The sequence below is a fragment of the Anguilla rostrata genome, chromosome 4 (assembly GCF_018555375.3).
Source record: "Anguilla rostrata isolate EN2019 chromosome 4, ASM1855537v3, whole genome shotgun sequence".
Taxonomy (NCBI): Eukaryota; Metazoa; Chordata; class Actinopteri; order Anguilliformes; family Anguillidae; genus Anguilla; species Anguilla rostrata.
The window spans coordinates 57,913,041-58,138,819 of NC_057936.1; the positions used below are offsets into that span (position 1 = coordinate 57,913,041).

Sequence of the window (225,779 nt, forward strand, 5' to 3'; positions counted from 1 at the left end):
AGAAATATGTAATATCATGCCGAAGGACACCCTTCAATAAACTATTAATTGAATGTTTGCTTGATGTTGCTATTTGGTATTTTGGTAATTATAGCCTTTTGTTATTAGAAAGCGTGAAAGACTTGTGAAAAGTATCGTACATACCGTTCTTTCCATCCTGGTAGAGGAATGAAAATTACTTATGAACTAACCTCGCTAAAAAATAATCAAATGGATAATAATAGGCCGAAATTATTAGAAATAGAAGTGAGTTACTCATCAGTGAGCACAGATCATAATCAATGTTGAACCCAGGGAAGGGTGTTTCTTTTCAACCGATTGTCTGAAGTGTAAATTATGCTATGACAAAATGCTTCAGTGTTTTGAAGTACAGTCAAAATGTATATCTGATGTGACGGTCTCCTGTTCATTTTTATCTTCGTGTTATTAGTTTAACGTACTATGTAGTACTATTATATATAATCTTTTTCTACAGTGTAACTCATTTGTGCATGGTAATTACATTTTCTAAGGTTGTAGTTTGCCGCCTAGGATTTCAAATGTGCCAGGAATTCAAACCATAAACACGTTTAACTGTTCTGTCATATTCTTGTATGGATATTTCAAATGTGTACATTTGCCTATAGTGTCTAATAACTTGCTAGACCATGTTTCCTGAAGGAAATGATCTAGGATGAGCTACAGTAGCACATTGTGTAAGAGTAAGAAAGCATTTTGATCTACTTGAGAAATTATGTTTTATAAAATATGAAACACACTTTCAGTTGATCTGTGCAACACCACTGAGATAAAATGAGCATAACTACTTTTAGACAACACCTTTTTCTTTAATGAGATGAACTTGACAATAAAAGCTGAGAGAAGCCAGAAGCACAGGAAATGACAGAGTGCACGGTTATAAGTACTGGTGTCTGCAGCCAGAGTTGATCTCTCCTCCTCTCTGAATTGCTTCCAGTTGGTAATGCTTGCAGTGGAGGGATGGGGCACACCTACCCAGGTTAATTAATGTTTTCCTATTTTCTGATGTTTTTTACTGCATGTCCTTTATATATGTAACTTGTTTACTAATATTATCAAAAAAATGCACATAATGTGAGTGATATAATAAAAAAGTGAAATGTGTGACTGATTTTATATGGAATATACGTTTATGTAAAATGCATACAGACAAAAGTGGGATGTTCAAGGTTTGCAGACCAGTGTTCCAGGGACATACAATACCCTGATAATAGCTGAATTCTGTAATGTCTTAAGAAGACATTTTAATTTTTTATTCAACTATTAAAATTCAGAGAATATTAAGAACGTTGCTTAGCCTGTTTACCTACTTTCATGAGCACAAAAATTAAAAGATCCAAAAATATTTAAGCAAACAAGATTAAGGAAGAAAGAACATAAACCTTTCTGTTCCAAACTTAATCTGTACTGTCCATACTCAAGTGAGAACTACTCAGAAACAGCAAAGAACTCAAAGAACCATCAGTGAGATGATAAGGAGCTGCAGCATCATCACCATTGAACAGTGTTCTCATAATGCCACTCGTATGATTTGGTGAATAAAACTGCAGTCATTTGACTAAATCATCTGCAATTTCTGAAGTGAAATTTTTATAAAATATTTTTTCTGATATATCAAGATGAAACAGTATCATGTTGACATAAACCTAAAAGTAGTGTTCCCTCAACACCGAAATAATAATCAACCTCTGGAGTGTCAGCTGATCAGTATCATCTTCAAACAACAGGAAGGATTGTGTCTTAGTCACAAAATAGAAGGCAGTAGGTTTTGAATTTTCACTTTAATCTCTTTCACTTTAACCTAAAGAGAGCCTTTACAAAGCAATTGTGCCTTTCTGCAACTCTAAATCAGTCGCATTTTTGTTTCCTCTGTGTCTGCTCCGGAGAAGTTAGATTATTATGTGTAATTAAAATGAATAGAAATTAGGTTTGATAATTCTCTGTTACATATTCAGAGCTCAGTTACAAATCCACAACTCAGATCACTATTTGTTTTGGCACAAAAAGAAAACATTTCAGCTCACGTTGTCTACCATTTTGTATCTATGTACCAGCACAAAACTTGTTTTTCATGCAAGAAATTGGAGCTACACGGTGTTCTATAAAAATTTTAAAAAATCAGTTACAATGGCTGAACTGATTAAGTGGAAATATTGTACCAACCACCCCCATAAAAAAGCAGAGAAACAGAAAAAGATAAGTATCAGTTTTTGCTTTGGAGCCACGCAGACCTGACGCCTGTGCGTGCGTGCATGGCTGCCAGATTAGGCCCTGTCTGGGCACCCATTTGCAGGTCAAAGCCTGCAGGCCAAGAGAAGAAAGAGGAGGGGGGGAAAACTCATGCATGCTATGTGGTCTACAGCTGTGGCCTCCACATTCTCACCCAACCAGTTCTTCTGTAGTTTTCTCTCCCCGTGTTGCCACAGCACATGTGGAAGGCAAGCCCTGTACCTGAGAGGTAGGTCATGGAAATCCTGCTTCCTCACTATCTTATGAGTACTATGGCCAGTTACATTCCACGGCCAATGGAATCATGTTGAAAACATCTAAAAATGATTAAAAGATTAAAAACATATTTTTTTGTTAGCTGCTATTCAGTTGATGAGCGAATTAATAGTCAAGACATTTCCCGGCTGCTAAATTATTGTTAATATAGCTGTACAAACACGTTCTCAGCACTTACATTTAAAATATATTGAAGCAGAATTGGAAAAGTGAATCAATTATATAAATAGACTGTAGGATATTACTTTAAATTAATGTTTTTTTAAGTTAATCAAATTTTATAAATATACAATTTCAGTACTGTCTTTGATGGCACGTTTTGAGAGCACCCACATTTTGGTTCATTTTTCTAAGGTTTTCTAAAGCCGCAATGCAAAAAGGAGGAGATCTTTTTTTACTCCACTTTCTTTCCTCTTTGTGATGGCAAGAGCAGAACATCTATTTTCCTGGCTCCTATTCAAACAGCCCTTGCAGTTCAGTGTGTGCAGAGAGCCTTGCAGCTGTTTGCATTTGCCTCCTGATCAGTCCTATTGTTTACTGAATCTCCCCAGTTAATGGGCCTTCCCTTTTCAATGCACCCAGCAACAAAATTTACGTCGGTGACATGCTCCCTCTCTCAGGACATAAATCCAGCTGGATTTCCATCTGAGAATAGTTCAATATGTGTTTCTCTTTCTTAATATATATTCAACACAGCACCAGATTTCAGTTCTCATGCATTCCAGAATTGAACACATGCTTTCTGAAAAAACTAAAATAAAATTTTCTCTCTGAAGCATATTAACATAATGTGTATTGCTATGGCAAATAAGATCCCTGGAGCTTTGGCTTTTTATATTATAAAGCTTCACAAAGATTAATTACAATGCAATATTTACAATAGAAATGCATTTTAAATCAAGAAATACACCTCCAAGTTATGAACTGTACTTTGTATTGATTATCTATCAGCTAGTTATTATATCTTTGTGATTCATGGCTATTTGGAATGTAATTTAGATTCTTTGTCTTGTGTTCAATTTCCCTGCAGCAAAAAGGGGGGGGGGGGGGCTCTGTTAGTGGGAAGAGGTAGACTGCTGGGAAAGAGAGTAATGGATCCATTACATCAACGTAGACAAAAAGCATTCTGCAGGGTCAGACATTATCTGGAGGCTTCAGCACACTCCTCGACCTGCTCCGGCCACTTTAGCTTGTTGAAACGGTGCCAGATAGATATCTCCCTCATTATGGCCCAAGCTACCAGCCCCTCATCTGTGGTCTGGATTACCTACAGACACGGTTGACATGTTTATCATTGACAAGGTCAGACTAGCTGTCTCCTTGCTTCTGTTCAGCATAACTCTGTAAAGACATTGTGGATCTACCTGGTTGTTTTAGCTTTAGGCTGCTAAACCTGTCACAAACAAATCTTGGAGCCCATTCCCTGTAGTAGCCAAAAGTAAACTGAAGAATCGACAGGATTTTAAATGTCTACCATTCCAGGAACAAGATGTTCTGGCAACATCTGTTTCACACTGTGCTGGTGGTGTAAAAACCAACTGTTTGCTTCTAGGGAACATCTGCCTCTAACTGAGATGGCAGCTTGAGTGTGAACAGTTGACAAACCTCTCAACACTGCACAAAAGCATTCTCTACAATCCACAGAGACAGCCCTCCTTCTCAACACTTAACAGCACATTCAGTTCATAAACATAAAGAAGGCTTGGTAGCAGCAATCACATTGTTAATTAAACAGTCTAAAAATACAGTGGCATCTTTATAGCTTACTCCACAAAGAAAAAGCAGTGAGTATATAGTGAGAAAAAAAAATCATAACATTGGCAATATTCAAATGAGAAAGACTCCAGGATCAAAAGTACCCAACAGATTAAAAAAGTTTTTTTTTTCATAGTACCTGAAAGTAGCTGTGATACAACTGGGTAATGTACACACATTTGTTTAAAAAAAAGGCCTTTAATATGAAGAGCTGCCTTTTAGTGAAATGAGTAAAACAATTTGTGTAAGGATAAACAAACTCCAGTCTGACTTTCACAGACTGTAACCCAGATGGTGAAACAAAAGGAAATTGAGCCTGCAAATGGTTATTTGTGCATAAAAATCTGATAACATCCCAACTTTTGTGTTGGATCAGGCAGACACTGTAGACATGGCCAGACACATATTGCAGGCTGGAATTTAATCGCACACATATTCACTGGTGTAACTTTTTTTGAGAGATGACGACAGATTGAGCAAGAATTCCTCTTATCATGAAACTATTACTGGTAACTTTAAATACGTCTTTGTAATACCAGCACAATTGCTCCATTTAATATTTTTCTTCTTTTTTGCAGATAACACGTTTAATTTTCCACAATGATTATTTCGAACAAGAGCATCAGCCAAATTAATAAATACAAATGTTAAATTTATTCAGTGTAATTACAGGAAAAAATATAATGCAATTGCTTACCATTTTTCAGGAGCAGAGTAAATCACCTTTCATAATAAGAAAAATCTCACCTTGTTCATTATAAAAAGAATAAATCTACATTTATCCTGGTTACAGAATGTAAAATATCACACTAAGGATTCATTAAATATGCAACACACTGAAAGTGAGCATCTGTACAAGAGGATAATAAATGAGAACTGGAGGCAACAGAAGTAAACATTTGCACAACTGAACCCATCCTGGATGTACAATTTATTTGGAGGTCACATGACCATTTACATAAACAGGAAAAAATAATAAAAAAACACCCTATATGTGTACATATCAAGCCAAGTGTACGTCTTGATCTGAAAATGCAGTTCTTCAAAATGCCGTCATAAGAAATGCAATCAATGTCACCACCTAGTGGACGTCCTTTCATAATTTCAATGTGCTTTTCTTAATCATATTATGCAATTTAAAAAAATTAATTTTAAAATACATTTCTGAACTGAAACTTTTAATCGCATAAATACAAGATTTCAAAAAATTTAACAATTTTATCATAATCATGGCAAGAATTCCTCATTTAAATCTCTAAACTGAGTTATTTATGATTAATTTTAGAACCCCAGAGGTTTGAAAGTCAATATAGTTGGGTTAAGGAATTCTGAAACAAATGCGTGAAAGTTTTCAGAAAAACAAAGAATGTTTTTTCTCTTTTTTGGGAGATACGACACATACACAATATACAAATATTTATTAAAAACAAAACCAAACAACACTTTTCCCCATTTTTATCTGAAAAACGTATAGAGTCCAGGGCAGCTATAGGCGGTACATTCACAAACACAAGCGTGCGGACGCTGATGACAGAACGAATGGGGGAAGCTCTGTGGGACAGTCTCTGGCTCATCTCAGCTTTTTACTCCAGGCTCTGTCGCAGAATCCTCTTCTCCTCTTCCACAAAACTCTTGTCGGACGTGGCCTGCCCCATGTCCCTCTTCCTCTTCTCCTTCTGCTGGAAGCTCTCCACTTTCTTCTTCTTCGCTGACAAAGATTTGTCTTGCTCTTCATCTGAGGAACAGGTAGGAAAAAAAGAAAGAATGAGCCTTGCATACTGAAAGTAACCCGCTGTGAATTCCCAAAACTTATGGATTCAGACAAGTGTACTTAATGATGTAACTGTGCATCTACATTTTCTGATACATGCTGCTGCTTTTCTTCTGGATGCAGCGTAAAGAAAAGCAGGACAAAGGTTTATATTCCTTGCTTTAAAGTCAAAGGGTCATTTTATGAATTATCTGTAATCTTGCTGGTTGCTGCGCAACGCAAGAGCATGTTTGGCATTTGCCAGTCTTTTAAGGCATACATGACTTAGCTAATGTGCTACTTTATGCAAGTATTACTGTACATAGATACAATGTATGCAATGTATCCCTGGGTTCCGAAACCTTTTAAAACAGCATCGCACTTGACTGGCAGTGACATAAAACAGGTGCCAATTATTTCTTGTGTACAGAGTGACTCATTCTCTCCTGCACTGTATTTTGTATTTACAAAGTGATGCTGGAGGTGGGAAGGAAGTCCCCCACATCTGAAATTGTTGCCCTGTAATCAAAAGGGAAAACTCCACATCTCAACATCTCTGCTCATTTTTCTGCCTGTGTGAATCCTATTTAGTGTTGTCACGGTACACTGCACTCTCCTCAACAAGTAAAGCAAAAGCAGGAGAATAATAGTGCATGTATTCCTGCATGTATTCCTTATATATACCTCAATCATTTAAAAAGCAAATGCAGATGTATTTCACCCAGCTGTCCCTATGTGGTCAACTTCAGCAGTGAGCTTGTGCAGCAAGAGCTGTTTGCAGCATGAAACATTTAGAAAGGAAGAATCGGAGCGCTACAGTAAATTAGAAATTACTCAGTGACTGAATAAAAACTTAATAAAAATGTAGTAGCTACAGTCATCACCATGTAATGAATGAGGCAGTGCTACCAAATAGTTTCTGAACCACTAATCTCTGACTTGGGAAGGAAGAGAATGGCTGAGGACTAGGGAGCATACCCGCCCCACTTCTTCAATTCAGTGGATATCTCCTCCGGTGCTTGGGTGAGCTGGGGACAAAAGCTATAGAAGTGTGCAGAAGTGTATGATCCCTGCCTTCTATATTATAAAATAAATAGCATGAAAGCAAGTTATGCTGCAACCTGACTGCACGGGCGTCTCCTCATCTGGCAAGAAACGTGCGTTCCCTGAAGCGGGCTGCGGAGCATCCTCGCCATTGTCTTCGTAGATATTGGACCATTTTATAGCCATATCCATGCCTGGGGGAGCACTCTTCTTCTCTGTAACGTAAGTCTGTGGCGGGGGCACGGCGTTGGTTTTCCAGACTTTGAATTCCTTGGCTGGCTGTAGGGAGCACATTGCAATTTAACATTGCACTCAAGAAAAGGTCATTCTGCTATAACTAGAAAAGTGTGGAGATGAAGCTTTGCGCTTTGAAAATGCATATCAAGAAAAACGTATTAAAAATTGCACTTTTCAATCAATTTGTATTGAACAGTGCAATGTAATCTGTAATATGATGTTGCATACACATTCCTCAAAATGTGTAAGCAACAAATCAGTTTGTAGAATACCATTTTAATATTTTCCCCTTTAAACATTCACACTATTTAGATTTATTTTTTCATTACATAAATGAAATACAGCCAATATTGCACAAAATAGTTTCTAAACCTATTACTTTTTTTTTTTTTTTTTTTGCAACGTTACCACCAAAACTGTTGTGAAAATTGTTACAGTAAGCCTGCTGTCAGCATCACTGAACGTTAACATTAGCTAACAAACACCGATAAGAACGAGCTACGACAGCTGATGTTAGCTGATCTAACACGGCTGTAGTTGTGCTAACTCACTACCAAGGAGGTTAAAAAACAACTACTCACTCACTACACAAGCTCATTACAAAATACACCTAACGTTACTTTTCCAGCTTGGTCGTGCTGCCGTAGCGTTAGAAGTTGGCGAACTATGTAGCTTCCTAGCTAGCAAGGTAATGTTATATTACTGTATGTTTACCTCCTCCGGAGCTTTCACCGTGCGGCTTTCCCAATCAATGTGTTTATTTAACGGGTTGTATAAGAACGACGGCTTTGAAACGGATTTAAAGAGGTCATCTGGTTTAGGTAAAGGGCATCCACTCGCGGCTCGTTTGGTCCCTTGGTGAGATCCATCTTTACTGTGTTCAGTCGGATCCTTTCCCCCTTTCTTTTTGGATGAAGCCGGGCCTTCCTCTTCAGAATCACTGCTGCTGCTGCTACTGCTGCCGCTCAAATCATCGTAACTCATAAAGTAATGGAGAGAGTCACGTTTCTTCTTTTCAGCCATACTGAAACGATGCGAAGCGTTAATAGTCTACCAACCTAGCGACCAACTTCAGCTTCGGTGAAATGCACGCACTGTACCAGCTACGCTGCACCAAAATTTTGTATCACTCCATTTTTACAGAGCTAGTCGTAAGACGAGGCTTTGTAACTACGTCACTGAGTAGTATACCCTACTTTTTGATCCCATAGGACGCCATCTTTTGAGGTTAAAAAGGGTTTGGTCCGTTGAAATTGGTTTAGTTTTCCCGCTTTTGGAAGCTAAAAGCTGGGTTGTAATTTATCACTATAATTTTTCAAAGCTTTGCATACTTTACAAAATTTAAAAGCGGGTAGATAAAAACAAAAAAGAACATCAAAACAACCAGTTCCTCTGAACCTCACCTCTGCACATGCGCACAGAGCCAATTGTGAAGTAAATCCTGCTTCAACAACACAGCTGGGTTAAAGTCAACGGTATGGCTGGAAAAACACACAAGTTTTTCCCACTCCGGCCATGGCAGAAGGCGAAGCGTTTTTAGATTTATTGAAATATAGAATGAAAAAGATAGTCATTGATGTACATAATAAGTCCAGTAATTAAAAAATAAAAAATGCATAAGACACACAACACAGCACACAGCAATAAAAATAATTTGTGATAAATGAGTTCACTGTAAGCCAGAAGACGACAGAAATATGTGTTTGCTGGACTATGGAGGTATCACACATTTATCTGGAAAATCTTCTTGACATACTTAATCCAGAGAGCCATATTCAGCTTACATTTTAAATGGTTTCCAACTGCACAGCTGGGTATTTGGTGAAACAATTCAGTTTTGTCTCATGCTCAAGGGCACTGGGGCAGTGCCTAAAAAATAGCACCCTAAAGCTCACCAATTTCTTTATCACCCCAGATTCAGCACATTTATAAAATCATGATCCATTCACAAAATATCTGTGGTTTTATGTCCTTTTACACTACAATGCACCACACGATTGAAGTTTTCTGCAGTTTGCTGTATCCAAATGTTTTGGATGTGAAACTAAAAACTGTAAAGTATCGCTGTGTATTTTACGTGTGTTGTAAGTTTGGTCATCTTTCCTACATTTCAAACATGACTTTATAATTATCATTGTAACTCTGTAACTTGGATACAGGACACAAACGCATGTGCTTATCCAAACTCTTCCTAGTGGTGATTCTGATTCAATAAGCTGATGAGCTCAGTCAGTGGGTGAGTGTATGCCAGGGCACCAGCTAAGACCTCTCAGCTCTGACTTCTGAGCCCAGCGGGTGAGTGCATCTGGGGCCACCAGTTAAGGCTTTCTCAGCGGGTGGATGTGTCCTGGGACTTCAGCTAAGACCCCTTGTTTACGGGAAAGTGTATGGGTTGCAGTCTCTCCCTAAAATACACAAAAAAAAATAGACAAAGTAATATATGTGTCAATAGAGACCTAAAAGTACAGATCATCATTTATCATTTATCATGTATCATTTATCTCTGTTTTATGAATTTACAGTGTTTTTTCCCCCATAACTTTAATGTTATCCATTCTACGGTTCTGTTGAAGCTATTTTAATGGATCAGGGGATGAGTGCAAGTCTTACTGGTTAAACTTGTCTCTCTCTGGGTTGTGGAGGTATCTCTGCGTACGTGACTTGAAAGCAGAATGATGGCTGTGTAATGTTGTTCGTTGATCTTTCTTGGCAATGTTGTATGTTCCTGGACCCAGAATGCGCTGCAAACACAATCCACACACAAAATAAGAGACATATTCTTCCGGGTGAGAGAACACCATCATAAAGATGAGTGTAAGAGGCCATGCTTACGTTGTTGTGGTTGCCGCTCTGCAGTCTCTCTGCCCTCTCACTGTTACGAGGGGCGGAAGACTGGAAAGGAGGTGGATCCCGATTTACTGCTCCAGACAAGGGGCGTACGGTGTACCAGCCAGGCCCAGGAAACGACTATCAGTGCACATGATTTGAGAAGAGGGGGAAAATGCATTGTTTCACCAGAGAATCCAGAAGAGGGTGCCACAGTGCTGATATGTACCTTTTGTGTTTAGTGCCTCACGGCGTCGGCCATATTGGTGCTTCCCAGTCAATAGTAAGCTTTTCAATCGGGTGGATCCAGGGCACAACTGTTTAAGATCTGTAGCAAGTCTACTCTCTCTAATATCAGTTACAATTTAATGCTGATTAAATTTATAAGACTTACAATTTAAGTCTTATAAACCCCAAGCAGTCTGATTAAATATATACTAGGTAGGCTGGAACAAATGGAAGACTACATTTTCTGATAATTAATATTATCTGGACCAATCTGGAATAACTAACATAATCTAATAAAGCTTCCACATAATGTGAACAATTCTAGCCTCTATTGGACAATTTCAGCTGTCACTGTTATGAAAGACACCCTCTATATAAGTTACAACTGAATAAATGTTGCACAAAGCTGAATGTTTAGTGTGTATTGAAAACCAAAAGGCAGTTTGTCTGTGCAGAGAGGTTGTAAACATCTACAATGTGTTAGTGAATAGTGTGCAGTTATCCCATGAGTATACAATATTATTTTTCACTGTAGCATTCAGTGCCAAGCACTTACGTGAAAAGCCAGAGTCCAGACTCCACTATTAGGCAAGCTTTTAGAGCTCTTGGAGCAAGTACAAGTAAATCATTCCACACAGTGAATGGACATCAGGATTATATTGCTATCATTAATTCATTATGCCCCTGATACCATGTCAATGTCAGCCTAGTCAGTAACAGCACACAATTCCTTTGTCCCTTTGATTCTGCTTGGATGTATGCTCACAAGTGAAAGTATCACATCACAGTAAGCAACTACACATATGAAATCTTTAATATGTAAATAATAAATAATGTGAATCAGCTTCAAAGCTTACACATGCCACATAGCTGAGGGCACAAGTAGTACAGGTCTGACTGCAGTGAGAAGCTATAGCTACCTGAGCCAAGAGCACTAGCAGGGGTAATTATTACAGTTGTTAACAGGAGGAATTATATCAGTGTTAATTAAAGGAATACTGACCACTAGGAGAGGGGAGTGTTCATGAGAGGCACTGACCAGTAGGGGAGCGGTGTGTTTGAGAGACAGGCACAGACCACTAGGGGATGGGGTTTTAGTGATAGAATTACTGACCACTAGGGGAGGTGGGTGCCAGTAAGAAATGTACTGACCACTAGGGGAGTGGGGTGTTAGTGAGAGGAGTAGAGCCTGCTCTGGGATGGGGTTGTTATTGGGAGCAGTCCAGACCAGTAGGGCGGGCGTTGTTAGTGAGAGCAGTACTAACCGCTGGGCGAGGGCATTGGGCCAGGGTACTGTGATAAATCCTCTCCGTAGGACACTCAGGGTTCCGACACATCCTGCTGAACAGCCCATGTTTCCTCTTTTCTGGTCTGTTCAGCTCTTCCACAAACGAACTTACACCTCTGATTTCCTCACCTGAGTCTACATTTGATGCTTTCTGTGACAGCAGAAAACAAAAGACAGACAACAGAATAAGATGATACGAAAGTAATGGTGTGATAAAATTTCTGACAGATCGCAAGCTGTCAGTCAGAGTTCAGTCAGTCAGATGGAAATACATATCTATAATATTCCCACAATCCAAAATTGTGCTTCGTGGTTATCTGATTAGTGATTACCGGGTCAGGTAAGTGTCCACTTGGGATGGATTTGTGGTCACAGCGCCGATTCAGGAGTACGTCAATAGAGGTCTTCAAGTTATAGGTACCAGGACCTACACCACAGTCCTGCGCACATACCCACAAACACACGCACACACACACACACACACACAGACACATGTGACTGTAGAATAGGAAGACAAGCTTCTAGGTGAGAGCTAACAGAAAAGAAAGAGTAGACAGCAGTGCCATGACACAGTAGCCTGCTGTGAACTAGCCATCTATGAGCCAGCTTTCAGAACAGTCATTTCAGAATCGCTGTATTCACAGCTGTGAAACTACAGGTAGTGAACAAATAATCAAAACATGCTAGTGTCCTAACAGTGAAGGGCTCTGGTGGTTCTGTATTGGTGTGGGGGCACATTTTCAAGGCATGGTCTGGGTGCACTGATGGCCTCAGAAGGCAGACTCAATGTGAATTTTTCATGAATACTGAGTATTGAGCCATTGATACTCCATGTTACATTTCTTTCCTTTCGTGTGGGATGTCTAAAGTTGACAATTCCTCTGTCCACAGAGCACAAACTTTCACACATTAAGGGGTATGAAAGTATGCATAAAGAGGCCTAAGTCACCAGACCTGAACCCAATAAAAGCATTTAGAAGATATTCTGACAAGACCCCAGAGATAGCATTTTCTACTGCCATCAACTAAACATGTGTTAACAAAAGTTGATTGCCATGGAACATAAAGGCTTTACAAGCTCCAAGTGATGGCCCAACACTATTACAGTAAGTTTACATTGGTGTTTCCATATTTCGTCACTACCTGTCTACATACTGTATAACATGATGTATGGTATATATAAATTAAAGATTTGTTTGTATGTGGCACACTGTAATAATTTCAGTTTCCTCACCCTTTTGGGCTCTAGTAATCGCTCCACTGTGGGGCCAAAGTCCATCGTGGGACAAGTCCCTGTCAACTGCATCCTCTTCTCATCCAGCACAGCCGAGGGGATGCCACCCTTCCCATAACTCCCTGGGCCTGGAGTCTCATTCTGCAACATGCCTATGCTTACACTGGCCTTCTTACATCATGGCAAAAGGGCCACAGTTTATTCACATGCAACTATTAGTATTATTATTATTATGTTTTTTTTAATCAACTGCTTTTTTTGCTAAATTAATTGGTGCACAGTCAATTTCTCTGGCAGTAATACAATTTAACCACATAAAATACTCAATACTTAAGACTTGAGACCTTGCGTTCATTGCACCCTGAAGCAGGACTGGAGGTGACAGTATGAAACAATGTTGTTTCAGCTGAGGTATGACTTTGGTTTGGGATAAGGTTGTGATGGATGAGGAATGACCTTTAGATGTTTGGCGCAATGCTTACCTGTGCATAGAGGCTTTTGAATCTCTCCTCCCTGCTCTCACACACGCCTCTGACACTTCGTGGCCTCTTCTGCAGCAGCTCCATGAAATCAGCAATCCTGTAGCTTCCAGGCCCTACTTTTGATTTCTAAAGCAGAGATGGGATTCAGGTAACACTACTCATGCGCTCTGGTTCAGGTAATGAACATTTTTGCAGTACTTAGAATCATAATACAAATAATAAATGTATATAGCTAGCATATGAAGCCATAAAGTAAACAATTACAACCCTAAAGTAATTACATAAAAAAGGTATTGGGGTGAGAATTGAAGGGAGGTAAAAAAATGTAGACTAGAGTTGGGTCTTCAGTCTGCATCACAAAATAACCAGCGATTTCAGTGTCCTGACCTCTGTGAGAAGTTCATTCCACTACTGGCAAGTACAGACAAGCACCATGACAAGCAACCATGCAGGGAGGAGACAGCCAGTCTCCCCACGGATGCAGAAAAGAGAGGTCTGGCTGGTATGTAAGGTTTGAAGATACAAGAGGTTGAAGGTATAGATTAGCTCTTACATTCACTGTCCTGCAAAGGCTAGTTACACAGTTTGATACGAGCTGTAACAAGCAGCTAGTAAAGGTAAATGAGGAGGGGTGTGATGTCAGCTCACTTGGGAAGGCTGAGACATGCGGCTGCATTTTGGATAGGCCGCAGCAGCATGGTGCCACACACAGGGAGACCAGCAAGGCGGGAAATGCAATTGTCCAGACGTGAGAGCATCAGAGCCTGGACTAGGAGCTGTGTAGAGCATGAAGGGATGGATTGTTCGGATATTGTAAAACAGGCATCTGCAGGTCTGGCTCACTACCACTACATGGATGGAAAATGAGAGTTGGTCATTTAATTTGAACCCCGAGACTTTTTGCAGTAGAAGTGGTCAGAGCGAGCCCTCCTGTAGCATCCAGATTAAACAAGAGGACTCAATCAGGGGGGCTTGGAAAGAATGTACGGCACCTTAGCCTAAACTAGGTTCAGCTACAGGCCACAGTCTGCTATGCAGCCTGACATGTCCTTCAGGCAAGCTGAAAGAAGCCAGCTGTTGCGTCTGCACCACAGTGTTGCTGTTGTGTCTCTCTTACCAGGAAGCGCTTGTGCTCCCAGGCCTCCTCATACAGCACGTGGGGCACGTTTGCCAGCCAGGCCACCTCCTGCGCTCTCCTCCAGCCCGGACCCTTTGCCCGCTTCTGCAGGACTCGGGCACTGAAGTCACCCGTGTCCACGTTGTACCTGCCTGGGCCCAGATTCCTCTCCTGTCACACACACCATTACATTACATGACATCACATTACATTACATTACATTTATTAAGCAGACGCTTTTATCCAAAGCGATGTACAAAAGTGCATGCCAAAGGACATTGGGACAACTAAAAAACACAGGTTCGATAAGGTACAATACTCATTTTGTACACTTATTCATAGCCAAGAACACATAAAATCCAGTTTACACAGTGAACATTATTCTGACCTAACCTATACTAAGTCAAACTAGGGGGCAAACTATTGAGATGACCAGACTGAGATCCAATAAAGAACTGAAAATATAACAATAAATCGTGTTAATATCACAAGAATTATTTTTAATTTCCTGTACATTTCCCATGATTGACCCGAGGAGTGTATGTATGTATATGTATGTACACATGTATGTATGATTCTATGTATAATGCATGGAGGATCAAAAAAGGACTGGGCTTTGTTTGCTAGACATTCTATTGGTTGCATTATGTATTTATTTCATTGTGAACTGTTCCATCACTACCCATTTCTGTTAGCACACAAATCACGTACAGCAAGTGGCCATAATAATGTGGAAATAATAGTAATGATATAAAACAAGTCGTACAAGCATAAATATTAATCTTCCTTGCAGCATCATATACAAAACTGAAATGAGTGATGTCAGTTGAAAAGTTAATTATAAATCACAAAATGTAATTTTCATGATCTATACCAGCTCAGTTGTCCTCGTCTTGCAGTAAGGAAACTCTGTGTACGTCCCTGTTTTCTTTAAGGCAGGGTAGATGCCAGATACATCAAACCTGTTCAACAGAAAACGTCACAGATGCCCCACTACACCAGTGAAGGCTGCCTATATAGTAAGAATTGATGAAAGTCGACGGAAAACGCAAAATGAATTTTCAATGAAAGTTTGTAACATAAAGCTATATCATTTTTATATATGAGCAAACTGACTCTGACATCGTTCTGATAACTACTATACTACGTCTATTCCTACTTCCGTTGCAACAGGCCGAAATAGTAATGACATTAACAATTTACGATAGTTACCTCATCAGCTGTGTCCCAAACGGGGCTCCTCTGAATTTTTTTTCAGCCATCTTTGTTGTGGTATTTCTCTCTCATTTGAGTGTGGACTTGCTTTTCCTTCACACGATAGTAGAAGTGGCTACTGACATTTATCTACTTCATTAATGTTTCAATGACATGTCTCCTGGCAACATCTGAGCAGTGGAAATCCAGCCCTCTCAATTCATTACCTCTCACAGTTAGGTCCCATATGTAGGGAGTTTGTGTATTTGTCTTTGTCACATACTCATCCAGCTGGTGTTCTTTGTTTTAATCCAAACTGTGTAGGAACATGGAGGACACAAACTAACATACATCAAGACTATGATAAAACGCAAAGGGATTAAAAAAATGTTCATTTCTGCACTGGTATTACAGTTTGAATTAAATTCAGATTCCTGGATTTTATTGTTCTCATAAGAGTGAGGAGTTTCCTTTCGATTTCCCCTAACTTCTGATTGCTTTCCCTCTTGTATCATGTGAACCGCTTGTGAAAAGGGACACAGAAAGACAATTTATTATTGATGTATTTTGTGCTTTTAACATGCTTTTATCTTCTAGCCCACCTCCCCTTCCCTTAAGTGGCTTTTGTTGCTTGCCAGGCCGCCATTGTAAATAATAATTTGTTCTTAATGACTTGCCTGGTGAAATAAGGGTGACATAAATAAAAATAAACTTGCGTGTTGGTTTTTCAACTTTTTTGTGAAGCATTTTTTTGAGACATTTTGGACGTCTCAGCTAGTTTCTTAAATAATACGATCCCCCACTAGGGGGAGTCATACCACAAGTGACGTACTCAGTGCTCTCTGGTATGCATTCATTTTCATGAGCCACGCTGCATATCCATTTATAAAATGAAGGGTAAACGGAATGAGGAAGGGAAAATGGAAAGGGAAACGGTACAGTTTTAATGTTATCTTTTAGCACTGATCTCTGTATATTCATAATGTACACACGAGAACTGTATGTAATGCATCGTTAAAATCTATGTGGGGCGACATAGCTCAGGAGGTAAGAGCGGTTGTCTGGCAGTCGGAGGGTTGCTGGTTCGATCCCCTGCCCTGGTGTGTCGAAGTATCCCTGAGCAAGACACCTAACCCCTAATTGCTCCCAACGAGCTGAGTGGTACCTTGCATGGCAGCTTTTCACCGTTGGTGTGTGAGTGTGTGTGTGAATGGGTGAATGAGCGGTATCAATTGTAAAGTGCTTTGGATAAAAGCGCTATATAAATGCAGTCCATTTTGTCGTTTAAATCATAGTTGAATCACATAAGCAGCTGTGACATTAGATTAACTTTATTTGACAAAATGAAAGCAATACTCCAATAAGTTAATAAAGCACACAGACATGTTTAATTGACTGCTAAAATGTACACATAACAAAGACAAACAAAAAAGCAACCTGAGGAATACAGCACTTAAACACAATTTAAAATATCAAAGAAGTAAGTAATACATGGAGCAGTGCTACATACATAATTTAATGTACACATTTTTAAAAGAATCATTTGATAATCAATCATTTTAACAAACTGACCCTTCCAATAAAAATAGAACCGTATCAAAGTGGTAAAATATTTTAAAATTTTAGGGTATCTAGTACCAAACTGTTCATTAACAGGACGGTAGGGCTACCCCAAGCTCATCATGTGGCAAGCCCGACTAATGGCCGACTGCACCGGACTCAGCTGAATGAGCTCAACACCAGACACACAGCAACCGTGGTGTCATCACACTCACTGCCAAATGCCTCCTATAAAATCTACCGCTTGTGTCACACATTAAACTTTTTCAGCGCTGGTCATCTTGTTCCTGCGCCAGACTATATGATATCACTGTCATAAATTACACCAGAAATGTGTGTAATAGGAAAGAAGGAAGATAGTGTTTATGGGATAACACGCTGGTTCTCCAAAAGAATTCTTTCCATGTTTCGTCACAATTTTAGCCTCACTGAAAGATCTATTCAATAGATGTTACAGTGGATAGAAAAGTTCATGTTTTTTCTATCATTGCGGTCGCATTGTTTAATAAAATGCATTTTCAGTACAAGTAGTTGTGTTCTTATTGCACACTTTCTATTCAATGGCTTTACATATTTGGACACAACTAACTTTCATCTAGTCCTCACCATGTCCCAACAGTAGATGAAACGTACCTCATCACAAGGGACACAAAAAAGATTTGACTTTTTCATTAATTATTCCGCCAAACATAAAGAGTGAGTGCACCCCATGATTTTAATGTTGCTGTACACCTCCGTCAATCAGCTCAATCAGAAGCTGATCCCAGTGCGAGGCTGTGGTTATTCCGTCACGCAGAGGCACAGCTTGGTTATGGCATATGAACAGAAAACATTCACATCAGGCTCACAGGCAATGGGGGAAGATGACGAGGAGTCACGGAAGAACGAAAAGAAATCAACAATCGGCCGCATGAAATTACTAGCACCAAAATCACGGCTTGGCATCGATCGACAGCCAAAATAAGAAGGGATGCACGATGACTGTTGATTGTTCAAGAAAACTGGAATTTTTCAAGGGCATCCCATCATCCTTACACTCAGAAATTCATACACGTATGCACAAATGTGCACTAAACCACACTATCAATAACAATGATTATAATTGTTGTTTTTTTTAATTTTTTTTTTTACGAATCTCATCAAAGAATATTTCAAATTCTTAAGTCCAGAGTATTACAAATGGTCTACAAAACGTGTCATTTATCTTTACTAGTAAATGAAAGGCTTGCATTCTAATCTGTTTTAAGTTTCAGGATATCAGTGGTCTAAGCATACTAAAACATCTATCACATGGGGACTCAAAAGTAATGAACTGTCTTTAACCAACCATTCTACTCCGTGCATTGTAATGGGGGTACTTCATGGACTGTAAACATCAATCAGTATCACAGGCACTGACACACAGGGTTCAATGTTCAATAAGTGATTCGATAGAGGCAGTTAAATAATTAAATTTAAGTTAATTCAATTATGATAAGTGCTTCAGGGACAAGTTTATTAACTTCTATTTTGCCACCCAGCCCTCGAGACCATTTCCAAATCCTCAGATTTCTGCTTTCTTGTTAATGAGCACACTGCAGCAGGTCAGTGCCCCATCCACTTTTACTTTCTCTGAGTTGGACACTGGGATCAGCATGTGGTCCTTTAGTTTCTCAAAGACCTGGAAAAACAGGGAGAAGAATCCGCAAGTTAATACCCCCTTCAGAACATGACGACAGTGTTTATGCAACAATTCGCAACTTTCTGCTCGCTGGGTGGGGCTGTTTCAGTTTTATTTAATTGGCAAGCATAAGAGATGCAAAGACAAGAGAGGCTCTTCCGAATCAAAAACAGTTTAAGACACATTTGACCTGCGGTGGGGTTTTTAAAATATCTTACGGAAAGTAAAAGAACTGTTACAACATCGCTGAAAAGCCCCACATGAAACAAACGTGTCATCGGACGGAGGATTTCCAGAGAAAAACGAGTGTTTTCCTAAGACACTTCCAAGAAGGAATGCTTCTCAGTAGCGCTGTGCCTCCAAAGCAATTGGGCCACAAGCTTCACAGGATTGGATTCCATAGCCATGATGTCAGGAGCCGTGGTCTCACTATAGCAGCGCTCGCAATAAAGCACTGCGACCACGCAGGAAAATCTGGAAGCAGCCATTTTTGCCAAATGCCACCAAAACATTACTAAATCAATCACCTTATACAGCTTTCTCAAAAGGGGTTTTATGGCAGTCTGTGCTTCCAGCTGCGATCCTATTACGGCAGTTGGAATTTATAAGTTCTGTAGGGCTGCGGTGATTCTGGGCGCCTTTGTCCGCGGATCTAATTTATCTCCTGCTGAATCTGCAACCCGCCACCCCCAGCAAACAGAATATAATTTGCGGTGAACTTTTACCTTTGTTCTCTAGAAGTAGGGCTGTTGTATAACGGCCTTGCTAAAAATAACTCACGGATTTTAGGGGAGAATGTTACCCATTAAAAGGAGCAGCCAGACCTGCAAAGACCCTCAAATTGGCATGATAAATCCTCTTGCCGCTGTTAAACGATGGTGGTGCCGAGGGGCTTTTCAAAGCAAACTTCACACTTACACCTGCCTACTTCATCGGAATGAGCCTTATTTTAAATCAGACTGCTTTTCAATTAGCAGAAGCGTTTGTAATCACACATTAATCCCTTTGATGTGAGAATGGTCTCTCTTTAAATATAGGCCATCTAAAAGCAGTGTGATTTACACATTGCCACATACCTTTACATACACTGACATACATAATAGAAAATACATAATCCTTTGTAATACTTCAGACCCATTTGGGCCAAGATTAAGTCTAACACCAAGCTCAGTGTTATTAGCACTGAACAATGAACTGGTGTTATGCTGCTTTTAAAAAATACTTTGACTCTAGTTTAGTTGCCATGCTACATATTTCATGACGATGCATTTTTGTTGTGGTTATACTGAAACTGGGGTAGTACTTTCAGTCACATGTAGCTGATCTTAATTGTTTTTGGCATTCAATTGAAGGAGTTTCATTAGGCTTTAAATGTTTTTCCTCTTAGAAAGCATCTTTAACAGTCACAGGCAAAATATGTTTTGGTACTGACTGCAGAACTTAATCGCCCTTTTTTGCCTAGTGAGCATGTGACATTTCAAATGTCAAGATCAAACAAGAACAGAAACAATTCTCATGACCTGTTCAGATGTGCATATCTCATGGAATGGCAGTTTCTTTTCCCACTTTCAATTATGTGAAGTGCAGACATTAATGGGCAGTCAGATGCCGCTGGAAATGGTGAAGGCAAATTCAGTTTGAAAGGCGGTTTCCCATTTGGATTCAGGGTTCTGCATAACAGGCAGGAAGTAAGCTCCAGAGATCAATAGCCCAGTAAATAACCTTCATGGGCTCATTCACAGACATTTGGTTAGTGCAGGCAATGCATGGATCCACTGGTTATCCACATGTTCTGTGGGCACATTCATCAGATCATGGGTACATCTATCAAATCATCTGGGCCCATTTGGATGGGCTATAGAAATGGTTGCACTTCACCGACTGTAGCCGGAGGAAGAAGCTTGCGGTAATCCACTAATGCAACACCCGAGTCTGAGAAAAAAATATGATCCATATGCAAGACTTCCCAACCTAAGAAAGACACCAACACAACACCTGCTGAGGTCCCCGCAGCCCCTGAAGCATTGGTAGAAATGCAAATTAAAGCGACACACTCACAGAAAGTCATATTCTCCAATATTTTCCCTCTGTTTTACCTCTAGGCTACCTACTACCTTACCTACTAGGCTAACGAATGCAGGAGTCTCATTATCTTCCAGTGGTTTTTCTGACATGGAAATCTATTCAATGTGTTTGTCATTCACTGGAACAATTCATGAAATATTTGAAAATGAATCTCCGGGAAAACGTAACAATGGACTTCTCAAGCATGCATGAAGCAGAAGATGCTTGCCAGGCTGATTCGTAAATGCTCTGTACGTCCAACCGTACTCTTTCCCAGAGTTTCTTTGTTTCAGAGAAGAACCCCAGTGCTCTTTAACCGCAATTAAATCTAGTGGAATGTTCCAATGGAGGATGTTGACCGTGACCTGTGTCCGTGCCAAACACAAATAATTATCCTCATTAATTTTTTCCAGAGTATGCGGTTTTCCAGAACAATGCGCTTGATTCTCCTGTTGTCTTACAAAATATACTCAAAATATAGCCTGATTACACAACCACAGAACACTGCAGTCTTACAATAATCAACCCATACAGTAAATACCTCAATCCAAGGGCACTTATTAATAAAAGCATTCCTTTTTACGTTTAACACAGTCTTATTCAACTTTTGCTCAGTGTTGTCTGAAATGAACTGCCAGGAAACAGTGTTGTAGTATGTAAAACGTAACATTTTTGTTTTTTATGAAAATGTAGATAGTATAGTTGCTGTTTGGATACTGCTGCAGTATCCAAACAGCAACTATACTATCTACATAGTACTATCTAGTACTATCTACAAGTGTCGTCAGTGTGGAAGCCTCACCTTAACGCTCTCTGGGTATTCCTCTGGCGTGCAGTGCAGCAGGACGTGGCCCTTGCTGGGAAGGTTCATGTACACACAATTGGCGGCCAGGTCATCGGGCACCGTCAGCTTATCGTAGCGATGGTCGCTCATTTGCTGCATGATCTACAGAGACACACATAGATATCAACGACACATTTCTTCAGGGCTGGAGAGGAATGCAGAGATTAATCAGAACCACCACACCTATCTGAGCCCAGGCAACGCACAGGAGACATTCTTTTGCGGCAGATGTTATTTCACTAAGCATAATTTTAAGTTATATGAAGGAGTCAGTGCCAAGTGGAAGCTGTATGCATGGCTGGGATATTCAAGCAGGTGTCTTAATTGTGTACGGTCTGAACATCTGTACATTCCTCAGAGAAAGTGGGGCAGGCATCCATACAAACTATTTAAAGAATTAGAAAGAGGTCCATAAAATCTTTTTTTTTTGTGTGTGTGTGTGAATGAGGCAAAGAAAAACGCCATAAATTAAGAAGTGATTGCTATGTTAGGGCAGAAGGTAGCTAGCTTGGAGTGGAAAAGAGCCATGTAGCGAGTCGGGACATAAATCACAGCCGGAGTCGAGTTCCACAGAGCTTCACGTCCCCGCCCTCTTGTTTATCGCGCACGACGGACTCGGCTGCTCGGTTGGTTTCACACATTCCGTAACAGATTCCCCACATCTGCCTGTTGGAACGGCAGGGGAAGCGCTCGCTACGAACGCCCCGAGGAGCGAATAAAAGGTCACGTCTGCTACACGGTCGCATCTGCGCACGACTGGCACGCCGCCCTCGGACTGATAAGCAGAGGAAGACTCAAATGCGTTAGATGCAGAGAGAAATAAGAGACCAGGGATGTTTAGACATTTAGGCAAGGCCTTCATTGACAAACCAAATTTTCAATTTCTAGCTAACGACAAGTATCTTTAACTTTGTGCTGTCTTCAGAGGCCAATGCTTAGCCCAAATACATGAAACCATGTAAAGGGGTTTCATAAATCAGGCTTGCATCAAAACAGACCAATGACAGCAACCTGGTCTTTCATAACCATCTTGCTGCTTTTTTCCACAGCAATGGTACTGGATAATCATCTTCAGTAAACCTTCATCTAGGATTCCATCGGTGTCTGACCAATGAAGGAAGAACAGCCTCCTGTGGAGAAGATATTTTTATGTTGGTGTAAGCTATTCCTTCTTTGCCTGGATTATAATCAAGCGCTGCTATGAGTGATGTTTCTCATATGCTGTTGCTATGCTGTTCATTACTGGGGCTGAGACAGGTGCCAATGCATCCGCGTAAATCATAACTCCGGGCAAATGCGCTACATTCATCTAACCCAGCCAACATCAGTGCCTCCCCTCCAGCAAATTTCCACATACATAGATACACAGACAGCGACTGGTCTTGGTATCCTCAAACATATGCGTTTATTTCGGTGAGACAGCTAGAGGGTTAAGCATTCAGCCAGGGAAGGGCAGTGCAGGGTAGGCCAGGGAAGGGCAGGGTAGGGCAGGGGGTGGGACAGGGCATGCCAAATTTAAAACGTGAGGTCATCAACCACAAGGATGACTGATGACCACAATCAACCAAACTCCTTTTCACCTGTTGGTCCCTGCATCTATACCTCCATTACTGCTCAAGCTTAAAATCATTCAATGACATGTTTCATCTTGGTAAAAATGTCAAAGCTAAATCAGACTGTGCACATATCTAAACCTCTTTGGTTATAAATGGGTTAATAAATGCACACAATTTGAACATAAGGAAGCACTGCCCAAGGGTAGATGTGCTGTAGATGAGTGAGTTCTGGATTTACACACTGCTGATGTAATAGCCGAGTCTCGAGAAGACTCTTATCTGTGGTTCACAGATGAGACAGGATTCGTACCAGACATGTGCCACAGACTTCTGTCTCTGCAGACTGGAAAGGACACAGACGTCTGTCTCTTAAGATGGGAGAGGAGATATAGGGAGCGGCCGTGCCGCACTTGTCCCGTGCATTTCCCAACACCTGAGGCTAGAGCCAGGGAAATAGAGTCCGGAGGCTGGGGGCAGAATTGTGGGAACCAGAGAATGGGGCTGGGGCTGGGGGGGGGAGTGAGTTAGCAGGCTGCTACTCGATGTGTGCTGACGTCTCCAAGAGTCAAGAGTGATCAAAAAGCGTTTTGTCCGGAAACCACAATGGCTTTCACTCGTCCTCCAGTGAGTTACTCATGAGCTAGTGTGAGTAAGAGACTGAGAAAGAGCACATATATTTACACTGTAATAAGACTTTTCAATAGTCATATAATAAACTTTACATAACCTCCCCTTTCATTATTATTGTCGTTATTATGCCAACATCTGGTTAAGGTTGGACATCGATAATGCATGAATCCTATACTTGTTCAGGCTGTTTACATATTTTCAGCACATACACTACCATCCTTTCTGCGCAGCTCTCAAATCCTAAACAATGGCCCTCTTTGTACATAAAGACAACACAAACAAAACAGTTGCTAGACAACACGCTTCCAAATACTAATACTTGAGGGGTTTGGGGAGCCATTATGGCGTAATGGCTTCCTGTTGTTGACATAAGCTTGTGAATTCTGTTTGACACACAGCCCCAAGAACATATTACTGCTGGCAGTGCAGCCTGCCATTTCTGCCTTACAGGCATGCAATCAAAAACATTTACGAGGGGTCCGCTGTGCCTTATCTAATGAAGAGCCAGGCTCCTGTCCTCTGAGGCAAGCAGGCTATAATTATCATTGGCCCACAGGGGGCATGCCAGTGGCCAGGGAATCCAGAGGCCTGAGTCAGGCTTGACCGTGGAGAGCAATAGAAGAGGATGACCTCATAGTTGGAGCTATGCAGCACCCATCAATTATTATTAACATGGCCCTTGGAGTTCATATAGCTCCGCTTCCCCTTCGTTAGCCAAATAAAGCCTTTGTAGTGACTACATAATATGTAAATATAAAGCTGCATCCTTATCCTGGTGCCTGTCACATACTATGAAAAGTGAGCCAATGAGGTCCCGCAGTAACTATTTTGATGACGCTGAAGCCTTTTTTCTTTGTCTGAACTTTCTAAACTTAAACTGTGATTTGATCTAGTGTTCAGATTGACTGGAGGAGATAAAGAGAGCAGAATAAATAATGTTTTAAGACAATGGCTTAACAGAGGTTTATAAATTAACTCAAATTGAATACATGCAATAACTTTTAGTGCAGGATTTACCCTATTTGTACTTTCTATTCCATAAAACCCGTTTAAGAGCAGGCTCATCTACAGTAGAGGGCGGTGTTTCACTGATATTTCTGAAGGAGGACCACAGCAAAGGGTAATTCTGACAAGTTACAGGATGCTCTCTCAGGTTTTCACATGTTGTATGCTATTGTAGGAAAGAATCTTTGGGATTTAGGAATGTTTCAGAATAGTTGAAGGAGGTGCTCAGAATATTCAGTCACCTCGCAAGCAAACAGCCGACCAGCAATGAACAGAATCTTTCCTGGATAACTCCTTTGATATTAAAATTTACGCATGTTAGGTTTATTGTGATTTATCAGTGTTATTCAAGTTTTGTTAAACTGTTTTCGACTGTATTTTTGGAGGTCTATGAATGAATGTTTGGAGGTGACCAGTGTCTGGTATATACAGGGAGGATGAGGTTTGAGTATACTTACAATTGCATTTGTATATGGCATATTAAAATAGAATAAATCTGACTATTGAACACAGCAATCCAGAAATAAACAGTGTAAGCAATATGGTATTTATCATGAATGAAATACAAATATTGAACAACAAAACCATGATTTTGTAAGAACCACCTCAGGCCTCTATCGCATGTGTCTGCAAAGAGCTCTGTATTTAGGTAATAGGGATACAAGTGACACTTTTGTCCTGTACACATTGGTCAGCGTCCTCTCATATAAGAAAGTCATGCTGTACAAAACTAGAAAGCAACATTCACTTGTACATTTGTATTAAATTCAATACGATCTATTCTGTCCAGATAGGCTATTTATACTGTTACAGTCACTTGTTCCAAACACATAGTATAAAAGGCAGAATTGCATAGCTACTTGGGCTGTTACGGAGCCAAAAGAGCCTGCGTCAATGTTACAGAAACTCTGAACTTTGGCAGAGCGCAGATGAGTTGCCATGACTACGATTCTAATCAGAATGCTAGTCCAAATACCTACAAAAGCAACAACATTCCACATCAGACAACCTTCATATTATGCTGCTGGGAATTCTCTAAGTCTTTTGATAAACAGTCTTTAAAGAATGAACACTTCCAAACTTTGCTGGCCTGTTGCATCTTGTCCTGTTGTCCTGAAAATACTTTGCCAGGTGTTAGTGTGGTTAAGCGTGTTTTGTGTATCTTTAGAAAAAGAGGCAGAAATAGGCAACAGTAACACCTCTAACTTTAGTTTTTCTCCTTGTTGTGGTTTGGCATTTTTGAGTCATTCATTTCTTCCTGGCACCGAGCTGAATGAGGTGGTGTCAGATGGGAAAAAGTGGGTAGATGACCATAAGCACAATCTCTAATCCAGTGGTCTCCAACCCTGGTCCTGGAGAGCTACAGGGTCTGCTGGTTTTTGCTTTCACCTTAAAATCAGCACCGAATTGAGACCCAAGACACCAGGTGAGTTGAGTTAACTGTGTAATCAACTGCTCTAATTGATTCATGAAGTCAGAGTCACTATGAAAACCAGACCCTGTAGCTCTCCAGGACCAGGGTTGAAGACCACTGCTCTAATCTGTCTCTGCAGGTAGGCACAAAGGACAACTTGGATTTCAATGGCAATAAAGCACCCGTGAAGCAAGCTGTCAGATTAAGCTGCAGGTCTCCAGTCCTGCCCATGAGGGGCAATTAGTGCCGCCCCACTCATTAAATGCCACTGTGTATAACAGACTGGCACCACATCACAAACAACGTCCCCCAACTGCTGTCCAATTGGGGAGAAGACTGACTTCATTACGTCAAACCTTCGCACATAAAGCAGCAGTCTGTGTGCTCAATGCAAACAACTTCTGGATTGGAAACCCTAGTAAACACATCACAGCCAAACCCTTTCGTCATTCATTTGGGTTTAATTTCTTTTAATCAGTTGATCTTTATCTTTCACTGTGCTAGAGAAAGGAACAATGTACAAAGGTACACCGGTTGATCTATTGGTCGAGATATGCAGAAGACATTGACAACTGTGAAGACAGAGAACTGAGGAATACAGGGGAGAAGACCTGTTTACTTAGCTGCACGGTGCGATGCAGCAACCGACTTGAATGCATTCCCAGACCTTGGTTAATGCACGTCTTAGGCGGAGCCCAATCCATCATTGACATGCCATAGTTTTACTGAAATCCAGATTCATAACGACATGAGGCAGAAAAGATTTATAACTGGATGACGGTAGAATATGACGACAGGGCTGAAGCTGATCCACAAAATTCCCCAGAGGCCTGGACGTGACACACTAACACAGAGCATTCTGCTAATACCAAAAGACAGGAGATCAATTCTGACTGGACGCCTTCGTTCTCTGTAAGAAAGGCCCACAGATTCCAGGAGGACAGGTTTCTAAACTCTGTATCCAAATGAAGGCTGACCCAGCCATTTCCTCTTCTGGTGATTATGGCAGCCTCGCATTGGTGCAAGTGAGGTCATACATGGCAGCTGTCCTTACAGACATCTCTGAGATGTGCTAAGATGTCCTCCGAGATTAAGGTGGTGTCAGCACACAGCACAATAAACGGCACTGATTTGAGCTTTTTCTTCAGTTAAGTAAAACAGTGTGTGAGGTAAAGATTACAGATGTGTCTGGCCCCGTCCTTGTTCACTGACTTGCAAATTAAATCAGTTTTGAACCATTTCGCATGAATTTAATTTAACAGGCTACATTTGCCTTTATTATATATGGGCAATTACACCTAAGCTATGCACTGAAAAAAAAACACTGTGAAGAAGAGTTAATTAATTAAGTAGCATAGAGGATACGAAAGCAATATGCATAAGCATAATGTGCATAATTACACTATCATTACTTATGATTCGTTTCACTTTGATGGGATTTATTTAGGCATGCAGTTTTGTCAGCCTTGTAACAGAGTTTACAGTAAAATAATCTGAAAATTTAAACAAGAAAGTCAGTCATATTCTATTTACTTTTGCATTCAGAGTGAGGTCACGGCAGATATGCAACCAGCAAAAAAACAAGAAACAAGTTAAGGAGTCTGCCGTTGATTAGCAACTGGAGGCCTGCCAGTTCACCCCAAAGGTGACCTGGAATGTAGATTTATAAGAGGTGCAGCACGGTCAATGCAGCTAGACTGTTCACAATGGAGACGTGGGAAAATGCTCGGAAATGCATCTATTACTCAGCCCGATTCCCCGATGCCCTCTGCCCCAGTCACCAAGCCTCAATGCAAACCTGGCTCCGGCTGCAGTTGCAGCATTAATAACTACACGTGCTACACAAACCCTGAGATTGACTGTGCCCAAAGGTAAAAATTATTCACAGCTAAGTGGGTTTAAAATGGGATGCGCGGTGAAGAGTGAAATCTCGCTCTGACTTTCTGACACCCTTTTCGCGAGGAGGCACGCTCACGTGCGGGAATGCCAATTCCAGAGCGCTTGGGTAATCCCACCTGGCTGGAATGCCTCACCTTCAGGGCCCTCTGAGCAGATTCGCTGGAGCCAATCGCAATGAGGCCCGGGCCTGCCATGCTGCAGAAGCTCTTCAGGTGCAGGCCTTCCTGCACTGGGACGGTGGAAACGGCATAGTCCTGGAAAAAGTGTTAGAACCAATGTGCTCGTAAGCAGTGATGTCAATGGACCCCTGGCCACAGCAATACCATCATACATACTTTACTGATATCTCAGTGACTGAGTCCAATGAGTGCAGAAGTTGTTTCCTTGGTGAGGATGTTCAAACAATGTTGCTAAAGGTTTATATTAAGTCATGTATAAAACCGCCTTTATTGTGAATGTCATGTCCTTGAATTAGCCTTTATGGTTCTCTGGAATCAAAACAAGGAATTCAAACAAACTTTCAGTTCTTATCAGTGGATAAATTGACCAGTAAGACTTAAATTATACTTGAGCTGATACTGCACAGATCTTTTCCCCCACATAGAATCGGTTGCAATAAAGCTCTTGCACCTCTGTGAGGCAATCAATGGTAGAGATGTCTCTACAGAACCTTAATTACCTTTCTTCACCTCTGATCTTGTTCAAATCATAAAATGTAATTTTATATATGATTTATATTATTACACAGATTGGCAGGTGTAACCCAGGGCTGAAAACCACTTGCTGTAAGATTTATCAGAAATTTGATAAAGGAGATCAGTTCTTGGACTCCTAGAACAAAGCTTCGTTTTTCAGCACTGCAGAATCAAGACCTGGGTTGTTGAGGACACCAAGTGAGCCCATTATCTATTTTACTTTTATTATGACAAGCGTCTATAAAACATAGAAATTGCAGGGTCAAACACAATTTGCATTCATAAAGCTTCCACAATGGGGTTCTGTCATTCATGGACCACAAAACCCTGCGGTGTGAATGCTTGAAAGGACAATGTGACATAGGCAAGTAGGATACATTCATGGATCAACATCATTATTGTTGTTCCCTGAACAACATTCTTATTAACCAATCACTGCCCTCTGATGTCATCAGTGTGTGCTGAACAACCTACCCCAGAGCCATTTCACAATTCTCCAAAAGATCCCAGCTTTCCGGAGAGATAAGCTATTGTGTAGCTGCCCATTCATAACACTTAACAAAATCCTTGATTTAAAATGAAAAAACAAAAACAAAAGCAAACTGGGTGCTCTTGTAAAAACGTAGTAGAGATGTAAAATTGGTGCTCTTGAAACTGGAGGAACAAAACAATAGTAAAGCAAAACAGAAATGGTGTTCAAGGCACTCCAAAAATAAAAACAGAAGGAAAATAATAGATTAAAGAGCCTTTATTGTAATGGCCAGAATATAAAAAATGCCTGAAAAGCCAACATGTTTTGACCACAGCTGGTCTTCATCAGGGCTTAGAAGAAGGAAGTTCAGGTGTGGTCTCACCTATATATACAAGGTGCCCAACAGGAGAAATGTGTCACATGAATATAACAAGAATATTAATTTATATACAAAAAAGGTCTTCGATTTATTGAAAATAGTTCAGCTGTTTCAGTCATTCGTCTAAATGAGCATTCTTTGTAGCTTATATTAGCAGCTAGCCACCTAGTTAGCTTGCTAGTTAGGCTAAGAATACGGCTGATAATAGTTAGGCTAGTGTTAGCTTAACATTAATACTGACAGGTTGACCTTTGTGAACCACACAAAGATCACATTTTCTCTCACATCTCTTATGTCATTCTGTGTCATTTCATACGCCATTATCCTGGATAGATTTGTTAAAGGTGATCCAGGGACAATCATTGCCATAATGATCCTGGATATATTTACTGATGCTCATCCAGCACCATGATCACCATGTTGATCCTGGACAGATTTGCTAATGTCGAGCCAGGATAATCACTGTCAATTTGGTCCTTAACAGATTTGTTGATCCAGGATCATCATCGCCATGTTGATCCTGGATAGATTTGTTGGTCCTGGACCATCATCACATTGTTGATCCTAGATAGATTTGCTAATGTTGATCCAGGACCATCATCTCCATGTTGATCCTGGATAGATTTGCTAATGGTGATCCATGATTATCATGTTGTTGATTTTTCTTATCTTTCCTATTCTCACAATCGTCTGCCTGTTGTGACTAAGGTTACTTAATTTTGTTGCCATTTCGCATAAAACTTGCATCCACTTCTTTGATAGATATGCCGATGATCCAGTGTAGCAAATTAATGAGTTAATTAAGCATTAATTTTATGAATTGTAAAGCAATACTAGCAAAGTCTTACTACTAACTAGATGGTTATCTTAGCTCATTTAGGCACCGCACTACCTCAACTACAAATACAAGCCACTAAAATAGTGCCCACGCATGTATATGTATGTTCCAGGAACAACAAGGGACGTTCAGCCAGGAACATCCTACTTGTAAATCACGTTATCCACGGTTGAAAAGGTAGGTTTTATGCATACACTTTATTTAAGGCATTCAAATGCCACTTTTCAGTTGCAGCAGGTCTGCCATTTCAAAGAGAAAGTGTTAAAGGCCCTGCCAGTTCTCAAGGAGGAAGGTCTTCAAGGCCCAGGCAGTAAAACCATATTTTACCTTGAGCACTAATGACATTGGTGGTGCTTAATCACATTAAGGGAGGCTGGGAAGAAATGTAATTTTCTAAATGTGAGCCATAACCCTCTTAGGTACAGTATGGATGACTTGGCCAGAATAATAGCATCATCTAAATAGCAGTAAAGTAAGTAAAGTAAAGGTTTGTCGAGCCATAGAGTTGGCTAAATACGATTGCACAATCACAGAATTTACTAACCTTGAATGTATCGGCAAGAATTTCTGCACCTCGCTGGTTGGTCCTCTTGGACAATCCCACAAAGAACTCTCTACCTGAACAGCAGTAAGAGAAAATACCAGATGACCTTTCAATGATACCATAGCAGGGATGTTTGTGTCACAGTAGGCATAGCTGGACAGCTGCAGCTAATGAGAAATCTGCTTGTTTGGAGCCAAGAGGAAATGTTTCCACTTGTATATTGCTTTGCCATGTGAAATCCATTTCGGCAGAGAATATGTCTAGATACAAAATGAAATGTACTAGTGAGTTTTCCAAACTTTTGCAGTGAATGACACATTTAATTCATAACAAATGTTACCAAATGTGCCAAAAATGTGATATACAGATTTCCCCCTCCATCCCCCAACCTCCCCCCCAGTAATCACGTTTTCAACCACATGTCAGTGGAACAAGCGGCTAATGAAAACGCACCTTTCAAAGTCCAGAATTTAACTGAGCAGAAAGCAGCACACTTGGACCTTTCTGTACTTTGTACAGATATCAGTCTCAGTTGCACAGTATTAATTGGCTATACCTGTGAACAGCACATCTCCTCCATCTAAGGTGGCCATCTCATCATCCATCTCCACAAGTTTCAAGTTCAGCTCTGATAGGGCTTTCTTCATGGCTTCAGTCTGAAACACAAGGACATCACAGGATTCAGTTGTCTTCATTTCTACTTGGACAACTAAGGTGCCAGTGTCAAGAAATATGGATTATAAAGGGGGACAATTCAAGTGCCAACAGGGCTCACTAAGGGTCACCTTTTCAGTGCTCTGTAATGGATTTTAATGAGTTTACCAAAAGATATAGACATTTTAACATTTCCATTGAGAAACATCTTTGCAAAAAAAAAGAAAAATTACAGGAAGTGACCTATAGGAGCTAACAATAGATTCTCTTCAGTATCACTCTCGTTAGTAGTAGCCATGAGTTCACCCTCTTAAAAAAACACAGCTGTTCAAAGCCAAGTTGGTAGTCTCGGATCAAAACATACTCAAGGCATTCTTTTATTGTTCAAATCTTCTGCCCCAGGAGACTCAGAGCAGCCTGATGTCAGCGTCAGATCAGTATTTCCAGAGTCATATCTCACAGTGAGGTCAGGCCATTTGCTAATCGAAGACCTCTGCTTCTTCTCAGAGAACTGAGCCAAGCCATGAGATCATCCAGGTGGATCGCCACCAAACTGAAAGCCACAAGTTCTGCTCAGATAACGCAAGCATCGAACACCCCCCCCCCCCCACCAGCTTTAAACACTGTGGAGATTTCTGCATTCCCACAATAGTGAGGTAGCTTCTTTTTTTGGAAAACCCTTAAGTGAGCTGGACAAACATTTGACTTTCTGGCACAGACACAACAGCACCTGTGTAAACAATACTCTCACATTCTGTGGTGCACAAACAGCACATATGGAAAAAGGTCAATCAAAGTTTGGCATCCATCTTTCAGGCCACTGTTCCCTTAAATGTATAAAAGTCATAATGTCTTCATTAGTTTGCTAAAGCGGGTGGCTTTATTTCCACATAAATATTATGAATGTTTTTTTTTCTTTAAAATGTGTGTGTTAATCATTATTCGCTTTCTTCTCTGTATAATGACAGAAATGCAGCATTCCCTGGGATTCAACTTAAATCACACTTGTTTAAACTGTATCGGTCAGAGCTTTAGCTATATTGAATCATTGTCCATTACAGCATTTTTCCAAGTCTGTAAATGTATTTTTTTTAAATACATTAACTGCAAAAAATTAAGAGGCATGCTTTACCAATTTGCAAAGTGTAATCCAACATCTTAACCCAAACAAAGGGCCTATTACCTACACTGCTTATCCAAAAATGCACGGAGTGTTCTTTTCTTAACCTGATCACTGATAGGCTGTCCTTTATTATCTAGGATAGGTGTGTCATCTTTCTTCACTCTCCATCATCTCCTTTATCTGATTTTCACTGCTAAACTTCACGTGCTGACGCTGGAATCTGTAACAATTAGACGATGCTCACAATCACAAGCTGGGGTTTAAATGCAGAATAGCACTGCAGCATTGGGATCCCACTCCACCTGAACAAAGTGGAAAGGAGGGACTTTGGGATCGGAATGTTTTCAGCTCCACTATCAGCGCTCTCTCTCACATCGGCCCCTCTGCAAAATAAACAGCCCAGTCGCCCCATGTGGCACACGGGAGCTAGTGCTATCACAGCTGCAGGCTCCACAGGAATATTCCCAATTCAGTGGAGTAACGGTTGCATCACCCAAAAGGCATTTCCTATGGCATCACGGGAAGTAGCTCGTCCGTGCCACCAGGGTCCAGGAGTCAAGCGCACCGACCCTTGAAAACAGGCGCTGATGAGCTGGGAATAGACACGGGGGCCGGGCTTTCCACCGGGGCCCAATCGTCTGCATCAAACATTTATGTTTGTATGACGAAATCGTCCCAGATGAAAACTGCAATGCGTTTGCACAAGGCCTCACTCTCTCAACTGACCTGGTGCCATTCAAGGCCTCTGCATACGTAAAGGAAAATGCAGTACAGTTATCACTTGCCATGACGGAGTCTGAAATGTACCAGACAAGGTAATAAAGCTTGTAGATGTTCTCTAGGAACAGAGATCTAGGGAAAGCCAAGGAATAAAAACCTACAGTGAAGCCTTACAGTAAACAGAGGTCCATTTTAAAACAATTTAAAATACAGTTTGGATATAATTAGCCACATTGTTTACTGTGGAATATCCCATCCAATTTGAACTGTTTCCATATGTAATAATATAATTCTGAAAATTTTGGACAGTGTGAATTACTGCATTGCTATATGCTATTATTAAAGGCAGAAAGTATAGAAAATATAATTTAATTTAATTTAATTATTTTACCAGTTCCCATACTGCAACAGGGTCTACCTTTAGCCTTGAACTACCTGGGTGACTGCAGAGTGTTTAGTAGATCAGCAGTTTGGGAGATGAGAAACCTCCCCAGGGTCCCCAAACGTTAGTCACTCTGTCTCCAGCTTTGGTCTCCCTCCTGTGGATCTGCAACCCAACCCTCTGGCACAGTCGGGAGGTAAATATCCCCCTGAAATGCTCCTGTACAATGGCAAAGTCCTGTGGGTAATCTAAGCTCAACCCTGCAAAATGTATCCTAGCTTGTGTAACGAGGGGTTGCTCTGAATGACTATTTTAAAACAACAGGTAAACTGAAAAATACCATGAACTTAAAGCTCATTAAACACATTTCGCTCAACTGCAGCGGTTGCTGCACTCAAGTGTCCTCAATACACTCTGAAGTGGATACGAGAAATGGTTGACTGCGGTACCACATTTTCTCCTTCGTACAATTATATTTGAGTTGTTAATGCAGGCCTTGTGTATGCTAACTATACTAGGATATGATGAAGTCTAGAAAGAAAATTAATACTTTAAGCTACACCTTTAACCGCCATTAGAAATATAAGGATTGATCATCCTTCCTAAGTAACTGAAGCAATTTTGGGGACCTTGCATGCAGCACAATCTTTAGAAAATGTCTTTCCACTCACCTACAAGCGTAAACAACAAAATGCAGAAGCAAGAATACAGACATATAAGACAAATGCTGTTAACATAAATTAGTTTGCTTATCTCACCCCTACATCCATGTGCGGTCTCCTGGCATAGCGCCAAATTGTTATTCTAATTTCACAACCTATAAATCCACAAAGACAAAGCCCTGTGCAAAACAAGATAAAGCTCTGGTCCCTCAGATTCCACAAATGCTTGCCTATTGCCTAGCGCTAACAAACAGCCCGCTGGTCCTAAAACAGCTTTAATAAGACTGCAGCCAATCAGCGCAACAATTACCGTCGAGTCATTCATTCGTCTAAACGAACAGACTTTCTGGCAAACACGTGTGCGGGAAGAAATCCGGCGAACTGTGTCTTTCATCGCAGTGCTGGCAGACCTGTTGGAGCAGTAATTGAAATTGACGTGGCTTTCCTATCGGCCTGCAACGTGAATTTAATTAGAATGCCTGGCCTTCCTTGGGGCTTTCACAGACACTGCCTTAATTATAACAAACAGACCTCCATGCTTGGCGCCTTCACTGCATGATAAAGGCTCTTCACCATCCCGTGCCTTAACAAGCACTCTGACTAAGCAGCAAACTGTCCACCCCGGGCTGCACACAGTGCCAGTAACGGCCCCTCTGATTCGCTCGCTGCCTCCCAGTCGAGCTTGCAGTGACACAGGCCGGCCTGGGGGGCGAGTGTCTATCACAGTGCTACAGTAATGATGCGCAGAGGGAGAACGTGGCACACAGTTGCTGTGCCTTTCAGACAGTACCTACTCCACCAGTCAAGGGTGCACCCAGTCACTGATTTATAAATACCTCTGACTCGAGCCGAATCAAATGCATCATCACAGAGCAGAATACCAGTGTACACAGACCTTAATCCTTAATCTGGCATTAGGTCATTTTCATAGTGATGTCTCAATACCTCCTACTCGAGTTGAATCAAATGCATCATCATAGACCTTAGTCCTCTTCATTCTGGCCTTGGGCAATTTCACAGTGATGTCACAGCCCCAAAAGAAAAAAACCCCTCTTGCTTGATTACACAACGCAGAAAGCTTCAGTGAACAGAATTTCTGAAAATCAAGAATCTGACTGCATCTTCAGGTGTCAGGAGCGGTGGTTTGAGGTCACCATCCGCACACACTGACTGAATGCAACCATTATCAGACATCCAGTAACTGTGATGCAGAGTTGCTCGAAAAGTACAAAACCTATCCATTTTAAAGAAATGCAAAATAAAAGGTTTAAAAACATACTTAAAGGAAATGGGAACAGCAACACAAGGTACAGTACAGCAGCCTCCTTATAAATAAAATACCAGTCCAGATTTATACAGATACATTACAGTCGCATGAAATGCAAGTCCTCCTGCGGCTTTCGGAGAGAGCATGCCCTTCTCATGTATGGTAAAATAAGGAATTGTTGTTTGCTGGACAGAGAAACACACTCGGTTTTGTCCGGACAAGCACCGCAGGCCAAGAATGCACCTGGATAAGCAGATCAGCCATTATCTCTGGGACACCCAATATCCCATAATGCCCGCGCTTGGTGCCAGCTCCCAGTCCGCCACTGACCACACGCTGTGTGTCCCGTTTAGAATTTGAAAAGCGTTTAAAATTCATGAGGGCCGCTGAAGCCAGCCCGTCACATTCCACTCATTCCCGAACAGATGGGAAAGCAAGACGAGAGCACAGGCACACTGTGGCTTTTTATGTAACCAGAGTGAATGATATTGCTAAAGAACCGCCTCGGAGATAAAGCATAAGAAACAAAGCGCACAATAGCATTCCAAAGCCACAACACTTACTGGCAACGGGGGCAGCTACTTTCTATTGTTTTAAAGAGTAACCAAAGCAGGCCCTTTAGAACAGATAAGCTTTAAATGAAATCACCTGTTCACAGTGGACTCGATTCATTTACCCGATGTCATTTATCGCTTGCTTACTGTCTTTTTGAAGAATCCAAGTCCCAATGCGTTCATTGTTAGACAGTGATTCATGCATTCCAATGCATTACTACGGAAGTACAAAGTATGACCCCCAGTATCAGGTCACAGAATCATGCATTATGACTCCTTCCAAATCCAAAGAACATACAGCTCTTAAAATTACCAATGCCATCCTGCGCTCTTAACCGTGTGGAAAAAACTGCCATCCGGAACAAAAGAAATCAGAGTAACACAAATCCATTTTCCCACCTTCCTCAAATAGACTAGACGTTGACTAAAACTCCCTGGGCAATGTTAAGGCCAATTACAGTATGCCTCATCCTGCAGTAGCCTTCAATCCACAGCATCCTGTTCGGTATTAAATACTGGACATTGGGATGCACAACTTCACTGAGATCACAGCAGCATACGCCATACAAAAGCCCTGGTAATTACATGGCATTTTATGAAAGTGCGTATTTCTTTCTAAGGACAAAAAGGTACAAAAAAAAACTGCACTTTCACTGCTGCATAGTTGTGAGGTTGCAAGAACATGCGTCATCAGCAATATACTGGAGAATGGAACACTGCGGATGTGGAGATAAAATATACCCTGTAATTTATGGTAATCTCAAAGGAAGCAGCAGGGTGAACTCAGAGAACGAGCCCACAATGAGAGAGATGGGGACAAGACATGTAACACCAAGTACATTCCGTCTGTAGGAATTAAGATTATCTTAAAACGCAACCTTAATGCGGAACATCCTGTGGAGTGCCAGCATTCTGAGTTCTTTTCATGAAGAATTATTTGTTCAAAGCCACAAAAGATCCACAGAGCGCAGTCTGCTTGCGTCACTTAGAAATCTTCCTGAGAACCTCGGACAGTCATCACGCAACTCAATCATTTGTTTAAACAGACCTCTTTGCTCATGGCTTACTCAGGGCTAGTAATCTACAAAGTAGCAATGCACCATCTCAATACACAAGGATTCAGATCGATGAAAGTAACAGCTAGCTGGATTATAACAACCCGGTAGGATGTAGGGTGAAATGACAATGTCCCAGGAAGAAATAACGGATTATGTACGTACGCATCAGTACTCCCCTTAAAAATTGATCAGCTCTTGGGCCTGCTCACAGCGGCAACAACCCCTTCGGATTTAACATCAGGTCTCAGAATAATTTGACAGCAGTGCAGTGTCTTAAATCACATACTTGCTAACAACTGTCATCTAGCTAATATCAATGTCCACTGTGTTATAAATATGAAACCTAATTTAGGTATCCTAAGGTATGATTTTCTTTGAGGTATATCATAAGTACAGCTCCGTTTAAAGAAAACAGAAATTATGTAGGTTTTCATTGCTTTTTAAAATAAATGTTTAAACTAGGTCAATGTTCATGCAGGCCATCCCTACATTACACCGTGGTCTTGCTGGCTTCAGAAAAAAAAAAAAGTCAAGAGTCGCTGCCAACTTGTTTTAATTAAACTCCCAGGAAATTGGTGGCTGAGACAGAAAAATTCCGAACCGTGGCTAAATCTGACAACATTTATTGTCTGATCCAAAAGAGACTGGAATGAGCGCAAGCCAGGGGCATTATCAGCTGAATGCTCACTGTTCTACGCAGGGGCAGCCAGCCGAGCCTCAGAGAAGACGGGAGGCTGAAAGCTCCCACAGTTAAGAGGCAGGAAATAAAAAAAGGGGAGAAAGTAACAGAAAGAATTTGGCAGCACAGGGATCTTTTCAGTGTCACCTTCTGTTCCAGAGCGCTGGCCCCTTCAGCAGACCCCAGGCCCACTCCGCTTCGGGTTGCATTCAGAGGGGACCTAGCAGCAATGCGGATCTCGCTCCCTTGAGCCCCGGGCCAGACTATTACCCCTCCGAGTTTGTCAAATGGTGGTGCACCGTTGAAAAAAGGTACCCACAGGTTGGCTCAACGTGGAGAACAAGCATTTCTGCGGACATCGGACACCACTGCTTTGTGGCCTGGCTTTGTGACACGATGACAATGAAAAAAAGTTCAGATTTCATTCGTTTTACGCGAGAGATAGTGGTCTGGAGGCTGGAGTCAGGCTGCTTTCACTCTAACCAGGCTTTTGTTCTGTTGGCAGCGGTCAATTGCCATTCTTACAAACACAAACATTCTTTTTACACAGTGGCACAAGCACAGAGGCTGAAGCAAATGGTCAAACTGTATTTTTGGTGGCCACTTAGGCCAAATGCCTACAGTACCAAAGCTTAAAATGGTTACCACCTCCAGGAGATTAAGATTATCGACCAAATAATACATACATAAAGAAATCAATAAATAAAAAAATAAAACTAGAGTTTCTTTCCTGAAAACAATATTATTCATCCTGAATGATCCTTCTTTATTCATCCAGAATTCTGCAACTCAGAAGTGAGTTGCCAAGAGGCGCTCAGATTTTTATCTTTTCTGGAACTTGCACTGTTTTCACCCCTGTCAGCTTATTTCTGTGCATGTTTTTGAATAAACCATGCACTATACATGTGTACACACATACACAAGTGTAAGAGAAAGGATAAAAACAAAGGATACTGGGGAAAAAAAATCAAGAAAAATAAATAAATAAAAGTAATGGAAATGTGATGAGAGGCAAAACACCATTGCATGTGAAATGAAATTCCTCACAAACAGCTCTCAAAGCCTCGCAGGCTTCGGCACCCCACAGGCGGCCACGGGCTCACTACCACGCAGCGCACCGACGTAAAAACAAACATGCCTATCAGTCTCGTCCCGTTCGGCCGCGAGGAAAAGAGAAACTGCCTCAATTTACTTTCGCTACGTCGGCAGAGCCAAGAAGAATGCGTCTCCGCCGGTACCGCACACTGCGCCGGCTCCATAAATATGCCAACGGGAACGAGGCCACGGTTTACCTCTTCATACGGCCGTACGGGAGAAACGGGAGGGGGGGGAGGAATTACACTTTTGCCACCAGGAATGGCTGCTCCGAGGACGGAAAGCAATAAATAAACAGAGGGAACCGAACAGAACCCCCAGCCGCCCCGCCTCTGCAACTCGGGACTCAAATTCTTACTCAGGAAGACACGCTATGGGTCCCCTTTACGTGCAGGGGCCCTTAAAGAAGCAAGCTGTGGTGACTGTTGTACACAGGCATGTTATTTTGTGATTGTTAAATCACAGTGCACATTTCGCATTAGATTTAAAAATTTGCAGTTGAACCACATTAATAACATTCAAAATCTTACTTAAAAGAATAGTTTGGATTGGGTTTTTTGACATTATTTCTGTTTCTTTTGTGCAATGAAGGATGTTTTAGATTTTTAGAGGTTTTTCATAACCTGCCTGCTTTGCAATGACAGATACAGGGCATTCAGGAGTTTGTGTTCCAAAGCAAAAAAACACTATCAAAGTATCTCAAAAGCAGATCATGCAGCGATGCGAAGTTTCCAGATGCTGTGCATATGAGCAATTGCGTAATATATGTACAACCTCTGGAAGCATGACATGCTTGTACACAACTGTACAAGCTTCTTTGAAGGTAGCTAAATTGTGTTACTCAGCACTCTATGTTAGTTACTTAGCGAACTAGTAACTAGATACAAGCAAAAACTCATGTTGAAAATGAAAAATGTACCAGATTAGGGGAGGCCACTATCCTGCTCAAGCAATAGTGAAGAAACCCAGCTTTCACCTATGGCCTACCTGTGCAGTACACAGGACCACCCACGACTGTAACAGACAGGCAGGGCACCTCCCATTGGCCTAAAAAGCACAGTAACCAAACACCAGTGAAAGAGGGCCAACTGTGTGTCCACTGCCCTGTTTCCTGTTCAATTAGTCAGGGCCGACATGAGGGCACTTATGAATAACATAAGACACCTCTTGGGTTGATAGCGTGACAGTTTGTTTATAGCACAATCCAAGTTAGTCTAGTTTACAAATAAAGAGGTAAGAAACAAGATACCAGCGTGCAGCAACCGTAAAAATAGTGCCCTGTCCTAAAAATTGTTAGATTTTAACGAGCCCAAATTAAATGCTCTGTTCTTAGGTGTTATTGCAACTGGAGAATGGTACAATAAAATTAATTGGTAATGTAATTTGCAAAACTAAAACCAATGACTATAGCAAAGTAGCGACTATTTCCAATACAATTTTCTATATGCACAATAAGTGCAAAATGGTTTGATTCAAATGGTTTGATTGACCAGTTAACCCTTTTCAGACAAAACTGTAAGACAGTTATCAAACAAACAAACAAACAAAAAAAGTCAGTTTAAGTTAGGCTACATGGAGGACTCAAGAGATGTCAGCATTATTCTCTTCACAGGGTTCCCCACAAATTAGTGGCACTCCATACTGCCATCAGGAGGGGAGGAAGCTTCCTGAAGCTCTGTGATCTTATGACAAGCTGGGAGAGAAGTACAGCTTTCTCTCTCGTCTCTCCATCGCACGCACACACTCATACCGTTAGGGCTAGGAAAACGGAACAATAGCGGATGAAAGAACAAGCCTGCACATAAAAACTACCAGGCATTCCAGGGAAGGTGATGGATTCCCGCAGGAAAAGTGAGTCGTGTTTAGCACTAGGGCTGAAGTCTTGGCAAATGATCACTTAGAATCCACTCTGGAGAATTTCTCAGCGCTGCCATACAGAAGAAACATAGCTCAGAAGCACAAGGTTCAGATGGAAAAAGCGAGAGCTTTTAATCTTAAAAAATGAGCTTGGCACAGATATTCTTACAGAATATTTTTTGACAGGCTTTCTCAGAAAGAGACGAGTCCTCCTGTCTTAAGACAGCTGTAAAAGACCTTGGTTACTTGTAACCTCTTTATTTATTCCCCAATTTAGAACACACAAATGCTAATGTAAGCCCATCCCATTTGAGCATGCACATTAGCACATTCGCTGCTGCTGCTTCTTTTCACTTTGCAATCTACGAGCTGAGCCATGCAGAATTAGGTGGACCGGTGGACTGCAGCTGGCACAGGCAGATTAAAAGTGTCAGATGGACCACAGGTGTTGCAAAAACAGCATGTGATTTTAGGCCAAGAAAATCACCAAAACATTTATTAATGTCTGAGTGCATGTTTTACCTTGTTTTTTCCTTAAAGCAGCCATGCCTAATGAAACTACATGGTAGGCTAAGGAAGACCTGTACAGTTGATGACCAAAGAATTCGCACCACAGTTTTAAAAAAAAAACCCCGAACACATGTCTGACGGATCAGAAACACTGTTCAGGAAGCAGGCATTGATGTGGTGTCAGAGACTACTGCCTGCAGAAGACTTCAGGAACAGAACTACAAAGGCTACATTGCAAGATGCAAACCAACAGTGGTTTGTGGTCTTTTGGGTTTAGGGAAGATGCGAACAACACAGCAGTCCTGGAAGCTGCTAAGAGTCTGTTTCCATTTTTTTTTCTTTGCAATCTGAATTTAGGTAGCTAGCAGTACTCTTTTGTACACATCATTATATTGCACATAATATTAAATTTCACTTTCAAATAAACTATCCTGTTACTCCCGAAGAATTATTTGATGACTTGGACAAAAATGAGTTCATTATAAGGTCCAGGTTATATCTACATAAGTAGCACACTATTTTCACAATAGTCCTCTTTACAAAATGGGAGCCCTTCATAAAAAAAGCCTTTTGATGTACAGGAAAGCCAAGGCTGATCCTTCTATTTATGGAAAATGATTTCAAGGCTGCAAAGGCAGCCTGTTCTCATAGCGACTATTAAATAAGGCATTCTGTGTGGCCTTTCACCTCTTGGTATTGTTGTTGATTAAGCGCCTCATATACACTGCTTTCAAGGCCTTCCTCATTAAAATTCAAATAGCTTCGACCATAAAAGCAAGATCCTTTGGCTTGGAATTCATTTATGTCTCGCATTAAACCTTGCTGAAATGAAAAATATAATAAGGCATTTCATTTTCACCCAGAGCAAACTGTCCCTTTCATGTTTGTGACAAAATAGCAACTGTTTCCAAAAGCACAGATTTTCAGTTAGTGCTGAAAACCCCCCTGTGTATAAATATTGGCTAAGAAGCAAATACATTCCTGGCATGTAACTTTAACATACATTACCCTGCACAAACACAGCCCTAAGATGACGCCAACCGAGGAGAACCAAGGTGGAGGTCATTTTCTGTCCTACACACTGGCCTCTCAAGAATTATGCCCCAGGAATGCAAAACAAAACATCCAGGCAGTAAACACAAGTCAGCTACAGCCCAAAAATCCTTGGCCTAGTCGTGATTTATCTTCCCCAGAATCCGCTCACCAGTGCAAAGGTCTGCATGAAATGCTTTTGAAGCATGCACATTTCTTCCATCTGTTTCCTAGAGGCTTGCTGCTCAAGTGCTTACCTGCCTCTACGCTGAGGTACAATACCACAGGAGCTGGGCCCTCGGCAGAAAAAGAAGAGCCAGGTATGAAACTAGACAGACTGTAATGGAAACGTACATTTTCCAGACACTTCTGGGAATAGCTAGCATCCCTGCCTCAGCCGCTCTCCAAAAACCCACACAACAGTTCTCTTCTTTCAGGAAATAACTCCAGATTTTATAGAGATTAGCATGCATTACAAATATTACCACACAGCCAGAGCACCTACAGGAAGGCAAAGTGAATGAGTGCTTATTTTGCGTGCCTTTTTGGAAAGGAAAAAAAGGGGGGGGGGGGGAAGCAATACTAATTTCCAGTGATGTAAGGGTTGAGTGCAATTCCATCTTTGCTCTGTAATACAGTTCTGCAGACATTCCTTTGTCTGACCTAGAAAAAGTGTATAATTCATCTTTTCTTTTAAGAATATGATGCACTGCTAACTACAATTCCTGAAGGAATCTCAGCTACCATAGCCACAGCCCCCTTCCTCTCAGTTCAAGTGAGTTCTGACAGAAACCTTCACCAAGAGGAGCCTTTTTGGGGCCAAGGAATGTGATATTAAATAACTGCCACAAAATAATAAAGAAAAGTACCTTCATCATTCTGAAAATATGTGCAGGTACATTATCATCGAAAAGTTCCGGCTTTATGTTAAAATTACGTATATTAAAAACGTTTTTTTTTCTTAAATGTCTCTAATTAATTGTGTAACAGTCACAGGCATCAGAGGGCAAATCATAGCGCCCCTTTCACTGGGTCCTGCAAGAAGGGATCAATTTAATTTTCATTCCCTTCCATCTTGTCACACATAGCTGACAAGAATCCATGTAAAAGTATTCATTCTTAACATTCTGCGAAGTTCAGAATGTGTGACTTCACTGGGTGAACAATTTCGATGAGAAAAATGATCTGGAGGTCGGAGATGCAACGCTGGCCATTTTCGCTCACTCGTGAACGCAGAATGCGGCCATTCTGGTTTTGACCTTCTCCAGCTGTCAGGATGCTGTGGCTGTGAGCCGCTGTAGCCCCCCTAGCCGCGAATGTCAGCCTCTCAGGTCAGCGCACAAACACAAGAGCACTAACCCACAGCGCCCCCGACATCATCCGTCAGTTGAGAGCGCCTCCACACATACCACACCAGCCATTTCCAATTCAGAGCAGCCAGTTAATGTCAAACTGAGAATACGGTAACACAAGCTGGGTATTGTTGAGGCTCCTTGGGAGAGTTCCACCTTATGTAATCTATCGGTCTAAGAATTTGCATCGTCCATTTCCCCCATTGAAACACCCCAGAAGAGACTTCATTCGTCTGTGCAGTCTGGAGCTGGGGAGTACACTCAATTACTGAGCTTGGCCTAAATATGCAAATAACCGTGTGATGAACATAACGGAGATAAGACAATGCATGTTTAGCCTTTACAAAGGCTAAACATTCACTGGGGCTATAAAGGCTGATGTAACGACAAATCTGAGAGAAGAAAGTATTATAGTTTCATATTAAAAGTGAGTTTCAGCTTTTACACTAGCAGAGCTGAAAGGGCCTCATATCCATTCCTCTGGAGATATAGTACACAACAGCTTAAGCCCTTTAATGCAGACTCAATAATGAATGGGTTTAAAAACTGAATAGGTAAAAACTGAAATGTTTTTTAAAAATTATTTCAAATTTATTGTTGTTATTGTGTTCTTACTTTCAAAGGGCATTTGGTATTTGTCCTTTTCAGGTCCAAATGTATAGTCTCTCCTTCTTCAGGGCAGAACCTACTAATCATAAATGTACCGGGACAAATGATATGTCTTTTCCTGTCTGGAATGTTAGACCAAAAAAAAAAACAAATAACACAAAAATGGACAAAAGGATTCTACTCTAATTTGCCAGAGTAATTATCTTAATGTGATAAATGTGTAGTCCCAATTCTGAATCAAATATGAGAGTTGGAGGTGGGTGGTGAAAAGGAAATAATTACCATCCATCTTTATTGTGGAACCTTCCCAGAAAACAGAACAATAAAAATCATTTAAATTGTAATTTACTCCACAGGGCATTCACTCACCAGGGCAGTGGGTTTACATTTTTACTGGAGCACAAAATTACTGACTGGTGAAATAATGGAGAATTACAGTGGTGGTAATTCTGGGTCAGATCAGACACTTCACTGTAGGATAATTGCGTGTTCCCTACATACATGACTAACAATACAGGCACTCACATACAAACCATATTAGTCTTTCTTCGAGAGATGCCTGTGTTTCTATTGAAATTACAATGACATGGCAATCAGAACATATTTCATGTTATAATTTGAGATAAAACTTTAAATTCATTTAATATGACAAATTAAAACAATTCTGCATGGTGTTGGAACTTTGTACAACTGCAAACGTCTATAATGTATTTGATGCTAATGTCTGTAGAATATGACTATCAATAGTACAGTATGTTCATCAGTCCCAAAGAGCACCAATCTAAGGCTGCACATAACCCATGTGTTAAACACTTTACTTCAAAGCAATATGCACACTTTTGACAATAAAGGTTACAACAGCTAATATCCAATTCACCTCTTCTTGAAAAGGCATTGTTCTGAAACAAAAGCTCTTAAAGAAAAAAGAAAAAAAGGACACTAAAACTCAGCTAAAGTGAATGAGTCTTCCTCACTTCCACACGTTTTGCCATGCCAGACTACGATGCCAAGACAGGAATCGAGACTGACCTGATGGGTCGGGCCCCAGTACCACTGCTCTAGCACACACAGACCAGCCTCGGCTGGGCTCAACTCAACAACCATCTCTGAAGCAGGTTTAAGCAAATGAAGCTGACATGAGTCTCCTTGCACCTAGTCTCGCATAGCCAGACCTATCTCCACACTTCGTTTCAGCGCTGTGCCAGCACTGGAGAAAGGTCTGGCTCAACCCATTATCATTCCGGTATAGGGGAAAAAAACACTCTGGCAAGTTTGTATGTATTTAAACCAATCACAAACGTCTTGGGCGGCGCTAAGCCCAGGATGTAGCGACGGTGCCCTTGCAAAAACGGTAACACGCCGATAGCGGAAGGGGAGGAGAATTTCGACTGAAATAGTCGGCCAACGGCAGGCATATACCCGCAGTCTATATCCTGTGAGTCAGACTACCTTGCACCCGTTCCTCTGCCAGTCATCTCCCTACCCAGCTCCATAGCTGCTGTACTCTCCAGGCCCTACTCTCGCCTCTGTGCAGGTAGCACAGCTCAGCGCTGGGGGAAGAGATGCTTAGGGGGTATCTGCGCTCATGCTGAATGAATAAATACACATCTGCTGGGGGGCACCTGGATTTCCCACTCTGAAGAAATGCCAGTTTCGCAAGTGTTTGAACTTAATACAATCCCTCTTTTCCCTGAAAGAGACCACTTACTTTTTAAGCAGATTCATGTTTCATGATTGAAAAGACAAGGACTGGCATGAGGTTATCTTGGATTTTCCCAAACAACTGCAAAAAAAAGTATCCTTATACTTAGGATAAGGCCTTGGAGATCAAAGGAACTGGCATCTGGGTGCTTGCAAAGATTATTTCCATTTGGCAGGACTGCCGCAATCAATGTCAATGCCATACCATCTTTCAATTTGGCCGAAATGCTCCTTTGTGGAAAAGACATGAAAAAGCCTGAACATATTTCCTTGATGCTAGATAATGGCAGCAGAGAAACTTTGCTCAGACATTGACGCAGACAGTAGAGTGAAACTTTGCCAAGGAAATTACAGTTCATTTTCTATATCAGATTTGATGAATCAGATAAAAACACTAAATGTGTTGTCCTTAAATTGATATTATCTGGCTACACAACTCTGCAACAAGACTTTATATTGCAGAATCAATTCAATAAAAAATGGGCTTGGTGAAAATAAAAAATACGCTGCAATATCTAACGTAATGACTGCTTCAACCTGCTTTTCATCTAAAATGTGCTAATTTACTTTGTAAGGTGTGCATATACTTTGATTCCTTGCCACCACCATTCATAGGAATAGCAGATTAATTTTGAGAGCGCTACATTTTGCAAATGGGAGAGATTGAACTTTAAGTGTGTTTGCTTATTTAACTGCTTTTAAAACGCCCGTTGCTGAACCTTTCTGTTGTATGTCAGGTACAAAAACTCAAAAGTACAGCTATGCACGTAACTGCAGTCCTCTGAATCCCAAGTGATGCTAAGTAAAAACAAATAAACAAGAGGATGCCTTCAAAAAACATTTGATGTATTTCCCTGCCACAAATTCCAAATTCCCTTTTAATGCTGGAAAAGAGATCCACTCATTCTTTCTATTTTTCCTTATAAGGTCTCAGATGATAGTAGGGAGAACCTGGGCTTAGGACCATATTTCTTGCAGCTGGTGAATGTGTTTTATCTGCCAAAATCAGGTTTTCAAAGCTTTGAATCTATTCCAGTGGTCAAAATATCTTGAGCTGGAAAAATGTGAGACATTGATAAACCCACAGATCCAATACCTCACAGGAAAAAAAAAACTCTAATAAATTTGAACCAACATACACAAAGAATTACAAGAAATCCTGCACATCAGAGAGAGGGAAACACAGCAGTAGAATATCTGGAAATACATGACACTTCTCTGTATTATCTTTATCCAACTCAACACCCCCAAAAATGATGGCTGGTACTGACAGAACCCATGGGAACTATTCATGCCCTTGTCATCAGGTTGTACATCTGAACTACATGTAAAGTACCATTTTATACAACAAATGCCAAATATCCAAATGCAACTGACAAGAGACAAAGAAGAACTCCCTGGAGACATCCCTGCAGTATCGCAAATACAGCATCCCACCCTACTTCATAACACAAGTAAGCTGAACCATACAAAGCACAGGTCTGAACCACATTTCCACATTTAATGTAATAATTTACTGATTAAGCCGTAGTAAAAATGTCTCGTGAAAAATCTTATTTGAAAACCTCCTCCCTCCACGAGGCTATAGAAACGCAGTGACATCATCTATGCGCTGACCATATAAGGTGAGAAAGCCTGTGCAGAAGCATGGAGAGAGGGATACTCCACATGACTCAGCTGGTTGTCGCTTATGTATGGCAGGGCTGGAATTTCCTGTGATCACTCTTCCCATGTAAGGAAGCCCGCGCAGGACCAGGGCAGCTGTAGTGGTCAGCGGTTAGAACTCAGTGGTCAGCCCCAGACCGCAGAGAGGATTTTTTTTATTTTTTTTATTTTTCGGATTGTGCCATGCAGTCTGCCTCCTGTTGCTACAGTGGAGATTCTGGCCAACGCTGGTGGGCTGCCCTGCCAGCCAGCTCAGTGTATTGCCCAGAATGCCCTCTGCGGGAGTCTGACCCGCTGCCTGACATGTGTCCACCCCTACCTACCGGAAAACAGTGCTGAGAAATAGGCTTCTCTGCAATGTAAATTATATACACAAACAGCAGTAGGTATCAGTTAATGAGAATGGGATAGTGGACAAAATGATGCTGTATATTGTTTCTAAGCAACTGATAAACAGCCCTACCAAGCCTCTTTATACTGTGATTCAAAGGCAAATTTAAAAAATTGACTCAAGTCAAGCTGAAGATTGTAATTAAATTCAATGATTTTTGTGAAGGCACTAAAGAAAACAGTTTCATTATTGATGAGCAATGAGAGACGCAGAATAAATTAAAATTTAGGATGAGCCTTTCCTCACTCACAGGGAAAGCATAACTTTCTATTAGCTGCAATGCTGATGAGCATTTTAACACTGATATTCTGGCCCCTTTTGGACAGCATTCTTTGGACGTTACTTACGTGTTTAGTCAAATTCCAAGCTTCGACATAATACATTTATTCTTAAATTCCACCGCAACGTTAAAGGTAGTCTTGCCCAGAAATACCTGTAACCTGACATCACCGTGAGATCAAGGAAAAACATTAGAGTAACATCCTCTTTAGCCGCCAACAAAAGAGTGTCGGTTTAAGGAATGTGCTCTGGCATGGGAAGAATGGCCAGAAATCAATGGGTCAAGGGCCACCGGAAGTCCTACTTTTACACTGCGTATTCAAAACCCTATTCAAGCGGCTTGTTATTTTCAATGATGACATCACTATGGCAGCAAACAATCTGATAGAACACAATGAGCGTCTGGACTGCCCTGCCAAAAAAATAAGCGGATTTCATGGTATGGAGGGAGAGGAAAGCTAAAACGAAAAATCACATACATTTTTTTTTTTTTTTCTGGGAGAACAATCCATCATTCAGAGGACTGAATAGTTTATGTTCCAATTTCTACTGTCCTTGAGGGAAAATTGAAATTGAGAATTTGGTGGGTGGAGTGTGGGGGGGGGGGGGGGGGGTTATTGCTAACAGCCGTTTCATTATCAAGCAGAGAAAGTGAGTATTTCCCATCCCAAATAAAAAAGCAGTCGTCCTCAATGAGAAGCGGCGTTACATGAGGACAACGAAGAAAAACTTGAGAATATGGCCCACACAGTATAAAGAGAGCATGGGGGACATGCAATACTTAAACAACAAAGATAACAGATCACTCGAGTTTGTCAATGGCCACTATAGTTAAGTATGCCTTGTTTTCCCCATGGTTGACCTATGGAGATCCTTCCGTGGGCCCTTTACAGTGTAGCTGTACATTGGCCATGTGCTGGGCTGTGCTGCTTAATCTGGGTTGAGACACAGGATTCCAGTGACATTAGTCTGCTTCATCAGGTTCCCGGGCAGAGCGGGTGTAGGTATGAGACTGACACTCAGCCCCCTACTGCTCTGTAATAGACAGCACTGGCCATGTTTATTTCCACTGTACATTCAGAAGACTGCATACTCTCAGGTGCCATACAGAAAAAAAAGTCATTTTATACTATATTACACACAAAAACATTTATAAAACAAGGCATTTTAGATTTAATATTTGTATATTGATATTTTGTTCTTAACTGACACACTGCATGAATGTTTTATCGTCCCATAAAATGGTCACACAGAGTGCCAGTTACTTCAGCATCAGTACTTAAACCTGTCATTTTGTATGCATGCACAGTGAGGATGAATAAAACTGTCCTGTTTTTGCACTATTGGTCTGATCAGCCACTCTTCTCTCCATCAGCAAGTTAAGAACAGCAGCACAGACTTACATTTCTGCAGATATTATGTCAGCACAAATCCAGCAATGTTTGTTTAAAGCTAAGAAACAGTGGCTTTTTCTGCCTCCTCCAATAGGGCCCTCACTTATATTTACTTTTCTGGAAACATGCATTTTTCTGTTTTTTTTTTTTTTTTGCTTCCCCAATTTGTGATGGCCAATAGAATATGTTACCTTTTCTCACTAGCACAACATACTCTGTGAATTTGGGAGGGTACAGACTAAACACTCACTGTCCACTAGCTGAGGCGAGTAGGCGAAACAAGTATTTTAAGTGAATACACTGCTTGAGAGCTTGAAAGCAGGTCTTTCACTCGATTTTCACTCTTCCTGATGAAAAAATCATATTACGGTTAAAATTCTTGGTAGTATCGTAATTATGCATTTATTCATGTATTGCTCCTGACGTTATTGTGCCATTTTTGTGGTGTTTCTTCCTAGGTCTGAAGAGACTGTGGATGAAGAGACAGTAAAAAAAAGCACTGTCCCAAGTATAACTGTGTTTTAAATGGCATTCTCCTACCCCTACTTTAAATATGAGATGAAAATGTAAATAGACTACTTTGAAAAAGCTTGTGAACATGTAGTTGTTTTCTTAAGGTTATGCAAGTTAACACCGCTGTTGTTTCCAAGCCATTGGCAGAGCCAAAACCCTTCCCCAATTAACAAAGCTTATTTCTTAAGGAAACACTGTCGCATATAAAAGCAGACATGGTATCACAGGAAAGGCATGCAAGAGGCACACCGTATGGGAACATTTGGCAAGATCCCACCATGTGCGACCACAAGCCTGGCACCAGACAGGTGTATTTGCATGATCATCCTACAAAACCGAGTAGTCCCACACTGTTAGGGAGGTTAAATGTGGTAAAAAGATAAAACAGGCCCATAAATTGCAAAGCTCCTTTAAAAAACAAAAGGAGAAAAAAAAAAGAAAGCGGTTTGGAGGATAAATATATTTTCCAGGCATGTTTCTGCCATTATCATTCCTGAAGTGGCTCATGTTTGAAATCAGTGCGCTGCCGAACAGCGGCCCCATAAAGGCCGAGAGCAGCGTCAGGCTGATCCAGAAAGCAGACTCTTTGACGAGGCTGCAGCGCTTTCACGGGGGACTGAAAGCCACCCTCACAGGCTGTGACCTTTCGTCTACCGGACAAGGGGTCCGCACACGGCCGTTTATTTGTACGCGATTGGCAGACGCGAGCCCGGGGTAGCTCAGCTCAGAGACAGCCGCTGGAGGCTCCCCAGCCAGCGGTATGGTGATCTCATCTTCACACACAGCACCGCCCCCCCGACCTCCCCCTCCCCCCCCCCCCTCCCCGCACGGCTTTGCTTCCTGTCCCGGCGCAGCTCCAGGAGGACGCTGGGGGGAGTGTAGAAGGAAACGCTGACGTTACCACGGTGATCCGTGGACACGCCGTGGCCGCTGCCGACTACCAAAAAACTTCCACACGCGCACCAAAGTGGGATTGAGGGAATGTGGCACGGGGGACTGACTGAGAGCATTGTGTCATGAAGGTGACCTAATGCAAGTCTTATCTCAGCTGTAAGTAGAGAAGGTCAGCAGGGCTCAATGTTCAATAATAAGGGTAGCCCAATCTACTATCTGGGCCACACAAGTCACAGGCCTTCCTATCTGCCAGGCTTGGGTTCAACAGTGTCTGATTTAAAAACACAACGACGTTCATGATCAGTGGGATTGTTGGCGATCGCAGAATGATACACTGTCAGCAACAAGTAAGAGTTTCACCAAGACAATGCTCTTTCATTACCGCTAGGAACAGAAGTTCTCTTGACCCCTGTACCCCGAGCCCATAAGAATAAACAAAGATTATGTTTTTCAATCATTGCTTCAGACTAATGGAATAAACATTTGAATGACAAAAATATAAGCCATCCCACACAAAATAAATGATAACCACAGAAACAAAAAGGCATTTTACATGAGTGTACTTGAGCCTACAGCAAGGACTTGATATTATCTTATCTGTTCATGCCACATTCTATTTAGAAATTGTAAAGGAATGTAGTCTAAAATATTATGAAGCAAATGCATCCAATAAATGCAGGTTAAAATTAAACCGGTGGCAAACAGGATTACCAATACAAAGTGGCAAAGCAAGCGACGCACTGTACCAGCTCTACTGATGCATTTGGGAAAAAATGCAGCATGCTCAATGATTACTTCAACTATAATGAACAATAAGTGCAGATAATTACATGCACTAAAAAGCAAAGAAACAAAAGGAAACTCCTGCATTAAAACTCAGTGTACCAATTATTCTCCAGACCCTGAGTTGTGTATAAACAAGACTACTAAAGACAAGCAATATTAAGAAATAATATCACACATATTATCTATAATAAGAAATATTACACACTCAAAAACAAAAATTATTAACATGAATGCAGCTGACGAGGGATTTGGGATGGCAATAAAAATCATACAAAGCAACAAAGCTCCTAAGCCTTCCATTCTTCAGACAGAACATTTAAAGCAACTTAATTAGACCAGTTCTATTAAATCAAATTTTTAAGAACACAAAAACAGACGGCTCCTGATTTGACAATAAAACGGCCAGCAATGAGTGTGCACTGACCAGATGTGCAAACAGATTCACCAACGGGTGTTTACCAACCCCAGTACCAGATTCCTTCTATAATTAACTCAAGCAAACTGGGTGCAACCATATATTTAAACAAGTTACCAATTTGAGAACAAAAATAAATAATCAAGGCACTAGATTGTGCAAGGTTGATTTGATTAATCACTAGAGAGATGAGAGGGATGATCTGTGGAGGAAGGCGGAAACAGATCTGGCATTATGGTATGTACGGAAGGAGGAAATCTTGGAAGCTCAACTCAGTCATCCGCAAAGACTTCCTCCAAGATGATTAAATATGGCTCACTGTGCATCCCTTGCCAGTGCTTATAGTTAAGATGTGCAATTATGTGGATTAATAAGATGCTTCTAAGGTAGTGCTAAGTGCTCCCGACAGCCCCAGTGACAGAAAGAATCACGATGGCTCTCTCAGCCATGTTATGACTGGCTATAACAGGCAGCAGATTATTGCCAACAGGAAGCAGACATTAATCGGCACTCATTACAGTGTGTACCAGCTGAGTTCTGGCCAAAGCTGGTCTGGGAGACACCTGAGATGTTCTGAGACGACACAGCTGCACCGTGGAAGGAGGGTTCAACACGTGAGTACGCAAAGCTGCATGCATACTGTACACATGCGTGCACGCACACTCGCATGCATAGTGAACAGGTAGCACTACTTGTTAATTCACATTTTAAAAAGCCTAACTACCTCTTTAAAATGAAGGAAAGTTACGTATAAAGGGAATATTGCTCTTCAGCCGCCGCTATATGCTTCATCTAGCATACAAGGCCTTTTGGGAATATGAAATCGTTTTCACCGTTGATCTCCTAAATGTGACTTTTTAATGGGGCTACCTGCAGACAGTATGTGCTTCCCCATCACCAAATATTATTTTAAAAAACCAACAAGTATCCCTGCACTCAAGACCAAATTACTGTGATCCTCTCAAAAGTCTCTCCACAAAAGCTTTGTTATTTAAAGCTTCCTTACCATCAAGAGTCTTCTCCCAAAAGACACCATCACATGGCTGTCATGCCTGAGAATCAATGACCCAACACCCCTCCAGAATTAAGCTCTTCCGACATGAAGGGCAAAGGAGAGATTAGGCATGAGCAATCATCGAAACTCTTATTTTCACCTGCCAAGTGTCCTTTAAATAGGATTTGGAAATTAGGCAAGCAGTTTTCCTGGGGAGATGATTGCCTGATGATCTAATGACGAAAGAGAGACATCATCTTTGGCTGCGTAATCTCGCACCAGCTGCAAATGTTTTCAAAGCCCGTGCAGTGACGAGACAACTTTCCGGAAGTCAGCAGTTTCCCATAGTCTGAATCCAGTGGATAAATTTATTGTGGGTGCAAGTTGCATAATAATTACGCAAGTTTACACCGAGGGGTGAGTACAGAAAAGTTTGTTATTGTCCACTTTCATTTCCCATGGTTTGCGAAAAAAAAAGCTAATTACTTTGTTAAAAAGGGCTTGTGACTTTGAGGTTTAAGCAGGTCCAGATGAGTAGGTTCTACCTCATGTGTTCCTGCATTCAATTCATACACCTGAAGTGTACTTAAGCCCCAGCAAAGGAAAAGTACTCTTCCACAACTGCACATGCCACAGCTTACACTAGTAATAATAATCTAAAGATACACTACTAAAATGTTCCAGGCCCTTTATTTCATATCTGTTTTTAAAAAATATAATTCACACCCTCTAAATAGAAATGGCAGATGCCTTAGCGGTGTAGTCATAGCTATAGATGGGCCACTTTTTTTTTCCTCGTCTGGCAAGGCACCTTCAATAAACACTGAGCTAGCCTTCACATGAACAGACGTCAGATGCATTAAGGTTTCTACAAGGGGAGGATAACAAAAAATGAAAAAGTAAATAGAGTGAAACGGCCGTCCCACGTCTGGAAGAAGCTATGCCCCCCCCCCCCCCCCCCCCCGCCACCCCCAGTATTCCGCGGACAAGGTTGATGTCTTTTTTCCAAGCGCCGTGCCAACAAAACACTTCATCAAGAGTCCCTCCGAGACCTCCGTATCCCCCTTACATTTTTTCCCCACAATTCACCTCTTTAGAAAGGTATTTGGTGGAAAATTCTACAAATACTGTTACACAATGGAAAGCAGCTTACATAACGCAGCCAACCTATTCCCAATCTAGTACAATTCTATCCTTCCCACCTTGGCCTGGTTTAAGGCATGGGCTTACTCGGGTTTAAACTCAGGGCCAACATCCCTGAGTTGCCCAAATACATAATCAAAATAGAATGCATTATGCACTATAACTACTCCCGTAACATGTCAGTCCAAAAACCAATCCGAGCACTCTTATTCAATGAGCCACCACATGCAGCGTGCAGCTCTGCAGTTACTGTAACTGGGGGTAATCACCATTGCTACCAAGATGTCAGAGTCTCAGCCACCACATAAACTTGAGAGTGGGGCCCATAAAGAAAGGCCCATAAGCCTAAGGAGCCCTGTGAACAAGAACTGCTAAAAATGACTCGTAAACTCAAATGGGTATTTCAACAAACCCGTTCCTACTCATGACCAGCTGCTGCAGTAAAACATTTTGAGCGCCAGCACTGAAGGATCATCAGCCACGCCACCACCGGCCTTAGCTACTGAGCTAACTACATAGCCAGCAGCAGTACCTCTGCCAGACCCAGCACCCACAAGATAAACATCATTACCACTGCTACCCATATAGAAGTTAGGTTTAGTAAAGAGCTGGATCTATGTCAGAATAAAATTTGGATTTCTCAGATTCTGTGAGATAATATACAGTAAACATCAAGAGATACTTTTCCAGTAACCTTATTAGCCAAAAACTGTTACTGGTGAATCTGGACCCTGCAAGTGATTCTTTTACTCCCCATATCTAATAATAGCTACTAATATGCTGGCCCAGTACCAGATTTGTGTAGGTCAACAACCATCTGTCTGTTCTGATTTATTTATTTATTTATTTATTTATTTATTTATTTATTTATTTATTTATTTAATGTTTATTTGATAGGGACAGATACATTTAAACATAGCGTATTGATAAACAATAACCAATGCAATGTATCACAGCATTTATAGCATATGCTAATTTCCGATGCTTGTCCCTAGCTGGGCTTTTCCGTATAGTGATGGATGACAAAGGGATTTCACATGCATTTTACCTCATTTTTACACCATAATGAAACAGGAAGTGATGAAGGGCCACAATGCAGACCCTTAAGACTGAGATTGCAGATTTAACATTCAATGAGTATTCTCTCCCCTCTTATGCACCATACTCAGTTAATGTGTCAGTATACCACACTGCTATAGCTGACACACCAGAAGACAAATTAGGAAGGATGACTGCCCTTCTGCCTGACCTAGTAAAAACAAACCATGAAGCTGTCTACAGGAACTCTGACGGGCTTTGCACACTAATGCAGCTGTCAATAAATGGACTGGTTTAATGAACCTGGACTCTGCAGCACTGTCACAGCCAAATCCAGTGCTGCACAACAGGAGCAACTGTACTAGAAATGTTTATGAAGGAAGCACCTCTTTTCAGATCTGAAACTAAAAGCCTCCAAGAACACACTGGTTTTCTTGCAACAAATATTCCACTCTATAACAGAAAATTCTTAATGACAGAGCAATAAATCTTGAAAAATAACCAAGAAATAATTATATTTTATACTGACTATCGCAAAATTATTATATCAGCCATACATACATACACACACACACACAGTATGGAGGAATTTCAGAAATCTGTGAAACTCAACTCAATCAATAGGTAGACAAGTATTAATTAACTATGCACCCCCCCCCCCCCCCCCCCAAAAAAAAAAGAAATATTTTCATACGATAGCGCATATAAAACATACCTTTTCACAATCAACACAAGGAAATTAAGTTATGGTATATTCACATTTCAACAGTGGACGGATGACCATGTCGTATCCTCTTCAACGGCAGAACAACAACACAACTCAGGCAAGGAGAATCCATGAACTGCAGTTCTGCACAGTAACTCTCCGTGACACATTACTCACCACTGCCACTTGGAAATCATCTTCTGTCACGAACATGCATGTTTGGTCACAGAAAACATTTCCTCGTTATTACCAACAAAGTGAAACGTATTATACGGTAAAAAACCACACACAGGCTGATAAATGAAAGCAGTTCATTCTGGCTTATGCCGCGCTTTCGTTTTTGCGGGAATGTGCCTACCCATTTCAGAAAGTTTTAATGCTAAATGCAGTAAGGGCCCTTGACCATGGCTTTTGAGGGCGAGAGAGGACAGCCTGCTGTATCACCCTGTGTGAGACAGCACATTCTTTACACTGTGTCGGGAGAGGCCCGGTGGGGAAGCGCACCCCGGCCTTGGCGTGAGAACACAGGGAGAAGCACAGAGCTCACGCCACACCGTGACATCCAGGCAGGAGATAGCCCCCGTGCGCCGTGGCCTGCTTGGCACGCCCCTGTCCCCTCATGGAATCCCACGCAGATTCTGGCACCCCTCCTACACATTTCAGCTCATCCTCCAATCCTTCTGGAATTTGACATCTGCAACCCCCTCCCCCGCTTCCTCTGGTTGGCCTTGTCCCCCAATGCCAAATTTTTTTCCCTTATTCAGACTAGTTTTCAGAGCATTTCTCAGTTATCATCATGGAATGATTTCAAGTGAGATTCATTTGGCCTAACAGTACCTATGACTAATGCTTGCACTTTACTACAACCAAATGGAAAAGAAGGCTTTGATGGCATTTCAACAGCTGACTGTTTGCACAGTGCATGCTGGAAAGCAATTGGTAAATCAGCAGCATTTCACAGAACTTAATGAACGGGTTATCGGAAGTGATGTAATCACCCCACGGACAGCTACCTGATCTAGTTCTAAATGCTTGGCTGGTTCAGGGGAAGACTTGAGAGGCCAAAAAAAGGACCTGCAACATGTGGTGTGATTATTACATCACTGCAGTGACATTCACCTTAGGAACATTTTTGAACATTATTTCCTGATGTATTTTTTTTCCATAAAGTCTAAAATGGTACAGCAATATTCACCATAAAAAGCCACAAATTCATTATAGCGCCATTCCATCCAAGAACAATAAATCGCTCTTGTGTGATATACTGAAGACACTTAATTCCCTTCATGTTCAAATAATCTAACTAAAGATTAAAATAATAGGCCTATTGGCTGTGCACTTCCTAAGCATAAGGAAAACAAACAACATTTGATCGACTAGCACAGTACACATCATTTAAAACAAACTGCCAGCGTGAGAACAGCAAGCAGAACATCAGCATTCTCCCCATGCCCGATCCCATGACAACTGCATTCCTTCGTTAGCAAATCGCATTGGTCTGCACTTGACATTTTTCCCCACCAGGCAGAGGAGAATTAATCAGACACAGTTTCAAACTGTTATTTTAAAAATCCTCTCTGGTTTTGCATGGTCTTAGTCTGGTTGTCTTGCTTTGAAGAATATTTTCTAAAATAAAATAAAAAATGCAGAGGGTAAATTAACCAAGCATGCTGTATCGCAGTAAAACAACAACAACATCCACTGAACTATATCATCGCCAAACATGGTTGAAAGGGTAACAGAAATGACCTTGCAAATGCACACTTGCGAATCGATGGTCTAAGCTAAAATGGCAAGCACAGGCATAAGTACAACGTTCCATGAGGAAGTACTGTGCTTTCAGACACAGAAAATGACAAAATAATATATATATTCAGACAAAATAAAATGTCTTCAGAAATAAAGAACATAAAAAAACCTGAATTTTACTGTAGCATATGTGGTATATCCACAAAGGCTGGTATTCAGAAGCAATGTAATGTGGGACTTAAAAAGAGCAGGCAGCTGTCGGATGTGCCATTGCCATAGCAGCAACACTCATCCTCAGCTCTCGGACGACCCAATTCCAGTCATTCACAGTGAGACAAAGCCTTTCCACTATCATTGTAATGACTATCTAAGCACAGGGCTCCAGGGATTGATGCCATTCTGTAGCCAGAAAACTATGAGTATTGATTGGACTGTTGTTTGGAATCTTTTTTTTTTTTTTTGATAGCTGCATCCAAGAGGGATGTTAACTCTACTAGCAGCAGAATCCACCGCAGACAAATCACACATGGAACATAACATTTCATCGACAATCAATTTACTGAAATAAAAGAAGACACAGAGCTCTCCCACACAAACTACTACATTTGTTGGCAGGACCATATTACTACTGTGATTAGGAAAAGATCAGTGAAGACCAGTACTATTCCTCACTACAATTGCTATTTGCCTAAATAAAATACACAATAGAAAAGAATGAGAAAGAACAGAAAGCACACACAGAAAGACCTTACTGCAGTGGTTAATAACATTGATTTTGACAATGGCAGTCACAGGCATCTAAAAATAGCAAATATTGCTTTTATCAGTCACCGATTCAAGGTGCACTGCTGAAACACCTACACCGTCGAAAGCTTCGCACTTTGATGCAAAAAATCCTTCACGGTCAGTAAAACCACTAGAGACAACGAAAGAAAAAATAAAGAAGTCCCTTTCCCGAAAGGGGGGCTGAAATTGACACCCCAGGTTGATGAGTACAGTATTTTATAATCCAATAATTCAAAAACCAGAAAGTAATAATTCACCACATGTCAAACAACCGAAAATACTACAGTGATGGTATTGATATTGCTAAAAAAAAAAACCACACTGAGATTTAGGCAATTAATCTGCTCTTTGTACACAGGTTAGCTAAAGTCCTTATTCATTCTGCATTTACATGAAGCTGAAAGCATAATGAGCTTAATGCAAATGCAGGAGCATTTAAATGCAGAAGCTGAAGAACTGGACATTCCAGTGCAAGTAAATTACCTAAAAGCAAGCTACTACCAGAAAAAAAATCAACCCTCTCTATGATCTGCCCATCATGACATGAGAAGAATGCAATCCATTTAAGTTTCTCTGAATGAGGGGATCTGAAAAATGCCCCAAAACATAATGTAAAGAAGTACATGAACATTTTGGTGCACTCCAAATATTCTCAGCAGCATTTGTCTAGATAGAGCCATCCCTTCAACCCAAAGACACATTCAGGCAAAACAATTCCCTCCAGGTGACAGACAGGAAACCATTTTGCATGCAGGAGGTAGTGCTCTGGAACCTTGCAGCTCCTTATGGTGACAGGAGCTTTGAACTAGCATGCTCTTCCCTGCGGCTCCATGCCTCAGATGCCGAAGACGCACGCTGACTTGGCTCTATCCCAGTGACTGTTTACCATGACCCAGTCGGCAGGCTGAGATGAATTCCGGTTTGTAACTGTTCCACAGCTGCCTCCTGCCATACCCACAGGTCAGAGACCAAGGCTGGAGGGCGGCACACTCGCACTGCTGTTTTTACAGAGCCAAACATGGTGCCAGCGCAGCACACGTGTTGAGCCATCGCACAAAGCGCAGTGTGTTGTCTCTCCATTATAAAAAAAACCCTTCTTTACCCTCCAGTAGTTCAGGCTGTAGCACAGGAATTTCACATAGGCGGTGTGAAACGATGCTGACCTTGCAGTACTGACACACGCACAGGGAACTGAACACGTTTTCGCTTTCGCACTAGTATATCAAACTGCTAGAGACACCTGACCTATTTCCTATATAGGAAGTCTAAAAAAAGAGCATACCATCTGCTACTTGTCTTTTCAAAATAAAGTTCAGCACCATGATGTTACAAACGCGGTAGTCAAGAGGTGTCTAGTGTATTTATCCAGCTGAGGAACTTGTTCTTGATAAAAAAGTGTGCCCCACAGTCCTGATAAAAATCCTAACAAACTAAGATGATGCTAGTGCTGTCGACTGTGGTCAGAAGTGCTGTGAGGTACTACTTTGGCACCCTTTACACCTAGCATTAACATATCCAGATTATGCCTGGTGTTATTACGGTCTACAGAGATCTGATCACAAACTGACCTCACTTCCAGCTTGAACCTCCACATGCGCAGCGTCCACCTCTCCCTACTGCATGAGTCCTGAGAAATTGTAACTGACTTGCAGTTATGAACTAAATGCACATTCACAGTCAAACATACATCAATGTCACACAAATAACATGCAACCAAAATACGGACTAAATGTGCTGTGCGAACTGCAAAAACTGAGTTTGTAATAAATGGGTAATCTTATTGCCCCCACCACTTCCAGTTTAAGTCACTGTGTTTATGATGTTTAAATAATCTATAGGCTCCAAATCAGCCAGTGGGCAGCAATGTTAACATTAATATGACACTGCTTCTGTTGCCACCTTCTGCTGTTTGTTTGGTACAATTTATTAAAGGTATGATGTGGATACCTCTGTACACTATTGATCGGCCGAGTTATGAAATCATTTTTATTCTTGCCCCCAGCCCCGCCCCCACCCCGAAAACTGCTATCTAAGAATAATAGTAAGTAATGTAATTTAAGCACGTAATCCCATACTTGAATAGAGCATTCTACCTCCCTGAATACAGTTACAGAACAACTGCAGACCCTGAGCTAGAAACAACTTGAATATAGATTAGTCTGGGTCTGTTAACTATTTGCCTGACTTCAGATATTTTTTTTTTTACATTTAAACTCTCGTGACAGCTAATACTCCTGAATGTATAAAATTAAATAGGTCAAAGTCCTTAGGCTACCAGAAATGCCAACAAGCCAAAAATTTTTCTTAAAGCTCCCATATCTTTGAAATCAAGAGTTCACCTAGATTTGGAATTGATTGCGTGTGCGGAATGATACTTATGTGCTGGAAAAATAAGAACTCTGCTTCACATTATTTAGCTGTGAAGAAAAAAATCACCAGGTTAAACGATCCATTCAGAATCTACTTCACTACTGGGCTCCCATGAAAACAGCCACTCGTTTTTATTTATGTCATTCGCAATGCTCAAAATCTTCAAAGCCAAAATTAGTTATTTGTCTGCAGTTATTTTAAATAAAATGAAAGACCGAAATATGCAGCTTGGATAAGTAATCAAACCCCACATATTAGAGTATGTGGTGGAGACACATTTTTCTGCAATAACAGCTATTGGTCTTTTTAAAATGTTATTTACCAGCACTGCACATTGTAAGGAGAGTTTTGGGAGTGAGTTTCTTCTTGGCAGATTTGCTCCAGGTTGTCCGTGTAGGTTTGATGATGCTTGTAGACCACAACTTTCAAATAATGCCACAGATTCCCAATAAGATTGAGATCTGGACTTACACTGGGCAATTGTAGATGTCACCTTCTTGCGGTGGCAGTGTAGTATGATGGGTAAGGAACTGGTCTTGTAACATGAAGGTTGCACGTTCTATTCCCAGGTGCCCTGCTATTGCACTACAGTTGAGCAAGGTACTTAACCTGCATTGCTGCAGTATATTTACACAGCTGTATAAATGGATCTAATGTAAATGCTATGTAGAATGTTGTGTAAGTCACTCTGGATAAGAGCGTCTGCTAAATGCCTGTAATGCAATGTCATGCTTCGGCCTAATGCTGGGAATCATTGTCCTGCTGAATGGTTAACTTTCCCCCAAACTTCATTTTTTAAAGCAGACTGAAGCAGATTCAACTGTAGCATTTCCCTGTATTTTGCTCCATTCATTCTTGCTTCAATTTTGACAAAGTGACCAGTCCCTGCTTATGGAAAGCATCCACACGGCATGCTGCAGCCACCACCATACTTTACTCTAGGGCTGGTGTTTCTTGAGACATATATAGTGTTAGAGCTGTGCCATGCATTGTGCTCAGAATTCTGGCCAAAAAAAGCGAAGTCAATAATGCCCAAACGAAAATCTAAAGACGGTGGAGCACCGGACTCCGAACGTAAGAAAAACTTCAGTAGTTCTGAAGTGGAGGTATTGCTGCAGGAAGTGAACAGCACGACCTGTCATATTTAGCAGTATAAAAATAGCACAAAAAAGATGCATGGGATGCTATTACTCGTTCAATTAACGCTGTATCCGGAGAAGGGCGCACAACTGATTAAGTAAAAAAATGGTTTGATGTCAAATATGAGGCAAAAAAAATGCTGGTGGGAGTGGGCGCAAGGAATTGCGTGTTATGCATTCAAACGACAAAGCGCTTCTCGTCACATTAATACCGCTAATTAAATCAACCGGCAGTAAACTGTATCGGAGTAAACCCGCGCTGCACAAAAAAATTATTGCGCAGTCATTTTGGTGCCCTTTAAACATTTGCTTTTGCAGTACAGACCAAAGGTCACTACAATGGTTTGATTTTTATCATTTATTTACAGATGTAATCCCGCTGAGGCAACCACCCTCTGAGGTGGAACCTGGCACCTTAATGCTTTGTAAAATAATGAAAATAATAATGAAAAAATATAATACATTATTTAAATATTATTGCAATTTTAATCCTATAATATTATACAACTGTAGAATTGAAGAAAACGCAATAACCAATTATTTCGCACAAACTTACAGCACTCAAATGTGCGTAAGTGTGCTCTTCAGTGTGCGTAGATTCTGTTCTTACCTAAGAACAAATCCCAAATAAGAAAACATTGGTGAGAATGTCAGAATCATCATGAAAACTGCGTAAGTGGGGTTTAAGAAGAAAATTATTTTTAAGAACGGTTGGTGAATGAGGCCCATTGTCTGGCCACATCTTAGATGGGTCATGCCTGGGCGACATAGCTCAGGAGGTAAGACCGATTGTCTGGCAGTCGGAGGGTTGCCGGTTCAAACCCCACCCTGGGCGTGTCGAAGTGTCCTTGAGCAAGACACCTAACCCCTAACTGCTCTGGTGAATGAGAGGCATCAATTGTAAAGCGCTTTGGATAAAAGCGCTATATAAATGCAGTCAATTTACCATTTACCATTTCTGACCAACTTCAGATGTGCCTTAAGACAGTTCTTTTTGAGTAATAACTTCTTTCTTGCCACACTCCCAGACAGGCTGGTTTTATGCAGAGCTCTTCATAATGTTGAGTGGGGCACCTTTATTCCACTTTCAGCCACTGGTCTCTTCATGACTTCCCCACAAGTCTCTTTCTTGCTGAGGACAGCCTTCTCTTGGCAGTGCCACTTTCCTCTTTCCATTACAGGTTAATAATAATATAATCTGCCAATAAGTGTTTGATCCAGAAGTCTATTTTTTAACATACTTTTTGCAGTTTCCACTTAGTAGGTGCAAAGACCAACAGAATTAAGCTAACAAACATGTTTTCAAAACATCACTCTGCTGCAGAAACGTATCTCACACAAGAAAAAGACCCTTTAAAGCTCCAGTAATTCTGCAGGTCTTTTGTGATGACATTGTGCGAGAGCCTCATGATCTCAACATTAAAGAAGCCTAATTCAATTACATTACAGTGAATAAAATGTATATCTTGTAAACTCCAACTTGTAGACTATACACAGACATGAACCATATGCATGTAGTTAGGCCTACTGTTATCACAACGCACAGATAATACATTTGCTAATCGCTCACTGTTCTTTGCTTTGAAGATCACGTGCACATGCTCCCTGTAGCCCTGCTGGTGTCGGGGGTTTACATAACTAGAACAGTAAACAATTTCTAGCAGTGAAATTGGTGACGGTCGTTAGTGGAGACGGTGACAATTGCTCTTACAACCTCATTAAAACTTATCAGACTTCGGTGTTTAAAACAAGCATGTATTTTCATTATAATTCGAGCACGAAAACAGATCACACCAGCTCTGACTGTTGGTTACAATATCATATTGATGTACAAATCTCCTCGACCCTTTTCACCGGACCATGGCGACTTGACCCTAGAGATACTGTAAATTGCTCTTTCAAAGGGCGTTGCCAGTTAATCACAGATCCCTTCATGTGCTTTTGCTTTATATATTCCAAATACTACTACCAACTGTGGTGAGTGAATATTATTAAAATATTATGAACACCTTTCTAGACGGTATGCACAAATAACAGTTAATGTAAATGTATTTATCAAATCGAACTTTGTGTACAGAATTTTACGGTACCTCTTTTCTTCTGCTAGCTGCCCCAGGTCTTGTAATCAGCGCGGTATCACCACACACCACGGCAGCGTCCTCCACGAATACGCAGTCTGGAAGACTTTCGTCGGCGGGCAGTTCAAGCACTTGCAGCCCAAGTTTGTGCTTCAGAACACTGACATAATGCTCGTGTTCTCGCTGAGCTTTGACATGGTCCACCTCCGAACAGTTTGTCCTCAGCGCTGCTTCGGCAAAGGACGTTGGAATAGCGCGTACAATCGCATGGGTGAAGTTGCCAAAACCTGCCATTAAAGCAGCCATATTAGCTACCCTCTAATTTAACTTTCAAAATTTTAAATCATAAACAAAATACACAATATAACATATAAGAGCTGCTGCTTTAAATTGCGCCGCTTGTTGTCTCTCTTTTCGATTTGTAAACTGATAGCAACAATTAAGCGCAAACAGGCAAGCGAGCGATATGGGTTGGAATGACGCGCACCAACAAACCATCATCACGTGTATGAATAGCTTACATCAATCCTTCCTCAACCAAACAACCTGTCAACTGGCATATTTATGCAATTGAATCAAAAAAATCAAAATATCCCGAACTGTCGAAGACGTAGCCAACCAAGAAATACTGTAAATGTTCGCAAATTATATTGGCAGATAGGCTACATTAATTCCTATAATAGGCAGTTGAGCAAAACGGTGTTTACGTTGGATGATGCCGTTCAAGAGAACATGTCTTCATATATTAGACAAGAGGGAAAAAACCTCAAGCTGTACGTAATAACATTTTCAACCGATTTCATATCGCCTTGTAGTCGTATCCCGCATTGACATGCACATGGTTTAGTCCATTCGAACGGCCGGAGTTGGAATTAAAGGGGGCTACATCTAAGTGACAAACAGCAATATTGTAAACACACGTGACAAAAGAGTGAAAAACCCCCAATACAGTTTTGCCCCTGGGTAACCAAATTGTTTGCAGGTCTAGCGTGATGCAATACTCCAAATGTGAAGGTTAACACACCAAAGTCGATTTCTATAGGTTGGTTTACACATTAACTTTGTTGTGTGATTGCGCCCATATATGCAACACGAATTCCCCCATGATAGGTGTATTCTGGTTGAATTAACCCCTCCTCCACCATTCCGAGCAAATAACGTAACTTTCTGACAAAACAGGTGTTGCTCACCTGCTTAGTCTAAAATATGTTAACGAAATATAATTTCTAATGAAGTAATATACCTTGATTTGTTTCTTGTGTGTTAATTAAAGCGGTAATATCATGCTAAGAATTAGTATGTGCAAATTTAGATTAATCTGGATAACCCACAGCCGCGAGGCAAGTAGCTTTTACAACAGTGGTAGTATTTCATTGTTGTTGACATCTAATCTTAGCATGCCAGTGTAGAATGCTATAACAATGGGAATAAACATAATTTTAAGAGTTCAGAGTGCAGACAGATAGAAGTATAGACAATATTCATATACAGCCTATATGAGCACTCAAGTGAACAAAAACGATAGGAAATGCTATAAAAATGGTATGCGTGCAATGGCATCTACAATGACGTTACATAAACAGCAATATCCAAAAATACTGTTAACCCTTCTTATATAACTGAAAGAAAAAGCATCTTTAAACAATTTCCCCCTTAAACAGCTACTGTAGCTGGTATTGACAGAAGACCACATACATGTGAGGTCTACATTATATTCAGCGTTTATAGTTCGGTTATATTTCATTTTTTTAGTTCAGCCTAGCCATGACCCTGAGTATAGGTTGAAAGAACTGAAACTATAGGAATAGCGGGAATGCATTTTAAGATGTTCTGCATTGAGTGAAGGCATTCCCATTTTGCCACAATGGGAATACTTTCCTAAATGTCTGAATGGAATGTTCCTTCGGACATCACTGAGCACATTCTTCCACACCCCAGGTCTGCTGTTTGTCTTTTCTTGTTCCAGATCCACTCAATTATTCTGACTGGGCTAAACATTCCAAGCATCCCACATTCCAGCTAAGATTTTTTCCATCAATAAACTTTTTTAAAAAACAGGTTGTGGGTGCCTGCTTACAAAATCCCCATCTGGTGAGAAGATAACCACTCAGGCCCTATTGGATTATTTCCAGACATTTAAAAATGAATATGTGATAAGAGGGCAGGGCACAATGAGGGTAGACCGAACTTCAACATTGTGTATCGAGTGTCAGTTATTGTAACTGCAAATACCTGTAGCTAACTGCAATATGGAAACCTGGGTAAAGTAATATAAACATATATTCTTTCTACCATGACAGTAAGGGTACAGAATACCCAGTTATACATCATTGCATTACATTGCAGGTATTTAGCAGACGCTCTTATCCAGAGCGACTTACACAACTTTTACAGAGCATTTACATTGCATCCATTTATACAGCTGGATATATACTGAAGCAATTCAGGTTAGGTACGTTGCTCAGGGGTACAACGGCAGTGTCCAACCTGCGAATTGAACCTGTGACCTTTAGGTTACAAAACCAGCTCCTTACCCATTACACTACTGCCCAGTACAGTAGCAGGAGTAGCAGCAAAGTGGCAAACACTGCTGTCACATTTTCCCAACCCCTATTTGTTGAGTGTATTTTTAGACTGTCGTTTCAGTTACAGTATCACAATGTAAAAACTAAATATTTCGCTCACAATTACTCAGAGAAAACGCTTCAAGCTTATGGACAGAATAACTTTTAGTTGGACTATTAATGATTCCAGGAAGCTCCTTCATGGTCACGTTCATGGTGACAGACTAAATCCCATTCTGTTAGCTTTTGGGCCAGTTCATTAATGTATACCCAGGTCTTTATTTAAACTTCACCAGAATCATCTCACTGATGTATTTCTTCCCCCCTCCCCCCAATGAGGAATGTGTGGATGATTCACCCATTTTCAGTTGTAGGAGAGGCTGTCACTGTAATGGGGGCCTTGAACCACTTTTATGGCAAGAGCAAAGGAACATTTATTTTCCTGATCAGGGCCACCAACAAATTACGTAACATTCTTCACTTTTCATAAAGTGATCTTCAATTTGCTTCAGCTAAATGTGAATATTATTCTAATCCCAATATATATCTACTTAGGTGATTATTCAAATCACATTATATTGTATATCTACTTAGTTACTTTGTAACTTTCTATTTAATGAATACTGTGATATTGAAGAGTGACATGTAAAAATTAGAAGAAAAAAAACAAACAAATTGCTCAGGAGACAAGAGTAATAAAAGGAGCATGGATTTATATGAGGGACAGTGAGTTATAAAAGCTCACTGCCTTGTGAACTGTTGTAATAAGAGTGCAAATTTCACAGGCAGCAAACATTTGAGTCCTCCTGCTTGGACTCAAGTTGAAATGCGATGGAATGTGAGTTGCTAAAACAGCTGTGTATACATTTTTCCTGTCTGACTAATTAAAAGCAAGGAGAGAATGGATCTCTTTATAAAAAAGACAAAATTTTGTTATCTGTATAAGTCCTGAATATATGTTATATATTCTCAAGATGACGTTTGTTTGTTTGTTTAGAACATAAGGCGATGCAATATGTGTCAGAGAGAGAGAGAGAGAGAGCGAGAGATGGGGGCCCAGAGGGGCAAAGGAGTGTGTGTGTGTGTGTGTGTGTGTGTGGCAGGGGGGTTGGGGGAGAGGGGGTGGGTGTGGAATACACACCACAAAAATATTATTATTGTCATTACAGCATGGAGCCTTCGGTCCAAATCCCAGTAATGTTTGAATGCCTGGTTTACAATGACAATACTGTGTGTGAAACATACAGTTCATCTGGAAAATAATGGATCAGAGAGGCATGCTTAGAAACAGACGTCAGCCTACACAGCGATCAAGTCAACAAGCATTAGGCACAGACGTCACTACTGAATTTTCAGAGGAAAGAGTAGAGCCGCACAGTTCTTAAAGTGATAGTTCACTTTCTGGATTTTAAATAATTTATTATTTCTTTTTTGTATTTTTCTTTTTTTTTTTTCCAGAATGGCCCAATGAGCTTTTGTGCAGTGTTATGTTAAGTAGCTATTTTGAGACGTTTCTGACTACCTGTCAGCTTTACAATTGTATGTGTTCATGGTGTAGAGCAAGGAAATACTGTTAAAAGTTAACCGAATTGCTTATGTAACTCAATTCCTGGCTTCTCTGGCTTTCTTTGGATATTCATACTCAGTATAACCACTCACATGAAATGCGCATGGAAATGGGTAAAATAGCCTATATAAGTGGCATCAACAACCGAAAATGTAATGCTATTCAGCATTCAAGTATAGAGTATACGGAGCGGTTAAAATATGAAAATATGCTTTATTTTAACCACTGGGTAGCAGCATACATGTGTGATCTGAAAGATGTATAGCAACAAACAAGTTGCACGTCTGCAAAGAGCTCAACTCGTCTGCAACGAGGCTAGATGGACAAAGCTACACATGATAGATAACGCCCTGGAAACGTAGATGCAGGATACACATGGTAATCCGAACGATTCACAAAACTGTAAAGCAGAGACATGATCAACATATTTTGTCAAATAAATGTATTTTACAGATAGCCTATAGCTGTATGTCACCAAGTTAGGTTAAAGACAGACGAGGTCCGGTTGGCCAAATTTTTAGAGAGGCAATTGTAGCTTACTGTTGCTACATAATGATACATAATATCGATTGCTCTGTTTATAAAAAAAAAATATTAAGAAATTTAGCCACTGCACATCACCATCTAGTGTCTTAGTTTGGAAGTATGAAAAAGCTTGCATTCATAAAACATAACAAAAAACTGAGCGCACTTAAACTGTAACTTTGTTACGGCTGGCAAAGCCACAACTTTAGAATACTGCCGTTCTTTAGCTTTAGTGTTCTTCAATAGAGAAATTTGTTCCAAAGATTCAGATACTGTTGAGTTCTGTTGCACAGTTCTTACTTTTCTAAAGGCGGCCAAAACGGAAAATGTGCAAATAGGAATAGACAGATTCATAAAGAGATGGATGAGCGAATATAAACAAAGGTCTTTTAAAGAGACCAACTCACCTGAGGGATATAGCTCTTGTTGTCAAACATCCCCTTTCGTCGTTGTTTGGACGTAGCTACAACCTTTAGTGTCCCGTATTGCAAATATAGCTTAGGGTTTAAATAATGTTCAGATGATTTTCTCCTCCATCAGTTTTGTAAAAACTGATCGTAACCTATATATGGTAAATACATTTATGGAAAACCTATAATCGTGCCCTGTAACATGCGTTTTGTATATCATATTACTCCGTATCTCACTTCTCTGTCAGCTCCGTTTGTTAGCACAAAGTTATTCTTGTGCGTTTGCTCTCTTGGCCAGGTCCTTTTTGCAAAGAACTTTAAAATCTCAGAATTTGTAATTTCGATGGAATGTCACTTATTTGAACCCCGCTGAAAACTACTTTGCTATTTTTCTCACCAAACCAACATTTTATATGGAAAATTGGATCACTGCTGTATACAAAAAAATCTTGATGGACAGATTGCGTGAAAAGTAAATTAACCCAAGGAACGCAAAGGAATTTCCTGTATGGAGAACATATTTAACAACCCTTTAAGCTGTCAGGAATGCTTTGTGGTTGGCTAACTGAAGTAGAAATATGTTAATAATGTAGGCTACTGCCATACCAAATATGGCAATATTGTTACGTCTGGAGTCTGCATCCCATCTGGAATTGCTTAGTACAAGCCAATGGAGAGGATACGGGGCCAAAAATAGAAACTTTACTTTATTTCCAGTCTCTTCGGTCGTTTTAACAGCATGGCGATAGGTGAAAATGTATTCCACTAAACTTCAGTCTATACCTTTGCATTAAAATGAACACAATAATAGCTGACATAAAGACCACATTTACGTTCTCCCTTTTAATATACTTGTAGGCTATGTAGGTTGTTAAAAACTGTGGTCTCGTACGTTTTAGTTTGTAAATTATATGTCAATACTAGAAATCGAGTAATCTGGTGTAGTCAGACAAAACACTACTAGTGCCTTCTACCATTGTTACAATTTAGGAACACCACAGGTGGTAAAATAAACCTCTGCAATATCATATCTGTTCTATACGATTTTGTTACTTCCGTGGTCTTGCTGTTTCAGCATTTGAAAATGGGACAGGTTTACTAAACAACAGCAGCAACAACAACAACAACAACAACAATAATAATATTAATAATAATAACAACAATAATAGTGTTCCAACCTTAAGTTTGCACCATAAAAATGAACAATTAATGAAGGAATAAACATCGTATGAATTAAACTTTTGACAACACACCGTTATGATGTTGTTCTAGCTAAGAACGCCTATAGAAGGAATACACACATTACTTTTACACGTGTACACGTTTTTCTATAAAGGAAAACAATCCCAAAAAACATAAAAATGCTGTTTTTATTCTATATCTAACAATTATGGTTAACTTCTATTTTAGCATATTTACTAAACTAGCTTTCAGAATGAAGAATAATACTGAAAGAAAGTAGAGTGCCCTCAGTGCAAGGGGAAAATTCATTTAAGAAAAAAAGTTAGACAGGGTGGTGCTTAGCTTGGATGGAAAACGCGCCAAGAAACATTCCTTGCATAGTTTTGGAACAGTTCAACAGTCAGCTAACAACTACGTCAGCTTTCACTGCAGTATAAAAGAGGAGCGGGACTGAGTTTCAGTAGACTGCAACTGCAACCAGATCTTAAGTCAGAAGTGGCAAATAACTGCTACATACAAGACAAGAAAACATACCACTGCTACGCCGCATCTTTAAACGACTAACTCATTTACAAAAAGAAGACTATACCAACAGAAACCAAAAGGACTAGTGACGTGTCTTTTCTTTTAAAACACTTTCGTCGTGTATTGAACCAAGATAATACCCTAAAATGTTGGTGCTATCGATTGCCGTTATCTTCCTTGGAAGCTTCAATGTGGTAAGTCACATCCTGACGTATTTTCAGTGCATAGTTGCTGCGTGTTTCGATTTAAGTAGATCATTGTTTTTTGTTTCTTATTTAAAATACCGAAACTTACAGGGTTACATAGCTAATGCAGAGTTGGGTGCGACAGTTTAGTTTAAGAGCTTGGCCGTCCAATTGCTGACAGTTATTCAAATAAAATGTGATCTCTAAAAGGGCGTAGATAGGCCAAACAATAATCGTTTTGTTCTTTACTATGCTTCATTAACTTGACTTCGTTATACCCGCAGGTATTGTCTTCCTGTCCTTCGGAATGTACCTGTCCTCGGGAGGTGCCCAGGTGCGCTCCAGGAGTGAGTCTTGTTATGGACGGATGTGGGTGCTGCAAAGTCTGCGCAAGACAACTCAACGAAGACTGCGGAAAAACGGAGCCCTGTGACCATACCAAGGGACTCGAATGCAACTTCGGAGCTAGTTTCGGCGCCACTAGAGGCATCTGCCGAGGTAAGATGCTTTTTATGTAATGAATAAGTGTGGTAGGGATACAGATGATGTGTGAATGTAACCCGGTAAACTTACCGACCGTTTCTTTCCATATTTCCTTAAAAATGCGATTGCCTGTCACACTGTTGGACTTTGCTCATGATATCTAGTGAACTCCAGGCACACCTGTAGAACTCAAGGAAAATTAGGTGCAAAGGAATTCATTATCGAGCTGTCTGTCTCATTTAGGGAATTTTGTGATATTGCAGTTTAGATGTACTATGGAATTGGTAGCAAGGGGAGAAGGAGGGGCCAGTGCACAGAATAACAGTTCTTATTCTTTTCTCATTTCTTTCCCAACAGCCAAATCTGAGGGAAGACCCTGTGAATACAACAGCAAGATTTACCAGAATGGCGAAAGCTTCCAGCCAAATTGCAAACATCAATGCACATGCATCGATGGAGCGGTTGGGTGCATTCCCCTGTGCCCACAGGAGCTCTCCTTGCCTAACCTGGGCTGTGCCAATCCCAGACTCGTGAAGGTGGCAGGCCAGTGCTGTGAGGAATGGGTCTGTGATGACGGCAAGGAGATGGAGTCAACTGACAAACTCTTCAGCAAGGAAAGTGGAACAGATGAGTCAGAGAATGACCTCACCAACAGAAATGAGCTCATCGCCCTGGTCAAAGGAGGACTCAAATCTCTACCGGGTAAGTTTCCCATCTTTAAACAAAAGTGAAAAAATGACATTAAATCTTTCTCTTTGTGATCAGCTAAACACCAGCAAGAACAGTTCCTCATATTTTTGTTTCTCTTTTTCAGCTTTTAGAGTCCAACCTGAGGTTCACATGTTTGACAGCCAGAAATGCATTGTCCAGACGACAGCCTGGTCCCAGTGCTCCAAAACCTGTGGGACGGGTATCTCCACTAGAGTCACTAACGACAACAGAGACTGCAAACTGGTCAAGGAGACCCGCATATGTGAGGTCCGACCATGCAGCCAGTCACCCTACACCAGTTTAAAGGTACGTTCAAGTTTGTGCTATTTCATACAAAACGGACATACGATATGTGAAAGGAGTCACTTGATGGTCTGCTGAAACCCTTGACTAAGAACCTGTTGTGTTTTTCTTCAACAGAAGGGAAAGAAGTGCAGCCGGACCAAGAAATCCAGTCAGCTGGTCAAGTTCACCTATGCGGGTTGCTCCAGTCTGAAGAAGTTCCGGCCCAAGTATTGTGGTTCCTGCGTGGATGGGCGGTGCTGCAGTCCTCAGCAGACCAGAACAGTCCGGGTCAAGTTCCGCTGTGAAGATGGCGAGACCTTCAACAAGAATGTGATGATGATTGAATCCTGCAAGTGCAACTTCAACTGTCCTCATGCCAATGAATCCTCCTACCCATTCTACAGACTCTTCAATGACATCCACAAGTTTAGAGACTGAGTCAAGCAGGATCCCAGAGAAGCAATACTGACAGCAAAGTCCATTGTACTAGAGATGTCTATTCCAACAAATTGTAGACAAACATCTCCTGTTGTAACTAAATTCCCAAGGAATTATGGACTTACATCATGAGGACTATATGAAGTGCACTGTATAGCTGGAAACCACGTCAGCATTTTAAAAAAGACTTCTAAAGAATCGCTTCATAATACTGGAGCATCATGGTAGCTTCGTTATGGAGCAATATGTAATTAAGTTTGTAAAATGTAGTTAATAATATTGTTTTTGCGTGTATATTTCGATGTACAAATATAAGACATGACTCAAACTGTAGACGTGCGTGTTTATGTGTATATATACACAAACAGACATATATTTATATACACATATATAGGCATATATATGTGTGTGTTTGTGTGTATGCATATATACACATACAAGTGTAACTTAATTGTGTGTTCTATGACCTGTAATCTAAGAGAGGATACCGCATTGTGCTTGTTCAATGAGTTTGTGGTCACATTCCTTCCAGATGTGAACAAAAATGTTCACGTTTTGTGGCAGCTATCAGATTACTCTTCCATTAGAGCATTGAAAGAGAACGCAAGACATGTCAAAGAATCAAATAATGTGTTTTATTATTGTTATTGTTATTATTATTATTGTTGTTATTATTATTATTATTATTATTATTTATCTAAATGTAGCTACTTTTATTTGGATATTAAATGTCATACTGGAATAAATTGTAAAAAGGATTTAATTTTATATGTTATAAATAAAAAAGATTTATTTATGAAACTTGCAGTGTCCTGTCTATCAGTGGTGGTATTAGTCAGAATGACATGCAAAAATATTAAACTGGAAGAAACAAAAAAAAAGCCAAGATTCTCAGGGTGTATGGACCAAATTATGTATTGGTTCTGACAGTTTTAACATGAAGAACTACCATAACAGATTTTCTACACATTTGTGGCTCCAGTCTGAAGCTAGCTTCTTTCATTTCTTAACTGCCTGGCTATTAATCAGAAGCAAAAAAAAAAAAAAAGAATTCACAAGCTTTGATGATTGTGCTAACAACTTGTTGTCTGAGAGAGAAAAAAACAATTGGAGGACAGAGCTGGTCTTACGTGTGTGCAAACAAAAAATAATGAATGAAAACAGTGGTCTGGTCTATTCTTATATAAGACGGCCATTTCCCTACCATCTGCCTTCTGCATTGAAAAGGGCTTGTGAAAGGAATTCCATTGTGGAGTCTTAAGAGGTAGCTTGCTTTCACTAGATCAGCCTAAGCCATGCTTTTCACTAATTCTAATAATACAACGATTAAAATTGAACATGGCAATAAGTGCAAAGGTATGCCAAGAATTTCAAGCACTCTTCCAAAAGGAACTGAAGGCCAGAGCATGTGAAGGAGACTTTTATTACTGAATGCCTTCTTTACATTGTAGAGAGGGTGCACTCTTGTGATTTAAAGGAAGACTGTTCATATGGAGGATGGGTGGGGGGGAGGTTCATCTTTATTTATAAATTTTCAACATTCATTTTAGAGCTGGATTAAGAAGGTGTTGAGGATGTGCAGAAAGGTCTGTTGTTTCCGTTTAGTTTTAACTGTGATATGCTTGGACCTGCCGCTCCTCTCTGCAGCTAACCACCAGTTCTGGACCTTAGATATATACAGAGGGTTTTGATCCAGGTACAAGAATGGCTCTGGAATGCTGCAGTGGCTCAGAGAGCAGACACCCTGATGGGCAACAGATGTGGGAAACTATTTCAGAGAAACAGGTTCACTTGGATGGTCTCCTTCTATAAATACACAAATGCCCAAGTGCTCTTATTCAGGGGATAGTGGGATAATAATAAGGCTGTGAACCACAGACCCAGGGCTTCTCCGTGCAAATGGGCAGAGTTATGGAACTGTGCATCTGTTAACCGGAATATAGCGGTATAATACATGCTATTGGTTTATTTAAAGGACCTGAAAGTGCACAGATGTCTTTGGATATAATGTAAATGATTATCGAACAGCTATGGAAAATGATCTCCACTGAAGGCATGGTCAGGGAGACCTTAAAATTATTTTATGGTACAACAAGACAGTAAGGTGCAGCCATTTCAAAAGGTCACCACCATTAAACCCGGTTTGTTAAGAAAGTGAGTGAACTGATATGTATGACTTAAAAATGCAGCTTTATGGAGCATCCGTATGATGTGACAACTCCCATTATCCCACTTTTCAGCATTCAAAATAATTCAGAACAGTTATATTCTCAGCACACCAGTGAAGATCCTTTAAAAGCCAGTACAGTCATATTACATTTATAAGGGTGTGAAGGGGAATCCTGCCCTCCAGACACAGCTCTGGTTCTTGTAGTAGATGAGAAGCTCAGTGTTGCAGCAGAGTAAACGAACAAGAAAAGAATGAGGAGTCATTTAGTGTAGAGAAACCTAAAATTGAATAATTCACTGGCTACATTAATGCCTGGGACGAAGAGTGTTTATATGATGAAGTCATTAACATTTATGCTTCATTAAATGTTTGAATGTTTACAATGCTGTGTGCTTGGAAGCTAACAGAGTAGAAATGACCATTCCAGCATGCTGGAAATAGCTGTAGAGTGACGTCAACACTTTTATTAGGCTCTTGTCTATAACTCCGAAGTTGATATTCAGTGTTACAGGGAGCAGTTTTCAACAGCCTGCAGACCAATAGACGCTCTTAGCTTCATATGCAGAGCCACCTGGTGGCCCTGAAAGGAACACCATGCTATTTAATACTTCATTGCACCAGTAAGTTGTATGACTGCATAAACCAAACTTCAGCAATTAAGTGTTAAACAAGAGCTTAATAAGTCTCCAAATTTACAACCAACATAACTACAAATAATGTACAACTCTCATCTCTAGTCATTCTAGAGTGAATGACTGTAATTAAATTGCAAACAATAAAATAAAAAAAACATTTTCAGCCGTTTTATCAGTTTAGCCAACAGATATATTAAGGTTTGACTGTTTTGTTATGTGTTTAAGAAGGCCTGGTGTCATTTGAGTGATGTGACAACTTTAACGGCTTTTACAAGATGGTTATTCAGATGGTCAAACATTCACAGGTAAACTACACATGAGCTCTGCAATTTAAAAATAAAATCATTTTATTCTTCCATCATTTATGCAGGAGAAAGCTCCATTGAGATTGTCATCTCTTTTTTCAAGGGATGATATGGCCAGAACGAACAGTAATGGATATAATGAATAGCAAATTAATCGCAGATGCTGTAAATCTGAGAATCCAATCTTTAAAATGAGCACAAGTATAAACACCACAGCATTAAGCAGGCAGTAAATGCGTTTGGGAAAATAGTTGCTGCAATGATCCAAATAAAGTGCATTTGCTTTTTATAATACCTTAACTGCACGTGAAAAAATATCACCTTGTTAAATTCATTTGCAGGCCTTATAAATCTGCGCTGGGCTTTGGTCATTGTTTCCATATTTCCTGCTAACTCCCCACAAAAAAAGAAAAAACATGGAACAGGGTTAGTGATGTAAAAGGCGCCTCCTGCCAAACTGCTGGGGGAGGCGTGGGATCTTGCAGTCATAGCTTGGGTAAAAGAAGTTAATTATGAGGGGCGAATGCTTACACATAACATCATCCACTGTGGCCAGAGGATGTGAGCAGTGACGCAATTCCCCTGGAAAAGCTCTTAGATCTGCTCGCTTACATAAGAGTAATTAACGAGACAGGCTTATGGAAAATTATGCTTGATTGACTCACAAGTTGTTGGACCTCACTCAATGGAATGACGAACAGCGGATTTTGTTTATTCATTCAAATAAGCAGCATATTGACGGAAGAAAGAGATTTAGTGTCTACGGACAGGGCCGAGGGTATCAATGCCATCGTTCACTGAACACACAGCCTTGGAATTTCAAGTTAAGTAGTGAATAAATAGAATTAAGGGAAAATGACACTTAACATTATACAGAAACTCTGATTGAGGATATTTTAATTACATCCTGTCGATCCAGGGTGTTGCGTAATTGTCTTTACTGTATGTACATCATCAAATTTTGTAGTGGCATACACAGCTATCAAGGTGAGTTAAAAACATAATTCTATATATCACAACTAATTTCTGACCATACCGAGCCGAGATCAGAACAGGTTTGTTCTTGTTTTTTTTGGTATACAGTATGAGTATGAGTATGAGTGTTCAGTAGGCAAATTTCTCATTGTTGGTCTAAGAGAGAAGAGCTCAGGGCTTCCTCAGGGGATCCAATCAAATCACTGAGAAAAGCACGTGCTGAACTCGGCCCAAATAAGAGCTTCCTTCCCCCACTGCAAAAAGGCATGAATTATGAATTGGGCCCTCGCCCTGCGACGGTGCTGGCCGTCTCTGTTACAGTAACGCATCGGTCTCCGTACGCTCGTTTCCTCACGTCCAAAAGGAGGGCCTGCACTCAGTCAAGGCGCGCTGGCTCCCGTTCTTCAACAATAACAACGGGCTTCACCACGGCAGCGGCTCCTGGAGGACTCCGCTTTTACCATTAAAGGGACACAGCTGCCCCTTCGCCGATAATCACCTCCTGTCACACTGAGAGGAAGTGAGTCTGCACAGAAATGGAAGCCTGTCTCGGCACTGCTATGTCACAGATACACTGCTATTAGAGTTCATTCATGCACGCTCTCTTCTTTTTTCTTTTTTTAAAGTTACATTTTAATAAATGGTAAATTCTAGCATAAGGCTAATCCAGTTATGATAACAATACTGCAACTTCCTCTTTACTTGTGATAATGTGAAGACTAATTATTTGTATATATTAATTCTTTACATCAAAACTATCTTTTGGTTCACTTTAAAAGAATTAAGTTTGATACATTTTCAAAGAAATATCAGGGAAAACACCCTATTAGACCAATATAAATAGTATTTTGAAATCCAGCTTGCAATCTAGCTAATATGAATAGAAATAACCTTTAAACAGTTAACAGTTTTGTATTCATATTGAATAGGAGTCCACATTTCCTATGTATACGAGAAATATTTACAGCAAAGTGTTAGCCAAACACATGTACTGTGTGTATTTGTAAGTTTAGTGTGTTTTTTTTTTTCCAAAATAAATGCCTTTCCACCAACCCCTCTCTCCAGCAACAGAATACATACTCTGGTGGTATTTATACCACTTTATTTTTATGGCTCAGTTTTATATTTGCCATTTGTGCTAAACATAGCTTTTGGTGCTTAATAGCCACAAGTACGGCTGGCGCAACAATTTCCCATACCAAGTCTATTTCAGCATGTTGTGCTATTTATGAAACTCTCATAGATTTCTAAAGATAGAAATCTGTTTTAACAAGATGGTAAACGTCACATAAAGAAACCACATGAATCCAAAAGAAAGCCTCATAAAACCAAATATTTCACAAAAAGCAAACAGCATAGGGCTGGGAAGGGGGCCATGGACACCAGCGCACTCCATGATTGAACTTGGCAACCCTGCTACTGGCAGTGACTGGATGAGCTCAGTCAGGAACCTGCTGGTTGTGAGCACAGCTGAAAAGATACTTAGCAGAGGTCCTTCTTATTGGAATGAGCAGAGATCGAGATGTACTTAATAAATTGTGAACGAACTCTACCATCATCGTCACTAATGGTATCACCTCTTAAAGCCCTTGGGCAACCAGACAAGAGAAAACTGTAATAGGCTGACTTTATTCACTTTTAAAAGATCACCACAAGGCCTACATTTTGAACAACCTCTCCCCACAGTACACTGTTGCCACAAACACATATTGACACACCCAGTGATCACATAATGCGTAGCAAGGCAGACGTTAGCCTTCAAGAATCTATTTTCCCAGGAGGAGCTGAACTTGACACTTGGCTCATTTTGGTGACTTGTTCCTTGAAATATACTCTGTGAACCCATTTACGGTTTCATAACTAATATCTTATGGGTCTCAAGGGCAGACGTTGTGTGATTATTTACCATCAGCACATAGACAAACCGTTGTCACAGCAGAGAGGGGGCAATATTCTTTCCAGTTACTCCTTCTTGTTGTTGAAACTTGACCTGATAATGAAGAAGGCTAATGTCTGCTTAATGCGTTATCAGGTCTGCAGGACACTTTCAGAGAAAACTTAAATGGTTCATTTAGCAGAATCCATTATCAGAACCACTCCGTTGACAGGGAGGTATCCATTCTGCAGTGCAAAGGGAGGATTTGGAGAATTCGGATTTGACATTGCTGCACGTGGAGCTTTCAGAAATAAACATTTGGTCTAGGAATAGTTTTGAAAACCCTGGAGATTTGATTCCTTCTGTGGGACTGTATTATACTTTTTAGTTTTTAAAATAAGAATTCTGTGGTCTATGCATGTGGTAATGAAGAGCCATGTGGCACATGCATTATTATATTTAATATGAGAGACCTCGATCTGCTGCAGGTGTTCATTCCTCTGTCCCAGATCACAACTCCAAACTACACAAAGGACATTTGCCAAGGAAATATCAGGGAACAAAAATACCCAATAAACACATAGTATTTTATTTTAGAAAAGAAAAGGAACAAACCAATGTGTAACTAACTAAAATATGCCCCTAAAAATAAGGAAGTACATACAAGCAGACACTTATTTTCCATAACCACCATCATAACCAGCAGCAGGAAAAAGCACAAAAAATAAATGCGGTGTTTAAGAAAAAAAATTACAAAAGCAACATTCACTTCTCAGTCATGCTCAGATCAAATATTTTTGGGCTTGTACCCTTTTTACATGTTCATGTTCTTATCTTTCCATCATCACCCAACAAATCTGTGCCAAATTACTGACTTTGAGCCTTTGCTGAATTCCCCAGTGTGGGGAGAAAAATGGTTTTAATTTCAGATGGAAAAGTTTCAGCTATTTGGTGCAAAGGGTATTATCATGCCAAGAACAAGCAATGGGGATTATAGCACTGGAAATGGGGAAACAAGCCAAAAGTAATTTGTGCCAACGTGATAATTAGGATTCTATTATTAAACCATGACAGGTGTCAACATCAAAGAGGCCAGAAATCATGATTGGCATCCAAAAACACGTGCAAAGAAAATGTGATTGCAAGTATAACAATTATGCTAATGTTTCATGCACCTTCAGTTTAATTAAAAATAACAGCTGTCTTAAGCAAGAAGGCAAGTTCTAAAAAAAAAAGGTATCGTTATTATCATCAAAACAAATTGGAGGGAAGAGATGTGGAAACTGATAAAAACACAATTCTGCATTCGGTTTTACCTACAAATTACATATTTTTGAAGACCCATGTTCAAAATTTCATATCAGTAGTGAAAGGTCATTATTGCTTCTGTAGCTACAGTATTTACACTAGACTTCTCATCATGGTGAATCTTTTACTTGCTCAATTATCATTACTATTAACACCTCCTCAGGTCTGTTCTTCTTCATCCATTTTACCATAATCATCTGGGATAATCTTCTCTGTTACAGGGCTCAATGCTTGCTAAAATCTCCTATATCGTTTCAAGCTTACTGCTGCGGGCTGATTGTGAGCTCTTTTGGCCTCTATCAAAACAAGAGGGAAAGTGTTAATGGGTGGAAAATGAATGGAAAACCACAGCCACTTAAGTCATCAGACAAGAATTGTGACTCCATTGCTGGCCCACAGGTCTGTTTATTGGGGTGTTTACAAAATGTCAAGTTACGCAACAAGCAGGGCACATGTGGCGCTTCCTTAATCCGCAAACATAAAGTGCCTGAGGTATGCTCAAATGCTAAAATTAAATTACAGTCCTCATTACAGAGGCCTATTACATTATTACCTCAAGTGTTCATGCTTAAGTAAGAGCATTCATGTACTGGATGCCTGTACATTAAGGTATAGATGATATGATTAAGAAAATATAGCTGCAAAGCATTGATTCCAGGGTTCAAGGCGGCAGTGCAACTTGATTCTGCACAAGGCCAAAGACCAAGCCTGGAATTAAACAGATCAACAGCATCGCATGCTAATTTTTATATACTAAAATATGGTTGGTTGTCATTTTGCCACATAGAAACCTTTCCTTCAGAATTTATTTAGGCATTTGAACAAACTGTTCATGTTTCAGACTTATTATTCATGAGTCTTCTTATGATTTATGAGCTTATGAGCTTACTTACTGTATGATTCATGAGCTTCGCTGCTTGAACCTCTAAAAAGGGGCTTCACTTGAAGACATTGGGGGGCCTGTATCACAAATCAGGATTACTGAATTAGTGGGTGACTGCACTGAGTAAAATCTGGAACCATCCCCAATGTGGAACATGGTAAACCTTGAACTTGAACCTGCAGTTATCCAGGTAACTCAGTAACTCCTGCTTTGTGATACAAGCCCCAGATTTTAAATCTGGGCCAGGACAAAATCTGCACGCCGCTGCCAAAACATCTCATCAAGCCATGCTAAACAATCCCTCCCTTAATTTGAGTTATGTGGTGTCTCTGAGATGAATGCCATTAAGACATTAGATGGAATTTGTTATCTTTTTATCCCTCTGCGAGTCCAGCCAGGCTTGCGCCAAGCGATTGCCTATCGAATGTTTTCATTTTGGCAAAGCAGTGAAACTGCAGAAAGGTAGAATGACATTGCACAGACCAGACAAGGCCGTGTCCTTTGAAGTGCCTGTTGTCTTCATTAAATGAGATGACAAATAACCCCCTAGACTCATTTACAGTTACTGAGACATGATTTCATGTTTTAAATAGACGGAAACTGAATGCTGAGGAAAAAACAACTATGACCTAATAGGACGTTCATGATATTTCTTTTGGTGAGTGGCTCTATTTAATGTTCCATGACCAAAAAAGAAATGAAAGAGTTTTATTTTACCTTTCCTAAGTGATTCATCAGCATAACCTGTAGAGCAAGGCATTTAACCCTGGTTTTTTCCTTCAAGCCTCATGAAAGCCAGTTCCTGGGCCCAATAGAAAGTCAGAGAAAGCTTCACATTACTACCAAAAAGGAAAGCAAATGGACCATTGCTATTGATATCCTTTCACATCTTGACTTCTCTGGTCTGAAGCAATCAAGTGTCTTCAATGCTGTAGATTTATTAGGTGTTGAATGATGGAGATGAGAGCCATGCTTTGGCACAATCAATCATTTTAATGGCTTGCTAACAACCCCTCTCTGAGGGTGGAAACCAAACTGATCTGAACCAATGACATCGCACGTGAATGCTAGAGCGTTTCTGCCTTCTTCCCGGGATTACGTCAGTTAGCGCTTCAGTGATCCTGTCTCATGTAAGGGGTGGCCATAACTCCTCATTTTATACGTTGTCAGCCCTGAGTAGCGCTATTGTTTGCTCCGTTTTGCTCAACAGTCAAAACTATCCAGCAGAAGTCACTGTCTGAAACAATGGATGTATGATATTCATATCAAGATATTTAAGATTCCCCGACTGTCAAGAAATTTGGGTAACACAGTGTGCTCCCACATAGATCCATGTGAACAAGATCCCTTGCTGCAGGACTGCATTATCCATCAAGGCACCAGGGGCCACATACTGAATTCTCAAATTTAACCAAGAACCCCTTAAATAGGTTAGAATGTTCTCTGGCGTTGGAGACCCCATGCTTTCACTCGCAAGTTAATCGTAATTTCCCTGGCATTTCCTGCACAGGGGATAAGCAGCAGAACAGCTTCTTCTCTCTGCATCTTGGCGGCATGCGTATACTTTCCCTGGCTGCGAGTGCGTCCCTGTCACACAAACGGGAGACAAACAACCGCTTTGGCAAACGCCAGTCTGCGGCTGCTGTTTGAACAGCGGCGGCCTTTACCAAGAAGAAACTGTCCAGTCACTCAAACAGTCAGGCCTTGAGCCTGGAGATGGAACACCATGCATCTTGGGTTTTTACAAAATATCTTGAGCCCTTGCCATGACATTCACTGTGCTGGCAATGCTGTATTCCTTGACATCTGTTATATATATAATGTTCTAGTAAACTGCGGACACAACTGATGTTGACTCCGGGGGTTTGCTGTTGTTTTTCTTGACACTCAAAACTGTTTTGAGCACCTCAGAACTCGATGGAGGTGATGCGACGTCACCGTGGTTACCGAATGTGGCTCCTTTTAAATCCGTGCAGCCGTGGCAATGCACACAGCACACGGGGAATGCAAGGGGGGAAAGAACACCGCAGGTATGCAAGAGTGTTTTCTGGAAAGCTGCGGAATGCTTGCGGTATGTGTGTTCAGGCCCATGCCAGTGGAAAACAGTAATTCGGGATGCCAATTCAAGCGATTTTATCCACAAGTCGTCAAAGCCACTCAGATGTTCTGCAGCCTTTCAGCAGCTCTAAGAGAAGCTTCCTTACAGCCTCTGGAGATAAAAAAACACCGCTGAATAGAGAACACGGTTTATTTGTTGACACAACTCTCTTTAGAACTGAGGCCATATTATTTATGCATAAAATCTCCCCAGACGTTTGGTAAGAAAGTCAACACTGGCTGATCAGCATTGCACAGGCCAGTCCTGACTGTCCATCTGTGTTCTGCTTTAACTGGAAACTGTGTAACCCTGAGAAATCTGCAGCCTGCAGGACTCCATAATGTAGGGGAAAATGACTTATGCGGCCTCCTACTGCCTCATCAAATCTGTTTCAGTTCAGGAGACTGCCTGCTGCTCTCTTTCCAGGGTTATTTGCTCCTCCGTCATGACGCAGCTTTAACAAGTTATGTAACTGTACCTAACCGATGTGAGGTAATTCCTCCTCGGCCTGTGTCCATGCTTCAAACCCTCCATCTATAATAAACACTTTGGTAAAAAGGGCCAAGCTGGCTCCCAAGGTCATCATCAAAGATAATGAGGGTGAGGAGACAGATCAATTAGCCACAAAATCACACAACGGCACAGTTCCCTAACACGAACGCTGCCCAGCAGAGGTCGTGGAATTTCAGTCACCTTTGATAAGATGAATTTAAGACCTCACAACATTAAAAAACTGTTGGCTGTGCAGATTTTAAACCTTCTCCCAATCCTAGTGGCGTGCTGTGCAAGTGTCTCACTGAGAGAAAAAATGCTCAGGCATCTTGTCTTCTCCTGTTTTTAACATTCAGTAGTAACATAGGAGGTGTTGACAGATAAATATGCTGCCAGATAGAGCCAGGGGTATATTTTACCATTCTGTTCTTAACTAGCTGTTAATCACAACAGTCTGTCCAGCTAAATGATTTAAAAAAATCTGCATTAACAAGTTTGTCGGTTAAATTCATGTCCTTGTTAACAACGGGAGAGCTCAGGAACAAGTCAGAATTCAGAAACAATCTGAGTACTGACTGTTGCATCTTTTTTCCCCTGTGAATGTCCACTACTATAGAGTCATGATAAGGCATGTAGTTTTATGGGAACATACCTGATAGACTGCCAGAACAGTTTTCAGAGTCACTGGATTATACGTGCCTTGTCTGATCCCACTGAAAAGCAACAATCCAATATCAAGGTTAAATGTATTTACACAAAACCATGACCTAGATCTGTGCAGATATGTTTTTTGATTGAACTTTTCAACATTTTACAAAATGTAGCTGAACGCTAGTTTCAATTTTTGCCTTAAGTTTACTTATTCAGATTTTTGGGAATCCATTGCCATTTTCTAAGTCAATCATAAAGAGTAAACGATACAGAGATATACTGTTGTCAACCTCAGTTATAACTTATACAAATGAGAGGGATTTCTACTGCTTTTGTAAAGATATAAATTTTATTCCTCACTTATGAATAAAAAATCAGCTATTTGTGATGTATTCTAACCATTAACCAAAATGATTGCTTTTCAAAAAGTGTGTCAACAGAATGAAAAATTAAATTCTGATAGATTGATTAGAAATATGGGGTCCAATAAATATCGACTAACAAGAAAGGGTAAACCGAGATCTTTTTTTATTTGTTTTTCACAAAAGAATAGCTAAGAAATTGCCGTGGAAAGAGTTGGCCGGCACTTTGCTCATATCTCTGCACGAATGAACAACTTTATCGGAATAAAAGCACGGTTTGCATTCTTGGCCGTTTCTCAGTACTTTCCATCCTGGGGAACAATATTTGCGTGCAGACACAAAAATCCAACCTGGTCATAATGGAGGCCCGAAATTCAACAAAAACATCAGAGGGCTCTTTGCAAGCGGCATTGACTGCTCGAGCGAGTTCTTTAAAGCTGGCTGTCGCTCCACAGCCCTGCCTGCAACAGCTGCACCTATTGTATCTGTGAACGACCCACGCATCAGAGGGCACAGGAATCCACGCAGAGGGGGCAGCCATTGAACAGCCGAAAACGCCGACCAAATCCTGGGTTTAGCGCCCTTTATCTCCTCCATTTTCAGACGCTGCTTACATAACCCGCTACAGCGCTGGCCCCGCTCGTTGCAGAAGGGGAGCCAGTAAAGCCATGCACTGTGGGCAAATTGCCTGTAAATTCAGCTCGCCTCAAAAGGAGACCTCTGACTAACTCTTGCTGGAGGGGGTAGGGGGCGGTGGGGTGGGTACGGCAGACCTGAAAGGAATAAGTTGCAAAGGAATTTATCCATGTAAACTGGGAAGGGTGGTGGGCACTGAAGCAAACTGCATGCAGAATCAAAGGATTATCATTCGTTCCGTGACTAATTGGGATAGATGGAGTGCAGCCAGAGTCTGGGTTAGGCAGAGGTGAGCTATCACCACCCATGGCAAGCCTGCCAAAACAGCTGGGGGATCTTCATGATCAATTACATTCCACAATACAAAGTCACCTTCGCCAGGGGAAACTTGGTGGCTCCCTGTTCTGATTCATCATTGCATAACTTTGAAACAATTTACAGGGCGATTAAGTCTGATTAACAAACCAATTTACAAACCTTCAGTGATGATTCAAGCCACAGTGAAACCATCAATCTACTAAAATGTCAGTGCTCTTAGATTTTTACAACGATTATACTACAAACATTTTGGCACAGTGCTACAACCAACTACAACACAGTTCACTGCGTCATTTGTGATTCCACTTGATTTAGAATCTTTAGTGAATGCTTGAGAATTTCCATGGCAATACATCCGTTTACTTGATGCTGGGAAAATGCATCTAACTCCATCCGTATATCTACTGATTTGCAAAGGTCAGTGCCAGGCAATCTGCTTGTTTTTTTCCTTCCAAGCAAGCTACCTGGCGGTGCTCTTTGCAATTGTTTGCTACATCAGTACATCCTAAAAGGTTTACCATTGCACTTCAATAAGCTCTTCAAAGTGGTGCAAAAATGAGTAATGTAAAAGTCAGATTTCAGTAGATAAGTATATTTTTTATTTTTGAGATTTTAAGACAAATTGAATCATTTACTGAAAATGAGTTTAGGAAATTTTCAGCTGAGACTTACTATACTTACTGCACTTTCTAGTTTCTATTGCTTGGGTTTCTCGTCAGCACCAGTATTTATTTATTGACAAGTGGGGAGAGGAGGCTTCAGTTTCCCCCAGATTCTCCAATGACTCCTTATCAAATGAGTTCTCTGAATAGAAAGAACATGATGTATTCTTTTATCATAACACACAGTGCTTTGTTAATGGATTGAAAATGAAAAATAATGTTAAAAGTATCACATTAATGTTCTTAATTATATAAATAAAACTCGGAATGCTGATTTGATAAAGCCTCCTAACCAATATAGCCGTTTGTGGCTGTACTTCCATGAAGCCTCTGAAAAATAATGACAGTGATGACAGCATATCAGGCTCCTGCATTTTGATATCAAATTAGTGAATGGTTACTCAAGAAAGACACCGTTAAACTTTGTGCTAAACAATTCTGTAATAGTAGTGCTACCTTGGTGCCATTTGCATGCAAAAAAGGGAACAGAATAAAACCCTGACCAATAAAATCCACTAGACTAAGCAAAGCTGGTCACACATGACTGGAATAGTGACTCAAAAGACTACAGGAGGGGGTAGAGAAAATCTGCAGGGACTATTAATGAGAATGTTCAGCTGTCACAGGGCGGGAACATTAATGGAGTCAACCAAAAGCACAGCCATTAAGCCTGCATTTGACACTTGAGGATGCACTTTATAGGGTCATGAAACTGTTCCTTCCTCAGATGTATAGTCTGGCAGCGTTTCTCATTACATAGGAGTGGGTTTGAAACACTGTTGTACCAAGTCAGGCTGACAAAGTCAAACACACTATTATATAATAAGAAACTAAACTGAAAGGCAAATTTATATAAAACAGACAGATGATTTACTTCCAACTTTTTTCTCCATAAATACTGCATGAATTGTGAGAATTGCAATTTTACTAGGATCCCATACTTGTTTTTAGGAAAATATTGTCACATTGGAAAGGTCCGAGTTGTAATGATATCCATATTCTGGCATGCTTGGCTCCTGATGACTACAAACAAGGTTGTGCGTCATTTCCTCTTTGGCAACCAGGATATACTGGGAGGCAATAAATGTTTCAAATGTGGCTTGAGAGAATAGCCAGTAATTCAAAGAATAAGCTTACAGCTGGGCCTTGTAAGTGGCGCACCAAATTAAGGCATGCTTCTGTAGCGCATTGGTACGTCCCAAGGCATGGATTGAGTGTGACTGACTGTGGCTGGTAATCCCAACATCGATTACATGGCTCCCTGGTGCAGTATCTGGCAGCTCTTCAGGCAGACTGCGAAGTTTGAAAGGAAGTGAAAAGTGATTGCGATGTCTGTAGCGAAGGAAGAATAAAGGAAAGAAAAGTGTCTCATTGAATGGATCTTGATATCAGGCCATATTCTTATTGGTGTTAATTAATTTACCAATAATGTATACAAACAAACTGGGAAGTTAAAAGGTATCAGTCCTGTACCACTGCCATAAAATGTTGAAAGTTTAAAGGTAGTTGTGCAACAGTCACACCATACACACAGAAGTATTTTCCTTGTCCGGACCCACCTGCAATCATGCAAATGATAAAATGCAATAGTTTGAGTTTTTTGAATAGGACAATATTTGTATTTGGAATGGCTGATTGTGCCAGTAAGCCCAACCCACCTCTTAACTGCCTGTAATGTCAGGGAATGTCTGATTCCCAGGACTTTGAAGTACTGTGCACACCAAAGAAAGTGCACAATGAGAACATTCATGGAATTTTTATATCAGCATTCACACTGAAAGCCAAGCTCAATTTGTTCAAGTTCAAGGTTCAGCGCCAACATCAACCCAGATGAACTGCGTGTATAGCAAAAGTCATTATGTAATTAAAATAAGTACATAAATGCTTTGACTTACTGTGCCCTCCCATAACTGTTTCTAATGGAGATCAATGAGTTGATGATTTGCACTGATAAACATGACCTCATGTAATTGAGATCTAATCTTTGTATTTGATAGCTTTTTTCATTAAATAAGTGAAATAAAAATGTTAAAAATGTGTTCTGTGTTTATTCAGCTTCCCTTTGCCTAATATTAAATTTTGTCAAAAGATCTGAAACCATTCAGTGTGACAAATATGCAATAATAGAGGAAATCAGGAAGGGGGAAAATACTTTTTGGCAGGTCTGTATGTAGGGTTGCCTACTGTTAATTTATTTTCTGACAACAAAAATTAGAGTGAACAGCAGTTACTCAACAATTTTCATTCCAAATGCATGGAGAGTAAGGTTTCAATATTCTAAGGACAAAATATATCTTTAGTAAGAATATTGTCTGTGAAAAAATGTATTTGCTGGGAGGAATTCTTCAAAAGAAGGGCTGCATTCTCATACATCATTCCAATGGCAACTTTATTTTAACATGAAACAAACAAAAACAATTTACTTGCCAATCAACTTGCCTATCAGGTTTATTTGGCCGATCTTGACCTATCAGTCATGTTTGCTGTGGTGAGAATATCCACAACAAAGTTCGCTACAGTATTTATGTTGTTCATATTGGGTTGCATAATAATGGAATATCCATTCCATTTGAGTATGGATGATAAGCTCCCAAGTTTCTGTCAGTATCAATATGAAGAACCGTTATGGTGACCACAAATATCAGTGTGCTAAAATGTAATAAAGCACACAAGATGGCTGACTGTATTTCAGTGCATAACATTCATCTTGACTCCACCTTGCCACCCTTTGTGCACTAGCAGGTGTCAGCAAGCAGGAATTAGAACTGGTCCCATCATGCGGTGGAATGGCTCAACCTCACAGCTCTCACGTTTTCAAATATAAATTAATTTGAATTGAAGCTGATGGAAATAACTGTCTGAGGCCTTCACAGACCTGTCAGCTTGAGGCCTTGATCGTTGGCTGCAGAACTGCGCTGTGGCAGTTGGTTATTTTATCCCTCAACGAATCACGGGGGGAACCAACTGGCACTGTCCCGTAGCTTGACATGTGCAGGTTTAAATCTGCACTCTTTCTCGGCAGACCTGTGCTGATGATGCAAAGCCGTTTGATGGGCGCTGTTGGGGCTGGCTCCTGGTCCCCAGCTGATGGCGGGACCGTGCGTGTTCCCATTTCGGGAACGACAGTATGAAACACGAGCTGGCTGAAAGCCTCTCAAATTTTCTTTCACGAGATGTGAAGGCAGAATGGATTGAAAAATAAATGGAGATGGCAGGTTTTCTTGCAAGGAAAGATGATTACAGAAGTGAAAACACTCGCCTCAAGTTTGGCTACATTTTCACAGTGGAGACTCCTGCGTCTGTTATTAAACAGACTCTGATTGGTTGAAGGTGGAGACATGGAGAAAAGATTATCGAAAGCATTGCACTTCCTGGTATGTTGCAGTGAGGAAGAAAAGGATCAGAATTTCGGATTGTGAGCTCTCAGCACCTTGAAGCAAACAGATTTAAGACTCTGTTAGGCCATGCTCTTGATGAATGAAAGCGGACGCTAACTGGAGCCAGCTGCATGTGGTTTTCACCAAACTTCATTTGGCCAAGAATGAAACGTACCGATATGAAACGATCTGCCTCTCTATTCCAAAGTGGCAGAATAAACAACAATAGGGTTTCGTCTGGAGATGTGTCCCAGTGACCTCCCGACCTCCGTCGTAGCGCTTAGTATTCCACTCACCTTCTTTCAATCTTCTGGGGAAATAGAAGCTTCAGGCACCAGAATTTGTCACAGTTTCTGGACACCAGAGAAACCAGGAGCGTGCCCGGCCCCTTTTCCCCCCTGCTTAACTGCCCTTCATTGTTATTGTGTCTTTACCTTTTGTGTCTAGTTGTTTTTCTTGTTCCCTTGTTAGTTTTTTCTATTGTTTTATTGGTTGATTGGGTTTCCTCACCTGTGTGTCGTTAGTTATTAGTTTCACCTGATTGTTCTCTGCATTTAAGTTGGCCGTGTTTGTTCGGTCTTTGCTCGGTTTTCGTTGCCTTCCTATGTATCCTCAGACTGAAATCTAGCACCTGTCTTTTTTGTGTTTCCTGGTTAAATAATCTCTTGTGTTTGTTAGCGGTTCGCTAGTGGTTTCCTGTGTTATTTATTTTCCTTCAGTGTTAGCATTTAGTTTTTGGTTCTTCGTGTTCCTTCCTGTTTGTTATTTTTGGTTCTACTGATTGAAAATCTTTGGTTAGTTTATCCTCTGTCTCATGTGTTTCTCTGCACTTGTGTCCACCTCCCTCCACGGACTGACGGAATTACAGCATGTGCCGTTTCCTATGAGATGAAAGAGAGGACCGGGGGTGTAAATTCAATCAATTTCAACAGCTATGTGTAAAACTCTGTTCCATCGCAGTGCAACAATGGTTAAAAAACAAATCAATGCCACCAAAAAGAAATTTATGGCTTGGTTCAGGCCTCCCTGCTGAGTGTTCTGGAAACAGAGACTTTACAGCTCTTCTGACCTTCAGAACCTGTGTCTATGAAGCAGCCTCTTCAAAACAGATTTGTTTCTCCTTATCTTTTTTTAAGCATTGATTCGTGTTGAAAGGACACCCACACCCTTTTCTCAACCACAAATGTTGCAGATACTATCACTCAGTCTTAAAAGTTATTGCAAATGAGAGAAATAAGGAACCACCATTTTCCACATGATAATTAAATTTCTTCATGAAACTTGAGAATGTGTGAACGAGGAGTAATTATCTTTTCAGAAAAGCTCTGGAGATAGATTCCAAAAGGTCAGTGAAGTCATTTAAAAAATGTAGTAAGACTTTTGTGAGTGTGTGCATGTGTGCATGCATGCATATGTGTGTGTGCATGTATGCTTATGCTTGTACCTAAGCCAACATTCCAGAAAAGGTCCTGTCAGTGCTGGAACTCTCAATTAACTATACACAACAATATTTTCACTCCCGACAGTTTCAAAAGCCCCATTCATTCTATCTAATCTGGACATTTAGGTCCAGCAAAGACAACAAGCCAGAGGTCATCAGAGCTGGGTATGTACTTTTTGTAAACGTCTCTGTAAAAGGCTCTGAGCGCTAGTGCTAATACTGGATAATTTATTTGGTTCCTAGGTGTTCTTCAGCATTGATCCAACTAAGAGTGTCTTGAAACCAAGATACCCAACTCAAAAGAGCAAACAAACACGTCTCTGTGCCCCCTCTCTCTCTCTGAAAATATTTTTAAAAGAAAAAGTGTCACTCTCTCAATTAGATTAACTATAAATACTAGATTAAAATAAAAAATAAGGATTTCCAGAAAGTGATTCAAATCATTACTTGCTGTTCTCGATTGGAGAATTAGGCTTGTACACAAAAACCTACATGGTCAAATACCAGGGAAACACAGTTGTTATATACTTGAGAAAAGCACTTAAGCTGAATCATTTCACACTGCTGTGTTTATTTAGTAGGTATAATTTGTGTTGAGTTCCTTATTATGAAAGGAATCGCATTTCATAAATAAGGAACTGAACACAAACAACATTTTTTGTCTGTTTCTTTCAAAAAAGGATACCTATTGGCAGATGCTCGCACAAAGAGGCAAGTGAACCCCACTGAGAAAGAGGGACAGCAGAATGCGTACCGTTATAACTTAACTTAGAATTTACAATTCAGGTTTTGCTTTTTCCTTTTAGGCAGCGTCCAAAGATATCCTACTGCTGACTGACTCGCATACACGATGAGAGCAACTGAACTTCCTTTGCCTTTCATGTGCCTTTGGAAATACGCCGACTTACTGCTTTACCATAAAACAGGTGGAGTCGAGCTTCTCTGTAGCACTAGCGTGTCAGGATAAATGAATAGTAAATAGGTCACTGTCAGTCCTGTACTTGCTCTAAACACAGCCTGGGCACTATTAACAGTTTACAAATGTTGTGGGCCTAACTCATATGTGAACACGCATCTTGGGGTTCAGCTGGGTCCCATTTTGTGCCGACCATGTGGCTCAGCGATCCCCTCCCAGCTGGAGCCACAGTGGGAGAGGAAGGGTGTGCGTAGCACAAACGTTTCCCCTGCGTTCCTTCTCAGACAGATCTGGAGGTGGTGCCTACGACCAGATGGCAAACTTGCGTAATGGGATGGATTTAAGGGAAAGCTGAGGGAGAGAAAGTGCAGCGCTGGCAGAACACCCAGTCAAAGGCAGTTATGAGTTTCCACCTGGAAGTGGGCAGGCTGGCCATCTGAGGGGAATCCCTGTGCAGGTGTGGAGGCTATTTGGCCTCTCTCTAGGCTAAGGAATTTATGAGTGTTTGCTCAGGCCTGGCTGAGGCTCCATGTAGAGGGAGGAGGTGAGGAGGGGGTGAGGAGGGGGGTGGGTAGATCTGTCGAAGCAGGGGTTAAATGCCAGGTGTGAAAGGTATTATTTTTATGCTGTGGCTGACAATTATATAAACAGAAACTGCATTCAATGAAAAAAAAAAAAAGCATTTGCTCACGACACAACAACAATTAGCAGTCACGCAATTATTCCCTGTTTGACAGTCCAAACTAAGTATGCTGATATTAAAAAGAGAATATGTTCTTGACGAAAATGAAGCAATTCAATTTTGGAAATTTATGTTCATCTTTAAACACATTGTACTGTTTTCTTTGAGACTCTGGTAGTTATTTGAAGTGAAGCTCACCAAAAGATATCAGTCGTCGGTGTCTCTGGTTCAAAGAGTGAAAAAAAAATCATGCTAAAGCTTGTCATGGAGTGAAAGGAATTCATTTTAATCACATGATTTCATTGATGTTTAAATCTTCACCTGGCTATCCGCTATATATTTTTTTTTACATCACTAGGGCAGCAGAGGAAACAACAAACAGTTGCTATGGTCAAATCCCAACGTGTATAAACTGCTCAGGGCACCATTGCAAAAGGATAAAGCATGTTTGTAGGGAACATCAAGCCAAAAGCATTCCACACTTCAGAGTCTGAGCCAGTGAGGCCGTATGAAAGCTTGGGGGTGATAGTTTCGGGAAATGAATCAGCGCTCTTCAGATTAGGTAAATTTTTTTGTCATGTTGTTTATCTATAAACAAGCCAATGTTCCAAAAAAATAACATTTGCTCTTTTCCATCAAAGACCTCAGAGGACAGTTTTTTGTTATTTTACACTCCAGCAGAGCATCTGCTGATTTTGGCACAAGAGATATGAGGTCATCACTAATCATTTATTATTTGCATTTCATGCCTCAAAACGCTACCTGCCGAGAACAAGCCCACGGTCAATAACCCTAAACCGTGTGGTTCTACTTTCAACTGAACTGCGATAGTATATTAGGAACCAATAATGAACTTTAATCTGTGATGTAAATCGGCTCTGGGAGATCAAAATATAGTAATATTCTAAACAGTGGCTGCCACATAGAGAAAAGGGGTCATAGCAGTAATGGTGAAACACAGCCTTCACCCCACTGAACAGCATAGTGCATAGTGCGAAAAGGCTACTGTTTATCTGATGCAGCACCAGGGCTGAGACATAAAGCTATGGCGGCTGCTGTTCAAGACCCAAACCTGTGATTATTTTCAGCTTTGGTGGTAAAGCTGGTCATAAAAGTCTATCTAATGATACTGCCTCGCACAGCTGTAGTTTAAAGCTGCTCACATAAATGACAATCCCATTCCTTCACAAGTAATGGCCTTGGGGAGCAATGCTTTTTTTAATTTAGTCTAGAACAAAATGTATTAATGCTATATGCACAAAATTACCTCTGTTATTTCTTGGAAAAGGATTAAATAAATGTCGGGAAACTAAGTACAGCATGTACTGCATCACTGAGAGGTTTCAAAGCACTATTGATAAATGATTGACAGTGTCTGGTCTCTGTCAGATGGCACTCAACAGTGTGGGTTTGCTGTAGCAATCAAATGGGTAAGCAATAACAGCTTCATGAGTAAACGCCTAATATTCAAGCAAGAGTGGGCAAGCTTCTTACGAGCATGAACCAGATGAACTTCACAATGCACAGGACAAAGTACACTGCTCTCGGAGCGTGAGCTACTCATGGACAGGATACCAGACTGAAGCCACATGACTGCCTGTTTTGGGTCAAAATGACAGGAAAGTTCTAAATGGAAAACTCTTTGGGCTATCCACTGCGATGTGCGCAGCTCAAAATAGACAGCTGCAGATGAAGGGGAAGAATATCGCAGGCAGATGTTCACTAAGCCATTGCTGTGTGCTGGCACTCGGCTCATGTCTGACTTCATTTCTAAATTGCAGCCATGGGCTCGGTCTGTATATCCGACAAAAACACAGGAGTAGAGCCCAACGCCATGAAGGGGTAAGTAGGCTATCTGAGGAAATGTGCTGTGGAAGATGACCAAATGTGGGCCATTTCCGGCCACATGGTCAAACTCCCGAGGATGCCACCCCAGGCACTCAGAACTGAGAGCTAATAAAGAGGCTGTTTGGAATATAAGACCAACATAGGAAACGAAAGGACACGATACAAACCAAAAGATGTATTTCACTGAAAAGCATGAATTTCATACATTGCACAAACATTCATATTCCAAACATGGGGAAGTCTAAATGCTTGTGCTTCACAATCCATGCTAAAGAAAATATTAAAAACAGAAAAGATATTGTTAATTTACCCAACACATTCGTCTCTTCTGCAGTCCAACATCGAAAACTGCTAATTTGTGATTGAGCGCTAAAATGGTTCAGTATAGAAAAAATCCAAATTCCTCTGCTTTGCTGTGTGACATTAACATTCAATTGACAAATTTAATTTAGTATTGTGGTTTTTGGTTACTTACCCTGCAGCTGACAGGAGCAGGGACTGGTTAAAATGTTCACCACACATGAATGTCTTGATTTGCACTTGAAATGCATAAATGGTCTACGTTCATTAGACAGAATCAAGAATTCTATCTAAAAGCTGAAAATCAGTGAACAGAGTCATGTTGTGACCTGTCCCCCTGGAGGTTATATACAAATGCTACTTTATTTTATAAACTAAAGGATTGTCATAATCCCTATGGTTCTTTACAGTGGGTACTATAATTCTGGAAAGCCACTTGTGAAGAATACCAGACTATTAGCATCACTGTTATAGCATATCACATCGCAATATATATGCATTACATATTACATGTTTTGACCCTACAGTTAACGTAAATAGTAATAAATGCATCAAATTCTGGTCAAACTATTTACTGTTTGCCCTGTTCTTGACTCAGTAACCAAGGGGAGGAAAAAATTCTTCAAGTCACACACCCATGCTCGACCCCACAGCCAAGCAGGAAAACTTTTAAACCCAGCCGCCAACAATTATCTCTGTTTCTCTGGCAGCGCAAGTGTGTATCATGAACGTGTCGCTAACCATCTGCAGTCACTTGAGTAGAAACATCTGCTTTTTATATAATGTACTTTGGTACATTCTGAAACCTTTTTCCCCCTGCAATTTATCGCATGCTTTGGGTGCAAACTATTGTCAAAAAATTTCACTAATCCCTGTGATTATTTATTGGCTATTACAATAAGAGGCATACAACCAGCAAGTGACATGTGCTCCTTGATGAACCATGATAAGGGAACAGCGTTCTCATTAAAAATGAAGAATTTTCATCCTTGAAAAATGAATCCTTTTATGTGGAGATTCCATCCAGAGAAATGGCATGATATAAATCAAAACATAGCACAAGAAACATTAAAAAAATAAAACCAATTGTGCTTCAATATATGGCAAAAAAAATCATGTTATGACTTCATTCTAATGGGTCCCTGTTTCTCAGCCTTCTATAACAAATATGCCTAAAAGCCTAACAAATGTTCTCTGAAGGATTACAATGGATAGAGCTCTTGAAGTCATTTTATCAGGGAAACTGATTCCAGCCCTTGCATAAATAATGAAGTCTTACCCCTGAGAGACACGCGGCTTTGAATAGTTTCAGTCACATACAGCATAAACTCATTTGTAAGTGGCAATATAAGCTGAACAACTAATTCATTCAGCCACTTGTTGATCTCACATTCCTTCTAGACATCACCACCGTTTCCATCATAGTAAGTAATTTCCCCCCTTTCTGGAGCCTATTTTCCCCTGTGGAAACACTAGTAGGTAACGCAGAGGGGTTTCCCCCAAAGAGAGAGAAATTCCTTTGAAATGGAAAAGAGCGGACCACCAGCACGACACCAGGAAATGTTAGAAAATGTAGGTGTTAGAGGATGTCTGATACATCAACATTGAACAGTAATTTGGTAACAAAGCCAGGAGAACTCTGCATTGGTGAAACATGTCAGTGGAGTTCACAGCTTTTCATATAAAGCTTTATTTTGCATTATTACGGCCCTCGTACTTTAAAACTCTGTGTATTCTAAAGATCAGCTGGGTTACCACTGAGGAACAGCAATATTTGTACTGAAGTGAAACAAAAATCATGTGCTTTTCATGTTCCCATTGAAATGGCTTCCATGGTTAAATAAAACCTCCCAATGAAGTAACCTTTTTTTATAAAAGACAGATTCATTCAACTGCTGGATCTACCAAAATCTGAATACTTAGGTTTCTGCTGGAGAATATGAGGCATTGATAAATCAGTAAAATGATTTGTATTTCAATAGCTCTCTGAGTCCTGACCAGTTGAAGACAGCAACCCTACATTACATGCAGCAAATGCAATGAGCTATCTCCAGCCCAGTCTTTATGCTCACCCATCCTAAGGGCTTTTTACAGCCGTCCTCTTCAGAGACACTATTTTTAAAAGGTAGAATGAGAGGGCAATGTTGTAGCTTCTATTTAGCAAGAGTGACACCATGTGGCAGGTGTATGTCTCACTGCTCATCTTCATCATCTGCACATGAGCGACCACGCAGAAGGCAAGGCTCGTACACGCAGTTTATCAAGGATCTATAAACAGTGAATGACAAGTGCCTGCTTAGTTAATGCCCAGTTATAATTCACTCTGTTCTATGACTTTATGTGGATCCAAATGCCTGAAATAAAACTTTACGCAGGTGCACATAAACAAATTAAATGATTCAAATGTACTTGAATTCCACGAGCGGTGGCATTTGTGATTATCAGTTATTCAGTCAAGCTTTTGGTCACCTGCAATTCACCAAAACTTTGACAAAGGTCTTGTGACCAAAAATTTGACCAAATAAATAAGGATTTATAAATGTCACTGTATGGAGAAGGTGTATTCTTTATCTGAGTTTACAATTAAATTAAGTCAATGAAAAACATTCTCCATCTCCTTTTTGTGCAAAGCTTCCATCTTCTCCCGCAGACTGAGATTTCTGAGTGTGTGGTCCACTGAGAAGTGTGGTTGTGATCACAGTGTCAGACATTTATTAACTGAATATATATGGAAATATTGTGGGAAAGACTTTCACACACAAAAAAAGAATCTTACCTTAGTTTATAAATCCAGATCAAGAGTTTGTATTACAGCCAAATGTAATACAGGTAGAGCAGCCTGGATGAAACTATCCTCAAAAGATGTAATTGAAGTTATATGGAAGAATGTGGGAACCACAAACTCCCCTATTATTTTTTGAAAGCCAAAGGGTGGTTAGGAAAAGTTTCAAAGGACATTAAATAAATGGATTCTGATCTTCATCAAATCTTTTCATTCAGTATGGTTACTGACAAATAACCCTTTGTTATTTTAGTCAAAGATGCCTTGAACAAAAAAAAAACAAAACAGGTAAACTTGACTGTGGTGTGGGGATGGCTGGCTTAAGCAGCCACACCTGCCCTGGGTCAGGCTAATTAGACCTGGCTAATTAGATAATTGGTTAGATAATTGGCCAGGTCTAATTAGCTTGACCCAGGGCAGGTGTGGCGGCTTAAACCAGCCATCCCCACACCACATAGACTTTATAAGCTTTCAAAGCCAGCAATGTCATATTAAATATGACTGCACTGCTGTGCCACCATTTGTCACCATATTCCAAACGCATGCGTTCAAACCTAATCATGATGTATGATGTACCTCCAATCCAAGAATTAACATTTAATATGTGTGACTGATGAAAGGAAGCCTCAGTATCATGCAAAAACAGTAGTAGCCAACCTAGGTAGTAGGTGATTCCCACCAGTGCTTCCAGGATAACAGAGGAAAACAAAATTCTTTACTGTCTTTGGAGTAGAGGGTCAACCAGCTTCAGGTCTGGAGCACTCTTCACCTAACTTAATATTTACAAGGCTATGCGCATGCTTTCAAACATCTTTCCAGAGATTGCATGGGTGAAAGCCGCCCCAGAAACACTGATTTACTTACGCTGACAGTAACTGTGACTTTCCTCAAACTTGAAGTAGAGTGTGAGTGTCAGGCTGTTTCTATTGCATCTGGGTACCAACTAAGGTTCCTCAGAGTAAGCTGCAAGAGGAACAATCGTTCAATTTATCAAACCACACAGTTACATACTTGTACACGTGTAGAAGAAATATAAAACAAACTTAAAGGAAAACATGTTTTCCATGTCACCTTACATTAAATAAATAGCTTTTCTAAAAAATAAAAAAAAATCAAGCCTTAGATACTTCTGTTTGTCATATGGCCACAGAGTTGATCCTGTTGTGATGTATAAAAGCAAATTCATGAAATTCTTCTCTCCTGAACTTTCGTAAACTGGATTATGCAAGGATCTGGAAACAATTGCTCAGAAAACTTTTTTTTCTCAGCTGATCTGAATCGCAAGTACACAGTCAGTGAGTTATATGTGGAAACATAAATCATTATGAAAATGTCATGCTGTATGAAGAAAAACAGCCTCATCGCTATAGAAACAAATACACATGACAGAAATGCTCTGCACTTACCTTCCATGTCTGATGAGAAACACTAGGCTACTTTGCTGAATGTTATTTACCATTTCTCTCAATGCCACTAAATATACTTGGACTGTGTTTAAAGATCTATGTTTGTAAACATATCCTTATTTAAATATTTAACGGCTCATCATGGAAGTACATTAAGACAACAGAGTGAAGAGCATAACTAGTAAAATGTGACATTACCTCTGAGGATTTATTAGGATATCTTTCCTTAAATGTGTATTTTCATGCTGCCATGACCAACATATAGCTTGCCAACAAGAAATCACATCTTTTCTGATTTTGTTGTGCTGCAATTCTGTGCAGTAGTTCAAAATAATGGGAAGAGATTTAGATAAAAACCATTATGATTTTCAAAGAAAAGACTTGCAAACAGTCATTAATAATGAAAGAACATTCCATGCACAGGCCCACACTTTGTCAGTAATCTTTAAAAGTGGGCAAACCATCATCTTAACTTGATCCAGATTCTGGAGAAATGTATCCCGGCTATAATTTATTATCTATTTCAAACTTCCACTGAGCTAGAAATATTTGGCAGACACTCAATGAGCATATCTCAGGAAAGTATTTCTGTGGAATGTTACCTCAAGCCCAAAAACAATAAGAAACCATGTGGAAAAGGTAGAGATTACTTTCATACATTTTTCCTGAAATTACTGGTACAGTGGGGGAAAAAAAAGTATTCAACCTCTTTGCTATGGCAAACCTGAATTAATTAGTTGGCTTCTCTTTGTGTGCTACAACAGTAGATCACAATGGTTCGATGAAAAAAAAACATTAAGGACACCTGCCTCTGCAACATCTTAGAGTCAGGCAGTGGATTTTAAAAAATTTAATTAAATTAAATCTTAAATTTCAAGGAAATTAGGGATAACCCAACGGTGCATAGTATTTATTTTCTCATGTATGTCATGCATTTTTACATATAGATTTAGTTTTAACTTACAGTAGTCCAGTCTTGAACCCTTCAAAGTATTGTGATCTCAGATTGTGCTCTTCTGCTTCAGGTAATGTCTTTCCGTTTTAATATGGTACAGAGAAGTCACTGGCAACTTAGTACCTCATTGTCCAAAAAGGAGTTGGGGAAATGTCTCTCTTAATTCAGCATTTAAAGATAAACCTATGACATGCAGCCCTGAACACCACTACCTGGGTGGCATTAGAGGCATACCTACATGGTTGATTTATATATTATACTATGCACATACATTTTCAAAGGGCCAAACAAAGTTGTCAGATCAAATTTTCCAGCTCTCACTTCCCTGATGGCTCTTAAGAATATATGAAATTAAAGACAGAATTTGACCTTAAGAAAGTCAATGAGTTTATTCTCACATTCATGCAGTGAGATGAGAGGGAAATGGTAGACCCATCTGATGTGGCAAAGCTACACAACGCATTGCAAGGTTGCAATTTTAAAATAAATTATTAAAATCTATATATGCATGTATATCAGAATCACAAGGGCTGAGAAAAATGTCTGAAAAATACATGTATAAATATGTAGCTGGGTAGGTCAGTTTTCAGATCAGTTTTAAGGGTATAAATTACTTCCAATGTTATCTCCCCAAGAGTGGTGAGATTTCGCTTCTTTCTTGGCTTAACTTCAAGATTTGTCCCTTCATTTTCATTGAAATCAAAAACAAAAACTGATATTTTGTCATTTTTGCAAAGAATGCTCTATTCTGGAACAGTGGTACACTGACTTCTTTTATTACACTGTTGTATAACATCATACTTTCCCCTTTGCTTACTCACCATTGCCTCCCTTTGGTTTTCATTCTGTGAATTCATCCGGTAACAATTCCCATGAGAGAAGTAGCCCTTGTGTCTCCTGATTAAGAGGGCTACTATGCTCATTTGCATTGGCACAATGTGAGATGTCTTGCTCAATGAGGCAAATTACGAACTCCATATAAATTCATTAGGAACAACAATGGGTTATTTGGGGTTGTTGTGCCTTTTGCCAGCAGTTTTACCACTTCTTCCTGCCAAAAACCTGAAGCTAAGCAGGGCTGGGCTATAAAACCAGGGCTGAGTTCAAAAAGCAAAATAGATTGAAATATTCAGCTAGTCAGTAGTTTTACATCAACTGATGTGTGATGAGCGTTCTGGCCCAAAATGGCTGCCGTGCATCACCCAGATGGATGCTACACATTGGTGGTGAAGGTGAGTTTCCTCCTCATCACTATATAGCACTTTGAGCATCTAGAAAAGTACTATATGGATGCAATGTTTCATTCATTCATTCATTCATCTATGTTGTGCAGATCACTTTTGTAATAGCGGAGTACCAATCATGGCCCTCCATGTTGGTAAACTAATTTTATTCAAAGTGCTTTACCCTAATCCCTAGTGACACATTGCTTGCACTTTCCCAAAAATTTTAATCTTTATAATGCAATTTGAGCTATGATATAGACATGTCTGTTTTCATGGAGTGTGAGAGTATTACAGTACCTTATGAAACACAATGTGAAAAATAATCTCTCCAATGTAATAGTGTGTGATTTTTAAATAAAAAGGAATTAAATAAGTAAATAGATAAATAAATAAATTAGTTAATGAATTAATAATAAAATAAACATTTTATTTTAACAATCCTGCAAAAGCAGGGTTGTTAAAATTTTATTTTAACAATCCCTGTGAAGCCCCATGCCCTTTTTAACACTCACCTGTTAGGACTCAAATCAGCATAAAAACTAGCTGAACATGATGATTTTTCTTCCTAACATTATACCCTGTTCATGCCATGAGCTGGGAAATAATATGAGTATACAATTTAAGCCATTTCATTCAAGGAATGCAAAACATTTTCAGCCTACTTGCAATTAATGTTGTGATGCTGAAAAGGCCTGTAAGTAATAATGGCTTATTTTTTAGGTGTTGAATGCAGAATAACAGCAGCATTATATGCTAGTTCAATTCATTTCCAAACACTGTCCTTTTTATTATCCTGCTTTTATATTAGATGCACACATTAAATATTGAGACATTATCCATAAATTACACAAACATCCAATTCCACAACTGGTATTTAAAATATACATTAACCTTGAATAATTATCGGTTAAACTGAAAAGTTACAAACGCATTTCATATATAAATGGTCTATATAAATAACAAAAAAGTAGCAGATTAACAGCAATAGTTAATTCCACCAAATCTGTCTTGTGTTACTATGCAGTTAAATCTTGCAAAATTAAAACAGGCTACGTATTGGAGGTTTGGATGTCAGAAACGTAGACCTCATCCTCAAGATAGTGATGGGTGCGTGTCGCCCCCTGCTGAACAAAGTGTGCATCAACAGCTCACACACTTCAGTCTTTAGCAGATGTGCTGACAGAAGAGACTCAGTCACCATGGATACAATCCAATAAATACATTTTCTCTACTGCCTGCCCTGCTACTGGTCACATGTGCAGCCTTCCACGAAGCTACATTATTACTGGAAACTATAACAGTAAACCTGATGACAGTACTTCAGCAGAACAAACATGAATTTGGGCTGGGCATCTAAGAAACTGGGATTGCAAAAATTTTGACAAGGCAGAACTCTTGTACTATCACTATGGGAATTAGGCCCGTTACAGACTGGTGTATTTACATCAAATAGTTGAGGAGAAATTCAGTGTTTCAGTTAAGTCATTAATCAACAATTTACAGTAGGTCATATGTCTTAAAGAGTAACTATATGTTATATGGTTTTCATTCATTTTTACAAATTATGACTATTATGGTTGCAATGAAAAAGGGCTAAAGAAAAAAAAATCAGAACAAATTTGGAACAACTAGCAGTTTCATGAAATGCTAAGCACACACTGATCACACCCAGATTCTACTTATCATGTCCAGAATGCATAACAATTACATTTCCATGTAAAACTATGACAGGGGTTTATAATACATGTTTTCAAATGATTATTAAAATATTGGGATTTGTTGAAATGGAAATAAATGATTACCATTTTTACATTTGATTGTGAGAGCAGTATTTCTTATGTGGCATGTCTGGCCAACAATGTTAAATCCAACATGCCTTGACCAAATCTGTGGCAGACTTTTAAAAGCAAGAACAAATATTAAATCAAATATCAAAAACTGTATATAATTCATAAGGGATTAAGACATTTTTTTTATTTCAACATATTTTATATTTACATTTGTTTATTCTCAAGCATCTATATTATTACACTTTAATCCATGTAACATAACTTAAAACATAATAATTATTGTGTGTGGTATTTTCATGTTCTGGCCTGTTAGCTGCCAGTTTGTTTTTTACTAACAAACATTGGAAATAGTGAGCAAATGTGTATATAAGCAATGTACATGCAGTCACATATCTGTGTGTACATACAAATACACATTAATACATAAATAAAAAACTATTTATAAAATGGTAGTTGAGCAGATAAATCTCTGAGAAATAGTATAATTTATTTGGGGTACAGTAATTTGAGCAAAAATGATATAAATAATTAACCATATAATGTCAAAATATACACAGGAAAAATGGCAAACTCACTGATGAACTCTTCTAATCTATTGCAGCACCACTGTAGAGTTGCCATTGGTAAGCACCTCCCACATCAAATGAAACATAAATCCAAAAGATGAGACATGTAAATTTTATCAACATAAGTCATATAAATAGTCTGTAATGAAATAATTGACCAAATTCAAATAAGTACTCTTACAACAGAACATATCTTGATGTAACCAGTACATACAACTTGAAAATAAATTCTTAAACACAAGTACCTTTAATATACTTGAAGGCAAAACATATAGGAGGTAGAGCACCATCTGATAAGATGTACATGTCCAGAGTGGACAACTGGTTGAAATTTATCTTAAAAAATACATATATCGAAGACCATTCGATTGAAAATGCAATAATTCTATCACACAGAATCCACAAGCTATTGCACTTTTAGGAACATTTATATAGACAGTGCTATTGTGTGGGAGCCTGTGGTGCTCAATGGACTGTGGCATATCAGCTCCTTGTGGAGTTCGTGGAGCACTCTTTCCAGAACACAAGGACCCCAAAGCACCATTTTGATTACAGAATGATACGCTTTTTATACATATTGGAAACTGTTGTCCTGTACTTCATTGAGCTGGCTTTATCCCCTACAGACTGTGTTCTCCCGAAGAAGTCCTTTGCTTGTCTTAGCAGGGTACTGCTCATGGACATGCTCAGTAACTTATCCCCTTTGCTGTAAGGGATAAAAATGACAAAAATGCTTTATAAAAAGGTGTTCTCTCTTTCAGGAGCATTTCATTTCGATGCCTGTTGTTGGCTTTTAAGGCTTGTGGGGAGAGCAGGGAGGCTTCACACAAAGCAGACAGGCCCCACTTCGAGGCGGAGCTGCTGGCCCTGCCTGAGGTTAAACGGCTCCTGTAAGTCCACGATGGGGAGCTGGTGACTGTCCTGAGTTTGAAAGAAGAAGCGTGACTGATGCCAGCTGCCATCTTGAATCTGATAGGGAGAAAGCACAAGGTGGAATGAATCATGAATGGCAGACAAAAGGGACTCTACAGTTTCAGTGGTGTTCAATAAAATTCTGAAGCTCACTCCTGGACAAAGATTTTATTATTACCTTGCACTCATCTAGTAGTACATGCGGTTCAAGTAATGTGTCCATCTCAAACATCTGTCCATTCCATCCCTTGAAGCGAATCGATTTCTTCTGGTGTCTTGCATCCGTGGCATTTAAAACTGGGGCATTTAGACAGTGGACCGTAATGGTATGTATGGCCTCTGTGCTCAGCAAGTGGAGAAATTTCATCTGGACTTTTCCAATGCCAAACTCCATCTGTGGTTTTAGCAGAGAGATGACAATTGTGGTTTAGTTAGTAGAGGTGCCATTTTGACTCTGTTTCATTGCACATTTTGACTCTGCTTCATTGGGAACAAAATACTTTCTGTAACCAGAACAAAGTCAGGTGAATTCCCCATGACATTTAAGGGGCAAAACTCCCCAAGAAATTTTTATTTATTGATGACTGGAAGGCAGTCGAATGTGGGTCATCAAACTGTGTACACAGAACTGGTGAGTAGATGTACAGTACCTTTGTCTGGCTATAAAATGGAAGGTCAAAACATGATGCAATGGTAATTAGAAGCACAGAGAGGTATTTTTCAAAATGAAACTTGGTGAAAGGCCTTCCTTAAACCCAAATCTACTGGCAGTCACTATTTACTTTAAGCTCCGTCTCATGTCACATTACATTGACACAGTCCATTGAGCTGATGGCAGGAGCGTCCTTTGTAGTCAAACTGTGAATTAAAACATCTTTGGTTCTGTAGATAATCTGCAATATGTGACTGTGCAGAATCATGAACAAAAACCTTCTGTCAAATGTACAAAAAGGCAGGGCTGGCAGAGAAGGTAAAGTAAACTAAGAATATATTAGTATTAGTAATGGAAATATATTTGAATACAGTGAATGGATAGTGAAAATACAACTTCTTACCTAAACATGTATGTCTGTTAATGTCCTCTTGAATTGTGCATATCAAAGCATTACTGTTATTAATATGTCAGTCAAAAATAAATGCAAGTCTAAAAGAGGTTACAGCTTTACCTGAAATGTGGGAACTTAGAATTACTTACGCTGTTGTTTTCATCAATAAAGCTAGTTCATGAAGGCTCTCAGGACTATACCTTGTTGGTTGCAACTGGGTGGATGCATGTTTGGCCCCCCGCCGTGAAGTTGCAGAAGACCTCAATGGCATCAGATGCACATCCAAGATTGGGATCTATCCAAAACTGTCCTAAAGAACCCCCGAAAGCAACAATCGCAAAGTTTAGCATGTAAACACACAACATCTAGTTCTCCAAGGCAAATGCTATACATCTAAAATGGAGGAGTAACTAGTAATGGTAGGTCAGAGGAGAGCCACATTGCTCTTACCGTCTGCTAGCTTCCATCGGCAATCCAGCAGGTCTTTGCAGAAACGGGCGGGGTTATCTCGGGTGCCCATGGGCTTTTTGATGCTCTCGATCACACTGCTCAGGTAGCGCAGAGTTTGCAATATCTCAGCATTCTGGTCTGACAGGACCATCTCTGTGTCCTGGTAGCTCTGTTTTAGTCCATTAGTATATACAAGGCAAGCAACCAACAAAGCCAAGCAGCATAAAATAAGCAGGGGTTGCCATGACACAGCACACCACATAGGCACATGCAGCCATTAAAGCCCCATGTGACATTTGAATGTTAGTTTTTCATTTATTGCAAGCCATGAGCGACACAGGAAATCAGGAAAGACAGTATACATTGAGCAGTTTGGTGGTTTATTAGTTAATATTTATTTACATAGTGCATTGAAAAGCACAAGTAGGAAGGAGTTAGAATCAATATTGTACATGGTTATTGTTTGTAGAATCAATATTGCACATGGTTATTGTTTATCCACATTATTTGTGAACCAAGTGGTAATACATGCAAATGAGAAAGAGAAGACAAACATTTTTATTAATATATTTCCAGAAAATGTTTTTATATTATTTTTCTATTTGTTGTAAAATTATCTGCAGATTCAATTTCACATCATGATGTCAAATCCATTTTTATCACATTGAATATTACTTTAGTTCCTAGTCTAAAGAGTGTAAATCACAGCTGATCAAGCCTCAATGCATGCTTGCACCTTGCACCTGTCTTAATCATTCATTATTTTCCCCAGATGTCTGGATATTGAAAAGAGCACAGTAGACTCACCTCTACCTGCAGTGCAGCATTGGACTCAATCAAGGCCTGAACAGCTGAATTAATGCTCACAAGTTTCTGTGGGGACAAGTTTAATCAGGAATAGTATTTCATAAAGGGACATACCTGTACTGGAAAATAAACAAGAGGCTTATATCAACAAATTTCACTATTATAGCTGAGGTAACAGGGAAATTTATTTCTTAAAAAGATTCACTAGAAATAATGTATAGACATACACCTAAAGAGTGTTTTTCAGCATTTGTTGCATTTCTCCGGCTAGCTAAATTGTGGAAAAATGTAGGACCTGTCAAATCAACTACAGCCTTAAAGTAAGACACCCTGCTTTCCTCATTCCTCTGAAAGCCAAATGAGTACTTGGCAAATCCTCAAGCAGTGGGAATGGAGAAATGCCCCAGGCCATCAGTAGGTATCAGAGTAAATCATGAGGTAAGCCCTCAGCAAGCATGCTCCTGCCCTCCTGAAGGCTCTTTTCCACAAATCAGCCACTCCCGTTTTCCACAACCACACCTTTTTTTTTGTAAATCTTCTTTCCTGCTCTTTTGACAATGAGGTCAACCCAGCCCCTGCTCCCTACCGCACACCTAGTGCTTCTGGGAAGAGCTCAGCCAAGCTCACACAGAAGTGCAATACTTTCGTCAGAGGGTGGGGGGGTGTGCACGGACAAGAGTCATCTTTAATCGATTGTCAAGACATAACTAAGAACAGACGTCATGAACTGTTCCTACCGTGGGACCTGGAGTGCCTGGACGACCCTGTGGAAAAAAATGAAAAGTGGGCTGAGATATGAGGGGTAAAAGAGCCGCTTCTGTTTACCACGAGTGAACACGGGCACAGTGTTGGGACAGAGGAATAAGGAACTGAAATCAACACTCACTGGAGGACCTGGACTTCCTTGGGGGCCTTGGGGTCCCTGCGAGACACAAAAAGAGGTGCAGCGTTATCACTGACCACTGAAGCCACAGCTTAATGGACAGGAATTGTCTGTAATTCTGGGGGGGGGGGACTATAGGATTGTGGCCACTCATAACTCTCCGCTGTAATTCAACTTGCACATTTTGAGTATGCGCAGGTTGTGTCATGCACTGTGATGTCGTGCTACAGCTGAGTGGGAAAGAGCGGGGTCTTTCCCCGCAGGCCTGTGTAGGAAGTCTCCCACAGGCCTTCCTGCAGTCATCTGGGCAGCTGGTTCTCATTAGACGACAAGGGAAGCACGTCGTGTGCATGAGCCACCAAGGGGCTTAGAAGTCTCCTGGAATCTTGAAGTGTTTACACAGCAGAATGGAAACTACAATCCAGGACGCAGCACCCTCACACATTGCGCAAAGCAAACACTCACAAGGGCACTTCCTTGTCACAGTTAATGAAGGTGTTGTCCCTTGAAGCTGTGCAGCAAGTTATTAGTTTGAGGAACTTCACCAAACTGAAGGAAGTTATTTCCAATCTGAAATCTAATCTTAGATCTTTTTTATTAATCCGCTGGTGCTAAATAAGCCTCTTATCAGAAATGTTACTTGGTCGTATTATTGTGGGATTTTTTAGTTAATTGTGGCAGGTCATTTTCATCTAATACTTTTGGTCTTGCTCAGTTGATGCCATAATTTTGGATGATTAGTTCAGTTATAGCTCCATATTCAATACCTTAAAACTGACCAACTTATTATTAGCTTCATAGCTGGCATGCAAGAAGTATGGTTTACCATACTCATTTTAAACAGGCTCTCTGACCAGATCGTACTCCAATCCTCTTCATAAACTATCATATGCAACTCATGCTCTGTGCTTGCATTGACTCGTATTCAAATTTTATTAATAACAAAAAAGATAAATAGTCTTACCATTTCCCCTCTGCTTCCATTTGGGCCTCTGGGCCCCTGCGAACAAATACAGGCTTTGTCTTGACAAGTTCCTCCACCATTTTATGCATTCCCAGCTTTTATTCCACTAACATGTATTATCATATCAAAACTGAGCATATATGGTAAATGAAGCCAACTTCAAGGCAGAACTGAAGAATGTTCCATTTATACATTCCCATGGAATAGATTACAACCACTTGTTCAGTCAGATTTACAGCCAATGTGTGATGAGCTACAGCTAGCACACAATGAAACATATAGAAAAACACAATGGTCAAACAAAACTAATTTTTATGTAATAGGATATGTTCATTGATAGCAGAGTGGGTGTAAAAAAACATTCCAGACAGGACTTTGAATTGTCCTGACCTTCCAATGACTTTCCAGGGCTTTGAATGTGTTGACGCTGACATATTTAAGTAATTAATCGTAATTTTGGGTGATGCAAAGATAGAAAGAAAGCCAGGGTGGATTGTCATGTTTTGCCTAAACAAAAGCTTATTCACAAAACAGGGAGAATGCTCATTCTTATAGCAAATCTTTCAACTTAAAATTCAGACACATAAACATAACCTACAGGTTTTCCCGTTGGACCAATCATCCCAACCGGACCAACAGGACCAGTGAATCCCTAGAACAGAGAGAGAAGGTATGGTCAGAGAACGTTTCTATTTAACCTGTCCATATAAAGGGGGATTTGTGCCATTATGCTTACCATACTCCCAATAGGACCTTTAGGACCAGGTATGCCAGGAAAGCCTATGTTCCCATATGGTCCCTGTGTCAGACAAAGCGAACACTTTGTGAATTGATGACTAGAACATATTGAAAATGCTTCTTGCTCGGCATAATGGCTGGTCTATTAGGCTTAACTGCAGCTCTCACGATTTCAGAATCCTCTGTATTTACGACCTGTCTTACGAATGCTTCACCTGATAACAGTCTTACCTTTGGGCCTGGAAATCCTTGAAAGCCAAGCATTCCTTGGCTCCCTGTTTCACCCTGAAGAAAAATATAAATAAAATCAAAAAGTCAGTTTGACGTCCCCTTCAGGTAGGAAAAAAAACACATAAACTGGATGATTAAAAAAAAATTGTCTATGTGGTTTGAAAGTTCTGAATTCCTTTTATTGCACCCTACAGTTTATTCACCTTCCTTCTGCAAGCTAACCTTAGTTAGAAGCCACAAAGGACCGCAGTGAGGCTCCAGTGTCTGGCCTGGTCTGTCTGCAGCTGCAGAAGACACTCTTTGTGTTCACATTATTACAGTCCTCCCTTATAGACTGTTTTGCTAAGGGGGTTCATAAAAAACAAACAGCTCAATGAATAGAGTAAAATAATATTGCCCATGTCTAGAATTTTGTAGGACATCTTAGCTGCAGCGGTTCACGATTCTGAAAGTTATGTAAGAAAATGGAGCACCTCATTCTGCTACCCAAAGCACTCTTTGTTACATAATAGGCCCTGGCCAAATGGAATATTTCCATTCCTCCACCAACCAGATAATTTGTAACTTGACTCTGGCAAAGGGAAAAATGGACAGAAACCACACATCTCTCATCACACCACAGCCTGACTACTTCACAAGTTCTCTGTCTATATTTAGAGTTTTCATAATATAAAAAACGTACTGTGGGATCTAATTTGGCAGAGCTTAATACTAAGGCACACAGAGGGTTGGGGAAGGTGTTTCATAATGGTCCCGATAAAATCTGTGTGTTTTCAACTGACTTCTCCTGTTAAGACACAATGTCCGGTGCCGCCTGGACCGAGAACGTTGTACAGTACTGTTAATTGCAAGGCATGACACTGGACCCCCCACTATCTCAGCATATCCACAGGACACAGGCATTCTGTGTTGAATATGACTGATTGTCTATTGAATTGTATGAACAGATACTCCTGCTTTTCCAACATCACAGGCATTCTTATAGTGTTTTTAACAAAAAAAACAAAACAAAAAAGGTGAGTTTGAACAAGGGAGCTCACCAGTCCTCCCTTGCTGCCTGTTTCTCCTTTTCTGCCCTGGTCTCCCTGCACCCCCTCCAGTCCTTTGCCTCCTGCTGGCCCCTTCTCCCCTGGTAGGCCGAGGTCGCCCTGTGAGAAGACACAGAACACCACTATGGTTTGCTGGTACTGCACAGCTCCACTTCACTCCACGGAAACTCAGATGACATGTGTGACGAAATACAGGAGAGCAGCGCCATATTTTACCTTTTGTCCCGGTGGTCCGATTTCTCCAATCATTCCAGGATATCCCAGGTTACCCCGGGCACCAGGAAGCCCAGCCCGCCCTTCTAGTCCTGCAGTGCCTCGTTGACCCTGAATGAGTAAAGAGCATACTGAGAAGCAAAACCAGCACTTCTTTGACCAATGTCTACAGGGTCTGGTCTGTACTTTTTTGCTTACTGTATGTAGAAAAACAAACAATTGGTTCGCAGACTCAGATTCAGTAGGAGTATATCACATATCTGTTTCAGGAGTCAGAACCCATGCCCCAGTCACTGTGATGACTGAAGAGATCCAAGGATCTCAGTAGTACTAGTAGTTAAGTAGTTGAGACTGATAATTCCAAACCTGGGTGTATGCTTTGTAGATAACAGTCTTATTTAATCCAGTGTCTGAAAATGTTTACTGGATCCCGGTCATGACATCTGTCAAACGGTTGATATTTGGTGATTAACAAGCCAAAACTTTGCACTAGCACCTGGGTTTGTATTGTAAGTCCCTCTGCACAAGCTTCAGCTTAATACCAGGAAAGCAATGTGAAGTAAACCTGATTATGGCCCTATTGCTCCAATACCAATCTGCATCAGTAAAAATGTATATCCAATACTGTGTGGCAAAATACTCCTAAAATAAAAAAGTGGAGGAGATACTTCAATATTAACATTGCCCACAACATTGCTAAAGTAAAATAAATGGTAAAATAACAGAAACAGTGACACCATGCTCCTATTTCCTCTGTTCCTGGCACAATGTTCAGAATTCAAAGCATCGTTAAAAACTAGGAAGTGGTCTGAAATTACAGTATGTTGAGTTTGACTACTATCCCCTTCTAACTGCGTCCAACTGGCATGAATGAGTGAAAGAAAAGATTTTGGGCCCGTGAAGTCACTCAGCATGTGGAAAACTTTGGCTGCAGTCACAGTCACAGGCACTCAAAGTAGCACGCACAATCAAGTATAGATTAGACAGCAGATCATGGCTAGCCTTCACAGTGACTAGTCTCCACCTTCACAAGCACTTGCAAGACCATTCTGAGGGCCTAATTTGCTTCTGGAATGATTTAACAGAGCATTTAACCTCCAAAATTCCATCACATGTTTAGTGTGTTCATCCCAGTGATTCACACAATGGCCTATTCCATACTAGAAAATCTGTGACTGTTTTGTCAAGCATGTTTCAGTCAATTCAGTAAATTTGGCCCCTGGTGTGAACTGCTAATATTCTAGAACTTCATATTTACTGATAGCAGTATTCATAGTCACATTTTGGATAAGGCTTTTTCAGGGCTTCCAAGAGGAACCGCTTTCAGGATATTCTTGCAGAGACACTGAGGGAGAGAGGCCAGACTGCTGGGCCAGAGGAATGCTATTTTGTCTGAGGGAGTGGGCGCTGGCCCCTATCAATCTCCTCCTCCCCGAGCCTGTTTATTTGCACAAATGACTTGCGCCTCAAAGGACGCCCGAAGTCCTGTGAGCCCATGGGAAGCAGGTGCCAACACAAACACCTGCCGGTGCACGGTTTCGTCTAGCTCGAGAGGATATTTCCGCTTCTCTATCCGCCGACGAACATGAAGAAGCCAAAGAATAACATTCTTGTAGGTCTGCCTCCCAGTATTTTTAAAACCAGCGAAAGAATATTCCCTGTGAAAAATGCGCGTAGACTCTGTATGTTTCCTGTATGGACAGCCATGACTACGGGCCACCGTGAGTAAAAATGTCACATTAGGGAAATACACAAATCACAGATACTATGCTGCCTACAGAGACAGGAAGCCTTCCTCTTTCTAACCTGGCTTCAGAATGTCTGATCGCGCCAAGATCAACTACAACTCCCATCAATCTCATTTTCTGCAGCATAATATCAGGCCAGTTTAATAGATGACCACCAAGATAATGCAGGCAGTCTGAAAGTAAAAAATGCGCACCCCCCATTTCATATACTAAGCATTAATACAGAATTGCAAAGGGTGCATTTGGCAAACGTAATCCGGATTACTGTAAAAATGACTGCTTCATTCTGCCTCAATTCCACTCATTTCAACCGGAGTGAACCAGTTTCTCTTCCTTTATGTTTGTGTTCTAGTGTAAGTGTAAATCTTCTTTTACAATATTTGTATCCAGCTAGTTGTCAGGGGTTCAATGAAAAACTAAGCAATGAATAACTTTCCTGTTTAACTATTTTTTATTCCCCCCAGAAAATGACTAATTTACTGTATGACAACCTGGTTGTGAATGGTGTTAAATAAAATAAAGTTTGATCGACTGATTATAATGACTTTATATTTATTAAGTATTTTAGTTGCTGTCAGAGACACACTCGTATGGATTGGGTTCTTGGGGCCATATTCTCTCTTGTCTGAATGCAAAAAAAAAAAAGTGTACCTACCACACGTCCAGACTTTCCAGGTAATCCTTGTAATCCAGGAAGACCTGGAGGACCATCCAGGCCCGGGTACCCCTCAATACCTCTTGGTCCACGTAAACCTGGGGTCCCCTAAAATTAAAAAATCAAAAACAATGCAGAGATTCCAATCGGCCACACTGCTATTGCAATTATCCTCCTGTAATTCTACCCTGCACAACATCTGGAGAACCAAGAAATTCCAGAATGTCAGTGAAATACTAATCTTTATCCAGCAACGAAAATAAAGGTTATATAACAGCAACAGAAAAAAAAACATTTACAGTATAGACCTCTTGCATGCTGCAGTGCCACAAGCACGTCAAGTAAAACCTACTGTGCACATTATGCTGGCGATAAATCAGGACTTCTCTCTCGTCCACATGTGCCCTTTTTGATTTACTGAATTCCCACTTTCCCGCACTTCACACAGGGGAATACATCCATCAATACGCACATACGCACTTTCATCCTGAGCCCAGGAGACATGACCAGAGACAGAGGCCTTTGTGGAAATACTCACTTCATCGCCAGCCTTTCCGGGCGGTCCCTTAGTGCCTTTCTTTCCTGTTAGTCCCTGCATGACAAAAAAAACAAAAACATTCAGAATTTGCACCTGCAAAAAATGAAGAGCAAAGCCATAGCAAATATTTATCTCTTGCAGTGCAGCATGGGGAATTCAGAGACTGGAACACGGGGTTCAGTTCAGCTCTCCTCACTGCAGATTAAAGGTACAGTATGTAAGCCTTTTTTTTTTTTTTTTTTTTGAAAAGGCTTACATACTTTTGTTCATATTTGGTCAAATTAGAAAAAATCTAGAAATACCGCCTCGCGGTTGTATGCCTCTGCCAACCAGTAGCCAGTGCTCTGTTTGACCGTTTGGATATAAAATGTCATCACTTCATCATTTTATCCTATTAGACCTTTGTGTGAAACTTCGTCATAATTAGCATATGAATTCTTGAGTTATGGCCAAAAATGTGTTTTGTGAGGTCACAGTGACCTTGACCTTTGGCCACCGAAATCTAATCAGTTCATCCTTGAGTCCAAGTGGATGTTTGTGCCAAATTTTAAGAAGTTCCTTCAAGGCGTTCCTGAGATATCGCATTCACGAGAGAATGGGACAGACGTGAGGTCACAGTGACCTTGACCTCTGACCACCAAAATCTAATCAGTTCATCCTTGAGTCCAAGTGGACATGTGTGCCAAATTTTAAGAAGTTCCCTCAAGGCGTTCCTGAGATATCGCATTCAGGAGAGAATGGGACAGACGTGAGGTCACAGTGACCTTGACCTCTGACCACCAAAATCTAATCAGTTCATCCTTGAGTCCAAGTGGATGTTTGTGCCAAATTTTAAGAAGTTTCTTCAAGGCGTTCCTGAGATATCGCATTCACGAGAATCGGGATGGACGGACAGACGGATGGACAGGCAACCCCATGGCTGTGCCGTCGCGGAGGCATAAAAATTACTGAAGAACATAGCAGATTATTGTGCAATTTGCTTCAAAAGAATTGGAAATGCAGAAGTTCTTTTCTCTATACTAGATTCTGCCTAAATAATTTGCCATATAAATGAAATGCAGCTGAACATTCTTATGGGCTTAATTTGATAAGTAAAAACTCTGAATGGGTCACTTTTCATATAATGGTTGGAAATAGTTTGCAGATAAAAAAGAAGAGATACTGCCAAATGAATTGTTCATAGAAACCTTTGAAGTCAGGAATCTTGGCCATTAACCTCTATGTGGGTGGCCAAACAAAATAATCTCTTCTCAAAATATCAAAGCCATGGATAAGGGAGCTCTTCTGCCTCAATTTGTTTCAGAATGTGAATAACTTCAACACATATTTGCTCTTTTATTTCCCGTATTTTGAAATATCTTGGAGCCAAGCAAAGCCAGCAAAACATCACAACTAAAACTGATAAATGTTGTTTTTGTGTCCATAACTGCAAGAGAGAAGGCATTGTGTGACAGACTATGGCTCAGGGGGTTGCGGGGGGGGGGGGGGGGGCAGGAGGAAGCAGTCAGAAAAAAGGAAATATGTTGTTTTTATCATGGGTTCATTGAATTACATCCATCCATCCATCCATTATCTACAGTATACCCACTTATTCCTGGTCAGGGTCATGGGGTCAGGATCAACTTCTTGCTGCGATGCAACAGTGCACCATAGCGCCATGCACCACTGTGCCACCACCGTAAAATAACAGCAGTTATGAAGACGACTGGATATATTTGTCAGGGAACATTTTGGCAAAGTTGTTGAAAATCACAGAAAATCACAGATTGAGCATTTTGAAAACATTAATTTATTAAATGAACCAATATCTCATGTGCAGCAGTGGCAAATGATTTAAATAACATGTGCACCTGCATTAACAATAGCCTAACAAGTGCTTGAGGTTTCAAAAAAATTAGTAGTCAGTTGCTGTGAGTAACATAACATGAGTACAAGATATTGATAAAATGGTGCAATTTGGTCCATCACGGAAAGAAAGAGAATGTTATATATAAATTCCTCCTTTATTCCAAGTACTTGAATTTTGAGCAATTCCCTCAGCCAAAATCTGCAGTGAAGCGGACTTACAGTGGCAAGCGAGTAGGTAGAGGGCACAAAAAAGACTGCCGCAAGAGCACTTGGGAATAAGCTGATTTGACAATGGGACTGCCCTAAACCCTCATGGACTAGACAGGAATGCACCTTTGAGTCCGGGAAATGGAATGCCATTCCCATGGTTATCCTCATAGTCAAATTATAACTGGCTCAATTATAACTGGCAGATTGGCTTTACTGATTTGGCAGTAAGGGGTCACTCAGATTTGACAGATAGGCTCCTAAATCCGAAAGAGCAAAACTGAGGATAATCTGAAGGAACAGATTAATCTGGCCATCTGCGCACAACGTTTTGCCAAACTCAAATTGCATGGAAGGAATGAGTGTTGTACAACGACTCCACTTCAGGGAATTACCCCACAGTTGGCACCTCTGGTAAGACTTAACCCTCTCACCTGAGTTCCCTTTTCGCCCCTGGGTCCCTGTTCTCCAGGGTCCCCTGGTGTTCCCTGCACAATAAGCAACAAATGCCACACATTTCAATCAGCATTTACCGAAGCACTCCAAACAGCATCTGCAGATGATTTTGTTTTACTGGTTACTATAGCTACAGCTTGTATGTGCAACATGATTAAATAACTCTGCCTTATGATGAACATAGCAGTTCTTATACTCTGATGAAGTGCATTTGTGCGGAAACACATCATTGCTAGCCACTTTGAAGGCCACTTTGAACATTTTCATAAAAAGAATGCCTTGATTTTCTTGCCTATTTCTGCTCATTCTTTCTGATAATAAAATGGTGAAATTAGGTATTTGGGCTGTGCTAGACTTACAGGTAGTCCCTGCTGTCCAACAGCCCCTCGAGGTCCAGTTATGCCAATGTGACCCTAAAACAAATACAACAATGTCTGTGATATCATGCATATAACGAGAACATGTTTACCCCCTGCGAGGCATTTTGGCAATTTTATTTTAACAAAGAGTAACTTTTTTCTGAGGTACATAATTTCACACTTGAATATGCTTTTCAAGTAGACGTTTCTTGTTTTCTGTAGATACACAAGCAACGACAGTAAGAAATTGTGAAACAGTTCAATAACAGCTTGAAACCGCATGACTGAAACATTTCGTAATGCATGACAACGCTTTGCAAAACAACACTGTGCTGCAGCAAGGCCAGTGCTTTCCCACCATGTAGCTGGTTCCCTGGAAAAAGCGTTCAGCAGTATTGTCTTAGAAATAACAACAGCGAAACTATCCAGTCAATTTAACACAGTCTTCAAGTCACATGTAGAGATCTTTAGAGTGGACAATTGAGAAAATTAAATGGAAACCTGGATCATTTTAAAGTACTGCTGTAGAAACAAATGATTCATTGACTTTGACTTGGAAAATTCACATAAATCCCTTCAAAAAATGTTAAACAAAACAGTAAACCCAGAGTTTCTGCTGTCAAATAGTTTCCTCAAATGCTGTAAACATCTCACAAGTCTGTATCATAATCATGCTGTTTATAGATGTGTATGCCTTCTTTTACAGGCAGTCATGCAATACTGTTAACAGATTTCCTTCAGGTGTTTCACCAGTGTCTTTGTAATCCTTGAAGCCCTTTTTTTTTGCTGGAAAGGGACCCAAAAAGATGCCGCGTGGTCTCTATTTATCTCAGCTGCATGATATATCACAAGTGTAAGCTTTGGAAAAGATCTCAGGATCAGCTTTACCTGATACCCCTCGTCCCCTGGCTCTCCTCTCTCGCCTCGCTCCCCGACAGGACCCTACCCAAACACAGACAACATCATTGTATGGATGAGTACTTTAGCCAATATGCCAGTGCACACACTGGAGAGATCATCCTTGGAAAGGCTTCCTTTTCAGGCTTACTCAATTTGCCATGCATTTGAAAAGAAGGTAAAGGCCTACACAAAAACAGAATATTTAATTGTACTTCACACAGTATAGGCAAAAATACTGTGCTAGCACAATAAACAACAACATTCTCTTATTTATGTGGGGTGCCATCTGCATCAAGCTCCCAATAAAACACATTTCAATATCTCCCTGCCAGCCCGAACCACCACAGAATCATCACAACGAATAGCCAGACTTAGTTTCTCAGGAAAATGAAATCATGTTGGTGTGCACCCTTCTATGCTATGATGGTCAATTAACACACACAGACACACACACACACACACACACACACACATACACACACAAAATGGGCAAAATAGTTACGTGACAGAAAGGTGCTTTTTCTGGGAGGAATTACATAAGTTTACCGCAGGTCAAGGTCTTGCAAGCTTTATTTTTCAAAGTCCTTAGATCTCTGATTCACTGAGCCTTTGAAATTACACATGACATCTGACAGAGAAATTTGTTTCTGACAGATAGCAGGGGAAAAATCAGACTTTTTTGTTCCATGCACAGACTAACTGGAAAAGTAACCCCCCTTCTGATAGTCCCCAGGGCACAAAGACAGGGTTCTTGGATTAGTAAAAGTATTACTTTTATGTAACCAGTGCCTTTGGAAGAGCAAGAATTACACAAGAATTACAGCAAGCCTCTCACATCGCCCTTGATGAAACAGCTCAGCGGGAATGGGAAGTTTAAGGAAAGCAAGACCTACTGGTTCACCTAAGGGCCCGGGCGGTCCTGGAGTTTTGTTATCCTCTCCTGTGTAACCCTGAAACATAAAACTTTATCAACACAGGTCTTCATATTACCATATATTACTTCATTTGACAGCAATTGAAAGTGAATTTGGAATACTTTCTGCTCTTGGTATGGAGCAATGCAATTACCTCACGTTAACGCCTCAAATGGAAATATATTGATTTTCCATCATTGATACTGAGCTAAAATAGTGTACTTATAGCACGATACAGACTATATAGCATATAATATCATTTAAAACTTCACATATCTGACACAATATTGTGTACAGGAATCCTGAAATTCAAATGTAAACAGATAAATTATGAGAAAGCAAGCATTCTACCTTTTCCCCTTTTGGACCGGGTGGTCCCAGGGGTCCTGTCTTGCCTGCATGACCCTGACAAGACAAGAGCCCTGAATTACAGCAACAACAGCAGGTACGTTCTCACTAACAGGAATGATAAACTGATGGTAAAATGGAAAAATCATGCATAATGAAATCACTGTCTTCTAAATTTACCAGAAAATTATGTGTGATTTCAAAAAATGAAGTTGGCATATCCAAGAGCACAAATACCAACATGATGCATACATATGCTTTGCACCGCAGAGCGAAATCCACTGAAACTTCCAATGCAGTTTTAGAAAATTTGTTTTGTTCTGCTGATGTTCACTGCTCATTGGAGACAATCAATATGACTGGATAGCTATTGCCTGCAGCAAGGACGTAGATGTACTGATCTGTTTTTGATGCAAAGCAAAGTCTTACTGTGTATCCTGTCATTCCGGCTTCCCCTTCTGGACCCATGAGCCCCAGTGAACCCTGAGGATGATACATAAAACAGACACCATTACATGCAGTATATACCAAAGCACACGCACAACACATAACATGGCTGCTGAAGGCAGGAACATCAGCTGTGCTCTTGACTTGCCAGGGAAGAAACGCACCCTTACTTTTGCAGGCACCTTCTCTCTTTCAAAGGTGGACTACTGGATTCTTTTCAAAATTGCCACCAGAAGATCAAATTACTTTCCCTATATGACATGTCATGCTCCAACACATACGCTGCCATTCTGCATTGCTTCCTGTGGGCCCCTACTTCAATGCAGAGGTTATTTGAGGCATTGCCTCTGCTTGGGAAATCAGATTAGTAATCAACATGATGTATGGCTAGTCCCATACCACAGGCTTAACAGCCCTTTAGTTGCAATCCACAAGGAAGAGAGATTGGACTTTTTATTCTATAATAGGATTTCATTGAATTAAGGCAAACATTACAAAAAAAAATCCTCTCAGTTGAAGCTTTTGATCTGGCTCAGACCAGCAAGGTTTTATGAGCTTAGACCCTTTCCTTCCTGTTTTGTTTCATCTCAGGCGAAAGATGTAAAGTTCATGATGCTTGTTTATGGAATATCACATGGAAGTTGATGAAGTGAAGGGTAACATGAAATAAGGTTTCAATAATGAGCCAGTCTGTTGAAGAAACATTGGTATGTAGCCTCACTTCAAGCCCATAGCCTCCCTACCATGAGCCTGGGAACCTAAACTACCAAAACAAAAAACACTGCATACCATGAACTGTGACGCAGCTTGCTTCTTAATTTAAATAAATAATAACTATTTGCATACAAGGTTACAGTGCATTCTGGTGAGAATCAATGCAGAAGCCACGTAGACAGGACTTGCAGTTCCATTGGCGTAGCAGCCACAGAAAATTCATGAGAAGTGAGCACTAACTGGAGGGCCTCTGGTTCCTCTTGCACCTTTTGCTCCGATCTGTCCAGGCTGTCCGATCTCACCACGTGGTCCGGGCTCACCGGCGTTTCCTGGGGGTCCCTTCTCACCCTGCAGGCACCACACGAGTACGGACAAAAGAATTAGAATCCAGGCATCAAAGGGTTGGTAATGACTACAGAGGATCCGAGGGCTGGCAATTTTTGGCAAATATTTTTCAAATCTCGAAACTGTGCATTTGTGTCTACTTTGGATTTGTGAAATAAATAAATGGCTTATCTAACTAAGCTTCTTCTGTCCACTGAATAACTTCAATGCAATTTAAGAAATAGAATTGCAGGACGCAGGACAGAGTGTAGCACAGTGGGTAAGGAACTGGGCCTTGCTCCGATTGTCCAGGTTCGATTCCCGGGTCAGGCACCGGCGTTTCCGGTCCCTTTCACGCAGGCACCACACGCATGACAAAAGAATAATCCAGCTGTTGGTAATGGATACAATGTGCAATGGCTATTTCAAATTATTTGTGTAAAATGCGCTTATTAACGAGCTTCTCTGTCATGATAATTCAATGCAATTTAAGAAATAGAATTGTGCATTGAAAAAGAAACCTTGGCCGATACATGGTCAATGATCTGGCACCAACAGTAATGGTAATGGTATCTGACATGCTGATAACCGATATTACCTTCTTTCCATGTCGACCCCGGGTTCCAGGAAGTCCTTGCTTTCCTTCAGGACCCTTATTTAGGACACACAAATAAGTTAATTACATATCAGATAACGAATGTGCAAGGGTTCTTACATACATATCTTATCTCATCAAAGTGCTTCAACTTCAAGGAATTCAACGAATCGCTGTTATCAAAAACAAACATAAGCCGTTATAATTATATTGCTTTAAATTATTTAGTCAAGAAGTTATGCACTATGACACCAGACAACCTACCAGCTCCTTGTTTGCTTATATTAGAAGCAGTTGTCACTTCTTAGCAAGAACCGAAGTAAGCAGTGACAGCATCATTGCAGATGGCTCAAAGTGCCACCACAAACCTGGTTCATCTGCATGCTGGCCCACACCCTCATGAGGTTCCCCAGTGATCTTTTTGCATTCTTTCTCTTTTAATAACATCTACACATGGTGGCACATGCAATTACACTAGCCAATCAGTTGACTGTAGAGGCAACATTTAAAGTTTGAATGCATATGATGCAAGTGATTTTCTTTTTGTTGTTTTTTGTACAGATGTTTGCGTAGATTAATAATTGTTATTTGCCTGCCATTCTGTAAAACCGCCAAATAAATAGCCAAACACTTAAAAAGTAGCCCAAAAAACCACAACTAGTGACTTCTAATTTCTACCCGCGACTGCACTTTGAAAGCAGCCAATGGCAACCACGGACCGTAGACATGGCAACACTGCCCCCCGAGTTACTCACAGGAAAACCCCGCTTTCCAGGTTCACCAGCAGGACCAGACAACCCAGGTTCTCCCGCTTCACCTTTGTCCCCAGCCTCTCCCAAAGGTCCACGGTCCCCTGGTTCCCCCTAGAGGGCAAGACCAGACCATGAGTGAGGTTTGGGAGGTTGGACATTCATTGGATATAGTCAAGGCAGGACAACAGGGTATCATGTGATTAAGTGTGGTATGGAAACCCCCATTCCTTACATAAAATTTACTGAGCCATGCAATGGATGCACACTCTATAAGCAGCACAAAGGTCAGTCATTTCATTCAGTTCTACCTTGTGCCCATATTTTCCTTGAACACCCTCTTCACCAACAGGACCTGGGGGACCCTACGGAAAAAAACTTATTAGAGTTAACACACATTTCTGTATGTAAGTTTGTATGACTGCAGCATGTACATCTAGATTTGTCCATCAGTGGACAAAAAAACTTTCACCTTAATATATGTTCATAACTGTGAGGGTATTCTTTTATTCTGTTATTCTTTATCGTTAGCGTTAATGTACTATTACCATTTAATTTCTCTGGATAAAACCAGAATTAGGTACTGCATATATTCAAATGAAGCACTTTTAATATTCACTCATTTAGAAATATAAATATCAGAGGTTGGAGAGAAAAAATAATCATGAATCTGAGATATTAGTGTCAATAAAAATGTGAAATAAAATCTAATTGTTTAAAGAATTTTACAAACAGTAGAGTTCACTGAGCAGGCTCAGAAACAATAGGGTCCCTAAGGAATTTTATGGAAACACAAGAGCAACAAAGACCTCTCAGACACCAGCAGGGGTTATTTATACAGTTCAGCACACAAAAACAATTCAATCATTGCTCTTTCATAACCAAAATATTACTCACATTCATCGAAGGAAAATAGGAATAATATACAAATGTATCATGTCCGTCAGAACACAAGCAGTGAGATTATCCTGAATAAAGGACTCACTCTCATTCCTTGTTGTCCCTGCTCCCCTTCGTTTCCAGGTGGCCCAGCTTCTCCCTGAAGGAAACAGCACAGGGCTATTGAAGAGTTCACCATGTAAACTATTAAAACTTTCCAAAACCCTTGGTTTAGACTCGACTTGCAGACTTCAACAAGCTTTAACACGCACATCTAATAATCTCCAAGCGACAGGGAATGAATACTGAATACTTTGCTTCATGCTATTCTGCAATGTATTATGTAGCACCTGAGCACTGAGCACCTAATACATACCTTTTAAGAATAAACGTGGGGAGCCCAGAAACATAATTTAGCATTTAATTCATTACATTACAGGCATTTAGCAGACGCTCTTATCCAGAGAGTCCATTAAACAGATCTGGTCCAACTGGTCCTTAGAGACAGCACATACCACAAAATTCACTACATGGTGAGTCATCTCCTTATTTGCGACTGTCTGCACCAGTTTGTGTGAGGTCTAAACGAAAGCACTTCATGTAAGCTTGTCATTACCAAATTTAAGAAAACTGGCTAGCTATCTTTAATCTTTTATGTAGACATGACATCCTAGGCAATAGTATGTTTTCCTCTTTGAAATGTTTTTTTTTTTAATTCGCTGGTAGCACTATTTGTGGTGCCACATCACACAGTGTGTGTGTGCGTGTGCGTGTGTGTGTGTGTGTGTGTGCAAGCAAAATAATCACAATCTACAATTGGCGTTGGTCAACATGAGGACCAGAGTTGTGCCAATGAAAGTCAAGGAAGCCATTATGAGGCTGAAAAATAAGAAATAGCAATCGGACAGGCCAAAGGCCAAGCTTTAGGCTCAACAAAATCAACTATTTGGAACATCATTAAGAATAAAGAGAGCATGGGTGAGCTCAGTAACTGCAAAGCACCTGGTAGGCTAAGAAAGACCTCTACAGTTAATGACCAAAGAAATCTCAGAATAATGAAGAAAAAACCCCTGAACACCTGTCCCGACATGTCATAAAAACCCTTAGAGAAACAAACGTGAATGTGTCAGTGACAACTATCTGCACAAGACTTCAAAAACAGAACTACAGAGGCTACACTGCATGATACAAACCACTAGTTAGCCACAAAAATAGGATGCCAAGGTTACAGTTTGCTAAGACATACCTACATGAGCTTGCGGAGTTCTAAAGGTTTTGTGGACAGATGAGACCAACATTCATTTATACGATGACAAGAACAGTGTGGAGGCCAAAAGGAACTGCCCAATACCCAAAGCTGCAGGTACTGTCTCACTTCATTAACGATGTAACTGCTTATAGCTACAGCAGAATGTATTCTGAAGTACACAGAAGCATCTTATCTGCTCAAGGTCAAGCAAATGCATTGGACGGCACTTCATCCTACAACAAGATAATGATCCCAAACATACCGCTAAAGCAACAAAGGAGTTTTTGAAAGCCTAAAACTGGGAAACTCTTGACTGGCCAAGTCAATCATCTCACCTAAATATTCTGAAGATAAAACGTAAGGCACCTCACATAAATCACAAGTAAATGGTTTGATTATAAATCTAAAATATGGCTGTACAGCTCACTGTATGCCTCATGGTCAAGTATTTTTTTAAGATTCTGACCTGGAGCCCAGATTCTCCCACAGCACCAGGCTCTCCCTCAGGGCCAGATAATCCCTGCATGAAAAAGAAGTGAATTAGCGTGAAGTTGACTGGAAAGAGGCCTTCAGAGAAGCATGAGGTACGACAGAGCTGTTACCTCTGGGCCCAGCTCGCCGTCAGGTCCTGGCTCTCCCTGCGGTCCCCTGGGGCCCTTCAAAAAACAAAAAAACCCACTTTTCAAAGTGTGGCCTCTGCTCTAATTATGTATCTAGAACCAGGAGTAAATGAAGCAATATACCAACAGCTGAACCACAATACTATAAAGTCATACTGAAGCTGATAAAATGTTGGTCTAAATGGAAAAATAACACCAAAATGTTTTCAAATAACACCAATTAAAACATACACGAAAATCACAAAGAGCTGGTTTTATTGTTTTCAATTAAAGCTGGTATGTGCTTTGAGAGCATACAAAATTCTGTTTAAACATTGCTGAATTGAAAATGCAAATGAAATAACAGCAAAGTCCATTTAGAGTTCCAGACAAGTGGATACTTTAGAATTCGTTCCATATTTAAGATTAACTCTGGCAGGGAAAATATACCGATACAGTAGAAAACGCACATATTACATATCACATAGTAACCTTTGTATTTGTTGTATAATATGGGTATCATATGGAATAACACAAGCCTTGAAAAAACATGTATTCACGAACCAGACTCGCTTACCATAATACCATAATATTTAAGGGAAATTATGAAAAGAACAGTACTTACTGGTTCCCCATGGGCTCCTGTCTCCCCGGTACTGCCGGGATTACCTGGTTTGCCCTAGAAAACCAAAAACAAAGAATCTAGTACATATATAACAATATAATTTGATTTTAGTCTCACAATGTAGTAAGAATGGAATCTCAAATGTAATTCCAAATTAATAAGATCAATGTCAGGCATCTTGACCAGGAAACGGACATTCTAATTTAATTTTGCCACTTCTAATAGACTGCATGAAAAAATATTTTATTGTGTCTTTTATACCCCTTGAAGTGGTATAGTGTGTGTATATACACCTGCATGTGACTATCCAATAAAACTTGTTCTAATAAACCACATAACAAAAATGTTTTCTTAATATTATTTTTTTTCAGGAATTAAAAATTATTATTTTTGAAATTTTCCACAATTAAAAAAAAGATTAATTAATTAATTAATAACAGAACTTCAAAGGAAACATCCAATTGCACTTTCCCTTGCACTTGCTATATGACAAAAGGGTAATTGTAGACACATGCATTATTTAGAATTGGACTAGATGGTTTGAGAAAGAGTGTCCTTGGGAAGAAATAAAGAAGTACCATATGGACTTCATGCAGCAATTAGGGAGCAACAAGTTGCATGCAAATATTTGTAATATAGTGGCAACATTGTCCTATAGTGGAACCAGAGCTAAAATCAATTGCATAATATACTGACAAAAACAAGTCCAACAAATGAGCCCCACAAAGAAGAACTGCAAGGACCAGCACCCCAACAACTGGCAAATACAAAGCAGCTAATGTTGCTTACAAGCTAACTAAACCCATTTTTGTAGATTTTGTTATATTTTACTACAAAATACAGTATTATTATTATTTATTTATTTATTTATTATTTTGGTGTAATGAGCGTAGGAACCGGGTCCCTCTCTACCATTCATACATGACTTCTTTTAAAAGGCAAATGACACCATAACCTTGAGACTTCTGGTCTCAGAGCAGGGAGGTCCTCTCTCTCATGTAATGCTTTATACGATGCGAAGCAGATCCTTGTGTTTTCTCAGTTCCTTCTTTCTAATTCACTTCAAATTTTGCTCTTCTCTCTAACCAGCCAAACCTGTGTGGAATCAGCCAGATGTTGATCAAAATCATGTGTTTTTCTTAACAGAATAATGAGAAAATTACTGAGAAGTGCTGGACATTATCTCCGAGTACAAATTTTCATGTCATGTCTCACTTCAGTTCATACAATTAATACTGCATGGCCCTCTTATCTCGTGACATTTTTGTAAGTGTTCTTTCTGACTCCGTTCAGTTCACTTAAATGTGACATATTCCAGACAATATCAATGCAGTTCGTCAAGGACAAATATTTCCGGTGTAACTGATCGTGTCTGCTGTTTAGAACGGAGTAAACATAGAACCCCTTGCAAAAGCACTCAATAAAAGGCTGTGATTTATTAGTGCAGTACAGCATGTGCTCTATAGGACTTGCAACCCTTTTAATTATTTCTCAATGTTCCATTGTAAAACTGACCAACACCATTTGCTTGTTCTCCTCAAATTCTGATATGATGATGCACTCCAGTTTACAGCTGGTAACTAAGGCCTTCAAACAGAATATAGTGCACTCCACAGATGGCATCACAGACCAAGTTATGTGATCACACAGCCTTCAGTAGAAAAGGAGTAAGCACTACCAGGTTTATCTCTCGCCTCACACACGAACAATGCGCTGCTCGGTCCACTGAACATACATGCACTCTTGGTGGTGCTTGCCACAATAACAACTGCACAGGAAGCACAGCAGAGGGCTAGCTTTATCCATGGTACCTTTATTTGCCACCGCCTGCACTGTATGTACTTTTAGGATGCTGGCTAAAAAGTGCATGGCCAGGAACACCCACAGTAGTAGCAGTCCCAGGCAAGATTATCTTAAAATTCCTCTATTGTAAGTGTCAGAGTCAGCATGACACACAGTACCTTACGGACAGATAAAAATGTGGAATAGAACCACAATCCCAATCGATTTCTGCCAAACCGCCAAGCCTTCTTGCTGCCAAGCCCAAGGACACACCCCGTGGCTGGGATTCAAGAGAATGATATAATTCTGAACACAGCAGCACAACAATTAAGGCAACATGCCCTTTAATTTGAATTTGTCAATAAAACATAATCTTAGAAAATGACTTGAATTAAGGTTGCAAATGACTAGGAACCCTAAAAAGGGAATAAATAAAAAAGGTTGAAAACATTAGACAAATTACTGCTCTATTATGTTTTATTGAAACTGTAAATGAGCAGTCTTCTGCTCATTAACTGTTAATGAAACTTACAACTGCAAGCACATCAAAAACTCATGTGTTCTTGTCCAGATACTTAAATCCTATGATTACTCTATGCTTCCTTTAGATAATTTAAAAAAGGACAGAGCACCCCAACAAATGCCTTAAAGAAACTAAAACCAGACAGCACCGCCACTGTTTCCCATACTTATTATTCCCACACGTCCGGTTGTATTCACAGGAGCATACACTAGATGGCAGTCTGGTTCTGGAGAGGTCTGGGAGAAGGTAGGCTTCAGTAGACGGACTATCTTTGGTAGGGAGCTCCTGGAGACAGAACTGTTTACCTTAATTGTTTCATTACGGCAGTAAACAGAATCAGCCACTTCCCCTGCGCTGGCATCAATGAAAGTGTAGTTATAGTGAAGCCAGCATTCTGAATACGACAGCTAGCCCCCCAACTTATTTAATCATCAAAGGAAACTGAGGGGGGTTGGAGGGGATAGGCTGCTGACTGTGCTGGATGAGAAACACCACTGCCAGATGTTCCCAGTCCCCTTTTATATGTCAAACAGACTCCGACACATAACCTAAATCAAACCTGTCCTGGATTCACACATACGAGAAACTAGCGCTCGATGAGTAAAGTGCAAAGGAAGCACAGAGAACTGCAAACAGGAGCATAGGGTTACTGAAGAGGAATGGACATTGTTAGTGCCATGTGCCTTGACAGGAGAACAGCGAAATAGATTTACGTACGTCAAACGTTGTGCCATCACCCATCTGAAAAAGTAAACTGTTCCAGCTAGCTGCACGTCTATAGAAAGAAATTCATTTGCTAGATATATGCCTTTACCGTTTACATTTTTTACATATTACACTTTACAAATGGGCAAGAGTAACCAAGAGTATCCAAGTAAATTCACATTTACTAAATCAATTATGACTAAGTGCCTTATTCAGGGGTGAAATTGCAGTGGCCAACATGGGATTATACCAACAACGTCTTGTTATAATCCCTTACCACTACACCACTTGCCAAACAAACAAAAGATTGCCGGATGAAACAATGGTTTTCCTATTGTGACAGCTGGCACTGAAGCTAGGAGCTCATTCTGGTGGACAGCATTGCACTTTGGTTGGTATACACAAACACCAATGAAAGCGCCAAATAGTTCACAACCTCTTAATCTAATGCTCATCAGCAATGGAGACCAACTGTCTGCATTTGAACCATTCATAACAGGTGACACAGTCAGATTGTTTCAGAATATTTGCAATATTTACTCATATGTCCTGTGCATATAGCTCTACAAAATAGCATGCTGGAGCAGCCAGTAAATAACATTTCCAGTGCAGTGGGAAGGTGAGAGACAGACCCAAACAACATCTGGGATGCTGCATTTGAATTTGGAGCGATGACTGACCACAGGGGGATGGCAGTTTGATACAAACAGTCCCGATCCACTGGCACTCGCACAGACCCGGAGTTACAAGGTCACGACTCCACAACGAGATTCTGCACTTTCTCAAGATCATTTTGTTGCAACAAACGGTCTGTTTTTATGTTCTTGCCGCTTCTTTTATTTCCGCACGACTGAGTGCTTCATTGTGTGCAGGACCTGAATGCTCCAACATATGGTCCCATTTGCGGATTGGGACCTCAGAGACGAGAGGTTACAGGAAGACTCAAACTTCCGAAATAGAAGGGGAAAAAATAAGGTTTTTTCACTCACTGGTGGCCCTGGCAGGCCTCTCTCTCCCCGACGTCCGTCTTTCCCCTGAAAATAAGAAAGGCGACAATCAACAAACCAGTTCGCTTTTATCCTACACAGCCATTAATGTGCAGAGGATCTACATGGGGAGCACTGGGACTGCTGCTTGACAGCTGCTTGACCAGATCTCTACAAATCCCTGTCAACATTCCATTATGCAGTTAGTTCCATGAATGACTGCAGTGCTATATTGACACGCGCATACACATACTCATGCATATAAACATATGTACATATGCATGTACACATAGAATAAGGTAACAGTGTACAAGCTAATATACAAATATACTCAATTTACTATGTCATTATGAATTTCAAAATGTTATTTTCAATAGCAATGCTAAATAGAATGTGATTTGGGATGCACTGTAGCTCTACTTGGAATTATACTGGAGAGAGCTATTGCAGCACGTGAGCTGTGCTGTGTAATGCTCAATACTCATGTCAGGACAAGAATTCCACTGTAAGGTCCCCATTCAAGATTTATCTAAATTGCCCCCGTTTTACCCCTTCTCAGACTTCACCTTCATCTCATTACAACCATAGAAAACAGCATGAGTCTGAGTTCTGTTCCCTTCCTTTTGAGAGAGTCACTCAGTCTCTCTAGCACAGTGTTGGCAGCCTTATCTCAAAGACAGAGCACAGAGAAGCTCTGTGGAACGGGCACTCGGAAAGCCACAAGCCGACAGCTCCGCCCTGTTTTATAATCTCTAGGCTTTCCTGATTAACTTTTATGTGGGCTTTTTTGACTCTGCCAAAAGAGGGGGCAATCAAAAGAACATCAAAGCCACCAGCGAGGCCTACGCCCTCATCACTGCTTAATGAATTCCTCCCTAACTTCACCGAAAAATGATAAGCGCCTAGCGTGGGCACAGTAATTACCCTCCCTCGGCTCCTTTCATCATCGCTGCGGGCTGTGTCTGGAGCTGCACTGATGCTGCCCTGAGAACCTACCAGAAAATGGGCTAATAAAAGGTGACACTACAAAAACACAGAGGGGATACCTCACTGGGTATGAGTAATCATTTAAATAAAATGATAACCTGGCCCCTGACTGACATAGCCCACTTACCACTAGAAGCACCCAATTGATGGTTAACTGAGGTTCTGTGTTACTAGGTAAGGATTTCTGAAGAACCACTCGCACTGCAAACAAAGCAGAATCTTCCAGTGAAGATTCCTGAAGGCAATGGCAGTGCTTTCTTGAGAAGAAGCTTTCTACCGAGAAGAAGCTTTCATTTCATATGCAAATGCAGAACATGTGTCGAAAGCTTTGCGCAAAGCTTTCATCACACGCACACGGGCATAAACAACAGCCATTAAACTGTCTGTATGCCGATTCATCTTTTGCACAATGGGCTCACTGGAACTGAAGCTGAGCTCATGTTGCGCAGTCATCTTTTGCAGCCTCAAGCCATTTCAGTCCCACTCCAGTCAACACAAGAACACAATACCGCAGTCTGCCACAAACCCACGTTAAAGACAAAACAGACAAAACATCACTGGGGTCTGTGTTTGGTCTCGGAAAGAATTAGTTAAAAAAAAAAACCTGAAGGAACTGTGCGTTCAATGGATCATACACCCATTCATCAATAGTACCAACTAAATAAATGTACTCACTGTTAATCCGGGTTTTCCTTTTCTTCCAATCCCACCCCGTTCTCCCTAGGAGAACAAAGAAAACTTTAGTGTCTCAGCAAACAGTCCAACAAAATCTAATATCCTCCAAAGACTAGACTGATTCGAAACAGTGGAAATCTGTGCATGGATTACAAGTATAGTCAAGTTCATCCGAGTAATGAAGTTTGCAGCTAATGAATCTGCAAGGGAAAGTAGACTTTCGTAGAAAAGGGCATCCTTACCTTAATACCTTGTGGACCAGGCTCTCCCGGAAGACCGTCTGGACCCGGGGGTCCCTGAAATAAAATTAAGAGATTTAATCAACTCCGATTATATACATGGCAACTAACAACCCAATTACCACTCTCCCTCTCCCATCCATAAACACATTGGGGAACGCTGGAGTGAGAACCCTGAACCATTACCTATAGGAAGAGTGGGATACTTTAATAACAGAAATATCAAGACAAAAGCACAAGAAAATACTGCGCAGAGACTAAATCTGCACATAGGACATATCCACTGTGGGAAAAAAACGCACACGTAAGTGAGTTTGTCCACCACACCACAGGATTCATGTAACCGAGCACCTTCCATTAATGATCAGTCCCTGCAGGCTGATTTAAAGGTTCAAACAAGCAACACCTCTCCTTTGATTCTGCTGTTCTTCCTGGTTTTGCCTGCTTTGTCTGGCTTCTGTGTTGTTTAGTTTTCCTCCAGCGGTGCATTCCTTTCCTGTTACTCCATGAGCTTTCCTATACCAGCTGCTCCTTATCTACATTACAGCCACCGGACTCCCTTCATCCTTACAGTTCTTAACTCACTCAATGGGGGGATGTCATTGCAACCACCTGCCCTTTGGCCTGTGCAAGTCACCAGACTAGAATGGGACATAGTCTGAAATTGATTACTGTCAATTATAAGTAAATATCCTTTATACATTTAAGAACCAACTGGTTAAATGAGCAAATAACAAAAATACAAAACAAAATGACCACTCAGGTTCCATGCATCTATGCATTATCTATCCATGTTGATACTGGGCCTGTGAAAATTATTTCTAAATGTTTAGTTCATTTAAAAATGAGTAAATCAGGTAAATGAGAAAGAGATGAGAGAAAGACAGCGACAGAGAATGAGAGACGGTTTGCTTTAAAACTTCTAAAAAATCCCATACTTCTCAAAATATTACCCATTCAATGCATGACTTATTTTAAAAGAATATACATCTATGTCACATTCTGCAGAAAAAAATTATTTCTAACACAGATATGTCTCACAAGTTTCCTCTTGTGTTTTGTCTCAGTCGCACATCCACAGAAGCTTATGAAAATGTGACAGGCCACAGCCGGTACTTATTGGTGTCTTCACAATATAGACAAGAGATGACAGCAACACAGACAACACAACCATGCTGCTGCCTCTCAGACCGCAGTCATTTACACAAAAGAAGAATTGTGGCTTTTGGCTGCGTTACAATAACTTGTTTCCATATCTGTGAGAAATAAAGCAAAAACATGTATAACTTGAAAGATGCTCATTGTGTTATAAGAATGAGCACGGGATTAATGTGTAGCTCCCAAAACATTTGAAGGCAGCAGGAATCACTGTGTCATACGCCGAAGTATCTTTCTGCTGAAGCAGCCAGCAGGCCTCGCAGTTTGTTGAGGGAGATCAGAAGTGGGGTGTGAGCTCGCGGTCTTTGTTGATCTATGTGTGAATTGTCCCCGCGATTCGCGTTTGTCATTAGCATTCCTCACACACTTTTCTCCTGCCAGTGCGATAAACACACATCTGATCCAGGCTCCCCGCTCGTGCTTCTTTCTAGTGGGCTGCCACACTAATACCAGCCAGCTGGACTCATACTGTGCCCTCAGCGCGACGCAAGCAGGAGCGAATTCCAACTGTAAGATTTCAAAAAGGGTTTCAGAGTAACAGTAATACTTTGGATATGCAGAGGCATGTGACTGCCGACAGGAAGTACTTCCAAAAAAACCCGTCAAATATGTTTCATGTTATGATTACTGAAAATGATTTAAACGTGCTGTGCGCAGTTAAAATTATAGTCAAAGCACCATACCCCAGGCTACCACTAGATGTCCTGCCTGCTTCAGATTCATGCCACTTGATTTGACTTAATCTCTCCACTGTGCATATACACAATATAGTACAAAAAGTCTACTGAATCCTGGGGGGGGGGGGGGGGGGGGGCATGAAGATTGTGATTATGGGGGTGGGAATTAGCATGCAGACTGGGGCAGGAGATTGCAATCACAGACCGTGGGGGGAAGGGGCGGTGGTGGAGACTGTCATTTTAGGTGGGGGGGGGGGGTAAATTAGCACACAGACCGGGGGAGGAGACTGTGATCATGGACCGGGAGGGGGCAGGGGGGCTATTGAAAACCAAAGTACTAGGAGATAACTAACTCTATTACATAATGAAGAGTACACCTGTCATCTTGGATTGGTTTACTACTGATCTGCAAAGATATACAGATCCATTTCTGTAACGACACATAAACCTGGTACTTCCGCTGCTTTTCATCAGGTTGCACCTTATTTACAAGCCCTGACGTAGCTGAAATGGAGATCTTACCCTTCTGCCCTCAGGTCCGGGGATCCCTGCTGCTCCTCTCTGCCCCTGTGGTCCCTGTAACCGTGGAAAAAAAGAGAAAAGCTCATATAACGTTAACCTACAGAAATGCTATTTATAATAACTGAGTTGGAGGCCTTGGGAGTAATTAGATATGGAATATGTACAGTGCAAATGTTTCTTCAAACTTCAAACTGTGCAGGAGCCCTACTTGTACACTGCAAAGGTCAAGTGTCCGCATTCCTGTGCTGTTTAGACACGGCTTTCGGGACCCATGCACGCACTGTGTTTTTCCAGTTTTGATCTCTGTTCATATGTATCTTTTAGTCTATGCTTCTGAGTGTGTACTCCATCCTCCATTACAGACACATCTGTGAGACAACACGGGGTAACTCCACATAGATGGAATCCGACAGGGGAGGCAGGGCAACATGTTGCTATGGTTATACATATACTTCTGACAAAATAAGAACTTACAGGTAAACCTTGTGGGCCAATATCACCGGGACTTCCTGGTACACCTGGATATCCCTGAAATAAAAAAAAAAAAGAAACTTAAAAAAGCGAATTACAGGCCATCAAAGTAAAGCTAGCTATCCTAGCAAATGCTTTGGTGGGAAAAGAGTTACTGTACTCCTTGGCCTTGACAAACGTTTGTTGCCAGAATAATATAATTCCTTATTGAATTACTTTAGCAAGGAACTAATCGAGATAACAAACCAGTCTCATATGAAAGTATATCATGAAAGAAATATTTCACGCATCACAGTACGGTGGAAACTTAAAGGCCAAGAAAGAAATTTAAAGGATAACTCCTTTCTGAACATGAACACGAAATACTGGTTGCCAGAAGTTAGCTGTATAAAGAACGGTAACAATATGTTAAGCATACAGTAGCAGGTTGCATATTTAAGAAATGTTCAATGTATTATGGTGTTTCACTGTAAATAATACAATTATTTGCGTTTCAGCTGTTTATAATTTCATACCTTTCAATTGTACTGATGTTTACTGTAAAATTCACAGACAGGCATATCAGTGACAGGTACGGAACGACATAAACTATTTTTTAACTGTGGTGCAATATATATATTTTTTTACATTGACTGCATCTAGCAATGATTTCCCTTCACATGGCAAATCCATTTGGGTAATTTGTAGCTTGGCATATGACTATGGTTCGTTCCCAGTCAAAAACCATCACTCACTTTTAAGACTTTCAGTGCATATTCTGTCTGAAAATGTTAAACACAAGAACAGAACTATGCCTGTTGCCAGACAAGCTATGTATTACTTGAGCACAGCTTCACCAAAACATACTACATATTAGCAGACAAGAAAAAAAAACACTTTAATGTCAGTGTCCACTCAAAGTGGGATGTGACCTGTCGAACAATGAAATGTCCAAGCGTGCAAAGGTGGTTCTCTACTCCATTCTCTACTGGTTCTCTAATTTTACAACAGCTCCAGTGGTGATGCTCTGCCAGGCCTTTGCTGCAGCCATCTTCAGCTCCTGCTTGTTTTGTGGGCTAGCTGCTTTAGGTTTTCACTTTAACATATGAAACTCAAGTTCAGTTGGATTCAGCACAAGTGAATGACTTGGCCAGTGTGAGAATTTTCTTCTCAAGTTTAAGCTAGTCCCTCCAAACTCATTGGATGGCGCTTCATTCTACAGGTTGAAGTTGAGCAGATAAGAATGAATTCTGCTGTTATAATCAGCATTTGCATCATCACTGACGACAAATGAGCCAGTACCCGTGGCAGCCATATTTGCCAAAACCATAACACCTCCACCGTCATGTTTCACAGATGGGGGGGGGGGGGCATCTTTGTATCTTAGGCAGTTCTTTTTGGCATCCACACTTTGCTCTTGCCATCACTATGATTCAAGTGAATCTTGGTCTCATCTGTCCACAAGACACAAGTTTTCTGCAGGCATTTTAGGCATGTATTAGCAAATTTTAACCAGGCCATCCTGTTTTTGCAGTGTAGCCTCTGTAGTTCTGTTTGTCAACTTTCTTCTGCGGACAGTAGGCACTGAAAGATCCATGCATGCTTCCTGAAGAGTGTTTCTTTTCCCATAGGGGGTTTTTCTTTATTTATATTTATGATGAGAATTCTTTGGTCATCAACTGTACAGGTCTTCCTTGGCTGACCAGGCCTTACTTTTTCAAATGGGTGATATGGGTGTATAATAACTTTTTTCATTAAATAAATAAAATAATATAAAAATGTTTTGTGTTCACCAGTTCCCTGTTGTATAATATAAAGTTTTGTCTTATAACCTAAGCTTAATAATAACTTAAACACTGGTGAATAGTAAATGACATTGACTCATTCATGGTGAAGCTCACTACCATTTCATAGCTCAACATTTAGACTGATCGGTGCCAATTCTACAACATCTTTCCCTCACAGCTGTGTTACAGGGACAGTAGCCAAGGGTGCCATAAGTCATTCCACTGACAGTCTACAACAGCAGCCAAGCAGCTAGAAGAGCAAAGCCACAAACACTCAGGCTATTCAGAGTCCAGGCTGTGGACAGAAGCCAGCCTCTCATCAGTTACTGTAGATTAGGCAACGCTGAAATGTACCTGGTGTGGCCTGTCTCATTCAGCCTAAAATTTCCATATCTGTGTCCATTAATGAGGGTGTCGGGAGATTGGGAGATGGGAAAAAAGGCTCTCAACAGATTTTTTATAGTGACTGTGTTAAATTGTGATAAACTTGTTCTGTACGTCTCCATTGGACATACAAGTACATGTGCATATGCAGACTATTGAAAGAAATATGGGGGAATAATATAAATAATATACAAATAATAGAATTATTGTTATTAATATTAGTATTATTATTTTTATTTATTTTTTTATAAAATGGGAGGCATCTTTGAATGGCTGATGCTCAAGAAGAAATCTCAGCCAGTTGGAAGGCTTGATTCTGGGAGCAATAACAACACAGTAGCGCATAATGAGAGTCAGAAAATTCCTGGGGACACTGTTCAATGCTCCATTTTGTTTGTCCATCTCTGTACTTACCCTGGATCCCTTCTCTCCAGGAGGACCCAAAGGACCCGCCGGACCTCGGTCTCCCTGTGGAAAACAGAACACTATAATTAACCACAGCAAACTCACAGAAGGTAAATCATTCAAACCCTTAAGAAGAATTAAAAGCATGTCATGAAATATGGCATAGTCAGCTAAACAATGGAATATGCTGACGGTGAAAAGAAGGGGTTGGTCTTTGTGTTCCCAAAAATCTAATCCCGTTAACTCTCAGCAATACAATCCCGTTTATTTCAACTAGGCATATTAATTATTTCTATAATCCTTTTCAAATGTTTTCAATATTTTAGGTTAAGGTTAACTCCACTGACAGTTGCAAGGTGCAAAATGTAGATACATTTATCGAATAGTTTCACAGCTCTTTAATGGCAACACAAGTTTAAATCATGGCGCATAACTGGATTACATTTATATAGCATATAATCTGGAAGGAATTTACTGTCTGACAAGGTATGAGGAGCGATGACAGATGACCTAGGTGGGGCGGCTTTGGTTGTCATACATCTGTGTTGCATTTTAAATCCAAACAAGTTTGATCTGTTGCAGAGCACGAACACACAAATGGGGGGAGGGCATACTGTGACAGTGGCCTGTCAGTCAGCAATCCTCACGTAAAGGACTTCAAAATGATTACTTCCTTATAGTAAAAAGCAAACAAGCAACTTTGATTCCCTTTTCCCCTTAGAAGCTGTTAAATGGCTTCGAATGGAATTATCTGTATCTACATTACTTTCAGAAATTCTTCCTCTAGCACTTTGCCCAAGTCACACAGACCTCACACATGTTTGAACACATGCTAATGTACTCTTTGTAAACAGAAATTTAAATCAGTGTATAATTGGTTCCTGTCCTTAAGGAAAGTGCTTTGCTTACTGGGAATAACGCACACTGATACTTCATAACCACATTGTTTTGGTCAGAAGGTTAAACAAGTAGTCATAGGATCAGTTCATTTTGTTATAAGTTGTATTCATAGGATATTCATAAGATTTTACTCATTTATCCATTTCGCAGGATCAATTCTTCTATAGTTATTTGTTGACTGATATTCAATTTGCCTGGTTCTAACTTCACAGTAAGCGATGTCATTCTTGCTATACTATGGTAGAGACAGTGAGCTCCATAATGTTTCGGACAAAGATATAAGTGTCTTAAAATTGACATGTGGTTAACGTGCAGATTCTCAACCTTTATAAAAGAGTATTTTTGTACATTTTGGTTTTACATGTAGACATTATATAATACTTTATATAAAACTAATCTAATGAAGATTTTTGAATGACATTACTTGAAAAATAGATGTAAATTTCGTTCACATCCTGTTCTGTCCATCATTACTGTGTTTGCTCAATGCTATTTGTTAACCAGGTCTCTGCTATGGTCTTCAGCAGTTCCAGAATGATTGTCTGCTCCAGACTCACTTCCAGGAAGAATCCAAAACCACTTTTTTACAGGGCACTAATTACAGGGGTCTATCAATGGGAGTATTTATGAGATGTCAGCTGTTTGCCCAGAGCCTGGGGTAAACCATTCCTGACAGGATAATGGGGGGAGAAAATGACTCTACCTTTTCACCGAGAATTCCAAACCCTCCAGCAATTCCAAATAAGCCCACAGGTCCCTGGAAATAGAAAAAGTGCATTGTCAAGTATCAAATCAAGGTAAATACAGAAAACATAAAAAACACTGATCCGTTACTGTTAGATTCGCTCCAGCTTTTTCTTATATGTCACACAGAATTTAAGAAACAAAAAATGCAAATGTAGAGAAAGAGTGTATGAGGAAGGTAGGGACATGTTGTCCTGGGGACAAATTGTTTTTGGGAAATACATCAATTAATATTTGTCTGTTCACAGAAAAAGCTGGGCTTAGACGTACACGGTCTGGGCATCCTGATAATGCAATGTGAAAACGCAATAGACAAAAATAAGGCCCCAATGAGCTTCTTATTAAAGAAGAACTGCTGCATATATGATATGATATTCCTAGCCCTGAAATCACACACTCCCTTTAAAGGGTTAATCAGTAAAAAACAACAGGCCTGCTTCATTTTAATACAATGTTAAAACTTGAAACACTGATAAAAGTACAAAGCAGCAGAACAATGTTTTCTTTTAACAAATTGCAAGTAAAATAAGACATTGTGGATATGATTTTTTGCTGTTGAAATCTATATGTTCATTAGATTGGTATGGATTAACAATAACCAGATATGATACTGCTCAAACAAATCTGCTGACCACGTAATACTTCAAGACACAGTAGATCATGAATTTTTGTTCAGTCATATGTTCAAACTCTTATCAAAAAGCAGACGAGCTCATCTAAAATCTGATCCATTTCATGTAACTTTCATAGTTAAAAACTTTGTCCATGTAAAATTATGTGATACGCACTTCTACACAACACTTTAACTACACAACACTTCAGCACTTAACTGGGATGACATTAACTTCATGAGTGAAATAATAGTCCTCTGCCTTTCACCATGCGCTTTGTGAATGATAACAGAAAACTCTGGGTAATGTAAATAAGTGAATAAACCAGAAGAGGATAATTGTTCCCAGATAGGATGTCTGGAAAATTAAGTACTGTGGATTTGATCAAATGCCAAAGAGAAAGCTGTAACCACAGCCAGCTCGTACAGGGCCCCGGTGTATTCCAGGGAAGAGGCTGGTAAACACATATTACTCTTACACATCCACACCACAACCCAGCAAACACTTCTCTCACAAATGTCAGTGACACACTGTGTTTCTCTATTTACTTTCTTAACTCCTCCCTCAATAATATTAAGTGTCCTGTGAGCTCAGGATGAAATCAGAGAAGCCTGATCAATGACTGCCTGTAGCAAGCTCAAGTTTATCATACGTTGTATAATCAGTTTCAGGATAAAGGTTCGCTAAATTATGCGCTTAGCTAAATCTGGCACATTTACATCTGCGCTAGACCAGACAAACAGATAATAGTACACTTTCCCTGTTAACAAATTTCTATAAATAAACAAATGCATAATGACACAATTAAGTTTCTGTGCAGTCAAATCTGAATGGATATGCTAGACAATTAAGATTCACACAAAGCCTCCCCCCCCCCCCCCAAAAAAAAAAAACATGCACACACACACACAGTTATGTGAAGATGATTTCAGGGAATTCAACAAACAATCAGCCATTGCATAAAAAAATTGGATCAGATTCGATCATAATCTAGTCTTTGGCCCATTGACTTTTATTCGGTATTCAGCAAATCAAAAATATTTTATAGTTTCAGAGTACACCGTCAGTTTAATGTATCAGACTATGAAGAGTTGTGCGGTATATTTGAATGTCTGTTAAGTGATACTGAGATATGGAAGTAGAGCATATTTGGAAAACCAGGCCATCTCTTTTGACCGCTCAGTCACCTAAAGCCTTAGACGGAGTCTTACAGACAATCTTTATCTTATTTATTTGGAAAGTGATGTAATGGCATTCATTAGCCCTCCATATGGTGCAGATCCCCTTTTACACGAGCCCGCGGCCCCTCCTAAGCTTCAAAGGGCTGTGCAGACTGTGGCAACTATTTAATCCTTCGCATGTGTGTGACTGTACGCAACGGAAACATGTTTGGTGGACATTTAAGTGTACCATGCAAATACTATGGCACGGTCAAAAAAAAGGAGATTTATCGCATGGAAATGTGTCAGAATACTTCTTGCTTATTTGAAGGACACCTCTGAATAATGTGTAACCTGAGAATTTGTCTGTTGGGGTAACACCCTTTAGGTCCTATTAACTCCGAAATTCTTTTTGCATTTTTAGAAAGAGTTTTTAACAACAATTACCAAGGTTTATAAAAATACTATGTGGATCTCATCACAGCCACAGTAATAGGACTACGGCAACTTTCTTGTATGATGCCACAAGGCCTTCTTGTCAAAAGAGCTTGTTTTGTTGCTGGAGATGGCTTACTTGAAAGACATGACATATATTATAACAGAACACAAATACAGCTTAACTGACTGGTACAGAAGTAGAATCAGAACAGATCATCACCTGGCCTGACCTCCTCAAGCCATGTCAATACAAGGGCTTCAGTTTGTCACATACAAAGACACTCTGTTTGTTAAACTGGAATCTGATGCACAAACGAAAGACCTTAGACTCTTCTCCACACCCAGATTTAATTTAATAATCAAGTGGGCTCCACAAGCAAAGTGACAGCATACTCTTCCCTCAGCTGCTAAACCTGTTGCCTAGAAACAAAAACCAGAATGTTTTTCACTGCATTTACAAAGGCTACAGAATGATAATGATAATGACATAATGAGACACAACCTCAACATGACCCTTCAGTCACCTTTAATGTAGAAACATGTCAGTCAATTATGCTTGCATGCAACATCAGCATTGAAAGCTCCATTATACCAGCAAAGCCCTTTAAAGCCATAATTTGCAATAAACCAGTCTTATTAACAATGTACAAATTCTGTAACTCAACACCATATGCCTAAAATCAAAGACAGGATTGTGTATTACTAAATGCTCAGAGATCTTCTGTCAGGTTGTTGCATTTAATTTAGAGCATGGGTGTCAAACTCCAGGCCTAGAGGGCCACAGTGTCTGCTGGCTTTTGGTGTGTTTCAGAAATGAGTGATTCATTTCAGTCATTGATTGACTAAAGAGTCCACACACCTTGTTCTCAAGGCTTTAATAGGCAGCTGATTAAAAGAAAACCACAAATACCAGCATGCAGTGCGGCCCTCCAAGACTGAAGTTTGTCACCTCTGATTCAGAGCTTTATAATAGATACAATGTTAAAATGTTATAATGGATTCAGTGTTAGAAATATGAACCAATAGTGTCACAGCACAGATTATACATTTAACCATCAGATCAGACAGAAGTCAGTAATCATAATTTCAAGGAGAATAAGACTGATAATGTCCCCCTGAAGCATTTTTCCTCTGCAGTATAAGAATTAGACACCACCAGCACACCTATTTGACCAAACACAACAATCCAAGTGCATCCAAGTGCCTTTAGCATAATCATGAGACAATCACACCAAAGCGTGTCCTTTCAGCATCAACATCAACATCAAACAAAATAGCAACAAAAATGTCTTTCTCATCTCCACCGATTTTGTTTTCCTTGGCAACTCACAAACCAACTGCAAATGAGTGGTACTTTCTAACAGACATTTCTAACATTGACTTTGACAGCTTTACACCAGTGCCTCCAGCAATCTTGAAGTGTGGTTGGCTGAGCCTGGTTCTAGCTTTCATTTTTTCCCTCTACTGCAGGGGCTGCCAATATAGAGAATTCCAAGATAGAGAGAATGAGGGAAACTAAACTAAAGTTTATTACCTTGCTAATTGTACAATGTTTACAGAGAGAAAGCAATCTACTAGAGTGAGGCATCCGTCTGCAAATAAGCATAAAAATTTTGTAACATTTGAAATATTACATTGTAGATAACTTGTGAAAATTTATTAAGCCACAAATAAAAAATATTACTTGTTTTTAGTCCAAAATAAGCATATATGTTCATACATTTCAAAAACCTAAAAAAAAAAAAGTACCATCTCCAGCTTTACTGTAACTACATTGCACTTATGGCACTTCATCATTTATGTATCATTAACATGATATTGAAAACCATTTTTCTAGCATTTGGTTAGTTCCTGACTTGCACTTAACAGGTGGCAGTTAATCAAAACAATGATGGTTCTACTGTTTCAGCAATTATGACAGTTTCAGACATATTTATACTTGCGCTGTAAGCAATCATTTTATGTCACTGCCTACTGGGAACCAACACTTTGTTATGTCTCATTTTTTCCCCACTCTGTCAAGTTTTATTACTGTTCTTAAAGAAACATTCAACAAGATTCAAACAATCCAATAATGGGCAACCACTGGGAGAAAAATATTTTTGACTTTTACACAGCTTTAAAACTGAAGCTAATTCTCTGTCTCAATGTGAGACAAGCACAGAGTACATTCCCATTAACTACATCACTACACTGCGGTCAACATACATTGGGGCAGGATTCGTAACAACAGTGTGTCAGAGGGAGACATGGTCACAAGGTAAAGTGTCATGATATTACAATCAGCCATACCAAAAAACTACAACCTCATCAATGGAATCAAGAAAATAACGGAAAACATGACACAGGTGACAGGGGATCAATAAAAGCTCCACATCTGAGAAACAGGGAGCTACTATAGATATATTTAAGAGGTTAAATTGCTCCGAATAAGCATGCAGTAAGTCAGCTTAAACCAGTCTTACTTGTGGCCCGATTTTTCCTGCATTCCCAATGTCTCCAATTTCCCCCTGAAATTAAACATCAAAAATATATTTTGTTATTATTCTTTGCATTCATGTCAGACAGTCATGCATCCAGCAGCACTATGTTTGCATAAATAAATGAAAAAGGAAAAAGTAAAACATGGTAATGTCTTGCTGCTGATGCTAATATCCATGACAGCATAAAAAGAATACAATATGACCAAAAGCATCTGGACACCCCTTGGTCTGGGGCTGAATTTCATGGTTTAGGCTAGGCCCCTTAGTTCCAGTGAAGGCAAATCGTAATGCTACAGCATACAATCAAATTCTAGACAATTCTGTGCTTCCCCAACAGTCTGGGGAAGGCCCTTTGTGGTTTCAGCATGACCCTACTGATGTTTGATACACCTTGATCCACGATTCATATTCTGAATGACACACTGAAAAGAATGACAGTAGAAATGACACTACCTTCAGTCCTTCTGGCCCAGGCTCCCCAGCGTAACCTTTCCTTCCTGGTTTTCCCTGGGAGAGAAAAAAAGAGTCAGTCACACATAAAACATCAGTTCATAGAGCATGAGACAGAAATAACCCATTTTAATGGAAATCAGCGTGCACCATATGTTTAGTATGGGTATAAATCAATATAGCCAGGTTATTTTCTTTATTTTCAATTTACCAGCTTAAAAAGGCTACTTTGCTTAGAGAAATAGCTGCCATTCCCACAAGAAATAAAATTGATTCCAACAGCTGTGCATATCTCGCGTGTTTTAACACAACACAGCTTTCTCTCCCAGGACAACAGAGAAACACCTGAGCACTGTGCGCACACGATGGACACAGTTTGGATATCCAGGCCGCGAGAGCACCTGGGCCGTATAAATACTGTACACAAACTGTTTGAAGATGTGCAGACAGTGAAATGAGGCCACTTACAGTTGGCCCGGGACCTCCAGGTGGACCAAGGGGGCCTTCATCACCCTGAAAACACACACAAACATGTCTGTACACAAAGCAGCCCGCAGTATTCTGGGCATGGAGAGCAGCACCGCATATTTCCGCAGTGCATCATGCAACATTAAAGGGAACATGTTTCAATAATATAAATACAGCTGCTTTTCTCAGTTTCTCTCTCTCTCTCTTGTCCCTTCGATGTTTCCCCCTAAACAGGCCTCCATCCATTCTGGCGTTAGACGTGTAGTGTAGAGCAACCAAACACTGAAAAAATGTTAAGTGGTAACGTAACCCTCAGGAAACACTGTAACGCGGTCCCCACATTACCTTTGGTTGCACTTGACCTAATTCTGCACGCGCTCAAATCACAATGTCATGACTGAATGTGCCCGATTTGATGAATAAGCAGCTCCCAGGGAGATTATTGCGGTCTGACATTGCTTTTATCTCAGGATTTCCTGACATAAAGTATGCCTTTCTTCCACTGGCCCACGGGAATGTTCCAGTCGGTGCACAGGCCTGTGCAGAGAGGTGCCAGGATCGTGTAACATCAGCACAATGGAAAGGTGTGTGTTTCCAAGGCATCTAATTGTCACGCATGGCAAATACAGTGCGTTCGCTCCTTTTTTTTTACTACCACTAGTGCAGGAGTTCTCCTTCGGTGAAATGTCTGCACTTCACCTCAAACACACATGCGTGTAACTGAAAAGACAACCTTTATTACGGTCACCGACATGAATAACGAGAAAGAGCTGAGCAATGATGAGGATACCTCTATTCCTTTTGGGCCTGGAGGCCCAAGTGGCCCTCTGGAACCTTGAAGACCCTGAAACACCAAAACATAAACTGTAACTGAAACACGGTAACTGTGAGCCTTTGAAGAAACATGTATTCCACAATATAAAACTATGTCAGAATGAAAATTAGAGTAACAAACAACACAAATGTATTTTTTATCAATGTACCAAAGCATCCAAGAAGCCAGAATAGGTACAGCATATTCCTCAGTGTTTGAAATTTGTCACCTTTGACACCTTGAGGAACAACTTGTCCAGATTTCTTAGAAAAAACATTAACTTTTTGTGTAGTACAACAGTAGTGAATGTGCAACGTGCTGCTCGGGTAAATTGATTATATTACACTACCTTTGGACCTGGTGGACCATTGGGACCTGGGGCACCAATATCTCCAGGGAAACCCTGCAAGGAATACATTTCAACATTCCAAATGCGTCACAAGCAAGTGTCTCAGCAACGTCCACTGGGGCATCCACAAAACTGACCTTATTCAGTCCAAATCTGTTCATAACACTTTCCATGCCAAACACTACAGAAAGCTTGCATGTGGACCTGTAGTCACTTTTTTATGGCGTATGTAGGCAATTCCTATAAATCAAGGATTCTAGGCCAAAGTAGCCTTATAAGAACCTGATGTGAGTCATGCAGTGAGGTTTGTCAGAAACACCTGACCAAACTGAATCTCTCACTCATATGTTACAGGTAGGAGGCACCCGTGGATGCATTTCAAGCTTTGAAACATTATAATCATTTGAATCTCATGAGATTTGTGTTTCTCTTATGTTCTTGCAATGTAAATTTGTGTCAAAGCTCAATGACCTTTCATCTGCCAAGTTATAGAATATCAGTAGAGAGTACACATAAAAGGACCCTGACCTAAATATTTGCGATTCTGAACTTAAATCTGTTAAGGCTAGGCCAATGGTGGAAACAAAACGCAGACTTCGTTGTAATATGTTTGGTTAAAAAATCACTTTCACACATATTTCTTCCCCAATTTGGAATTGCTTCTGAAGTCACCACTCTGCCAGCCATTCATAAGCAAGAAGCACTGAAGCCCACAGGCCAGGAGAGGCGTGTCTCTAACTGCTTATCTGTGGGGACCATTTGCATTGCTGGGAGGAACTGATGCAGTGGTGACACAAGAAACCTAACTGACTTCATCCCATGCTTCCCCTAGAAGGATGACTTCTACTGCAGTGGACCCCGAGTCAGTAAAATCAGCAAATGATATAACCAAGAATCAAATCTGCAGCAATATGGTCAAGCCTGGGCATGTGAATGGCACCTTTAGTGACTGTACTAGTTTGGAGTACATGGTTCTCTTTTCCACTAGTTTCTGGGTCTCTTTCTATGCACACAGAAAACACAGCACCCAGTAAATCCAGAAAAAAAAAAAAAAAACATTTGGTATTTTTTTCAGCGATGCTCATACCAAGGAACAAAAAAAAACTTATGAAAATAACACAGGAAACATACAATCAGATCATTGGCTGACCTTAACAAAGGAACCAGAATGTACATACGGAATAACTCAATTAAAAAAACTTCACTAATTGTAGTAAGAATGGAACACCACTAGGGGGCATCTCTTCATAAAAATCTTAGACGTGCAAAAATAATGCTCACTGAGCTCTCACTGAGCTCGATAAAGGAAACACCAAATGTCAGAGTGGATTAAATCACACAACGGTCTTGAGCATATGTGGCAAAGATTTGACCCATTTTCATACAGGTGATCAGGTGACCCAGGTGAAAAGTACACTATTTTGAAAGAGGCATTCCATTGGAAACTAACATACTACAAATGTGACCACTTCTGAAGAGCTCCTCACTACACAGCTGTAGGACACAATGGGAGGTGCTCTTTATTTATCCCCCTCAGTCCAGCTGCCAGCTGCTCTCCCTCCTATCACACTGCTCGCTTCAAATGCACAGCATCTGAAGTGCACATGTACACCTTCATGCAAGATTTAGGCCAAGAGACAGGATCAAAACCCACTTCAAGAACAGAATGTAGGACAGCTGACTGTACACAGCACGCATTCATAGGAACTGGGCCAAACAGCTTGATTACTGCTCAGTAGAACTCGCAGAACATGCACTTCATATTACGTTCAACTAAACACAATCGAGGGGACGGAGCGATTGTTTCTATGTTTTTAAAAAGGGGTGTCCTTGAAATGTGTGGTGTCATAGTTCATCCAACTCTGCTTTTTAACTGTGTTGAAATAAACAAAAATACCTACAGCATAAACTCAGTATCCCTTCTCTTTCTATTCCTGAAACATCCTATCAATATACTTCACACAAACTGTCTTTTGACTGGCACGGGTTCTACTCTGATATAATATTCCAATGTAATACAATATAATAAAGTGTACGTATCTTCACAAATACCCCTTAAGGATTTAAAAGGACATGACTGTCATCAAGCAAGCAAGCAAGCTTTGGAAAGGCATTGTGTTGAAGTGTGAGAACAGTGACCTGGGGCTCTGCTTCTCTCTTTCAGCTTGAACAGAAGCCAAAGCTTGGTTAGCTGCTAAAACCTTCCTCTTGACACAAGCTCATTGGCTCCAACCACACTGAACTGAAATCCAATGATATGAGGTGTATCACTGCCCTAAACACATTCATGTAAATGCTGGCGATCCACAGAGTTCTGGAATTAGTTCCAGCTTTGGTCTTTGGATGGCCATTGATGGCATGGGATCAATACTCTATGGTACTCAAAGTGTCAATCATGCTACTGACCAGAGGAATCTCTCATACTATAGCCTCAGTATTACAGACTGTCAGAACCAAGAGTGAACAGCTGTTTTATAGACACAGTAGACAGCTGTCAGTGTGCTTTTGTACATTCTGACCCACAATAAAGATTCAATAACCAAACCCATACCCACCAAACCAAGAGAGGGCAGCATTTTGCTTCACTTTTCACATAGAGCACCACCTGCTGGATGCAGACAATCATAGACAGCAAAACTATTCCAATAAGGGTTCTAAATGACTAATCACTGGAATCACTGTGTTCACAAAGAACATTAACTGCCAATTTTCCAATTTCAGGGAGCATACGATTTTTGAATGCCCAGTTGTTGCACATGTTTTTAAACTTGTATACGATTGCTTTTCCATATGTATATACTTTTTACGAACAGGACTTCAGTATGTACAGTATACACATGATAATTAATAAACCTGACATCACATTTAAAGCCCTTTTCTGGTAAGTAATGCATGAATAGCCGTGCCGCTGAAACGTCAATAGGACGGATTTCTTACCACTGGGCCAGGAGGGCCAGGAGGCCCCTGTGGTCCTATCTCGCCCATTTTCCCCTTTCAAACAGGAAGAGCAGGAGAAAAACAAATGTGTGATTAAAAACATCCCCGGCAGGCACGTGACTCACCGCCAGCACAGATCAAATCGAGGCTTTCACCCACACAACTCAAATCGTCTCGGTCACAGCTGCAATTTCCAGAAAACTGTTGACTGTGTTTATGTTGACAGCTGCCAACTTAAAAAATGCAACTCGTGGGTAGATTTAATAGCTGATACATAAGGTTCTGCAGTCTTGACCTGATGGTAGTTTCTGTATACATAGTCTAAGCAGGTTAACAAATGCCTGTTCAGTCAGGCACCATACAAGCCACTATGGTGCCACCCTAACCAGCAGGCACTGCAAAATGGATTTCTTGTGCAAAAATTGCACAGAATCAGGAACCTGTCAGGTAATGTAATCAGGACAAGTAACCGTATCTATTGTATGACACAGTATAGGCAAACAAATGTTTATTATACATTATATATCTGGAGCTGGTATCTACCAGTCACTTATACAACACTTTTCACAGAGTGAGGGAACCACGCTTTCTTGCTTTGCTCTCATTCACATTTCACCCTGGCAATGAACGGGTTTAATCATTATGCAAGTGTTAACAATAGACGTTAAAGGCTCACTAAGGTCAGTCCATAAAGAAGCATTTAAATAATGATGAGAAGTACAGCGGAGACTTACAGGTGGTCCTGGTTTCCCTCGTATCCCCGGCGGTCCTGGCAAGCCTGCTGCTCCCTGGGGCAAACATAAGGCACGGTGACTCGCAGCTCTCTAACCCCCCTCCCCCCCTCTCTCTGCACCTCACCCACCTCGCCTCCCCCCAACCCCTCCCCCCTGCACCTCAAACCCCCCCCCTCGCACCTCACCCTCCTGCACCTCACCCCCAGCAGCAGCTCACATGCGCTGCCTGTGAAAGAAGCCCGAGGGGGGGGCGTTTATGGCTTTGTTTAGTCTGGCCTGTCGGGCCCCTGACGGTGCTGGTACCGGCTCCGTGTTTGTTTTCAGTGGGATTGGCCGGTAAGTGGGTTTCCTTACGCTTGGAAGAAACGCTTCTCAGTGGGACGGATATGGCAACGTTCTATTCATTGCCGATGCGATACGCCGAAAATCCTTCCGACCGCAGTGCGTTTGTTCTCAATTTAATGGACTCACTGAGAAGACTGATGTTGTAGCAAGTGTCCCATGCTTGCAGTCAGTGCTGTACTCCATTCCCAGATGAATAAATCATATTTAATAAAGTCATATTTTAGAAAAGTAAAAAATGATCTGGATTAAAACTTTCTGAGAAAATTAAATACTTACTAGGCAGACATAAGTAACGGAATACATTTTCCTGTTAGCAATCATTTTACGGATGTTTAATGAATCTGCTCCTACCTTGTCACCTTGGTAACCGTACTCTCCTGGCTCGCCCGTTAATCCCGGTTCGCCCTAAATTGGCAACATTGCACAGAGATATATAACAGAGACAAAACACTGCTCTTCAGTCAAAACCGACAAGCACAGCACAGCACTCAATGAGAGAGAAGGTCTCCTGCAAACCACAGAATGGCAGCTGACCCGGTATCACCCCAGTGGTTACCACAAAAAATGCATGGCGTCACTGAGCCAACAAGGTCATCAATAAGCATTTGAATGAAAAAACCATCACTACCGAAATATTCTCCAGCTGTTTTTTTTTTACATTTACAAAGAGTTATCTAAAGAGCTGGACAGCATCTGACAGACTACACCTCAGAGCTCTAGGCCCTACCCAATTTATCAAGTTCTTATTCTTCAGCCCATCCCACTCATGCACAAACTGAGCTATTGGCATTCACTGCAATAATAGAAATATTTAGATCACCTTATCACCTTTCATTCCAGGCTGCCCTGAACCTCCAGTCAGGCCCTGCCACGGAGAGAACAGGAGTTCTTTAAGTGTTGGGAAATGGAGTGGGGCAAAGATTGGGCATAGGAGTGGAGGGGGTGATCAGACACAGCTCAGCATACCTGAGGTCCCATTATGCCAGTCACTCCGCGTGGACCCTCAGGCCCCACGTCACCCTGTGAGGACAACCAGAGCACAGCAGTAAGACCCAGGCCACACACATTCAAAAGGGCCCTGCATCAGACTTTCAAAAAACCCCAACACTTTCCAGTAGATATTTCTGCCACAATGGGGTCTGTTGTATAACAAAGGGCATAGGCTATGTGTTCTCTGTCTCTCAGCTTTAAATATCCTATATTTTCTGACTTCTTTTTACTTGTGAACGTGGATTGCTGGATTAAGGTGGGGGGGAGAGTGAAGGATCCATTTTTTATCGCTATCTCCGGTGTACAGGTATTGGTGCACTGTTCCTTGAGGGTGGGGTCCAGGGTTAGAAATTAGATGTACTCAGGCTGCCCAAAAACTAAGAATGAAGCCTTTATGTCGACAGTCGGGAGGGGGGTGCAGGGAAATGTCAGGGTTACACTGACATTTCCAGGTCCTTCTCAATTCAGTGAGGCTATTTTACCACCATACGTTAAAACATACAGAAATAACAATGAGGATACTGCTAAGGATAATACACATAAGTATTAAAGTATTATTCAGACTGTCATCTTTGGCAATAAGAAGGTTTTGCAGGCACTGGGAGACTAAGAGTGGGGCGGGCAATTTAGCTGTGTTTAGTTGAGAGCTGTTTCGCATTAACGTTTTTGAAGGGGTTGTCACCAGCCTCAGAAGCACACCATAGGCTGAAGCCCACTGTGAGTGAAGACCTTTTCTTTAAGAGATTGATTGGATCCAGGGAGCTCACCTCAACATAGCCAGAGGCAAGGGCCCCTGCTAAATCTCCACATGCGGGGAGCTGGTGTTCCCACGGAAAAAAAAAAAAAACACAGGGACATTTCTCCTCCCATATAACACATTCTATAGAGGTGAAACAACAAATAACCACTGCTCTAGAGTGAGCCACTGCAGTCTGTTACAGAATCTGACTTGTGTAATTAATACAGTAATTTATTAATGGTTTCTCAGCTTATCTATTCATAGCTTCATTTTATAACCTCTATTTATGGTCAGTACTTAAGCAGGAGGCAGACCATGACAAAGAAAATGTCTACACTGGACACGCCTACCTCAACATCATATATTTGTACTGCTCACACTAAAAATATACAATGCCCCATGCACAAAATATGGCTTAAATGAAATGGTCCATCTGGTTTCAGTAATGATTGCCGTTTGATGGTGAAGCTCACAGGCTAATGGTACTGCAGGACAGAGACAAATCACACAAGTCCATAAAGTGCTTTCAGTCGACGGAATATGAACCTCTGCGGCTGAGCCTGACGGACCAAGCGTAACACGACCCGTGGTTCTCACAGAACCACAGAGGAAAAAGGTGATCCTCATCAACGCAGCACACGGGCTTATCTACTTCAAAGGAAGCAGGGGTAGTCTTACTTTCAACTGTAGATCTCATAACTTAATATGTGCCAGAAGCTTTATGGAGAGGGTTCCTTCTGTAAACCTTAATGGGTTTATGCTGCAGTTTTTTTCTTCTTCTTATTGTTATAGAAAGTTAAATGAAAACAGCATACAATGGCTAAACTATGCAGTCAGACCTGTGACATGTTTATTATTATTATGCTATACCATCCTGCCTCTAAAGGTCAGCAATCTCACAACCCATCTTCACAGAAGTTCATTTGAACGTGTCTTCCTAACAGAGGAAGCATCCAGGATAATCACAAAGGATCCCACTGCACTCATTACAAGAGTTGGGGCTTCCTTGGTGTTCTAGCCAAATTTCTGTTCTGGATCATTTGATTTTTGACATTAATCCATCTGTCAACTCTCTCCATCTTATGCTTATGTGTGGAGTGAATTTACATGCAAAATAGCTGCTGTATTTGGTTCACCCAAGCAGGTGAATATATTGATTGTGTCTGAGATGACTCACACCCCTTAAAGGTGCTTTGAGATCATAAAATGAAAGACACAGAAGAAATAATATTTTTTGTTTTATTTAAGTTAGTGTGTAAAGATGGAGTCATCTACTGACAATTATTAAAATCACAAAGTATGTTTATATATTAACTCTTAAAGAGGGACAAAAAACAACATTGAGAATGCACCGGTCCTGTGAATAATCACAGCTCAATTTCTTCTCTATTTTTACAAATAGGCCACCTCAGCCCTGATCATGATTCTTGTGCTGGAAGCTCCAATGATATGAGACACATAGCACAAGACATTATAAGTGTGTGTGTGAGCATATTTACAGTACAAAGCCCACTGAGTACAGTTTACAGCTTCATACATTTAGTAAGATGATTTCAAGTCTCCATGGCTAAGGTGCTACCTACATAAACATTATATTGGGTAATATATAATACAATGTATAATGTATTACATGATAGGGGTTTAAAACTATACCTATGAATAAATATATAAGTAATAAATATTATATGGAGGGGGACTTGCATGTCTGTCTACAGAGATATGACCGGTTCCTTGCATGGTACATAAAAATATCCGCTTGGAATTTGAAAGGGTCCCTTTGGGAAACTTTCACTGTAAATAAGTGCTTCGCTGGGTTTCCCTTCACATCAATGGGACATGTGCTTTTCATTGCAGCACAACGAGCTCTGGTTCTGCTCCACCATGAAATCTCTTATGAACAACAGATCGCATTGGTCAAACCACTACAGTTAATGTAAAAAGATACAAAATGGTTTCCCCGGAAAGATGTAGCCAAGAACATTAAAGGATTGACAATTAATCTCCGGAATGTAAATTTATACGTGTTTGTATGCATATTGCTGTTAATGGAAAAAATTCACAAAGGACAAAGATAAATGCCAGGGAATTAATTAAAAACATTGTATCTGGTGGCTATTGTCCCTTTTTGCTCTGTGAACTAATGTCACCCTATTTTCCACTGTCATCTTGTTTACTGAATCTGTGCAAGATGGCAGTAACCCACAAATATGAATTGACATGCTAGACTGGGGTAAAGTTTGCTACCCACAAACATCTGTAACTTTGAGAATTATACTAGCAGCTGTTGCTGGAGACTGACTGCATATTTTCTTGGGATTTCCTTGTAATTACTGAAGATAACAAATGGCATCAATTTGTGGAAACTCAGAAATAGTCCATGTTCATTTCCGTTATGCGAATGTGTACAGACAAAGCTTCCAAACACTGCCAGACTTATTGCTGCTTGAGAAATATTTTGGTGAAGAAAAACAACCAAATCACACAGCCAGTCCACTCAACTGAGTTATGGATCTTCACATATGCTGTAGATGCACCTGACACCAGCGCAAAGACAACAGGGCAAATTACACCTATGGTCTCATTAAGGGACAATATAACTCCAGCAGGGCATGGTTTATTGGGTAGTGTCAGATTTTAAGGCTGTAGAGGTCACACTACTGTGCTATGGATACAGGAATCACATCAGAGAGAAGGTCTAGTGCATTTAATGACATGTAAGCCTGTCCTGATGCCAGAATAGAGAGAATAGCCCAATTTGTCTCTCTCCCTTTATGTTCCAAGTCAGAGTGCCAGGGAAGTCTTAGTAACTGGCTTATCTTCAGATCTCTGGCCTATGAGGATCTCTCATAGTTTGAATGTCTGCCAAGCTTTAAAGTGCATCAAATGCCACACTTTCCGATTGCTCACACACAGTGTAATGCTCACAAGCACACAAGAATAATAAATCTATTGCATATACCAAGTATATCGGTGAAACATCCTCAGTGCCAAACAAATTTCATAGTTTAACTAGGAGAGTGCACTCAGTAGAGTGCAGATCTATAATCAATGAAAATAAAAAGCAAAGTCAGACTGAGAACAACCGTTCAAATAGAGTCCAGAACAGCCCTGGGGTGGTGTCAGGTGTGACGTGGGCAGGCAGCTATACTCACCCTCAGACCAGGAAATCCACCACTGCCAGTTCCGCCAATCGGCCCCTGTGGAACGCCAAGCAACGCTATGAGTGCGGGACATGGTCAGAAAGACAGTGACATCTGGGACAGCTATGTCCTCACACGCCATTTCGCATGGCTCTTTGCCTTCTGATGCTCCAGACGAGCACATTCAAGGCATTCAAGGCTAGCTTTCAATAACAACAGCTGGCACATTAGTCAATGTGGCTTGATTTATTGTGTCCTCTGGCTTACATATAGCAGTCACTAAAACTCCAAAGCAAAGATTTTAAAATTAAAAGTTGACAAACATTATCTGAAATATACTTCCAGGTTTTTCCATGCCAACTCAACTCCAGGCCATAATAGCCCATCCTGACAGGTTAGTCAGAATGTGCTGGAAGTCATATCTTTGGACTGACAGAATAGTATTCAGCCTTCGTAATCTAAAGCAGCCAGCTGCTTCTAAAGTCTTGAGTCAGAAAAATAGACAGCCAAAGGAGGAACACACTGCTAATGCTCATCACACTTTGTTTTAGAGAGATGGCAAGAGAGAACAGCCTAGGTGTGAGAGAGTCACAAATAATCTGTCCAGCCTATGTTTCATGTTTTAGTTGTCAGAAAAAGAGAAGACTTACTTGGTCGCCATCTGGTCCAGGAGGTCCCCTTTCACCAATGTCACCAACAACACCCTGAGTAGCAAAACCAGTACATTATTACTAGCAACTGATAAATGTAGTGCTCAGTGGTACTCGGTGTTTAGCTTTGTGTCTTCGTGATTTGCATCTCTTTGTGCCATCAACTGATCCTTTTAGACAAAGATGAATGGACAATAGGATTAGCTAACAAAGGAATCAGCCTGTAGTTATGCAACCATTGGTCTGTACATGTCAAGTTGTTGAGTCCACCTGTTGTGTAATCTTATGAGGTAATTTCTACAGGTATTTGAATATCTTCCATCTATCTGTCAACATTGCCAAAGTTTCAATGCAGAGAAAATTCAACACAGAACTCCAGGCAAGAAAAAAAACAAGTGCCAGCAAGGCACCCGGTCAATTCTACAGTGCATTGCATTTGGCACTGCAATGCACTGTAGAATTGACCGGGTACCTTGCTGGCACTTGTTTTGTTTTTCTTAAGAGTGCTAGCACTTTCCAAGTTTAAACAGTTTAAACAAAACACGTATAAGTACTGTACTAGTCATGTACACAATATGCATACATATAACATACAAATGAGTGTTATGACTTGTTGTACAGATGCCTTTTAACCTATCCAGATAGCCTATGGTGACCTTACAGTAAACTAAACCTCATTTAAAGAGTGCTACACATACACTTACAGGGTTGTGTAATATTGTGACCGGTATTTACCCCCATTATCATGAGTGAAAATGATGGATGCCAAATGAAGAATTTTCTAAATGCAATTTGCTTTTCCTTAAACTTGACAAGCGTTATTGACAGTTGATTAATACGGTTTGCCTGAGTGACATGTCCACCAATTCAGCGGCAATTCCGTACCTGTCTTCCTTTAGGGCCTTTCTTCCCAGTGGGTCCAGGAATGCCCTGTGAACAAGAGGGAAAGGGAAAAGGCAAAGTGAGTTTCTGAGGTAGACAAATTTCTCTGTTTTTCATATAACCTGTTATGTAAACTGCTTCTAAGCAAAAACAATGGTACTGTGTTTTACTGGAAGTTAATATCTCTGAGGTTCTACTGTGTTATCCAATATATTTCTCAGTACAAATTACAATGTACATTTCAAGTTTTGTTCTTTACAAGTCAGTCTTGATGTGACTGGTATGTCAGTACTGGTAAAACAGATTCTACTGTCACAAAAATAATTTGAATACACTAGATATACAGGGAAAATATATTTTTGTTGCGTAAGGGTTGTCTCCCACAGGAAAATACAGAGCACATGGCAGAATACTGTATGGACATGCTCCCGTATAATTTGTTGGTGAAGCTTTTTTTTTTTCAGAAACACAAGTAGAGGCAGCAATAAAGACCAGCAGTGAAGTGGCAAGTTGAGCATTACAATTAAAACAAAATATTTCTTATTCCCTTGTGCTAAGTTGTTTCCTTCCAAACCTTTTTCAGAACTCCTAATATTTTAGCTTGTTCTTCTCCCTAGTTTGGCTTGGCATAAGTTAGGTCAGAGTAATGTTCACTATTGTACGTCGCTTTGGAAAAAAAGCGTCTGCTAAATAAATGTAAAGTAATGTAATGTATACAGCGCTGGTTAAATGTACGAGTTTCTTCTTGATGAAGGCAGAGTCTATTTGGAATACTGGAGAGAACAGAGCATGGAAACAACTGCTCCCATATCGCCTGGGGAATGTCTGCCTTTCCTACGCCATAAAAAGCAGCTCAGTAGTTTATTATAGTGCTGTTAGAGGTCATAGCTGCCATTTGCTAGGGTACAGTGAACTCCATCAGAATGTGAATGTATTTCTGGACTGAACTGAATGCACTTCCTTTTAAAACAAGCCTGGTCACAAAGTAAAGTGGGCAATGAACTCAACACAGTCTGATAACACACTTCCCCTCCAGAGTTAGGATAGAGAATGTTCCAGGTAAAAACTAGGAGCAGTGGTCCTTAGTCATTTAAATGTGTACACACAACAACCTCGCTGCTGTCTATCCCCTGTCCGTCAAGTGTTTTATTTTATACTGAGACCTATACTTAAAGCACTTCAAAGTCAGAGTCATGTGACTTACTCTCTCCCCTTCCAGCCCAGGTGGTCCGGCCACACCCGGAGGCCCAATGAAGCCCTGAAACACAGACACAAACACGACATTATGCAAAGGCAACATTAAATATCCGCTCCACACTTTCTAAAAATGTACCTTTACTCCCACCAAGGTTCTTCTCAGTCAGGGCTCCTTATTTAGTAAATGTATTTATTTTATTTATTTTTATCAGCAGGTGTGCTGACATTTGGGAATACAAACATGCTCTTTTTGCATTTTGGAAAACGTTTTGAACATAACTATTTGAAACTCAAGATGTTCTGCACAGTTCTGTTTTGGACAATCCTGGGGGTACTTTAAAATGAAAAAAGCTAAATCTGTAGAAATATGGCAGCATTCCTGCCAGATGGCTTACTACTGTATTCTGCAACAATTACCTCAGGTACCATGACTTTTTTCTGAGAAAAATATACAGTATTGCTCTCATTTGTAAGATCTGCCCTGGGGACAATACTTCATTCACAGGCCGATCCAATATAGGGGGAAGCTCTCACTCACTCACTCACTCACTCACTCACTCACTCACTCACTCACTCACTCACTCACTCACTCACTCACTCACTCACTCACTCACTCACTCACTCACTCACTCACTCACTCACTCACTCACTCACTCACTCACTCTCACACTCTCACACTCACTCACTCACTCACTTACTCAAGTACACACTCTATCACTCACTCTATCTTTCTCTCTGATTACTAACAAGTAGACTACATATGCATTTTTAAATAACAATGAATATGAAACCCACAACTTTCTAACAAGTTTGTGGAGTTTGATGTGTGTGTAGGTTCTACTGCTCACAGTTCACAAAACAAGATATCCATCTACATTCATCTGACACTCACTAAATGATCTACGTCAGAAGGTTAGCCATTACCTCATGCAGTAGAGAAACTATCCTCCTCATAAAGTGTCTTTGTGCTTAAGAGCACAAGACACAAAAGCTGTTCTAATAATCTACATGGGCAGCAGTCTGGAAGGCAGCAGGTATCTGCTATTTTGGTTTCTGGTTAACTAGAATCATATGTCCATTCACTGAAGTATGAAAAAAGAAATACGAGAAACTGCTAAATCATTACTCTCTGATCTCTGCTCTCTCTAACCCCCCATTCTATCTCTACTGCATTGCATACTGCTACTTGGAAAGGCTAGTAAATTCATGTAATAAAAAATGCATTGTTATAGAACATATATGCACATTATTTTTTATTTAGGACAGTTTAGTCTATGACATTTGAGTGTCATGTCACAGATACAGTACCAGAAGGTTTGGGAAGTTATTGGACACATACACAGAGAGGAATGAAAGACCAGACTGCTAAAAAAAAAAAAAAAAGAAAACCAGCTTTTTATAGCCTGTTTTCTTTCCTTTGTACCAGAGATGATCAGCATTTCAAAATGTAAGACATGACTTGGGAGGTGCACCATAATAGCACATAGCAACATAGCCCTTCCCCTGAAGCCCCACCCCCCATACTTGTCTCTTTTGTAAACCCTCTTCTCTCTCATTACTTTTGTTCCCTCTTCTTTGCTCTGTTTTTCACTTACTCCCTCTTTGTTTCTCCCATGTATTATCCTCTCACACCCTTTGAGGCTTCCTTTGCCTCCCTAGCGCTCAGTGATCAACTAAACTCACACTGTGTATATGTCTACCAAGCTTCCCTCAACCTCCTTTTCCAACAATTAGCCAGATAATGATATGCGTTGTGAAGGCCTTCTTGCCTGTCAGGGTGTGTTATGCAAGGAATCCAGCTGCGCTCAAGGCAGCACATTTTCTGAATCTTGTGCTCTCTCTCTCTCTCTCTCTCTCTCTCGCTTTCACACTCTATCTCTCTCGCTCTCTCGCTTTCTCTCTCTCTCACTCTCCCTCTGTCTTGCTCTCCCTTTCTCTCTCTCTCTCTCTGTCTTGCTCTCCCTCTCTGTGTTTCTCTCTCTCTCTCATTCTCATTCTCACTCTCCTCTCCCCCCCCCTCGCTCCCCCTCTCTCTCTCTCCCCTCAGCCCAGGCCCAGAACCCAACCCCCCATGCCTCTTCCGGGAGAGCAGAGCATTGCGGAGCGTGGAGCCTGCGCTTTGTTAAGAACACAGACCCAGAGCTGGCCCTCACACAAACCCAGGCCTGTCACTGTCTAATCCTTTCAGGAAATTAAATATTCACTTTTAAGGCGCACGGAGAACAGAGGACTTTGAGCACGTTTTAAGCCTGTGTTTTCTTTACTTACTCGCACACCTTTAGGACCTGGGTTACCTTCTGGCCCAGCCAACCCCTGTAACAGAGAGCCGTTCATGAGGACAATGCATTGTTATACTTTACTCAGCACAAAGTTAATGCAGGACAGCGCACATCGATTCACATTCAACAAAAAAGTTAGGGCCTAATAAGTTAGGAGCAAATTATCGAATAAATAATCTCTTTGAGAATGAAAATGGAAGGAGTCGACAAGAGTTTCCATGGAAAATGAATGGTGAAGTATGTGTTGAATACATGTTGTACTTAAATATGCTCTCATGTTCAGACTTTGAAAGTCAATCAAATTTCATATGTATTCAGGCTTCTGTTCTTAACCTTGCTATGCATTTTTAGTAGATAGGATGTTGCACATGTGGGGTTTAGTAAAAGACAGGGATTCAGGACGCTGTACACTGAGGGAGACCCCGTGAGGGAAAAGGTCCGGAGAATAGTCACTGCACCTGCCTGCCAGGGTAACCTGCTGCCCCAGCCATGCCCGGGAGTCCTGGAATGCCCTGAATTGGGACAGAGAAAAGGGGCTGAAAGTGTGGAAGCACTAGACTTGGCCCTGACATTAGGTGGCACTGCCAGCCCGGGAATAAGGAAAGGGCAGTGTTTGACCTCTGGCTCCTGGCTGGGCCTACTCCACTTTCAGTCAATCCATGTCAAGTCCTCTTACCATTGTAGATAAACAGTACCCATTTATGTTTGTGCTTGGGGCAACCTGTCACCAGGAGCTGAAGCAATCACAGTGCCTAATGGAAAATGGTGTTCTATGCAAGAAATATCAAATGTATTTTCACATGTCAAATACATCATCACAAAACCTGTTTGTTGTGATATAGCTGGTGGAGGACTATAAGTGACCTACAAAGTACAAGTCAAAGTGCAGATTTCTCAGACTCATATGAGCCATGATATCACCAGGAAGTTGCAGCATCCTACCTGTTCTCCTGGCAGACCTGGTGGTCCAGGATACCCCTTGAGACCCTACAAGTAACAACAATGAGAAAGGATCACTCAAGCAGAAAACATAATCTGCTTTACATTACCTGTTCAAAAGCTTCAGAGTGCTATGGGGTCACATGGGATCTCAGGAGGGGGGTGAGAGAAAAAAGCGGGTCTACCGAAATGCACTCTGACTCCCTCTTAGGACACCCCGTGCGTCTCTAATCCTCTCAGGAGGCCTCCCCCAAAGCCGCATGGGGTCAAGTAGCACACAGGCCACCTGTCTTAAGAAACAAGCTGTTTGCAGTTATTTCCCTGCAAATACTTGGAAAGGAGTCAAACCTTTTAGCTACCTATTTCCACAGGCTGCTGACAAGGACCGAAATATCATGATGCAGGTAAGTGGAATAAAATAACACATAAAAATATAAAAAAGTCTCATCCTGTAAAAACAATTATTTTAATGTAAAACTTAATACAGCAGGTGTTCTTAATCTGCCAATAGGGGGTGCTATGCCTGCAATTAGTACTGTACAGAAGAGCAAAATCAGCTGTGTATTACGGGTATTACAATTTCTTTAAAGAACGACTGATGAATTGTTTTCTGATGCAGTTAGTTGCACTAGATTGAAATGGAGACCTTTCATCTTATGGGGCATAATTGTAGAGTTTCTCTTGAGTTTGAATAAAGGTTTTTATTTGTGTCTAATTAATAATCAAAGTTTTATAAAAGTAAAGAAAATAAAGTACAGGCACTGTATTGTTTATCACTTAAATTTCAACCTGGAAAGCGATAACAGGAACAATTTTAATATTTCCAGAATTTCAAAAGCTGGATAATGACCAAATGGCATTGTCAAAAGCATTAGAAAGTTCAGATACACAACAATGAAACTATCAAAAAACTACAGTATCTTTTGAAAATAGCTCTATATTTTGATTTCAATATGAATCTGAACTGATTTTTCCAGAAAATCCAATTTATTCTGCACTGTCAGGGAACTAATCAGAACTTGCTCCTTGGGATGAAGGTAAGCCCCTTTACTTCTGTATGTAGCCGGTTTACTTGATTTCCAACAGTTCCCACCTGCTTTTATATCTGCAACAGATGTTCAGGGCTGAGAAATCCATGGTCAGATTTACATTAGTTTTTTCTTCTGAGTAAAGCTCTTCCTAGAATTTGAGTGTCCTCTTACAATCATCATAACAAACTTGTTGGAAACAAAGGCCTGTGTAAGACAGGCCACATCATTAATTTCTTCAGAAGAGACCCACTGGGAACAAACAGCTTATTGACTTGATATTAGCTATAGCTACTACAAATATTTTGAACTCTCTAGTTGGGTAATAAGATGTGGACTATTACAGTACTATCAGAGAAACGTCTGTGAGATAGAGATATACTGCAAGACCAGGTCAAAACCTAGTATATGGCTGGACCAAACTGGCCGACCAATGGTGTAACTTCATCAGTCAGTCACTCAGTCACAGACATGCGCGGTGTAACCTCATCACTCACTCAGTCACTCAGTCACAGACATTTGCATTTATAGGGCTGGCCCCGCTGTTGCGGTCCAGCTAAAAAAATAAAAAGGCCCTCTAGTTGTTTCTGAGCTGTATCTTCTCTGTTGTTAAAAAGCAAATGTCAAAATGCCTCAAATAAAAAGCTAAATGAAAATCAGTATATTGTTTATAACACAAATACAAATCAAAGCAAAAAGGAAAAATAAGCATCTATCTTTGGGAAAGGTTAGATCCACTTGCCATTTTGTGAGAATGCACTAACCGGGTTCTACCATCAGTAGTGCAACCTTCCGTTGAATGTGTTTCTTTTAAAATGCTACATTATCACCTGACACCCCCCTATGCTGGAGTAGTGGTCTCATTGCAGTATAGAAACAACTTGCTGCTTTCAGAATGACAGAACACCAGGATGCTACAACTGTTCAGCAAATACAAACGTGTAAGAAATGAGGGTTGAAGGTTCTAAATTTAAGATAAAATATAGCTGCATGGTCAGCAACGAGCCGGATACCATTAAAGTGGCAAATGGAGGGGATCCAAAGATGTTTGGGCAAAAATGTCAATTATTAGGAGATAAACCTATGTACCAAGTGTCACAACTTCAGGACAAAATGCACAGAAGTGCTGAGGAGGAAAGTTTTGTGAACAATATAAAGATTCCAGCCACAAACTGAAATGGCTGCCATTTTGTAATCTTTGAAGGCTTTTAGACTTCAACTGACAGTAGAAATTTATGGAAAACATGTGTGAAAGTCATTTAATTAATGCTGCATTCATTTATTGCCTCATTAAAAAACTTACTTTTTCACAAACTATGTTCAGACACATCCACTGACAACACATACCAAATCTGGCATAATTCCGGCTTACGGTTCATGAGAAGTTGTCTTTTGAAGTTATTTTAAAAATTCAAAATGGCGGGCAAAAATTATAGGAGGAACGTTTGGGTCCTAGAGGCAAAAATGTTAAGCATGAAGAGATACACCACTGTACTAAATTTGACAATTCTAGGATGAACGGGACGGTGGAGCTGAGGGCTTGACTCTGGGGCCTCTTGCTTATAGTGCCTCCTAATGGCCAACTCCTGCCATTTCTTCATACCTGGCCTGTACTACCTGTGTGCTGACTGAAAATCCTGCCATGCTTATGCTCTCATACAGCTCCTATTGAATGTGTATTTGCTGGCAGATTTGCAGTTTATATTACCGGGGAGCCTGGGAATCCTGTTGGACCAGGTGGACCTGGAAGACCTGGATCACCCTAGAACAGATGAAAAAAAAAAGTCAGAAAATCCCATCGTCTTCTGCACTTTCCTGGTACCATGTGACATGCACTGAAGTTAGAATAAAGGTGTGAAGAAGCAGCTTAATTCCCAGCAGACAAGAACATGAGGAGACAGCCAGCTATAGATCTGCCAAGTAGTGATAGGAGAGCCAGTAATCTTAAAGGGCTGGCTGCCAAGAATCGTGAGAAATGCGACGAAGCCGTGGGGCAGCAATGATAGACATGCAGCAAGGACAGCCGAGGCTCAGCGGTATGCCACGCCCACCCCATCTGAGAAGGATTACGGGGATGCCAGCGAGCGGGTGCGAAGACGCGAAGATTAAAACAGGATATCAGGGTAGAGTAAGGGCATGCTGGGTAGCCATCCACCAGCCCATCTCTTTACCTTTACGCCAGATGGGGCCTGGCCCGGAGACAGTCCTGGATCACCCTTGGAGCCCTAATACAAATGGATTCATGAGGTCATTACCTATTATAATGGCCTACATATGAGCAACGACTTTTGCATGGCATGTGGGAGGCCAGTGGCAGGATGGCAACTAACTGTGCTCTCCAGGAGCTGTCCCACTGGGGTCACATTCATATCAGTTTTCCCATACTTAATAACTGGTAGGCAAGATATTTTTGTCACGGTCACCACAATTCATGAGCATCGAGTTACAAGCCTGCAGCTTTATGATTTCATACCACAGCTTTGTGATTTTGAAAATAATGAGTGCAGGAACAAATCCATGAACATATTTTACAAACTTCGATACCAATGCAACGATCATATCAGTCACTAATATATGTAGATGGATTTTATCATGATTTATACATTAGCCCAAAGCTGAATTTTCTGGCCTCGTGCCATCTATCCCATTTCCTTTACACCATCTACTGATCACCGCATAGACGTGAAGACTGTCATATCGAAATAATGAGTACTATGACGATTTCTCTGCATGAATGTAGTTAGCATTTGCTTATAGATTTCAAATGATAACATCCAGGACTATTTCTTTTTCAGTCACAAAAAGAAATCATCAGTTGCATATCTACTGTATATCTTCAAATTGAGGTCATAGCTACAAAATTCAAAGGCAGTGGGTGGAAAATGCAGCCCACGGACTGGATCCTGCCCATAGATTGCTTCAGTGTGGCTCACAATAACTCCAAGGCAAGATTATACTCTTCTGCCGTTGAAACAAAAAAACAAAAAAAAGCGGTGAGCCCAAAGCACTACCGTGATGAGTAAACAGGCTAGACAAAATACGGCACTATATAAAAAGAACTGTCAGCAAATGTTTATTTCAGGTTAATGGCCAAAAGTGGCTACAAAATTATGTAACACTACCCAAAATATTTTAATCATTATAAATTTTTAATTTAATTTAAAATGGTTATTATGTTAAGACATGCTTCAAAATATTATTGGGTAGTTTCTATTCTTACACAAATGTTGGTTTCATTTGGATTTTTCCTAGAGTTATTACAACTGATAACCAGTAGGGGCATAATTACCCACAGTTTCTACCTTTCAAGGCACCAAACCTGGTCAGGTATAAATAAGATGTAAGTTTAAGATCAGAATGCTTGTAGTATAGGACAATATATTGTTATTTACTATTTTATACACAGAATAGACAAATCCGGTCCGCCGTGGATGTCTCCAAACCCCACACACATGCGCTGTGTGACAGACACATATTAGACTACATTTCATACAATTTTATTTGTATATTTACTTTAACATTGGTTTGGATGCTCTGATAATGACAAACGCACACGTCAGTTCTGCGATTATCTTTCCCACATATCATTAAGCTTTAATGCCACTGGCTGCTGTGCATCACACATGAATGAAAGGTAGTATTTGAGGTAGTATTTCTTAAAAAACAGATGTGTGGTATGTCAACAGAAATTCTTATGCTACTGAAATTCTTATGTGGCTGCCTTAAAAAATCACCGACCCCCTCCATTCTAAGATCAATGCTGCAATGCATAGAGGTCAAAAGCTGAAGACATAAAACCTGAGGCTATGCCCTCAAAATTTGGTAGCTAGATGGCATCAAATACCTGTTGACACATAGTGTTGACTTCAATTATTTATTTACAGCGCTATTTATTTCCATAAAAGGGAAACTTTTTTGTATTGGTAGCTATCGGAATATCATTTCTATACAGCAGAAATAAAGGACTGTATTGCTGTAAAAGGCAGCAGCGTAGTACAATGGTCAGCAAACTGGGCTTGCAACTCCAAGGTTGTAGGTTTGTGCCCCAACTGGAGCACTGTGATTATACCCTTGAGCAAGGTACTCAGCTGTGTAATTTGTTTGTATATAAAGAGAATGTATTCTGTGTACATTTTCTTGGATAAAACTGCCGGCTAAATGTATAAAATGTAAATGTAATGTGTGTAATGTAGTATTATAGCAAGGTGTTACAAAAGATTTATTGGAACTATACTGTATTTCCTAAAATATTAGAAAAATAAAGATGAAGTTCAACTAAAGACAGGATGTAGATTATTCCATTCAGAAACACAGGCAGTCCAAGAGTATGCCAGGGAACAAGACTGCACACAGGACCATAAATTACATACTGAGCAACACTACAAACATGGTCATATATTACAAACTAAGCAACACTACACAGTGGGACATACATTACAAACTAAGCAATGCTACACAGTGGGGCATATATCACAAACTACGCAACACTACACACTAAGCCCACCACATATATGATAAAACAACACTAAAGAGACATTCCACAGAGCATAACACATTTCTAAAATTGCGACACAGAGAATTTCATAATCCCCACAGTGTATTTTTGACTGGTTGCAGATTGGACTGCCCAGATATTATTTTCCAAAATTCTTCTAAAATACTTTAAGAAAATATTAGGAAACCATGCATGAAAGTTTAACAAGACAACTTGTAATTCATTTATCTGCATTTAGGATTTAGATGGTAGCCTGGCAACCATATTTCGTTCTATTTTTTTTTCTCTTCTTCATATGTTAACCAATGCACCATTGCCAGGACTACAGACATGTTCCAGTGACACATTTTTCTTCTGTTCTGGCATCTGATGTTTATCTCCTTGCCTTCTCTACTGCACTTTCTGCCAGTCCTTTGCCATCACATCACAGCTGATAGCTGTATCCAATGTTTTAGCTGTTATAGGTATTAAGTCCCATTCCAGGTTTTGTGATCCCTGTGACTGTCAATTCACTGCGGCTGGTTACACTCAAATTATTCAGTTTAAGACTCCTTTAAACAACTCACACAAAGCACGAGATTGGAAATAAATGCATAAATAGGTTCCAGCAGATCCTTTGGAGCTAGGAAATGTTTACAATGTGTGGGGCTGTGTTTGCTGTTTTTAGTTCCATTTCATCATGACACTTCACATTATTCTTTAACTGTTGTTAATTGAGGCTTTCACCACATCCGACAGTTTTCCTCTCTTCTGTCCTGATTCAAGCTTTCAGGATTTCACAAAGGACTTAGAATAACAAAGCAAAGAGCTCTCTGTCTTTCCCTGACTTCATAATGCATTTGGCATCAATCAGAGGGCAGATGACTCATCAGCACTCCTCTACAATGCTATCTTTTGTGATTTAACACACCAAAAATGTAAGAGAGATCCAGGTGAATCCCTTGTCTTGGCATATCTGACCTTCCTTCAAGTACACAGGTCAGCATACCTGGGAGCCATTTAACTATGGGTTCAACCTCCATACAAACGAGAACAGACAACTGCTTCTTTTTTTTCACGTGGCTGGAGGGAATTACCTTGTACATGCAATCTCAAAGCGTTAACCTGACAAATCGCAAGAATCTTCTCACTTTTGGCCAATAAAGTCTACTGTCAATTTTCACTGTAATACACGACATATAGTATGAAGTCTGTGAAGAAACGTGTACAATGATGAACTAAGGAATGCTGTTTTGAATCTCCAAATAAAATATAAGGAAAATGAAAAGAGCTTCATAAAGACAACTGTATAATGGTATGATAATCAGTTAGTCTCAGTACTCTAAAATCACATTGATATCAAAATGAATGCATATGGTATGTCTGAACAAAATCTAATCTGCAATATTCTGAACGGGAATCTAAGTATTATGGAGCTTATCCTTTCATACAAAAACGTCTAAAGAGTCCCATTTCCATTGATCATAACAGTGCATGAGATCACAATTTTTATGTGTATATAGGACAGGATGTTTAAAGCAAATAAGGTTAAACTAACACAGCTAAGCATGGCAACATGTGATAAATATGATTTAGGTGTAGCGGCTAAATCGCAGGACTGCAGACCTAAAAGTGAAAGGTTCAGAATGCAGGTGGGATGCCGCTGTTATGGCCTGGAGCTAGGCTCTTCACCACAACCATTCTTTAACCAGCTGTGTAATACGATTTGCAAAATGTATATAACGTAAGAAAGTAAGACAAAATGTAATTACCTCAGATCATCAAAGCCTATTGCAAAGTTCAAGGTCACTTTAAAAAGCCAGGTGTGAATCAATCAATTATGGTAGAATTTATTACAGGTATGTCATTAGGAATTCCAGCACAAAATACCTTTTTGGTGAACTAAATCTTTTTGTTCATCCCATTTGTATTTTACACCTAACATAAAACACAGTGAGGTAAGCACAGTCAGGTCATAAACTGCCTGTACAGGTGCCGCTCTCCTTTGAAGGAAAGGGAAGAAATAAAACAGGACCCCAACTGAAAAACTGCACTACTTAGAGGTATGTAGTAAATGAACCAGCACTGTGTGCCAAAAATATTACAGTGCTCATAAAGGTTCCTCATTTTACAAGGATAATTGAGTCTGACACATTGGTTGATGTCAGAGTACCTTCAATCCCCTGCAGGTTTGTGCGTGCGTGTATGTTAGCATACTTGTTCGTGTGCGTGTGTGTACGTGTGTGTGTGCGTCTGTGTGTGTGTGTATGTGTGTGTGTGTATGTATATGTGTCTGACTGTGTGTGGGAGTGTGCGTGCATATTAGCATGCTTGTGCGTGTGTGTATGTGCGTGTGTGTACATGTGTGTGTCTGTCTGTCTCTGTGTGTGTGGGTGTGTGCATGCATTCAAGTGCTGTTGTGCACATGTATGTGTGCGACTGTGCGTATGGATTGGGAAAGCTCTATAGCAGCATACTTCAGAACCTGACATTGTTAATACAGCACACCCGGTGTACAGATCATATCTTTTTAGATGAGAGAAAAAAACATGAGGACAGAGGAAGATCCACAAGCTTAACTGAAGCCTTAGAGCAACTGAAGACACTACAGGCATATCACCCTAGATTAATATCTGCACATTTCAAATAAATCAATGTTAGAATTCATATCCGAAAAGTATGTGTGAAAGAGGCTTCAGGTAAGAAATGGCGATAAAACTCCATCTCATTGAAATGCCCTTAAAGCATGTAAAAGTCATACCAAATACATCAGTAGTGCATAGTCGTCATAGCCTTGCTGAGATTTCTAGAGTATTAAATCAGTCAACACACTGAAGGATTAGACTAATGTTATAATGAGAGACAATTTAATCCCAAATAGAGCTGTACAATGTTGATGCTTTTCAATTTTCCATTCAAGTAAAAATAATACATCAACAACTGCAAAACGTCCATTGAGAACTAGGCAAAAAACCAAGTCTACTCTTCCTTTGAGAATGCTTTCGTCACTTAACCCCTTTCCTTAAACCAAACTTTCCTAAATATAAAAGCACATTTACTGGTTTCCTCATGGGTGATACACACACAAAAGGGAGTTCAGGTCAGGAGCCGATGTGAACGTTTCCCAGGGCACGCTAGTTTTTAGACACAAAACCAGCTCTCAGCTGCAATTAGTATCATTTCATTCATGAAAGCAAGACATTTCTACAACCCAGGAGAAACAGGTCACAGCCAACCACACTGTGGCTTCTGGGTGAAACTGCAGTTTACATTGCACCACATTATATTCAGGAGGGACATTTAAAAGTGAAAACATGATTACTTGCATCAACCAAAATTCAGCAAACAGGACATAGTACAGTACAGTACAAAAAAGCATGCATATAAGAGTGCCATTAATTATGTGCCATATGCCATATGCACCATTTCATAAGAGTGCCATTAATTAAGTCTTACAAGGCACATTTGTGGTAGCTGAATAAAGGAAAAGCCTTCCTCTTCTCTAATGCTTTGGGTGAGGAATGCACATAACGAGTGCAGCTTAATAAATGACAACTTGTCATTTATTAAGCATGTTTGCTTTAAGCGGTGTGAGTCCCTTTGGCGATCACGTTTTTTCAGGGACGCCCACGGCTTGCAGCCAAAGGCACACAGTGCCCAGGTGTTTTCTCCATTTTACTTTGGCGACGACTTCATCAAATGGCAGACAAGAGCTTTTTCCCCTCGTCCGTCAGCATCTTACAGCTTATGAAAGGCCTTCGTCATCGCCCTGGGGCACCGTCCACCCTAAACATTCTCTTATTCCCAACATGGCAATGCTGGAAATGGGATCGGTCTGTTTCATCATAACCTCGAAACAGAACTGAGCCCTCCCTTAGCCACGCATTTATTAGAGTCAATGGTTACAGAATGTAGAAAGCTTGCTATCTTTAGACTTTTATGTTACAAGAAACGCTGTTGACTTTCTGATTAATATTCTTAGAAATAGTGCTAAGACATGGCCTTAAGTCTAATCTTCACAGAGTTTTAAGGTTTTTGTAATTGCATACTGATGCTTAATAAGGAGCTTGATAATGTATAATTACTTGTACTACATCCAGTTTCATACTCCTATCAGCTAACCAACCAGGCCATAACTCTGAGGTTCAAATTTCTGACTGCACTGCTGAAATTTGCAAGGACAAAACTGAATTATGTTTGTACAGCAGAGGTGGACGTCAATAATAATAAAAATAATAACAATAATTTTCAAGTTAAGACTGTTGTTGTGACCCTATATGAAACGTGCTAATGTGGCCTCATCTGGGAGATAACCAGTGATGGTGCATACAGTTAATTAGCTAATTAATCCAGGGTTACACATGATGTTGAAATTCACATGAACATTCTGGGATGCCCCAGGCATAGGAGCTGATCTGGCATGTGTCAGACTCACCTTGGGCCCAGGTAGACCAGGTAGGCCAGGGTTTCCGGGGGGACCAGATAGGCCCTACAAACAATACAAGAAAGGACAGCATGCATTAGAATAGCGACACAATATTTCTATTAAGACAAAAAAAAACAATTTTACCTTACATTGTTTGGATATAGACAAAGACACTGCATATTAAGAACATCAATACAGGTGTTTTATATATTTTGTCTCAGTGGGAGACACAAAAATTATAGAAACAGGGAGAGAGTGTGTGCATTTGTGTGTTTGGCCATTTTTCCCATCTGAAAGTAAAGAAGAAGTGAGATGAATTAAATGCTTCTTTATATTGTGTTGTGTCATGTTTGAGCCAAAAGCTTGTTCTCCTTGCAGGAATGCAGGGGTTTGGAAGCAAGACATCCCACATCTGCCTCCATGCTGCTTTATACACCTTTTTTTCACAGTCACCCCTGAAATCCACAAGACGCAATGCCCAATCATTTCAAAATATCCACCAATAAACAGCGGTTGGCATCGACTGCAAAGGTAGCAATGAATTACACCATTTCCTTGGCTGGCTCCACCACATTCTCTTTCTGACTCACTGGACACACTAGCTGTTACACATGTCCCTGAAGAGTGTGTGTAGTGGGGAGGACCATATGGGATCTTCACAGAAACAGGTAGTGGGGCTGTCCTTACTCTACCTCTTTCTCTCCCTCAGGAGAGCCTTTCACAAACATTTTTTTAAATTTCTTTTTTGCAAACAGACGTTCGTAATGTGGTTTTCTTTAAAAACACTCTACTGTGGGATAGGGCATTCTGGGAAGGTGTGGCAGAGAGGAGTCTGAAATTTGGCCCCACCTGCCCCACCCATGTCCTTCACCATCCATTCATCCCATTCATTTTCCATGAAGCTACAGACCTGCATCAATGTGCAGTGAATTACGATATTCAGAACATATGACTTCTCCACAGCTTATCTGGAGACTGCTTCCTACTTGAGGCTTCCTGCCAGATACTTTGCAACTACAAAGAGGAAGGAAAACTGCATTCAAGTTGCATCATGTCTCTAAAGGTTATTTAAAAAATGAAAAAGATAAATTCTCACAGCTGTTTGGCGGTGCCAGAACCCTCTGGAAAGCCCTGCAATGTTTTTGTTTGGTATAGCCCTCAAAGGAGGGCACAATAAAATAATAGGTCATATTATTTAACTGGGTAGAACTTGGTGTGCTATCATCATACAGCTGTTCTCTCTGAAGTCCAATACAGCACACAAAGCAGTGGCCTCGAAGACAAATACAAATGCAAAGTTACATGGTGTTACCAGGACACAGAGTCTTTCCAGGGCATCTTGTAGACAGATAAGATATAGGCCTGAGAGACATTCAGGTTCCATCTAGGAAGGATTTTTCCTTTTCAACTTGAAATAAACACAACGAAATTGCACAAAACACTACTGATGAATGTAAATCCATTTCTTCAATTGTCATTATCCCTGTGTGGCCCAAATGCTTCATTATAACTATATTATAATCATGACCTTTGTCAAAAATGTTCCCTCACAGGTTAATTTTGTTCATTTTTATCTGTAGAAACATCAGGAAACATGGACACTTCATTTAAAGGAGATGTGAAAAGCATCTTGATTTTCCAGTCTGTGGTCACAACCTCAACACATCCTTGGCCAGCTGCCAAGCATTGCTAAAATGTCTAAATAGATTTGGGCACTCCTCTTTTCATCTGCACCGGTGCTTGCCCAGCTGTGCTTGTCAACTTGCTTCCTCAAAATAGGGCTCTTGGTCTCTTCTTACACAAAAATAGCAGGCTGATGCTGATGTCAAATCCTGACTCATATTTCGATTTAGTCACCCCATATACCACTCCAATAACAGCAGCTGATATGACTATGAAATCCACTACAGGTAAGCCTATAAAAATGAACAGATATCCAATATAATATAATAATTCTTATTACTTTCCTTCACATTGTATTTTACAGTAGTTGAACTAAAAACTAGCCTGTGTCCAACATCAATAGTAGCACAAAACAGCCACAGGTTGAAATTGGAGAATAGAAAACAATCGATGGATGTAATGTGGGCTAGGGTGTGGATGATCAGTAAAACGGGAGGGAGGAAACAAGACTGAACAACACTCAGCACGTAGGTGCACATAAAACAAGTCATTAAAACACCATACTTACTCGAGGTCCTCTTCTTCCAAAAGGCCCAGGCATGCCAGGGGGACCTGCTGGACCCTTCAAGCGACAGAGAGAAAGAGAGAAAAGAGGCTCAGGCACTGACAGGGAAACAAACTGAACTTGTACTGAAACTGACTGTTACAGGTATTCTCTTCCATGGCACGTGTGGTCTGACACTTTTCCGAGCATGGAAAAAAAATGACACCACCAAAGGACGACCTCTTGTGTTTCCAAAACAGCAACCAACATCTATGGCCTAAAGAACCACCATGCTTTTTTCTTGTTTCCAGAATAACTCAGTAACAGCAATATATCGTGTTTCAGTCTGCAGTGAATCTGACACCACCCATCTTGTATATTTTAAGGAATAAATGCATTTTCCAAATGGAAAGGCATGCATTAATCTAAGTTTCTCCCCAAAGGCCATACACAGAATAATCCTCAGTTGCATATTCCAAGAGATTCAGTGAGAGGATGTGGGGAAAGCATGATATGTAATCATAACTTCTGGAGGTCCCAAAATCCCTACACAACTATTTCACCATCGGACGTGTTCACACCGCAACTGTATTAATTGATTTCCCAACAGGAAACGATGGTTTCAGAGAACCACCCGCAGCAGAATGGGGAAAGGTAAGTTTTCATTACTGAAAGACACTGCAATCCATTGAAACAGTCCGTTAACCCTGAAAGCATTCATTTTGATAGTGGATTTTGGCTGTAAAGAACACTAAATGTTCAATGGCTGATGTCATTGAGTAAACGGTGGCCAAGACTCCTGGCATGATGCTGAGTTGAAACAGTTCCAGGCTTTGTACAATGATGAAAGCTTTTGTGCATTTTTATAATAAAATACCCTGGATCTGAAACCCTGCTCCATAAATTAAGCAACTTAGTTCAGCACATACAGCCTGCACACTGTACTGATAGGGTGCTGAGCAGTGCACTTTTTTAGCTGTAATATTATAACACTCCATAAACCATATCGTTCCCTTGAAAGAACACAGGTATTTTTGCATATGATGCATGATTTGATTGACTTTTTGGAACTATAACCTTTATTCAGCAACCTTATGTTGAGTTCTTTACTGCTGGAGATTAAAACTCCATGCTACAAATTAAACAAAAATAGCCCTTTATCTGAGGAGCAATCCAAAGTTATCAACAAGAAACTACTGAAAACATGACGACTTCTATTCATAGGGCGAAATCATCACATGATTAATTTGATAATTTGTGCAAGCCATGACCAGTTTAGCAGTTTTATCATTGCAATGTCCTTGTACAGTAAGACAGTGAGTTCAGTGACTCAGTCCATAGTTGGGTGATGTCAAAGATTTTTGAAAATATTGTAGTAATCACAGCTTTGCGCTGAGCATAAACTGTTAACGAGATACAGCTGACTGGGCCAATGGCCCTAAAATGGACTTCCATCCCTGCCAGAGGTGCACTTGTACTGTAACTGAGGCTGTGAACGCCATCGATAAAATTAACGCAGCGTTAAACTGTGTTTTCACCGGTTTATTATGATTAGCAACACCGCTTTAAATTTGGTTTTCATTCTGAATACGCAGGAATGAAATAGCTTGCACTGAAATGGGCCTAAAAAAATAACGGCTAACGGCAGCTGATGTCGTTCAGTGCCTTTGCTTACTTTTCTTCACTTTGTATCTCTGATCTTGTTTGCATTGAGCGCCCCTTCAGGAGCCCAGACTCACCATGCCAGAATCGACCACAGAGAGGGACCCAGAAGAGATAAAACAACAGAAATAAATCTTGAGAAAAAGGCCAGTCTGAGTTTAATCCTACTTCATATGCCAGTAATTTATATTTCATATTACAAATTATGTTACGGACTTTCGTTCGGGTGGTAATGTAGCCTGTGCGCTGCATATGTTGATTCATTTCAACTAGTCAGTGAAATTCAGCCTTGCAGGCTTACCCCCATTTTGACAAGTGCCTAATTTTTATGACCTTTATAGAAATAATATTTATTATGGTTCTGGGTTAAATACCTGACATTCATCTTACAATAGTGTGCCATTGATGTTTTCTTATAATTAGATTGCACCCATTACTCATGTCAGGCGTACTTCAATTCAGCAGCACAGATGTATTCAGCTTATAGTACACTGTAATATAATAGCGGCTGCAAAAATCATTATTAAGATATCACAAAATCAATCTGAACATATAAAATTGTGGTACATCCCACTCGCAATATATTTTATGGCAAACATTTCCAAAGTAATTCAAAAAACGCATTTGGCTTCCTACATATAAGGGGAACGAAATTTGACAAGTGCATTGAGACTTGAAGTGTAGTTTAATGCAAAAAGCATTGATAAAACAACAGCCCATAAATGACAAAGCACAGCTGAAGTTGCAGCTTCTTGCTTCAGCGTTTTCAGCAAAAGTGCCTTCTTTCAAACACATAGCTATATATTGAACAAAAACTGCTTGCTGTTACTAGTGCCATTACACTGCTTGACTGTTACTGTGGTTAGCAGTTTACCATTTGGTTTCAGCTATAGAATCCCTTTACTTGCCTGACTGGCTTGTGAATGCCAGCTATCGAGGTAGAGGGCAAACTTCCGAAAATGCATTAGCTAGCTGGCTGGCTATATAAAACCAATCCAAATCCAAATATCACCCTTCAGTTAAGGTGCAATCATTGAAGGAATGGGCATGGCAGGTGACTGGACAATTCTTCATCTGTATTGCAGATTGTCCATGATTGCAGTATGGGTTCATGACACGCGGCTTAGACCAATAGGAGCAATGGACCAGAGCTATACACTTTATAAAATTAGATTTGACTATTATTTTATAGACATATCGTATGTAACAGTACAGTGTGGATTTATTTAGTCAAATTGTCATTTTTATTGTGTTTTTTGTGATTGGAGTATTTTGTATTTTTTTCAAATATTCCATGTCATATTGCAGTTCTCTGAGGCCCCCATGTGGTCTGTGACCAATGGTTGAGAAGTACTGTACAGCTCTTGCTAGCTAATCCCACTTAGCCTATACTGTATGTTTTAGCTAGCTTTTTATCACTGACTGAATACTCAAATTACACTAAGTGCCATTCTGATTTTACGTATGGTATCATTCCTACAAGGTTAACTTGGCATAAAAAACACAGTCTCTTGAGAGCCTTGAGTGTCTTGAGGTGAGAAAAGTGTATTCAGTGGAAGAAAAAACTGGTTCATTATTATGTGGTACTGCAAAGTATGACAGAATGCTTGAGCCAGAATGAAGTGTGGTACAGGACCCTATGCAGCACTGAATTAATCGTCATTCAGCACATTACAATACAGAATTACACTACCTGAATTATGAATCCACTGTGTGAAATACTTGGAAATAATTGTGTGGAATATGCCACATAACCTCAGTGAAATACCACTATGTAATATTTTAAACAGTACTCTGTCATACATGTAGTTCTTGTTCGGCACAGTTAACTTAAGTATTTGTTCTGATTTGTTGTAAACTGTGGATTTCACAAGAAGGATACATGAGAACCAGAGAACATGCCAAAAGAGCTGAATCTGATTGATTGTTTGATGATGATTTTTATTACTTCAATTAAACAAATCTTCCCACAAATTCTAAGCTTGAGACATACGCCAATCTCAAAATTGCATTGGCTTGCTAGTTAATGAATAAAAGAAAATAGCCAGATGAACTGGAAAGTAATCCACTGTTTTCTTAAATAACTAACTCCCAGAGGCCCAAACAGGCAGCCAAATCCAAGACAGGTCAGACTACATGCACATTTTACTAACAAATACAAAAGTTAATTGTTCTTTGATGGTTCACGTAATTAAAGATCATTGTTAGGCAGTCTTTTTCAGTGATAGCTCATATTTTTTCAGTTTGCCTATTTAGGAACAGCCTTCTATTACAACCATTATCTATCATCATCTAACCCACTTATTCCTGGTCAGGGTTGCAGGGGGGCCTGGAGCCTATCCCAGCATGCATTGGATGAGAGACGGGAACGCACCCTGGATTGGACGCCAATCAATCGCAGTGCGCACCCACAACATTCACTCATTTTTGAGTCATTTACTCTAGAGTTTCCAATCAATCATGTCTTTGTACTGTGGGAGTACCTGGAGGAAACCCACATGGACACTGGGAGAACATGCAAACTCTCCACAGAAAGGGCCAGGCCGGTATTCAAACCTGAGACCTTCGTGCTGTGAGGCTACAGTACTATCCACCGCACCACCTGCGCTGCGCACTGCTGACAATTCAACATTCTCCTGTCATTCCCTCAACTCTGCATCCCTTGTTGACTAAAGTCTACCTTGAATCCTAATGAAAACAAGGTAGTCTCAGAAAGTATCACAATAAAGCTAAAAATAACTAAGTACATATATTTTAATTACTTTGATTAAGCACTTGAGTATTTAATTGCAGTAATTAATTGACCATAGGCAATACTGGCTGCTGATGGAAGAAAAGTATAGCCTACTACCCTGCATACTGCAGCCAGATAAAAACTGGTATTAGGGCAATAGGTTTACCTAGTTTGTTTATATTTGTAAAGAACAACGGAGGACTGGATTTTAAAAATGTATTTGTGCTGTTGTCAGTCTTTTTATATGTATTTTAAGCAATTTAACCAAACAAAATGAATAAAAGTCACCAGTACATCTCAGGGGAAGAGAATGGCTGAAAACATTTGAAAAATATTTCAACAGAAAATAAAACAGAAGTCCTCTGTTACATCATTGTGGCCCTAGTGCACAGTTTAGTACCAACTGGCCAAATGAGTATACAAACTATTCGGAAGAAACACAATTTTGGATGGAAGTTTGGAAAACAAAAATAGATAAACTACTAAAATTCCAGGGAGCACTAAAACTAGCCTATCTGTGGTGAAAATGTACAATTACTTTTTTGTGGTTGTGATTTTTGTCTTTCCAAATAAAGTAAAATGTCATAATTCACCCTCAATTAAAACCCTGTTGCAAACAAAAACAACAGTATTGTTTGTTTTGCACACTGTCCATCTGTGACCTCAAAGTAAAATAAGGCCATACCCTCCCCCTCCCTGACTTTTTCTGAGGTACTGACCAATGGTAGTGCGCGCTACACTATTTTGTGCGTTGTGAAACTGGCCTAACATCTGGAGGGGAACTCCTGCACAGCCTGAGTTACTCATTCCTTGCTCAGATGGGACAAAGTGAGCTTCAATAACAATGGTTTATTCATTCATATAACTCTTCACAGGGCAGAATAAGAAAAGTAAAAACTGTCACCAACAACCCTTGTAAAGGGTAAAGATTACGACTGAAGAATTGTCATCATAATGAAGAAACACCTGTCTGACAGATCATAAACACTCTCCAGGAGGCAGGGCGTGGATGCACCAGTGATTTCACAAACAGAACTAAAGAGGTTTTACTGCAAGATGCAAACCACTAGTTAGCTGCAAAACCAGGATGGCCAGTTTCAGTGAGTGAAGAAGTACCAAAAAGAGCCTGATGAGTTTGGGAAAAAGTTCTTGCAGACAGATCAGGCCAAGATTTACTTGTATCAGAGTGATGGCAAGCGTAAAGTGTGGAGGCCAAAAGGAACTGCCCAAGATCCATGTTATGACTTGGGCATGTATTTCTCCCACAGACACTGATTCACTTGTCTTCATTGATGATGTGACTGCTAATAGCAGGGGAATGAACAGGGTGTACAGAGGCATCTTACCTGCTCAAGTTCAAGCAAATGCCTCCAACCTCATTGGATAATGATCCCAAATATACAGTACTGCTATCTCAACAAAAAATACCCTTTAATAAAAGCATTTTTTTTTTGCATTAACCACATGAAAAAAAAGTTTGAATGCAAATATAAAAAATTGTGGAGCCAAAAAGAAAAAAAGTCTTTGACCCAAACATTATGGAGCTCATGGTATATATATATATATATATATATATATATATATATATGGAACTGAAAGCATCCAGAATTATGATCCATTCACCATTCTTGATGTGCCAAGTGCTTGACATTTCAAATGGTCAAGATTCAAAGAGCCTTGCTCAGATTAGATATATGCTGAGAATAGATTCACAGTGCTGGCTTCGTAGACTACATTTGCAATAAGTAACATCTTCATTGTAGCCTATTCCAAGAACTTTTTTTCACATAACTGATTGGTGAATGTCATAATGTGGTATTCGCTTATTGAGATGACACAGACATTAATTGCATTGGAGCACATAAACACACGGAGTTCAGGCATTTTCCTCTGATTTGTGTTTTTAATATATGGCACGCGTTGCTTAATGTATGGCATTCATTTCATAGAATTTACCGTGAGATTTTCCTAGATAAGCTGGCATACTTCACATTCTCAAAAATCACAACTCCGTGACTTATTCCCATCATGAAAATGTTGAGGAAAAGATCTGAATCTCTGATGACACAATAGTCGTCTTGTATGTGCTGTATGTATGGTATGCGCAGTCAAAGCCAACGCAACGCGGTGATTATAGACTTTCTGTCAGTAACGTCTCACTACTTGTTGATGTTGCATTGTTTGATAGTTTTCTCATGTGTAACCAGGCCATGCAAACCTGAGCTCCAGCACAGCTGTAAATTACCCTACCCTCACTCACATCACAGCACAAGCCACTGGCAGTATTTCAGAAGAATGACATGTGTTATTTTAACCACCTGTTGGTACATGAAAAAAATAAAAAATACTTGGACAAGCTATCTCCCTGCTTCTAAATCAATATGCAATGCTGCCAAAAAGCGTCCTCCCCTCAGCCACATGTAAGACCAGTCAAAGCAGTCATATGGCTATAAATTAGCACTCATTTCTTGAATTCTAATTTGCAGTGTTTTTGTACATTTTGCACGGACTTGCAGTGGCAAAGTGATTGAATATATAAGTATATCTCCAAGGAACTGCATACAGATGTGACAAAGAGTACTCACCGGTGGACCTGGTTCTCCTTTCGGCCCTGGGAGCCCATCATAATAGAAGGAATAGTCTCCTTCTTCATAGCCATAGTCGTAATTTCCCATGTCAACATCATAGGCTTTTTCATAACTGTGCTCCTCAGAGTTGTCCACTTGGTATTGGTTCTCACGATAGAGAGTAGTGTTGACTTTCAACTGCACCTCCATCAGTTCATCCGTGGGCTGTAGAGGCCTGCTGCTATTTTTTAGACCCTCCTTAATTTGGCTCTGTCTCTCTGGAGAGATCGGGGAAGAGGTGTTATCTGTGGCACTGGGATTCCCAAGGAGATGCTCATTCTCTGTGTTATTCTCAGACGGGTCCCCCTCAGGACCACGGGGACCTGCCGAGGCAGTTGTACTCCTGAGTTTGATGCCCAACGTTGTCTGCACAGTGACAGGCTTGGTGGAAGAGTCGCCTGCCAGTGCCCTGAGCCGCTGCAGCAGCGTTGACGTCTCGGGGCTGGCTCTCAGATCAGGCATCAAAGACGACGTGGGTTTTAAACGCGGGTGGTGCGTTACATAGGTCTCAAAGCTAGGGGTAGAGGCAGATCCTGGCTGGGTAGTGATTGTCTGTGTCCAGGAGTCCGATGGAACCGTCGGCCTGATCTGGGATTCTGGAAGGGGGCGGTTTGAGGCTAAAGAGCCACGTGGTGATGTGATCGGGGGTGGTGAAGACGATCGATAGGTATCGGCCAGACGGCACTGCTTTTTAACATAGTCGCAATAATGAGCGGCTGCCTGCGCTGAGGGGTAGATGTCCAGCTGGCATATCACACCTTCAAACTGGACAGCTTTCAAGTTCATCCTTCCTAAGGTGAACAGACCATCAGAATCCAGCTTCTGAGGCCTGGACAGAGTCTCTTCGCTGTAATGCACGTCCCCGCAGTCCGCGTGGAAGGACACGGACCGTGGACGGACACCAATGGCAAAGGAATGCCACTGCCCGTCGTGCACATTGTACTTAAAGTATACAGACGTCTTCTCAGCAGTGTAAACCACCACCTTCTGTGGCAAAAGCTGAATACCAAACTGCAGTTTGCTTTTGCCGTCCTTAACGCTGAAAAGAAAAGCATTGTTCGCTCGCCAGGAGCTTAGGCTAACAACAACGGTGAACTCCTCTCCAATCTCAGCAAGGAGGAGCCTGGAGGTGGAGCCTTCGATGTACGCAGACTTCTGGAGAATAACCCCAGCATCTGAAACAAGGGCACCCTGAGGAGGTGGTGAAGGGGAGGATAATGGAAGGACAGCCTCCCCTGAGGAGCCTCGCTCTTTGTTGCCTGTAAGGCCCAGCTGCTGCAGAACATCTACACCTGTGGGAAGAGACAGGAGAGAGACAGAAACAAGGCAGTCAATCTCTCCCCAGTTCAAACGCTGAAGACCTTTACCGAACGTCAGAAACCGCAGTCTCGGAAGGGACTGTGTGGGGGAGGTTCCCTTAAAGCTCTCTGCTCTGCTGACATCACAGTTTACCCTCAATAACACTCACATTCCCACTGACGCAGATGGACTACAGATGAACGGGGGACCTAGGATGAAAGTTTACTGAAAAACAGCCTGACTGAATTAGATATGAAGGAGAGCTTCATGATACCTTTGAAAGGGCTGAATCACATGGTTTAATTGCTCCCATATATTTCCTTATAGGGCATGCTAGTCAAAGATTTGTTTAAAGCACTTTAAAATGCCCTCATGTTTATGAGTACATGCCATATTTTAATTTTATCTTTGAACTCACCTTAACACTAATCAAACTTGATCTGACTGCTGCTCAGAGTATTACTCCTGTACTCAAGCTGGTCAATGTTATTGCAAATGAAACTAAATTTATAGGCAGTAAAGTGGTGTCATTCTACCAAGTATTAAATAATATTGCCTTAATATTTTCATGATAAACTACTACAAAAATCATTCAACAGAGTAAGTTAAAGTGTGTAAATACTGTGCTTGCACTGTACGTAAATGCACAAGTTCTGCACAAGCACTGCTCTGGTGAATGAGAGGCATCAATTGTAAAGCGCTTTGGATAAAAGCACTATATATGCAGTCCATTAACCATTAACCATTTCTCCCATTCCCTCCCTTCTATTCTCCCTTCCTCTTTCCCATTAAAGCCAGTTAATCAAGAAGTTAAAAGATTGCAGAAACAAATATTCAGCATTCACTGCAACCAAGGGACTTGGTGCCAGGGGGACTTCTGCTATTTTAATTTGTGTGCACCAAGTGAGAGTGAGGTTTTGTACAGTAGAGCACCACCTGTGCGGAATACAACTGGAATAAGATTGCAAAGTATTGTTGCTGTGCCCACAGAGAGAACATGCCTGTGTCCATCCATGGCACTTTGCCGTATCTTCAGGGGATCTACAGGCAGAGATATCCTTGACATTCTACGCCTGAGGCAACAGGAGCCTGGATTCCAATGAACCTGTCTCATACGTGAAGACAGGCTTCTTTCACCCTTACTCTGCATTCCAACAAACTGAGAATAAATTGATTCAGGACAGGACTACACTGGATATTTATAAATAAATAAAAAAATTTGTGACAGAGGTTTAGCTCTGCCAGGACAGAAATCATCTGGCTGAAATCTAGTTCAACCCAAACACAGGAATTGAACGTTGTTTTGGGTGATTAAAGACATTTTCCAGGAAAGTGCATCCCTTTCTCATTGAACTATCTAAAAATACTTTTTCCAACAAATAGCAATTTGATTAGTTTATAATTACGCCACGCACACGGCACTTCAAAGAAACACTGACTAATGACAACTGGAAACGGTCAGTCGCTCACAGCAATCTGTGTGGCCAGAGAAGGCGGTTCTGCTGAGGTTCCATGTGTTCTTGGTCAGTGGTAGAATTAAGCACCATGACCGTCGGTTTAAAAATTGCTGGACTTGTCTCAGCAATGACAAAAAAAAGCCCCTCCAGTCTCAGACACTCCCTTTCACATAACTTAATGTGAAATGCTCCTGTGAAAGTTTAAATACCATACAAGAGGCAAGCTAGGAGAAGCTGATATATACTGTACTTGCGTGTTTTCTTTGAGGAACAGGATGAAGGCATCGCTGCTGTGATTGAACTTGTATGAGTAGCCTGTGTTGATTTACGCTGGTAGGGTAGGGGGCCTGAGCTATGCAGCTTGTGACAAAGCAAAGAAAAGGAAACTCCATCTGCCCTGCCTGGTCAGTGCCTTCCACCATGTGCTTGTCTGTAAACCAATGGCAAACATCCTTCTTAATCTCTTACATCTGAGCACATACAGAGTCTTGCCAAGATATACTGAGAATTGTGTTTTGTTATCGTTTTTTTTTTAGTGTGACTGGTCAAACATTCAAAATGATCTTGCAGTATGAGGAAGAAAAGGCTTTGTACCAGCTAGTGGTCTCCTTTAAAAAAAAAAAGAACTAAAAAAATGAAAAATTCAAGTTGTTCTTTGGCGGTCTCTACCTGCATTCTGGGATCCAGAGAACAAGAGCGGACATGCAGGAGAGTTTAAAAAAAGAAAGGTTAGAGAAGCTCCTATTTGCAGCTGTCCCTCTGTGAGGCAGAATAGCTAGTGTTGTCACTCCTCACTCAGTACTGTGGCTCTTTTCCATGCTGTATTACGCGGCACATAATTACAGATGCAAAATGGCTACGGGGAGATCATGCTAATACAAGACAGCGAAGAGCACTGATCCAGGGAAACAAGATAGTTCAAGCCGATTGATATTTTGCTCATCAGATAAGACTAGCAATAATGTTTAGCTGTAGTCACTTGAGAAAAATGTGTCAGTTTAAATGTATGCAATAAGACATCATTACGAAAAGACAGCTAATCTTTATTATGGCCTGTGCCAAAAGGGACAGTAAAAAGCAAATTTCTGTTTATGACAGTTTAATTCTTGGTGAGCTGAATATAAAAATCATATGTGTTTTTATAGCACAAAACCTCAGTGTCTTTGTGCCTGTAAATGTACACATATGTGTCTGCAAATGTATACCAACACATTGGTTACTTTCTTTCAACTGGTCAAATTGGCAATAGCATTGCGAAAATCATATAATAACATGTATAACATTGCATGTATATATAAAAGTAATACAAAAAGGATGGGACAATATCCATTACGCATACCTCTGACATTTGCAGGCATGGTGAATTCTAATCACAGCGCACTGCAGCCAAAGCAATGTACGAAAGTACACTGTTAAACACAGGCCACAGTCATATTACATCATGCTCTTCATTTAAAGAACCAGAAGGTCCGAGACTTGTGCCCCCGCATCCCACACAGAGGACTATAACAATCAGCACTTTTCATCACAAGCAATAGCCCTGCTGTGGAAAAATGTTCCATAACCTCATGAGCTGCGTCCGTGCTGAGAAAGGTCATCCTTGTCACTACTGATCTTTTCTGGAAGAGATGCAGATCTGGGTGTGTGGTCACTGAACTTAGGACAGAGTGACCTGAGGACAACAGGCTCGGAGTTGTTGGAGGACAGAGGATGCTGCCTTACCTTGTGCTTGAGAGTGCGCTTGTGCAAACAGTAATGCTGTGCATGTTGAGAAGAGTAGGAGGAGGGTTCTCCTGGAAGGGACAGAAAACAGAAGTTAGTGACAGCAAAGGTGGGCACAGGTGTTCTTTTATCTGAGAGAGCAAATATATCTCTCAGAGAAAAATTAAAATAGAGCTGACGGTCAAAGAATAATGTGTCAAATTTTCAAGATGTCAAAAGAAATATATTTCATGAAGTCAAAATGTTATTCTCATTTAGAGTGCTGGAAAAGCAAGGTCTTAACTAAAAACATTCATGCCTTCTGGGTAGCAGTGTGTGCACCACAAAAATATGCCTACGGACTACGATGCAGATACAAATAATAGATTTTCTGTAGACTACAGGCGGCTACACATTTCCACTTTGTATCTCGGCCTGACACCATTGCTGGATGGTCACACAAATGTAAGGCAAGTGATTTGAGGTGGGCCATGTCTACTTGTATCGCTCGTCCTGTTACATGAAAGGATTCCAAATATCATGTGACTGGGGCCCATAATTTTTTTTTTCTTTTTTTTTAAACGTCATCTCAAACAACATCTCCAAATTCTTATTTACTGTTAAAGGTCAGAGATTAAGAATGACAAATGTTGTGAAGACTCTTACACTAACTTTTAAAACTTGAACAAGTAGTGCCAGCAATGACATTAGTGGTTTGAAAGCAAGAACTAAATCATGATTGATTTAGTTGATAACCTGCTACATTTCTCATCGCTTTTATTGCATAACAGGCAGACCCCATTCACTAGGTAACTAGTAATTATCTCCCTTCCTAACCTTGAAAAACCCAACCTCTATGTTAGCCTGTCCGCAGGCATGCATTCTTGCATGAAGCACTGTGCAAATCATGGAGCAGGGCAGTAAAGCACAAAATAATGCTTTAATAGTGAGCTATGCCTGCATGTGTTTACTATGAAAAGGTATGCTGCACTGATTCATATATGGAAAGTCAAATGCAGAAATCAAACATTCCTCCGTTTGAAAGAGGTAAATGCACCCTCATTTATCCACATAAGACATTTTTATGTAATTAAAATACTTTTTAAAACAGAAAAGGAAACGAAGAAAATGATATTTCTTGTCTGGGGCAGGGGACTAGAAGCTTCTGCAGATAAACACAAATAATGCACACACAAATTAATGACAGCAGTCCATAACAAAGTACTTTTGTTGTTGAGTATTATGTGTGAGACAAGTGTTATCACAAAGTGGCTTCCAGCATGGCCTCCATTGATTATTTTGAAAATATTATAAGCTTACTAGCTTAGTTCATGTAGCCAATCATTCAGTGAAGAACTTCAAAGCTCAAGGGTACCCCAGGGGTTAATTCCAGTCCATTTAAGTATCGCTAGCAAATTCATATATGTTAATCACAGCTAATCACAAGCCGGCCCATACTCTGTGTCTTCTCTGATTCTGACAAGTATATAGATGTAATGCTAAGTTTCTTAAAAACATTTCATTCAGAACTCTCAGTTCTAAACATTGCTTTCTAGACAGATGGAAACACTGCCAAACAAGCTAGGTAAAATGGGCAAAATCATTCCAACCATGAATCATTTGATTAGGAAAATGATCAGCACCTCAACTAAAACACAGTTAAATGACAAAATACAAAATTAAACTGAGTTATTGTATAATTAGCCGACTGCATTCAAAATGGTTGCTTATCAGCAAGGCCTTTTGCCATTCATATTAAATTATACAATCTGAGATTTAGATAACTACACACAGCTGCAAGGAACTTGCATGTTTAATGAAAGCTGAACTTCAAACAGATAACCAGACTCTCAATTTAATGAGGCAATGATGTAAGTGAGCTGCACTGAACAATCCCAAACTCTGCACAAAAATGAAAAGAACAATGCAACATCAAGGACAGAGGTGTCTCCAAGCGGAATAGATGTTACTGTGTGTGGCCTCAGTTACAGAGGCGAGACTTTTCTCCAAGCAGAAAATCCACCCAAGTTTGTTTTCCAGATAAACACTGGCCAGTGGGCTCACAGCAAGGGAATCAACAAATGAATCATTTCACCTGTCCGAGATGCTGGTGTGACATTTCTCACAATACACCAGCTGAGAAAATGGGCAACAACACATTGTATCAGCAGAAAAAAGGACATTCTTTTATGAAACTGCAAACAGTAATAAGACACGATGATGTTAAACACAAAGAAAAGGTACAGAAGTTAAGTTGCCCATGGATGAAATGCGGTAATTTAGTCTAATAGTGACCTATTTTAATAGCTATTGATTTTAAGCAAAGTTACGTCACATTCACTGGGGTGGTCGTAAGAGCATTCCAACATCCCTGAGCAAACACTGCACTCTTCACAGGAGTTACTCTCTGCACTGTGCAATTGTATGCTTCCTTTTAACATTACCTGTAAAGTGTGCCACAAGATGCAAGATGCATTTTTTCTTTTAATGCAAAAAAATTGTGCTCTCAAACTTGAAGTTTTGTAAAGTAAAAGATAATCGCTTGGCATGATCCATAGAAATCTCTCATGGATAGTTTACAGGGCAAGAAGTTGAAGGGACAGCAAAGAGACCCAAACAACACTGTGTTGTCTGAAGGAAATGCCACAGTGTGGTAGTGACTATGATGTCAGAATTGTAAACAATTACCACTTTTAAACAGTGTGTGTGTGTGTGTGTGTGAGGCTCAGAAAAAAACTGCATTCAGTTTTGTTTGAAAATAAGTTGCCACAGCAGATCAATTGACATTTAGGCATCTAGAAGACAAAGCACTATTTCATTTCACCAATGGGACTATGGAATGATCCACATCTAATAAAGTCTAGTTTATAATTATCTTTAATTAAGAGATGGGAGCAATTATCCCCACTCTATTGCTTAGAGAGGGCATGTGATGTTTTAAGACACTAGTTATGTTTTCCATGGGGCTAATTAACAGGGTCCTTACAAAATCAATTAGACGCTACTTAATGTGAGTTGCTTTTTCTACAAAAAAACAAGTATAATATTTATCGTACATTTTTAATGAAAACCTCCCATTACAAATCTTAATCATTATGGTAACCACCCAGAATGTAAGTTTGTTAAACCACGGCTATCTTTCAAGAACTGTTTACATGCATACACAAACTGTCAGACATTGACACATTGTAGCTCTGCAACACTGAAATGTTGTCACAATTTATTCAAGAAGCATCTGCAAGCAGGGCAATCAAATTTCAGTTTCTTCAATGCAACAACAATACATTAGACAGTTTTCAAGGACAGTGTCATCTCCGCCCTAACCACCACAGGGGATTTTTAACTATAAAATATTAACTTTAAAGTTAATTGAACTGGGAAGAGGTCACCATTGCCTGACTCCTGGGCCCTTGTCTTTTACACACCAATAACCTGTTGTTACTAGTTTGTTATTTGCAATGGTGTATCCAGTCTTTGACATTTATTATTTCTGAGGCACAGATGTCTACTGTGTAACTCAGAAGCAGACTTTGCCTCAGTTGACCTACAGGTGAAAAAAGGATGTGACTGGACAGGGAGGTTATCTGCATGTTTGCTCTACTGTTCCGCCTGCGACAAGAGAGCAGCTCCTGTATACTGGAGACAGTCTAATACGGATCCATATCCAATGAGCCGGTTTATGACCTCCTTCAAGATCCATAATATTGACTGTGGCAATGTTACGTTTCACAGATATGTTACTTTGATGTTTCCTTTCCATTGGTTATAAGTTCCATTTATTTAGGTTAACAGTGCTGCCACATTGAGTTCTGCTCTTGGTATTCACTAACATAATCTCTTGCAGCTTGGCTCATAGTGATCCAGTGATTGCTAACAGGCCAGTGAAAGTCGATGCGTAGCAAGCCATTAGCTCGTCCTCATTGCGGCTGCTGATATTTCCCAGCTGCATCAGGAAAATGAGCTCATTAGAAAGGCATTAAATTAAGATAAAATTGCACGGATAGACATAATCACCACTATCTCATTGTCTAATGGACACTTCATTCCACATTGTGACTCTTCAGATCCATACTATTCAAACCACAGTACAATAAAATTGCTATGTCCACTAGCCTCCTCTTCAAAAACACTCAAATTATTTAGAGTCAAGAGGTCGCTGTACACTAAAGTAAAGATTTGCTAGGTCCACAAGACCCTGAGCAGACAAAGGACTGTGAGTAAACTTCAGCAGGGTTTTATTGGCTTACCCTTTCCTGCCCATAGGAAGACATGCAGATGTTGGGCTTGCCACACACAAAAACACACACACACCCACACACACACACTACCAGCCCTCAATATTGTACCTACTGATGTTAAGCATCCTACATTCCGGAGGACAAAAAAAAACAATACACTCATTATGTGAATATTCTCTCAACAATGGCCAACTTCATTGACACATTTTTCTTGTGTATAGTCCTTATTTTAATTGTTCACAGATCCTTTACTACCTACCTACAGAGAATAGTGAAAGCCACATTGATATTCTGAATTTGTTTTAACACTGAAAACGGAGAAAGGCTTGTGTTATAAAAAAAAATCCAGGACTATGCTTGGTCAATGAAGACGGGTGGTAGTGTTCCAAGGCTTCAGCTCACTGCTGGCCCAGAGAGTTAAGCTAACAGTGTGTTATTGTTCCAATCTCCAGCAGCCTATTTCTGCACACCTCAGTCAAGAAGTGACACAAGCCACCTTTTTAGGGCTCAATCATTTGAATTGCCCTTTATGAACATTTTCCAATGGTCCCAATCTACTTCAGGAAATAATCTAATGCCTTCAATAGCTCTTGACAAATATTGCCCAAATCATGTACAAAAATCAAAGGCTTTGCCATGTGTGGAGATTGAGTAAAATGCTTCATAACAGCTTTAATTCACATTTTGCCTCTAATTAGACTCAAACAAGAATTAGCCAATTTTTTAAACACAGTGGTTTTGCCTAATTGCATAAAACAATACTTCCCACAGAGGTATAAAAAAGTTACGGTGTTATGTTCCGGGGAAAAAATGTAAGTTGGATATAATTTTCATCTATGCTATGGCTTTCAAATGGTGTCTCAAATGTAATCCAGCTTGTCTGTCCCCCACAAATGTCACAGCACTGCAGAAACCGAATGCCGAGATGTAAATACCCAATGCACACTTACATGAGGAATGTTTAGCCATAACTGCTATACGCCTTCAGTCAGCGGTCATTCAAAATGTTCTGTGTGCAACCCAACGCAATTACCCTGCGCGTGGGTTGTACTGTTGCAGTTCTACCCCTGCTAGAACTTGCATTTGCTGTAATATTACAGAAGACAGTAAAGATAGTACATGTTCCGATCCTGGTATTGCTAGGCTACATTGGCTATTGTAGCAGGACAGGCAGGGTTTTAAAACTCCACTGATGTCTTCCCATCCCAACCGAAGTCCTATCATCTGGTCTCAATTAGGTCTTAAACCAAAAAGAATTCACCTCAGGCTGAGTGACTGGGCTAGACTTCGCTTGCGTAGAAAGCAGTTCACGCTACACTGTAGGCTATTTATGCGCAACAAGGAACTGCGCGTTGTAGTAACTATTGTTATAAATAATAAATAAAAAATACTTGTCAATTTTATAATGTAATGCAAAACAAAATGACCGTGTTATTTCCACTGTCATGTGTCTAGAGCTCCAGTAGCACTGGTTCATTCAAATACACACACAACACACGCACGCACGCACACACACGGTTTCGGTTGGAACAACTTTTAAAGGCCAGTGACTATTACCACTTAACGTCCAAACGCAGTTCCACTGAATCCAATGAAAATCCCATTCAAAAAGCAGCCTCGACTTCACATGACAAGTTAATACAAATACAAACTGAAACTTTCCAAGTCATTAATAAGTGAAATGCATGACTTCAACCCTGGCATCTGGGTCTGACAGTAACTTGTTTCAGCATATAAAACCCGTTGGATGGCAAACAATCAAATTTTTAGCTCATGTCTGTTTTATCCTCAGGGCGACCGACTGGGACCCACACAAGATCAACCATGCGCTCAGAGACTCGGCAGGTCAAAGCCATGAACGTTCTATGTAGGCTCAATAGCCAGTCATGCTCTGGAAGCTGTTCTGCTTAGTCGGTTAATTATCACCTTCAAGGGTGCCAAATATGCAAAATTATTATCCATTCTTAACAATGTATCAAAAGAGCAACACAACCGAAAGGGTTGCTCTTGTCACAGTGTTTTCTCGTTCAGAATGAAATGCAAGCTAAATGTAGGCTACCTTTCAGTAATATACAGTAAGTCCCAACATGCGAACAACAAAAATAAAGAAAAAACATTAACACAAATGGATGCAAGATTTGTTGTGTTTCCGTTGTTTTCCTAACCAAATTAATTGAATAAACGTACTACTTAAACTTACGTTTTTGCCGTAGGAGAAATGTTTCCACTCCTTGTCCGTTGGGCTCCTAAATGCATTTGTATGCATTTGTCCAAGCAGCAGAGTTCTAAGTGAAAACAGAATTCCACGCTAGAGGATACCGGTTCATGAGCTATCCCTTAGTAACAGCCAAGGAGAGTTTAACTGACTGAAGACTGCCACCTCAGAATTTCCTCATTGTAGGGAAATCCAGAGATAGAGATTCCCTCTCACCGAAACTTCCCCCGACTCCGTCGCGGTTTGATAGTAGAAGTGCGACTTTTTGCTTAATACAAGTGCCAGCTGTTAACCAACCTATGCACGGAAAACTATTCACTCTGCAGTTTCCCAGTTCTATTTACAGAACCATATCACGAATCCAGATTCCCGTATTAAATGGAGTACAGTGACTGCCGCAAGATTTCATGCACACAGGCTACTTCAGATCCGTGCTGTACCTCCAGGCGGTGGTTTCCGCAGATGCCTTAACTTGCAATGTTGCAAGGGGAGCCGTATTCAACCCCGGTACCAGTTGGTGTTAAATTTCACCAATTACTGACGTGACATCACAGATCAGATCGCATTTTTGGCTTGCACCCATCAATTCTTAAATTTATTTAAGAAGTAATTTAGAAGAACATTTCTTTTTTAAAAGAAAAAAGAATCCTGCATTTAAATGAGTAACATTTCACATGGTGTCCCTTGTGCGGACCGAGAAGATTAACACATCACGCGCCATATATCAAGCCAATACAGCAGCCCGTGTTGCGGGATTGTCATTAGTGAATGTATTGTTTTGATGTCAAAATGAGATCAAGTTTCAACAAACAATATTGGCTACCGTGTTTTCTTGATCATTTTTTACTGTGTTTGTTATGAGCAACTGATAATAATAATACATAAACATGTATGAACCTTCAGATAATTAAATCTTGAGAGTCACGCATACACACACATTCCAGCTCAAAGAAACACACAGGCGTAGATTCAGTCCTTTATTCCTTTTCCACGAATTACAAATTATTTAAAGTTATTTGTTAGCTAACATTAATTTTAAAATATGGCATTAGCAAGTAGGCAACAGTAGCCTTGTTACAAAGCAAACACTAGAAATGCCACAGTTTGACTGTTGTCACTTTAATAAAATCAAGAAATCTGCCATCATGAAATCCACATGGCTCCCTCTTCATGAAGTTTCCTGTACGTATGTATTGAACATTCTGATATAATTTGAATACCAATATTGCATAACAAAATAAAGTTATAAACACTTACTAAAATTGCCATGGGCATTAAAAGTCTCCATGATTTATCTTGCCGTTACCACATGCTTGAGCATTGCGATTGTTGGGTGCAACATTGATGCAGAAGGACTCCAGCAGTACCCAGCTGCAGGCCCACAGAACAAGCCCGTGGTTGGCCGAAGCCTGCAATAGTGGTCTGTGGTTTTGGGGCCTACCATGTAATCATGTAGCTGTCTGAGTCATGAATAGAGCTGGGTACCAAAACCTGTTTAGCACTCTGGCACCAATTCGCATATGTCTGTTGCTTATCTGACTGGATTGCAACACAGATTACAATGCTTCATTTTGGCACCATCTTAACTAACATTACACTTGCTCTGTCGACCAAGTCAGTGACAGCAGGTGTCAGTTGCAAGCTGGCTAACGTTGAACGTGGTCAAAATGCCAAAAGCGAAATTGTCTAAAGTGCGGGAATGATACGCATCCCTAGTAATGAAAGGATATTATGTGAGGTTTGCAAGTGAAATGATAGCGAATGCATTTCAAAAATATTAATGAGCTTCCCACAAAGTTTATACAGTGGTGTGAGCAATAGTTTTCATTTGTTTTGGTAATTATTAGTAAGTATGCAAGCTAGTTTGCACACAAAACAAAGGTGAACACTACATTTTTAAAAGCCATGTTATATTGGCTGAATCAGCATCCCAAGCACTTTCGTATACTTTGCCTGCGTATCAGGGCATCCGAGCAATTGGCTACTTTGATCAGACTACTTTGATCAGATGTCATTATTGGCAGAATGGTAGCAGATGTAATTAAATGTCCAGTGGTGAGAATTATTGATTGTTGACTGGAGCATTTGTAGTGATGAAATTGGAGGGAAAAAGAAATAGAAGAAAAATGCTAAATAACCCATGTTTGGGGCTTTATAGTGTGAATGTGTAAAAGTTGTATCTGAATTCTGTGTGTTTACGTAAGGTCAGAAAGTACAGAAGTTAGTGTTCTTAAGGGCTGAGAGTTTGGCTATTGTGGTTGTTTCTGTAGGAAACCCGGAAAAGTTCAAAACTCTTGGTGCTGTTTAGGAATGGGGCATGCCCAGCCAAGCTGTAACTTGGCGGATGGCATACCCATTGCAATTTGTGACATAATAAAATAAAAGATGTATTGTGAAGATATGGACAAAAAAAAAAAAACATGGCACAGTTGATGGTTTTTTTTACACTGCATGCAGTGTGCGAGAGGCGAGAATCCAGTCAGGACAGGTCACCAATCCATCACAGGACCATTCACTTTATTTTCATGGTAAGGATGGCTGAACAGTTTCATATATCTCCTTTTCAACATGTCGGCTGTAAATCCACCTTTGCTGTTGGTCTAAATTTACTGTACACACTGATTCTACCTCTAAAAATCAGCGGGTGTGCTTCTGTGCCTTCAACATCACAGCTTTCCTGAAGAAGCTCAATAGTCAATCACGTCAGTCATCAGCCAGTCAGCATCTTAGCTTGTCATATCTGGGTGCATCAGTTGAGTTATGTGACTTTCTACTGACCACAATGGACCCAGACTTTATTGCCTTTGGCCTATATTCCCATGATAGTCCCATTCTTTATGTGGGCCCCATGTCTCTCACAATCAACTGTCATTTCAAATGCTCAGGATAATTCTTTTAAACTGACATGTGCAGCACACATGGGATGGGCAAGACAATACTTCAGAAACATGAAAATGCTTAAAATGTGTACTCTTGTTGAATACTGTCTTAACAACTATAAAAAGGCCTCCATCAGTGAACAATTTTATTGTTTACTCTGACTAAAAATCATAAAGGCGAATCAGTTTGAATGAATGAAAAGTATTAATTTCAGATTTGAATACAATAGAAAAATTACTAAATGATGAATTGTGTTATCATCGTAATTAACATGGACCCAGACTGACTCCACATGTTTACTTAGCTGACAAAAAAATGAAAAACGAATTATTTCTTCCACCTCGCAGGCACAGCATAGCAAGTTCAACAATCACGGATTAACTAGTCAAACTCTGTGTCATTTACTTCAGGATTACGCTACTGTAATGATATTTTGTATGGATATGTAAATTCCTCACTGAAAGGTCTCCAACTGATTCAAAATTCTGTGGCTCGTATTCTTACCAGAACAAGGAGATTAGTTAGCTTCTCTCCACTGGCTATTATAAGACATTTGTCCTTACATTTAAAACTTTACATGGGCTAGCCGCCGTGTATCTGACTGATCTCCTTTCTTCCTGTAATCCCTCAAGAACAAGCTGCTGACAGACAGCAGGCTCCCTGTTTATTCCTAAAGTAACTAAAGGTACCACAGAAGGTAGAGCTTTTCCCCATCATGCTCCTTTCCTTTGGAAGAATTTGTCTGGTCATGTTCTGGGTGCAGATACTCTCTCTATATTTAAATCTAGGCTTAAGATTTACTTTTTTAAAGCCAGCCAGTGGAGGGACAGGGTTGGGTGGCTGGCATAGGCCACAGAGTTTCTGGTAGACTGAGCTGTCAGTGCTGTCACTGGATAATACATGATGTCTCTGTTTTAAGAAGAGCCAGTCATGGTCTGGTGGTGACTGTCTCAGGGCTGCCCTAATTACTGTGTTGGTCCTTCTCCTTCCTTCCCCTTGCCATGCAGCCTTAGACTTATTCTGCTGGAGCTTTTCCTTATTGCACACAGGCACCTCTATCTCTCCTGCTCAACTCATCAACATTAGCTGCCTAATGATGATATTTTTTCTTCTCTTTACCAGTAGCCTGGTAGCCTGGTAGCCTTTTCCAATTAACAAGTGAAATCCAGCAGCAAATAGGTACACCCCTTTGAGTCAAATTTTGCTCAGACTTTTTCCTTGACACTGTCACCATAGGCTTTCTTTTCAAGGGTTCAGGCCTGGATGTCAGTAAAGCTGTTTTGTCACAATGCCCGATGTAAAAAAAAAAAAACACTATACAAACAAAATTTAAATGAATTGAACAATTTTCAGTTCATTTCAAAAATACTTTATTCTTTTTCAAAGTCCAAGTTAAGGACATGTGTTAATTGAATACATGGCATAAGGCAACCCTACTTCCAAGTGTTTGATGCTAGATGAAGTTTCATTACCAAAATAAATGTATCAATAATAAAAACCAAACTTGGTTGGTTTTATTATTAAGTTATCAAACTGCCTAAGTTATTGTTTTAGAGCAGATACATCTCGGTGAATTACTGAACAGCTGAAAAGAATATGAGCCTTCAACTCCACAAATTGTCCTCACACTCATTACTATGTTTCGTGATCACCATGCTCTCAAAGACCATGCCTACAGGAGCAGGCTTAGCACTGTTTACTAACAAAACAGTATCCTGCAGGAATTTCTCCCAGGACATCCACAGATGGTTAAACCTGAATCTAGTACTCGTAATGCCTTGTCCAGAAGTTGGTCTCAACAGTCCAGTAAATCAGTAGAAAAAAGATTTCTACGTGCCATTTTTGTATTTAGAGACAAAAATAGGTACTTTCTGGATAACAACAGTTTATGAGGATGTCATTATTGATTTGCTTTGCACACAGTACAATTGCTTTCAGCAAAGACTTGGAAATCCCCTAGGACATTACATTTTACAACTCCAACTGTTCATTGATGTATTTGAGAATACACTTTGGCAAGATATATCAGTGAAAACCAACTGTCACTGTCATAACCTGGGCCAATATTCCATTGATTACACATACTAACACAGGTCTGGTTGAGCAATCACCAAGTGAGATTGTCATTTTCATTATTTTATTTTAAATATTGTACAGTGATTTAACTTTTTTTATTCAAACCCATTATATAACCAATAAATTGCTGTACAAGCTCAACACCCACCTTGTATAGCTTATATTCCTGGACAGTTAGTAACTTGAAGAACAAGCATAGATCCTGATGAGAATTGCATGACTTGCGGAAATAAAAAATCACGGACAGCTGGATAACTGTGTGCTCTTCCTGAACGTAGTATATACACATTCAAATATGACTGAAAATAACATGATTAAAATTATGCGAAGAGGGGAAAAAAAGTTGAGCTGGCTCTTGGCCTCAAAGACTTGACATGTTTCCTCCTCCACATTGTAATCTGAACACCAGAAAGGCTATTTCCTATCCAAAATTTATTCAAATAACATGTGGTCCAATTGCATATTGTCTTTCAGCCACATGCTTCATAGCAACAGCTTGTAAATTAAGCTGAAATTCGTGGAAATTATTTTCCTCTGTAGATGATATTCAAGCCAAAATCGCCCAGGCCTGGGTAAACAGAAAGAAAAAAGCAAAACATTTTTTGTGATAAGCCATTCTGTGGAATTACACTGTAACAACTAAGAAGTTATGCTTAAGGAGGGTTCCTGTTTTGGTCTGGCAGTCTACTGTTAATCTTGACCTACAGGATCATCGAATACAAAAAGGCTTCAGAGTGTGGCACATGCATGGACATGGTCTGGTGCAGTGATGGGAATCTCAAGTATCTTATCACTGTAAAATTAGAATTCAGTAAGTAACAACCATTATGTCAATCTTTGTTTTTTCTTTTTTCTAAACTTCAGACTTACAAATTTGTGTGAAAATGGGGAAACCATATGGTTTGAATTTTTATTTTATTTTTTTAACTCAGCGTGGACAAAGGACAAATTACCATAGCGGTTTGAATGTCTGGCTTTCCTTGGATGAAGTACCTTTATGTTTCCTTCAGCTTCTGACTGATGAGTAATAACTCAATTTTACATCTAATTCCAATTTCCCCCTTAAGCTCTCTGCACCATTCAGTCTGCATCTTTCCATGTTGATTACGTGCAAATTATTCCAAAAAAATCTGCAGTCACAATTTTCCATTACGCTACTAGAAAAAATAATTTTATTTAACCCATGATGTAGCAATTTGTTTCATTCTATCACAAGACGCGCACATTGAAAGGGATTATTTTGCCAAATACAGCCAGCGTGGATAGCAGCTGGAATAGTGTTAAGCGGACGGTAGAGAAGAACATTCCATTAGTATGGACTCAAGAAACCCCCAGGATGTTTACCGGAGATTTGTAAAGTCGCCGGGACCTGGACAAGGGGAATAGCAGCGGAAAACACAGGGGCCTGAGGGGTAATCAGGCAGTAAAGTAAGGGGAAGTGGTTCCCGTCCTGGGGGAATAAGAATGGACCAGAAATCAAAAGCCCAGGTTTGCCACAGGACATGCTTTCCCACAAAAGAGAGAACCAGAGAGGCTTGTCTGTCCTTGAAGCTATATCTGACTCCGACGAGAGTTTAAGTCCTGTTAAAATATGTTCCTAAGTGAGTATTTAATACCCTCCATTATAAAGCATATGAACAGTCCAATTTTATAAAGCCCAACCTAAAGAGATAAATGACAGCTAAATGATACTGTTTAGAGCTCCATTCATCCTGTTTCCAGGATTAAGAATAAAATATAATTTAGAATCAAGTCATCCTGAAGCTTGTCTTTACACAGGAAAAACAGATGCTGATGCAGCCGTTTGACTATAAGTACTTGAGACATAATAATGCACACACATACACATACAAGTTCAAATAGGCCATCTCTATACTTTTATGGAAGGTCAAAAGGAAGTTAATGAGGACTTTGCACTTTGCATTGTAGGTGCTTGATAAATTTCATCCAATGGCCATACAGACCATGTTATTCAAAAGACCAGAGGCTGGTCCTTCGGTGGAGTGCACATGCTTTATCTGTTTTAAACAATGCTATTTTTCTATTATTGCTAATGCTGCCCTTCCAACAGAATTCAAAACAAAATTGATTTGTTTTAATGCTTCGAATGATCAGAGTTTAGGTAGGCCAGCTGTTGCTGTGGGACTGATTGCAGTATGTGGGGATTACATGCGTATCCGCCAGCTGTGACTACGTGTTTAATGAGTCCCTGCAGGGAGTATCCTCCACAACAGGGAAGCACACAAACAATCATGGGTGTTACTTTTCTCATTATGCAGGTAGCTTCACAAGCACCACATTTCAAGACCAGCATTTACAATAGGTCGACATGGAATTCATGACACCTATAAATATCTGTTTTATTGTCCAGTAACCCCTGCATCATTTCAATGCACACCTGGTGTTTAAAAATGCTATGCACGGGCATAGTAATACAGGCCCTGTTCATTCTATTGATGATATTTCTATTTGTCGCATGTGAAATAGAGATAAATGTAGAATTTATAATATAATAGTTGACATAAAAAAGTCTTCTGTGCCTCAGGTTTTGCTTCAATACAATACCCACCAGGGCTCATTTCCAACATCAGTTCCTTACTGTATGAAAAAGCACTACGCCTTCATAAGAACAATAATCGGCACCTCTTGAAATAAATAAATGTTTACTTTTTACAACTTAATTGAGAAGGCATTCTCATTTACAATGATGGTCTGGTCAGGAGAGTCAGATGAGACAGGCACACAGAAATACAAGGGGATTCAAGCATGAGACTTCCATTAAAGGCAACACTGATGTCATATATGAGTACATGAATCTGAAAGTGTCCATGATTTTAGATTTGTAAACTGGGATTGAGACCAGACTGTCCATTTTAAGCCTTTTCTGCAGCTTGTTCCCGTCTCTGGCTGCAGTAGAACAAAAAGGAGGTGTGGCCGAGTGTAGTTCATTTTGGGGGTCTCGAGTTAAATGTATCTGGCAGATCTGATTTCTGTAAACCAGGACAGATGTTTGCAGTAGAATAGACTGGGGAGATTTGTAGATTAGTATAAACCAGTATGTCATGCTTCTAGTCTGTAAAGATGGCCAGTTCACAGAGGAGGAAAGAGTGCAGTAGTGTGTTTTTGTAGGGAGCATAATGTAGGGTTACTCCCTAGTCTTGTTTTCGTATTTTGTAAGTTCCTTATTCTATCCACTTTTTTCCAACTTATTTGAAAAATAAATTTGAGACTATCCTCAGACTTTTTTTTTTAGGAATTGCACTGATATTATATTCTCCTTCAGAAAAATTCAACAAGTATTACAAACCAGGAAGTACATTATTTTGTCATTTGTACTTCTTTGCCTTAGCAGGAAAATGGTTTATGCGTGAATTAATGGCAAAAACATCACAAAGATAAGAAGTCCTACCTCAAAAAGCAGGCAGCTTCACAAAAGCTTCACATCGAAGTACATTTCACTTTAAAAGCTCACAGATAAACAGTTTTTGCAGTGATCATCCAAGGTTTCAACATCCTAAAGTAGTGGTTTACAAAAAACAGTAAAGTCCCTGTGTGAGAATTTGCAATGTCCATGAAAAAAAGAAGAAGAACAGGATCACATTAGTGGGTGGAAGCATAGTGCCAGCAGTGTGTTTCTATGATTTTAAATCACTTTTCCATGTAATTTTCCTCCTGTGCAGTTCCTCCTGTCCCTGGTGGGTTCAGGTTCAGAAAATGGAATGAAGTTCTCTTCCTGATGGTTTTCCCAGCTTCAACTGAAATACATGTGCACAGGCCAAATGTTTCCAACAGAACACAGTCAGTATTATCTTTTTCCATGTCATCCATTTCACTACTTTCCTTGTTCTAGTCTGAACATGAATTATAGAAATTGTATGCAAGCCTTCGTATGTCATTGCAGTCCTAATGTACTTAGAGGACCTTTAACACAGTATTACAAATGCCCCTTTTCCTTTCTCTAGGAACAGGCGATGGACTATCATAAGACTAAAGTCTTTTCTTGGTCAACAAAAACAGATGCTTCAGTCATTGCAGGTCAAATGAAATTGAACAGGGCAGTTAATTTAATCTTTAAAGTGCTTTAAGAAGAAAAAGATAGAAAAAGCTTTAAGATAAAAAATATATTTAAAATTTCTGTGAGCCTCAGAAATTAAAGTACAAGCCCCCTGAGTCTGTATGTATTTGGAAGATTACTAAAAAAAAAAACATTGTAACCACAATTTTAAACAATTAAACATCTTGCATGTGGTATATGAAAATCTTACCCCCAAAATTACCCCCCAAAAATTTGCTGTACACACACACATATATATGAAGAGAAACAGAAGCAGACAGAAACAGACAACTGAATTGTGACATTTTATTTAATGAAAAGACTGTTTATATTAAGCAGCTATGGAGCATAACTGTTCAAATAGCCAGCTTTGATCCCAATCCCAGCAACATTCACAGATTACTAAGAACTGAGCCTTTCTTACCAGAGAAAAAATGAGAAGATTTTCAGTTATCCTTCACTAAGAAGTACCAACACAATTACAGTCTGTAAGAGTTTCCAAGCCAAAACATAGTAATATGTTGCACCAAGTTCAAATGGGATTCCTTATACTCGGCTTAATCAGATATAAGCACTTCTAACAGATCCACTGAGACACACTTACAGTCTGTTTCTCCATCTGACAGAAGTGGAAAAGCACTGTATTAAATGTGAGGCAAGTGCTTTATCTTACCCTTTTTACACGGAGGGCATGCAGCCTCTGCAGAAATCATTTATTATTTAACTTGAACAACATAAAATATAATGGAACGTGTCTTTTTATGCTCCACCACATGGCCAAAAGTATGCGGACACCTGACATCCAACATCTCATCCAAAATGGTGGGCAGTAATATGGAGCTGGTCCACCATTTGCTGCTATAACAACCTCTACTCTTCTGGGAAGGCTTTATACTAGATGTTGGAGCATTGCTGCAGGGATTTGGTTCTGTTCAGCCAGAAGAGCACAAGTGAGGTTGAGCACTAATTGGGCAATTAGGTCTGGCTCGCAGTTGGCTTTCCAATTGATCCCAAAGGTGGTGGATGGGGTTGAGGTCAGGGCCCTGTGCAGGCCAGTCAAGGTCTTCCACACTAATCTAAACAAAACCATTTCTACATGGACCTTGCTGCGTGCCTTGGGGCTGAAACAGGAAAGAGCATTTCCCAAACTGTTGCTTCAAAGTTGGAAGCACGGAATCATCTAGAATGTCATGGCATTAAGATTTACCTTCACCGAAACTAACCATGGAAAACGGTCACAGTCCCAGGGGTGTCCAGATACTTTTCGACATATTGTTCATTATGTGCATTATTAAAATGAGTTGATCTCATTTGTCATGCTGTACTCATTATGAATAAAAATTTGTGGCACTCCTGCTCAGAGGCCATAGCGTCAGCACAAGCAGTAAAAATGTGAGTTCAGCAAGGGTCAAGATGGGCTTAACTGCTGTGCCTTCTGTGCAGTCTCAGACATGAGGCCAGTCTCCCAAAGATGAAAGGAAAGTGCTTTATAATCTCCCCAAAAACCTCTTAATCATCTCCATTTCTCTTTTCTTCTTCATTTAGTGCTCTCCTCATAAAGCCATTTGTTATGTGCTTCCGAGAAGCGCTTTGTAAAAGGAGGGCGGATTCAGTAATGGAACTTAGAAGGTCTGCAGCTTATTAACATGCGACCTAATGTTTATTTATTGTATTCTTGCCTTGCAGTTCCAAAAGTTATCTTCATTGCTCATTATATGTCAGTATGCTTCGTAAGGCCTGGTCATCAAGAGGAAGGTTCCCCCACTGTCCGCAAGCCGGCTTTCGACGTAAGCAGAGTGCGTGCTTCGTTGTTTCAGGTCTAAATTGAATTGTCAGGACAAGTATAAATATATACCCACATTTATATTTTATTGATTTAAACAATGTTGACAAATTTATTGTCAAAGCTGTTGAAGTTAAGTTAATTTTTATTGTGTATTCGAATTCTCACACAGCAGAATTCCACTTTTGGTTTCTGACACATTTGAGGTGACAAATACTGTTTCAATGTACCTTCTTTTACAAATGCATATGGATGATTTGATGACAGGAGACAGCAGTCAAGTTCAGGGGACTGGGCCCTGGTGGCTGCCACACTACAAGACTCCCTTTCATGGGTGGAAGTGCCACACCAAGGAAGAGTTCACACCAGCCTGCCACAGGCTCTTCGGTTCTTAAAGAGGAGCGGAAATATTTCACATGTCTGACTTGGCCACAGGCTTGCATTACTTTGCAGGCTGAACTTTCCTCTGAGTCATATGTTCCAGATTGAAGTCTGTATTCACAGCATGTTATGGCAACACACCATATTTTCAGTGATGTTATATGGCACGGAGTGCCACCTGAGGTCTCTAGGTCAGCTGGTAAACAATTCAGCAGTTCTGCCTTTCAGCATCATACTTTTATTCGTCACAAACAACTTTGGGGATATTTGGAACACTCTAGACACTACATAGTAATATGCACAATCATGCATTTTATTTTTAAAAATTGCATTTTGAAAGTAATAAAAATGACAAACAAAATCAAGCATTAGCAGCAGCCTAGCATTGTATTTTTTATTCAGAGATTGGTTAGTATGAAAAGCCAGATATGTATCATTAGCCATGTATTTTGTTGTGGCCATCAAAATTTTGTTGTGACCGTGCCTTCATTAAGTCGCACAATTTTGGTCAGGGGTGTCCAATCCTATCCAAAAAGGGCTGATGTGGGTGTAAGTTTTTATTTTACCCCAACACTACAACACCCGGTTCAGCTAATTAAGTAATCATGGTCTAAAATCAAGACCTTGATAAGTAGAATCAGATGTGTTAGTGCTGGGCTAAAACAAAAACCTGTACTCACGTTGGCCATTTTTTCATACAAGATTGGACATCCCTGATTTACAGTGTAGGTCATTAAATGACAAAATCTATGAGCCAACTGTATAATAAAAGAACATCTGTGTGAAATTCTCTCTTTTGAGGGAACTAGAAATCCATATTTTGTGTAGCTCATTGCAATCACTCAAGACTTCAAACACAGTACAATGAAAAACATACCCCATGTTTACGCTTTTGAAAATAAACGCTTTTTTGGAGAGAGAAACATGGTGTTCTGCAAAAGATTAGAAACAACTGCTAAGAAAATTGTTAACAGCCCCTGATGGGGAAAATGCATCTACATCTGCTTCAGCAGTATTCATTGAGATCATGTTCTGTGAAAATGGTCTTTTCCTCTAAACATACTCAAAACCCTGTCTACCATGTCTGGCATCTTAAACAAATACAGAACAATGGTGTCTGTTTATCTTAACTTATTGCACAGCCATTCAATTGTTATTTCAACTCTTCTAAATATGGTAAAGAGAAGAAATCTAGACACATCCTTCATTTCACTGTAATACTGCATATCATAATGGACACATAATGTGTGTCATGAATAATAATGAGGCTTTGATTGTTTTTATTGTAGTTTAAATGTTTTCGACACAGATAAATATCCAGTGTTAATTCAACTCTAACAGAATGCATATGAGTCTAACAGGGACCATATGTACTCTGTAAGAATTGATATAACACAGGACATTTGCTGTGTGATAACTCTACTTTCAGTAATAATAACTCCTCTGGTGGAGGGTTGGGGCTAGAAGCAGTAATCATTAGCTAGGAGCAGATACAAAAAAAAAAAAAAAACCTAAATTTGCTTCTTGTCTCTCAGCCAGGTTCCCTGGCTTAGCTATCAGCTGTCTTCCTCCCTGATGTCACTGTGGTAAAAATAACTGAGCCCTGTCGCCCACCAGCTTAGTCCTGTCCCCCTGACAGCTGTAACGCAGGTTACATGTCAGTCTTTGCCACACCAAAACAACTACACAGCAGCCATGACCTAATATTGCTTCCTCCCTGTTTTCTGAGGATGAAAGCCAGATCAGACTGCACAGTGGTCACGTGAGTGATAGAGCTCCCTATCCTCGGTCCAGTTGGTCCACATCAAGCGAGCTCACAGGTACCGTGTTCCAGATGAGCATAATGGAAGATGGCTCACCGGTCTGGCGAAAGACCGTTGCAGTAGAAACACTTTTTATTGAATTGCCGAGCGTGGTTTTGTGTGAGAAGTTTTATAGCTGACATATGTGAGCGATCAGAACGGAACAGATGCAAACATACACGCCGCCTTTTAATTGAAGGTTAGCTTGATGTGGAAAATTCAGTGCAATGGAGACTGCGGCAGAAGATCTGTGAGTGATTCTTTATTAGCATTTACGAGATGCCTTCATCCAGAGCAACTTACAAAGATATGGGAATGAAGTGCACTAATTCCCTAGAGGGGTACAGCAAGTGCAAGAAATGCAGATTTCAATGACAACTTGCCAACAGTTCTATTGAACGTGAAACTATTGAAGTCAACAAAACTACGCTAATAAGCATTAAACTACATTATATGAACAAAAACAGGCTCTGAAATCAGAAAGGTATGTTAGACCTAATCAGGTGTTTGGGCTAGGTTAAAATTGCCAGAGAGGGTTGAGTGGAGGAGCCAAGGTGCAGTCTGAAGAGGTGGTTCTTCAGCCTGGTCGCAAGATCACAACTTTTCTGCCCATGGTGGGAAGTTCATTCTGACTGTGATAGACAAAAACAGATGGCAGACATCATCAGGAAGTGCAGGCTCAGAGAGGGGAGGAGCCAGATATCCCAAGGTTGTGGGACAATGGACTACAGTAAAATCTGATGATATTTTGAAATTATTGATGGGGCAGTCTAGTGCACCAGGAGGCTAGCACTGAGGTTTTAAATTTGAGTTGAGTAGTCACAGGTAGCCAGTGGAGGGCAATGAAGATGGAGGTGATACAAGATAGCTAGGAGAGCAGCTGCAGAGCTGCAGAACACTAAAGGCAGAGGCAGCAAGGCCAGCTAGGAGAGAGTGGCAGTAGTCAAGGCTGAGGAGGACCAGAACATGAACCAGACGCTGGGTTAAATAGATGGTGAGGGCCAATGCTGTTTATAGATTAAGAATTTGCACACCTGGCACACCATTGTGATGTTTGTAGAATCAATATTTTTGTAATCTAGCAGCTCTCCAAAGTTTGTGGTGCCAGAAAAAGCCAAAACATTGGCGAGAGTTTTCACTTAAAGGGAATATACAACAGGGATGTTGAGCATCTCAGTCTTTTCCAGGGTGAGCTTTAGGTGAGGATTTTCCATCCAGCTCATGATGTCATTCAGGCAGGCTGAGAAACATGCAAAGACCTGCAGGTCAGATGGTGAAAAGGAAAAAAAAGGCTGAGCATTATCAGCACAGCAACAATATGACAAGCCTTGAGAGGTAAAGACAGGACCAAGGGATATGATATAGTGGTAGAAGAGAAGCAGACTTGGATGAAGCCCTGAGGAATGCTCATAGAGTCATCCAGAGAGGTATCATGCAGTCAAAGCAAGGGCTATGCCACCAATCCCCACAGCAGACAGGGAAGATCAACAGCGTCAAATGCAGCAGAGAGGTCAAAGAGAATCAGAGCGGGAGGACAGGGAGGTCACCTGACAGAGTTCAGGGCCTCACCGACAGAGCAGAGCGGTTAGTTCAGTTGAGCAGCCAGCCCTGAAACCAGATGATGGGGATTGAGCAGGTTACTCTGCGTGGAGAAAGCAGAGACTTGACTGAAAACAGGATGGTCTTATGTCTTAGCTAGAACTGGGAGCAGAGAGACTGATGGGTAGTTTGAGATGGCAGAAGGAAAAAGTGTAGCTTTCTTCAGCAAGGGGGTGACATGAATCTGTTTTATGGAAGAGAGAAAACAGCCAGTGGACTGGTATGAGTTAATCAGAGGAACTAAATGGACAGAAGGATGTCAGGAGTGATGGACAGGGGGAGACATGGATTTATTGACACCAGAGGACAGGTGGTCAGAAAATAGGTATTCTTGAACAAAGAGCGTACATTTAAAGACCACAAACTGCCAGGCACATTCTAAATGCTTTGCATAACCTTTACATATCATTTGTGTACCAGTGATGAAAAAACATGCCACACAGCCTTGCTTTCAGTTCAACCTTGTGCTGAAGCAGTCATGAACCACACACTATGATAAGAGGCAAGCTGTGTTAAATACAATCATTTTGGATTTTACTGCATATTCAGGAATAAATTGATATATGGTGAACTGAGATATTTCTTTAGGCATCAAAATGTCTGAGAGCGCATAGCTACAGTTCTCAATATCTATTCAAATGTAAATAGCCATTTCTGTTTACCTTTGCCAGTTCTTCTGTATTGTTTCCTCATACATGGGGCTCTATTTTCCTGAATAAATGTTGCACAGCACATGGATTTTGTCAGTGGCATAGTGCGTGGCAGAATTTGTAATGATTATTATTTCACTCAAATGCTAATTATTTCTACATTTTTGTTTTATGTCATTAGGTTAATGACATATTACATTTGTTATGCCAAAAAGAGATTGTAGCAAAATATTGCATTAATCATCAAACTCTGTTCATAAAGGCAGTCTATCCACAATTAGTTCCAGTACTGTTGCTGTTATTTTAACCACAGTCATTTAAAATGAATTACAGATGGGTATGAAAGAATGAAACACAGGACCACAATTCAGCCTAAGAACAGCCATAAACAATTAAAAATGGAAATAAATACAGGAATTCAAATTTTAAAAAAGACAGAGAACAATAAATGCAAAGTATGCATTTTTTTCCTGCTTCTGGGGATTAATATCAAAGTCAAATTAGGCAGCACATGATCAATGAAAACCATTGACTGGATTTTGAATAGACTGTGAAACATGTGCACATTGCATGGGAAAGCCCCAAAATGAGCAATCCACCGGATGTTGGCCTGCACCATACGCTGTAGACGTGGTCTGGGCGCGCAGGCAGCGAATGGCGGAAACGACAGACTGGGCTAACCCAAAAATTCTGATGAGCTCCCAAAATTGCATTGCTCCATGTGACATTGACTGACACACCCCCAGCAGCGGCTCCCCTCCCATTTCGGTGCAGGGTGAGTCACGAAAGTACCAAACCACTCAAACAAAGGTTGAAAAAACGCATAAACTTTGCAGACCGCCTTGTGCTTTGCCACTGACCAGATTAGATTTCCAGAATGAACTGACGGACTGGGAAATTGACAGGAACACCGAAGGTCTGCGGAATGTAATGCACCAGCTCCAAACGTATGAGGCTCATTTCTGTAGGCATACTCAATTAAACAATTTCAGTGTTAATGAGAGCTTATTTCAGCTTTGGGGCCTTGTTGGAGGTGAAGTCCTCTGGGAGAAGCTGTGTGAGGGAGAGGAGTTACCCTTTGATCTACAGACTGTGTCTGTCCCTGACATTCAGACAGGTGCACTGTTCATTCAGCTGAGGTGTGAAATGAACTTCAGCTCCTGCTACCTCTGGTCTGTAGGCTGGGGGAGCTATTGTTAAGACAGTAGACTTGTTAAGGCATTAGACCACCAGACACAACACTGTACAGCAGGTGACAGTCTGGGCAGATATTATTTGGCATTTCTTCTGGGAGAGCTGTGTCATGTTTTGGCTCATTAAAGGCAGGGAGATCAAATGTGAACGAAGCTGAACTGGCCTCCACTGCTGGTGAGAGTACTGACCCCAGAAATGGGGGCGCTTGTGATTTCTTTGACGTGTAGCTTGAGATAGCGTGAGAAGCAACTCACAGTGTTTGTGTTCACCCTGGTCTGAGAGCATTCAGCTCCCTCATAATTGCACAGAAAGTCAGAAGTCAGCTTTAAAGAATCCTTGGCTAGAAGGACTTTAGCAAAAAAATAACACCAGATAGACCTTTGGCTAAAAACTGCATTGTGTCCAATGTCACACGTTTTCACTTCCATCCCTATTCAACAATATCAAAATATGGCTGGATGTTGGAGTTGGCTCAAAATGAATCTCCTATGCAAGGAGCAGAACATACAGTCACAGAGGCTGATCAGTCCAACTGTTCTGAGTGGTCTGTCTTGCAGTGACAAATCTGTTTCACACATTGCTTTGAATTTAGCCTCTTAAGAAGTAAAAAGTAACTAACTTCATTTTAGTTTACTTTTCCAACGCTGCTTGAAGTCCACAGTTAATCCGCCATACCAGCTCTGTAGTTTTGAGTATTCTTCCCTGCTTGTTAAAACATGAGGGTGATGATTGAGAGAAGTCATAAATGAGCTAACCCCACACTGAGCTGTTCTCAGGGGCATTTAAAAATAGTTTTACATTACGTATAGGCACTAGTTAAAACAATATATATGGAACAGTCTCAGTTTTCTAGGAACTCAGTTAAAGGTAATAAAATGAAAAAAGTGATATCACTTGTGCAGTATATTGAATCAATACTTTCCTATGAGAAACTTTGAGTCTTGCCACTGTGAGATCACATAATTCTACACAATACTGGAAATAAACTGCCTCTCTCTTATTTGGATAAAAAATACTTATTTAAACTGTTGTTCTTGGCATACATGATGCCAAAGCAGAGGCATGAAGCTTCATAGGCAATGTCGTGCTGATCACTGGGAAAATAAATAATATAAGTGTATCAAGCCAATTATTAATAATAAAAATTAGGTGTGGTTTTGTTCAGAGCTGGGGTTTGCAAGCTTGTTTTTCGAATCTCTCGTAAAATAATCTGTGAATGCGAGAGAAGAGAGTCAGTCCGATGTAAAACTACTTTTACGAACATGTCCAATGAGCATTTTTGAGTAACGGCTACTCCAACCAAGCTGTTGCCACAGTCGCTTCGGCCTATTAATACCTGTCTCCATGCAGTCTGTGTGTGAAATGGAACCCCCGTCACCTTGTATACTGAGGCAGCTATGACATCTGACATTAACAGGTGTGGCCTTGCCGAGAATTTTCCCTTCCCGCACATAATAGTTGGGAGAAATCTGATCCCACACCTCCAGTTCCGTGCTTCACATCCCAGGCACAACATTCGTTCTTATCGTCTATCGTTCTTTGAGACAGCTGTTGACAAGCTATATACAGATATAAAGATGTTCTCAATCCGCGTGTATTGGCTGCGACTCTTCATTTGTGTCTGCGTGTTTCTTAATCACTGACAAGAGGCTAGCGATGTTAAGAGATGATATCCTGTTTACCGGAAGTGCTTGATGGCTTTCTGTCTGCCTCAACAGGCGAGATTTATCGCATACTGGAGGTCTCCCCCTTACATGGGGGCAAACGCACGTGTGTGGTCTCTCTCTTTCTTTTTATAGCTCAGACTGTGTATATGGAAATAGGGCAATGGAGGACAAGAATGGCTTCCAGGTCACTTAAAAACTTGACATCAGTACTGCAAGCCTCCTGTCAGCCCCTCCTCTCAGTCGAGCATTGTGTTTATTCAAATGGAAATTAAACCAGCAATTGGCATAACTGATTTAAACACATACAGTAACATGACATATAAAGGGAAATAAAAATAAGGAAATATAAAATAAATGCTAATTGTTGCTTACTTATTGCTGGTTATTTGTAAACTCATTTTGCAAAACAAAAATGTATTCAATGAAAATGTACGAAGATCTATGCTGATGTTCTCTACAATTATCGCTGACAACTTCATTATGAGGGGAAATTAGAAGATTGTGATGGTAACTGGAAACTGGGTAACCTAATGGACATTTGTTAGAAGACCCCCAGATTTTCTGGAACTACCATAACATTTCTAAAATTTTTTTAATAAAAGCGGTATTCATTCAGAGGCTTTACTGTTAATATCACCTTAGATAATCTCATCACATGATCCAACAAGCCAATGAAAACTGCCTTTGCAAAACATCAAAGGAAAATTTGAACAATAGAGGCTTTGAGGTGTTATGAACAATTGCAGGTGTTATGAAGTGTTGAATAGGCCTCCCTTAACAGAAAACTTTAATGAGAAAATCAAACGGCAAACCTCAGAGCCTCTTGGATGTGATTATATATCTCAAAGTAACAGGATGAAGGTAGTTCATAGTGTAGGATTAAACTGGTCCTCATTAAAAAGGGGCACGACCACACGCTGTAGTGATCTTCTTTATTCCTGGTGAACACCTGTACTGATGCAGATAGCTGAGGAGGTAAAGCGATTAAGAGTGCACAGGCAATAGTGTGACTACTGAATATGGTCACTGGGCAGCAAATTCCTGTACCATGTGGTGGAAAAACTGAGCGAAAATAAATGCATGATGCACTCTGCGGTGCTACATACCGTGGTTTGTCATGCTCATCTGATCTGACAGGTTGACTGGAGACGGGCCGGGTTCATCAGGGCAGACAGCAGCAGTCCGGCCAGCTGCTCAGCTGGGCGCCCAGAAACACGTGACGCAGATGAGGCCAGGGCAACCCCCCCCACCAGCCTCTATCCGTGAGCCCGAATGGACGCCGTTCAGCAGCAAACCTCCCCATCACACCTCCTCATGTCTGGAACAGACTCAAGACTGTCAGCAGCGCTGTTATAGGTTGTACCTCCGAATAAGTGACCGAAGCATAATGCAGGATAATGGTTAGGGAACTGGGTTTGTAACTCAGAGGCTGACCAGCTGGGGCTCTGCCAATGTAGCTTCTAGGATGGTAAATGGACTGCATTTGTATAGCGCTTTTATCCGAAGTGCTTTACAATTGATGCCTCTCATTCACCCATTCACACACACACTCACACACCACCGGTGAAAGGCTGCCATGCAAGGTACCAATCAGCTCGTTGGGAGCAATTAGGGGTTAGGTGTCTTGCTCAGGGACACTTCGACACGCCCAGGGCGAGGGATCGAACCAGCAACCCTCCGACTGCCAGACAACCACTCTTACCTATCCAAAGCGACGTACAAAAAGTGCATTTCATGGTCATAGACAACTACTAAACACAGGTTCAGTAAGATACAGTACTTATTTTGTACAGCTATTTATAGCCAAGAACACAGTTTAGTTCACACAGTGAACACTATTCAGACCTAACCTCTGCAAAGCCAACTACGCAGAAGAATAAGCTACAGTATTAGGACAAATACAAATTATCAAAAAGTGCTGGGATGGGTATATCGCCCCTAGGAGGCATGTTTAAGGAAGAAACTTAAACATGTAGCTGCTTTGGTAAAATATGCAGCCATATAAATGGATTGTATATAAACACGGATTTTGAGTAAGTCACTCTGGATAAGAGAGTAGACTGAATTCCTTGAAATCGTTGTGTAGAAACAACATCATGCTTTTACCTGAAAGCAGTCCTAAGAGAAAATGTGAGTGGCTCAGGAAGAAAAGCTGAGAGTGCAGGCAGGACCTTATATACTGGAAATAAAAAGACTAACACCGAGACTGAATGTGCTCATTACTCCATTCTCACAAGTGTATGACTCCACCATCTCCTCCTCCATGTCATTTAATATGGAACGCTATCCTGGGGGTCTGGGCAAGGCTAAAGGAAACAAAACACCAATCCATACGGTAAGTCTTGAAGCAATTAAAATTTAAGAATCTCTTTCTATATGAGTCAACAAAAGGTGAAACTCAAAACATTCAGCTGAGGGGAAAGGGAAAAATAACAACAGTTTAAGTCCATAATTTTTATAAGGTTGCATGGAAAATTGGCACATCCATGACAATATGATCTTTTCTTAGCTGTAGCTGTGGTGCAATAATACCATGGATCAGTCAAGTTTTTTTCCTCTAAACGCAGCTATAAATATTTTGGATAATATTACACATACTGTATTACACAACTGTGGAAGATAAAAAGAGACAAATGAAAGCCCCTTCTGAAATCAAATATGGCATCCATTTTGGCCACACCTCATCCCTCAGCATCATATTCCTCCATAGCCATTAATCCAGTTGCTTTTCTCACAGGATTTAGAGGGAATGGGCATACACATTTAATATAGCCTTATTAAAAAAATATAAATCATAAGTCAAATCTAATTCATTTTATTTTCTGAAATCTGGTGTGAGATAAATGTACATTTCTAAACTCATCATCCCCTCCCAATTCAACACTGAATACATAAATTAGCATACAAAAATTGCAATAATCAATGAATAGTGTCAATTTTCACAAATCCACTCTTCAGCATAGCTAGCTAGCTAGCTATCATATTATTACATATTCTGATGAGTGAAGCAGAGGATGTTAGATTTCTTAAATTTGGCTATTCACAGATGATTGCAAATGCTGTGGCAGAGGCATGACTGTTAATTTTCCACTTTGAATAACTATAACTTCAGAGCTTTGTTACAAAACTTTAGCGTTCAATCCAAAATAAATAAATAAATAAAAATACATCACGTAATTTGTCTTTTTAGAACTGGTAAGCATTCCAATCCCTGAATGTGAAAATCTAATCTACTGCAAGATTCTTCTTAGACAGAAGAAAGGCTGGACGATTTCTGTCAGGATTGCAAAAAATGGAAAAGAATGGGCTAATTTCAGCAGATATATAGTGAGGGGTGGTTTTTCACCAGCATAAGGAATTTCTCACATCATAGCAAGACTCCAGAAAAAATTCATCCTCGACCATAAGGGTTTTCCTAGCTTTCTCACATGTTTCTCAGCTTCTGCGCAAATGTTAACATATCAATATTAGAACACACATTCTCACCACATGTATTCGCACGATTACTCTGACACAAACGTGTACATGCACACACCCCTACCCGCATTGTATTAACACCCACCAACAGACATGTAAACAAGTGTATCCAGCCGCAAACATATGCATGTATACACACACTCACACACACGATTCCCTGGCAAAGGGCAAGAGAAAAGAGAAAGAGAGAGAGAGAAGAAAGTGAGCGATGATTCATGAGTTCAAATGATGCGTTTTCTCAACTGTCACAAAACCAGCCTTGGAAACTCCCACACTGGATCAGTCAGCATACACAAGGTCCCTGGAAGTTTAAGTCTACAGTGAATCTTTACCTGTCAGCCCAGGCCTAATATTATCTCCTGCTTCACATGGTTTCAGATGTTACCATTGACATGCTGTGATTATCATTAGTATTAGTATTATTAGGCAAAAAAATATCAGTGAGAAAGGTCAGGGTCAGTGAATTGCTCATTCTTCAAATAGCCAGCTTCACTTCTGCTATTTGCAAGCCTGCAGTTTGCCAACACTTACTACTACTTTAAAACTACATTTAGGCAATGAAATTCAAAACACGGCATGCCCACCTCGGCCCAGTCTGACAGACACCAGTAAATCTTCAGTGTGCGCTTCCTTTGAATGCTTTGAAGTTCCCATCTCATTAGCTGGTGACAACCAGCGATCAAATAAAGCATTGAGATTTCTTGGCAGGGTTCAGCGTGCTCTAGATTAGATCAGATATTTTATGTCCACGAGGCTGGCCTCCAGAACGCACACGATGGACAGGGGCTTGGCAGAGCGCCGCTCTGGCTGTTTGCAGTGGCCGTGAAGAGCAGACTCGCACGCCGCTCATTTTCTGACTCCGTCTCCACCCTTTTCACACGGAATTCAAAGCCAAAAATACGTTTCACGAACACGTCACACGCATTTCAGGAATCACTTGAATGGAGATGCTACAGAGAAATTCATTGCAATAAAAAAATATTTTAGTTTCATCATGTAAATCATCATTGCAATCCAAGTTTTCTAAATCAATCCTTCGGAATCTGTTCATTTAGTTTCGGTAGACAAGCAGCAACTCATTATGTCTTATGTTTTATACTACTTCACAAATGTAAATGCAATTGAAATATTTATTATTTACATTTACATCAATTGGCATCATTTGACATATTTACATTGTTTGGCAGTATGTTATATATGGATGCACAAATCCAAAAGTGCAGGACTTGAAGAAATGTACATGTGTAGAACATGTGTAGACTGCCTAGAGATACAGAGGTGACAAATTGAAAGAAAAACCAACATAGTGCCATTGTAATGTGCTGAGCCACCACAAGCCACCAGAACAGCTTCATTGTGTCTTGACATAGACTCTACAAGTCTCTGGACTTATTGAATGCTGGAACACCATTCTTCCAAAAAAAAAAAATTCCCTCATTTGGAGTTTTGATGATGGTGGTGGAGAGCGCTGTCTAACATGTTGGTCCAAAATCTCCCACAGGTGTTCAATTCGGTTTAGGTCTGGTGACTGCAAAAGCCATAGCGTCATACTCATTTAACCATTCAGTGCCCCCCTCGTGCCCTCCTGGGGGCATTGTCATCCAGGAAGAGACCACTCCCATCAGGATAGAAATGTTTCATCACAGGATAAAGGTGATCACTCAGAATAACTTTGTATTGGTTTGCAGTGACCCTTCCCTCTGGACAAGTGGACTCAAACTATGCCAGGTCTTACAACTGAAGTTCCTGACATCCATACCCCAATAATGAACCCTTTTTTAAAATCACTTAGATCTTTTTCTCTTGTTATCTTGATCCAAAATTGAGGTCAACTGGGCCTTCTCAACATTTTTATATATGTAACAGAGCATGATAGGATGTTAATTGCTTAATTGTATCATGCAGTACACCTGTATGGAAGCATCTGCATGTGTTACATTTCTCCACTCATTTATTCAGGCTTTTTCTTTAATTTGTCTATGACACATTGCATTTATGATAATCTCAATCTGATAAACAAGTATCCTCATCTAATGTAGGCAAGCTGGGTTCTTGAAAAAACCAAAAACCAGTTTTTACTCTATGATCAATCCTTGCAAGCAGCCATGGACACAGTTTTTTTTGAGACTTTTTTGAGACTTTTTTTTTTTTGAGAAGAGGTTTCATACAAAATACAAGACTGCCATCTGGTGGGCAGGTGTATTTTTTGTTCCCATGAACAATGCCATTTTAATTTAAATATGTAATCATTGTTGTCATTGATGAAGAATCATTTCAGATTATTCTCTCTTCTGAAAACATGTATAAAAAGTATATCATGGTTAAAATGTATGAAATGATGAATTAAAGCTGGATTCAGCAGTCATTTCAACACAAACCAGTCCCTTTTAAAATGTTCATTGAATCATTATAATCCGTACCCTATGTGACGAAAACACTTTCAATGTGCTGAACGTACTCACTGTTTTATAAAAAGAATAATCTATAATATAAAGTCAGTGCATTCTTCCTATTCTAAAACAGCTGCACCAAGTGGAATGTGACTTTAAATGTTACTGTCAGGTGGCTTTGATCAAATGCTCAATTAAGTTAACGTGGCAAATTACTGGAAGCAATTGTCAGTTGAACTGGAAGCGTCTGCTGATTGGCTTCCTGATTACCGCCCCGCCCCTAACACTGACACAGGGGATTTGAATTTGCTCATCACGAGCTCTTTGTTTGAAACAGCATTTTGCTTCAGCCCCAGTGTTCTTTTTTTTTGGAGCCGGGAGGCGCATTGGTAAACTAGGATGTATAAATCACATTTCATCACATTTGGCAGCTTATAAACTGCACTGTAGTACATTAATATACTCTAAATAAAGTTCATGTTATTAATTATTTTATAGATGTGTAAATGTAATTGATTATATTGTGTGTTTATACAACATCATGATTCTTTAAATCAGCTAAATACTGTCTGTGGTTAATAAAATGGTCTAGAATTACTCTTACATATGAAGCAAATATGGATAATCAATATATTTGAGGTATATGGAAAGGGATACTGTGGAAAATACAAACAACAAAATAAATAAAGAAATATTTTCACTGGTAAAATAATCTGGAGTCACTTCTGAAAATATTCCCTTTTCCGTCTAGACAGGCCTCTTCCTCATTTTTCATCTTCATGTAGACTCAGCCATGCATCAGGATTTCATTCGATTCAAAGTTGCAGTGTTCTGAGAGTCTAGCAGATGGCTGCCCCCCACTGGCCTGATGCCTTACACAGCTGTTCTCATCAGAATCAGATCTGTCCAGCCTGCCGTTCTAAACGTACACAACAATGTCGACAGTGTAATGCTGGAGCGCTCCTGATAATGCCGCGTAGAATAAAAATTATAAATGACCACCCCTCTCGCCCAACCGCAAAAGGATAACTCTATAATGGATAGGTGTCCATAGCTCATGTAGTTAGGAACCATGAGAGTAAAATTAAAATCCTAAACCAAGTGAACCCAGTTAAAAGAACAATGCACAACTGCCAAAATAAAGGCAACACCAACCATACTATCATTCTCTAAACTTCCAATAAATCAAGGACTAGATTGGCTTTCTCACAGATTAGGTTAACATCATGATTTCATGAAACTTCAGCAAGTTCAGCAGACCAGTCCACCAAGCCTCCTTCCAAATGCAGCCCAACAACCGCCCCTCTTTCAAAGTCACTGAGATGTCTTTTTGCTTTGGTATCCAAAATTTGACCAATCTGACCAGCTGGGAATGCAGTATTTATATATATATTACTATATTATTATCCCCCTATTTACGATATCGTTAAAAATAACAAAACAGACATCATTTACATCATGGAACTCTCCCAGACAACAACTGAGAATTCCGTAATTGTTTTCTTATGAGAAGAACGTGATTTTTGCACTTGCAAGAATGTGTTCTTTCCACGATATTTTGAAACAACAAACATGGAATCCATATGGATTGCAACAATTGTAGTTTGCGTGGCAATTTGCACAGAAAAAACTTGCACAAAAACTGACACAGACACTGACACAAAGGAAGGAATGTGGGGAATACAGAAGTAAACTGTAGATGTGCGATGGCGAGCCAAATAAAGGTGTTTCTACAAGTTGCTCCTCATCTTTAGCACTCCAGGAAACACGTTCATTTGGTCCAGCTATCGTACATCTTTACTTCCGTATTCCCCAAACGTATCCCCCCCATTCGTTCCTCTGTCGCAAATTTTCTATTTTCATTCACTGAAACTTCCATGTTGCAATTCGACTCGGGTCTTTGACGAGCGCAAACCGCATGATTATGCAAAGACTAGCCCCGATAAAATGAAATATATTTGATTGAATAGTGGTGTAAAATATTATCTTAATTTTATGTATACCCCTGTACATTCATGGATCGAGAAATCTTGTGAATGCATTTGCAATTTCATATACGAACACTTGGAAGCACTATAACCCTTTCTTTGTACATTGTATGTCTTTTGTTTCCAAATGCATTTCATTGCTGCATGGTATATTTTTTATTTTATATAATATGAAGGGAAGTACAAATAATCTTAACTTTTTGAAAATTAAAAATACTTCCCTGTCAGTTTTTGCAGAAAATTACTGAGCTTCATCAAATAATCAGTTTTGTCTTTTGTCTCATATTGTTTAGAGTTCACTTAATACAATGTATACACGTGTACAATCCATGAAAAGCTTATTTCACAGGGGAAAGTGTTACCCTTTATTTTTCCTGGACAAAATTATATGTACAAAAAGTGCTGGTTGGAGCATGGTGGATGCGCTGTGGTGACCAGCCATAGAATTATGTGCAGGGACAAACAGGGAGGTAATGGCACAGTTTTTGAGTCTTTATTGTAACTGGCTGGATTGAACTGATTAACTTCTGGTGCCACATATGCAACAGTAGCTACTGTATATGAACAGAATGAACAGTGTATAGCTAGCCAAGAGTTGTTCCATAATTGTATTCTTCATTAAATAAGTACATATGAAAATATGTTTAACTGAATTACATCTACGACTAAACAAATGAATAACACTGCACCAATAAATATTCAGCACATGGATAATACCTGACAAATAAATAAGTAAACATATTTTCATAATCAGTAATTAAGACATTTTTATCTTGAGTATCATTCTCTTTTGTTCAGAAATTAATTTTGAATCTGAAATTATGAAGGCAATAAAAAGATCTGTTTACAGCCAAGAAATTCACATATGTGAGATGGACAGCAGTATTTACAGAATAGAACTCCCATGAAATAAAAAATGTAAAATTGAGAGGATTAATAATGACAAAGTGTTCAAAAATGCTCCCGTGAGCATTTTTATGATATCAACAATGAAGTCTGTTTTTGTCCATTACTGGGTCTTTTGACGGCACGGTAGTATTAGTAATACAGGAGTGAACAAAGATGAGAAGGCTGTTACCTCAGAGTTTTTGTAGACTGGGGAGGAAGGGAGTAATTTGTGGTACCGTGATGACAAAAGTTTAAGCTGTGAGATATCTGAATCTGCAACAGGGTGAAATATGTTGAATATTTTATATTGAATCTGATAACAAACGTTCTTACGAAAATTATTAGCTTTTAAATTTATTTCACAATAGAGAAGCTGCCATTCTATGTTCAGTAAAAAGAAAATGTCTGTTGCTGTCATGTTCATTTCTAAGAATAGGGATCATGATTGATGATATTGTCAAAAGTTGTTGAATCACTAAGCTTTGCTCAAATAAGCACTCACTAAGTACATGGTTTTCTGGTTGTATTGAACCACACATTAAAAATGCATTCTTAAATTGTAGTGGTGGTTTTAATAAGGCCACATGGAAGGCCTTAAACCTAGCTTTCAATATTAAGTTGGGAAAATATTGAATCCAAATTTCCATGGTTTTTAGGCTTACAGAATGTATTTACTGGGGAAAAGCCCCAGTGCCCCCTCAATGGAATCTACTACATTAGGTCCTTCAAGCTATTTAAGATTGTTAGGGAGGTGTCTTTCTGATGTGTTCTAGAGAGCCACGTGTTTGCAAAAGAACTTGGCTTGTGGAATTCTGCAGGATGAAGTGTTCTGCAATACATCCAGGTGATATCACCATTGACAGTCAGACATCTTGTACCCCTCTAGCCTTGTGGATAAAGAGAACCCCACTCACCCATGCAGGGCATTGCGGTGTTTATCAAGCCTCAGTATCTTCCACCAGAGAAGAAAAAAGCCTGCTGGTCTATCACTTTCCTCTGTGGTATAGCTTTAGTGGTGTGTCTCCGATTTATGTGAAATTCCCTGGAATCGGTGCTGACCTTAACTGCCAAGACACAAAAACCTCACCCAGCTCAGCTGACACATTGCCTGTCTGTGGGATTCCTGGAAATGTGGACGATTGCCTCACTCCAGTGTCTTCAACATTTCTCTCTCTGGAGCTGTCCCCCTGATTTTTTTATTTTTGAAAAATTTTATTTTTCATCTGATAGGGAAAATGGTATCTATAGGTGTTTGTTTCCTGTCTGGTGATATAAAAGTCCAATTTTGCATACTAGCTTGCAAATGAAATGATAAGCCATGGTTGTCAGGCAGTTATAAGTTTTAGAATCATTCATCTAAAATGCATTATCTATAGTATGTAATATACTGTATACTCAGTGATAATAGAAGTCAAAAATAAAAAGAACAAGATACTGTTCAGTAAAACGAAAATTGTCAATTGCAAGAACTACTCAGTCTCTCAACTGGTCATTTTAACCATATCTTTGATAACAATGAACTTTATTTACTGTATCTTGCCATTATGAGATTCAAAATGAGTAATGCTAATGACATGCATATTGGGGTGGGAGGTCATTACCTGTCAAATATATGCACTGGGAAGTGGACAGAAGCAGAACATAGTTTCATAATGCCCTTAGTTGGTATTTGTTTTGACCGAACAAACAATAACCGTATGTTATTGAGATTGAAAATAATACCATTCTGTAATTTGTAATGCAATTTGGAAATTATTTGAACGGATTTGTGTGATGTAGTGCTTGACTGATGATAATATGACATAATATAGCATTTGTTTATTCAAGCCATTTACTTTAAACCCCATAATTCTTTTTCCATGGTTTAAAGTAATGCCTAATTTCCAACAGTATCAGTTATAACATTTTTTTTTATTTGTGTGAGCTCCAGTTTAATAACAATACAGCCAGCTATTATCATCAGTATGAATCATGATGATTTTCATTGTCTAGTTTTTGTTTCCTTATGGAGGTTACGCTGTACAGTCTTGCACGTGTAAGACATTTGATCCCAAATGAATCCATATTGTGTCTTTACACCAACACAGGAAGCTACAAGAAGGATCCTGTGCCTGGAGGAAATTAAGCCGCTGCCAACGCTTTTTCCCGCTTTCGTTTGCAAGCCCAACCGAAGTAGGCAAAATATCTCCAGTTAAACATGTCAGTTTGGCAAACTTAGCTAAATGGACCCCAGAAAAGCACGAGTCACTTCCTTCTGCCAAGTCCAAAGCAGTCGTGGCGTCTTCCTCTCTGTACAAGAGTACAGTCCATTATGCGACTCCCCTTAAGTGGTGTGGAGCACTTCCGTTGTATCAACTAGTTCTGCTGTTTCCCATCTTTGCATCAGTTCTTGATTTGGACCATGTTCCCTTTCTGTTTGTGCTTTTGCTTCTGAAGCTCGGTCGTCTTTGTGGGCCACCATAGAATGTTTATCAAACGTACTGGTTTATGGTCAGCACTTTAGTCTTCTATATGTGTTTTCTTTTATACTGCTACTGTACTATTACTTCACAGTAGGCACAGACAGCCTGTTGAACATTGAAATGCATTCATATTTTAGCTGGACTATAAGAAAACTCATGGAAGTTGAATGATGATTGCTCATTTATTAGAACCTGGAGTCCTTGCAAGGAAAGCCTCTCCAGTTTTCTTTTGAATACAACTGGACCTTGTGGTCCCTAACCTCAACCCAGATCTTTAGTGTGCAAACTACCACAGTAGACCCCTCTCACATTTATAATTTGTCATTTGGGAGGGGTTTTCTCTGTTTGTCCAGACAATAGACAGAAAGATCAGGGACTGATTTAGATCTGACTAATGAAAAACTCCTGTTTTCCATCTTACCATGGACATTTCATATTAAATAGCCAGGGGAAAAAATCAATATTATTGAAGCTGTCAGCAGTTTTATTGTTTTTATTGGTCTTGCCTTACATTTTCCCCCTATTTTCCCTCTTCAATACAATGCAACCTAGGGAATTCAAAGAAGCAAGACTATCCACAGATGAATCCTTTGTTATGACCATCCATCCATCCATTATCTATATCCGCTTATCCTGGTCAGGGTCACAGGGGGTGCTGGAGCCTATCCCAGCGTACATTTGGTGAAAGGCAGGAATACACCCTGGACATTTGCCAGTCTATCGTAGGGCACACACACCATTCACTCACACACTCATACATGGTCAATTTAGAGTCTCCAAATTAACCTACCTGCATGTCTTTGGACTGTGGGAGGAAACCAAAGTACCTGGAGGAAACCCACATGGACACGGGGAGAACATGTAAACTCCACACAGAAAGGCCCAGGCCAGTATTCAAACCCAAGACCTTCTACCCTCTGCACCACCACATTGGCCCTTTATTATCTCCATCTATGTTAGGGAGAGTAAGGGTTGGCTCAATTTAGGACACCCATTGGCAGTCTCAGTACATCAAATTCCTTTCAAAGCTCTCGACAGAAAACCTAACCAGACTGAAATAAACTATCTGAAATGCTCCCTGAGATTGTGTTGATATTTTTCAGTGGCCAGTCTCTGTGGTTACAGTGTGAAATATCCAGAATTACTCAATTATAAAAACAAATATCTCATCAAATGATGCAATATAAATAAAAAATGTGAAGGAGCACACATTTTTTTGCAGAAAATCATGTAAGCTTGAGAAAAGGTTTGCAGTGCTTGTTGTTTGAATATGTACTTCCTGCATATTCTGCAGGATATACAAGTAGCCCGTCCCCTTAATCTCTCTTACTATGTGATCCAGCACTTGAGAGAGGGCGTTGATATGCTGGGAGATTAATGTAAATCTCCAGCTCTGCTTTGGAAGAGCACATTTCAGTGCTTAGTTGTTTTTCTAGGACAGGCTTCCTCTTTTACATCAGATTCTGTCTCCAAGGCACCATATGTTGGTCATGATTGTCACACAAATGGTGTGATATACACTTTTGAAGACATCCAGTGGGACCCAACACAGACTACTGTGGGAAATTCCACAGTCAATTTATTATGATTAAATATATTCCTGTTCCTTCACTGTCCACAAATATGCAAACCTTAACAGACCACTATGCCACTGTACCATCATATTCAGACGGACAGCTTCTTCTGAGTAATATCAGCCTTTGCCTTAGATGGATATTCACATCCATTCCAGAATTTCATGAAGGTCCGCTGAATGTTTTTTTAATTATAGCTGATTTTTATGAATACACAATGGGCCAGATTACTCTCGCAAGGAAAATGATTCTGTACTGGGCCCTGCCAAAATAAATTGAATATTTTCCCCTCCTGTCAGAAACTATACCACAATTTTAACATCCATCTTTTAACACAAAGACAATAAAAATATGAAAGTAGTCATATCCAGTGCACATTAAATAAGATATGGCACTGTCATTTTTCTGACACGCAAACTGGTTTCAGTTTTTCTACGTAGAATTATTGATTACTAAAACATAATATACAGTCATAATAATATTATGCCGAAAGAACTGGTGCATTATGTTGAAAAAATAGATAATCAAAGCACTCCCCATCCCTACACCTTATCACAGTGCCTTTGTTATTGTCACTCAAATGTGATCATCTTCAAAGGTGGATGGATTTATTGGAGCTGTCAAAAAACCCACTGATTAAAACCCACTGATCAGATGTTTGTTTTTTTATTGAGAGATCATAAATCCAATGTGACAGTGGTACACATTACTTTCTCCCATCATAATTGAAATTTAATATTACCCCACACCAGTTTCTTATTGCTAATAATGTTCATGATGATTCTGTTCATGATGATTATGATTGGTACTGCTAGTAGTAATAGTTTGTACCTTTTATGAAATATTTGCAAGAAATGTTGCATGTGATAGATATTGAACAGTTTCTGGTGCACTCTGGAGTCCCAGAGCCTGCAGGTTTCAGTGGAAGTACAGTGTATGTGTAAGTTCTTCTTAAGCAGTGAGGTATTAGCGATGCCTTTCATCAGTGAAGAATTAACATCGGGTGACGTAAATATTGTTTACGAAGGTTAGACTGATCTCTCTAAATCTACAAAACTATTTAGCCAGTGTCATTCACGGGCCTTGCGGCATGCTGAGAAAATACCATCCAATTACAGAGAATTATGTACGGGAATGGACTCAGTTTCCACCAGTACAAGTCCAACTTAAAGTAGAACATGTCCTCATCCGCCATACTTTCCTATCTTCCCCCTTCTCTCTCCCCAGAGCAGGCCTCTCTTCACAGTGCTGCTGGATTGAAAGGACAAGGAAATTCCATGGACGATTACAGTTTTAAATTATGTTTATGGTGGAGAATTACTGCACTGTTTATCCAAAGAAAGGGAGTAAATTGAACCAAGTCATCTGTGGAAACTCAGCAGTTCAGATTTTGCAGATCATGAACTCTTTTGCAAATAGTAAAAGAATGATTCCATTTAATTACAGTACTTTTCTTTAAACAAACATCTATCAAAGCAATATGGCTGTGTAATATGGTTCTGGTGTCAAACCAGCAAAGAAATGTTTTCTGCTGGGTTTAAATTAATATACAATTATATTTTAGATAAACTGTAAAATAGAACATGGCTAAAATGTGATTTATCAAGTTTATTTGTTTTTTAAAATAATTTGAAGCAGTTGAATATATTTGAATAATTTCTTCCCTCACATAGTTTTTATTATTGAAAAATTAGTGATTTGGAGAACAGGTGCTCTCTGTGAATAAATCAGTGCCACATTCTTTGATAACATGCAGAACAAAGCTCTGTCATCATACTGATGTTCTTTCTCTCCCTCCCCTAGTTGCAGCATGTTGCAGGTTTATCCACCTGGATATTTGCCCTGTGGACTTTGAGGCCAAGACCGCAGGAACATTTTCACTATAGGCAGCCCACCTCCCAGGAAATGGCTATTATGTCTCACAATAATTGGAATAATAAACTGAGGTATCAAATTTGATTTATCTCCAGCGATGGCCATCTGGAAGTAATCAGGTCCCATCCTTTTCACAACCAACAGTGGCAAAGAGCTCTGGGATTCATTCCCTTGAGTGCAAACTACACACAAGAGCTGAACTGGAAGTCTTGTTTTTGTATCAATGAGGCACATTTGCTCTGCTGGCTAACTGATCAGTACAGTGCATGGATTGGCTGGCATATGGAGCAAAGGAACTAGGAAGGCCCATTAGTATGAATTAGAGATCAGTGAACATTCCCAGCATCAGTAATAAGTCATTCCAGAGGCAAGAATCTATGCAGAGGCACTGTAATAAAACAAAATCTACCCAGGTTCAGGCTGGAGTCAGGTCTAGCCTTGTAAACAAGTCAATGAAATGATACATGGATCAGAAGGCATTAACTCATGTATCGGATTTACTGCCTGACATTTCTTAAGGGACTTTGTAAACTGTGCATGTGTGTCAGAGTTCATTCCTGTAGCACATGCACACACATACTAAATAGGAAGTCCTTTCTCCCAGCGCTTTGTTCAGACTGCACTGCATGCGCTCTCTCATTGAATCAGTGTAAATAGAAAACCTCTGAATTTTGGTTGCGAACCCGCTGATGGGCTCAGTGCTGAGATGATTTTCATTTACTGGGGATGAAAAGCTTTTTTTCTCATCTGTCCTCTACAGCATGTGCTCTGTACCAGGGATAGTTACATCACTTCACAGCCCAGTGACAGCCTAGCCAACCAAAGCACGGGTAATCCTCTCTGAGTGCCAAGAAACGGGGAAGTGCTGACCGGGCTTCGGACACATATGGGCCTTATCCCAGTGGTTATGTTACACTTTACTATGTGGTCTGTCTATTCATTTACTGTTATGTCCCAAAATCCACCTGTGTTAGAATGACCAGGAGTACAGTAATGGACACACTGTAACACTATGATGTAACAGTGACATCACAATAACCTCAACCCAAAAAAAAACAAGCGATCAGTACATATAAATGTGCAGTGCTGGTTGCAGAATCTCATCAAGCAGCTGGAGTGCAAGTCTCCAGAACTCATGCGAAAGTGGAAATGATCCTCTCCTTGAAAGTCCAGCCACAAATCCCTCGTAGATGCTACAAAATAGGAATTCTGCTAATACTGACTACCTGATGCAACCTGCGCTCTGTTTACAAAAAAACGTTTGAACGCTAAACAGAAAGGCAAAGGCGTGGGTCTCCTCTCCCGCATATCTTCGGACCAGGATCTCCACAGCAGGACTGTGATGTCCTCATCTCCACCCTGTAGGAGAGACAGAAACAAACGCAGCAGCACACAAAGCAGAAACAGAAAGCAGGGGAGACCAAAGAAAACAGGAACACGCTTACGTATGATCTTCTTCCACTCACCTTTCTCTAGCCCCCAATGCGTACAATCCACATATGGCTATCTCCAACGGTCTCTGCACTGCTGACCAGCACCTGCCTACAGGCTCATGGAAGGACCAGGAGCGACGTAAACGATGCAACCAGGCAATCTGTCTGAGCTGGCATCTATTGTGCCCTCAGCTTGTTTTTCAGCCTGTAACTGGGTCATTGGGACGAGATGATGACAAACAGAACTGACCCAGTGGCAAAACAGTCCGTCTCCCAACCTCCCCCCCACCACCCATTCGTATGCACCCCATTAGTCTAGATTCCAGTTTATGAACGTGAGGTGCAGTAGGGCCTGAAAGAGAAAGAGTTGCAGTGCGCAAAAGAGCCTCAGAGAGCAACAGTGACCGGCTGATAAGGGCATGAAGCGTTTGAGTCAGCTGAGAGGAGTGGTGCAGACTGTCTCTCTCATTAATGTGCGTGTTACAAAGCTTGCTTGTCTCTGACTAATTGAACGAAATGAGTGCTGAATAGGTCCCATTTAACAGATCTGCAAATGCAGGCTAAGCAAGCGATGTACTTAGATGAGTGCCTGGCTGCTCTTTTTAAAATATGTTTGCAGCATACTCTGGTTAGGAAATAATAAATTCTTCCTGTCTGTTCTGTCCTATTGCATTGTCTTTTTTTTGCATTGCCTTTTTTTCTCACCTATGCCTAAACCAAAAATGCTAGGTGGACGTCTGTACATCGGTCACATCACTAAATCTACTTACTTTACTACAGTTTCAAATAAATTGCTCTGGCTTGAGCCTGCAGATTATTAGATCATTAGATTTTAACAGTCAAAAAGAGAATGATATTACCAATTTTTGATTTGCAATCAAACAACATGCGATTAAAGTGCACTTTCTTATCTTGCATTTAAGGGTACCAAAATGTATAAAAAATAATAAAAGCTTCAATAAAGCTGAAAATCTGCCCTTTAACCACATGTAAACTGTTTGATCTATGGGAAACAATCTAAAATTGTGGAGTACTGAGCCAAAATCAAGAAAAAAAAGTGGACTTTGCCCCAATGTTAAGGAGTTCACTGTATGTGATTGGACAGAAGAGGAGAGGAAATTGCTTCTCCTCTTATTCACTCAGCAGATCCTTATCTAGACTACACTTCCTCTGTGTCCATCAGTAGCACAGAGAGGCTTGTTTTTAATGAGGCGTTCTTCCTGTGTAACACATT

The 225,779-nt window shown here is 40.3% G+C and overlaps 5 protein-coding genes and 1 long non-coding RNA gene across 15 annotated transcripts; 2 read left to right on the plus strand and 4 right to left on the minus strand.

The window, feature by feature from the left end:
• Positions 1-5,190: 5,190 nt before the first annotated feature.
• Positions 5,191-8,484, minus strand: c4h1orf52 (chromosome 4 C1orf52 homolog). Its single transcript, XM_064333473.1, has 3 exons — positions 8,024-8,484; positions 7,150-7,351; positions 5,191-6,013 (listed from the first exon to the last, which is right to left on the minus strand). The coding sequence occupies exons 1-3, from the start codon at positions 8,330-8,332 to the stop codon at positions 5,862-5,864; spliced, it is 663 nt and encodes a 220-aa protein (XP_064189543.1). The 5' UTR covers positions 8,333-8,484; the 3' UTR covers positions 5,191-5,861.
• Positions 8,485-8,806: 322 nt separating this feature from the next.
• Positions 8,807-15,746, minus strand: LOC135254153 (ciliary microtubule-associated protein 2-like). Its single transcript, XM_064334132.1, has 10 exons — positions 15,697-15,746; positions 15,359-15,446; positions 14,485-14,655; positions 13,364-13,493; positions 12,886-13,061; positions 11,984-12,091; positions 11,629-11,802; positions 10,142-10,276; positions 9,920-10,050; positions 8,807-9,714 (listed from the first exon to the last, which is right to left on the minus strand). Exons 1-10 carry the CDS (start codon positions 15,744-15,746, stop codon positions 9,669-9,671), a joined length of 1,209 nt encoding a protein of 402 aa, XP_064190202.1. The 3' UTR covers positions 8,807-9,668.
• Positions 15,747-16,993: 1,247 nt separating this feature from the next.
• On the minus strand, positions 16,994-98,636 carry ddah1 (dimethylarginine dimethylaminohydrolase 1). Of its 8 annotated transcripts, none has more exons than XM_064333482.1 (6): positions 98,420-98,636; positions 31,795-31,894; positions 31,239-31,312; positions 28,445-28,564; positions 21,765-21,908; positions 16,994-18,898 (listed from the first exon to the last, which is right to left on the minus strand). In XM_064333482.1, exons 2-6 carry the CDS (start codon positions 31,883-31,885, stop codon positions 18,782-18,784), a joined length of 546 nt encoding a protein of 181 aa, XP_064189552.1. In that variant the 5' UTR covers positions 31,886-31,894; positions 98,420-98,636; the 3' UTR covers positions 16,994-18,781. The 8 variants fall into 8 exon arrangements, with proteins under 8 accessions (XP_064189552.1, XP_064189548.1, XP_064189546.1 ...); XM_064333478.1 differs by lacking the exon at positions 98,420-98,636 and adding an exon at positions 69,897-70,412; XM_064333476.1 differs by lacking the exon at positions 98,420-98,636 and adding an exon at positions 64,846-65,475.
• ccn1 (cellular communication network factor 1) lies at positions 71,532-74,509 on the plus strand. The gene is made up of 5 exons (XM_064333474.1): positions 71,532-71,800; positions 72,076-72,289; positions 72,632-72,976; positions 73,089-73,291; positions 73,406-74,509. The coding sequence occupies exons 1-5, from the start codon at positions 71,753-71,755 to the stop codon at positions 73,706-73,708; spliced, it is 1,113 nt and encodes a 370-aa protein (XP_064189544.1). The 5' UTR covers positions 71,532-71,752; the 3' UTR covers positions 73,709-74,509.
• A 3,214-nt stretch (positions 98,637-101,850) lies between the features above and the next one.
• LOC135253765 (uncharacterized) lies at positions 101,851-105,432 on the plus strand. Its single transcript, XR_010329685.1, has 2 exons — positions 101,851-102,018; positions 105,130-105,432. It is a non-coding gene; the product is annotated as an uncharacterized LOC135253765 (long non-coding RNA).
• Positions 103,956-190,859, minus strand: LOC135253764 (collagen alpha-1(XXIV) chain). Of its 3 annotated transcripts, XM_064333484.1 has the most exons (60): positions 190,358-190,856; positions 183,941-184,011; positions 179,421-180,754; positions 172,464-172,517; positions 170,282-170,335; positions 163,544-163,597; positions 163,081-163,134; positions 160,348-160,392; positions 159,864-159,917; positions 159,395-159,439; positions 157,134-157,187; positions 155,933-155,977; positions 155,048-155,101; positions 154,410-154,454; positions 150,495-150,548; positions 150,349-150,393; positions 149,880-149,933; positions 149,184-149,237; positions 148,450-148,503; positions 145,513-145,566; positions 145,140-145,193; positions 144,350-144,394; positions 143,885-143,938; positions 143,414-143,458; positions 138,699-138,752; positions 137,105-137,158; positions 134,544-134,597; positions 134,070-134,123; positions 131,716-131,769; positions 131,474-131,518; positions 129,815-129,859; positions 125,816-125,869; positions 125,194-125,247; positions 125,058-125,111; positions 123,449-123,502; positions 122,775-122,828; positions 122,470-122,577; positions 121,718-121,771; positions 121,036-121,143; positions 120,064-120,117; positions 119,638-119,691; positions 119,266-119,322; positions 118,361-118,414; positions 117,473-117,526; positions 117,092-117,145; positions 114,603-114,656; positions 114,065-114,172; positions 111,665-111,772; positions 111,440-111,547; positions 110,400-110,453; positions 110,167-110,229; positions 110,029-110,082; positions 109,431-109,466; positions 108,470-108,505; positions 108,321-108,347; positions 107,584-107,649; positions 106,777-106,945; positions 106,527-106,636; positions 105,459-105,674; positions 103,956-105,337 (listed from the first exon to the last, which is right to left on the minus strand). In XM_064333484.1, exons 1-60 carry the CDS (start codon positions 190,411-190,413, stop codon positions 105,191-105,193), a joined length of 5,115 nt encoding a protein of 1,704 aa, XP_064189554.1. In that variant the 5' UTR covers positions 190,414-190,856; the 3' UTR covers positions 103,956-105,190. The 3 variants fall into 3 exon arrangements, 2 of the variants coding, with proteins under 2 accessions (XP_064189554.1, XP_064189555.1); XM_064333485.1 differs by lacking the exon at positions 163,544-163,597; XR_010329684.1 differs by lacking the exon at positions 103,956-105,337 and having other exon boundaries at positions 105,614-105,732; positions 106,447-106,636; positions 190,358-190,859.
• Positions 190,860-225,779: the final 34,920 nt, after the last annotated feature.

Bases quoted from the DNA above. Each gene is read 5' to 3' on its own strand.
- ddah1 (XM_064333476.1), bottom strand. From the start codon at position 65,139: ATGGCTGCTTTAATGGCAGGTTTTGGCAACTTCACCCATGCGATTGTA. The intron at 31,895-64,845 runs GTACCGTAAAAT...CTTGTGTTTCAG, and splicing joins CAGCTAGCAGAAGAAAAGAG to ACTGAAGCCATGAAGAAAGC. The intron at 21,909-28,444 runs GTGAGGCATTCC...GTGTCTCTGTAG, and splicing joins CTGCTCAGAGGGCCCTGAAG to ATCATGCAGCAAATGAGCGA.
- c4h1orf52 (XM_064333473.1), bottom strand. From the start codon at position 8,332: ATGGCTGAAAAGAAGAAACGTGACTCTCTCCATTACTTTATGAGTTAC. The intron at 7,352-8,023 runs GTAAACATACAG...TGCTCCCTACAG, and splicing joins CGGTGAAAGCTCCGGAGGAG to CCAGCCAAGGAATTCAAAGT. The intron at 6,014-7,149 runs GTTGCAGCATAA...CCTGTTCCTCAG, and splicing joins GGAGACGCCCGTGCAGTCAG to ATGAAGAGCAAGACAAATCT.
- ccn1 (XM_064333474.1), top strand. From the start codon at position 71,753: ATGTTGGTGCTATCGATTGCCGTTATCTTCCTTGGAAGCTTCAATGTG. The intron at 71,801-72,075 runs GTAAGTCACATC...TTATACCCGCAG, and splicing joins TCCTTGGAAGCTTCAATGTG to GTATTGTCTTCCTGTCCTTC. The intron at 72,290-72,631 runs GTAAGATGCTTT...CTTTCCCAACAG, and splicing joins CACTAGAGGCATCTGCCGAG to CCAAATCTGAGGGAAGACCC.
- LOC135254153 (XM_064334132.1), bottom strand. From the start codon at position 15,746: ATGGCTGAAAAAAAATTCAGAGGAGCCCCGTTTGGGACACAGCTGATG. The intron at 10,051-10,141 runs GTAAGCATGGCC...TTGTGTTTGCAG, and splicing joins AGAGCGGCAACCACAACAAC to CGCATTCTGGGTCCAGGAAC. The intron at 9,715-9,919 runs GTAAGACTTGCA...TGTGTATTTTAG, and splicing joins GAGAGAGACAAGTTTAACCA to GGAGAGACTGCAACCCATAC.
- LOC135253764 (XM_064333484.1), bottom strand. From the start codon at position 190,413: ATGCATTTAGGAGCCCAACGGACAAGGAGTGGAAACATTTCTCCTACG. The intron at 138,753-143,413 runs GTAAGACTGGTT...TTCTATTTCCAG, and splicing joins CAGGAAAAATCGGGCCACAA to GGACCTGTGGGCTTATTTGG. The intron at 106,637-106,776 runs GTAAGAGCAATG...GGGGTTCTTTAG, and splicing joins CCGATGGAAGCTAGCAGACG to GACAGTTTTGGATAGATCCC.